Here is a 284,054-nt window from a genome sequence, read left to right as displayed (position 1 = left end):
GCCCCAGTTTAGGCAGGTTTTTCTCTTTGTCGCATGATCATTTGGCGCTATTAGCCTATAAGCTAATATTTGAGTTTTACTTTCTATTGCTGGTATAAAGCCGTTCTTATTCATTTAGGTGCAATCCGAGTATATTTTTGTAATAAAAATAATCCTATAAATGTATATAAAAACTAATAATCAGCACTTCATTTGTCCTAAAACACGCTCCAACATTATACTAAAAGGATGATGCTCATCTAACATATTTATACATAAAGTTACTGGAGTGTTTTTAAAATTTTATATGGCACAACTTCTTGTAATTTTACAATTATAAACAATTATTATTATAAATATCTCACATAGTAAACTGCCTAGATTTAATTGGTTTAAACTCGAAACCACCTCCCATTTTTGCCAAGGAAGCTCTGCCCAGTATAATTTGCATCCCTTCATTTTTATTGGTGCGTATTTGGCATGGTGGGTTGTGCTTACCATTTATGGAAAATGATGTCATTTTTACGTAGCCCAAGATATTACCAAACTGGAATTACTATTGGCTCATTTTATAAGTGACATCACTCTGAATGTGGAAGATGATTCGTCAGTTTTCGTAACGTCAAAAGGGGTGTGTCCTAGCTTTATTTGGATTGGTTTATACTGGTTCCCACACCCCGATACTGTTGAATAACTATGTCTTGTCGAATATTAACGATTTTATTTTCTGATGTTCTGAACTGTGTCATACAATATACAGATGGCGTAATTGAAGCACTCGACGTTCTCTGAAATAATAGTTAAAATCCTCTACAAAATTTAAATTCTCACTGCGAAGTGTTTCACGTGATATGGGTATTTAAAATATCTGCCAAGGTCAGATCAGTACTCCACTTCTGTTTCTGTTATTTTTTCAATCAATCACAATGAAATTTCTGTATAAAAACGGAGCGAAAACAGATTGAACTGTACTGTATAATTATGCGGAAAATAATTATATACAATTAGTGGAGGAATTATATTTACTGAGGTGTTGGGTATGTACAGTCATGTAAGAGAAAGAAACATAATTAATTTTTTTTAATCGGCAATTAAAATACCTGGTCAACTCTTGGGAGGATTTTCCTTAGGGGCATTATTTTACCTTACCAGTACTATACCTGCAATACTTTATCATCTTATGTGGGTAGAGGGACAAATAATAATAGTATATAATAATAAACCCTGAACGGGGAGGCTATTTTCTTGTCATTGTTTATAGCCGCTCAACCATCTGAATTTACTGTCTGGATGAACTAAATTCATGCCAATTCGTTGTCTTTCAACAGGACATCATTTCATAGTTGTATCTACATAAATTAAGTAGTATTAAAACTAATTAAACTTAAATAAAATAAACATTCATGAATTTCGAAATCTCTATTTCATTTGCCATGTTGTTGAATTTAACCAGGTTATCACGGCAGTAAATAATGATCTTAAATTATGTCTCGCATGTTGTGTTAGTATTTAAGATTTATATTTTCTTTTACACTGGGACAGATATGCAAGAACATTCTTGCGTTAAAGTTTTTTTATTATTTCTTTATTATTATTATTATTACTACTTTAAAATAAAATCATTAGATGTCAGTTGTGAGAATTTATACCCTGGTTCAAACTATATCAGATCACCAGCTTGGACCTCAAAGGAGGCGATTTTCCACCCTGACCACGGGGGAGATTTATTGTAAAGATGATGCACGGAAATAGTTCATTAGAAAATTCTGGTTTTCAGTTAGAGGCATATACGATTTCAGCTAAAGTTAACTTTAGTGTTTAACAAATGACAACTCGTACTATGAATCTCATTTGACATTTAGGCTTGCTTTCCGCCAAGTTTGCTTCCCTTTCGTTACTCCAGGATTTATGTGTACGCATACATACATATATATATATACACACACACACACATATTACACACACACACACACACACACTACATTTTGTAGTTACAATCTCCTTGGCCCTGTTAGCTACGACAGTTGCACGACGTCCGTGAGTAGATACTGAATTTTCATTAAGCGCCAGTAAATGTAACATAAAGCAAACCCGTTAAATGTTACTATTGAAAAACTCAAGGGAAAAAAAAAGACATGGTTACAAAACGCAGAAGCAGCGGCTGTCGTGATGTGATTGTGTTTCATGGTCACTGACACTCGATCAGTCACCAAGCCACGCAGTTTGAGACGGACAGAGGCGCGCGGACAGGTAGTTCCTTTTCACAGGAAAACCTCCAAATAAAAATAACTGAAAAAAAATAACGTGGCGTTTCCTCATTTCAGTCCGCTCTGTCGGGTAAACCAGAAGGAAAGACATGGTAATTTTAAGAAATCGATCCTCCCAAAAAATGAAGTGTCGAGTGCTAACTGCACGATCAAGTTTAAAGTCCTCTAATTGCGGTTCCCCCGGACACTCTTTGAAATCCTGTAAAGTCCTTGCAAGTAGATCTAAAGCCAGCAGCAAGGCAATTATTAATCCACGAGTATTTTCATAACGATACAATGAGGTTTTAAATCAAATTCTTGACGTTCTGGACAGATTTATTACGGCCTGCCTCTTAAATCATTACAGAAGTCCGTCCCATGTAATTAAAAAGTGATTGGTTACCGGGCTGTTAACGTCACCGAAGCGAAAGTGCGTCAAGGAGCATGCGCATTCACTGGTGTAGTGGCGCGGAGGATTGTGGGAATTCGGTCTGGCCCGCTGTCCGGAGGAAGTGGTGTTCAGTTGTATCCCAAAGTTAGTGCTGAGCACTTGTAGCTACGTATAGACTTATACTGATTTTAAAATGGAAAGCTGTGGATAATGTGTTTATTTCAATTTAGAAACCTTCAGTATTGAACAGTGTTTTAATTTGGTTGGTTATCTCGCAGATCCTTAATAATTGTTACGTCTTTGCATTTTAATTGCCTTCTCATTGCTCTGTGTCAATGGTAATTCTCTTTATTACCACCCAATGAAGTTAGTAGTAAATATTTTGACGAAAGATTTTAACAAAGTAATTAACCTAGTTGTGCTGTTTAAAATTAGTTTATACTTAAATCTCCCAGAGTTCTTCATAGACATAATTTGTCAATAGAAGAGATACGACACTTTGTATTTGTGGCTAAATTCTACTTAATTTTTTAAAAAAATCAGGTGTTATATATTGCCTATATTCCAAAGACTCAAAAATATTGCTTATTCAAATGTTAATGTCAAATGTTAGCAATAAAATGCAGATTAACGTGATTTACAGTAAAAATGCAACCAGTGTTTTTATTATATTATACAACATTAACTGGAGAAATGTTTGTTGTAATGAATATTGACTTCAAAAACTTTAGTTTTATATTTGGTTAATAAATATATTGTCAAGATTTTGTAACGTAGAACTACACTTTGAAGTTAATAAATGAAACATTAACTATTTTTTCCAAACGGAGCTCTTTTCTCTGCGCCTCCTAACAACCAACTACCAGTCCTCCTAACGAAAACCCCAGCGGAGGTTTGAGTGACAGTTCCTTTCTACCAATGAAATGTTTGATTCAATATAAAGTAGTTTGGTTGGTCTTTTTTATCCAACGTCACAAACATTCTCACCCAATAATATTACACTTTACCGTGTGACAAATATTACGTTTTTTTTTTTTTTTTCACTCGTTTCTTTGCGCCCCCTAGCGGAAACATGTCGGTTCAGTTTTAAGCGTAATTCCATTTGTGCCAAACGTCACATTTCACTTCTATGTAAATCTCAACATCTAAATAAATTTTGTGTTCTTCTTTGACATTTTACATTGTGGCCGTCATTTTTACTTCCTTTTGCAAGTTGCATTTTACACGCAAAATTTGATCATTTATACCGCAAAATTAAAATGAAAAAATAATTTCCTGCTTTATAGATCACGTGCAATTTTCTGCTTAGAAATGTAGGAGTTTGAGTTTTTTTCCTGTAATATTGAATATTCAATTTTAATAAGTGACCGAGCAGTGTGAGTAGTTTACGAAGTCCATGTGGGCAATAAGCAGTTGTATAGACAATGGGCACTAGAGGGCGCTGTCCACTTATTTTCACATGAGCAAGTTGGCCTAAAGTAATCTGTGCCCAAAATCAGGACTGCAGTTATTTCATCAAAAGAAAATTAGATGTAATTTTGTTTGTAATCAGATACATTTTTGATGTGGAAATAGATTAAATACATCAAATAAAGACATTCTTTTTGGTGTTTTTGACTGCTGTACCTTGCTAGTACTTTTACAATGTATCGCTGTAAAGTTACGCTGTTGCACTAAAGAGTCCGAATTGTGTCCTGAATTCATATTTGGGATTTTTCATAATTGAAGTAACAATTTGGCAAATGTTTTTGTTAGGTGCATTATTTATATTACCTAAGCAGCAGTGCTTTCTCGCTTCTTGATGTTTTATAAAGATCGTTGCAACACACAAAACAAGTCAGGCACAGTCTCCAACAGCACAAACGTCTCACGTTCACAACATAATTCATTGATATATTAAGCTGCAAAAGATTACGTTGTAATGTTGTACAATATTATTTTTGTCTTGTTTTGTGAATAAATATATGCCGTATCTGGTAGTGTAGTGGATGGAGCTGCTGCTGCTGCATTTGGACCCGAAGGCTGTAGGTTCAAATCTCACCTGCAGTTTTAATATCCTCGAGCAAGGTACTTACCGTAAAATTGCTCCCGCAAAAACAAAAATTACCCAGCTGTATTAATGAGTAATTAATTGGAAGTAGCTTAACACTAAGTTGCTTTGGAGAAAAGCATCAGCTAAATGAAGTAATATAATGAGCAGATTGCATGTTGTTCTGTTTGCTGTATGAATGTCCATTTTGTTAAGTTTTTGAACTTAGAAATGTATCATAAGAGGTCAGTCGTTTAGTCCACAGGACTTAGATTTACACCCTGGAGACTGTACGTTCAAGTCCACATCCTTGCTGTTTTAGTGCCTACTCTGATTTACCCCAGTGAAATGCCCCGTGTATAATGTACTCACATACATTATGCTGATTTTGATAAAAGTGTCAATAATAATCATAATATTGTTGTTGTTAGTAATAGTTGAGGCTGTGATTAATTTTAAAAAGGAAGACACACATCATGGAAGAGACATCTGTTCTGAAGGACTGTGCCGGACAACTGGTGAATATGTGGAAGTGTAGGAGTTGTGCCCCCCATTCTGCGCTCACACTAAAAATGAATGTTGTCTCAGTGCGCTGCTCTCGGTGCGCACGGCGGGCTTGTTAATTGTGCCGAGCTCAAGTGGGCGAGACGTGGCTCCCTGCGGTGAGCGTGCGCAGGTGAACTATAATGGGATATTAATCGGCTCGGTCTCCGGAACACCCTCCGCTCTCGTCACGCACGCACAAAGTGACTGATTTGCGGTTGGCGCTCTCACTCCTGAGATTGAATGTTGAGGATGGAAAAGGCTGGTCCACGGCTACCGCCACCACCTCCCCCCGCCTTGGCCTGTGGTCTTGGCAGATCTTGGCGAGGAGGTCAGCTCTCCGAGGTGCTGACAGGACACCGCTCCGCTGCACCGGGAGCCACGGATTCCACGTCGCACTCCTAAGATGCCCGACTCGATAAACGCGCTCGCTTTCGGCAGTTGGCAGGGCTGTTCGTGGAAAAGAAAACAAAAACTGTTAAATCGACAATGAAAATGTGACGAACGGCGCTGGGCGGCCCAGCCCGAGATGGCGTCTGGAGCGCGGTAGAATGATGTGCGTTACACACACCCCCAGGCAGGAGTAGAAGTGTTTCGCTTAGATGTGTTCAAGGAAGGGGCTCCAGCAGGGCTCACAGTTACGCTCACAGTTACACCCACATGGGCAACACTGCGGCCTCACTTATGTCCACGCCACCGGAGAACATAAATACGACGGATCCGTCCGTGTGACATCACCCTCCGTGACGCACGATGAACAGCGTGAATAATTTCCTTCAAGTCATCGCCTGGGTTTCGTATCCTACGAGAGCCGGCGAAACGAAATATACACGCGAAGCGGCGGATCCCAGAGAGATGAAAATCATCACGTTCTAATGAGACAAGTTCGAGTTACGGCTTGCGTGTCTCTGAGCCGCACTGTAGATCCGCGCTTTTTGGAGGGGACCGGAAGAGCCGAAGTTTCTGGGGAGGACGAACGAGGTGAGCGCTGTAGGCCGCCAAGAACATAAACAAACAATGTAATGGAACGAGGCCGAGGGTTCGACTTCGCCGAGCCGGCGGATGGCAGCCGAGGGCGAGCTTGGGGTTGCCGACAGCCCTCCGTGTTCCCGGGGTGTTTTGGGGGCGTTCCGCAGCGCTGCCCAGGAAACACAAGTATGGACGATCTGCGCAGGCTTGGCAGGGAGGTCGGCGTGTCGGTGCTGCGGCCCCAGATGACCCCAGATGGCCCCAAGTGGCCCCACAGCACTGAGGGATGTGACGCGCAGTTGCCGTGATTGCGTTAAGAAGGGTCCGGACCCCAAGAGCATACCCGCGACAGTGTGACCAGCCATAGAAATAGAATAAGATTGGCCTCCTTTGGGCCAAACCATCTCCTAAAGCCCTCAACCCGGAGGGCAACTTCATTCCTCAATCATCACAGCGGTTTTATACACTAATTTTAATCAACACTCAAGTGACAAATGAAATATAAGGTGAGGTGTGTACTTCCACATAAAGTAGTGGGCTTTTCATGAGAAAACATCTGCATTTTGTCTCTCCTTTGTCATCGTGTGTTGCGTTGGCTCTCTGACCGTAACGCCGACGGGCTCTCGGCCTGCGAGCATCTCCGCCGAACCAAACCGTCCCACCGTCACTTGTCCTCATCTCCTCGGCGGCACGGAGATCGGATGTACGGCACGGTAATCGTCACAGCGCTCATGTGACCGAGCACATGCGACGGGTTCGTCGTCTTCGGAAAGTTCACGCCTATAACGTGCGGAACACGCGACCGGGAGGGAAGTCTGGTAGAGTGATGTCCTGTGTTCCTTGACCCTGCGACCCCCTGATCCTGGACCTCTAATGCTGCCGTGACCATTACCTGACCTAGAGACACCAAGCAACACATGTTCCTCCAAGCGAACATGTGTGCGCTTACAGAATGAATGATCGATTAGCAATTGCTCGAGCAGATGCGGACGTCTCACACACACACACGTGTTTTTTATCATTGTTATTAATTTCATTATTATTTTTTGTCTTTCCAGACTGCTGGCCTTTCATACGTCCATCTAACACGCGCGGTCCAGCAGTTAGAGCGGAATTAAAAGATTTGCGGCCCCAAACAGCCTGCAGATCGCATGGTTTCCGTGCCCGTGATTGCGAAATAGGCGAACTATGATCTTTTTCAGCATTAGCAATGAGGATAATAATCAGGAGCGGCTCTTCGAGAAGTCGCTGACAGAGATGTATGAACGCATCAGAATTTTTTTTTTTTTTTTTTTTAACTCGAGTGCTGTTAAGGGTCAAGGGTCAAAAAGAATTTCTTGAGCCAGGGGCCCGATCCCTAATGGCTGGCAGATGTTTATGTAATTTCACTGCTCCTCCGAGTGGAGCGAAACTGCAGGCGTTCCCTCGGTTGCACAGAGACGTTTTCTTGAGCAGAACGCGCTCCTCCGGCTGTCCGGTGAAAGCATTCTTCGGAGCGCTCCGAAACATCACGGTCGCCCGAGCGGCCGACCCAGATCCGGCACGCGGTCCTGGTACCCCCCCGACCCCGGCATCGCGGAGTCCGACTGACTGGGTCCTTTTCACGGGGCGGATTCCTCCGTAGACCCACCGTTCTCAGGTTACCAGAAGACGTGCACCGCTCGTGTCGGTCCTGTTTTTTCCCTCGAAAATTTGCTTTAGGGGTTTTAATGAGCACTTTTCACGCTCCGCGACGTGAGAGAAGCACGAATTCCACAAAGCGTCTTTATTGGGTCGTCTTCCGCTTCCAAAGCGACACTCCGGCGAAAGGGTTTCCGCACAAGGCGAACACATTTATGCGATCGGTTTTAAATTAATGTAACCTATGTGCTACACATTCACAGGGTACATTCTGCACGGTATAAATAGATTTATTTCAAGGTTATACGTGGCAAGACATTAAAAAACCGAGCAATCGTGCTCAAGTCTTTCAACGCACCCCCGCACTCGCAGGATCGCAAACTTAAAAAATTCCTTTTTTGGTTTGGGTAATTTTCCACATTATTTAGTACAAGTGTGACAGCAGCTCTAGTTAAGCCCAATTACTGTAGCGTTGAAGTGGAACAGAATTTAGCAAACACGCATATTAATAGTGGCAACCAATGATTTGCTATGGTTGACTGAGAAAGAACAGTTTTACCTGTCTGTGAAATGCCCAGTTAAACAGTCACTTCGTGTTACTTTTCCAGAATGAGGTTTTTTTTTTTTTTTTTTTTATTTCCCAGAGCCTTCATAGAGAAATCCTTAAATTTCTGATTGCAAAATAAAATAAATAAATAGAAAAAAAGGAGACTTGTGAGCTAGGTCTTGTCTATGGGTGCTTGGGAGTTGCTATAAATTCATAATTGCTGCCTATATGTACTGCAAAAAACTAAAAATATACACTGCTGTGTTTTAGTTTAATGCAGAACCATTTTTTTTTATACATATGAAAATTATGAAAATTAAAGGTCTTAGTGAATTTTCTTTAGAGGAGACAGTTACTTTTATATAACTTTATTGAATAATATTTACTATTAATTTCTGTACATATTTCACATTTCTTTAGAAAGCACATTTGATAAAAAGTACGTGTTTTTATACAAATACAAGCTTAGGAACAATGAAAAGTAATGTCACATAATGCTGATTTTTTTTTTTTTTTTTTTTTAATATAAATACAATTTGAGAGAAAACTGCTTTGTACAATTAATAGTGAGAATATACTGAATATGTATGTATACTGTATACTAGTGCACCAACAGGTCAAAATTCCACCTAAAAACAAAAACTGCAATGCAAACTGCCGAAACAATCCAAGCGGTAAAATAATGACTGCGACAAAAATTCTTTTTAAACTGCTGTATAAATAAGCTACCAAAGAAGCATGTAAAGTGGTGATATTTTTAAAATGTTCCACTTTTTAAAATCTTCTGTTGAAAAGGGGGTTGAATAATGAATTTTTATAATTTGTATAGTGCTGAATTTTATGCATAATTTTTATATGGGTTTTCAAGTTTTGCTGCAGCATTAAAATGGATGGAATTAATTACGGAGGACCGACCGCATGCCCTGTATTACACTTTTCTTTGATAATGCAGAAAATCTCAGAAAAATGTTGTTTTTCTGCCTCCGCCACTGCAAGAATTGTAGTCGGGTCAAGATGGGAGGTCTCGCGGCCCAGCTTTCGGCTCAGCGCCGGTGCCGCCCCGACCGCCCAACCCCAGCTTTCTAGATCCTTCTCGTCCTTTCTCCCTGTTGCTCTAAAGTGACCTGATCACGCTCACTAATATCCATGGCAGGCTGATGATGGCGCGAGGACACGGCGGAGGGCGCGTCTCTCACGCCCGTCTGAAACGCTACGCCCCTGCGGCCGGCCTGCCCGCGGGGCTCGGCCTCGGGGGCCACTTTCGCACGACTGTGACCGCTGCTCGGACATGCCCCTCAAGGCCCTCTTTCTCGCCCGAACGTCCCGGGGACACGCGATCCGAAAAGAGAGTCGACACAACGCCGGGACGCCCACGCCCACAGCTGGACTCGCGAGGGGTATAACCTTACTTTCATGTGACGCATATGAGTCTCCCAAGGAGATGACAGGGGCCCCTAACGGTTGCTTTTTCAGCAACATATCACTCGCTCCGCGCTGCCGAAAAGCTGGAATCACATCAGGATTTGCAAGTTGTTAAAACTCTGCGTTAAAATACCCTTGACGTGGTTGTAACTATAAAAAATCATTTTAGTGCTGTACTCATTTTTAAGTGCGTTGGCTCAGGGTACGAGGACGGTGTTTGTACACGGTTTTAGAGATGCTTTACGGGAGTCGTGCTGGCAGCGACTACCTCACGGAGGAGTTTCCGTTATAAAACGCTTACAAGTACCGAGGCATGGTTAAAATCAACGGCTTTGACCTTGGAGCAGACCACGCGCTGGCGAGTAAATTTAAAATAGCCAACCTGAACAGGTTTAACCCCAGCTCCAACAAGAAGGGCTGAGAAAACACCGGCAGGCAGCACTTTGGTTGTCCTGAAAAACAATATAATGTTTGTTAAAAAGAAAAGAGTACGGCAAGATAGTGCTATTTGAAGGATTTATTTGTTATTCGGAAAATATTATAATGCCCTTATGACTTTCATATTTATTATTATTATTATTATTATTATGGGGGGGGGGGCGGTGACGCAGTGGGTTGGACCAGGTCCTGCTCTCTGGTGGGTCTGGGGTTCGAATCCTGCTTGGGGTGCTTTGTGATGGACTGACGTCCCATCCTGGGTGTGTCCCCTCCCCCTCTAGCCTTGCGCCCTGTGTTGCCGGGTTAGGCTCCGGTTCCCCACGACTCTGTATGGGACAAGTGGTTCAGAAATGTGTGTGTGTGTGATTATTATGATGAAATATGCTCTGGTGTAATGCAGCGTATGTATGTTTCTCATTGCACATTGATGCCATGGTTGTTATATAATAATCAACCATGGAATTATTTCATAAGGGAACTTACAAAGTTATACTTCACCAGCAATGGTTCCGTGAAAACGCCATTCCCAAATAAGACCTCCCTTGTCAAGAAGTCATGGAATTTTTATTTATTGATTTTGCCGATGCTTTTCTTCAAAGCAACTTAGTCATTTACCGATTTATAGGGCTGGCTAATTGTTACTGTATCAGTTCAGGGTAAGTACCTTGATGAAGGGTATTGCTGCAGGAGCCTGATTTGAATGTAGGTCCTTGGAGAGTAAAGCAGCAGCACTGACCGCTGTGCCACCTACTGCCTGCAAGTAGTTAAGCTTCTCAAATAATGGCCAAGTGGGTTAGAAGGACATCATCAGTCCAAAAGAGCCAAGATGCTCCATATTTTCTAATTGTTGCCTCACACAGAATTCGGCGAAGTGAGAACAGTAACCGTCGAGAGATTTGCAGAATAACTTGGTGACGGTCTTTATATGATTTTATATCGAAAAACCTGTTTAATCCGGGGAAGTTGCATCTGGCCCTGATTTTTCTTGCAATGGTCCAAATTGTGGAAACGTTGGCTGAGAACCTTAGAAGTGCTCCATCAGGGTAGGAAAGTTCCCTTGTCATTGATGTGTATGACATTGCTCTCGGCATCTATCGTTCAACCAGTCAGGCCCGCGTCACGTTTCCTGATCGCTCATCATCGCGTGCCGTGTCGACGTCTGCGTCGCCCTCGCGCCGCCTCTTCCGTTCGGTCCCATCTCGAGTCGGTCCTCCTGCTCGTCATCATGTCATATTGGCGTGCCCTCCGCCTTCTGCACGATTCTTCTGCAACAGCTAGACAGCCAAAAGTAAGTCATGCTCCAGCTTTTAACCCACTGGGCCTTTGGCCATTTCTCCAGCACTTTCTTTGTCCAGATGCAAATCAGTCCTCTCAAGTGCGTAATTTGTCCCCAGATCCGCAGCACAATAGGACACGAAGCCTTTTACTGGAAGTGCCGGATTGGCACTGAGCTCTTCTGTGAGCCTGTATCCGTTGGACAGGACATCTTTGTGGTGCTTGATTTTCTTTTTTTCTGTACGTACTACCACGTGAGCCGATGCTTTGCCCTTTAACCTTTGCTCTGTGTGTGTAGTTAGATACGGGTCAGCGTAGCCTCTATCAAACCTGATGGTGCGGCAAGGCTTCGAGAAAAACCCCAAAAGCTCATCCTGGGTACTTTATTTGTGGGATGAGGCCGGGGAAAGGTGCACTTTGGATGGGCCGGCCATCCGTCACAGCCAAAGTCCGGAAGCAACGGATCAGCGGCTCTGCGTTCCCCGTTGTAAGCCGCAGCTCCCGTCACCATCTCCACTGGCGGGGAGAATGAGGGCATGCCGGGGGGCAGCCAATACTCTGCTGTGACCTAATGAAATGGCTTTGGCCTGATTGCAGGAGACTGCAGAAGGGTGGAAATAAGGGGAACGTAGCGTCACAGGGAGACACGCTCCCTAATTCCACATTGTCACTATACTGTACCCAAGTGTAGTAAGACACGGGCCTTCCGCTGGAAAGGGAAGAAGACTGGATGATCGCTGATGTGTCTGTTATGTACATGGGGTGAGAGGAGCTTGAGGGTTAGGTGGGGCTGTGGTTGAGGATTATATTGGCAAACCAGCTCTGTATCTAAAGAGGCACCGCGTGGGATCAAAGGATAGAAGGAGCCGCAGCGCTTGCGGTTCTGCGATACTGTGGATGTCCCCATGGCCACCCGACTCAGCGGAAGTCCCTGTAATCCCGCAGCTCTGCAGGTATCCGCGGTCCAGGAGTCGTCACGGCGAACTTCTGTCTCCATAATAAACCTTAAAGTTACTGGGATCTCACTGAGAACGAGGGGAAGGGAGCGTGCTGGAGCTAGTATGGAGGGACATTGCAGCACGTGTGTGTCTCACGCGTGTCTGTGGCTCTGTTTATTTGTGGGCCGTATGCAATTACTAATGAACGTGTGTGTGGTGGCACTGGGCGCGGGAAAGGGTACGTGGGGGATTTCTGGTCTTTAGAGGCCTTGTTGAAAAACCAGTGCCTTCAACGACATATTCCTTATTCGGTCGTTTTAACAGCTTACTCTCTCTTATTTCCTTTCTTTTAGCCACAACCAAATTTTCTATAGGTGAAATGAGGTCATATAAATAATTTGATGCTTGAAGTACAAGTAACGAGAAGTTCATATCAAGCAGCACAGGCACAGAAGACAGGATCATCGGGAGATGCTGCTTACCAGAGTGAAGGTAAGTGTTTGAGGCAACCTAGATCCCCCACGGAGACCAGTTCATCTAATGTTCTACCCAATGAACTCTATGTAGTGTTACCAGCCCACACACCTTATTCACCGTGATGACTTACACTGCTAGATACACTACTTACACTGGGTCACTCATCCATACATCAGTGGAACACACACTCTCTCTGTGTCACTCGCACACTATGGGGGAGCCTGAATAGCAGGTCTTTGGACTGGTGTGGGAGGAAACCAGAGCACCCAGAGGAAACCCACGCAGACACGGGAAAAACATGCAAACTCCACACAGACTGAGAGGATCGAACCCACCCTGGCGCTGTGAGACGGCAGCGCTACTCGCTGTGCCGCACACTTGATCGCATTGATGGTGCCGCACTGTTGGGTCTCTGCTGATGAGAACACTTTGTGAGTCTTTCCTGTGCTGCCACACATTTAGTCATTTCCAAAACGGATGTCCACCAGGATGTCACCGTGGGGTAATTCATCCACACTGCCCTCATGTACTTCTCCTTTTTATTTTTCTTTCAGTCACCTGATGTGTTTTTCCTTTTTTTTTACTGCAACTTGTGAAATCATGTGAAATGAATAAAGGGCAAATTGGTGTGTGTGTGTGTGTGTGTGTGTGTACAGAGGGTAATGCAGTAGAGGTGAGCGGACAAACTGTAATGCAGAGTAGACGTCTGACCGCCTCCCCCCCAGCTCCTCAGGGGAACCCGCCGTGTGCTTCGTGGCGATATGGATATTGTTGACCCATGTAAGTGCAACAGTACACTGGCAGCTCTGCTTCGCGCTGCTGACATCTGCCGGATGTGCGCTGACACGGGATCTGAACCTTGAGCTGCCACAGAGCACGCAGAGCACACAGCCCACCGGTGGTCCAGAGGTGATGAAACCCCTTCACGAGTCAGACACTCAGACTCACACACACCAGCATATGCATAGTCCTTGCATGCTCAGACCATCAGACATACAAGCACAATGATACACACACACACACACACACGTATCCTTGAGTGCATAACAAAAAAATCACACATCTGTCTACAAGTGTCCATGGGGATCACTGAAGACATAGAGTCCCGATCTGCTCTGCAAGAACGCCATGTTAATTCACCTCTTTCTTGAGGGCAAAGTTTGTCCCAAGTTATCATTGCAGAACGAAACACAAATTATTGGAAAAATTGGGAAAATTATTGCAGCTTTCCGCATTGTACCTAAACTGCGCCTCTGTTGTTTTCCACATATTTTCCACAAATACTATAGGACTATAATTGCTTGTGGCTTTGCTTTCTGATCGGATTGTTTTCAGAAATCCATTCGCTCTTACTGTGACGCGCAGATACGCTGTCCGGGGTTTACCCTTCCGGGCCATGCGACCCGTGCCTCTGGGATAGGTTCTGGACCACGAAAGTGCGGGGAGGCCTGAGCCGGTAGTGGAGATGCTGGGATTGATGAGGCGGGATCTGGGTACAAGGAAGGGGTGCGAGGAAGTGGGTAAAGCGCCGGGTACGAGGAACACCGGTCCGATGGCCCTCTGCCCACGTCTCCTCGGCGGCACTCCGGGCCCGAAGCGGGTGATGTCATCGCAGCTGCCGCTGGGCTGACGGACAGTTTCCGCAGCGCAACATGAGGCCCTTTGGTGTCGGTGTCAAGCTGACGGACGGGTGAATGACACCAATGAGAAGCGGGGGGAAGGGGGGGGAGGCCGCTCTAATTGACGGTCAGAAAGCACGGAGAAAGGGTGTCTTTGAACCTGAAAATAATCCTTTTTTATTTTTCCTCTCTGCTGCGGCGGTGCCCATGCCTCCAGTCGTTCCAGGGTCCTTTCTGCCTTTCTCCCGGGCTGTTTTGTTTTGCGCGGGTTTATTGAGAGCGATGGAGCCTCCTGGCACTCCCCCTGCTCGGGGGTGTCAGTCAGAGGGGAGTCGTGAGGCGAGTTAAATGAAGTCCTTTCAGGGAGAGGGAGAGAATTCTGTCTGTTTGTGTGTCTTTGTGTGCGTGTGTGCGTGTGTGTGCGTGTGTGTGTGTGTGTGTGTGTGTGTGTGTGTGTGTGTGAGAGACAGAGAAGGAATATGTCAGTCAGCTCTCAGGCACCGTTGTGCTTGGAAATATCAGTATAGATGGGAGGTATGAGAGGGGGCAGCTGGGAGGTGGGCAAGGGTCCGCTTCGGCGGGGGGTCTGCGCCAGGGACCGCGTGGCGGATGAAAGTGTGGTCTGTCCTCCTGAGACACACAGGCCACCTGAACTCCATCTCCGCCAACCTCAAGGCCTCCGGCGCTTCTTCGTCGCCGAGGCCTCACCCGACTTTCCGAACGTCGCGCGCGATCAGATCCGGGGGGGAAAAAAATCGACTGCATTCGCCGAGGGAGCTCGCGTGCATCACCTGATGTTTAGCGGTGTGGTTTGAAACAGAATTTGTCATCTGCGCTTCGAGACAGACGTGCAGCCCTTCGGCGGGGCAACTCGCTCACGATGCCGGCCGCACGGGGCAGCTACCGGGTGGCATTCCGCGAGGGCATTCCGAACGTCACCTTTTATTTTCCTGCTGCGGCGGAGGCGCGAGCTCAGCCGGGTTTCTCTCCCTCGCCTGCCGTGACACGCTGGGCGCCCCGGCGGTCTCGCCACGCAGCGTCCTGGGGCCCCCAGGGAAGGGTAGGGTTTCTGGCACCGGGATCCTCAGATTTCTTACCTCCCAAGTCTCTCTTCAGTGCGGAGGCCTGCTCCTTACCCCCCACAACCCCCTCCCTGTCCAGACACCTCCCCTCTCCTTTTCCCTTTCTCCGTTTCACTCCTTTTCTTTCCCCGTCTCGGTGAAAAGAAACCAGATCTGTAGGAGGTACCGTCGTTTGCACAAAGGCCTTTTACCACGATTTCCAGGGCACACATATGAAAATCAAAACAGATTCCCATGGCTTCGTCCTCGAATTTTTTAGACGCCCGCGAGCCTTCCCTCGGACCCATCGGTCCCTATGAACCACGGAAGGAAAGCACCCACCTACACGTAATCCACTCCCATCCCAGGGGCTCTCTGGCCTTCTGCCCCCTCCACCACGTTGAGGCAGGTGTGTTTCCACGGGGGTCACCTCCGCAGCTCACTGCCTCCTTCATGCGATTCGTGGAGATTTATGGAGTTTTGAGGTCGGGTTAGATTCTCTGGTTGGAAATACGTTTCTGAAATAGATTCTTTTCCAGACATTAAGAAATCTAAAAAAAAAAAAAAAAATTTAGAATTTTTTTCGGAACTTGCCCTGCAACGCCTCCTCTCTCCGTGTTCGTGCAGGTTTCCCCCAGGTTTCCTCCCGCAATTCAGATTCCTCCCTCTGTCAGGTGAATCGGTGGCTCTAGGATGCCTGCGGTGTTCGACCCTGAGTGTGAGTTACATTGCTTTGCTGTACAAGTAGGCAAATAACCGTTAATGTATTTCTTCAGTACCGCATATTGAGCATTATTATCATTAACTATTATTTAGCCAGCACCTTGGACACAGGTAAATCCTAGGGAATGATAAAACTCTGGTGTTTCAGTATTGCACAGCGGTCTGCGGAGCGATCTCGCAGCAGGTCTGTACCGTGCTCGGCAGCAGGTAGCTGGAGGCATGGAGGACAACTTGTAGAGAGGTACGAAGGCAGCGTTCCGGATGTTTCTCCCGCCCAGGGAATATCGTGGACCGCACAAGTGTCCCGCTCTTGTCTCTGACTGTTTATCTAGTGACTCGTCTGTTTTCGTACCACCTCCCGCTCCCCACCGGCATCTCTCAGCATCAAGTGCCCCATTTAGAGCTGCCAGTCACAGCTTGTTGCTGTGTGAGTAATTGTGGCACCAACAAAGGCCCTTCTGTTAATGATGGAGATGGACAGAGGGGAGATGAGGCAGAGGGTTTTCATGGGAGGGTGTTGTGGTAGGAAGGAAGGGGGTGGGGTGGTGTGGGTGTGGTGGGGCGGGGTGGAGCGGGCAAGGGAAGGAGGTACAGCGAGGGGGCCCCAAATCCCGAAGTCGAAACCCCCTGCTGGAATAATTTGTCTTCCGAGAACGAGCGAGATGTTTATCACCGCGACATAGGCAAATAAACTGAGAGCGGTCCAATCTAAACCGGAGCAATCAGGAACTCTGGCCTTTACGCTTTTGTTAATCTGTTTGTTTACGTTTCAGTTTCCTTTGAAACTTTCCCCTTCTTGTATAAACACAGAGAAAGGCGCCGTGATGTGGCCTTGATTGGCACGGGGTTCGACCGGCACAGTCACTCCGCTTCGCTCCCCGCCTTGCGCCGCAGATCCGGTGACACGGAACGCCGGGCAGCCAGACTCGGCCGCCGTCCTTCCGGAACCAGGCCGGCGGAAGATGGAAGATGAGGAAGTGTTGCGGTTCGGTGTTTTCCTGTCACTTGAAAATTATAAATGATTCTTTCCAACAGTGTGCATGCGGTAAAATAAACCAGGCTTGTCCATATGTCCGTTTACGTTTTGATCTCAAATGATATCAGCTGGTGTCAAGCACACGTACCCTGGGGCACACACTTTATCTTCTAATCTTTCCGTCTATTTTGTCTTCCAGAAACCAAGTCCAGCTATAAAGTATATTAAAATGCATCAAAAATCGTGAAACGTAAACTTAATTAGTTTGCATTTTTTTCGCCGCAAGCAGTTGCTCTCACAGCAGACTGCACATGCTGAGATTTCCAGTGCGCACAAAGACGGCGAACTGATGATGGCGAGGAGGTGGATGAGAATTGGCACCATCGTCAACGCACGCGGGGGTTATGTGAGTGCATGAGGCCATGAGGTCCTCTGCAGAAAGCTGTGAGGACCCTCAGAGGGTCCGTGTGCAGCTGGCGCACTGGCAGAAGGGGCAAGGGCTCTCGGGCTGAACGCTGCAGAGTTACATAAACAGGAAGTTTATTTGGGGGGATGCGGTGGCGCAGCGGGTTCGGCCGGGTTTCGCTCTCTGGTGGGTCCGGGGTTCGGGTCCCGCTTGGGGTGCCTTGTGATGGACTGGCGTCCCGTCCTGGGTGTGTCCCCTTGCGCCCTGTGTTGCCGGGTTGGGCTCCGGTTCACCGTGACCCCGCTCAGGACCAGTGATTTCAGGCAATGTGTGTGTGTGTGTGTGTGTGTGTGTGTGTGTGTGTGTGTGTCTCAAAGTTGCTTTAAGAGTGCAGATTTTACCATGTTTTTCATGTGCAGTAGATGGTATACTGCTACCAACGCTCCCCTCTCCATTCTGTAGGGTTTCGCAGCCTTTGACACAGTTGCACAATTGTGGAGCAGCACCCCCGCCGACCCCCCGGACCGGTCCAGTCCCCGTGACCCTCACCGCACCTAAGGGCCAAGTCACAGGGGTACAAAGTTCACAAAGTTCAGAGTTCATCCTGTGAATTGGCCACTATACGCCTGTCGCCCTTTCTTTGTTCATCTCACTAAACATGTGAAACGAGACAAATTAATAAAGGTGAAAAAGCGTGCTGTCAAGTTCCAGAAGTAAACTGAAAAGCGAAGGAACAAAGTTTCGTATCAAACTTCAAAAGTGAAGGAGACACGTAGTTCTGTTGTAATGGGTGGTATCAGATTTAAACCCCAGGCTCATATCTCTTTCTTGCAGAGGGATGGCGGCAGGACATGCCCTCTTCCCCCCCGTTTTCACTTACGTAAAGTTAATGATATCACTCTTTAAATCATGACAACGAAAGGTACTTATCTGTGCTGGAGGTTTTATCTGTACACTTTGTGCTTTCATAATAGCGATTTTGTACTCTTAGAAATGCTCTATCTGAAAATCATCCATTTAAAGTTTTTTCTCGTATTGTGCAACATTTTATTCTATACATGCATGAAGGTTAATAAAGGAAATTTTTAACAAAAACCTTAAGTGACAATAGGCAGCTCAACACTTTATCGTTCAGAGAGCAAACCTGAAACATTAGGAGAAACCACGATTACCAGATCTGTTTCCTGAGAGTCATGGTTTCATTTAAACTTCCGATTATTTAATTATGTTATAACTCGATTTCTTCACGGAGACTGTTAGTTACGGTTGTCCTGTGACAGGGATCATGGCATGGCAATTTGGCCTTGGTGGTTGGGTTTCGGTATAAGACAATCTCTACCTTCCATATGGTTTGTCGCCTTGACCATATTGAAAAAACCAACAGCAAAGCCATAAACGCAGCTTTATTTTTTCGTGACATGAAGTTTGAGTCCTACAAGCCAAGAAAATAGTCTATATTAATACAGTCAGCTATTACAATACATGTAACATGCAGTATATAACTCTTTCATTTCAGTTCACAATTAATTGTACATAGTTGTTGAATTATTAATTGCCCATAAAGCTGTCCAGAAGTCATGGTGGATTATAATATCCCCATTAGAAAAAAAAGTGAAAAGAGCGTTTAATTTGAACTGACGAGGGGAATGTATTTGTGTTGGAGATAAAGAACACTTGGAGCTTGTGAGAAGTTCATCGCGCAGATGGGAGCGATTTTCCCGTAATAATAAACCCTGGGAGCAAGGGCGAGCCTGGAGTGCTCATGGACCGGCACACGTGTCAGTCCAGTTCATGAATCAGTGCCCGTGTTCATTCCTGTCACCCCGATGCTGAGGCCTGAGTCACATTTCCGCCTAGTCTGTTTGTTCGCTCGTTCGTTTGTTCATTTGTTTGTTCGTTCGTTTGTTTGGTTGTCTTTCTTTCTTTCTTTCTTTCTTTCTTTCTTTCTTCCATCCCCCTGTTCGATCTTAAGCACCCATACTGTTTACATCTGAAACCAAGTCTGACTGTTGCTGTATTAAATTTCAGAACCTGGGGGGTTCAGCGCTCTAATAGAGCTGTGGCAGGGGGTGCTGAAAGCTCTGTGCTTTGAGAGCAGATGTTAGATATACTCTTTAAGTGGACAGGGACACAGCAGAGACACTGGGGGGCTGACACGTGTCTCTTATGCAGTGACCAAAAAATTAGGGCGAAACTGACAAATTCCACCTGGTCCAGGGTGCGAGGCAGATAGAGGGAGGATGGGGACGACCTCATCTCTGCCTTTTCGCACAACTTGCCAAACTGTGATTTAAATTCAACACAAATAACTTGTCAACTGAAATAAGTGGCTTGCATGGGCATTTCGAATAAGTAACTAAAAAGGTATAACTTTTTCCCTCATAGGATGCAGGATTGAATGGATGGGTTTCTGGGGGAGTTTTAGTCAGAGCAAATCTGAATGTTTAGCAATGCAGTCCTGTATAATATAGTAGCTCAAGACCAGGAGGGAAACTCTTAGTATGAGACCAGCTGATGGAATTTCTTCACTCCGATTCAACAAAAACAGGTAGAACTTTTGTGTGGGGGGAGCTGTTGGTGACATTTTGATCATCATTTTAAACACATTTTCTGTTCCTTGTATAGAGCACAGGACAGTGAAGTGAACTGGATCCCACACGTAGGCTACATAGTGTCTTTCACAGCTGAAAAAAAGTCTTTTCTGGAATCTAACAAAAGAGTTTCCAGATTTTATTCTTCAGGAACGCTGGTCTCCAAAGAAAAGGGAGTCTTAGTGAAAAGTCGCTGGTTCGCCGACTTGCGAAACGTTGCTTAGGAAAAGACGTAGGCTTCGAGGGGAAATGTAGCTGTCTCCAACGAGCACCTCGAATAAAGAAAACGGAACAGCTGGTAATAGAGAAATGTACTAAATTCACTACATTTAATACCATTACTTTATTACTTGTGACAATGAAGAGGTCGTCCTTAAACGATCTTGAAACATTTAAGTCTGAAGGATTTTAAACTTCGTTCTGCCCAACCGCAGACACAGTGTTAAAAACCCACAAGATGAGCCAATGCATACTTTCCAATGTTTTCCTACAAAGTTCCCGTTTTGGCAGAGCCGTTTCCGTGGAAGATTTGTGACATCATAGCTCAGCGTCTGAAGACGGACATTAGCTGCGTTCAAACTCAAGCGCTCCGAATGCGAAGAAGTCGCTCGGCTCTTCTGGGCGAGACGTTGATCGAAAACTCCATCCGGCAACGCATATTAGCCTCGTGGTTATTCAGGACTGTTACGAACATTATGAAGAAATGTTTCGTAAGAAATGATGCAGGACTGTGGCAAACACATCAGGATAAATTAGAGAAAATTTTTTCCCCAAAACTCTTCTATGATATTTGTGCAGCAACATATCAACCCTGGACCAGATCTGTTTGAGTGCAGCATAGATTCCACCAAGGAGAGAAAAGATGAGTTTTCTTTGCCTGTCGGCTGAAGTCTCCTTCCTCTGTTTGTTATAAGCATCGGAGACCTGCCAGTCAGACCCTCCCATCATTCTCTTGACTAGTGTCGTTGTAAGACATCAAGCTGGGTCTTGACCCGCCAACCAGTGCCGCGAGCCAAAGGGCGAGCTCCTGTCCTTTCCATTTGGGAAGAGGTCTTGCAGGAACGGAGTTCTGACTTACTTTCCACGGACGCTCTTTTCAGCGTCAACAAAACGAGAGGAGTGCTGCTCTCTGTCAAAAGTGGAAGGGAAAAAAGAATTTGCCGGAGAACCGGGTTTCCGATCTCCTGCCAGGCGGTTCGGGTTTAATTACAGAATAGAGAGCTGATCGCTACCTGACGTAAACAAGCCTTCGGCAGCCACTGGGAGAGCCGCGCTGTGCTGGAAGACATCAGGTCTGTTCTCGACGTCCGATTACGACCTCGCTCAACCGATCACAGCGAGCACGCATGCCATAAGCAGAAAGACAGAGTCTCCCTGTGGGCCTCTGAAATGGAGGTCATGTTCCAGTGCGATCAGTCCCCCCTGTCTGGCATAGTGCTTGTGATGAAAAAGTCCTGACTCGATGTTCAAGAAGCAGTCTCTTTGAATGTCAGTAAGGCTCCGTTTGTTTTCATCTCCATGGTATTTCGTCTTGACTAAAAAAAGTAGCTTTCCGGGAGCCACATAAAACAGAACCCCTTTCAGAACTGTTGCTTTTATGGTAATTGATGAAATCCCCAAACATTATATTACACGGTCGGTCAGAGCAGATTAATGTCAAACTACCCAGGATCTCATGATAGGAAAAGGGTAGTTTTGTGTTATGACTACTTTATCCCCACAACAATGGCAGAACTTTTTTAAAACTTTATGAAAACATCTATCAACAAAGCAAGACTTTCCAGCATTTTGAGTGTGGGTGTGTGTGTATGTGGGCACTGTGCTCGTCACAGTCACTTCTATTGATCAGTAGTACATGGGGATGTACTTAAGGGCTGCTAAACCCACCAAAAGACCTCTTTGCATTAACACAACCATTGATCATGGTTTTAGTAGCGGTCTGGTTGGGGTTTAGCGGTTGATCAAGTCTTGTAAATAGCTGGGAGCAGTTCTATTGATGCATCTGTAGGCTATAACCAGGCTCTTAAATCTGATCCGGGCAGCTATATAGGAAGCCGGTGCAGAGAAACGAGTGGAGGAGGTACATGGGAACTCTTCGGCAAGTCAAAGCATTCAACGCCCTTCTGGTGTTAAGCCAGCATCTCAGCCTTGACCAGACAGTCCTGGTCTGTAGCATTATTTTTCTTTGTATTGCTCAGTGTTTTGATTAATTAACAGCAGAGAATGAGACTGTTGAGGGATTTTACTGCTCTTTGACATTTAAATGGACATACATACAAATGATCTTTTCCAAGTATCATAAGACTCAGCAATTTAGAGCGGAGCGCGCGATCAAACCCTTCACTGGGGTGTCGCAATACAGTTGGTCCTTCGCTGCGTTTTCCTTTACACCATCTGCAACGTTCATTATTTTTGGGGCTTTGATCGGCTTCCCACATTCCTGGCCGAGGTTCTGATGCGTGCTGATTTTAAACCTCTTTCTGTCAGACAATAAACTCGGAAAACTGAGAAATACTGGAAACCGAGAGATCGATCTCATCTGCAGCAATCAGGCCGAGAGTCTCATAGATTTATGTGCATCATAATAAATACACTGTGCCACAAACAAATGGGAGCAGGCGTGTTTCCAGCTGGGTTTTGCCAGTTATCTGCCTTCCTGCTCGGCTTTACAGCTGCTCCGACGGCAGACACGTTTCAGCCTCGGAGCACTTTGCATACTAGCACTGAGTGCCATGGCCTGTGCCCTCTTAGTGATGACAGGGGCCTACACACCAGGCATTTCCCAGCCTCCACATGTCCATCAACCATCTGGACTTGTGCTCCTCAGGGCTGAATACACCAGTAACGACTCACAGCTGGAGTCTAAACCCAAAAAGAAAAAAGAAAAACACCCCATGGACGATGGGGCCTTTAATTGACATAGACAGGCCTCGGTGATGGACATGCTTGTTCACTCGGTGCTTGTTTCAGGTCAGACGCGTTACTTCTCGAAGGGATCCATCTGAGCTCGCTGTAACAAGGCTTTTTTTTCACAGTGGCACGCTGGAACAAAAGACTCTCCGCGGCCACAGACCCGACTTCCTCTCACTTCCTTTCTCACAGTCTTTGCATGGGATGGCATACCAGTGACTGCAGAATAGATGAGGTCCAAATAAAAATGTCTCGCTCGTGATTGCAAGATAGCAATGGCATCTCAGTGCATAAACCTTAGTTTAGACACGGAAATGTCGAGGTATTTGGCAAGAACTTTAAAACTGCCACATTCTACAGAGAACTTTTCATGCTGATCTTGGTATGTTTTGTGTACATTGTATGTTTTTAATGACGTGCAAAAAGCCATGTATGTGTTATGTACCTTTGTGAATCTGCTGGAAACTGCTTGAGCGGTTTGTTTTCCGCTAGTAATACTGACTGGGGAAATTTAGCAAGACAGAACAGCCTTCAAGGGTTTTTGCTTCATTTTTCAAACAGTTTTCATTTATTTATCAGATGCTTTTCACCAAAGCAGCTTTCAATGAACTCTATGTAGTGTTACCAGCCCACAAACCTTATTCACCAAGGTAACTTACACTGCTAGATACACTACTTACAATGGGTCACTCATCTATACATCAGTGGAACACACACACACCATGGGGGAAACCCAAAAAGCCTATCTTTGGACTGCAGGAAGAAACCAGAGCACCCAGAGGAAACCCCCACAGATACAGGGAGAACACGCAAACTCCACACAGGCTGAGCAGGAATCGAACCCACATCCTCTCACACGACCCAGGTGCTGTGAGACAGCAGCACTACTCACTGTGCCAGCATGCCATCTGATTTTTAGGCACTTTAATTTTTCCATTGGCTATTTTCTTGCACCAGCAGTGGCAAAGACTACATGCTGTATTGCGAAAAAGACTTTTACTGACGTATGGATGACATGATGGGGTGTAATATTACGGAGATTTTCTATAACAATTTTAAAAACGTGTATGCTTTTAAACCTGTACGTAGAGTGACGTTTCTATGATGTATAACATCCGTTAAATGGGGATCTGCAGCAGGACCCCGGTAGAGACTCTGCCAGTGGGGAACAGCACAGGTTTACATCGTGACTGATTGGCAGATGATTTCACAATTGGGGCTCTCTGCAGCTGCTCACGTGGCTGAACCCTTCAAGTTGGAGTGATGTTTGTGTAATGTTGGCAAAACGTTTAATCAGCTGCAGACACTTGTTTGATCGAACTCTGGCAGGAGGACCAGGCGGCTGTCCAGGAGCGCCGGACACAGCGCAGACCAGGCGGTGAGGCCCGACGACAGTTCCTCTCGCTGTCATCGCGATGCGTCTGCACTGTGTCACACGCCGGCGAACAATCGCACAAATGTTTTTATTCAGCGGGCCGAAGCAGCCCAGCGCTCCGCGCCCCTCCCGCAACCCGCACATGCTAGAGCAATTTCAGGACCAGAACGTGCGGTGTCGTGAACTGTTTGGATTAATTGTTAATCTTAATTGCAGCCATTATTTAAAATTTTAGTTTGAACATGTCTACCCGGGATCTTGACTGCTAGAATGACCCAGAATTGTGAAGGTCTCCTTTTTCCCCCGCCGGAGCTAATTTTCACAATGATTTCATGGCTGTAGAATGTCATAATTGGCCATATCCCTCCGTAATTCCGCACAGTTGCGGTTAACTGGGGAGTTCTGCGGCGGGAGCGTGGGGGTACTGGGTTGGTTCAGGCGGCGGGAAAACTTTTATGGCTTTCGAACCCATAGCACCGACAGACTTCTGAAAAAGAAACGCACCCTGTGGAGCTCCCTCCCGTTGTGCAGAACCCGGAGGAACCTGCTGCAAGGTACCTCTGCCATCAAGGAGGAGAGGACCTACTCACGCCGGTCCATGCCGGAACTCCCGATCTGCTGCGTCTGCTCATCCTTTGCGTACCCCTGACTACGTCCTCTCCTTACATTACTGCTTTCCTTCTTTCCCAGATCATCTGGGGCCGTTACTTACTTTGGCCCGTTTCGGGTGTTTACCTGGTCGGTCATTTGTTTACTCTTCCTTTGCGCCTTCTTTATCTTGGCCAGAAACAGGATGTTTTTCGCTCTGCCGGACGAGATGTTTTCCACCTGAACTGAGCTCATATCTCACATGGGCATGACTCAGTTGGGTTGATTAAGTGGGGTTTTTTATGGGCCAAAAAGGGAGATTCAGAAGTATGATTTTCCTTTTTACTTTATTCCTCAGGCCGCACGAGATCGGTCCACGCTTGTGTCTGAGTCGAAGCCTTCCTTTACAAGGCTTGTCTAAGTTAGCCATCCTGTCGCTCTGCAAAAAGTTCGACTTCCTATTATGAGTCGTTTTTATCGGGAAATTAGACGTGCGGCCAAAGTACGAGGTTCGCATTTCATACCGCTGTCGGTATCCGAAAGTAATGGAAGGGTAATTTTTCTTCTTTTATGTGTGTAATTTGAAGAAAATGGTGCGATTCACGTTGAAGTTTATTAGGAACTTTTCGCTCGTCTTACCTTGGGAGAAATGGCAGAAAACAACGTTTGTTACGACATTCCGGCTTCAAGGCCGCGCGGGTAAACACGCGTAGCTTATGAATAATTCCACGAGTCCGCATGCCGTGACCCAAGTGCGCTTTCTCCTTCAACAATATTCAGTTTCCGACCAAAGTCTGTTGAATCATAGAGGTGATTTTGATTAAAAAGAGCAGTGTCAGACCTCAAGTGGACACCTGGTACAGAGCAGCTCGCTCTCTCACACACACACACACACACACACGAACCCTCTCTCATACACAATACAAGAAAAGAGAATTTGTTCTCAAATTAAGCTTTTATTGGCAGTGAATGTTGAAAACCACCACCACTATCCCCCTTCAGCAGAGCTGCCTGGGCCTGACATAATCAGAAATGGATTTACATTGTCCAAACTCAAAATTGTCTCTTTCAATTACGGGCCTATCGAGGGCCAATCTGGGAACCATTACCCAGTGAGTCCCAGGCGGTAATTGCTTGCAGCTGAGAATCTCGCTCGGGGTAAGTGGGGAATAAAGAGAAACTCAAGAAGTAACAAGTGCGATTGATTCCATTCAGAATTCCCCTGGTGTGTTGCCATGTTTCGGAGCCGAGGCAGAGGAAACGGTCTCTCGCGGGCCAGGAAATGAACTGGCAGACAACGGCTGGTTTGTGTCCCCCTCCCTTCCCCGGCTGCACTTCGCTCTCAGCTGGTCCTTGTTAAAGCGGAGACGATGGGACTCCTTGTTTTTGTCAGTATTTTGCCTCGGATAAACAAAAACGGCGACGGCTTAAAATAACGCTGAGTGGCCCTGACGGCTGATTGTTGCTGTGCAGCGGGATCCTGTGTTTCTCAGAGGCCCCCCTCCTGTGAGGACTTACCCAGGATACCTTTCAAGTTGGGTGGCGGCGGCAGGCGATCTGGGCACGCTCCCGAAACTCGGGATGCCGTTCGTAGCAACTTTACAGCCTTTTCACAAACGTAAACCTGCGTCGCAACGTGGCCGTTTCACATGTTAACTGTAGCACCGGAGACCAAGTAGAACTTTAAATTGCACGCAAACCACTGAGACTCGTTGACGGAGCGGTTCAAGAAGAGGACAGATCAATCAGCTCGGACAAGGGCGTTCCAGCGGGTGTCATTTTCGCTTTCTTCCGCTGGTTTGGGCTCGTCAAGGCTTCGAACTCGTGAAAGAAAAGCTCCGTGACGGGTTGATTGGCAGGTCCCCCCAGCTGCCCGGCAAACGTCTGCGTTGAAAAGCAGGACGCGACGGAGTGTCAGCATTCGAGGCGATGCGCCGAGTTAACCGTGGCTCCGGACGCGTGTCCTAAATCTCTCGTCGGCACAATGCCAAATAAAGATGGACAAGGAGACCTAGGAGCTGGAGGGCAGGAGGAGTCGGAGGTGTAAAAAATATCGGAGACCATTTGAGATAGGCGGTAGAGGTCTCGCTCTTCTGGTCGCTGCGATGTGAGAAATGCATAAATGCCAGCAATAAGCCCTTCATCCTCCTCCTAAAAGTTCAGCAGGGATGGAGAGCTAATGCTGATAAGACTGATGTGTTCCATAAATAACCCCCCCGACTTTCACATTCATCTAATTGCAAATGGCACCCGCGTTTTACCATTAGTCAAACATTCTACAATGTGCAATTAATAATTCATACGAGAATCTTACCTAAAATGTTCCAGCTGCGGCTGTATCGCTGGCCCGAGCAATATATTGCTGAAGTCGGGACGATGGAATAGGTGACAGCACGTAGTCGTAATGAATTGATATGCAGATATTTAATGTCGTGGTATTTTGTCCTCAGTTAATGAACCTTGCATGATGTATATCTTGAGTAATGCCCATTATGTTTGTGACTGGGTGGGGATGCTGGGGCAATGATCGGAGCAGGTACTCGCCGGAAGGCTCACTAGCTTTCCGCTTTTCTCGTTCGTGTTCCGTTACCGGCCTTTCTCCACGTTAGCTCTCCTACATTGCGAAGATTTCCAGATCCCCGGGCGCCGTCCATTAACGGTTCTGTCGTTAGACGCGGTCGGAGAAACTCTGGAGCCTGAAGAGTCCTGCTGTTGACAGGCAGCGCGGCTGTACTTTTTCCACCAAAACAGCCCCCTGAAGTGACTGCCGGTGATGTAAGAGAGAGGATCCGTCCAGCGCAAGAGAAACTTTCCGCTCTCTTTCTGTCCTCCGAGTCCTTTTCGCCGTCTTCCTTCACAGATGAATGTATCACAGGTGGAGATGGAAGAATAACACCATCTCTCACCTGCTGACAGCCCAACATCTTTCAGAGGGACATATGTGAAGCGTGAGGGTAAAACACATGTAGGTGCTATCGGTCCCGCAGGGCTGGAATTCATTCCGGCCAAATCTTTGCAGCACAGTTTGTGTCTGCTTTGTTGCCTAATCAGCTGCTGATGAATGAACTAACGTGACCAAGCGATACACATGTTTGGCGTACATCTATACTTGTGGTCCATCTTGCAGTTTATTGATGTTGGGATTGCTCTCTGGCATATGGGTTTAATAATGAAAATTCAAAGTGCTTTTCTTATGCCTAAATTGTTTTGTTGTATTCTTCCTTAATTTTAACAAAGTCTTTTTTTTTTTCCCCTTTTTCTTTACACGAGGCTGTTTCGGCTGAAGGGCACGAGCAGCCGGTTAAGAACACACAACAGTGTCCTGACAAGGCTTTGAGGAACTGGTGGACCCAGGCAATGGAGGAGAGGGGGGGGGGGTGTTGATTATGATGATGGGGGAGCTGAATTCACGCAGACCCAACATCCTGATGATGACAATACCACAGCTGTGTGCACAGCCTATGGCAGGAGTGATGCACACCCAATGGCCTGGGCCCCTGGACATGATCAAAGCGCAATCTGGGTTTAGCGGGAAGTGGGTCCGGCTCCGCTCGACTCCGTGAGCTCTGGTTGGCCCGCCTGGTATAAATACAATAACAAACACCATGACAAAAATTTCAACAACACTGATTTGTGTAGCAGCCTTCTCCCTGAGAAGTCAGCCACAGTTTATTTGTTTCTGTATTGTGCGATAATGAAAAAGTATATGATAGGAATAACAATATTCCATTCTGTGTTCTTCAGTTAATCCAAAAACAAATAGCTGGGGATAATCTGTTTGCCAGATCATAATTTATTTGAGAGTTTACAGACCTAAGTTTCACCAATATTTTGAACTGATTAGAATCATTTTTGTGAAGTTTGGTACTGTCAGATGTGTGAGCCAAACATGTTAATAACTCATCTATTTTGAAAATATACACAATAAATTACCGAAGTTTAACGAATAAAGTTGTACTTCAACCTATGAGTGTAATTATTAAAATTAGTTATTAAATTTCTCCCTCTTATTTTCAGTCTCACTAGCATACAAATTTGACTTTTTTCAATTTCAAAATTAATTTTAAAGTCTTTCTTAAAATTACATTTTATAATGTTGGCATTGATGGTTTGTTCTATGCTTGTTAAATTCCAGCTATTATTGTATTTTGTGCACTTAATATTACATGTGTATAAAATCTGTGTAAAAATATGATTTTTTTATAGTTAACGTTCATCCTCCACCAGACATTTATCAGATTCATTTAGCAACGATAATTTACATTTGTAGACATTTTTAATGTTATATTCTTGCAAAATTACTGGATATATATTAAAGCATGTAGTGATATGATACCACAATTGTAATACACTCAGTATAAATCATGTAATACTTTTAAGCATCAGGAAAAATTATCATTAGTCATGCATAAATGTGTTGACTTTAGAAAAGATTGCCAGTATGCAGTGTTTCTTTTTTACCTGTTTTGACACTCAGTTTTTATTGATTATAGATTTAAAAAAAAAAAAATTACAGTACATTTGTTTTGTAATCATATGCATGTCGATGAACATTTTCTTTGTACTGTATTTCTTTAGATTCTAATATGTATCAGATATATGTTGGAAAATTATTCTATTAGTAAATTAAAGTACAAGGAATTATTTTACAAAACAGGAAAAAAAAATCCTTATCCTTTTCTAATTTAATTAATTCTTTCATTTTAATTCTTTCATACTTGCTATTTTTCACAGCATACTTAATAAATTTCTGGGTTATTGAATCTTGAATTTTAATATGAAACATGTATGACAGTAAAAACACCAACGCATATTATTCTTGTTAATATTTTTTAACTTGATTTTTTTTTTTAATTAAAAATAATTATCTTATTCTTCTTATTGTTTTTTTTTGGATTAGGTGTAGATAAAAGCCTCTTTTCCTATAAATTACAGGAAGATACTTTTTCTGGATAGATAATTTAATTTACTTTTTCTGTAATAGACAATTAGAATTGAATACTGTAATAAAATATAAATCAGTATGCTAATTGTAACTAAAATCACATTTTATAATCAAATGCATATTTATACTAACGTGTATAATATTTAATTTATTAAACTCATATTTGAAATTTCTTCAAATCATAACTATTGAAAATGGTAACATTTACTAAAATAGGTAACTGCAAAATGTAAAGAATTCAAAGGAATACAGTGAAATAATGTAAAATTATATATAAACATGTTTCATGTATCATTCTCATTAATCCAGTAAGAATGATTCTCATATACACTGATATGAACTGGCCGTTCCTAAAAACTTTCAGTTGGGTAGTGGGGTGGGGGGTGGCTCATAACATCTCTCTCAGGCCCTCCGCTATCACAGAGATGTTATGGCCGATCTGCTTTGCGAATGTGCAAACTGGCCATGGAGTTCAGGGTGCGCACAGTGTCCGCTGAGAGTGTGTGTGGTGTCATGAGTGAGGAGAGGAAGCACTACCTGCTGGTGGAGTGAGAACTCCACACGAGCCCGATTTCTGCTGCAGCTTTACGGGAGATTGACTGCAATGCCTTCTAATCTCGTTCGTTTTTGTCATTTGGTCAGAACTTGTGGTATTGCCTGACCTCGTAAGTATGGACCACTTATTCTGCTTCATTCTGTTATGCAACACACAGCTGCTTTGGCTGCTAGATTTTTATTGGGACTCCATTGGTTACTCCACTCATTTGGTCCTCTCATCATTCATCACTAATTGGCAGTGGTACAGAATAATAAAAAAATCTCCGCAACTCATTTAATCTTTTTACTACCTACACAACTTGCTTAATTCTTAAGGTAGAGACAGCGTTTGCATGGCATGTTTAAACTTTTTACTAAATACTGTTAGACAGTGATAATTACAAATCCATTTTTTTTGTAATATGGAATTTTAGTTATTTACTGGTGAATAGTTCTTCAAAATAGTATTTAATTGGAATTTTTCCTAATGCAGAAAATCAATTTATAAGAAACAATCCTTCTCAGATAAGGACTCTTTTTTTTTTCCGAATTAAACACCTTTTCTGTTTCATCTGTCACTCTTGTCCACTGATAGCAGAGCCCAGAGCTGTTTGTAGGGGTTAGTTCTGGTCCAGTGTGGAAAATCCCTGCTCTTGCGCTACCTTTATGGGAGGAGCCCACCTTCAATGATTCCAGCCTCCCAGCCCACTTTCCCCCCCCCCCCCCCCCAGCCTCTACCCTCACCATCTACAAAAAGGCATCGGGGAGAGTATACTAAACGTAAATACTTCAGTTTTTTACTTTCCGTGAGATCTACTGACAAATGGGTTTTAAAAAATGTTCTGTTTCACCATGTGAGTTTGCATTAAAAATGAAATTGGATAGAAAATTACATGTCATTAAAAATCCAGCAATGTCTGAAAATACCTGAATACTTCTGGAAGTCGGTGCATTTGAAGCTCACAACTGGTATTTGCTTTGAAATACAACATTACGCTGCCTTTCTCCTTTCGGAGGCTGTGGTGCAATGCAGATCTAATTTGAAGAGTGTGAAAGGGGCGGGGCTTCTTTTCCGAAACATCACAATGGTTGGGCTTTCTGTCAGCAGGCTGCTCCAGTTTCATGCGTAAATGCATCCCTTGTGTGAGGGCCTAAAGTGTTTCAGCTATTTCAATGCGCAATTCCACAAAATGTCCTTTGTGTGAAGAGAGGAAGTGATCGAATAGCTGTGTAAAACACAGCACTGAGCACCACCGGCCCACCTGGACAGCGCAGCCACAGGTTAATGGAGGGAAATGAAGTTCCATTCAAACCAGCGCTGTTCCCGATCGCTGCCGCTGCATTACCATCCTCCCTGTTCGCGGAGATCTCTGAACCGGATCGGGTTTCCTAACTGCGCGGGTCTGCGGGGCCGATGGTATCTCGAGCTCCCTCAGTCGACGTTTCCACACCCACCTGCGTCCGCTTTCTCGCAGCAGGACTGAATCGACGGCTCTTTTCACGGAGGGGCGACACCCGGGTCTTAACTGAGCCCATATTTCCAGCAGCTGCCCTGGTCCGCGCGTGACCCGGCGGTTATAAAGAGGGCTTTCTGTGCGAGCAAGGCTGAGACGGGCCCAGTCTAACCCTCCCGGTGCCCCCCAGCCACCCCTCCCGTGATCAGGCTAATGAACACCATTCTGAAATAACACGCACTCGGCCCGAGTCCCCTCACATATGGACTCAATCAGCAGTAATTCAGCAATCATGTTCGACCACCGACTGATTACACAAAATGGGACGTTTCAACTCCCCGGCCAGGGATCGAGTTTAAGACTCAGAGAAAAGATAATATGTGCTCTGATTATGAACTCCAGAGTACGCCGGGCCAGGGGAGCGCACGCGAAATGGACTTTTCTCTCAAAGACACTTTCGCTCCTTAAGGGTTCTGGAAATGTTTCACGTTGGCAGGACGGCCTCAGGCTCTCCGGTTACTGCACTGATGCAGCGAGTGATCGACGGACCCCGCGCTGGGAATCTGGCCCCTTCGGTTTCGTTTCCCAGCTGGGGGGGATCACGTGCCGCGGCCCAGCGACGCACGCCGGTGCCGGCCCGGGCAGAGGCTGTAGAGGGGCAGTCGCGAGCCAGCGCACAAGCGCGCAAGCTTTCGCGAGGGGCAGTTGCTATTTGCTTGTAAAGAAGTGCATAATTTGATTTATGTGGAAATAAAGCAAATCTGGAATAAAAATCACATCCAGTTTTCCAAAGAGGTTACGGCCACCAAGAAGGAGCGATCTTATTGGTGCAAAGCCAGGGCGATCCTCCAATCGGTGCGCGACTTGCTCGCTGTCCTGAGAGGCGTCTCTGCTGTTTTCAAACTTTACAGTATTTAGCCATGTCATTTCCTATGAGGCCTTTATGAAAAAAGATTGATTGCAGGAGACATTTTACAAAGAACCTTTTATGCTACATTAACATTTAAAACCACATGTTATAAATCCATCTACCGAAAAGTCACGGCACGCAGGAACGAACGCTACTAGCTTTAAAAATAAGAATAAAAGTGTTCTTTTGGCAATAGGGGGGACATTTATATAATCCTCTTTTACACTTCCAGACAGCCTGAGAGAAAGAAAGCCTTTATGTAAATTATTATGAACTCTGAAATATTGATTTGAAGCTATGAACTCAAAGAGCCTCAAAGTGGAAGTGTGTGTTGAAGCAGGAGATTAATTTAGACGCAGGATGACACTTTGAATTTAGCTGAAGATTGCGGCTATTACTTCACACTTCCTGCTCCTAACTACATGGTTAAAAGACAGGCTTACAAAATCCTGATGTTCCACATTAAAACCAGCTTCGTTAAGTCGGGTCCCGGGGAATTTCTACAATCTCTGCATGGTCAGAACAGGCTCCTCTCAGAGCTTTTGTCACGCAGATGATGCAATTTAATTATATACGTATATTAAAATATAATGTAGTACCATTTAAAATGCATTAAATAAAATGTCCACTTTTTTTCTTTAGATGCTGTAGAGCAGAGAAATAGAATTTATTAAAAGACCAACACGACTTGCTGCTATTACCCCTTTAAGCCCAGAATCACTCGAGGGGCAGTTGGAGGAGAACAAAGACTACGTATAACACCAAGATAAAGGAAGCAAACCAGACAAAAGGCAGGGCAGAATGACCTTCTGATGGAAGCAGCTGAAAGGTGCAGGAGGAACCCTTCATCAGGACAGCAGTTGTGAGAAGTGAGTGTCAGTGTGCTGTGGTGGCTTTCGGGAAGTCTGGATCCAACAGGGAGTGCAGTATTAAGGACGCAGTCTTCTTATTTGACAGCTGCCTCTAGGTGACGTGCTACAGTACCCTTGAGAAAGATGCCTACTCCATCCATTATCCATAACTTTTCATCCATGGGATAGCAGTCCATCGCAGGGCAGTCACACACACTTATCCACTCACACATGCACACGATAGGGGGAACCTGGAGCGGTACATTTACATTACATTTACATTTACTCACTTCGCAGATGCTTTTCTCCAAAGAGACTTCCAATGAACCCTATGTAGTGTTACCAGCCCACACACCTTATTCACCGTGGTGACTTACACTGCTAGATACACTACTTACACTGGGTCACTCATCCATACATCAGTGGAACGCACTCTCTCTGTCACTTGCACACTATGGGGAACCTGAACAGCATGTCTTTGGACTGGAGCATCCAGAGAGCACATGCACACACCAACAATGGGAGAACATGCATACTCCACTCAGACAGAATCTGTTTGAAACCTACATCTGAATGTACAGCCCAGGAATGGTGAGGCCCTTAGGTACTGCCTGCTTTACGTCAGTAAAACATCCCGCTGTGTATATGGGTAGAACATTGTCAGCACAGCAGCAAAAAAAATCATATGAGCACACAGACAGACCAACAGATAGATAGATAGATAGATAGATAGATAGATAGATAGATAGATAGATAATTGCAATAACAAAAGCAATAATGTGAAGATGCTTGTACCGAAAATAAATTTAGTCATCGAAGCATCATGAATTCCACGGAAAAGTCCTGCACTGAGCAGCAATCCCACGTTCCAGTAGAAACCCATTAAGTCACCATGTGCAATAAAGGGCACAGTTCTGCTACAGGGTGCGCTGCTGACACCTCCCCCTTTCGTCAGGGGAAAGGGTCCAGAGCCATTGCCTGGGTTACAGGAGCTTTCCCTGTGGATCCCCCAGGCCTCGCCTTGTATGCGCTAATGCACTTTTATTTCCTGAAGCACGGTTATTTTGGGCCGCCTGCAGTCGGTCTGTCTCTCACTTCACAGGCTGTGCTTGAGCCTCCGCACCGCCTGACCTTGTTCAATATTTAACCGGACCTGAAAACGATATCCCGCCGATGGCCGAGACCCTGCCCATTATCAGAAGGCACTGGGGTCTGAAGCGGATGCAGGCTCCTTCCCGGCTTCACCTCTGGAGGGGTGGAGGGGCCCGTGGGGGGGCGGCAGCGCTTGTGTTTCCCAGAAGATATTGATCGGCTAATGCACGGAGATCTTTATCCATCCGATTTGCCGTTTCCTGGAGGCCCGGCGACGTGCCAGGAGTTGCCAGCTTCCACGAGCTCTCTCTCCCATGAGCTCCCTCTCCCAGCTCTGGTTCCATCCCAGGCTGGCAGGGGTGCAGCCAGCGGCTAAATTATCCTGACGCTGGCGCAAGATTCGGACCGGACCCTGCGCTGCCAGGGGCCCGGCCCATTGCACCGGCGGTCAGCGGTGCCGGTATGAGGCAGTGTGTTTTCATTTGAGCACAGAAAGCCTTTTGTTGCACGAGGCTACCGGCGTATTCCAGCGGTGAGTCATGCCTCACGTTGTGGCAGCCACCTAGCTCAAAACGGACTCTGCGGTCAGACTGGGGCGCTGCTCGCACTTCGGCAATGATTTGACTTACTGGTGCCCTGGGGCTCAGCTCTGCACCTTCTCCGTGGAGACCGGTGGCATAAACAGGCGACTCCGGGATACGGTCACCGAACCTGAGCCAACACGCACAAGCCAGGTTCTGGATCTTGCAAGTTTAATTCATAAAACTCTCACTGTGTGACAAGAGTGGGGTCCAAGCACTTTGAAGGGGCCTTTTAGTTTCTTAATAATTTAATTTAATCCGAAGGATGGCCACAGTATTACCGGATGTTATATTATCTCGGTTATTCGTAAACTCCGTTACATCGACACTGACGCTGTTTTTTTATCATTTAGGGGAAAGGTTCCAGAATAGTTTCCTTTTTTTTTTACATGAAGTGTTTTTCCTGCATCGTGCATCGTTAAGAGCATCCATAAAAGCAGTGCACGGAATACACCGTTCCAGTTTTGTTTGGCTCATCTTGGATCAGCTCAGCTCCGTTTGACCGGATTGCACTTTGTCTTTTGCTAAACTAGACCCAGGTGTGGCGGGTCAGCAGGTCCGGATGAGGCTGAGGCCATTGTTACCTCTGGACCTTCCGGGCCACAGTGTTACCAGGTTGGGTTTGCCGGGCGTTTCGCGTGGTAATCCAGACAGAAATGGCAGAGAATAAAATCTGGCAGAACTGCATCAGAGGAACAACTCTTTCCTGCTCTCTCTGTAAAGTTCTCATGTCCCTTTAAAGTAAAAAACATATTTTTCTCCTATAATTTAAGAGGATATTAAAATATTTAAAGAAAGTGCTGAAAATATCTGTCGCAAACTGACTTGGAGCGCAAGGGTGGGTGCAGCAGGAGTGTAAGTGGTCCCTCCTCTTTCTGGAGCATGAAATGTATTCGGCCTCAGTCGGAGCTCACGGCGACCCCAGGCCAGAATGTCTCCGATGGCAGGACAGCTGGGACCAGGCAGGTTTATCTGATCTCGCTGCTCACCAAGAGGCCGGGGCCTATCTGAAACGGCGGTGTGAGAGGGCCCCTCTCTCACATGGTAAGAGTTTGAGAGAGAACGTGACGTCGAGGCCTGCGATGCCAAACCAAGCCTTGAACTTTCATCAACAACAGAGCGGGAGTGAGAGACTCAGAGGAGAGGAGGAATGGAAGGAAAAAAGGGCGAAAAGGGAGGGACCGTGGGGGACGGAGACACTGCGGATGGGGGGGCAGGGAGGGGGAGAAGGAAGGCCGTGTTGCTCGTGCTCAGCAGACTCGAAAACACACGCAGAGCAGAAGCTCAGTTTCCTTGAAACACTAACCCTGCTAATTGCACCCTTGTTCGGTTTATAACATCGCGTCTTGCATTAGAGGAACTGAGATTTATCTGCCAGAACAGAAAAAACAAAGGCAACTATGTGAGGAGATATTGAAAACAAGGGTGGCTGAGAAGGTCACGGTGCACAGGAGACCACTAGTGTTTCCGATCCTCCTGAAACCGACGTTCCAGCGCAGTCCGCACACAGACGAGCTGCTCGTGGCTCCTGAGAGCATCCGGCCATTTCAGACATGATCGAAATCAGTGTAAGTTACTTATTATTATGTAGAAGTGAGAGCTAAACTCTGTGTTGGGCTGGGAACCGTCCACGTTACTGCTCCAGGGGATGGTGTACATTATACCATGAGATGGAGAACTACTGTGGGTCTCCAAGTTCAGCTGCCTCGGGGGTCACAGAGGTTGGGGACACAAGGTGTGACAGTGACAAGTCTGCGACCAGGTGTAGGATTCCATAGGAGCAGCTCGTCCACTCGGGGTACGGGTTGGAATGACAGTCCTGGAGGAAATGCAGTGCTGGAGTCAAAGCAGGTAATCCTGAGAGGGGGGGTATCTGAATGAAGGACCGCCCAGGGGAGGTTCAAGTAACAGAGATCACATTGTTTGATGGAGACAACAAGGAGACGTGAAGAGGTAATGGGTTCTAGAAAGATGAAGGTATGTAAGGAGATCACACTTTCTAGACCACAGTCACCTATAGATGGTGATGGAGTACAATGGAGACCATGGTATCTGAGGAGGCGTTCATGTGGAAGGAGGTGATGGTGCTGGGCCACAGCTGACGGCGTGGAAGAAGGCTGTTTAAGAGGAGGTTTAGCAGGTGATGGGTGCACACAATGATGTTGGTGCATGTATGCAGCCAACCCACTTGTACAACAGGAGACGGAGGCAAACGGCGCAAAATTGGCTGGCCTGGACCAGGGCCGTGAGGGGTGGTGCAGCGGCGGGCTTGACAGGTGTGCAAGGAGGCGCCTCCGTGATTGACAGCACCATGGGGGATGCCCTGGGGTGTTCTGGGAAATAAACTGCTGATGACAGATGGCGGGGAACAACAGAACGGCCTGCAGCAGGTCCAAACAGAGGCGGGGTGTCGGCCGGCGAGGGGGTGCGGAGCTGTAAATCTGCGCTGCCGGTTTAACTGCCCGGCCCTTAAGAGGGAGGTCAATGCACCCGGCAAGCAGCGGAGAGGCTTAAATTGAGGCCCGACATTCACGGTGGGGGTGGGAGGATGGTGAGCTGCGCTCTCCTGATGCCCTCACCCCTTTCTCACATGGACAGAGTGCACATTGGGCGCCCTTAACCGCCAAGCCCAGCCCAGCGTCCAGAGACAGGGGTGAGAACAGCTTGTTTCCCAGTGTCTCGCCGATGAGCTGCTCGCTGTTATACCCTTGATCATCCTGCCAACTCCCGCCTCCAAGCACCTGGGCTCCGCTCCTCCGTGTCTAACTGGGAGACGCTCGCACCGGCGAGTGTGTGTGAACGCGTGCGTTGCCGCACTGAGCCGTTTGCCCGTTTGCCGCCCGGTTCAGGCGAACTAGGAGAAATGCTGAGAGAATTTATTCAAGGGAGCCTGAGAAACGTAAAGAGCTCTCTAGTCACGATGGAACTTACCTCCCCCACACCCTCGGCCAAAGACGGTCCCTTTTCATCGCGACGCCCTCCGCACCCACCCAACCCCCACCCCAGACTCGGCCCTCGGTCCTCCCTCCCCCATCCTCCTTTCTTCTCCGCCACTGATGTGGACATAATAGTGAGTCTGTCACTGGTCGCCACACAGATCGACACAAAAAGCACTTTTCTCCCCTTTTAAAGGATATCTGTGACTAACCAGACTTTTCAGCCTCTTAGACCCTTTTATGTTTAGAACGTCACTTTTTCTGGGGGGTTTTGTCAGGGATTGGCGAGAATCTGTATTGTGAGGCTAAAAGAAGCTGGACATTTGGTGTTTGTGTGTGTGTGGGTGGGTATGTGTTGGGTGGGGGGGGGGGGGGTGTAATGGCCAAAACACCACTGTTATCTTTCCTGCTTCTCCAAACCATTTGGAAAAGTGACGGCGCAGGAAAAATAACAGTCTGTGTTTACAGCAACGAACTTATTTAAACACTTTGTCCGTATTCAGACCTCTTTTCAGTTAATATAGGTTGAGAATTCAAATCCCTCCCTAGAGACTGCAGCCAGAGGTGAGATTATAAGAACCGAAATCGATGATTTTCCACTTTTGCGTAAGGAGCTGCACTGAGCCGGTCCCTCCGGTGTCAGCGCAGCTGCTGTGTCAACACACCCCGCGCTTTGAAGTGAAGAGCGCCGATGTGTGTCCTGGTAGGATGGATCGGCGTCCGCCTGGCGACCGGCTGCTCTCTCGGAGCATCGGCGACATGTGCAGCCTGCGCGCTGACAGAAGGCGGAGGGAACGGGAGGCCCAGACAGGAAACTCTGTCCGTCACCCGGCCGCCACGCCCAAGGGAAAGCGGGCCTAGGGAGAGGCTGCCGCACGCGGCGATCTGTACGGCGCGGCGCCCGTCTGCCTTATCTGGCCCGCACGTCTCCGCCGGGCTCTCGGTCCATCGGCCGCCCTCTCCGCCCCGCGCTCCATCAGGCCGCGATCCCGGAGCGAGCGGGAACGCCCACGCCGCTGAGTGACAAGCGGACGGGCCGCAACAATGGGAGAACAAGCGCCGATGTTGTTTCCGAGTGGCTTCGTGAGGATAATTGATTTACTTGTGAGCCGGAGAGGACAGGAAGCCCCGCGGTGTGCTGCCGGGACCGGGAAACTGACATCCCCGCGGCGCCCAGATGGAGCCTGACACAAGAACTCACGCGCTCCTAGCAGGCTGACAGTTGTCGTCTTTTTTTCGCGTCTTGAGTATTCGGCTAGCGTCGAAAAACACTGTCCCCGACCCTCTCGCACCCCTTCGTTTTACTGCTAACCTAACAAAGACACGTCGCTGAAAAATAGACTCCGCATTCTTCAGGCTAAGAGCAGATGCCATAAAATAGGTAGGGTGACAACGTTACCCCTAACATGACAGCGTGATTTAGACCGGCGAAGGCCGGGCCATAAATTAAACAAACAGCCAGCGGCTGGAATTTGAGCGTTTAATGGCCCGGCCGCACCGCCGCTCCTCTGGGGATTCTCCGGTGAGCAACCGTGTCCCGCCTCCCCTCCGCAAACGCTGGCCGCCGGGATCGGCCTCCGCCCTCCGCGATGCGGCTGTCAATAACAACAAATACGCGTCATAACGTGCGTGAAATGAATCCGCGCTCGTCTGGGTCATTTTATGCACGATTTGTATTTTTTTAAACGGAAGCGCCAAATAACTTTAGGGGGGTATTTATTTTATCTGTGTTCCTCTCGCCAGCGTAGCCCCGGCCACCTCCAGCACCGGGGCCCTTCGGAGCCCAGGAGCTCCGCTTACCAAGCGGCTCCGGCACCGGGAAAGCCGGGACCGCCGGCTCCACGCAGGCCGTGACGCAGCCGCCAGTTGGCGTGTCCTTGCTCGGAGCGGAGGAGCCGGTCCAGAGAGCGGAGGAGACTATCATCGCCTCCGTTTTAGTTTACTTTCTTACTTTTTACCTCCTTTTATTTCTCCAACCTGCGCTGTTCATATAAATGCATTTAAGCATATCGTCTGTAATTCGGTTCTTTATCCCGTTCTAATTCCCCCTCTGATTTCCGTTTTCAGCCACATATCCGAAGAGGCATAAATGCTCCTTGACAAGCTTGACGAGACCAACAGTCTCGTCCGATTCGAAGGGCCACGGTGCTTTTTCTCATGTAATTCAGGGCAGCGGCTGCTCGTTTTAACACGGAGTGTTTCTCGAATTGATGGAATACTCAGTAAATAGCCGACTCTCACGGGCTTTTCAGCGTTTCGCCGCTCGGCGAATGGGGTTAAGGGCTGAAAGGCAGGGGTCCCGGTCGTGCGGAGTCAGTGTTCCACCCGAGGGGGCTTGTAACCACGAGAGGTGAAATAGCGGCCCGTCCGCCACCTTGACAAGCCTGACAGGCATTCTTCAGCAATCAGAAGGGCTCTGACAAAGCAATCAAAGGCTTTCTACTGCAGGAATCCGGGTTCACGACATGGGGGTGGGTCCGGCTGTCAGTGCGGCCCGGTCCGCTGTCCACGGCGGCCGGCGACTCTCACCGTTCGTGTCCCCTCGTTGGGAGAGCTCACCTTCTTGCTGTTTTTCCCCGACTGTGTGCCCTGGGCCGTTCACGTGCCTCTCGTTCCTCCGTCCGTTTGTCATCTTCCCACCGGAAAGAACCTCATCTCACAAAAGCTAAAATTGCGGCCAAACTCACCCATTTGGCGCAAAGTTTAAACAGCCGTTTGAAATAACTTCATGACACATTGGTAATGTGTTAATAACAGCATTAATTGGAGTCCGAAACCCTTTTTTTTAAAAATAATCATGCTGACTCTTGAAAGAAATGACATTTGTATGAAGCTCTGCGGCATTTTAAGAAGGGCTAAAAACAGTCCTTGTTTTATTTACTAGTAGTTCTAGATAAAGCTAAAGTATGTTCATCAATAACATTGAAAGAACATTTTCAAACGTGGTTGGATTCCCTGAAAATAATTAAACGCAACTCGCATATCATCTAAGGTCAATTTTTTTGTCCTGAACCTCCTCCACCAGGGGGCAGTATAAACACAGGATTTTTAAAGTGGGTAATTTCATATTCCTACCACCAGGGGGCACTCCTGCAGCACCAGACCTCTGTGGCCTCAGCATGATCAGCGAGCAGAAGCAAATAAAAAATATTGAAACATTTTAATATGCACAGATTCAGCCATACATGCCGCAGCTCCTCCTTTGAACTACAGTCAAGTTATTTCTTGTTGTATCTGTTGTACTAATTTTGTAACCTGGTGCACTAATAGGGACAGCTGTGTAGGGTAGTGGTTAGAGCTACCCAAAGGTTGCAGGTTCGATCCCTACCTCTGGCTGTAGTACCCTTGAGCAAGGTACTTACCCTCATTTGCTCTGGTAAAATGACCCAGCTCTATAAATGGGTAAACAACTGTAACCTTAACATTATAAGTTGCTTTGGAGAAACATCAACCAAGTAGGTGATTTTACCCATTTTCCTGACGGCCTAATCCACGGCAACATTACCATCATGAAAAAATGTAAAATATTGTGTGTGATGCAAAATTGCATTCACACTAATTTCACACCATTAGTGAAAGGATCACAAGATTTATTCTTTAAAGGAGTGAGTTTAGCTTTTGAACTAGTTAGTTTATGAAGATTAACCCAGTTATAGAGCAGGGTATTCGTGCCATATCAATTCGGGACACGTACCTTGATCAAGGGCTGCAGAATCGGTGTGTGCATGTTATAATTACAGCCTGTCAACAAGTACCTGTCAAATCATGTTCTACTCACTTTTACACACTTAGTATAAAAATCATCCAGGGGAAAGGCCTCAACCCAGCTTCCTCCATCCCTTAGAAATCTTCTCAGTAGACAATCTTTAAAATATTACAGTGTCATTCAAAAGCCATTGTGTCAGTTTCCAATAAGTTTCACTACTGTCTTTCCTCCTCATTCCAAGTAGGATAAATATTCCATCTGTGCACCATAAAGTCAATGTGATTTCGGTACTAAAGTTTTATAGAATTTTGATGGATAACATATGGGCGTGCTGTAAATTTGTAGTTTTGAGAATAAACTGGCAAGAACCACAGCTTCACCCAAAATTTTTGTTTTTAACTGCTTTCAGCTTGGTCCGCGGGAATGATTTCCGTAATCACTGACAGCTTGAACGTTTGATCGGTTTCGCCAGTTTTAAAGAAATGATGACTTATTTTACCGCGATTTTATGATGGATTCTGCTTCTCCCTCAGTGACTTTCTGAGGGAATTTCTGCGGCGCTATCTTGGCCAGGACTCCCTTACGAAAGAGATTTGCAGTCTCAGTGGGAAATTAATGGTAAACAAAACTACATGAAAGAGCAAGTTTAAAAAAAGAAGGGGAGAAAGCAGAGAAGCGCTGGCAGATGGAAGCAGAAGATCTGGACTGAAAAGGAGACGGGTGCAGCCTGTGGATTCCAGCGGCGCGAGAAAGCGCTGAGTTGGGGAGGAAAGAGAGAGAGTAGAAGATGACTTTTCGGGGGAAGGTGGGGGCAGGGCGTTGCATCTGCTGGGATGATTCTGAATGTCTCAGCTTCCTCTGGTAAACATGTTCACTTGTAGACATGTCATGAGCTGTGATTCTTTCATCTGTCGTGGATGTTTCAGTGAGGAGGTGAGGAGTCATGACCGCAGCTGAAGCTCTTCTTGCGGCTCTGATGTCGGGCTGTGATTTGAGTCTAGTTGGGCTGCTGCTGTTGGAAACCAACTGGTCCAGCAACACTCTACATGTACAATGAGTTACACAATGCTTACATAAGCATGGGTGGCACATGGGCACAGAGAGCAGTGCTGCTGTCTCGCAGCGCCTGGGTGGTGGAAGAGGACAGTGGTTCGATACCCACTCAGTCTGTATGCATGTTCTCCCCATGTATGGTTTCCTCCGAGTGCTCTGGTTTCCTCCCACAGTCCAAAGACATGCTTTTCAGGTTCCCCCATGGTGTGTGAGTGACAGAGAGAGTGTGTGTTCCACTGATGTATGGATGAGTGACCCAGTGTAAGTAGTGTATCTAGCAGTGTAAGTCACCACGGTGAATAAGGTGTGTGGGCTGGTAACACTACATAGAGTTCATTGGAAGTTACTTCGGACAAAGCATCTGCTAAATAAATGAAATAAATGTAAAGAAGCACATTTGCCTGGTCTACAACTAAAGCCAAAAGTATGTTTCCAGAGGTTAATGTTTGGTTTGCACACTAATCGACTTGCAGTAATTTATGCATCGGCACCGTTTTTTTTACAGGAGCAACTCAGGGTCAAGGGACGTACCGCACGAGTTGCATTCCAACCAAGGCCTTCCGGGTGCAAAGCCCAGTTTCTAAACACCACAAAGTCGAAGCGGAATAAAATGAGATGAGTCTCCAGATGAAAATAATCATGTGGAGTATTAATCGCTCCATAGTGACTCCATTCATTATGACTAATTAATTAGGAGGTTGACTGCAACAAAAATCCTGCCTACAAACAGCCTACACACACGTGCCAGCGGGGAAAAGTATTGGTGCTCGTCTGCGAAACTCAGAAGAGTAACGGGAAAGAGACAGGAGAGACAGGTGGGGCAGAAAGAAAAGAGGCAGAGGAAGAGACAGAGCAAGAGCCCCGTCGTTTCCCATTCGGCGCTTTTCTTTGTCCCGGAGCTCTAGAGTTACCCTCCCTGTCATCGTACGGCGCGGTTGCCGTGAGACTTCAAGGAGCAGGCCGCCTTTCCCCGGGCGGGACGAGCTGCGAGGCAGGTCACGTTTCCTCCATTTGTCTTCGTCGTTTGACAGTTTGAACACCGGCCGCCATTTCACACTTAACGCGTGGGGTCAGAGCCGTCGCGGTCACCTCGGCGGCCCGTGACAAACGCCCCGAGACGGCTTTTTTGTTTCCCGCGAACTTCATAAAGAGCACCGGGTGAAAACGATCAGCCAGTTTTATCCGCAGTATTGCAGTTTAGCACATTTACGAGAATTTGCGCTGGCGCGAGCTATCGTTAGCGTAGCTTTCGCAGGAAAAAAAGGCTACAAATGCCGTGTCGTTCGAGCCACCGCACCTTGTGGAAAATAAAAGTGATATTTTGCAAGAAAGCGGAAGCGGGGTGAGAAGGGGTGCGGCTAGGCCGCAGGACGACACAACGTGAGTCTCGGCGCGGCGTCCGCACTCGAAGCGCAGCGGCACCTTTTAGCGGTGATTTATGAAAATGTGACACTGGAGCCGGAGTTTTACGTGGCTCCGTTGGCCTGTACTCAAACGCTAAACCATTTAAGCCCCAATACTTGACACGAGGTTAAATATGTGATATTTGACACCGCGGCGATACGGAAGAAAGGGCCCTTGCTCCGCGCGGCGCGTACGTGCGGACGGATACGCGGTCGGGCGGTGAGCCCGATGCGTACCCATCGCTCGCATGTCGCGATTTCGTCGACGACGCTCCGACAGACGCCTGCGCGGCCTTGGATTCGCGAGCGATCACCTCCCCGCCAGCGTCAGGCCCGTCCCAGAGCGCGGCGACTGGTCTTTTGTCCGTGCGGACCGCCGCCACCCCCCCCCACCTTTCACCGACGTGACCACCGGAGCAACGACAGGCCTTTGTTAACCATTTGCAGGCTGTGCGCCCACTGGTCACGGATCATCACTTTCAACACCTTTGATGGAAGTCAAAGGCAGGAAGGGGAAACGCCGAGGAGGCATGCGCGCGCTCCGGTGCGCAGCCTAAACAAACGCGCCGCCTGCTCTCCCCCAGAAGCTGGGCTTGGCGGAATGCTACGTGCTGAGAGGCGAGCTGCCGTTCTGCGGTTGCGGACATTGTGTGCACGGGAACGTTATCTGTTGATGAATCTCAAAGCAAGCGATGACAGAAAATGCTAGCTCCTGCAGCCATACAGGAGTAGCAGATGTTCTCGAGAAATGACGGGCCCAGATCGGATGGAAAGATGGAACGGCTGCCGGACAGACTCGCTCGCTGGATGGCAGAGAGGTTTTTGTGACCGAGTGGACAGAAAGTGCGTCTATGTGTGTGTGTGTGTGTGTGTGTTGGATTGTGACGGGGCCAAAGCAAACAGAAGCACTGTATATCATCATCTCCAAAGCAAATAAAAAAAAAAGGGAAAATTCACATTCTGACATGTTCCCTCCAGCTCGGCACCAGGAGCGTGGCAGGACTTGCCGTGGCGGCGATCCTCCGAGAACGGGGCGTCAGCCGACCCGTGCTGAGCGTGGAACTTGCAGGGCCGATGAAGTAGGAAGGGGTTAACAGGGCTTCTGTGCTGAATGAAAACATGTGGGATGGTCCAGCGATCAAACAGAGACTGGGGATTCCTGAGTCTCGAGCTTCAGTGCATCTGGCTCATAATCTTTTCTTGTATAAATCAAGTCTAAACATCAGCCGTTTATCCCCGTAGACGGCAAGGTGCTGACGGAAGGCAGCCACATGCTACAGTTTTATCATTTTGGGGACTTTCTTGGAAGAATAATAGAGTGGAAAGGATTAGGATGGGATTCCCACCACCAGCTAAATGAGATCCACATTTAGTTTTTTGTGCAAATCATCCACCATTTCTTTTCAAGTCGTGTGAATGACACGGAGATACGACGAACTCTCCAAGTTCTCGCTTCCTGGGCTCTTCGTGCAAACAAAGGGCGCGATTTCTTAACACCTCACGCCTTCGTGACCGCGCTGTTCCAGATCCACCTTGGAAGAAGCCCGAAAAGCTTCAGTAAATATCTGGCTGTCTACATGAGTTACGCCTAGAACAGCCCAAAAGAGACTAATACAGAAGGAATTAGTCATTTGTGGAAAGCGAGTGAATGATGAGCAGTTAGGAGAGGGTGCGGAGAGTGATGCAAGGATCAGCTACACCTGCTTTATTGGCCCCAATGAGGGGAAGTAAAACTCTACATTAAAACAGCGTAAATGCGAAAGTCGGTGTCTTTATCGGCACCCAGGGCTGTGACAGGCCGCAGTTTGGCGAGCAGAAATACAGTAACCTGTGAAATGAGTGTTAATAGCCTGCCGGCGCTCTGGGCTCCTTGGGTCTGGGGTGGAGCAAACACCTCGATGGAGGGGTCAGGCTCGCACCGCTCGGAACACAACCACGGGTGCTGGTGGTCACGGGGTCAACCCAGAATTAACATCTTTACTGAAGCTCAGCACAAGCTACCGTTGGCTATCCAGTGAACGTGCACCTGGGCTATATCTGTGGGTTTTGCTCTTTAAAGACGGCAAAAAATGTAGAATAGTCTATTTTACGAGGGTTGCTCAGAAAAGCCGCGTCTGAGGGGGTTACAGAGAGCCAGTCTCTCAGCATCACTTCCTCTTCGGTTAACAAGAGGGTTTCTCCATTGGATCATTGGTTTGCTGTCCGGGGTCCAGGGTCTCCCTGCTCAACCACATGCGTGGAGCCACCGGCTCACCTCTGCTGGCTCGACCGCAGGATCGCTGGTCCAGATATCGGCGCTCTTCCAGCTCATTTTTTTCATCCACCCTGGACCAGTGCTCACTCTACAACGATACCGGCCTGACCTGACTTGACCTCGCGAAAAGAGCGGAGAAGTCAAAGCACGCGCCCTTGCATGAGCACACAAGTGCGGTAAAAACACACGCACACTGATGTGACCTGACCCGATATTAAGATGCACTAGAGAGCAGTGTGAAGCTCTGTTTGAAACCCTCTTATGTTGGGAGTTTATCAGCACGCTGGCGAGGGGCATGCCGCTGCTCTGACCTCCACCATGTGAAAAGAGTTCCTTCACTCTCGGTTACACCTCCCCCTCACCTCTCATCCATCACCTCTTCTCCAACTGTTCCCAGCGCTCGGCTGCTCCCTAGAACGTCGCGGCCAGCCGGGCCCTCTTTCAGTCAGGCGGAGACGGAGGCGTCCGACACTGACCAGAGGGCTAGCGTCCATCCCGTGCTGAGGGGCAACCCCACCCCCCACGCCCCCATGCTGGCGCCCAGCCCGCTGACATTCCAGTCAGCGCCAGGTTAAACTCACACTCTGACAGCGGGCTTTCAGTCTCCTCCATCGTGCATCTGTCCTCACCTACAACACCCTGTTTCAAACAGGCCATTTATCTTCCAGTGCTGTTTTTCCAGCTCACAATGGCTAAAACTGTCCTGTGCAGCTTCAACTGGAAAGTGCCGGGGAGGGTGAAATGCACCGAAACACTTCAAGGGAATAACAGCAGGAACTTGGACCTTGTCCTGGTTTTTCCACCAGTTCATCTCCTGGGAAGCATTACACCCCTGGTCCACTACCACGGTTGGTGTCTTTCACCGCTGACCGATATGCAGGGGAGCAATGAACACCACTTGCAGTATATTTCACGTTATTCGTGCTGGGGGTTGAACTGAAAACCTCCCGCAGCCTGAGTAACTGTGCCACCACTGAAGGGATGGGCCATGAGAAAAAGTAAAAATGGAAATGTAAAAAAAAAAAACTGAAGTCATATTTCGCTGCGTGGATGGCAGAGTGGCACGATTTTTTTTCAAACCCGGAGCTGCGGGTTTGAATCTGATTCAGTCTGTGTGGAGTTTGCGTGTTCTTCCCGTAGGTTTCGTCCCTCAGTCCAAAGACACGTTTCGGCTGGACTCCAACAGACTCCAGGTTGCCCGTAATGCGTGCATGTGTGCGAATAAATCAGTGTGTTTTACTGCTCTGTGATGGACTGGCGTCCCGTCCAGGTTTACCCTGCCTTACACCTTCGGCTCAAGTCAACTGCAACCCTGCAATGGGCACACAGATGCTCAAAACGGGTAAAAAACGTTTGAATATTTAGATAGCACCTGGATGAACAATCTTTTCTCACAAGAGCAACCTTAGAAAAAACATTTATTTCAAAATGAGCGGAAAAAAAAAACGACTAATGAAATGGATTCAACCGAGGGCAAATTCAGCGGAGGAGAAACTGCAGAACCGCAAGACGGGTTCAGGACGGAACAGTTTCTCCGTCGTAAATACACCAAAAAAGAGGATGCAATCCAGCGTGTGTGTGTGTGTGTGTGTGTGTATATTGTTTTACTTTGTGCTCCGCTGTAGAAAGTGTGTTTTTTTTCATCCAAACTGGTTAGCTCCGCAGTTGTGCTTATTGTCGCGGCAGATGCTTTTATTCATGGGTTAGAGAGGCTGGCGTCCTCTGAAATTGCGCATGTGTCTTCTGTGTGTGCGTCACTCTTTTCACACGCAGATTTCCTTGAGAATATGCCCAGCACAGCTTGAGGTGTCTCCACGCAGCTGCTCGGCCCGTTGCTCAGCATGCCAGCCATTGTGGGGCAAACCCGAATGTGGGCTATGAAAGAACCGATCAGCAATCCCCCCCGCCCACGTCCCCTCGTGATGTCATCGCTGTAGGCGGACTACATTCGCAACCCCACTGACTGCAGGGCGCCCAGTTAGCGCCGCAGTCTGGGGGGATGTGCGGGCGGTGACGGGAGAGGCCGTCCGTCAGCTCCTTCGCACCAGGTGTGTTGCATATCAAAGTGTCACCTGCAGGAAGACAAAACCCAGTGGCTTTCACGTCCAGCAGCTTCCCATGAGGCACCCAGAAGTTACAGACCAGCATCGACAAGGAGCCATCCGTGTGTCACAACTGGTGTCACCTACCTGCCAAAACAAGCCACTCATCCCGAGTTCACAGCCAGAGCGTAAAGCGTTCACAGAACCACTCAACCAGAACGTAGCCTTTTGGTGCTTGAAGTTTCCTTTCCATCGGTGCTCTGGGAACCATGGTTTCAGAACCCAGGTATCAGTTGCAGCGAAGGGGGGAATCTTTCCAGGTTGGTGCCGTTTCCCCCAACACCCGGCTGCAGGTTTGAACCAGTCGCTGGACAGCCCTTCAGCGACTGGCCACTCGTCATCCAGCCCCCATGCGCTGTGCCTGACAGCTTTATATAACATCCTCTCCGCACTGGCCGAACTCTGCATACTTCCACCTGTTTAGCTGGTTTCCGTGGAGATTCTGTGACAACACTGGACATGCTGAAGTGCAGGTGTCATGGAAGAGAAGAAACAACATTGTGGTCCACATTCCCCACCCAACTACAATGGCAGATGGAGGGACACACAAAAAGTACCTTTATCTGTATCCATTTACCTGATGCTTTTCTCCAAAGCAACTTATGGTGTTAAGTTACAATGAATCACCTATTTGTATAGCTGGGTATTTTTTACTGCAGCAGTTTAGGATAAGTACTTTATTTAAGGGTACTACTGCAAGAACTGGGTCCTTTACATGGAAGGCAGCACCTGTATGCTCCACAGCACCACTCTCAAGTCATGAAAGCTACACTTGCTTCCCAACTAGGTACTAACTCAACTAAAGATGGACAAACAGGCAGTTCCCATCCCTTCCTCTTTCTTTCTTTATCACTGTCTCTTCACAGTTCGAGACCCGACCAGAGTAGCCGGATGGTCAACCTTGTCGTCTCATTTCCCACTCTATCTCTTCACCCTTACCCTTTTCACCATGTTTTTCCTGACAGTTCAGCCTGACACATTTCATTCCTCTTCGATCTCCATTTCCCTACATTAAACTGTCTGTTACCCCACCTAGGTCTATAGGAAGCTCAGTGGGAGAGACTTGGCATTGTGTTGAGAGATCATCTAATCTTGTCACGGTGTATTCTTTCCAGTGCTCAGCCAGCACAAACACAGAGGCAGCCAACACTCTTATCTGCTCTCAAAACAAGGTAGGCTTTTTGCAATCCCAACTCCAATCTTCTGAACCCAAGAAGCAATGACTGATATTGAACCAAAGCAATAATCTCACATTTCAACAGTAAGTTACTGTGGTACTTGACCCTGAGAGTGATTGCTCTATTAATGCCAGCACATAAAGTTTGAGAAAAGTTCTCACCAATGACCAGATCAGACATTTTCGGTCTCATTTCTACTGTATCGTCAATGGAGTAGCCGAAGTCCTCATTCATTTGAACACCTGTACACACTTACACCTTCCACAACGCATCCTCCAGAGCACACTCATATGTACTGTTATGATGAAAACCTTGGGTCTTCGGCTCAACAAATCAAGTTGTAATGTGTCCACACCATTTCCCACAGGTTTGGCGGGCTCCCCCCAACAAGGAACTGGTTGTCCTCAGATGCCTCAGAACAGTGTTGATTTACATTAATTCATTCAGTTGACACTTACAACTTACAGTTGTAAGGTTACAAGTATCTACCCATTTACACAGCTGGGTAATTTTACTGCAGAAATTTAGAGCAAGTATCTTGCTCAAGGGTACTACAGTCAGAGGTGGGGATTAAACATGCAACCTTTGGATCTAAAGGGAAGAGCTCTAACCACTATACTACTGGCTGCCCCCAGTTGCTTGATAGTGTGTTTTAATGGTGATTACCCTGCTGTGCCGATCAAAGGCGACATTTGTAGGTTTTGCTGAGAAATCGGGAGACCAGAAGTGAAAGTGAACTGCAGTTCTGCTGGTTTAGGAAAGGGTATTGGAACTCCACCAAAAGAAACTCAAACAAAAGCCTTAAAAGGGCTGGACTTGGGCGATGGGGGAAGGTGAACTGGAGATGGTGGAACGCAGGGCAGTAAACGGCAGAGACAGAAAGGCTCCGTCAAAATTAACAATCAACAAGAGCCGCGCAGAACCTGGCGGCCTTACCGCATGGGGACGAAAAGCAAAATCTGCGAATCGAGGCATCAGAAGTTGCACTTTATCTACAGCATGACCATGCATTTATTTAGACAAATCCAATTCTATGCTTTTATTGAAGTATGTGCTTAGATGAAAGGACTGAAGATAACTACTCCCAGTGTGGGCTGTCTAGTCAGGAGGGCTCAGTGAAAGCCACATCAGCTTGAGGTCTGCAACCAATCTAGTCATCCTGTATCTCTGCTTCAGATAGACTTTGGCTGGCTTCGCACTAAGAGTTTGGTCAGATGGGCGTCCAGGTTCAGGGAGAAGAGAGAAAGCTCACATACTCACTTGCAGAAGGCGAGTGCAGTGACGTTATGGTCGGCCAGCTGTCAGCACCACTCTGGGCCTACTGCACCGGTGCTGGATGGGATCAAAGCCCGGGGGCCGCGATGCCGGAGAGGGGGGAGCTGCACGGGGACAGATTAGGGAGCGAGAGAGTTCAGAGGAAGGTAGAGAGCAAGGGAAAGGAAACGGCAGAAGGAGAGCGATGGCTCCGAAGAAGGCAGAAAGGGAAGGGAGAGAGACGTCACAAGGACAGACAGCGAAGCGAGAGGTAGGCAGTTCACAGAGAGAGCACCGTTTACCCCTGTAACCGGCCTTAGTTATCTTCTCAACCATTTTGTTGATCTTCTCTCATGTCTACATCCCAGTTTCCAGCTGGTAGAAGAAGAAAGGGCCACTGCTTGCACAACTGACACACATGAAGGATTTTCAGCAACACACAAAGCAAAGCGAAATACTGTGACACGTGAAATGCCGGCGAGACTGCGGCTGCAGACGATCTACAGGAGAGCAATAACAACATATTTTATTTTGTCAGAGATTACGAATGCCCTTTCATGCAGCGCGGATCACCAAAATACAGCATGAATAGCTGTGTTTGTACAGGCCGTGCTCATCTCCTTATTTATGAAGGCGTTTTGAACAAAAGCTCCAGATGCATGTACCCGTATCGCGACAGAGACAACCAGATGAAAGGTTGTCAATTGGGCTGAAGCCCATGACTTGTGCATGAATCACAGCTGTCTGTCAAGCGAGGCAGGTGACTCTCTTCAACAATGTGCTTGGACAGACCCGGGTCCGGGGGGCGGAGCCTAGCACCGCGTCCTCTCCTGCCCGAAGGGCATTCTTGCTTCGTGACCACCCAACACGAAGAGAGGAGCAACTCACACATGCATGCGAACAAAAACACTGATGAAACACCATTGTGCTTAACTCCTAAACGCAGAAGCAGGAGAAAAGTGTGCAGAAGTGAAAAGACGGAATGCAGCATCAGCTTAAGGCAGCGACAATTCGTTCGCCTCTTTGACTGATTTGGCGTAATTTATGGGTCAACAGCACCTCGTGAGCATAAATTCCATCTTAAAAATCAGTCAGCGCCAGACATAACTGAGAAGAACACGCTTCAGCTCATATGGACTTTTGGGGCAGGAAACCATGTTTGCCTCCATTCAGCCCTTAAGCGGAGCACGGGACTCTCAGTGAAATAACAATCTGCATCAAATCGTTAAAATTCTCAGCCACCCTACATCATTTTACATCATCTGTCACGGGCAATATTCCAAGCAAATAAGAAGCCTAACCATTTTTATTTATTTGCTTTTTGATCCTCCGACGTCAACTTTTAAAGGTCAGAATGTTTAGGAGATCAGCGGTGCATTACCAGCCCTGTGTAGACCTAAAACATCTCCTGAACTTCCAGGTATTTTTGTAAATTCTTCAAGTTGAGACCTGGAAAATTTTCACTGGTTCAACAGCTCTGCATGTGGAGCTGGCCTTTGTGTTCCCTCCTCCCCCTTCCTCCCCTCCAGGGGGAAGGGTTACGGGTGCGAGGGGCAGTGTGACCCCTGCCCTGACCTTGCTGTTCCGTTTCCTGCTCTGAACCAGTAACAGGCCTTTGTTTCATATGCTCAGCACTTTTAACTCCTTCCCTTTGAGCCGGCGGTCCGGCCATTCCGGGACCCTGGTGCTGAGCGCTGAGCTCCTCGAGCGCCTTTGAGCAAACGCTACGATGCAACCATGCGTGTCTTCAATTTCTAGCAGCAGAACTGTGAATATGCACGTGGCAGGTACATATGAACATACCTGGAAATGGTCTTCGTAGACACTACAGAGGTCTCTCCTTGGCCATTCAGCCTTCGGCCTCGTGTCTCTCAAAGTGCTTATGGTAGCTAGTATTGAGAAGGATAAGTTAGCTGGCGTTCTCTGTGTGCCGTCATCACTGTGCTTAGTAAGCAGGGCTAAGCATGGGCTGGGGCCGAACGGGCCGCCGTCTCATCTCTTTGTACCGCTCCTACTGAGATGTCCCTCCTGTGGGCACTCTGTGTCTGCGTCCAGTTCGAGAAGCCAGTCAGAGGAGATCTGCAAGAAGGAGGAGGAGGAGGAATCGCTCCTCATCCCACGGCAGGTCAACCTCCCCCAGGGTGGGCCGCTCTTTGACCCCGGTGGCCTATTGACCAGGAGCTCAAGGGAGGGCTTTCGGAGGCACGCAGCGGGGGCATGCATGCACTTCGAGGTCGAAGGTCAGGTGCGAGTGTACGGAACAGCCCCTCGGCGCTTTTGTGCTCCCATTATGGGTCATTCCACATTCCACCCCCATCCCCACACGCCCACATCTTTACGCCTTCGTCTCATTGGACAACGGGGGCAGATGTAAAGTGAAGGTGCAGAGGTCCCTGGGTGGCAGAGGGACTGTTCCAAAGGCTGTGTCCCAGAGCAGCTTCCCAGGCCTCTAGCAACCTCTACCTGCCTCCCCGCTTCCAACACCTCCAGCGCCTGTGCCTGTCACTCTCCACGGTGGCATCTGGCAGCACGCCGGCTAAATCCTGCGCGCTGTCTCTGTACGACAAAATAAATATCCGACTGCAGCGGAGCAAGAACCGCCACCGAGCAGTAAAGCTGAGGCTAGGACACGCAGCTGACAATGACAAGTAGCCTCGAACACGTGGAGCACAAGCGTAAGACAAAACTGCGGGTGTCTCCCTAGATCAGGTTTGCATGTTCATCCCTGAGAGATACAGCTCTGAGCTAATTCATAATCAGTGTAAATAAAGTCTGTCTTTAATAGCGCAAGAGAATTATTTATGGCGGCATGCTCCCCCTGCAAAAATACATTCCTGATGTTAATATTAATTGAAAGGAAGCAGCCATTAGAATCGAATTAGCTGATCTGCGGTTTTATAAATAGCTTACTGCACAGTCCCGGAGCTGTATCCCTGTAGATCTGTTTTATTTTATTATTATTAGGAGAGGTTCATCTGTCTCCAGATTTATGGAGATTTGCCAGTATGGGATATGAGCGGGCGGTGAGTTTTCGGCGGTGGCCAAACTAGAACAGCAATGTTTCGTGCAGATATTTGACCTGATCTACCCCGTTACTTATGCTATCCATAAATATTTTTATCCAGTGTTTCCTCCATGGAACCAGGGTTCATAATTTGCAAAAGCCTTCAGTCTGCTGCAAGCGTCCAACCCCACAAACGCATTTTACAGCGGCGATCCACTCCGCTGCCCAACAGGGGCGAGAAGCCACGGCACATTTTAACGTCTTCTTTATTTTTGTGGCGCGCTGGGCGTTTGAGGAACCCTGCTGAGACACCTGCGGGGTTCACGCGCTGTGGAAATGAGACGTATCGTTTTTCGAAGATGGCGACGCCGAGGCTTGTATAACTACGCGACCGCGGCAGACGCCAGCCGCGGGGCACCTTGTGCTTTTTTCTTGGGTTGGCACAGCGCACGTTAGGAAACTGCACTTGTTTTTCACCCTCAGCTGTTGCACACGGTAATAGAGATGTAACGGAGACCCGAACCGCAGCCACCTTCCAACCACGCGTGCCAGTTCATCTAAGAACCCTCCTTCCTCTTGTCCTTGCACCTTTCTCTTTGACACACAGTCCTTAAATCGAACCCGAAATCACTGTAAATGACTTCTATTGGACTTGTAACATTTCCAGTAAAAAGACTCACGGTGCCCGTGTTAATATGGAATGACAGCTGGATTAGTAAGATACTTACCACTTTGAGGCCCAGTGCTGAAAATGGAGACTGTAATCCAGACTCGGGTGTCGTATGGCGTCAGGGCGCTCTGTGGGGGGTGGATTTGGGAAGCCTGGCGCTCTTGAGAGGACGCCAGACCGCTCCGGGGTCTCGTCCCGGACGTTGCTGTGAAAGGGAGAGTCGGCCAAGCTCCGGATGGTCCCCTTTGGCTCTCCCAGCGTATGAGCGGTATGTCCACCGCAGCAGAGGGGAAGTGACCAAGGGTGACACCTGCGTGTAAAGAATGTGAGTGCGGCACACGCCTCAATTTGCGCTCCAGCTTCTTGGAAAGCTTTGAAATGTTTGTGCAAATCTGCGCACCACCTGTACGTCTTGATCTCGGGGTCAGTTAAACGTCGTGAGACTAAGCAATCCTCTCCGTGCTGTGTATGATTTGAACCAAGCGCGTCGTGTGTGGAGGTGGGACCTTTCCCATGAGAGAAGAGAAGCCTTAGGAGTGACCCAGGAGGCTTAAAAAAGTCAGAATTAAACAATAAAACAAATTCGGTTGCAACTGATGTAGGAGGGATAGGGTGCTCCCGGGGGGGTACGTGCTTCTCTCCCAGGATGCTGAGGAGACGCAGGCTCACGGGGAGGCTGGGGCGGGATCCAATGCTGTAATTTACCACAGGGGGTTGCCTTGTTTCACAAAGAGTCGGTCCCACGGCGCCAGGCTTATCGCAACCCCCCGAGGCCTGATGGAGGGGGACGAAAGGTGACCACTGACCACACTGAAAGGGCCATAAATCCAGGAAGTGCCCCTGTGTAGAACCGGGGATGGATCAGAACTGAGTCACAGAGGAGGCGCGAGTGGCATGAAGCAGGAAAGCAGCTGCGGCCGGACGGGGAGGTGCAGCGAGGGCTGTGGGAGGAAACCCGCCTGCCACCAGGGTGACCGGCAGACCTTGAGCTCAGAGGGAGCCGTCTCACGGTCACAGAGCTGTCGGTTCAGCAAGACGCATATGCTCATAATACGCTGATCTTAATTATATCTTTCCCGTTACGTTTATTTTCGGACGCCTTCGGACCCCTCATCTCCAGCTGCATCGGGTTCAAAGTCACCGCATCAGCATTTGAAGTTACCACAGGTTATGTGAAAACCGCAAAGACTTTGGAAGAACCTTTGCGATAAATTTTACATCCCCTTTGTGAAGTCTAATAAATGTGGGTATTTAAACTACGCGTAAGATTAATAGATTTGTTCCTATACCGAGGTGTAATTTACAGGAGAACAAGGGTTTCGTTTGCCGAGCTGAAACGCTCCGTTCCGTAGGTCACACCGGGGCGGGGAAATGCATGAATGCGATGAGGTTAGCGGGGTTAGGGTTAGGGTTACGGGGGTTTACCGGGTTTCCGGAGCACAGGCGAGGGACGTTGCAGCACGGCAAGGACACAGTCGCGAACCCGACAGCAGACACACGTGCTGACTGGGTCGCGGTCCGTTCTCAGCTGCTGGACACCTGGAGCGATGGATTCCGCCCGATCGCCCGTCTCCGTGCACTGGTGTCGGGTCTGGTAGACACTAGGGTGCCGTAGCGGGCGAGGTGACGTCAGGCGACAGTCATAGATCATTTTTTTTGCCGAGTTCATCCAGATCAACCCCATCGCTTGGGGATCAGGTGCTCTCAGGCCTGAGTTCGAGTTACTTAGCTGGCGTAACAAATGTAGCATACGTGTAACTGAAGAGCAAATGTTACATACAGATGATGTTTATTAATGCACGTTATTAATAAATAGCAGATTAATGAGCGCTCTCGTTCTCCCTAGAGGGGTCCGCGCAGCTGTACACGGGCAATTTGCTAAATATTGCATGTTTGGCTCCGTTTTAACCTCTTAATCATCGCTCTTTCTTATCTTCCAAAGGTTATCTGAGGCCACCATCTGGAAAACGTTTCGATGGAAGCACGACGCCCGTACGAACCAGCCGGACTTGTCCCCTGTATTCAGCCCTCGCGTTGCTCACTTTTTCAGCTCTGATCATTCGCTAGCCGGACGTGCGCAACGGTAATATTGGCTCACGCCCGAGGACGACCTGTGTTCGCCTTTGACCCGGCAAGAGCTCGGGAACCGATCGGGACGAAAGCTTGCTTTGAATTCGGCTTAAAGTGACCGAGAGTTCGGGACTACGAACTGCGGGTCTCCGGTTCAACCCCTTTCTGGAAGCGTGATGCTGAGCTCAAGGGATGTCTGGGTCTTGAGGTACAACTCAGCACTACAGAATGTTGAAGATACTCCAAGTACTCTGGTTAATGAGATGAAGGAGGCTGAAGACAAACACACACACACACACACACACACACACACAAAGCCTTCCAGGTGCAGACCCTGGCGAAGCCACTCCTCTGTTCCTCCTCCTACATCTGAGTCATCTGCCCATCTGGTTTTGTTCTGAGCTGTCAGAACCAGCTTCTCGGCCATTTTTCACGGGCCTCCCCTTTCGCTACCTGACCAGGTCACAACCAGTGAATCTGCACAGCTCGCCCAACCTCTGCAGCCGGCATTTAATACAAATCATACGTCCCTTAGTAGAAGCAGCAACATTTAATGATGAATGAGCGCATCTGATTTTTACCGTGCCGTACTCTAGTAAACGGGAGCGGGACATAGGCGGTTCTTCTTAGCCGAGAGTAACTCGGGTGGCTCGGCTGACAGATTAAGAGTGTCACCGAAATTAATTCCGAACAGGGGAGGCCGGCGTTCAGAAGCAGTAACAGGCCCGTCTGCGATCTCCAGCGTGCCTTTTCTTCCTTTAGCACCATCTGCTTCCCCCCCGTGCATTTTTCCTTCGCGACGCGGCTAATTAACTGCTACGGCGCAGCAGTAAATCCTCGGCGATGGAAGGCCGTCGCGTACGGTGCTCCCGGCAGGGAAAACAGCTGTACGGCCCTCCTCGGGCCCTCCAGCGTCAGAATTTATTTTTCAACGTACAATTCTAGCACTTTCGCGCGCAAACTCTCAGCGTAAACACCGATAAATTTAAAGACACGCAAACGCTCACGCGTTCCCGGCCAACCGCAGGTAGTCCGCTACGGCGTGCGTGCGCGTAGGTGTGTGTGAGACCAAGCTGGAGGCATATTTCTTACCACCTTCATCCCTTTGGGTTCCACCTTCCTGCCAGTTACTTCAGCATCTATTGATTCAATGGATATAAAATTTAATGTATCGGATAACCAGTTTTAATAAATCAGGGTTTAAATGAACTTGATTTAAAGGATTTTATTAATACTCTGCGTATGTGGCGTTTTGCACGAAATATTCACTTGGTGGCGGACAGGCTTGTGCAAGACGACTCGCGGTAGGATTCCGGAGGCTGTTTATCTGCCGGAATTAAAAATCAGTTATTTTTTCAGCACTTAGACGCCAGCTGAGATGTTTTTGTCCAGCATCCCACCCGTGACTCTCTTCTGAATATATCAAGAATTTTTCCCTTGACGCCTTTGTCCAAGGGGACTTGCAATGTGAGACAGTCACCTTTAGCGTTATTTACCCACTTATACAGCGGGGTATTCTTACTGAATGAGTTCAGGGAAAGTACCTTGATCAGTGGTGTTACTGCAGAGGGGGGACTTGAATGAGGGACGTTTACACTGCAAGGCAAAATTTCGAACCGCTTGCTGTCCTGCAGACGCACAGATACTGTTACAGATGTATATAGTAATAGCTTTTCAGATAAAGGCTGCAAAGGGAAACCATGAGGTGGGGCTCATGCATGTTTGTGGAGCTGCATCCTTGGAATTTGGTGTGGTTCTGCCCCCTGCTGGACAACATTGGCAATTAATGACACTCCCCATTGCTGAAGTGGTCAGCATCACTTTGGAAAGCTCCTGCTCTACATCCTTTCCACAACATACTTAACACCATGTAATATAAAGCAGGAAATCCAGCTGCAATGTCACGTAAGCGTCGGAAACAACGTTCACGATGTGCGCTGGTCAGAAATATGTGCAGCCCTGGTGTTCATAGTGAGTGAACCAGAAATGGCTGTGTTGCCCGTTGATTAGTTAGGTATACCTATTATCTGCATGAAGAGCAACTTATATTCCAAAAACTTCTCTTTGTGCATTTCAGATTTTTTTTATGGCTATAGCAGTCTTTTAAAATAAATGTGCAATTGGGAAACGTGGTACTTTGATGATGGGGGGGCGAGGTGGCGCAGCGGGTTTGGCCTGTGCCCGCTGGGTAGTGGGTGTGGGGTTCGAGCCCCGCTTGGGGTGGACTGACATCCCATCCAGAGTGTGTCTCCCCCCTTTGGCCTTGCACCCTGTGTTGCCGCAACCCCGGTCGGGACAAGCGGTTGTTGGCGATGGATAGACGGTACTTTGATGACACCGATTCATTCGTAGACAGCAGTGTCATCTAGTTCAAGTTTATTGTCATGTGTACAAGTATCATGAAATTCTTCCTGAATGCTTCTCCGCAGACTACGGACAAAGACGGAGACAACAGAAATACTGCACAAACGAAACAATGACAATGACGGTGAGTAATGCTAATAGCAATGACAATAAATAACAAACAGTAATAACAATAATACCAGTTGACAGCCAGAGAACTCAGAACGAGAGAATAAGAATGAGAATGCTTAAAGTGACAGTGTAATTTACCAATGTGCTTGGGTGGAACAGTCCAACTCTAGTTATTAAAGGTAGCACATTGGTGGGTGTTATATAGTCTTACAGCAGTGGGGTAAAAGCTGTTCCTGTACCTAGCTGTGCGGGTTCGAACAGACCTGAGCCGCTTTACAGACGGCAGAGAAGAGAAAAGTGCCTGTACGGGGTGACTATGATCTTTCATGATGCGCATCGTTCTTCTGAGGCAGCGTGTGGTGTAGGTGTCCTGGACTGCTGGTAGCTGTGTGCCGATGATTCCCTGAGCCGTTTTGACCACCCTCTGTAGGGCTTTCTTGACCTGTATGGAGCTGCCACCCCTGTGAGGACAGACTCCACAGCGCACCTGTAGAAAGTGGTGAGGACTGTAGTGGACATCCTGGCTTTCTTCAGACACCTGAGGAAGTGGAGACGCTGATGGGCCTTTTTGATGGTTGATGGTTTCCAGACCATGTGAGTTTGGCAGTGAGGGTGACCCCTAGGAATCTGAAGCTGTTGATCCCCTCTACAATGTCCGCTCCTATGTAGATGGGTGCATGAATTATATCCTGTTTCCTGAAGTCAATCACCAGCTCCTTAGTTTTACTGACACTGAGAGACAGGTTGTCGTCCTGGCACCACTCTGCCGGGAGCCTCACCTCCTCTCTGTAGGCCGTCTCATCGTGCTGGTGATCAGACCCACAGTGGGGGTATCGTCAGCAAACTTTATGATGGTGTTGGAGCTGTGACTGGCCACACAGTCATGTGTGAACAAAGAGTACAGCACTGGGCTCATCTCACACACTCACACACACACACACACACACACATTGTCTGAACCGCTTGTCCTATACAGGGTTGCAGGGAGCCGGAGCCCAACCCCGCAACACAGGGCAAAAGGCTGGAGGGGAAGGGGACACACCCAGGACGGGACGTCAGTCCATCGCAAGGCACCCCAAGCAGGACTCGAACCCAGACCCACCGGAGAGCAGGACCCAGTTCAACCCATTGCGCCACCGTGCCCCCCCGGGCTCATAACATTTCCAGCATATCTCTGTTTATTTCTATATACCTCTGTATATATTTCCATAGAATGGATTGGTTCATATTCCTCAAGACTGCCAGTAATTATGGAGCTGATTGTAAGCTGAGTGCCCGAGATGTCCCTTACACCTTACGAAAGGTCCGACCCAGAGAGGAGGTAGAAACCGCTGATGCTGGGACGGAGTCAGGGATGGAGGACCTCACCGACGCTGTATAACATAATCTAACAAGCGGCGGAACAGTTGAGTGAAAATGGCAACCTATTGCCATGAAGAGGCACAAAGTATTTTCGGTGACGTCAGAAATGATGCTTCGCGTGGACTCGGCGGCTCTGCGACCGCAAACTCGATTGCCTTGACATTACTTTATAAAAGTGCAGCATTAATCATCCAGGTCGTCGCATGGTGAGCCGTTGTCCGGCCTTCATTTAGCTTTCGTGTTTTCCGGTTGCCATGGTATGTACTTCCTCCTAATAACCCCGATATTAGTAATCAGTGTCAGCAATTAGTGAATTATTCGAAAGGTGTCACACGTCCTGCGTTGTCACCGCAGCGGAACATTCCTGAAATGTCTCTTAATTCATATTTTTGTTCTCGACTGAATAGACCGCCGCTGCTACCGCACCGAGAGCCTAATGAAAGAGGGAAGGGTTCTCTCTCTTTTTGTCCAGAGAAGCTTTAAGTAAGGGGGCCGCGTCCGTTATGCGCCGTATGGGATGCAGCTCCGCGATCCGCACAGACATGAGGCGCAACGTGGCCGGCCTTCAGCTAACGCTAGGAATTCTGGGGTCTCTAATGCTCAGGGGCATCGCCGGTGTTCGACTGCGAGGCTACGAACCGTCCTCGGTCGAGGTCCGACAGCTTGTCCAGCAGGGCCGGTATCCAGAGGTAGGAGGACTGTCAGAGCAATTAAAAGATGGCTAAGATTTTTTCACTTATTAAGTGGCTCCAGCTAAAAGGGTGAAGTTGGTTCAGTTTAAACCTGTTATTTTTCGATAACGAATAAATTGCAAATTTCTCACCGTTGATGTGTTCGATTTGCGTCGTCTTTCCCATCCGCTCGTCGCTCTCAGGCCAGCCGTGATAATCTGAGAAGTTTGGAAGCGGAAGATTTTCAGGTCAAGGCGGCTCCCACCAGCGGGAAAGCCAGCGTTCCCGTAATGCTCAAGCTGTATCCCCCGGTGGGAAAGGCGACCCCGATCCATGCCAACCTGCCCCTGCGCTTCGGCCGCACCTCACCTTCAGGGGCGCCGCGCGTCCCAAAGTCCTCCCTCAACCTGCCGCAGCGCTTCGGCCGGGACCGGGTCCCCGACCTGCCTGTCGCTGTCCCCTGCCACCAGTGTCCTCGGTCCAGAGCGCTGGCATCCCCGTCCGCCACCCTTCCCCAGAGGTTTGGCCGAACCGCAGGGTACCGGAAGCCCCTCGACACGACGGTGATCTTGACGCGCGGGCTCGGCGCAGCCCTGGCAACCAGCAGGTAAACGGCGGCGAGGGGCAGGGTCTCTTGCTCCAAAGTCGCTGTGGCCCCGCGGATCTATTTCATTTTTCTCATTGCTTCTGACTCCCTTTGTCTGTCCAAACTTCATACATTTACTTCTCCTTTAGGGAGCAAGACAGTAATTTTGATATGGGCTCAGTGGAAGATGACACAGAGTATTCCCCCGAAGACCTACATGGATCTACTGAGCATTAACCTCTGCTTCACCCAAGAGCAGAGCGGGACCTGTCATTTCAGTGTTGGTCTTGTGCGCCGCCTTATTTTATAACGAAATAACTGACTTGTGTTTCAGTGGGTTGCTGTCCAAACTTTGTCGCTCTGTGTAAAAGAAAAATAAAAGTCATCACCATTGATTCGAGTACATCCTTCAAATCACTGACAGCTCGTTTCGGTGACTAATTGTTATACGGCGTCCTTATGCGCTCATTTACTATGTTTTCTTTCATTTTGCAGCACATTGTTCGCTCATAGGTTGCAGGTAAGAGTTAAAAACTGTGAGAGAAGCAGTGAGAAATAAAATTTAGACAGGATTTGTATTTGTTCGTTAGCGAAATCTTTTTTTGCGTTGAACTGATGTCTGGCTGAGGATATACCGCCCTCGGCTCACTGTGCCCACTGATTCCAGGATAGGCTTCAGACCACCGTGACCCTGATCAGGACAAGCGTTAAATGAAAATTGATGGATGGATGGATGGATGGAATCATTTTTAAACATCATGACTCGACATAATGTGGAAAGGACTAACAATGAAAAAAGATATCGGTTCAGCTAAAGAAACACGGCTTATATATTTTTTTACATTTAGCAAGCTCTCATATTATAAGTATTGTTCCAGTCTAGACGTCTTTTTTGATTCAAATCGTCCTTTATTGTCCACTTGGATAATTCGCAGTTTGTGCATATACTGGTAAAGCACGCATAAAGGACCGAGTTAAAAATTTTATTTGGATTTAATTCCAGCAGAATTAATTTTTCACTATAACTGAAAACGAACATGATCATTAGCTGCAAAGCAAGTGAAAAAATCAATACTAAACAGACACTTTTGGGACAATAGACTTCGAACGGAGTTGGTACTGCCTGTCTGCTGGGTCCGCAAAGCCCAGGCATGCTGTCTTAATATTTCAGACAAGTGAGATCTTGCGACATCTCTTGTGTCCGGCACAGGGTCCCCGGTGGTCCATGTATTCGGCGGCGCCTCTCGGCGACAGCTCTCACGTTTGCCTTTCGTTGGTGGTTCTCGGTCTGGGGACCCCAGGCCCGACTGCCACAATACGGATATCGAGTTTGCCGAGCAGAGACAATATACATGATTTAGGCACCACATTGCGGGCTCCCACTGTGGCCAGTTTATAGTACTTTCCCACTATTTCTGAGCCTCTGTGGTGAGACAGGCCATTACAGAGGTTTATGACCTCATTACTTCGATAAGAAGGAATCAATGGGCTATGAGTGCATTGCAAATCCGAATACGACGATCCGTTTTTCTTGAAGCCTCACGCACATTAGGGCAAAAAACTGGCTTCTGTTGACACGCTCAGTTCCCGAAATTTCTGCAGTCTTTGTGGGTAGGAAAGGAAATTCACAACTTTCCACAGCATCAATAGGTGGACTTGTTCGGTCCAATAAGTTTCCACCAGGTAGCAGCAAAAACTGAAATTAAATATTAACAAACAGCTAATGAAACAAGTAAATTACCAGTTTAAACATTTTTTTTTTTTCAAATGTTACATGTAGCACAGGCGTTTTGGTTGATAAATGCACGGCTAAACATACTGGAAGCGTTTTATTTATAACTTTCTACTTAACAAGTTACAGACAGTGATGTACTGCAGTTTTTTTCAGAGGCAGTAACAGTAGATTTGTAATTTTTTTATATTCAATCTCCATATTTCTAATTTATAATTACAAATATTAAAAAAACCCAATAGTGCTTTCACCAGAAGTTCAGTTTTACAACCTCCTGGAGGTCAAATGATAGAAACACGTCTAAGGCAAAACATAACTTCAAACCGACAGGTTTACAGAAGTGAATTAGTTTCCCTGAGATTTTTGCTGGGTAATAACAATACATTTTCCAAGACATAATAATAACTTTATAAATGAATAGTTATACAAGAAATGTGAGCCTTTCAGAAAAGTCAAGTGTGTATTAGCTGCTTTTCTATGAGAGGTGACGATGTGGATGAAATTTTAAGAATCTTGTGAATAATTTTTTGGTTTGTTTCTTTTTCTCATTTTTAGATGTAACTCGGTAATAAGTAATCGGTGTTCGCTGTTCATTATTCATTCGTTCTTGCGAGATACGAGACGTCTTCTCACGCACTAGTCATAGCGAAGTGATGAGGTCACGCTTTGGATCTGACTGTGGGGAAATCGAGAAAGGAACTTTCCCCAGCCGCTCAAAGCCTGTTTTGATGATGAAAATGAAAATGATGCTGCTGCTGACGATAACGCGTCTTCAGGACCCGTGCAATGTGGGTGATGCTGCACTGGTGACCCACCACACACACCACGGATGTGGGCAGGGAGCAGAAAGCAGGGCCCAGTCACCTGGGAACTCCTACACCTAAACTATAAAGGGGATCTGGAGGAGTGGAATGTCAGAAATGTGTGTTTCTACATGTACATTTTTTCCTTTTCGATAATAATTACAAAATATCTCTGAAAAAATGTGCCACTCACAAACAGACCACACAGAAATAGACTTAGTCCAGAATAAAGTATCTTTAACCCTTTATCTTGTACATGCCTTGAATGGAGGGATTTTTGGCGTGAGTGTTCCTGTGGCATCGGTACATGTCTCCGGTGGGTTAGCCTCCCCATTAGCCATTACGTGGAGTGAAAAGGGGGGTGAAGGAGAACCTGGGAGCAGCAAAGCTCAAGGACGCCTCTCTGCCAAAGGATGGGTCTCCCATAACATCACCCAAAGCTGAATGTTAGAGGAGGGGCCCGGACTCCACACCAGAGTGCCCTCATTTACGTTCATATTCATTGTTGAGTGCTGACAAAATCTGCGCAGCTTTTAAATAGTTCTGCTGCTTAAATAGGTTTGACAAGCAGTTTTATCTTCGTTAAGGTAATAGAACTTGAAAATGAGTACATTTTGTGACATTACATACATTCATTTAGCTGAAGCTTTTCTCCGAAGCAACTTACATTGTTAAGCTATTTACAGTTATTTACCCATTTATACAGCTGGGGAATTTTACTGGAGCAATTTAGGGTAAGTACCTTGCTCAAGGGTACTACAGCTGAAGGTGAGATTCGAACCTGCAACCTTTAGGTCCAAAGGTAGCAACTGCCTCAATATATACATCCTTTTTTACCACTAGGTGGCAGCATCTACTTATTACAAAGGACAGCAACTTTTTTTGCAAAATTGTTATATTGCTCATCAAATTTTGAAAACATGAAACTAATTGAGCAATTTTTTATTGGACTCATGTACAGCAAGTGCTCCAAGTGATGTCAGTTTCAACAAATTTATTTTTTGCACAACTTCGAACATTTCTCTCCCTAGATGTTACATCAGTAGCGATGAGTCGACTGGAAAAGTGATGAGCGACGTGGATCAGTTCAGACAAAAGACAGGATTAGGAAATTTGTAATGTGGTTGAAATAAACTGCGGCCAAAGTGCATTTTTGTTTGCAACATACTCCCAGCGACCTGAATGACTGCAAGTTGTACAGTCATAACTCATCATCATTTTGATATTGTGCGTTGAGTTCTGTGTTCAGGTCTACAAGTTGAGGCCAAAGGCGAAGAAAATTCAAACTGTTAAATCTACGTGGCTCTCATGTGAGGCAACAAGCCTGCTTCAACACAGCCTGCGGCTTTGTGCGCACCTGGGTGCGAGAGAACTCAAAAACATGTGCATTCCTGTTTGCGGAGACATGGCAACAGAACGAGAATCCCTTTATTGCAGTCCTGCACTGCTCATGGAAACCGGCACACAAACTGTGAAAGCCGGGGCAAAGCAATACAAAGAGTTTATTAATATTACTCTTTCATTTTGCTTATCATAAAAGTGTCAAATTCGTACACTAAGCTTCTTACCATGATTTCCCATTCATACAGCTGGGTCATTTTGCTGCGTGAGCTCAGGGTAAGTACCTTGATCAACGGTACTAGAATAGGAGGAGAGATTTGAACCTGGATCTACTGGCTGCAAGGCGATGGCTCAAATCACTGCATGACACTACCTGCTGCTCCAGTTCAATGTGTCAAAATACTCAGCTATGTTTGTCAATGCTGTACGGTGACATGTTGTGAGATACCAAGAATGCTGGGGTGTATTAATTCTGTTAAAAAGCTATGAAGTCCCACGAAAAAGTTCAGTTTTTGGTCGCCTTCAACGTGGAAAGGAGACATAATTTTTTCCCCCAACTTTGCTCCACTGTGGAGACTGATGAGGACGTGAGGTGTGGGCCTCCCTGCCCAGCCACATACCGTACATTCCTATGGGCAGGAGGGGCGTGCCGCTGCCCTAAGGGTGCTGGCCTTTTTGGCAAGTCGTGGGAGCCAATCGGTTGCTAAGCAACATCATAGCTGTATACCCTTGAGGCCTGATGGCAAACTGCGCTGGCACAGCCCTGTAAATATGTAAATACACCCCTATCAGCACATGTGGTGGAATGTGTGACAGATCTGAAATTGTTTCATGTGTAATTCTGCTTGAGGAGCTTAGAGCACCTTAGGTCACCTTGGGATAAGGTCTCACTCGCTATGTCCTCAGCTTGTCTTCAAAGCTCGGGGCACTTTTGGGACGGAGGAAGTCCAGCGTGTCCTTCAGAACCAAGCCGCTTTCTCTTTCGCAGCTCTCATGCCAACGCTCCCAGCAGCCATCATCTGGCCCTCAGCGAATGCTATTCTTAACTGAAGGAAATGCCAGGAACAAGATCCTCTGAGCCCAAAAAAGGACTGTGTGTTCCTTTGCTCGCTGCAGGAAATGTATTCATCGTGGAATTGCTGTAAGGAGACACTTAAACTGTGATACAACTGGGATGAGCAGCATGTCATACTGTACTGTATCAAACATACTTCACGTTAGACTTTGATCAACCTCAAAGTCTGGTTTTGAACAATGAGGAACTCTGCGGATTATTGAAAACGTGCCAATGGAATGCGTGACATTTACCACATATATAAAAGAGCGTTGCAAACTTTCGAGGAGCGTCCGGCTCTTTTCGCAGCTCTCACGTTCGCGCGTTGCCGTGAATTATTACGTTACATCAGCTTACGGAACAAATTCCGAAAGGTGCGCTCGATCGCCGCGCGACGCCGTGCGCGTGCTCCTCCTCCTCCTGTCGGCGACGGTCACCTGTTCCCCTCGCGGAGCACCGCGCGCCAAAGGCGCCTCAAGCCCCGCCCCTCGTGCCGCCTTGGCCGGCGCGCGGCACCGAAAAAAAGGCGGTTCGACCTGAGCTACGGAGAAAAAAAGTGAACCGTGAGGGACGAACCGAGGAATTTGCCGATCATAAGTAGCTGAGGGGAGCGCTTGTTCTCCGTCGCAACGGACTTAGTTGGGGTCCGGTTTTCATTACCTGCTGCTGAGGTACTTTGCTTGCGTGGTCGTGGCTCTGTCTGTCTGTCTCTTTCTCTCACGGCTCACCTGAGCCTCAGGGTGTTTGTCGACGCTGCGAAGATAGATCATCATGTCATGGTTGCTGGGTGTTACTCGTTATACTGTACAGTACGTGCATTTTTGGACTCCCGCTCCACAAGAAGGTACAAATTTGGAAACAGTACGTGAGTAACAGCATCGACAAGCGCGCTGTTTTTCCTGGAAACTTCAACACACAGGACAGGATGTTAAAAACAACACGCAAAAAAAAAGGCATCGATTGCATCGCTTCCTTTGCTCGACATGATGATGGTTAGATTAGTCCTTCTCTAGTCAGTATGTGCGCTGTACGAACACGACTGTACAAACACGGTAAAACTAGTTGTAAGTAGTCATATATATAATATATATGCTGCTACTAGGCCACCATTCGATACGCTCGCTTTTTATTTAATTAAAACAGCTTGTCGTTCAGTCTTTGACCTGTGCGTCAGGGTGGTCGTCGTGTCGTCGGTACAGTAAGTAACGTCGTCGGTGTGGAAAAACAGACTGTCATCATTATTATGATTATATTATGTATTATGTTGGAAGTTTCCTGTAGTTCCACACCGTCTGTTGTACGTTTTTGGCATCAATAGGGCGGAACTGAGTTGGCCACTGAGTGAAGGTGTCGAGTACAGAAACCAGAAGAGCAACTGGAGTGAAGACGCGGCTGGAAAACCACCCACCGCCGGTAAAACAACTGTAGTAAGGGATTAAAAACTTGTACGAAGGGTTTTTTTTCTTGAACGATGGTATACCGTTTAAAGAAAGAATGACACCCAATTGAACTGAAGCCGGGTCACGAGGAGCTGGGTGTTACTGGAAAGCTTGTCATACTAGTAGTATTATAGAATACGTGTGTCTGTGTATATATTATTTTATATATAGTGTGTATATATAATATATAGCTTATTTTCCAGCTTGGAGTTCATTAAGGCTAAATTTTATCGCCTTCAGTTCAGATTTTAGATCCGAACTGAAACAGACTCACAGAGCGCCCTTACGACCCGCGCGCTCCACTGTCTCCATGCCAACCGCGTGTCGGTTGAGCTCCATCCTTAACTGCATAATTGGAGTGTTTTCTGCTGTCTTGGAAAGTGGCTTCATTTGGTCATTTCATGCACACGTTGTGGAAGTGGTGCCCGAGACTAGGAAAATGCATTGGTTTCGTATGAAATGACCCTAAGTTCAGCAAGGGGAGGGTGGGGGACATGCCCCCCCCCCTCCGTGTGTAATCAAGCTTAATTTGTACCCCCAGTATTTGTGTACAACTCTATTGTGCACCACAGTCAGTGGTTTTTAGTCTCTCCATTACCTGACAGGTTGTTATGCCACTGATTTGGACCTCTGGTATCACTTCTGCCCTGGGCAGCTTTGCGTGCTCTCTTCTCTCTTTTACAGTTAATGTCAAGGAGTGTTGAGATCATTTGCGTGAAGGTCAGCGTTAACATAATCTTCCTAATGTGCCAGAAGGATTATTCTCTTTAAAAGATTAGATATGCTTGTTTCTTATGCTGATTCTTCTGGCAATAAGATGCTGTGATGGTGAGCAAGTGATCAATGGGCATTTAAAAAAACTTTCTATTTTGGATTTGAATTTCTGTAACAATGTCAGATTAAATGTCTTTCCAGCAGTGTGAAATGTTATATTGTCTGGTGAATTTCTAAATAAAGAAGAATAACAGCGAAGGCAAAGAAGTTGCAATGTTTCGGTGGATAGTCTTAGGATACACTACTGAATTGGGTAGGATCATTGATTGGAAGCAGCAGTATATCTTTCACCTCGGGCAGCTGGAGGCCTTAAACTCACCTCCACTGTCTTTGCGCTTCAGGATGCTTTATAAAGAAGTCGCAACAGGCGACTGAGGCAGCTGTGAGTCAGCGTGTAGTTCGTGCAGCTGTGGCAGTCATCCGGCCTCTGGAAGGACTGCTGGGAAGCCCCCTTCTGTGTTACGGAAAGTGTGATGAGCAGGAGAGCATTCCCCCCCCCCCCGTAGAGACATGCTGCATGGTGGGAAGCACTTCTGTAATGACACATTACAATCACCTGGGCTACCACTGGCCCCTCCACACTTCCTACGCCAGTTCACAGCCACAGCTACGCTCTGTTAACTTGTGTGACTTCCAGTTAAACAAAACTGAATTTTCCTTGAGATGAAAGGGTGCTCTGTTCACCGCACTGCTTCTCCCCCAAAAGCTCGTCCGTTTAACTTCCAGTTTATTAACATGAGTGCCATACACTTTTATAAACAAAGCTGACTTTGTCACCATGTTGTAGTTCGATACTGTTTATTAATGGTGAGACTTTTTCTGCTAGAATGTTTAGAAAAGATTTGTGGTTTCTGTCTCGTTTGTGGCATAGTCCTCTGTATTTCCTGGTTATGCTGCTCATCCACACACCTTCAGATGTCTTGTTTTTCAAGTCATTTAACAAGCTCACTGCTCTGCGGGAATCTCATGCCTTACTTCAGTGCTGAATGCTGTACAGTAAACCCTTTGCTGTCCAACAAGAACAACATTAATATCAGCAGATGGCTACAGACAGTGTTGTAGTTAAGGAGCTGAATTTATAGCAAGACAGGACTGTGGCAAGAGGAAAGATTTTCAACCTGCAAGGATTTAGTAATTTTTCCTCTTCTATTACTTTGTTAGATGCTTAGTCCTGTCGCTTCTCAGGCTAATACAGCCTAGTATCCCCTTTCTGCGACTGCTTGCTGCAGGTTTAAGGGAGATGAACCATTACCATACTGGGGCCACCGAAAGACCACTTGTATAAAATACGCCCCAGACACAGCCATGTGCTTCCCTTTGTGAAGCAGTGCTAATGGATGGGTAGGTATGGAAAAGAGGCAGTGTCATGCACTGTCACCTATGGATACAGGGTTGGCATGGTAACCATTGAGGTGTCTGTGTTTACACAAATGTAGTTGCTGATGATCCTCTGATATGTGACTAGATACAATCTATTAGGCAGATGATTTTATTTCCAAATAGTGTTCTTATTGTTAATGTTTAAACTTTTCCCTTCACCTCATTTAGCCTCTAAAGCTGCCCACTCAGTCCCCTTGTGTACAATACTTGTAGTGCTGTATGTAAACTTGCCTATTTTCTGTTTTTTTTAATATGCAAGACAGATTTCTCCACTGTCAGTCTCAACTACCTAATGTTAGGTCTGTAAGAGGAAATGATTATTTTATCTCTTGGGTTACCTGGATAAGGCAGGTTTTGTTTTTGTTTGCGTTTCTGAGAGCTGTAATGTTTGTGGTTTAGTAACAGATGTTTCCCTTGAGAGCAGTGCTATTATAAGTAGAAAAGCAAACTTTTGCTGCTGGAACCAACGCAAGTTCACATGATGAGCGTTGCTTAGACATATGCTAGTTTAGAATTTCTTAATCTCATGTGGTTGTCTGACTTCAGCTTGCTTTTCTTTGTTTGTCTTTCTTTTTTCTCTCTCACCCTGCAGTGTGCCTGGTTGCTGCCATTGCTCTATCTGGTACTGTGTGACAGTCCTAACCCGTCTTTTTCCATGGTGTCAGGCAGCTGTGATCTTCTCCCATGTCTTTGCCATGCAACTGATTTCAATTCACAACTCACAAATGTGCATCATGCTCACATGTCGCATCAAATTCCTTCTTTCAGCAGTCAGATTGCATCATAATTTTACATCCATGTTACACAACATGTTCTCACAGATTAACGAGTTGTTGCAGATGCATATAATGCATACCAAAATGGTAATTCAAGTCTTACATTCTCCAAAGTACTAACTTTACCACTCTACATTACTCTATATCTGACAAGTGGTGTAAGGGATTAAATTCAATTAAAGTAAAGCTAAATATGATTGAAATATTCTGGCCCATGCTTCTGGTCTGCACTGATCAAAGAAATATTAGATTTGCTAAAATGATTTGCTTTTGCCTGTGATTTAAAGGTAACTCCTTAAAAGTCCTGGAATTCATGCTGTGTAGAAACTTGCTGTCATCAGTAGAATTGTTGATTTGTGAATAGCCATGGTGTCAGAGAGATGGCTTCACAGCACCTGACCTCAGTGCAAAGGGACTTGTCATTTGCATCAAGTAGCATTATAAGAAACGTTCAGCCAGTAAATACCCCTCCTTATAGTTTTGATGTTTTTCTTGGTAAGTTTTCAAAGCCCTTTCTAGTTTGTGCTTTTGAAATGCCAATACTGGGTAACTCTGGCAGAATGCATAGTTTCTAGTAGAGTGGAAAGTTTCATTCCGGTGGTTCAGGGCAGTCTTTTTTTTTTTTTTTTTTTTTTTTGGTGAACCTGTTGCTGCACACCACACAGGAATGTTCCACAATGCATTCGGTGTACGTGTTCTTCAAGATTGGAGCAGGCACCCTTTTGGAGATATGTAGGTGATTTGAAAGACACACCAAGGGCTAGATATGAGATGTTGTGAGTGAAGGGTTCTGTTTTTATCCATTTACAGAAGAAGCTGCCAAATATTAAAGCCTAAGGTACATGCTGGAGACATTAATGTAAACCCTCTCTTCCCTCTGCTTTCAGAAAGACAGTGCAGCAGTTTTAAATTTTTCTAAGCACTCTGTGCGTCCAAATCGTCAAGCATGAGTGTGAATACCTTACAGGCTCTCAGCTGTTGCTGTTGCTCAGCGTAATATCCGAAACATTTAAAAGTCAGATAAATAGTTTGATTAGACCGCTAAGCTTATGTCACTCAGGAATTCCATGTGTTTTTTATTTTGCTCTGTATCGAAATTTGTTTGTTGTAGGTGTAATCAAGTAAATTTTCCAACTTTTCTATGTGGTTATTAAACCTTTTACACAGTCACTCAGACCTTTTGCTTGCCTATTTATTTTTCCACCCCATCAGATTTGACTGAATTTTTTTTTTTTTGATGAAGCCCTTACAGGTGTGCAGAATGTCAGTTTTGACGTTACACAGAGCTAAGAAATGTTTTGGGCTTTCATTTCTCGGCAATAGGCCTAGTACACAGTCAGTGCTGTCAAAAAGGTGTGCAGCTGGGTAGATGAAGCATCATTTTAAAACTGCAGCTGATTCTATGCTACTGTCATCAACTGCTTGTCTGTCACTTGATGGGTTGTCCAGCTTTTTCTTGTATTGTAGAAAAAAAGTATTCTTTCTTCTGTAAGAGCTGAATTTTTGTGTTTTGGGCTGGATCATTTTACACTTCTGTGTGCCATTATGAGATCTGGCAAAGGCTCTTGCTTCCTAGCAACTTATATTTCCTATCTACATGGACTTTAGACAATCACACAGGTCAGCTCAGCTACGGTATGTAGAAACAAAGTAGTGGCTGGTGTGATGACCTTCTTGTCCTGAATTTACATTTGAGGAATGCCACTTTTTGCATTCTACTCTTCTTAAATTAATTTACCAGCATTCTGCACCATAAGTTGCATAATGCCTTTGTGTTCTTTTTGTACTTATTTGATTGAAAAAGTTGTTTTGATCATTGAATATTTTACTGGAGAGGAAACATTGCTCTTTGAATGGTTTGGGAACTTGTATCACACATCATACAAATCTGTAGGCCTGCCTGTGATTATCAGTGGTTGGCAGAATAAAGCTCATAGGAGTGGCAGCTGTTCACATACCTCAAGTTGTTAATTGGGCTGTACTTGAATTTCTGCAAAGGTGTGGCCTTGGTACCTATCAGCTTTTGCACATGACATGCAGGTTCATTGTCTACAGTAGACCTTGCCCACACCTTGAAAAGATCACGCACCACATCCTTTGTGGAGCAAAAACACGTACCAAGTCTTCCTGTGCTGTTTTGTCCAGCGTTTATGTAAGGATTTGGCAGACTGTTGTGGGAGCTCACAGCAATGCTACTGAGAAAGTAGTCCTATAGGATCAACTTCCGCTCAGAGCAAGGGGCTTACCAGGGGCCAAAACAATTGCGTGAACCTTCAGGAGGTCAAGCAAAAGGAAACCCTGAATGTACTGTGGCATCTGTGTGTGGTGAACTCCACTATGTTTTACACACAAGTCAGAAAGAGGCCAGAAGAACACAGTGGTAAAAACCAAATAACTGTAATATTCACCACAGTATTTGGACATACACCACAGTAATGCTGACCTCCACACAGAAGTTGTTTCACAGCAGTAGTTCATACTTTCTTAAAAGGTCAATACGGTAGTTTTCACAATGACTTTAACTGGAGTCCGTTCAGGGTCACAGTAGTTTATGTTGCTCAGATTTGATATTTAATTATAATGTGACCTCCACAATGTGGCTGCATTGAAACAGTCTCAAAACTGAAAGTTGTTCACAAGGCAGACACAGTGATCTGCTTAAAACTCAAAAGGCTATCAAGGGAATTGCAGTACATGTTTTCCCATAGTATTGGAATCTTAGAAGAACGTTTATATTGTTTCGATAAAGCCTAATATAAACCCAGTTCCTGACAGAGGTCGACTTGCCAAATAATACTCATATGCTTCCTCTCTTTGTCTCAGCCCCTGGCTTCCTGTGGAAAATGTTTAACGTTTAAGACTCTGGTTAGGGGCTACAAAACTGTCAAAAAAAAAAATTGGCACCCTAGTACCTACAAGACCGATCAATCCCTAGCAATGCACTGATGTAATACTCATTGTATTTTTTCTCTGAGATGTACATTGCTTGGAGAAAAGCATCTGCTAAATGAATAAATGTAAATATAGCAACAGTGCGACCCTCTTCCAGCTCTTGATGCTTGCTTGAGCTACTCAAAAAGAATCCAAAATTTAAAAAAAAAAAAAAAAAACAACCAGATGGTCCTCCATCTTGGCTACAAAATGGTGGCATGACCTCAATTTGTTCATCAGAATTGCTGGATGCTTCCAGAATTTAAGAAGGATCTCAAGACACTTCTCTTTAGGACCCAGTTCTAGCCCAGCTTTATAAAATAGGCATAATCTGCTGTTGTACAATTATTCATCTAGCTGATGCTTGCACTCTAGTCATTTGGACTCCAAGGGTGCAAAGGCTCTAGAGCTTTAACAGCTTTCCAGATCTCTAGCAGTGTTTCTTTATGATAATGTTGTGAATTTAGTTGTCTTTTCGAGACTTGCATATTAAACCTGTTCCGTGTCATATTCCTCTGGTGTTAAAACGAAGGAGCGGGGATGTACTTTATATTTTCGCTTGGTTTGTCCTGATGACCCATGCAGTAAAAATAAAGATGCAAACTAAGCCAGACACGTCACTCATTGTCCTTCTTGACTGCAGGCAGGAACGCAGCTTTGTTTAACTTCATGTAGTAGAAACAGCCTTTGCGTGTGCTCTCAAGAGTTCAATCACATGAAAATGCACAGTGGGGAAAAATCATTATTCATGCTGCACTTTTAGCTGTCACTTTTAGTAGTGACTTTAAACAAAGTATAAGGCGCAGTTACAGCCTCAGCCATTAGCATTGTTAGCAGAAAACCGCAGGGGAGACAAGTCTTGAGTCAAGTCCTGGGAGTGGTGCTTATTTCTGCGTGTTACCACAGCTGCTTGTGCTCTTGCGCTCTCACAACAGAGCGCGGACCTCGCCGTTTCGCACATGATGATTTGGATTCTGTCACCATTTACAAGCTTGCAGCCTTAGAACTCTGTAGCTTTTTAAAGGGTCTGACACTGGTTTGGTTACAGGAAGTCCTTACCCATGAACCTTATGAAAATCAGCCCATTTCAGTAAAAAAAAAAAAAAAAAAACTTTCAAAGCTTCCATAAGGGGAAGGCTAGTTTGTGACAGGTATTGAGTATCTTAAATAGACTTTGCAATGAGGATGCTATATACTAGCTGTGGTGGAGCTGAAATAAAACTGTGTGATATGGTCCAGGCCAGATTCTTGCTTTGTGCTCTCAGCTCTTTCAGAAATGAAGGCAGGAAGACCCATCAGCCCTCCCAGGAAGGGAATGTGGTTTGATCAAGAGCTGTTCTTTGCTCTGCACGCAGCCATTTGCAAATTTGGCTGATTATAGTTTTGGCGGGGGGGAGAGGGTCATCTTCATGTTAGTGGCCATCTTATTCTGTATGTAATGAATTGGACTTCTTTATTCAAAGGTGGTTGTGTGTGATACTGTTGCAGCAGAAATAAAAGGCTGGAATAACAGAACTCCATAAAATAATAGATCATTTAGAATACTCATGACTTTTTTTGACAATGCCCCCAGGTTTTTGCTTAAAGGAGCTTAGAGTTATAAAATGGGAGATTTTTTTATAACACAGAGAAACAGGATTTCCTTCATGGCCCACTAAAGTCCCTGTATTCAGTTCAAGTAAATTTTTGCTCTTCCTCTTCCATTTAGCATGATCACTACAAATATCCTATGTGAAAAGGAGTTGCTCTTCAGACATGTCCAAAGATGGAATTATTAGTCCTATCGAAGTTACACATTCCCCATCCAGTGTGACGGGGAAACAGTCTGAGCACTTCTCCCCTAGAAAGGTCATTGTGCCACACATGGGACCTCCCACAACAAAGGAAGAAGCAAACACTGTAAAAATAAGCTTGTCTTCTCTGTAGAACACAAATCAGTTGCCACAGTGTGGTCAGTGGGTAGGGGGTCTGCTGGGGTTGAACTGGCAGCTCGGAGTCCTCTTGTTTTATGGGGGTTTTCGAAGAAGGGGTCTTTCGTTCGTCAGCAGAATGCAGCAGAATATCAGATTAAAAAATATAATATGCACACACACACACTTTCTGAACCGCTTCTCTCATATGGGGTCGCGGGGAGCCGGAGCCTAACCCGGCAGCACAGGGCGTAAGGCTGGCGGGGGAGGAGACGCACCCAGGACGGGACGCCAGTCCGTCACAAGGCATCCCAAGCGGGACTCGAACCCCAGACCCACTGGAGAGCAGGACCCGGTCCAACCCACTGCGCCACCACACCCCCTGGATATAATATACATGAACCATAAATAATACTAAAATAATACTTTAACCTTTGTATACTGCAGTTTTGCAGTTATCTTCATTATGGTTAAATAATATGGCAACACTTTTAATATTTTAGGTAGCTAGCTGTTAGTCTTAATTGAAGTTCTACCCATCTGTTGTTACAACCTCATAAGTTCCTGCTTTGTCAGTAAGAATCTAAATTATAGATTGGTTTCTTAAATAGTTGCATTATACTGCATTGTTTTGCCTTGTCTGAACAGTCCAGCAATTTGTTCTTTGCCTTTCATTAATAACCAAGGGCTGGTTGCTGCACATTTACATGCATTTACATTTAGGCAAGATGAAAGGGTTGAAGTAGCAGCGAAACTGAAAACGAAACAGAAGCGATGTGTCCAGAGCACATACAATCATTCCAAATTTGTACAGTGCCTTAGATGCTAGATATATACTAGTAACCATGAATGATGGTCAGTAACGTTTTGGAATAAAAATGTCATTCCAAACATTTTTGTGTAAAGTCTTGTTGTATTAATAGTTGCCTCTGGCTCAGAATCATACATTTGTTCTATGCAAAAAAATATTCTAGGAATCCCACAAATGGCTTTATTTCACTCTGCTTTCTGTTGCAGGGGATATGCAAGGCCTTATGGACATGAGGACTGGTTCACAGCAAGAGCTGCATCCTGAGAATGCTCTGTTAACAAGCACTGAGAAGTGGAGTCAATAGCAGATAGGGAAATGTGATGAAAATCAAGCTCGCTGTGGAATTAATTATGGAAATAGCCGAGCTAGTATGCAAGGCATAGTTTGACAGTGTCTTATCTGTTACATGCAATACTGCCAGTCCTCTGCTTATGGAATTAATTGAGACTGAGTTTTGTTATTTCTAATAAAAAGTTTGTCAAGTGCAGCACAAAATAGGGCCAGGGGCTTGTCATCAGTTCTTTAATAGAACAGAATAATAATTCTACGTGCAGCTACTCATGCTGCATGCATGATAGCTCCGGATTTTGAACAGGAGCAGGGCAGCGAACTGTGGCTCTCTTTTTCCACTCAACAGCTCCTGGAGCCCAGGGTGCCAAACGGCCTCATGCATAAGCATTTCGCCTTCTCCAGCCCCTGGCTGCGTATTTACATCCCCTTGGTAGTAAGAAAGCACAGTAAGGTGCCTAAATTGTAAAAATCCCTCATTTAACCAGATTTAATGTTTTGTGTTGCTGTGTATGAGACACAGTGAGCATGGAGAAAATAAACAACACGGTACATAATGTTATCAAGAGGTTTGAGGTCCACGGCCCTGTACCTAACCTGAGCTGTAATGATAGTTACAACATGATGACAAAATGAACTAGTGGGGAACCTATGAGTAAATCTTTTCTTGGCTATGCGCAAGACAACACCCAGTGCCTTGAGTTGCTCTTATTTATCGATCAGTCAGTTAGTATAGGTTTCCTCATTTGAATGGTCAGAGGAGGCAGCGTGTTGAAATATCTTGTTAAATAATTTAACTTTTTGAGGCTAATGCACAGCGTCCACTTTAAGCATATTTCCAGCACATCTCGCATCAATAGAGTCCAACATCAAACACCTTGATCCCTTACCAGTCGTACAGAGCAGCAAGTAGCTCGATCACGTAGGATCCTCCTCATCCCCCCCATTTTCATCAGTGTGGTAGTGAGCCAGTTAGGCTCAGGACTGATTGTGTTCAATATATATGAACACTTGTCGCTGTAATTAATAACTTTTTCATTTGGGTCACAACAACCCAGTTGATGCCGGAGTTTTGTTCTTCTGAGCACATTCAAATGTTGGATGATTTTCACAGATACTATCAGTTAATATGATAAAGCTCTTGCAGCTGGGACACACATACCTTTAGTATATGTATGGTTGGTAGTGAAATGTTTATGTAGCTTAGCTGTGTTCTCTGAGGTGGAAGAAGTGTGAAGCTAAAAACAGCAGTCTTGGTTCTCTGCTGATAATGAGGCTGATTCTCTGTCTCCCATCTTCTCCTCACTCCTGCAGGGTAAAGGTTTGCTTTGGCAATGCCTTACCAGGTTCAGTGATCGGATCTGTGGCGCCAAAGTTCCTTTTCTTGCGGTTTCTATGGTGACACCAATAGCAACGGGACACTAGCGACAGGAGTGGTGTCATGGCACAGAAGAAGCCATCACCATCCCACAGTGACAGCAGCAGCTCATCCAGGCATGGCAGCCGTCAGGTAGTGTACCTCACAGTTCTGTTTTCACCTTTTCATCTATTCACCTGTCTGATATGCGCTTCTCAGTTACTCAGACTTCTCCTATCTTTCTGAGACTTTCGCCTGTTTCGGACCCTTCCCCAGGAATCAAGTCCCCCTTCCTCTTGTTTCAGACCCTTAATGATAATGGATTTCTGTATCATCTGCGTGAGACCTTTCTGCTTTCACCTGTCCAACACCTCTCCCAAATTATCAGTTGCCTACTAAGTCTCTAGAATGTTCTTTCCATCTGCCCCCACCGGCCAGATGAGCACTATTCTACACAAGGAACTGAATGTGCCTGTCATTTATTCATACTGCCCTTTGTGTGGGCAGAGTGAGTAGTGACTCCTTACTACTAACTGGTCTAATTTCATAATACAATTTCCATTTTCAGATGGAAGTCTGTGATTCATTGTATTTAAATTGCTGACTTTTCAGAAATAGTTTGTCGCATAATTTTTTTTAAATGATTTCCTCTACCAAAACTGTAAACAGAATTCTCTGAATTTCTGGTCAAATCAAATTTTAAGATGGTGGCTAAAATGATTAAAAAGGATATTCAAGAGGCCTCAGCAGAGTAGACGCTTCTTTTTCTTGTGCTTCAGCCGATAATGCGTTCCATTAGCACACGGTAAAAAAAAAAAAAAGCTAAAAAATTACGTTTTCAGTGGATTCGCAGAGGGAGACACGGTTTGTACTCCACTATGTCAGGAAAGCTCAAAATAAAAGCTTTCCACCAACACTTTTAAATTTAATAAGCAGTAACATACAGCTGCATAACAATAAAAGTTGCTGCCTATGGACCTAAAGGTCACAGGTTCAAATTCCACCTCCAGCTGTAGTGTCCCTGAGCAAAATACTTACCCTAAATTACTCCAGAAAAATCACCCAGCTGTATAAATGGGTAAATAATTGTATTTTGCTTTGGAGAGAAGTGTCAGCTAAACGTAAATTTAATGCTGAAATGCTCTAAGTATGTCATTGTTTTGGCATACACCATGGGCGGCATGGTGTCACAGCGAGTAGCGCTGCTCTCTCACAGCCCCTGGGTGGTGTGAGAGGACATGGGTTCGAACCCTGCTCAGTCTCTGTGGAGTTTGCATGTTCTCCCTGTGTCTGCATGGGTTTCCTCCAGCTGCTCTGGTTTCCTCCCACAGTCCAAAGACATGCTGTTCAGGTTCCCCCATAGTGTGTGAGTGACAGAGAGAGTGTGTTCCACTAATGAGTGTAAGTCACCTTGGTGGATAAGGTCTGTGGGCTGATAATAATACATAGAGTTCATTGGAAGCTGCTTTGGAGAAAACTGTCTGCTAAATGAGTAAATGTAATGTTTTCAAATTTCATAATTTATGTATTTATATTGTTAGCCTGTTGGGCATTTTAGTGTCACATTTATTCTATTCAGAGGTGCTATAAAACCAATGACTCCAAGACTGAAGGGGTATTCTCCTCTGTTTGAGCTCTTACTTGTGTAAATGCAGAAATTGGCCAATAATTGTGCCTTGGCTCCCATAGGTTACAATAATCTCTCTATGTTTTCATTCAAAAGCATAAATCAAGCATATATAAAAAAATGGTGTGTTGGAATATACGATCTGTCATTTATCTTGTTTTTTGTCACCATAAGAACGGATAGTGGTCACATGTAACAGTATTTTCCCTACACTTCCCCAGGCCCAGCAGTGGCAGTTTGTGTTGCCCTCAAAAGAAGAGCTCTGTGGCTGGTCACTGATACGAACAAAGAGAGAGTAGAGAATGAGGATGGGAGAGCTCAGAGTAGAAGAGTCAGGCTGTCAGGGACAGAAAGTGAGAGTGGTGTCTGTGTGTCTGTATTACAATGGTTAGTGACTGCTTACCTACTTGCCTCCCTCTCCCCCTTGTTGTCTCTCTTGTGGGAGGATGTATGTTGAGCACTGTATGCTTTAGTTCCTCCACATTGTAGATGCTTAATACAACCATGGCATAGCTCTTGTCACAGCAGAACCAGCATCAAAGCTGATTACACATCTCCCACCACTCGCTGGATTGATGCACTACCATCATGCACTGTAACTCATGCCTCTGTAAAGGTTGCTGAGGGCCATACCTGAGAACAGCGCTGCACTAGAGGGAAAGGAAGAAGATGTATATATTGAACTTTAGTTTGAAAAGTTAAAGAATCGATATAACTTGTGCGCCACTGATCAGTTGATTACTCCAGTTATGATCCATCGGAGAGCCAGTGTCCAGATTTTGAGAGCTGCACTGACTTTCATCTCTCTTGTAGAATCTTCTATATTAACTGTTACACAACTGTTTGGTTCAATGCACTTCTTCAGTGCACATTAAATGGAGTCAACAGTATTGGTGTAAATCTTTGCATATCCCTGATGCATTTATAGCTTCATGTTTATTTGGGCGTCTTTAGTTTTACAGCTTCACACAGTTGACAGATTAGATAACACTAACTGTGGCTGTGTTTGTCCACAGTATAAGGCAGGATAAATTTAATTTGTTTCATTTTGAATGATATCAGGGATTTGCATTCACTGTTCCCCTTCAGGGTTTCTGCAGCAACGCAAAGGTCCAGAAAATTCTATACATTTTGAAGACAAAGATGATCACTCAGCATACATTTCAAACCCTTCAGGGTCTACTTAACATGACTGCGTGTGTGTTTGCCCACAGGACAGCTGGGAGATTGTGGAGGGGGTTCGTGGGGAGCTGACAAATGAGAAGGAACCTGAGAAACACAAAGGCTTCCTGTTGAAGAAACGGAAGTGGCCAATGAAGGGATGGCACAAGGTGGGCTGCCCCTTTCAAACACGGGCATCACAAAGCTGTACCTCCCAGTACCCAGCTCACCCCTGATGTATGATGATATACAGAGTTAGGTCATCTGTCTAGTGCTGCAGTCCTATTGTCAAATTGACAACCTCTGTCAGGGAGCTGCTGTCAGTACTGAAATTGCCTCATTTACCTCCTTCCATGGAGTCTAGTGATTGAGTTGGTTCCTATAAACTGTCCATACGTTCAAGCTGTCAATTTCTGTCTGTGTGCTCTGTATAGGAGGCAGTATTTCAAAGGATCCCACATGCTTGATACACAGAATACATTAGCTGTAAAGCCCCTCATTAGGAAATTGATATGTTGAAAATAATATCTTAACCAGTAGTATGGTCTTCCTTTCAGTGTGATGTGTGCAAAGTTGAAACAGCAACACTAGTAGCACCACAAATAAGTGTATACATGAGGGAAGAGAGGATGACTGATATTAGGCTGAAATCAGTGAAATGCCAACGTGATGAATTTTGAACAGAGAATGAGCATCAACAAGTTCTTGTCCATTTCCATGCAGAGGTACTTCTTTCTGGAGAAGGGCATCCTGAAATATGCAAAGAGTGCCACTGATGTAAGTACTCAAGAACGTGGAATATATATAGCTGGATATACAAATGGCTAAATCATTACAGGTTGCTTATTTGACATTGCACATTGACTTGAATAAAGGTGTTTGATAAATGCATAATAATATGTGTATGTTGTTTATGGGTGATTTTCAACAAGATTTTGAAAGGGAAGCTGCATGGCTGCATTGACGTGGGGCTGTCTGTCATGAGCATTAATGAGAAGTCCATGTGTATTGACCTGGATACAGAGGAAAACATCTATCACCTGAAGGTAAGACCACATTTGCGCACAAGCTAAACTTTGAAAAGGAAGTGTCATGCTGTAAATATAATCCAAACCAGTAAAACTGCTTGGAAGTCCAGAGAATTTCAGTCATCTGACTTTTCATTGTTTGCATAATTCTTTAATTTCACATCCTGACCCTTCACTCAGCAAGATATTTTAGACTCTTATCACCTGACCTAGAATGTCCAAATACTTTATTTCCTTTTGTGTATTGAAATCAGCCAAATATGTTTGAATTTGAGCTCCTAATGAGTCCATACAGGTTTTATAATGAAACTACAAGGAATTTGTAAGCTGAACAATAAAGCCTTCATTTCGAAAAAGATCATGCACTGATTTGATTGACTATAGATCTTCAAAACTGATTCACACCGTACAGAGGAACTGAAAGATGAGAATGAACATGGTATCTTAGGCTGAATCTCACAGTTCATTATCTTTTAATATCTCAAGAAATAAAGATTCCTTTTGCTCAATTTATATAGCACATTTATAGATATTCAGCAAATTTGGAATTGCCATGTTACACAGACTGAGTGCAGTTATTGTAATGTCATCAGATACATTACTGCAGAAATGGTGAAGTCTTTTGTAACTTAAATCACTAGTGATGTCTGGCTGAACAAATCTGTGTATCTGTGCGTATGATGCCATGTCACATTCCCATAAACTTGAAATGAAACCTAAGTTTCTGTGACCTTTTTCACTTGCCTGCAATTGTCAAGTCAAATTTCCATATTCCACAGCTGATTTTAAATGCAAAAATATCCATTAAAATATTTTTAAGGAAAATATTGTTGAGAGTATTATGGTTCTCAACCTCCTGTATTTTCACATAGGTCAAGTCCCAGGAGCTGTTTGAGGAGTGGGTGTCAAAATTGAGACATCATCGGATCTACCGTCAGAATGAGATTGCCATGTACCCCCATGAGAGGGCCTTCATTTTCTCCCAGTGTGCCCCCAGTGCGTCTCCCAGTTTGCCCCAGGGTGCTCCATGCAGAAAGGTTTGAGGGCTCCTCAGTTTTGCTGACATAACAAAGTTCTAAATTTTCTCCTGCTGCAATCAGATGCAGAAATACATTTTTAGCAGCTTCTTGAGGCACTGCTAAATTGTTCAAATCAGAGGTGTTTATTTTTATTGTTTAGTTCCTTACTTGGTGGTTGTCTCAGCAGGGTATTTCACCTGAACAAGATCTAACTGTGGACTTGAACTGGCAATCTTCAGGTTATAAGTTCTAGTCCTGAGAGTGCTATTTGCACCTTAGCGTCTAGACATGATTATTTAGGCAGCATCAAGTGTCTCCGAGTTCCTTGAAAAGAAGTAGCAGTTCTATCATCTGCTAGTGTTTCCCATCTTGGGCTGTTGGCCAGACCTGACTCATGTTTTCTTCAATCCAGTGTGGTACCCGGATGAGGCAGTCATCAGGTCACCCTGCTGCAGGCTTCCTGATGACTTTCAGCCCCCAGGCCAAGCTGCAGCTCTCTGAGGACATGGAGAAATGTACCGGAGGTAAAGGATGTTCTCAGTCTCAGCCACTTGGACTTTGCTAGATTTGCGAATTTCTGTCCTGTAGGTGACCTGATTCTCCTCTTCTGTCACTCTGCAGAGCTTTTATCTTGTGAGTCCTATCTGCTGGATCTCCAGCACCTCTTGAGGAGCATGGAGGTGCTGCATCGCACATGTTCTGCCCCAGCCATCTCCCCAATCCCAGTGCACCAGGTGTTGCATTGCAACGTCAACTGCCATTTTTCTACACTCACTTGTACAGTAACATATGTGATGATAAACCTGTTGAATGTTCCACACAACATTAGTAATTCACCACGTGATATGCTTTGACTTGTGTAACATGGAGTAGAACAGAAAAACTTGTGGGAAGCATTTTCATAAATACAAATACACATTTACTTGCAGGGGGTACAGTATGAATCATGCATTATAGTCTTGCTGTTTTCTGGGAATCTTGTAGGCGTCAACCTTCAACAGCAGCCCGAAAAAGGAGAAGAGATCTCACCGGAAGTGGCGCAGCAAGAATTATAGTAAAGATGCCAAAATGACCCTCCAGGTACAGCTAATCACTCAGACTCCCAGAGCTGTTTTTCCAAGTGTTCTTTTTATACCTTTTATATAGCTTTTCCTTTTATTTCTGTGTCTGTATTTTGTGTGTGTGTGTGGTTTTTTTTCCTTTTTTGGACTTTTTTCCATGTCTATGCTTCCAAACACACTCACACACCTGTATCCCACCTCTCTTAGGTTCCAAGCCATGTGCCATCTGGGTCCGTCCGCCTCCATGCCTCCAACCCAAACCTCTCCACGGTGGAACTCAACAGCCTTGAGTCCCCAGTTGAAAGTCCCAACTCCCCCACAGATGTGTCAAGACTGCAGGAAGATTTCTGCACAGTCGCAGAAAAGTGTAAGTTTGGGTCTCAGAGTGTGTTTTAATATGGACAAAGAATAGGCCATTATGGATAAGTGAGGTTACATTTTGGGACAAATCCACATCTGGATTTCTGTCTGAAACCCCAAGGCTGTAAAAGTATTTTCTAGGTGTCTGAACTTAAATTAAATGAAGAAATGCAGGCATATACAAACTTAAATGAATGGATGCTTTTCATCTGAATGTGCACCTGGTGAAAGTGTGCCCCCACAAATATCGTCATCGTCACTGTCACGATGGAAATGGTCTCCCGGTCAATATTTCATCTGAATAAAGGAAATAATAGTAAGATTTACCTTCTGACATCAGCTTGCAGAAGGGAAAGAAAAACACTTGGACAGCTATGAAGTGTTTTCAGTAATTTTTGCCTTCTTAGTTTTCATCTTTTCATGATGAAAAAATACAACACGGCACCTCAAGAGCTTATAAGCAGGTAGCACGGTGGTGAAAGACATGGACGTGTAACATGAAGGTTGTTGCTTTAAGACTCGTTCCCTTCTACTGCTGTGTTAGCCTTGACTATAGGTCTTATTCTGAAGTGCTTCAGAAGACCCAGCTATTTAAAATGGTCAAATATTGTAAGTCACTCTGGATAAAAGTGTACAGAAATAACTTCCTGTAGTCGCTTGTTGCCATTTGTGCTCACTTGAGGTTGCCAGTTGTAACGAATTTCAGAGGAAGTGCCAGACTGCCCAGTGTTTAATTAGTGTTACATTTTTTTGCCCTGCAGTGCACACCACCATGAAGTCAGCTTTCAGTTCGCTGTCTTCGCAGCGCGATCGGCTGAAACAGGTGCTGGAGCTCGAGACGCACTCTTCCCCCGCTTCCCAAGTCCTGGGCCTTAATAGTTCCCTCATCTCGGTACGATCTCAGGTGCTCACTTGCGGTTTTCTTTTACTGAGGGTTTATTGCACAGTGACGCAGACAGTTTGGTGTGTCTGGAGGCTGTAAAAAGAGAGATTCTTTTGGTTTCAAAAGTACTAGATTACAGTTCACTGATAACCCAGGGTCAAGACAGCTGGCACTTTACTGTGTTCTTCAACTGATTTTTCCTTCAGAACTGTCCACCAGTCAGACGTGTATCAGATCGAAATTGTAAGACAACTGAGTAGATGTGCTTTCTTTCTAGAGTCACTTCAGAATTATGCGTAGGATATAGGAACACCTAAATGTTTTATGTAATTAATTTCTGGGGTGACGTATGCTTTAACACAAAAGCTGTCTTGTGTCCCAGTAAACCTCAGAGTGTACCCTACTGTGTGAAGTACAACCCAACATTCTTATCCAGGCTTTTTTTAATTTCTCATTTTCTGATACCATTTCGTAATAGTCCAACAGCAACTGTGGTTTATTCAACACTGGCCTGTTTAAGGTGTTAAATATTAATTAAAAACGGGCCAGATTTTTCTATTTCATGTTTGTCCAGTCTTGGTTTCTAGTTAACGTTTTTGGCAGAGTTTATCAGTGTCAGTTTGTCTGTCGGAAATCCCTGGGCACGTAAGTATACACACATCTAGTAAATTATTAGATGCCAAATTTATTAGATGTATTAGATTTACTTTATTAGTGAATTATTAGATGCCAAGTTTATTTAAAAAAACACTTCTTGCAAAACAAAAACTGTAATCACAGCAGTTAGCTTGCTTGCTTCCAAAGTTCTGCATATTTATGAAACACACACACACACACACACACACACACACATTTTCAGAGCCGCTTGTCCCATACGGGGTCACGGGGGAACCGGAGCCTACCATAAAAAATAGTTTCTTGTTTTCATCTTTACGTGCAGAACAGTTAATTGTTCCTTCCCATAATCTGTCACTTTATCCACTTGCTCCCAGGTGAGAAAGAAGCTGTAAATTTTATTACAGTCTCTTGTTCTGCTTTCTTTTCATAAATGTCTCAGGGAGGCTTTAAGTAAAACTGCGGTAATCAGTTAACCGTGTGTTTAAAGCTGATAAATCAGTTATTTACATTGGAGTCTTTTCTGTCCACATGAGTATAGAACATTTCTTTTTGATGGCCTGTGATTCACTTCAGACCAAGGATGGCTGTAAATACATATCTCCTCGGTGCTGAAGAACTCACAAACACACACACACAGGTTGAAACTGCGGCAAACCGGGGCCTAATCTGGCAACACAGGGCATAAGGCTAGAGGGGGAGGGGACACACCCAGGACGGGATGCCAGTCCATCACAGGGCACCCTAAGCGGCACTCGAATCCCAGACCTGCCAGAGAGCAGGACCCGGCCAAACCCGCTGCGCCACCTCACCCTCTGCTGCAGAACTCTCTTCCATAAATTAACATTTAGAGTCAGAAAAAAGCAGTGAAAAACACTTTGTTAGAAACACGGAACTATCTGTAAATTTTCTTTTCAGCCTGTGTGCATTTTGATTGCTTCAGTCTCTGATTGTGCAGTAGTTAAACACTATTTTCTAAAACTGTGTTATTGTCTGTGTATACCGTTACTGCTGTCAGTAAACATGCCTTTGTTTCTCTCATAACACAGAATGAAACTGCTCTCTTCAACAGGACTCCTACGATGGGCCCCACCCCCTTGTCCACCAAACATCCAACGGAAGCAGGACTTCTATTCCCGACTCCCTGTCTGAGTTTGTTGATGCACAGGAGGTTTTGCTGTCTTCCAGCTCTTCTGAAAATGAGGTAAGGGCATCCATCACAGTGCACTTTCTGCACTCTTTTAACACTAGGTCAAACTATTCTAGTAATTTTCCTCATATCGGTATTGATTTTTTTTTTTCTCCTCAGTTCAGAACCTCAATCTTCCAGCAGGATAATCTTCTAATCAACACCCTCACTTCCAGCGCTTATTAAACCACTTAGCCAAATCCAGAGAGAAGAGACTAAGGCTTATTGTGGTCTGCTCTGGCAGGGAAATGTAAATGACACTGTGGGGGCACTCACGAGCTGAGCTATGGTTTTGGCACCATTCCTGGGGGCCTTAACTGAAGGTGGGATATCCCTGTATTCCACAGGTTTCAGATGACGACTCTTATGCCAGTGATGTGAGTGATTACTTGTCAACGCCTGCAGAGATTCATGAGGTGGAGAAGACAACACTCACTTTAGGTACACATTCACTTTTCTCCTCCACTCTTCATGCAGAATCCCAAGGTTAGTTGCCATCCTATACTGCATCAGATATTTTCATGTAGCAAGAGAATATTTTGGAATTTTAAGCTTTGTTTGCTGTTATACAGTATGTATTAGTGTTTGTAACTGAAGTTGCTGGGTTTAGGTAATGAGCCTGTATTCACATTTATTAATTTACTGACCGTTTTCCCCAAAGCAAGTTAGAATTATTTACATATTTATATAGCTGGATAATTTTTAATGGAGCAATTTAAGGTGAGTAACTTTAAGGGTACTACAGTTAGAGGTGGGATTCAAACCTACAACCTTTGGGTCCAAAGGCAGAGACTCTGAATGCTACCCTACGAGCTGTTTTGATTTTTCCAAATTACACTCACACTCTTCTGCAAAGGCTGTGTGGAGAATGGGCCCCTCCCGAGGCGTTCCTGCCTGCCCTCACCAAGCTCCTCCAGTTCCATCAGCCTGTGGAACATATTGAAGAATAACATTGGAAAGGACCTGTCCAAGGTGGCCATGCCGGTGGTGTTGAATGAGCCACTCAATACCTTGCAACGGCTCTGCGAGGAGCTGGAGTACAGCGAGCTGCTGGATAAAGCCGCTTCCACAGTCGACCCTTTTGAGCGAATGGTGAGCAATCCTGCACAGTGAGCACCCTCTGGGGTATAAAGGGCAGTCCTGCATACGCAAGATCCCAGCACTCACATTACCTGGCACTATGAGACACGAATGGCACTACACACTGAACTGATTCAGGTTGATGGTGTAAGGTAACCTACGTACAGTGCATATCCACGAGCAACTTTTTCAGTGTACATCGCCATAGCAGGGAAGCCCTTTGTGGTTTTATGGACTTTTTCTTTGGTGTCTCAGGCAGTAGCAGATCACATGACATTCAAGGGCCAAAATGGGTGGGCCTCACACAGAGCAGGGATGTAAATTAGCTTTCCAGTCAGCAAAAGTGTACTCCTCACTTCCAGATGCTGCAGATCCTTCGATCTTTAACACCTCTCCATCAGCAAGCCAACCTCCTTTTGCCACCACAGAGTTTGCCTTATTTCCCATTAGTCCATTTAGTTTCAAGTTTACATCCTGTCATACTGGATCATTTAATGAAACATGTACAGTACTTTGTAACATCATTTTACAGTTCCTGCAGTTATATTTGAAACTTGTCATGAGAAACTTTGTAAACCTTTGGAATTATCTGGATTTCTGTATGAATGGCTCCTAAAGTATATGATCTTCATCAGAGTCATAATAATAAATGCAGTCTTATTTAACAAGCAACACATATTTTGTCCAAGGCAGAGCAAAAGTAATAATATAGTGCTGAATTTCTTCCATTTGTAAACTACCTGTCTGAGAGGCTCATGGAGGCCCAAGTGTTTAGAAATCTTTTTGCAACCCTTTTGAGGTCCTCTGAAACCTTTTGACTGCATCAAACTGTCCTTGAAAAGAATTCTGTTGTGAAAAGCAGACCTCTCTATGTGGCAGGGCCTATCAAACCATACCTGAAGTGACTGGAACACCTGACTCAGTAACTTTGTAAACCTTCCAATTACTTTTTTTTTAAACTCCCCCCACTGATGACCTTGATCGCTCAAACCATGTGTTCGAAAAAGATAAGGAAATGTAAAATGTTGTTTGAGTTGCTTGTTGTGTCTTTTTATTATTATAACTTAGATGATGATCAGATCATATTTTAGAAGGCATTCATGCAGAAATTCAAATAATTCAAGTTCACTTTCTTTTTTCTCAAAGGTATAACAATGATGGTCATGGAATCACTGTGTATGGAAACTAGGTACATATTTAATCTGAACAAATTAAAGTTATACATTCTTCACTTGGTAATTGAAATGTAGTCCTTTACTGCAAAGGGTTTTGAAACACCCTGATATATCTGTTTTTCAGTTCCTGCACTTAGTAAAGGATCCTGATCACCCTAACGGGGTGGTTGAGCACGAGGGTTTTTCCATTCGTCCACAATAGCTGCAGTCAAGTGTACCAATCACACAGCAGTAATGTCATGCCGGAGAGCTGCTGCCTGAGCCAAAAAAATGTTCTCTATCTGTTGTCTCTCCATGTTTGTTCAGTGTAGTCTGTTTTTTAAGTCATCATTCATTGGCTCATTTGTTAACTTTGGAGAAACCCTTATCTGGGTGTTATTGGTCCACACCTCTGAGTACAATAAAGGCACACGGCACACTGCATTCTTACATCCATGCAACTATATGTCAGTAAAGATGGGGTGAACCATACAACTCCGTTAGAAACGATGCTGAGGTAACACAGTCTGAAATGGAGAATGCCCAGTACTACTTCCCTGTGGGGGTTCATTCAGACAGGGTGCATTTTGTGAAATTTGAACTGAGATGGAAGTACATGTACTCGCTTCCAGCAGAACAACAACTTGTACGGTACAATCTAAAAAGAGAACAGAAAGAAGAGAGTCACCAGGCTCTGAGCTTGGACACATCCCTCTCATTGCCTGCCAGTGGCCAGTGTTGCTGTGTGTTTAAGCATGAGAAGAAGGTCAATTAGTTGCACTGCTCTGAAGTGCAAGAATACCAGTAACACAGCTGCACTGCCATCATCAACTTCATTGCTAAAATACCACGGTCTGTCTCTATAGGTGTACGTTGCCACATTTGCAATTTCTGGCTATGCATCCAGCTGCTACAGAGCAGGGGCTAAGCCTTTCAACCCCGTCCTGGGAGAGACTTACGAGTGCATCAGGCCTGAAAAGGGCTTCCGCTTCATTGCAGAACAGGTATGTGCTTGCGCGATCCGAATTCCTGTTCTGCCGAATTTCACGCTGCAATGGGTGGATTTTACAGCATTATAGCACAAGCAGAGCCTCTGGCTTTTGGTTGCACATGCTGGGTTGCATTTATTTGGTTGATGGCCCGGTTTTGCTTCTTTTTTTTTTTTTTTTGTGTGTGTGCTTGTCATACTTGAATAAATTTTTGGGAGTGTTGCTGAGTGTTGTGCTGAATGAACTGCTTTGACAAATGAAGTTGAGAGAGAAAGGTAACAAAAACTGGCTACGTGAAGGCAGAACTGGGGCTGGTACTCTGCCCATAGATGTAAAAAATATATTTTTACGTTATGCAAGGTTTGAACTTTTTGTGAATAGCTGTGTTCAGAAAAAGCTCTGTTTCTAGTTGGCATCTAGATGTGCTATCCTTCAATCGGGTTGTGTTCCAGGTCTCTAATCTGACCAGGGGAATATTCAGAGATCACACTGGCATATGTTCTTCTAACTTGTCCGCCAAGTGGGCCGGGGCTCCAGGCTGCAGCCTTGCTTAAAAAAAAAAAAAAAAAAAAAAACTTTGTTTTTCACCAAGAATTGCTGCTGTCATAGAGATATCTGATATCGCTTTCATGCCGTGGAAAAGGCTGACGGGGTGGAGCTGTTGACAGGCAAAGCAAGACAAGGTCTACCTTCATGACTACCAGACAGCCTAATGCTGTGGAAGGCATACTTGGTGTTATGTCTTTGTGAAGAACACAAAAAATAGGATAGCAGCAGTACAGGGTGCTTGATAACACTGTTCTGTGCCAAGTTATGTTCAAATCTCTTCACTATTTACTGATCGCATCTCACTAGAAAGCAAAGGGATGACTATAGTGTCACCGCAGGTCAGCCATCATCCTCCTGTTTCGGCATGCCATTCAGAGTCCCAGAACTTCACCTTCTGGCAAGGTAAAACTAGTTTTGTGATTATGCCATCCTGAATGTATGAAGACAGTAATATAGTTTTTGGTGTAGCTGTAGACCGGTTTTATCTGAGCATAGAGTATATGCATGTTTTAGGATACTATACAAATACAAAATGTTTTAAGTGCTGTGATTTGGTTGATAATACCCAACTGGCTGTGCCTTTCAGACATCCGGTGGAAGAATAAGTTCTGGGGGAAATCGATGGAAATTGTTCCGATGGGAAGCACGCACTTGGTTCTTCCAGGGTGAGCAACAGTGTGTTATTGGAGGAAGGTGCACTCCTGCTCTTGTTAATTAAGGCCTCTAGTTTTAATCCTCCGTAGTGCTCTTTGCCTGTGCTCTTCTTCCTCCCAGACCTTTCCTTTGCATTTTTCATGTCGAACAATCTGTTCCCCCCTACCCCCACCAGGTTTGGGGACCACTATGAGTGGAACAAGGTCACATCCTGCATCCACAATATTTTGAATGGCCAGAGATGGATTGAGCACTATGGCGAGATATCCATCAAGAACAGCAGTAGTGACATCTGCCAGTGCAAGATCACCTTCCTTAAGGTGAGTGTAGACCTTAATTTCGGTGCAACAGGTGTAGTCCTTCCCTAATTTAGAGTATTTATAAGCGTATGAGTGAGGACAGATCAGATGTTGGTGTTGTCAAGTGAACGACAGTCACACTAAGTCATACTGTTTAATGAGAAGATTTCAGCTCTCACCTCATTTGCAGGAGGATGCATCTATGTGTACAATATGGTCATCGTCCTTATGCTTTGTATGTTCCGTCTCTCCATTTTTGTCGTTTTTCTGGCCTGTACAGTTTAGTTTTATTTTTTTGTGTGTGATTTGTGAGTCTTCTGCTCAATCATTTTCAGAGGTGTGGCAATGGTTAATTCTTGTTGGTCATGTTTACCTGACATGGCAATCAATGTAGCGCTGATAGTGCCCCCTGCTGGAGAGGAAGAAAAACAATTAATTAATGAGCCGTGATCAGTAGGAATGCAGTTAATGTGGATACAACAAAAAATTATTTAAGCTGATGTGGTTGGCTTTACTGAAATAGTTGATGTGTTTTATGAAAATGGAACAGACAAAGCACTGGAACTCAGTCGTGAATGAGGTGGAAGGTGTAATCACAGACCAAACCGGGAGAGTCATGCACAAACTGTTTGGGAAGTGGAATGAGGCTATCTACTGTGGGGAGCCACCATCGGCCACCTGCATCTGGAAGGCCAGTGAGTGAAACATTTCTGTCTACCATTGTATTTTCATTTGTGGCAGTCGGCAATGTAGTGGATAAGTGGACAATGTCCCCCCCCCCCCCAAAAAAAAAAAAAAAAAAAAAACACTGTCCACTTATCCACCACACTACCTACTCCCACAAATGGGGGGTGGAATTGCTGCTATCCTTAAGTGTAAGCGATGCAACCAATTGGAAGCATTCTGTAGAAAAGTTTAGTAATGTGACAGAAGGTGCAACTAACTGAGACTATTCTAAATCTTTGTCATCAGATGCAATGCCTGCAGACTATGAGCAGTACTACGGTTTTACCAAGTTTGCTATGGAGCTGAATGAGCTGGATCCTGAACTGAAACCTTTGCTGCCCCCTACTGATACTCGCTTCCGAATAGACCAGAGGTGAGGCACCGTAACGCCAAACATGCCCTGTACATCCACGCTTGCCTTTTTGAGCTTTCTTCTGGCATAGTACTGTAGCATGTTAAACATTTTGTTACTGTAACAACCAGTATGTTTCAAAGTGTTTTCAGTCTGTGCATTTACAGATATTTTCATTTATTATTCGTGCTAATAGTTGAGCGTACTCCTAATTGCAGCGCATTCACATTAACAGTTCTCGGTCTGGTGCCGTTTTTGGTGGTTAGTGTTACTCATCTGAAAATGAAATATGAAAAACTTCCATCTAATAACACCAGCCTTTAACGTATTTTAACACTTGATGTTGAATGGCTTTGTCATGTTATCAGAGCAGCGGGAAAACTCGTGTAGCCCATAGCTCGGTCTCTCTGACATCATGCAGCAGTCTGTCACAACCAGTAGAATCATTTCTGACCTCAAGTCCTTAAAGGGCAGTATGATGGCCTCAGCTGGGCAGTTTGGTATTAGGACATTGCCTCTTGGTCTGTATGCAGAGCTTTGATTCGACTCCTTGCCAGGTTACTGGAGGAGGGGAACGTGGAGGCAGCCGAGGAGCAGAAACGGAGAATAGAACAGCTGCAAAGAGAGAGGCAACACGTCCTGGAGGAGAAAAACATGACACTTCAACCCCGATTTTTCAAGTAGGAAACGTCCTCCAGCCTCATGCTGACTATTGAGGGCACTCCTTCCTCCACTCCCTTCTTCCTTGCTTGCTAAGGCAATTTGAATGTGGTCCCTGAAATGGGCATATGTTGTTGCGCTATGCATCTGGTTGATGCTGGAGGACTACATGGTGTGCTGTTTACATCACAGCTGCACTCTTAAAACCCATTTTGAGTGGGATTTTAAATCACCACATTGCAAAATTCAAATTACTTCAAATAGAATGGCCTAGTTAGTAAGTTGCTGTCATTTTAGTGAACCAAGGTAGATTGAGAAAACACTTAAATACATTCGTGCAAGTAAAATATGTTCTCGTTTTGTGCATTTGTGAAACAACAAAATAAGCATGAATTTTATTTAGATTATATAGATAATATCCCTTCGTACTTAATTGTTCATGTGCAATTATTGATTAACACAAACTTATATGAGTATTCAATTTAAGGAGTAAAAATGATTGTTCAGCTACAGTACCAGGCAAAAGCATCAATGGGTACATGTGCCGGAACATTTTTTTTTAATGAGGCATGGATTAAAAGCCTGAGAAGGAAATCGGATATTTATTCTGAGGTTTTCTACACCAGTTCCCAGAGATTGACACTGCCGGCAGACTGCTTTGCTTTGACTCTTCTGTCCACTTTGTCTCATACACATTCTGTGGAATTATACAGATGTACTCAAAGTTTTGACTGGTACCTTATGTCATTTCAAACATGTAATACATTCGGTCAAGGCTGAGTAATGACTGACTCAGATGAAACAACGCTTGCATATTCTGGGCTTCCCAGGCACAAGATTACTACTTTCTGGTTTAGTCCATGTGTGTTTGTTTTGTGTGTCTCATTTTATCCTACTCTTGTACATATTTGATAGTTGGGCTTTAGTCACCTTGTGTTTAACCCTTAGTTGTTTGGTGTTCCCCCCCCCCCCCTTTTTTTTATTTTATTTTATTTATTATACAGGAAGTCAAGTGATGACACATGGGTGAGTAACAACACCTATTGGGAGCTGAGAAGAGACCCAGGCTTTGCAAACCTGGACTGCCCTGTGCTCTGGTGACTCGGTTCCTCTAGACATGGCTTCTTTTAGGTTTCCAGCTGTGTGTTCTGGTGGCAGCTGGTGAAGAAATTGTCATTTGACACACTCGGTCCTCCATTGTTCTTCCACTAAAAGTCAGAAGAATGTGCACATGATTTTAAAACCTTAGGAGAAGGTAGAGGAATTTCAAAAACTGTTGCAGATGATAATTGACAAAGCTTTTTTAGCGTATGCGTGAGCAATTTACAACTAGTGTGGTGTCCAACCAAAAATTAAGTATATTTCAAGAGACTACTACTACTGTACTTCTACTGTTTAAAATAATGAAAAATGACAAAGCTATGTCATTAAGAGCATCAAGCTCAAACCGAAATCACACCTAAAAGAAAATTACATTTATTGAGTCATACTGTGGGATGATTCTACACCTGGGTGGCTAGTTGTATTGCCTGATCTGTATAGTTTTAACTTTTTTCATTCTCTTATCGTTTATTTTTCGTTTCTTTCATTATGTATCTTGTTTTCCTTTTTGACATTTTTTTTATCTATACAATTGTACTTTTAATTGGTTATGGACCAAAAGAATGTATCACTCCTCTATCATCCAGTATTCAGTTTTATTAACCAAATTAGCCGTTTTTTTTTAAATCAGGTGTTGTTGCTTGTTACTGTTGTTGCACAAAATTATGAGCGGACTCAAGAAATCACGACTTGCCTCTTGCAAAATATGTTTAAGGAAGTGGAAATGCATAATTTTCAGTCCAAAGACTGACTCAAGGCGAAGAATAATTATAGAACACCAATGTGGATTCCAACGGACTCGGAGAAGCTGACCCGTAGCTCTAGAACTGCAAGCGGAAGGTAAAAAAGAACAGATTCAAACACAATTTCTTGCCTTAGACCCAGCGAAGACTATAAAGTGCTTAACATGTTTTTTTTTTTATTTTTTTATAAATACATTTTCAATGTAGTGCAGATATGGAAAACTGTCAATTCTATGTAAGCATTCCATAACGTGTGTATGTTGCATAAAGATAAATATGTATTGTCATAGTGTCCCAAATGGTGTAAAGGACACAAGACCCAGTCACTGGACTGCAAGCACACTCTAGTCGTCGCTGGTGATGCTATACGCTGTGCAGTACTCTGTTAGCTACTGGCACTTTGATATATTCTACCTCCTGACAGAAACGGCATCCATCAAGATGTAGTTTCGGTATATTCAGCCTAGCCTTACTAATTGCAAAAATACTTCCAACTGTAACATAAAATTAGAGCATATTTTAATATCTATGGAAGATCCCTGCTCCTTTTTAGGTTATTAAAATGTCTGCAAAATAATGACTTGCTTGTGTCTCAAAACTTCTGTTTTTTTTTTTTTCTTTTTTTCATAGAGCACTTTTCACAACTGAGTGGCACAGAGCACTGAACAGTGCTGTAATGTTAAAGTTACTACAAATACAATATTGCAGAAATAATAAATCTACTTAACAGTAGAGTAAGCCAGATGGGAACAATAACTCTCAATCACAGCCAAAGGGAGAAATTGTTTTGTGGCTGCCCATCCCTCCTTTCACTGGTACTTTTTGATATGAACTTATGAAATTTGATGGTTTTTTTTTTTTTTTAAATTATTGTACCTGTTCTAGTATGAGCCCAGGTCACCAAGAGGACTGTAGCTTTTTGCTGCTCTGTATTGGAAATTGCTGACTAAAATACTGGGGAATGTGTTTGTCTGTGTATGTCCATGCAAGAAGGTGGAAATGGCTTTGTGCAGCAAGAATAAAGGGTTGTAATACTATCTCCTCCAGAGGTGTGACACCAGATAGTATGTGTTTGGGTGGGGTTGCTGGTTTGTATGTGCAAACTTGAGTTTGTGTTCGCCTGGCCATTCATGTGTGGTGGACATGATAAGGCTGAGCATCTGCTACTAATCTGCAGCATTACCCTACGATGGAGGGCTTTTCTTGGCCGCTGTGATGGAGTGAAGCTGTTTTCCATAACTTTCCAGCTGGTTCTCTCCTCCCTGCATAGCATTGTTTTTGCCTGAGACTCAGGAGAAATTCTGATTGGATTCTTTGGTTGTATTTTCTGTTTTTAATCTGTTCTACTCATGGCACGAGCAATGGCTGGTGGAAGAGTGCCACTCAAATATCTCTTCTAGAAATACCTACCCTGGAAATACCTTTTATTTTTTCCATTCACTGAAGTCTGAAGCTACCCTGATGCAACGTGCTGCAAAACACTCCATCTGGAAGTGTTTAAGGAGAATGACGAGAGCTTTTTTCAAGCGTGGTCTCCGCAGGCAGCGCGGCACTGTGCACCGTGTAGCTCCCACCCAGCACTTCTCCCAGGACGAGGGTCATCCTGACCGCACTGCCTACGACGAATAATTTTTTACATCAGCTTCAAGTTCCCTTTCTTGCAATTCCTTAATTGCATTATTAAGGACATATGGTGATATTTTGCCAAATGTAACGTCAGTTTTACTCCTTTCAAGTCCAAAATTTCTAACTGTTGAGAAATATCTCAAAGGAGAAACAAATGTTCCCTTTTTTACTGTGACTGATTTGATGGCAAGAGTAGGCTTCAGCCTTTCGCTTTTGCCCCAAAAAACCGTACAGCAGGGGAGTGCTGTCCTCGTACCCTGTCACTGGTACATTCCTTTGTTCTGATTCACAAAATACCTCGTCTGAGGAGGAAGTAAACTGATCTGTTTCAGCGCTTCCCTTTATTAACATCTGTACACTGGAGAGTAGCTGTTCGGGTGTGAGCCGGACGGTGTGTTCAGGGAGGCTCTCTCGCTCTCTCTCGGCTAACTGTTTTTGTAGTCTTCGTGGTATTTCCTAGTCATTCCCAGCAAAACTTGTATACGCTGGGTGTTAGTTTTAACACACGCTGTTCAGTTAGAGGGGGTCGCGGCAGCACAGCGGGTTTGAGCGGGGCCTGCTCTCTGGCAGGTCTGGGGTTCGAGTCCTGCTTGGGGTGCCTTGCAATGGACTGGCATCCCGTCCTGGGTGTATGTTTTCCCCCGCCTCCAACCTTGCGCCCTGTGCTGTCGCATTAGGCTTGGGATAAGCGGTTTCATACTGTGTGCTTGTTTAGTTAGATGTTACTGCTAGAATAAGAGTATTTACATTTGATTTATAAACACACACACACACACACACATTTTCAGAACCGCTTGTCCCCTACGGGGTCACGGGGAACCGGAGCCTACCCGGCAACACAGGGCGTAAGGCCAGAGGGGGAAGGGGACACACCCAGGACGGGACGCCAGTCCTATAAACAATTATTTTAAAAAACTGAGCAGAGAAATCTAATAATCATAAAAAAAGTGACCGTTTTAATTTATAACCTTCTGTAATTTATGCCTTAACCTACAAGGAAATATGTAAATATTTATGATATGCAGTACATTTTGGACTTTTTCTCATTTTCCCATTGCAATCACTTATGAAGCGCTAGAGCCACCATTGACGACGGTGTTCTTTCCCGAGCAAAGCAAAGCGGATGATAGAACATCACAAATTTCCCCTTCACGTTTGCTGCTTCGAGGAAAATTTGACAGTTGTGAAAGATCCTGCCTCCGCCGTCTGCCAGCCGGCGAACTGCGTCTTTAAAAAAATTTCCTGGAAGCGCAAGCTCACTTCAAAGAGTATGGTTTGATTGACAGTCTTTTGGCTCTATCAGAATAGGCCGAGCCACAAGCGCACCAATTAGAACAGCGATGGGCGGGTCTTGGGGGGGCAGCCCTTTTTTTGTAAACAAATGTCGCTCTTTTGACGGCTGCGCGTGCAGTAGCTGAGAAGACGCGGAGGGTGAGTGTCGCTATTAAAAACAAGCTTTCAGGTGCCACCTTAATTCTGTCTGTTTTATACATACATTCTTTTAAATGTTCTGCTGTGTAACGAATGTTTTACTTGAATTCGTTTTATTAAGTGCGATCGTGTCTCCAGCCACGTGCTTGTGCTTCTTCATGGCGATGATGCGATGGTGGAAAATTTGCAAACAAACTCGGAACTGACAATGAATGTAAAAGTAATACTTTCAACTATTTAAACAGCGAGATATTTTAGTGGATAGTTATCTTGGGTACAGGAGAAGGAATCGAGGTAGGGACATTCTCGTTATGAGTCCAGTGCTTTAATCACTGCGCCACCTGCTGCCCTTCCAGGGTACTGCATCCGAGTAATGCAGATACTGTATACCAGCTTGTTTATAAAAACCTTTTATATGACCTCATGGTTATTTAGCGGATGGCAGGAGTCAGCAATTTGTCTGTAATTAAAAACATACATAGCTGCTTTTGTGTGGTTACAACATTAATTTTCATGTTATATAATATAGAATTAATATGGAATATATTAATTTAAATGCTATATCAATAGTAAAAGAGAAAACATAGCAGCTATGACAGTCTGTTTACCAGAAGAACTGGAAATTACATTGAGTTACATTTAAAGTGTCTGATGATATGAAATATGACCGTTTTGACCTTGCAGTATAATAGATGTACTTATTGTGTGTACATATATGTATATATAATGTATGGATGTGTGTGTATGTATATATGTGTATGTATATATATATATATAAAATATATACTGTATATATGTGTATGCTGTTCTACTTAAATTTTTCCACACCTATGAAGGTACCTTTTTTTTTTTTACTATTCACATGAGGGAATTTTTCAGTGTGCTTTCAGAAAAAGGAGGGCAGCAGGTGACACAATCTTTACAGTCTGAAGGTTTCTGGTTTTGAATCTCCTCCTGCTGTGCTTCCCTTGATCAGGGGACTTGAATCGATACAGTGATGCCACGTTCTATAAATGGGTAAATTGCCGTAGACTCGATTACGGGACTTTAGAAGTGACCTTCGGTAAATGTGTCAGAGAAATAATGGTTGATAACGTATGCTGACATAGATTTGGTGACTAGTTTCAGGAGATATTCGATGACCTGGCAGCCCGTAAAATGGAAGTTGTCTGCTTGGAGATACTGCTTCGCGGCATCCTCCAACTGTCACATCGGTAGCCTTTAGCACATGGGTTACGAAAGGTCTCGTGACTCATAAGCTCTCTTTGACTGTCTCACACAAAGTTTGACACGCAACCTCCTTGTTTGGCTCATCCTAGCGGTCACAGTAATTAAATATGCAGCTTAGGTACAGCTGCTCTGCAGGCATGAAATGAGTAATTAACGTTGGGACGGCGGTACGTCGCTGTGCCTCCTGGACGGATGGAAGGAGGTCCTTCTGGAGAGCTGTGATTGCAGCGGAGGGCAAGCGTTCGGCTTAAGTAGCTTTCGGTGAGTCCGTTACGGCGAGAACCGAAAAGTGAGGGGATGAAGTCGTCTCGCTCTAATTGCGCGGATGCTCTCTGCTTCCAGTGTCGGGAGATCAGCTCCACAGCCTCACTGGAGATGTTCGCAAAGGCCACAAAGAACTTCACGAAGCAGATCGACCCAGACGGGTGCCTGATCCCCGTCTCCCGACTGAACAACTCCGACAAGCTGGACATGCTGTCGCTCGTCATCAAGCGCAATCCGTTCTGGTTCTGGCAGCGGCCCAGATATTTGCCGACCGACTTCACTCTGAGCGACGTGCTGCTTGGCGAGGCCATTCGCCCAGGTACACACACGCATTGTCTGAAACCACTTGTCCCAAATGGGGTCATGGCGAACCGGAGCCTAACCCAGCAACACAGGGGGTTAGGCTGGAGGGGGAGGGGACGCACCCAGGACGGGACGCCAGTCCATCGCAAGGCATCCCAAGCGGGACTCGACCTCCAGACCCACCAGAGAGTAGGACCCGGTCAAACCCGCTGCGCCACCACACCCTCCTCTGCTAAGAAGTGCTTGCTTGCACATGTACCAAAGTGACACCAAGCTGCTTTATCTTGATCTTTAGATGTGGCCGAGTCCGACTTTCTGAAGTACGAGGGGATGTACTCGGACAACCTGGCAGGGAAGATCGATGCAGGCTTGGGAAGGGTCGGCCTCAACCTGGAAGGAAAGGGCAGCTCCAAGCTTCAGTCCTCTTTCGGCCACCTAAAGAAGCAGGAGGTGGACGTCCAGAATCTGCTCTTTGCTTCCAGAGACAGGTGAGGACACACCCCCCGCACACTCCACACTCTTCGAAGCAGGAGAAGAACAACGGGACACCGGTGCCACAGCTATGGCTTCTTGGCTTCTTAACTTCTTAACCCCTGAATATGAGCTTGTGGAAAGCAAAGAGAAAATCTGTGCAGATGTGTTGATGTAAGCAGATCTGTAGTGAGTTCATAGCGCAGAGCACCCTGAAGAGTCTTTTCCAGAAGGGACTGGGCTTGGAAGAGGAACTGAAAAATGTTGTGGGCACCTAGTTCCTTCATTCGGGTCACTATGCCATTCGCTGACTGGGAGGGAAATGCGTCCTGTCTTGTAACTTATTGCTGTTTCACAACTTTGTGCTCTCAAGGGCTTCCTTAAACCTACTACTACATTGTCTTTGGAGATACTTTCTAGTTCTCCTTTATAGTCTCGTTCTACAGGTCTCTTATCTAAAAGATGTAAAATTGCATCATCGCAGGGAATCCGCAGGTTTTCCCCTTCTGCAAACTGAGTTATATGGTACGGGGTTTCTTTGATGTCATGGTAGCCATGAAGGTAGATGCTGATTTGAGCATTGTCAGGTTCTCTAATTTTTGAGCGTTGTCAGAAGGTTGAGTATTTTCGTGTTCTCAGATGGTTGAGTTCTAACATTCTCACATGGTTGAGCTTTCTCAGGTGTTCACATGGATGAACTTTGGTTTTCAGATGGTTGTGTATTTTCATGTTCTCAGATGGTTGAGCTTTCTCAGGTGTTCACATGGGTGAACTGTGTTGGGTTCTCAGATAGTTGCCAGTTCTAATGTTCTCAGATAGTTGACAGTTGTAACGTTCTCAGATGGTTGAGCTTTCTCAGGTTCTCACGTGGATAAATTTTGTCAGGTTCTCAGATGGTTGACAGTTCTGATGTTCTCAGGTGGTTGAGCTTTCTCAGGTCTTCACATGAATGAACTTTGGTTTTCAGATGGTTGTGCATTTTCACGTTCTCAGATGGTTGAGCTTTCTCAGGTTTTCACATGGATGAACTTTGTCAATCTCAGATGGTTGAGCCTTCTCAGTATCTCAGATAGTTGAGCGTCAGATGGATGAATGTTGTCAGATTCTCACATGGTTGAGGGTTGTGTGTTTCTGAGAAGTTTGATCGTCATTCTAAGAAATTGCCTTTGGTTCTTACGGTACCTGCAGGTTACTGAATCTGGACCACTGCCTGGTGCAGCAGACCCGGGAGAAGCGGAACGACGTGTTCGGGGTCCTAAAAGAAAGGATCTTCACCACTCAACCATGCTCCATCACACAGGAGGTCATGGGACAGGGCTCCTGCGGGGCCGTGTTTGGTTTGCTTGGACCCCAGGACGTGCAGGTAGGAGAACGTGAATGCAAAGCAGATGAGCTGCTGCTTTCTCGGGTCGGGTGACCCTGCTCCCTCAGTTAACTTTGCGTGTGTTACTGCTGCTCAGGTGTCGGTGAGGGAGAACGGAAACATGGAGAAAGACAGCAATGTCTCCATGGAGATCCCTCCACACACAGTCATAGCGTACAGTATTATCGAGCTGGAAGTGAAGCGCGGGGGGCAGTATGGTGAGCCTCTCTTCCTCTGTGTGTGTGTGTGTGTGAATCTATCTGCATTTCAACATATGTAGTTTGTCTGGTGACGGTTCTGTTCTCCAGCAGCACACATGCAGTGGCTCAGAGGAGCATCAGTCTGTCCTGTGTTCATGATGATGTTCCCCGTTTCTGTGTGTTGGCCAGAGCTGTGTCTGCAGCCCGACACTTTGGGTGGGTTTGAGGCCGACTCTGCGGAGGCGGACCCCCTGTGCATCTCTCCCCTGGACGTGGTCCTAGTAGACGGGCCGATGGCGGCTGGTTTGCGGGACGAGCTCCTGATTCCTGGCAACGCGCCGCTCAGCATCCTGGACGAACGTAATGCAGACATTCCCGTGTTTTCCGCGTGTGTGAATTTTTGCGTGTCGCGCTGTTCGTGCTGTCGGCCGCCTGCCTGTCTCTCGGCGTTTTCTTCGATCTGCGCACATCTGATTTCGACGTTGTTTTGCGTATCCGTGGATACGTTGTATTACGTGTGGCCGGTGGGAAGTGAGTAGAATAGCAGTGCTGTAATTTCTAGGAGGGAAGAAATTAATCTCCTCTGAATTATGACAAAGATCTTTGGTTATGGGAAAAATATGTGTGAGAAATCACTTTAATTGCTGTTACATCTTTCTTTCTCTGCTGAGAACTATAGTTCCCACGTCACGGGCGCATGAGCATAATCACATTTTCTGCTTTTATACCACAATCGCATTTATTCGCTCTGCACGTGCGTTTCTCCAAAGTGACGCACATGTCCAAAAACGATACCCCAGCAGACAAGAGACGTGTACCTGCAGACACGTGAGCCTTGAGTGCAGTCAATCCGTCTCATACCGCAGTATAAACCGCTGTATCTGCCATTGGTTAGCGCCTAAGAGCAGTGCTTTACCACATATTTGACAGCATGGTCAACTGGGGGTCATCTGAAAAGGAAAGGAAGTGGTTGAAGTTTGGAAAAATTTCTCTTTTTTGGTCATCGTTTCGTTAAAAAAAAGTCCTACTTGTCTCTTCTCAACTCAAAAGACCTGCAGAAGCTGAAGGCCTATCTCCAGCAGCTGGCTGACCTCCCGGCGCCGACCCGGTCCGGCCTGTTTCTCCTCCTGAAGCGGGTCCTAGCAGACAGAGCGGCGCTCGGTGCCTTGGACGCTGTGGTGAGTGACAAGGACGACAGCCAAAGGAGCGGCGCCTCTTAGGTCCCTCAGCCCCATGGCGGTGCGGCAGCAGTGGCTAGAGCTGGCACTTGGTAATCGGCGACCCGGGTTCGAATCCCCACTCCTGCTGTAGAACCCTTGATTGGGGAACTTGCCCTGAATTGCTACGGTCAAAATTATTCCCCGGTATAAATAATTGCGTAAACCTTTGTAAGTAGCTTCATGTAGTAAACTTGCCATTGAGAGTTGCTTTGGAGAAAAGTGTGAGATGAATGAAAAATGTATATTTTCCTTCAACTCAATGGTGTCACGCTGAGCTGAACTATGCTCACTTGCACAGCGATGGTCCGCGTAGACAAGTACACACTCTAAGTGTGGGTGGCACATGGGCACAGCGAGTGACGCTGTGGTCTCACAGCGCCTGGGTGGTGTGAGAGGATGTGGGTTCGATCCCCGCTCAGTCTGTGTGGAGTTTGCTTGTTCTCCCCATATCTGTGTTGTTTCCCCTCTGGGTGCTCTGGTTTCCTCCCACAGTCCAAAGACATGCTGTTCAGGTTCCCCCATGGTGTGTGAGTGACAGAGAGTGTGTGTGTGTGTTCCACTGATGTATGGATGAGTGACCCAGTGTAAGTAGAGTATCTAGCAGTGTAAGTCACCACGGTGAATAAGGTGTGTGGGCTCGTAACACTACGTAGAGTTCACTGGAAGTCGCTTTGGACAAAAGCGTCTGCTAAATAAATAAATATAAGTGACAACTTTAAGTGAAATCCTGGTAGAAGCAGCTGGTAGTTGGAGCTGCTGCCTTTGAACCCAAAGGTTGCAGGTTCGGATCTCACCTCCAGCTGTAGTACCCTTGAGCAAGGTACCAACCCTAAATTGCTTCAGTACAAAAATTGCTCAGCTGTATAAATGGGTAAATCGTTATAAGTAGCTTAACGCTGTCAGTCGCTTTGGAGAAAAGTCTCAGCTAAATGAACACGTGTAAACGAAATCCTTGTAAGAGCAGCTCCCGATTGGAGCGATGAGACTGTAAAGCTCACTTTCCTCACTGCATTTGGACCCCATATGGTGCTGAAATGGGTAAGATTATCCCTGCGTTCTGCACAGCTGGACGAGCGGTGTCGGGGTGGGACGCCTGACCCGGGAGACCCGGAACAGTCCCCTTCTCTGAAGCACGCGGTGAGAGATCTTCTGGAAATTCTCCAGCTGAATCGGCAGGATCCGATCCAGGCCGGTGGCTATAAGTCCCAGGACTCGTCCCCCCTCACGGCCGCGTACCTCCTGATCAGCGCCATGGAGGGTGAGAGCACCTTCGAACACCTGGAACCCGAGCTGTAACGCATCAAGTAGCGTTAATGCCTTTTCCTTCTCTTTGTCCTCATCGCTCATTCGTGATGTCGGCGTGGTGACCGTATATTTAAGCTTCCCGAACACCTCGACGCGCTAACCCGCCCCGATCTGTTCGAACCCCGAGCGTTCCTTCCCGCGTTCATTCTTGCGCATCCTTCCAGAGATGAGCGATGTCGGCCTCGCCCAGCTGGAGTGGTTTTGCAGTCCCCCCAACCTAAAGGCCCTGAACAGCCTGGTGAGTGAAACGGAGAATGACGGACTGTTAGTGATCCGAAACTGAACGAGCGAGCGTATCGCAACTGCAGTCAACTGACGGCGTGCTCAGAACTCACCTGTGTGCTACATACTGAGGGCGAAAGTGTGTGTGTGTGAGAGAGAGAATCTGAGCAAGTGATGTGAACGCAGGCGCCCCAAACCCCCCCACCTGTGGTTGATCATTAAGCACATACTGTTCACACAGGTGAGCCGCCTGCTGGTGGGCGGGGAGTGTAACCTCCAAGACCCGCTCCTGAGCTCCCTGGTCGGCGAGGAGGCGGCGCGAAGAACGGAGCGGCTCTTCCTGTCGTCTAACGTTGAGCTGCGAACGGAGAGGGGCCGACTGCGGGCAGAGACCGGTCCGCAGCCCGGACTCCTCCCGCTGGTCATGTGCGTGACCATTCAGGGCTTGGCCTCCCTGGGCACTGGACAGTAGGCCACCTGTGAAGCTCTGTGTGTGTGTGTGTGTGTGTGTGTGTGTGTGTGTGTGTGTGTGTGTGTGTGTGTGTGTGTGTGGTGTGCGTGATGTTTTTTGACCGAAATACAGATGTACTTCGGTACCAGTGTAAGCTTTTATATTAAGGTAATAGGAGTTATATATACAGCACACAGGTTTGTTTTCAGATGTAAATTACTATAAAACCATCGCACCGTCTTAGACGCAATTTTAACATTTAATTTTATTGCATTTTGCTTGAAAAGCAGGCACGATACCAAAATGAAGCTTTGCACTTACGGCATTTTTACTTGGAGGAAGCGGCTCTGGATAGGAGGTCCTGCCTAAGAATGGAAAGCGTTGGTTCGGACTCCGCGACGTTGTACCGTCCTGACGGGAGCGAGCCGCCCTCAACCGGGGATAACGCGGCGCACGTGACAGCGAAGCACTTTAGCCTTCCATAGCGTGGATGGCGCGGCGGAGCGAGTTCGCCGAGCGACCGACTGAGCTCCGCAGTACTGACAGCGTTTGATTTCAATCAAACGATATCGTTTTTGACATTCCTCGTTACGATTGCGCTCGTTCCCCGCGTTCGGTGTCGGCTCGCGGTCTCGGGAAAACATCCTCCTCCTCATCCGCACCTGCCGCGGATGCATTAGGAGGAATGTATGAATTTTACTTATTACTAAATCAAACAAGAACAGGGCCTGCGGTAAACTTTGTATTTTTTTTTACCAGTCATTAAGTGCTTTTGGTTTGTGAAAATAATTTGTAGCTGGAGTTATAGAAACACAGAAATTCATATTATTAGTTTGCAAAATGAGTATGTTTAACACATTTTTCTACAAAGCTTTTTTATATATTTTTTACAGTTTTTTTTAAGCTGTTGTATATAATAACTTTTGGCTGCTACTTGCATTACACTTTAAAGGTATGGTTTTCACTCTTTTTGGAAGAACCTTATTTTTATATGATTTTTTTTAAACTTTTTATTATATGAATGTGAATGATTGTAGCCGTTTACATAATATGTTTAATAAAGCACCGGTTTGGTTCATTGTGTTGACGTCTGCATTCACGGTGGAGAACGTGTACGAAGTTTGCATAATATTCACAAAGGGGAATGTACAATTTCTTTTTTCCCCCCCCTCCTGGAAACATGAAACAGACGGGGGGCATGGTGGGTTCACCCGGTGCCCACTCTCCGGGGGGTCTGGGCTTCGAATCCCGTTTGGGGTGCCTTGCGATGGACTGGCGTCCCGTCCTGGGTGCGTCCCCTCCCCCTCCGGCCTTACGCCCTGCGTTGCCGGGTTAGGCTCCGGTTCACCGCGACCCTGCTTAGGACAAGCGGTTGGTGATGATGGAGATGAAACGTGAAACGGCTTTCCTTCCACTTACAAATTGGTCCCTGTGGGAAAACCAAGTGTTAGAGCTGTGTGCAGGTTACTTGCACGTTTCTCACATATGCTGAGCGCCCGATGAATGTCGCGTTCCCTCACCGGTCACGATAGCGTCGCCCGCACAGTTCAAGCTAAGGGACTTGCTCACAACGGGTGATGATGGGAAGCGCGGCGTCTCCGCCGCGTACATGAGAATGCCACCGCACTCTGCAACTCCCACTTCCTTTATTTCACAGTTACTGAAAATGCCATTTGCAAATACAGGCCCAGTCGCTGCAAAAGAGGTCCGGAGGAGGTGGGACGGCCTTTCAGTAAAAACAGACAAATATCACACGTTTATTGAGGATGATGACAACAAGTCGGGGCGGGGATCGTCGGCGGACGCTCCGCGGGAAGCGTTCCGCGTCGGCCTTTAACACGTACAGGAAGCACAGCATCACACTGACAGATGAGGCATTACACACAACGTGGAGCGCGCCGAGCCCCCGGGAGAGGACGCCGCTCCGGAGAAACGGAAAACCCAAAGCGGACTCGCACACGTACACCTGGACCTCAAGTTGAACCCGCGGCCACAAAAAATAAGCACGAGAAACCTAAAAGCAGTTTAAAGCAGGAGGCGACCGATCAAAGATACAACAAGCAACAGATAGAGGGGTTTACAATACAGGTCCCCCCCCCCTCGAAATGATGAGCTGTACATCACTGCAGTCTACTGTTAAAGTATTTTTTTTTTTTTTAAATAAAGGTGAGAGATCAAACATGGCTTGTAGAAGAATGGCGCAGAGACGAGGACGGGGCGGAGAGGCGGACCACAGGGACGGAGACAGATTCGCGTAGAGCAGAGAGCGTACTAAGCCGCAGATGCTCCGGTGAGGTGGCGCCGCGACCCGGCCGGGCCGTAGCCTTCTTCTGGAAAAAGCAGTCGGGGTCAGACCTTTCCCAACAAATACCTGTCCAGTACGTTTAGTTGTATCAATAAACTATTGGCTTTGGCTGGAAACAACTAGAATACAAACAATAAATAAAAAAAAAAAAAAAAAAAAAAAAAAATGCTGTAACCATTTTCACAGTTTCTTTTGTTTAATTTCCCAAGTTGAATACAAAGATACTCTGTAAAAAGTTGTAAATATTAAAATAAATAGGTACTCTTCCCTTTGCAGCTTAGAAAAAAGTTGTGTGTACTGTACACGGAGGGTTGTGCCTCTGATGCAGCGGGTGGAGTCCAGTACGGACAGGGCTCCTGTTAGGCCCCTCCCCCCCCAGTCGCCTTCGCCTTTCATCACCGTGCGCACGCAGGCGTGACGACGCACGTTCGCTCGCTCGCTCGCACACCCGCCCGCGCCGGCTCTGCTCAGTAGACCCAGTTGACCGGCACCCACTGCGGTTCCGCGCAGAGCTTCTCCACAGTGGCCTGCAGCTTCTCGAAGGCCCGGTCCAGGTTGTCGTTGACAATCGTCAGGTCGAAATAGTGTCGATAGGCCCTCTGGATCCTCGCGCTCTCATCAACGGTCTTCTTGAGATCCATGTCCTGCCGGGTAGAAAGACCAAGGACGGGAAGTGTGAAGAGCAAGGCAGGAAAGGGACGTCCGAAAGAGGAAAAGAAGGGGTTCAAAACCGAGCTGACCGTCAGGAGTTTGGTGGTGATCCCGGCGTCCACGACCGCCTTGTGCATGGCGCGCAGCGTGTCCAGCTCGGGCGCGGCGATGAACACCACGTACGGCATGAACTCGGACGTCTTCAGCACTTTCAGGGCCTGCAGAGAGAAGGAAAGACGAGCTAAAAGGCCAGAAGAGGCCTCGCAAACCACGGGTCTGTGGCCATCGAGGCCGTTGCCAGCTAACTGTGACACGCAAACGCCGACAGAGTGGTTCGGACCTGGGGATTGACGTCCAGGATGCAGGTCCGGCCCGTCTTCACCACTTCGTGGATGGATTCTATCTTGGTTCCGTAGAGGTTGCCGTCATACTCTCCGTGCTCCAGGTAGCGTCCGGCCTTGACGTCCACCTCCATCTCGGTCCGAGTCACAAAGCGGTACGACTGGCCGTCCCGCTCCTCGTCCCGAGGGCGTCTGCTGGTGACTGAGGGACAAACGGGAAGACGGAGGATTAATATCTGCTGAAGACCGGAAGAACGATTTCACCTACACCCGTAGATGTTGTCAAAACGTTACAAGAGTCGTTTTAGAAGGACTAAAGTGCTAGTTATAAAACTAAAAGGGTTTATGAATGAGCTCCTTATGAGTTTTCCATCTATAACGGTTAGAACTGCTGCCTCTACATCTGAAGGTTGTCAGTTCGAATCCCACCTCTGGCTGTAGTACCCTTGAGCAAGGTATTTACCCTAAAATGCTCCAGTAAAATTACCCAGCTGTATAAATGGGTCAATAATTGTATTTAATTGTAATATTTTAAGCTGCTTTTTATTAAAGCACGAGCTAAGTGAATAAATAGAAATGTACAACCTATACCGGTCAAATTTTGAATTTTGAGCGTCCGCCTTGGACCGAACGTGGGGGACAGAGATGCTCGAAACAACTCACATGGGACGGTGGTGCCAAAGCGGTTCGGGTGCAGCACAATGAGCCTGTTCTTCAGGCTCCGCCGGCCCACTCCTTGCGCTCCGATCAGAACCAGAGTCTTCCTTTGGAAAGGGGGCACCTTGGTCACCTCCTCGTAGATCTGCAGCTCGTGGCGATCAAACTCTGGATGTTACAAAAGCAGCTTTCAGAAGGAAAGCGGTAAAGAGAAACGGATCGGACAAACGCGCGATTCTGCATCCGGCGAAGAGAGAGAACAACCCACCTGGACGGTCCCTTACAGTCAAACAGCCCTACTGAATACACACCTGCATTTCTGGCTGTCAGGTACATCATCTTCTTCTTCTTCTTCCCACTCACTGTCCCACAAAGTGTTCCTGGGTCATGACATATAAATGTTACTGTGCTTGTTCTCCAGTAGGGGGCGCAATCATCCTTCGCAGAAGGCAAAACCACCAGTGGGCGCGGAGGTTGTGCTACACCGAGTCAAACGCAACAGGGTGTTTTCTGATGACGTCAAAGGTCGGTATGAATCCGTGGCGGGGGGGGGTCATCTGACCGCTAGAACCGCAGGTGGGAGCAGCAATAAACTCAGAGCTCACCTGACCCATCCCAGTCTCTGGGGACAAACGCCTTCCTCTTCTCCTCCAGGAACTGACTGGGAATGAGTCCGGTGGTGCCGCCCACCACAAGACAGGCCTGCATCGAGAGCGGAGAGACAGGTGGCACGGCCGACATTCCGGCTCCAGGACCGTCCGCTTAGAACCAGATCGACCCATCCTTCCCTTAACTATTCCCCTACCCATCCGGTCACATTCCAGCCAAAGAAAAAAAAAAAAACAAAAAAAAAACACCCCACTTCCTGTCTTGGTGACGGCAACGGAAAATACGCGCCAGGCCGCGTTAGCTCACAGCGCGATGACCCCGCCAACCCCCAGCCGGAAGACGAGGTGCGGCTCACCTGCCACCAGTTGGGGTCCTCCCTGTTGACGATCTGGAGGACGTCGCCCCTGGCGAAGGGGAGCCCCGCCTCCTTACAGGGGATCAGATTGTCGTTGCCTGGATTGTAGTCAAAGTGCGCCTGCACGTACACCTGAGAGACACAGCGAGAGCCGCGTGGCTGAAACCTGCGGCGCTCTCATTCTTTCCTGTTCATCGCAATCCGTTCAAAAGCGCGAGTCAAAAGTTTGAGCACGCGTGGGCAACCTGGGCGGAAGACACGCTGCCTCATTTCCTGAGGAAACGCGTGGAAAAATGCGGGATGTGAACTCGAAAGCGCTCGCTTCACTGGGACGGAGCCCTGAAGCACGCGCACGGTATCGGCCGCGAATCCACAGGTCTGAGGCTTCGCCGTACCGCGCGTGACCTCCCCCCCCCGCCCACGAGAAAAGCAACCGAGTAAAATAAATAAAACATCTGCGCCCTGAACGCGTTTTATATGATTTGATGTCCTCCAGGATCCTATTAACTAAAAGCAAAGACCATCATGGAAAATAACGAGGAGGAGTTTGCTTCGGGCAAACCTGGGCTTGGGCGATTTTTATACATTAATGTCAATTTTCCCAGCATGCTCCCCGACATCCCCTGTGATTAATTACGTGGCGCTGCCGCGTGTTTGCGAAATGTCTCGGAGCGGAGGCGACGCGCACCACGCGTCTGGAGCTGGAAACGACAGCGAACGGTCCGTCCCCGTCGTATCCCAGCGGCGCGCTCTCACGGCGACAGCGGCCAAGGGAGCGATCGACCCGTCCTCGCGGCACGAGAAAAGGGGCAGGGCACACGGCTGCATAAATAAATGCAATAAGCAGATCATTTAGATGAGAAGGAACTAGCAGAAATCTACGTTGGAAGACGAACAGGTCACAGCTGAGGAGTAATTCGGAAAATGTAAATTTGCGCATAAATATAAGTTACAAAAATCCTGTCGGCCTCCTTCCTGCAAGACGCGCCCCCACAAAACTATACTTTCAAACAACCGACCGACGTCGACAGCTGCCGGAGCCGGAGCCTCTCCCAGAAACACAGGGCGCAGGGCTGCAGGGGAGGGTACGCACCCTGGACGGGACGCCAGTCCACTGCAAGGCACCCCAAGCGGGACTCGAACCCCAGACCCGCCACGCGGCAGGACCCGGCCAAACCCGCCGCACCATTATATTTTCGACGAAGCATAAAACACGGCTATTTAAAGCCTCTACCTGGACACCACTTTGATGATTGCAGCTTTTCATTTAACTCTGATAATCACTGAGGGCAATTTATCTACATTTCTTGTCCTTCCTGGCTTGTGTGTGTGTGTGTGTGTGTGTGTGCGTGCGTACGATCGCAAGCATGCATGCAGACACAGCGACTTAAGCAACAACTGTCCAGGAAAAATGGCTCACCCCTTGTGTCAGCATGACGCGTGAGCAAGCGCACGCCTGTTACGTACGTCTGCTGCGGTGCGTGTGCGTGCATGCGTGCGCTCTCATGCGTGTACAAGGGAGCACGAGTGCGGCATGCTGATTCCGGGAGGGGTTTCTACGGCACAGACCCCCGAGGGCTCTCTTACAATCCTGCTGTGCCCCAGATAGCACATGGAGTGTTATTAATAGGGAGTTCAGTGTTCCATTTCAGTCGCTCGGCATTCTGGGGCCCCTTCGGAGCGCATGCGATCCCCACCCTCGCGCCGTCCCTCCGAGGACTGGAAGGAGAGCGTTACGTAAGACAGCCAAGTCTGAGGAGGGGGCACAGGGAAAGGCAGGGCTGGGGGCTCGGCGCCCTCGGCGCGTCTCTGCTTCCGTGCCGCCGACTGAAGGCCCGCAGAAAGACGCGGAAGTTCAACAGCGTAGGAGCCGTGAACCGTCAGAGAGGGTGTGCGTGACCGGTCCACCCAAACGCGGGAAGGACACGCAATCTCCGCGCAGACCGAGCGAGATCTGAACCCGTGTCTGGCCGGGAGCTGTGAGGCACAAGCGCCGCCCACCGTGCTTCCGTCATTAACTACAAGGCGGAGCTGAAACGAGCGCGGTCTTAAGAGGGACGCCATCCTGGGATTAGACACACCCCTCCCCCATGAAAAGGCCAAAAGGAAGGAGCCCAGGTGCGCAAGGGACACGCGGCTGAGGTGAGAGGGGAGGCTCATGTGATGCGATGATGGTTCCTCCAGTGTGTTTTCGGTGACTGGTCACCTGCGTGTCAACCCACAGCGAACGAGAGGAGTGCGGAACCTAGAGGAGTCCACTTTCACGTCTCTGTACCCGGCCGGAATTTTAATTTGCGTGCGTGTGCGCGAGCCTCTGACCTCTCCAGCGGACGGCGTGTCCCTGTAGCTGGGCAGGATCTTGAGCGTGATGCTGCCACTGCACTCCTTCAGCATGTCCTGCAGCTCCGTGGGGTTGTTTCCCACTTCGCGCCCGTTCACCTCCTTGATGATGTCGCCCACATGCAGGAGGCCCTGCCGGTCGATCATGCCGCCGTGCAAGATCCGGGCGATGACCAGCTCGTCCTTCTCCACCCGGAACGTCACGCCCTGAGAAAGAAGCAGGACGCCGCATCACCCCCGATTCACCTCGACAAGCTTGGCACACAAAGGGACACGTCCGCCGACGGCTCCTCATCCATTAGCTGGAAGTGACATGTGCCAAAGTGCCACTCCATAAACTACATAACCACTACTTTGCGGTCTCCCCTCACCCTCACACCCACAGCCTAAACACATCCTTCACCCTCAGACTCTCCTCTCATCCTTCTTGTGTAAGAGCAAGTAAAAGCTCCCTCACCAGGGGCTCCCCGGCCTTCTTGCGGATCCCGATCATGCGTACGGCGTCGGCCTGCATCAGCGCACTGTTTGCCGCCGCGTCACTGTTGACCTCCGAGCTCGGGGGCGGGGCTTCGTAGCACTTGGAGGCCACCATGTCGTGGGCCTCTAACAGCGACTGGATGCCGGAGGGCAAACAAGGACAGAGACACACAAAGCACGACAGTCAGCGAGTCGGTCGGTCGGTCGCTCGGGCCTCGGACGCACGCGTGCCGCGCGCCACCGCGACCGCCTACGACAGCACCGATGAGCACGGAGGGAATAAAACCCTTGCCCCCCGCGGCACTCCCTGGGAAGAGAGAGCAAGAAATGACATAGCCTGCTGCGTTTTCATCACTTTAAGCAAAGCGAAAGCGAGCCTACAGAAAGAAATTAAAAATTTATCCAGCGAATGAATGCAGAGGAAGAATGCGCACTATTGTTCTCACCGCAGTAGCCATAGTACAGGATTTGCATTCATCAGCACACAAAGCACACACACATCTGTCGTGCGGCGAGCTCCCGCACTCGCTCCAGGTCACCAGGGTCTTATCCCGCAGCTTAAGCCACACATCGCAGCCGGTGAGTGGAGCCCGCAGAATCCCCTTACGGGGAGCTCGTGCGATTGGCCGCAAGGAGAACGACTCCCGTGCTCCGATTGGTCCACGGAGGGGGGATTCACTCCGGGGGGAGGAGCCTCAGACAAAGCCCGTTCTCCGGCCGAACTTCCCTGCGCTCGGAGCCTCATCGCAACTCAAACTCGGCTTCAAATTACACACTTTATGATATTATTGAGTTGCGTGGAGATGTGAACTTTTGTCTGAGGCACAGCAACTCTGGTGTGCGGTGTTAGGTGTGACTTTCGAAGACCGCGGGATGGGCGTAAACACTTGTTGGAGGCTGCATTCCACAGCACTCCCACTCCTTTCTTGGCTCCTTGGGCTGACCTCAGATCAGCGGCTAGAAAGAGAGCAGTGTCTTGAGGGGCTGGGGGAGGGGCAAGTACCTGGAAGTGGGGCTCCTTGAGGATCCTGGACAACTCCGCAGCGCTGTCGTCGCGGCGGCTCAGGTTACTGATGTCGCCGAGGATCTCCGACACCAGCTCCACGTTGTTGTCCTGCACGGCCTCCAGCTTCACGTCCTCCAGCGTCTCGTGAGCCTGCGGGCGGGGCGTCAAAAGCCGCTGATCGCTAAAAGGTGCCGTCGACCAACAATTCCCAAAGAATCCCGGCCAGCCGCCATCCAGCGACAGGCTGCCTACGTCGCCCTCCAAGGGCGAAGTGCGAACCGGAGCGAGCTGAGACACAGTGTACCTGTGCTCCCCATCGGTGCTAAAGTGACAGACCATCCAAGCTGGACTCGGCGACACAATGCCTCTAATCTAAAGCTCGCTGCTCTTACACGCAGAGGTCAACCCAGAGGTCACTGCTGGGGTCAGGGCATCAGGGCAGGTGCTTTTGGCACAGAGAGGCGACAACTGGCGCTGCCGATCGACCCCAGTCACGTGACTCCCACCGACTTGCGGAGCACATTCCACGCGTTCGTGACGCTTAATGTCGTTTTACGCTCGGTCAGGACACGTGAAGCTCAGCTCGTAACACGGGAATCAGAAAATCACGCCATTCTGATACGCACCGCTGAGGAAAAAGAAAAATAAGATTACTTAGCAACACCGAGCATATGTAAGAGTGCCCTGGAAGGGCTGGTTGTTGGGAGAGGAGTGCTGCAGCCTAGGAGTAATGGAGTAATGGAGTAATGGACACAATTATACGGCACCGGATTCCGGGGTACCTTGGCCAACGAGCGCACGACGGGGCTCTCCATGATGCCGCGGAGGAACAGAAGGTCGATGTCTTTGGCCCCGGTGGAGGAGGGCAGGTCACCCAGGTTGTCCAAGACCTGCTGCATGGCTGCTGGAAGGCAAAATAAGAACATCTCACCCTCTCGCCCTCTCTCACGCACTCGTGCACATCCATGGTACATTTCTTTGGGGCAAACATGGTGCTCATATGCAGTCGCTAGGAAGCGCAGACTACGCCTGTCGCTACCGGGGAAGGAGAGGCGCTCGCAGGCCCAGACAGAGCCGTACAACCTGCCAGCTGGCGTACGCTGCGGTGCTGTGGGGAGGATGTGATCAGCCGCCCATGCGTGCGGAAGCATTAAGGCAACAGCTTTAAACGCGAATCAGCATCTAGAGGAAATGAAGGCTGCAGCGATTCCAGCTGGTGAATCCGTTACCGAAGACGGGCAGATGAACGTGGTCGTGCTACCGACACTTACCGTGACTCACGCAGCCTCACACACGTTTCATCGGGCTGCTGTACCGTAGAGCCGTTGGACCGAGGTGCCGAGATGAAACACACTACGGTACCACATATAGGCCGTTCGCCGAAACCGACGCAAAACTGTTTCTTCGTTGTTTGCGCGCACACTCTGCGCGCCCAACAGGAAGCACCGAAAAACCGATGATCTCCGAGCTTCTGCTGCACGGCGGATTTGAGGAGCAGCCTGACTCTGCTTTCTCAGCATCACTTGTGCTAATAAGTCAAAGGCTGCAAATAGAGCCTGTCAATCAAGTCTCATAAAGCGTAGGGGGAACTCCAACTCCTTTTTCGTCAGCCCCGTTGGCAACCGAACAGTTGCATTAGTTCTTATTGCCGTTGAGTTTACCTGTTCTCGACTGTCTCTCACTGTAGTTCGTGTCGGGCTTGGCTGAAGTCCACCGGAAATCTCCAGTGGACAATCCATCCACCCATCCCTCCATCCATCCTTTAACAACTAGTTGTCCAGTGCAGGGTCACAGTGGTCTGGAGACTGTCCCAGAGGAATAGTGTGTTAGGCAGGGGGGGACACCCTGGACAGCACACCAGTCCATTGCAGGGCAACATCACACACTCATTCATCTACGTGCATATACAGAATCTATGGACAATTCAGAGTCACCAATCCACCTAAAACACACACACACACAGAGTATGAAACCGCTTGTCCCAAGAAGCATCGTGGGGAACCGGAGCCTAACCCGGCAACACCGCGCGAAAGGCTGGAGGGGGAGGGGACACACCCAGGACGGGACACCAGTCCATCACAAGGCACCCCAAGCGGGACTCAAACCCCAGACCCAGTGGAGAGCAGGACCCAGTCAAACCTCCTGCGTCACCACGCCCCCCACCTAAAACACAGTTTTTTTTTTTTTTTTTTTTATTTGCTCAGTTACAGGTAATTAGCTCATAGTGCAGTTCTCACACACACACGCTTTCTGAACTGCTTGTCCCATACGGGGTCGCAGGGAACCGGAGCCACCCGGCAACACAGGGCGTAAGGCCGGAGGGGGAAGGGACACACCCAGGACGGGACGCCAGTCCGCTGCAAGGCACCCCAAGCAGGACTCGAACCACAGACCCACCAGAGAGGAGGACCCGGCCCAACCCACTGCGCCACCGCGCCCCCCTTTAGTGCAGTTCATTTTAGACTAAAATCTGGTCCATTAACTCTCAAGGTATGTCCTTAGCTGGCATTTGAGAAGTCTGAGACGTGTGAGGTTGGAAGGCGCCAAGTGTTGCGCAGCTCTGGAAACACCCAACGAGGTCTAGGCTTCCTTCAGAGCCTCTAACGCGTCTCGGGCTTTCGGCCGTAGCGGAATGAATTCTAAACGAGCGTTCCTGAGCGAGCACGAAAGTGCCGAAGAGACCAAGCCTCTAGAAGCACAGACTGCACTGCTCCTCTAGCCTACACCCATAAAAAGAGGGTGGGAATTCATGTGCTGGGAGAGAACGTAGAGACCACGGGGTCTCGCTGCAGACAGACACAGGATTACGCTAGCGGACCACCTCATCCAATGTGACACAACATATCTTGCCAGTGTAAAGTGGCGCAAATAGTCAAGTAATTCCACATCTCTGGAATCGGCGAGGGCCCCCGGTTAATGAATAAGCCATGGGCAGAATGCTAGTAATCCTCTTCTGATCCCCGCTCCCCGCAGAGTGTAATCATCTATAATCATCTCCCCCAGCGTGCCGGGCCAAGTCCCCTCCATGTGTGCATTCCTGCTCAGTCTCTCGCCCAAAGCCCCGTAAAGAGGAAGAGGAAAATTGAACAACATCTAACTGGCAGAGACTCGGGCCCCGTCCCACTGGATCTAAGAGGATCGTTGCCCTAAAGACACAGAATCCTTTCCAACCGGTACCTTAGAAGTTACACGCTCCATTATCCCCAAGAGTCGGCAGCGACCGCGTCGGCCACGAGGCTCACCACGCGTACGAATGCGGTTCGCAAAGGAGATTGCTTGAGCAAGAACGTGCTCCCGTAATGGGTACAAAAACGGGCAGGCAACTACTAAATGTGGATTCCGAGTGCCAATTTCTCCAGGCGTTGAGGGAAAATTACTCTCAAATGTCGCGGCAGCAACCAGGCTTCAATCCACTCGAAGTTATATGATTCAGGGAGAGCCTGGAAGCAGGGCGAGTCATTTCTTCGCCTGTTTCTTCACCTTCCGCAGCAAGCTGTGCTCGACGGTCCGGGGACATTCGAACCCATCTGACTCCGCAGGCTCGTACGTCCTCGACCGATCGGCGAGACCGGCCCGTTCGGAGCCCCGACGCGCCGAGATCCAGCCGTTCGCCGGCACGGGGCGCCGGATTAACGAGAGTCCGTTTTTGATGGACCGCGGCTGCCGCCGGCCATCACTTCGTTCCGGGATTTCCACAACAGCACAGAGGGCTTGAGCCGCTGCCAAGGCGTGATCCATGCGGGTAGCATCTTGTTTTCATTTACAACGTGCTCCAGAACCTATTTCCGTCAAATGCGAAGAAAAAAAGAAAACTCTTTAGAGTTCTTACAGACCACCAGGAGACACCATGTTAGGGGTTGGAAAAAATTTGTGACTAAATTACATAACGCTGCAGCAGCACCACAACGCCCTACTCCCTTTCCCACCGGAGGTCTCCACCATACTGGGGATTTCGGTGGCAGAAATGATGTTTGATCTGAACAGCAAACCCCGCAATCAAAGGCTCGTCCACGCGGGACGGGAAGCTCGGGCGTCGCGGCGGCAGTCGGGTCCCCCAGGAAAACGCTTCGCCCGTTCATAGTTTTCAATCGGAGTGGAGGGTTTGCCAGGATATTCGGATAGAAGTGCGAGCTTGCGGAACGAAAGAGGAGACTGAGGAAAAGCTCTCCGTCACACAAGCGGAGCAGAATTCACTCGAAACCTCCTAGGAGGGATTACGTTAATGTTTTTTCACAGAGCGGCAAACATTTGCCGAACGCAGAAGAGGAAATCCAATCCCCGCACAAAAGTGGCGGCCCGAGGGCACGTGTTCGGGGCCCGTCGTTCGTGAAACTGCTCCGTATCCGTCGCTCCTAAGCAAGAGAAACAGCACCCGAGTGCCAAAAAAAAAAAAAGTGAGTCATCACAGCTCCATCGCAAGCTCAAAAGGGCTCAAAAGGAGAGGGTGCAAAAAGCTGGAACAAACTGGCTAAGCACACCAAGAACACCAAGCTGGCGCCGCTCTCCAGGAGATCCCCGCCAAAGAGCCCACGCGTCTGGAACACGAATCCAGGAGCTCGCGTCTTCGCTTCGGAGAACCCTGGCTCGCGACGGAAACGGGCCGCCTCATCTTCGGCGATCAACGGCAAAGCATTTGGACCAGCTCCTCATTCCTCGTCCTGGCCCGTGGTCCGTGTTCCAACGTCCCAGGATGGCCCTCGAGACAACCATCGAGACCAAGAGTCCATCTGGGGGAAGGGCTTTCTGCAACGTCGACACGCTTCACTCCGATACCCACCCCCACCCATTACGATGTCACCGGAGCTGTCGTGGTCTTTGGAAACTACAACTTATGAGTGCACGATGTTTGAAGGGACACATAGAAGACATATTTATGGATACATGGAATGATGGGCAGAGATTGGAAACCGAGAACCGGTGACATGACTAGAGCTCCGTGTCCAACCGACTGAGGACGTGGACCGGGGCAAAAGCCTGCCAACCGATTCAACGTGGTGTTTGCTGGCCTCCAACGATGATGTCACACTGTTCACACAGCTGGGAACTCACCGACGTGAAGAAGATCATTTGCTCTCTTCCGTCAGCCAAGGTCAGGGGTCACATTAGAAAAACCCTTCCCCCCCCCGCTTGAAGAGGACTTTCCGGAAAGGCACTGGCTTGTCGAACGAGCTGAACAAAAACGGAGAATTTGAACTTCTCCATAGATTATGTTCTCACAAAAGTCATTTAAACAGCTCGACAGCCATCGGGAACGATAAAACTCACAAGTTGTACTAAATAGGAACTTTGCATTCCCTCATTCGGCGCTGTTTTTCAGGGAGCGGGCAAAGAGCTGGCAAATGTAGCACTGCTGAAGGTGGAACGTCACAAGCGACACACAGGTTTGATGGTCCTGATGGGTTACAAGCTATTAAATATGATTGACAAGATCAACACCCGAGAGGCCACTGCCTGGTGGGTGTAGGAATCCCCGCTCAAACGGCCACGCTCGCCCGGCCAGGGAACCATCTAGAGAGACGCGGGGTCAGTTAACTCGCCTCGGGGCACAGCGGCCCGATTCCCGGCCTTCTCTGCCAGTTCCCTCTGCGCAGAAGACTCTACGCCGTTGCTGCAGACCTCTTCTGCCAAGACGACCATCTCGGAGGGAAAACGAGTCCAACGGACCAACCGCCACTCAATGGCGCGGTAGGTCACACGCCGACTCCAACCCTGATGAGTCCTCGGGCCTCGTCTCTCTCCGACATACCGTAGATTATGCCATCGCTGACATCAGGGAAAGCTTAGAAGATACATTCTCTGCTTATGGATATGAGTGTGTGCTCACTCTTTCTCACACACACACACACAAACACACACATAAAAAGTCGCTTTCGTACCAACCACACTGCCCATTAAATTCCTCACTCCCCTGCCTACAACTAAATCCCTCCTCAATCTCCTCCTGGTGTCAAGAAATGCGCTGCAAGCAACACGCTCCCCGACACACACACACACACACACACACACACACACACACACACAGAGCAATGTACCCATGGTGCCCCCACCACTCGTACCATCAGGTCTCTACACTGTCCCTGGATCCCGAGACACCACTGCACCAGGCTCTCCAGACACCAAGAGCCGTTCAGGATCGTGACCTGCATTCCTGCCGTTTTCTTGAGCACGCATTAAACTATTGTAATAAAGCGTGAACAGTGCTTGTGATCTGACCGCTTGCAGGAATTAGGCCTGGTTTTTATCCACGATGTCACTGGAATCGGACCAGCGGGCGCACGGCGACCGTCTCGCTTCCAACCCCCGGAGAGGTCGGTACTGAACGAGCACCGTGACCCCGCGATGCCTGCGGACAGAAGCCGCGCTTCCGTGTCCTTTCCGCGCGCTGACCTTCGGGACCACGCGCTGAACCCACGCCCATCCCCCATCGCCCGTTTCCCTCTCGCCGTACAGCCGCCCCCGCAGCCCAAGTCTTAATTTGCACAGGATCCCACAGCCGCCGCCCCATCGGTGCAGCCGCCCAATAGCATTCCTTTCTTTGCCACAGGCACCATTTAGGCCCCGCCCCCTCCCCGACCAGTTGTGCCGTACGATGATGCGATTGGCAGGCTGCGATCCGCCCCGCCCCCCTCCCCGCAGTCGCCAGTTGCTGCAAATCTGGATTTAATCTGCCGACAAAAACACAGGATTATTAAAAAACATTAGAAAATCGCTTTGCATTATCACGCTACAACAAGTGCACGATTCCGTTACAGCAATTCATTTTAATAAACATTTTCCCGTAAAATTAACAGCAATTCATTTCCCTCACCTTTGACTTAGCCTCATATACGATTTGCGTATAAAACAGCACGACGCTATTTTACATGTCACTGTCAAATCCCGAATCTGAGGCAAAAGCCTCATTTGAGACCCTCCGCCCAGCGGACAGGTGCGACATGCTGCCAAATGGCTCCTTTTCTCCACCGGCTCCTCGGCTTAACTGTTACCGTACACATTTTCAGACATACAACCCTCTTTCGCGAAAAAAGCAGCAAAGAAATCGCATATTTTTAGCATTTCCATTAACGTATTTTAAACGTATCCTAAAACGCCTGTCGCGGAGCGAACGACATCTGCGTCTACCGGCCGAGTCCTCGGCTGGCAGCACGGCACGCCGAAACGGGGCGGGGCCGCGGGACCGTGACGTAGTTCAACTCTCTTCCACGGTGTTTACAGCTCCTGTCTGGTCTTCGAAAGCGTTGGTCATTCTAGCAGTACGCGATTCTAAGATGCGTGCCGTTGCCATGGCGACGAAGTTGAACGAGGCTGAAAGCGGCGAGGAGATGGCACGCGCCGCACATGCCTATGGGAAGAACTGCTCAACAATACCTGTTCGATATCAGCTTGTGCAAACGGCACGCGTTTCAGCCGTTTTTGTGTTAAACTTAAATGTAGCGCAAAGCTACCGGATGGAAAGTTTTCATTTTGCAGCTATAGCCAATATTTTTACAGAACCTAATCAGCGATTAAATGGAGGGGCATCTCTATTATTTAACTTTTGTTGATCAAGACTTAGAGGTGAAACAGACTTTGGAATTATAAATAAAACAAGATTCAAACATTTATTTGGCACATGCTTTTCTCCAACAAACTCTATATAGTGTTACCACCCCACACACCGTACTCACCGCGGTGACTTACACTGCTAGATACACTACTTACACTGGGTCCCTCATCCATACATCAGTGGAACACACACACTCTCTCTGTCACTCACACACTATGGGGGAACCTGAACAGCATGTCTTTGGACTGTGGGAGGAAACCAGAGAACCCGGAGGAAACCCACGCGGACACGGGGAGAACATGCGAACTCCACACAGACTGAGCAGGGATCGAACCTGTGTTCTCTCGCACCACCCAGGCGCCGTGAGACAGCAGCGCTACTCGCTGTGCCACCATACCATCCCATAAAGTGACAAACAGTCCCTGTTCAGTTTATAAACTAGGAAGCTCATGTATTTCAAATTTAAAAACACAGGGGGAAGACAAACACGATAAATACAATGGCATAACTCTCAAAAAAATGAAGAGCGCTAACTTCTGAGTCGGAAAGATCCACAGCTGCTTTCGAGGAGCTCTGGAGTTAAAACGCGGTGGGACTGCAGTGTTTCACTGAATAAACCAAAAAGCACATCTATAAAGACCACAGTCAGATCCGTCTCTTTACCTCCCCGAAAAGGTAAATATTCTTTCACAGCTTTCCTTTTTAAAGAGACCTTGAGAAACACCGCGAGGGTCTGGGGAAAAGCTACCTGGCGAAGAGACAGATAAAAAGGTAAAACTGTATAGAAATCAGCAATGCAGTGAGAAGAGAAACAAAAAAAAAAGAAAAAAAAAAAAGGGAAGCCGTTTACTGTTTTTAAAGTGTAACCTTGAAGTAAATTACACTGTCAAGTGGGGATTCTCCACTGAACATCCTTTCCCGGTCTTGGGCTACACATGATCTGTGTCCATGTCGCGTCTTCTTCACTAACAGCTCGCTGGGTTGTTTGAGGTGACCACCGGAGACGAGTCCTACCACTAAAACACTTTTATGTGAAAATACACGTGCGCGGACGCACACAGACACACACACACACACACTGGCTGAAGCCGCTTGTCCCAAGCAGGGTCGCGGGAAGCCACAGCCTAAACTCGGCAACACAGGGCGCGGGGCTGGAGGGGGAGGGGACACGCCCAGGACGGGACGCCAGTCCATCACAAGGCACCCTAAGTGGGACTCGAACCCCAGGCCCACCGGAGAGCAGGACCCGGTCAAACCCGCTGTTGCCAACTTGTTCGAACTCTCACTAAACCCAGGAAGAGACTGAACCGCCACTCAGGACTTTCAGGTGGTTCTAAACACACGTCCCGTTTTGACATTATAAGCGACGTTACTGCTTTCGATAACAGAGAGCAAATAAAACAAACGACAAAAGTTTTCGGTTCCGATCGCGTCATAAACCAAAGAGAGGGAAAAACGGCGTGGGGGGGACTTACCTGTTGCGGAGCTGCTGTAACGTGAGCGTCAGAGACATTTCTCCAGGCGGACCGAGCTCAAATCGGCAAAATCGTGCGGCCGAGAGACCGCCGCTGCGAGTTGCCATTAATGCACTGCTCAGCTCATCAGTCGGGTTATGCGGGTTATCGGCCACCTGCCGGCCGTCCGGGGCGCCGTCTTCAAGGAAAACTCGGCGAGCGTCGAACTCGTTAACCTCTCGACCCGCCCGAATTAACGTCCGCTCTGCGCGTCCGCGGTTAAGTCCCACGAATCGGTTTCGCCGAGTTTTCCTTTGTCGGACAGCAGCCCTCGCGGCTCTTCGCGCGCGATCTGGAACGCGACCGTTAGAGCCGCGCTACGATTTAGTCTGCTGCGTTAGGTCAGAACACGGCGGGACGGCGTTAACCGGCAAAACCGGAGCTTTTCTACCTGCGATCATGTCCGCGGGGCCGGCGGCTTGTTGCTGCGAAGACAACGTGACAGTCACTCAGCGCTCATTTACGTTAAACTCGCAGTATGAAAATGAGAGCCACGCAGATGCCCGCTGAACACGGGCACAAAACCACCTGGAGAGGATGCGTACAAGCGGTAAGTGCTATTCATTATTACTTTTTTATTTAGCTGACACTTTTTTCCAAAGCGTTTTACAACGCAAGGTCTGCACACTAAGCTACTTACAACGATTTACTCATTAGGGTCATTTTTACTGCGCCGATCAGGGTAAGAGCTTCGATCAGGGGTACCAGAGTAGGAGGTGGGATTCGAACCTGGGCACGTCAATAGAAAGGCAATGGCTCTAACCACTACCGCTGACTTGTCTCTTAGCTACTTCACTCACAAAGGGCAGAGGGGAAGGGGGAGATGGGGGGGGGGGGGGATCCAGAAGCACCGGACGCTGCCGCGTTCGACACCCCGCACCTCGCGCCGGAGCGTGCGACAATGGGGGCGGACGGCAGCCGATCAGCCGGCGGCCACAGCGAGGCCACGTGGCGCGAGCGCTATTCGAAGGGTGTGAAAAGAAGGCGTGCCCCGTGCGTTCCACTCGCACGTCCTTTAAACGTAAGCCATGGGACGCCGGAGAGGCGGACAGAGCGTCGGCGGACAGAGCGTCGGCGGGAGCGCGCGAGCGCACGGCGCCCTCCCCGCTTCCGGACGGCCGGGGGGCCCCGATGCTAATGCGAAGTCACGAAAAGGACGGAACTCGTGACGGAAGAATCAGAGCCGATTTAACGCGCGTCCGCGTTCAGCCGCGTTCGACGTGCGTCGACAAAGATGACGAAATTCATTTTGAACATTAATAATTTGGAAGGATATACAATCCACCTGCAATTATATAGCACCGGCTGCTGGAATTTGACAGCAATAATGATTCTTGACATACAAATGACAGCAAGTCTTTGCCACCCATAATCCTCCAAGCCCACCGTGATCCCATCCCAGCGCTGACAATTCCCCCACAGACACGCTGAAGGTAACACACACCCAACCCCAGGGAACACGCGCATCCCTCTGCAGACTCCGACACCCCCATCCCCCCCCATGCCCTGACGCAGAGCCTCACCTGTGCCAGTCGTTCTGCCCTCAGTCCCAGTCTCCCAGGTAACCGGCTGCAGCTACGCACTGCTCATCCGCTCCTCCGAGACGGTACGGAACCTGGGGGGAGTGGGCGAGATCCGCTCAGCATCGGGGGGGGGGGGTAAGGGTGGTGGTTCCCGCCGCTCTCTCCGACCGACCCGTCCGTCCCCACGGCCCCCAGGACAGCAGGCCTCTGTTCTGCTCGCCAGTCACTGGGCTGGACCCTTCACACAGCGGGCCATTGTGCCCTGGCTGAGGTCAGACCCCCCCCCCCAAGCCCACGGCACGCGGCAGCGCAGCAGGGCCCGGGGAGGAGAGCGCGGAGCCCCGACCGAACGAAACCACAGCACCGACCCGACGTTCTGGAGCCACTGCTGTTGGTGCCCTCCGGAAGGAACCGCGGAGCCGTTCACACACACGTCACGCTGTCACTCTGACGCCGACCCCAACGTCAAATAAAATAAAAGAAAATTAATTGAGCAATTAAATTTGCTGCCACACACCTGATGTTAACAGGAAGGTAGGAAAGCATTCATTTCGCCTGTCACGTTCATACAAATCAATGCGGAAAAGGCACAGCGCTACAGTGACGACTCACTAAACCCATTTAAACGTCTCAACGTTCAAAGAGCACGGAGACGAGCCACAACTTCCCTCCACTCCACTATGTCCTCCCTTTATTCCACGTATAATGTGCGAAATGCCAGGTTTCCGGTAAACACCGAAATCGCCGTTCGAGCGAAGCCCCCCCCCCCCCCCAACACGGGGCCGAATGACTGCAATGAATCGCTGTGGATGGAAACAAAACACCGGCGATTGTGACAAACCTGCAGCGTCAGGGTCGCCCGGTGCCCCACGGCCACCCGCCTCTTTCGCTGCCGGCTCGGTCTCTCTCTCTTCGATGAGAAACAGAAGCGGGAGTTAAAACTGAACTCGAAACATGTGCCGCAAGGGGTAATTGGAGGGCCTCGCCCCCTTGAGCGACCGGATGTTTCCGGATGCTTCCTCCACTTTGCTGCCCCGGTGACGTGCAGCGCCATCTGTGACGCCCTCTCCAGCGCTGGACCCAAGGAGCTCGGAACCCCACTGTCAGTTTCATGCCCAAATCCTGCTCCTGATGGGCCCACATAAATGCTGGTTTATTTCCGCTAAACACCATAGCCATTCAAAGACGGCTCAAAAACCCGGCAAACTGCTGAAGTGCCTGGCAGGTCCAAACCCGAAGAGTCCTTCTTCGCGCCGTCGCACCGCATCCAGAACAGTCCGTTCCTGTACAAAGCGACCGCAGCGTCTGTAACACCGGTTTCTGATACACCGTTACACAGTAAATGTGGTGACCCGCAGCTCCTGGGTGTGGGTTTTGATGCCCCGGGGTGCTCTGGTTTCCTACCACACTCCAAACACATGTGTTTTGGGGAGAACTGGTGGCTCTAAATCCCCACTTTGTGTATGTGTGTGTGAGGTACGATGATGTGGTGTCCTGTCCAGGGTATACTCTGCCTCACACCCTGTGCCTCAGGTATAGGGTCTGGACCACCGCGACCCTGTGTTGCGCGGGCAGTTATCGATTGCGGACAGACAGATGTCTTTCCGCGACAGCGGTGAATAAGATCACCAGCATCGCAGGTGCCGCGCATGTTTGGAAGACAGCCGCAATTCCAGCGTCCCTCTGCGGCATTCCACACCTCTTCCCCTTCTTCCCTAGCGAGTGGAAGCGCTCTGCAGAAAGAGCTCCTCGCGCAACGGCCAGCAATCACCGACGGGGCCATTATTGGACCTGAAAGACATCCCCTGGAAAAATGTTAATAGCCGCAAAGCTACTTGAGCAATTCCTTCACGAATCGCACGCATGGCTGAGCCCTGAGCCTCCTGGCACGGTCCTTCCTTGCCACGGTGGAACAGAGCGTGTCGCATTCTCGGAGCTCGCTCTCCAGACCGGGAGACACACGGGAAGATTTCTCTACCTCCGCAGCTCCTCCTGGCCCGTGTGGAAGAGACACATACGTGAGACAGGGGACCGATCACAGCGAGCCCCGTTAGAGACCGCTGCTCTTGGGCCTCGGAGCCGAAGCACATCCTCCACCCAGTTTTCACCTAACCCTACGACCACAGGTGGACAGCTGGTAGAGTAGCGGTCAGAGCTGCTGCCTTTAGACCCAAAGTCATTGAACAGGCGCAAGCTTAGATGACCACTTTCAGAACTCGCGTTGTTTGCGCTCATATTCGTCCGCTGCGAGTCGAGGAAAGGGAGGTCGGTCAGGGCGCGAGACGCGAACGATCCCGAACGCGCCGACGAAGCAGTTCGTCGACTTCTCCGTTTCCCTCCGTCGGTTTGAAGCCCCGGCGAAAGTCGGCGATTTTCGAAGCCCGGTCCTTCAGAGGACGCCACCGCAGCGATGCGGTCCTTTAAAGCTGTCCAATTAGACACGTTTGCGGTCGATCCCGCGCTCGGCGCCGACGCGTTTCCTCTGGGCCGGCTCCGTTTTTCGGCCAATCGGCACGGTTTCCGCGACCGTCCCAGCCCAGTCCCCGCTCCGCCCCGCCCCGCCATATGTAGGTCACTCAGAGGCTCAAATCGTCATCGTAAGAGGATTATTACATCTGTGTCAAGATGAGGCTACAGTTTTAAAGCACAACAACAACAAAAAACAAATGCAGAGGAACCCTTAGTTGTAGCCGGAAGGTTACGAGTTCAAAGCTTAGGAAGCGGTGGCTGCAGTACAGTGTAGCGAGGTAACCTGGAATTCTCTTTTGCATTAGCCACGGGAGTCATTCAGAGCAGTAAATGTGCGAGCGTGGCTTCCCGGGGTAAGTCCAGCGAAGTCGGAGTCGATGCTCCCCCCCCCCCGGGCTTGTTGTTTGACAGATCAGAACGAGGTCGCAATCTCCGACGCGACTCTCGCCCACAACACGAACTCAGCCGCGTCTTCAAATAGTTATTTTCAGACCTTAGAGCCCGCATACCGGCGACCAAGAAAACGCCAACAAACAAACCAACACGAATCTCAACACGGTAAATGAAAAAACCTCGCGTTTTTGATGCGCGTTTTAATCACGGGACAAAGGAGGAATCGCAGACCCGGTACTTTGCAGGCCACAGAAACGTATTTGTGATTTTTGCCATTTGTCCGACTTTACCTTGCCCTTTTTTGGTTCGCTTGCACTTTATCTGGTATATTTGGCTTCGGTCCCAATTGAATCCTTTCCAAAGCGGAAGGACGCACACCGTCTTCCCCAAGAGCTCAGCGTTTCACACACCGCGTCACCGTAGTTCGTTGAGTGCGCAACGAACCGGACTTGGCGCCGCAGTGCCGTACGTGCGCGTACGGTACGTACGCCCCGCTCTCGCACCCAAATGTCTTTGAAAACCGACTCATCACTTTGCACACGGGTCGCGTTTCAACGAAGACCAAAAGGTCAAAGGTCAACGTTGACCGTACGCGAGTTGCGTGACTCTACGGAAAGGGCAGAGCTTAATTGGCGATTTTGTGCATCTTCTAGCACAGGCAGATTCACAGTTTCGCACTTCTGGTAAATGTTAAAATGTCAGATGGGAAGCGACTTCGAAACGGATTAAACCGGACGCGGCGCTTCCTGGGGAACTTTGGCGCCGACGGCTTCGGCTTCCCGGATAAAATCGGTCGCATCCGAATCGCTCCTTCCGTTCACGTGACGTACTTTTTTTGCATCGCTCTCGGAAATGCGAGTCGCTTCGGAGAAAAGCGTCAGCTAAACGGATGAATATAAACGTAAATGGCGGCGGCGTTCTCCCCATCTAGTGTGATTTTGCTGGCGTGCGATGCAGAAAGGAGCTGTCGCTAGGGTACGTTCGCCTGGGCGGACCTGCATGCTGCTCCGAAAGTGACCTGCTGCTCAGAAGCGTGTGTCAAATGGCCCAGATCCAGGTGTCTCATTTGCCTGGCTCCCATCCGGGTGTTTCCATCAGAATGTTTCATTCACGGGGGGGGGCACGCAGTGGGTTGGACTGGGTCCTCCTCTCTGGTGGGTCTGGGGTTCGAGTCCCACTTGGGATGCCTTGCGACGGACTGGCGCCCCGTCCTGGGTGCATCCCCTCCTCCTCCCCCTCCGGCCTTACGCCCCGAGTTGCCGGGTTAGGCTCCGGTTCCCCGCGACCCCGTACGGAACGAGCGGTTCAGAAAATGTGTGCGCGCGTGCGTTTCATTCACAAGCCTTCCGGCCCATGTTCCATTTGCACGGCTTCAATCCAGGCGTATCATTCGCAAGCCCTCCATGATTTCAGTGTTTCATTCACCTGGCTTCCATCCAGGTGTTTCATTAACACGACTTTAGGCAAACTGCAGAGATGTTATTCAAAAGGGTTGCATCCAGATGTGCCACTAAACAGCCCACATGATCTAGGGGTGTCATTCCGATGACTCGGATCCAGATGTCTCATCCTCCTCACAGGTAAAAAGCCCTTGATGGATTTACAAGAATGAAGAAAAAGAGAGCCCGTTTTTGACCATTTTTTTCCGCTAAATCTGCTAGTTTTACGCACTTCAGTTCAGTTGCGCAACTAGAGAATAACTCTCGGTACAGACGAGCGAATGCTATTTTTATTTATTCCCTTGTTGTCGGAGAAGGTCCGGCGTCTCTCTAGCATCGCCACACGCTCCGTCTTTTCCGGGGTGTCCGTCCGTCCGTCCGTCCGTGTCCTCGTGGAGGTGCGGAGACACATGATGTTCGCGCGACACACGGACTGACGCGCACAGCAGCTCGAGAGCGGCCAGCCAAGCAAGGCAAGCGCCACACACGCGACGCTTCGACAAAGACACGCTGTTATTACAACAGTGCACGTTTCACACGGCGACCGACTCGAGTCGTTATGGAATGAACACAGCTCCCGCAACGTCTCCGCAACGTGCGCGCGTGACACACACACAGCGCTCCGCTCCACTCCCGCCCGCGAGCCCCCCCTCCCCCCACTGCAAGTGCGCTTTACCGTCCCGGCCGCTGCCTCCTCGCTCACCCTGCTTCTACTCTGTGCCTCCATTAGTGTTACAAGTCAATAATAATACTTGATTTATACTGTCTCGTATGTTTGCGTGACACGTGCGGCCATTTTTTTGCTCCCATTCATACAACTGCTGACGCATGGCAGTTATTTTAAAATTTTTATTCCATTTTTTTTTTTTTATGTTTTGCTGGCTAGCCCGCGCTGCGTCATACTTTTTTAAAGGAAACTTCCAGTTGCCGTGGATTCTGGATTATATTATGTTCGCGAGCGCTGTGTGTGTGTGAACACTCACACACACACTACTGACTACTACACTTCCTACTCTGTACTCTCTGCACAACTCAACTGGCCCTCTTTTCGCACGCGATTTTATTACCACTCACCACTTAAAGCCGACAAATACCCACAGGACGGCGACACGTCACCGAACGGTCACTTACCCGGCGTCTCGTGTATCCACGATTGAGACCACTCCACTACAGTCACAAATTCATATCTCTCCAGCACTCGTGGTCCCACTGTTAACTGAGCGCGCACACCACCTGTCAATCAACGCTTCTGGTCCCGCCTTCTCATGACGTTAAGATCCATCTACCAATCACAGCGAAGTACAACTCCGATTACTCCCCCCAGGGTCCCAAACAGGGATTACTGCGCTAAAAAAATTGTTTTTTTTTTAAATATTTTTCTAGTTTTTATTCATGATTTTTCTGGAAGACTATCTGCTATTTGGTTAGCGGTAGCTGATGGACACAAACGTGTTTTTGTATAAAACTGGTCAAAATGAATTTTAGTCACTAAACCTGAAAAATAATTATTTTGTTACGTATATGAATCTCAGTTAGTTCTTTATAAATTATAGTATAGAATTATAATTTATGTTTAACTTGATATTTCGAAAACTTGCATTCTATGGCTCTGTATATGGGCATGTCATGTGTCGTTTGAACGTTTCTTCCTGATCCTGGGGGCCAAGCGAAACCGAATGCAAACAGACTACGAGCATCATAATAAATGATTGCGGTTTCTGACAGCGGTTTTCACCTTTCTTTTAAATCATTTCGTTGAACATCACGCATAATCGCTGGTAAAATGTACATCCACTCGTTCCTTAAACGGAACTATGTAAATAAACGGAAGTTTAGATAAACCAAGCAGCAAATCAGCGATCATTCATTGTGTACGCTCTTTGGCACGCGCTGCGGGATTTACTTCTCCGCGCGGACAGCGCTGTGAGTCCCCGAGCGCGCGCCGTGTTCCACGCTGCGTCCCTGCGCGCGGCTTCGCTTCCCACACCGCGACACGACGAATGACTGAGCTTCGGCTGCGGAGCTGCTGTCCTGCTTCCTCTGATCCGCAGTTCGGTGGCTTTATGGTCTAACAGACGCCGCGGTCAAAAAAGGAAACTGAGTCTATTGCCTTTATTTTAGATCAATTTATACCCGCGTTCCTTGCAGAGTCGCCGTGGTCCGTCGCCTATCCTGGAAACAGGGACGTGAGCCGGGTTTCTTAACCATGAATGTTCCAGGTTGGCTGCTTTTCCTCGCCTTGCCACCAGGTGGCAGTATTGTGCCACTAATGACACTTCCGTCGTGGGCGCAAAGTCCATTCATTCTATCGACGTGTCAGAATGAAAATTGAGTCTCAGAGGTTCCCTTCATATGGAGGTTTTTACAGTAAGAAAAAAAGCGTTGATCTAGAGTTCACATATATTAATTGCTGCAACCTATAAATACTTGTTATATAAAAACCACGTCGGTTCTAAGTCCCAAAAAAAAATCATATTACTCAGCCTGTGGAGTAAAGAGAGAAAAGCCTGGACAGGTTAGGGAGGATATTCCTGATTGGTCAGTCACCACTTTGAAAATTAATTCATCCCCTTATATCTAATCCGCCACTTTGGAGAACAGCTGAGCGCTCGATGATGCTGCGTTTTATCCCCCAAGATCCGTTTCGTGAGAAGTGTGGCCCGGCCCAAATGCAAAGCCCAGAGGAGTACGTAGAGAACGTAACTGTGCCTTTTACCGGGTTTAGGGAAACATGGTGTTGTGGTATCAACACACTGGTGGACACATCATTAACACCTGTCTGCCAGGCTGAGCAGCGAGGGCATCGTGCCCTCTGTCGCATTCCTCTCAAAGCCCTTTTATGTGGCTTAACCACGGATGAGCTTTGTTTAGCCCTGAAAGGTTATGGAACCATAACCTAACCATAATTATGGAGGAAAGCAGTGATTCTGACACTGCAACGCTTTCCAGCTTTAGGGAAGGCAAGCTGCTGCTTTTGGTCAATGCCCTGCAGTGTCAGAATCACTGTTGAACATCCAGATACAACACAGACACCTCAAACTGAACGTTATATTTACTCATTTAGCCAATGCTTTTCTCCAAAATTACCTACAATTATTTGCCCGTTTATACAGCTGGGTAATTTTACTGGAGCCATTTAGGGTAAGTACCTTGCTGGAGGGTACTACAATTGGAGGTGAGATTTGAACCTATAACCTTTGGGTCCACGGGTAGCAGCTGTAACCTCTACACTATCAACTGCCCCCAAATTAGATAAATCACTTGCACAAATGTGGATGGTTGATGTCTAAACATTTTACACTACACTCCTTTACCCCTGGGGATATATTTCACAATATGTGTGTGTGTGTGTGTGTGTGAGAGAGAGAGAGATCCTTCCTTTGGGAAATGGGAAAGAATTCATATTTGAGAGCCGGTGTCCCTCAAAAGTCGAGCTTCTTCAACACTCGTCTCGATGGTAAAAACGTATCGCAGTTTAAGAATAAGATGACAAATTAAAAAAAATCGCACATCACAATTTATAAATAAGATGATAAATGATATAGAAAGTGTGGTGATATCCAGTCCTGCTGATTAAGACACTGAGGGAATTTAGTGTCAATTCATGCTGTTTCATAGTTTTTATTCCATTAAATCTACTTTTTTTCCTTGAATTCAAACATCTTTCATAGTTTTTACCTTGCTCAGGAGTATTATATGAGATTAAAAACAGTCATTTTTGCATCAGCAGCTCTAACCACTATGCTCTTACCTACCAACTAGCTTACTGCGGTACATAAACTTTACTGTAATGTATCATTTATCTATTTAAACTCCATAAGTCATCACTGTATAGTCCCTGGAACAATTTTGACCAAAGTTTAATATTTCACAATGGGGTGCTTGATAAAACATTGCATATCATTTTGTTCCGAGGACGTAGAATCGCTGTATGACCCTCTTTGGCACTTTTACTTTGGCAAAGGAACAAAATCAAGGTATTTTTAAGCAAACGCATTAAAATGTTTCAAATGAGGCAGTTATGTAGAACGTAAAGCAGTTAAGCGGAGTACCACAACGGACCCCGGTGAAGTAAATTGTGGTAAAATGTTACTATGGTCATTCCAGCAGGTTGGCTCAGCAGTGAAGGGCAGATACACAATCGTTTGGACTTTTATAGTATAAAGGTTATAGAATACAGAACAGAATAAAGGTAAATAACACCACATGTCAAGAACATACGGTGTTTTACCACACATTGCTTGAAGGCCAGTAGTGTGTGACTGTGTTGTCCAGGTTTTACCATAAATGTGAGTAAACAATGATCGGTATAGGCTCTTCAAAAGTTGAAAGTGAAGCTGAAAACACGGTAATCATTGACTGTCTGACTTCATAAAGTCACTTTTATGGTTATGTTCTGTTCACAGCTCACAATGAAGATCACTGAACGTAACAGGGACGACGATATCAATATTCCAACATCCAATCCATCATAAGACAGTGATACTGCAACCTACTTTGAAACATCAGCCAATTTTATGTGACTCAGCAATAAATAACAATGGGAAAATGATCTCTGTTAATAGAATAACAAAATTTAAACATGCGGTCTTTCTTTTATATCTTTGCTTCAATTAAATTCTCCACATTTCCCAGCATGCCAAACAGAACATTTTCAATAGAATTTACCATCTTACACGATGACTGGACCTAAACGACACCTTCAGTAATTACAATTCTCCGTGCAAAAAACACTGTAACCTGGACAATCAAGAAACGAGTTTATTTTTAAAGAATGCATTTTAATAATACCTTTGCACAGCGATTTTTATTTTAACAAGTCATCGGGATAAATAAGGTTCAAAGGTACCATATGTTTCCCATCAGATGGTTCAGCAGTAATTGCATGCAGTCTTGGCCACGTGAGGACCATTTGAATCTTTGCAGTGGTGTCTCGTCTGTGCTGTTAAAGTCAAGCGTTGGGACAACCGTGTGTTTTTGAGACATTGGTGTGGGGGTCTTCCTGGCAGAGTAAAAGTACCTCTGTGTGTTGTGCTGTGGCCATTGTTGGTAAAATGAGGTACAGAAGGGACAAAAATATATTCTGACATCACCACACAGGTGGGTCCTCATATCTGGGAAAAGAGAGAAACAGAGCAAAGTTTTATGAAGCACAAGTTACTCTGTGACATTTGGTCATTTGATGCACTTTAAAAAAAAATAAATAATTGTCAGCATCCAGGCACTAAGTTATTAATTATTAACATGACGGACAGCTGTAAGGACCCCCAAGGTACATGTACAATGAGATTTTGTAGCGGATCTTCCTCCCCCCCCCCCGAAATTCAGGTGTCCGTCCCCTCGTCCTCTACCCAGAATCCCATTCTGTTATCCCGTTCTGCTCTACAGCTCATTCTCTACCGCTCACCTTCTGCCTTTCACTGCTGTGCTGCCACCTGTCGTGTTTCAGTGCCATCGCTCCGTTCATCCTGAGCCTTCAGTCAAGTCATCCTATATAAACCAGGAACCATCATCTCAGGGCACTGATCCCGTATGAGCCACCCTCTGCTGCTGGATCAGTCATCCTCACACCTTTTGCCAGCCATCTAAACCCCATTTCAGTCCGGGCTATCCTGTGTCAGAGCAGCCTTTCTCTTCTGTCACTTTCCCTGTCATTCTGTCACCGCCACGGGGTGCTGTACCTGTATCGCGGGCTGTTGTCCGTGTTCTCCCTCAGCAGCAGGTCTGACAGCAGGGTGTCGGCACCGGACCTTTTCCCATACCTGCCGAAGGGAAGCCGTCAGGGCCCCTGTTTGTACATGAGCGCTCCGTTCACCGTTAGATCAGTTTCCCTTCATTCTCAGGTGCTTCTGCATCTGGAGTTTTCTTAATCGCAGTTTCTAATTGCAATACGTTTCTTACAGTTTCCAGTCTCCCAGTTAAACCCAGGCAGCAAAAACAAAGAACAGGCAATATCAGCCCAAAAAGTTTTTTTTTTTTAAATGAAATCCTTAAGAGGTGTGGCAAAACTTAAGATATTCATTGAAAACTCATAAATATAAGGTATAATTTGCGGTTTTGTTCGGCTTCACTTGCAAACTGTGAGAAATCTCGACAGGGACGTGAAGTAGCTGCTTGTCTGCTGCAATAAAGCATGATGAGGGCTGCTGTTAGTCTTAAACTCGCAAAAAAATGTCAATTTCACAAATTACTTCGGTCCAGTAGCATAACATAAGATCGCAGAAATGGCATGCGGAGTAAAAATACAGAGAACATGATAAAAGAGATTTGGTGAACTTTTCGAAAATTCACGCCTGCAGTCTTTTGCTCCACGACGTGGGAATTATTACATGGATTGGTAGAAATATTGCTGTTACTTTACCTCCTTTGTGTTATTATTCCATATATGTTCAGTTTTCAACGGGAGCTCAAATAACTGACCAGGCAGGTAAATCACACCTGCAATCAAAACCAACAGCCGCCTTTCCAACATTTTTAAATAAAATGTTATCATGGGGGAAACACTGGATTACGAAAAGCACAATAACAGTTACGTGCGCTGCATTACACCTGCTTTTCCAGTGCGCGCTCTCGTTATTACACCTGCCGCTTATTTACCTCTGTCGCGTGATGAGGTTGATGTAATGTCTCAGCGCGGAGTAATACTTGGCGAGCTCTTCGGCCGGAGCGTCCTCTCCTGGGTTGTCCGGCTTCGAGGGGTACGCGTCCGCCAGCGTGCCGAAGCACATGAGCGCGCAGAAAGCTAGAGCCGCAGTGCCGAGCCACATGGCGGGATTTGGGCGCATCTTCAGCGAGCCGCTGGGAGCGCAGGGAAGAACAGATAGAGGAGAAGACTGTCATGTGTTAAAAACAAATTTCAGTGCTACCTCGTGAGACCTTAAAAGTGTTGTCTTCATACAATTTGTACACGTCTTCCACGAAACTGTTATCGTTTGCGGTTTACTCTGTCATTTTTAGTTCCCGAATAATCAGAAAATACGTATAAACTGTAACATTTTATGCGAGGCTGGCAGCCCGACTGCATGTGCGCAGAAATTCATGCCTTGAAAGCTGCACATGTAACTTTGCGGTGCAGCAGGTGGCGTAGTGGTTCGAGCGGTTTCTTCACAATCTGATGGCGTTCGAATCTCACTCCTGCTGTAACACCCTTAGTAAACGTATTTACCCAGGATTAATAGAGTAACAGTAGCCCACTGTATCAGTCAAAACGTTACAAAACTGTATAACACTCCAAGTCACCTTGGAGACGGATGCCACTATTATTATTATTATTATTATTATTATTATTATTATTATTATTATTATTATGTCCTGCTTCGCCTATGGAAATCTTCCACTTGGGAACTTTCCTCCAAAGTAACTTTCAGTGTGAAGCAACTTAAAATGATTTCCCCATTTATACAGCTGGGTAATCTTAACTAACTAGTCAACTTGCTCAAGGGTACTACAGCAGTCGGTGGGATTCGAACCCGCCCGGGTTCTTCGACAGCTTTAACCAACAAACTTTAAGCGAAAATGAGATAAATTCAGCTGTTTTTTTTTTTTCTTTCTTTTTTAAAATCAGCAGGCCACGCGTGTCACTTCATTGTTTTGTAGATAAAATTGTTGCCTCCTGATGCTGATCATGAGTTTCGTGGTCTCGGTCACTTACACCTGTTGTTCTTGCGACTGTGCCGGTTCCGCTTCTTCTGCCTCTCTCTTCTCCTTCTGGGTTCTGTGGCTGTCAGAAGTCCAGACTGTCCCTTGCCTTCAGCGAGGTCTGCTGCGTTCGGACCCCTTCCTGGGGTTTTATAGACCGCCGCATCCTGCAAAAAGAAGGCGCGCGAGCGCGACCGCGCGGGGGGGGGGGCCGCACGAGGAAGAGACGGCGGGGGGGCTGCGCGCTCACGCTCACGCTCCAGCGAACGCAAGTTTTCTTATCAACTCCCCGCAAAGCCAGGGAAGCGTCATCACCCATTAAAAAAAGACATGTATGATAAACGTGACTGCTTAAATTCTGGCGCGGATGTGAGCGGTGAACAAATCCCTCTCCCTTTATACAGCCGCTCAGAGCTAATTAAGAGCAATAAAACTGCTAAACGCGCTACATGGCGCAGCCATAAAGTGGCAATCTGTTTCCAACGCATTCCTCATCCTGTCATCTTGCACAAATCTTAATAATCAGAGCATCGCAATGGCATCAGTGTGTTGCTCTTCTATGTCAGAGTATTACTGACTAATATAGTGTCTGTTCTGACTTTACAAACGATGAGAAATGTGATGAATGAAAATGTCCTCATGATTCATGTATCCTTGTTTCTGATGAACGGGAGACCAGAACCGGGTCACACAGCATAGGGATGGGACCAGTGCACAGAGAGAGTAGAGTACTTAATGATGTAAAGCCAAAATATTAGAGTATTTGGCACTGCTGGCTCATTGTCTAAGAAATTCCAAAAAGGTGAACAGACATTTCAGAATTTATTTGAAATATCATACAGTTCAGATGCTTTTCATGTGGAACATGTAGCAAGTTTCTAGTGTGGACCTTAGAAATATAATAAATTTCCTTGCCAGCTGCGTGGAGTAATTAACCTACATTCCATAACTTAAAAACAGAATATGGGTTGTGATTTAGCAGCAAAATAGAGGAGGACAAGTGAAACTTTTTGATAAAAATCTTTTGAATGTTTGAGCGCTGTCCCAGTAAACTTGTATCCTATGACATTCTCAGACTAAGCCTACCAGAACCAGAAGAGTACCAGGAACGGCCCTACATACACAACACAGCTCAGACGTCCTTGGGAGCATTCAAAGAAGATGTACTGTAACAAGGCAGATTTTGTGAATGAGCCTCAAGTTTTGTTTCTCGAGGCTGCGGGAGCCACAGACAAGGACGTGTAGCACGCTTAGATTATTGTAGATGGGTGAAGATCAAGGTCCCATGTCACCCTAACTGTGTCATAATAACAGGTACCAGCGTATGTTCATACTTCTTAACAAAATCTTGAGAGACACTCTCTTTTCTTCAGAGTGATGAGTGACCCGGTGTGAGTAGTGTATCTAGCAGTGTAAGTCACCGCGGTGAATAAGGTGTGTGGGCTCATAACACTACACAGAGTGTTAGCTCCAAACTCTGTAACCTTATATCAGAAACAGTTTTATTTGTAAATTGACCGCAAGAAATCGATAATTTGTGTCAAATACGAGGAGTCTACAATTCAACCGGGTGAATTTTCTGAGCTCCCTACAAATGGTCATCTTGACTATTTGTTGTAGAACAAAACAAAGTGGAAGCTTAACTAAATGTTACATTCATTATTTGTTGGCATTCTTGCCACTACATAAGAGCGATGTAAACCTTACCCCAACCAATGTAAAGTAAAAAGTCCTGAAATTTTACAGCAGAGCTCATGCGTCTTGGTGGCTTTACAGCCACTGCACTTTGCCATTGCTTCTTCTAAAACCTGCCCCAGAGAAATCATTATTCTTCCGAACTTCTCATGAAGTACTGCTTTCACTAAAACGATGAGGGTTTTCTCAGAGCAAAGACACTGAGGACAAAGAGAAGATCGTGTGTTAAACTTCCATTAAAATTTCTCCTGAAACTGATTCAATAAAATCATTGCATTTGATATGTTAACGGACATCAGAACAAGGTGGTATAAATATCACCTTCTCTGAATGGATGCAGTGTAGATAGCTGTCTGCTGTCTATGACGTGAATTCTTTGAACAGCTGTGCTTTTACTCCATAGGGGATCTTCAGGTTGTGATAATTATAATTTTGATAGCATTCAGCAGACCTCCTTTGTCCTTACAATTGTATCATGCAATATTTCAGATCTTAAACTTTCAGGATGATAATAAAGTATTTTTCTTTTTTAATACATATGATTACTTTCAAATTGTATTTATAAGCATCTACAGTATGTGCAAAGTGCAAATATTCGGTATAAAAGCTGAGGGTGGTTTCTTGCAACAAGCAGTGCACCAGTTTATTATGGCCCCAAAGCCATCAGGAGACCCCCAAGAGTATTTTTTTTTTCCCCAACTATATTCCCTCTTGCTTTTTCACAGAAAAACTTAGTTGAAAGCATGATTCGAGCAAAAGTTTCTACATTTTTTGTTATTCAAAAACTCAGAAGAATTTTGTTATTTTTATTTATTCTATTTATTCAGAGCTTTACATAATTTTTGCTATAGTTACTTATTTTGTTGATGTTATTCATTTAGTAGTTATGTATTTATTGATAACAAATTTACCCGATCAACATGAATGAAAAGTGTTCATTCCTCGAAGTATTCATTCCCTGGGGGGGGGGGGGCAAGTAGGGAGTTGCTGAAGGCCCACAAATGATCAGAAATGGGCCTGTACACGCCAGTAATTTTATGTAAAAAAGTACATCTCCGCATCAGGAGGATTTTTATTTGTGGTTTTTAAAGCTGATTACTCGAATTTCAGTAACTTGTCTGACCGACTGCTCATCATCTCCGTAAAGATGAATGTGATTTAATGTCCTCTCGGAAAAAACGGAACACAAATACAGAGCACGCTGTCTTCAGATGTGTCATTAACCTATAATTGTAATATCATGCGGTCTAGCGGCCCAAGAATGAATACATGTTCCTTTTTTAGTCAGTAATGTAATGAAAATATAATCCCTCTTTTCCCTTGAAGAAAGAGCGAAATTGCTTAAAGGATTAAGCAAAGGAGGCAGACAATAAGGACACAGTGAGTCACTACAGCTACATTTCACCAGTTTGCTTTCATTTGTGCTCGTCTCCAGACTAAAACGTGTCTTCGCAAGGTGCTCTTGATTTCTTTACTGCTATTTGTCTAGTCCCCCTCTGAGTCCTCGCCTATCTAGACCATCATCACCCGACAGACCTTTTTCCTGTATAATTTCCATTCACTGGTTTATTGCTGGAAGTTATCTATATGGTGATATACTTCATCATCACAAATGTTTTGAGGAACCCTCGACACACCAGCTAGGACCATTTACAGGAAAGTAAATGCATTTTCTGTACAGTTACTGCTTAGGAATTAGGGCCAAATAAGGTTTTCTTATGGGATGATTAGTTCACTTGCCATTTTAAATGTTTAATCTAAATGTAAAATTTTGTTTGGAGTGAATTACAAAATTATATTAATTAACATTAAAGCTTAAACTACATTAATTACCATTATCGTTAAACATGGGGGCACGGTGGCGCAGCGGGCTTGGCTGGGTCCGCGTGTTAATACTGGTCTGGGGTTCGAGTCCTGCTTGGGAAGCCTTGCAACAGACTGGCGTCCCATCCTGGGTGCGTCCCCTCCCCTCCAGTCTTGCGTCCTGTGTTGTCGGGTTAGGTTTGCCGCAGCCCTGCTTGGGACAAGTGGTTTCAGACAGTGTGTGTGTGTGTATTAACATTTCACATTGTTTCCTTGTTCTTTGATGTGTTGACGTTTTTGTGTCCTCTGTGTTTTAATGGGTGAAATACCCCAAAACCATGAGACACACCAGGGGAGGTAGAGCTTTTTGGTACAAATCAGACATTTAACTGTATTCATCCTTTTTTTTTTTGGAGCCCCTGGACTTTTCTAGGTGGAGAGCAGTTCCTTCAGAAAATGCCTTCGCTTACTTCACATTTGTGAGGAACCTTTGGAAATGCCAAATGTAAGGATGTGTACGAGTCATGACAACAAGGCAGAGTAATATCACACAGCAGGGCATGATCCTCATTTAGTACCTGCCTATTTAGATGACATGTCGTCCTCTTAGCAGTCACGATAAAGTGTTAAAGTGACAAAAAAGAGCGAGTGTTTTCCTTTCTGCTCACCAAATACAGTTTTAAAAGCTGACCGTGTCAAAGTCTACAGAGAATTGAATAGAGCAAAATCAAATCAAATTTAACGTCAGATGAGGCAGCCTTAGATGGTAATTCCTCCAGGAGAAAATGTGATTAAATCATCAGTGGAAAAGCAGCGGGCAGGCAAATGGAGGACACTAAATGCGTGCTTCAGAGGTGTCACGTTAGGCAGCAATCCACATTTCACAATTTGTTTTTCACTTAAAATCTGCTACCATTTCAGATGTTCTCTTGCCTGTCCCTTTCTTCAAATTCTCCATATTCCTCCATCATTTTCCCATAATCGAACAGAAATTGTTGTGATGATCAGATGCTCTTACTTGACTGATGTCATTTCACTACAATAAGCACTGTTTGTACTGATTTACTATTTATATGCCATGAATTTCACCAAAACCATGGCTAAGCAATCTGTGTATACTGAGTAACACTCAAACACTTTCATTAACTGCTTGCCTTTGGCAGGTTCATGGTGGTCAAGAGCCTATCCCGGAATCAGTGAGTGCTAGGCTATGAGGGGTACACTCTGGACAGGACAGCAGTCCATCCCAGGGTAGCCACACACACACACACACACACACACACACACACACACACACACACACACACACACACACTCACTCTACAGGCAACATTGCTTCGCAAGTTAACTTGAAACGCATGTTGTTTTTGGAGTGCGAGAGGGCACTGGAAAACCCAAAGGAAACCCACAAGGACATTGCAAGAGCATGTAAATTCCTCACAAGGTAAGTTAGAGTCTAACCTACACCCAAACAGCCCCGATGCCATCGTGCAGCAGCCCTACCCACAGCATCACCACACCACTGCCAAACAGAGTAGCAGCACCACTTGAAAATTATACAATGATTGCCTGTAATTGCCAATAGATGAGGGTTCTTCAACACTAAATGAAGATTATCATCATCCAGATAATCATACAGATGTACACTGTGGGGATCTTCTGAGACTTAACTCATTCATTCTCACTTACTATCTATAACTGCTTGTCCAATCATGGTTGCGTTGGTACAGAGCCTATTCTAGATGCACAGGGCACCAGATTAATGAAGAGTACACCCCAGACGGAGTGCTAGTCCATTGTTATAATATAATTATTGTTTGATATTATTCCCACCTTTCAAGGTCGCCTTCCCAGAGATTCGTGTCTTTGCCTTGGTCTACCACATCAGCATTTCTGTGGAAAAACGACTTGGAAAGCGCAGGTGAGGTGAGCTTCACAGAAGAAAACATGTGCACAACTGATCAATGCAGGATTGTGGAAGAAGTCCACGCAAGCCTCATGACATAAGATGGTCCAAGAATTGCATGCCCCAGGCTCGAATATCTAATTATTACATCGCATGAATTGTACATGTCACACATAGTGTATGTGCATGCTCACCAGTCTTCCATCATCACAGGGTGCTTTGCCATGGCAAACCATGAATTTTTTTCCATTCCTAGACTTCAGCGGATGCTTCGACCCCTTCATCATAAGATTCACTTATGTTTATCACAGTTTGGCTTTGTTGATATCAACAAGGTCATATATGGGGGCGCGGCGGCGCAGCGGGTTTGGCCGGCTCCTGCTTTCTGGCGGGTCTGGGCTTTGAGTTCCACTTGGGGTGCCTTGCGACGGACTGGTGTCCCGTTCTGGGTGTGTCCCCTCCCTCTCCAGCCTTGCACCCTGTGTTGCCGAGCTAGGCTCCGGTTCGCCGCGACCCTGCTTGGGACAAGCGGCTTCAGACAGTCAACATGGTCATATGAACCCACTAGAGAGCGACAAGAGCAGGGATTTTATGAGAGGTGAAAAACTCAGCTATTATCAATAAACAAAGTACATATTAATTGGAACTGTAAGAATTTGTTTTTTACACCCCATTTTTTATTATTACACATGTACAGAAAAAATGAAATGGAATGGAAATGGAAAATGGAAAGGTTCTAGCATACTATTGATTGGTTAAAGGTATGGAAGTGCTACAGGACAGAAAGAACCTTGCTTAGTCTTGACAGTTGAGGGTTATTCATATAAGGCCATTGTAGTGATCCTAAAAGTTGCATTTACAGGCCTTGGTTATGGGGTTAGGGTCACTGTCTGCCAAAAAGTGCACTGTATGCTTTTAAGCACAAATAATGGACCTAACATTTCTTAGAGTAAAAGGACTGCTTTTTTGTGTCACGTCATGTTCCATTTCTGAGTAATTTTACCATTTGTTCGCCTATGATTGTCCACCTCATCAGTTTATTAGGGCTATTGCTTTACAACTGCTAGATTGCAGTGACAGCAGGCTTCAAATGGACATGGGAGTTTAAAGGGACCACCAAAGGTGGGGTAAATACCTATACTGTGTGTTTGTGTGACTGTGGTCCCACTTTTATCTATTTCCAGCCTCTCGGGGAAAAAAGGGGAATATTGTCTTAAGTCATAAAACAATTTCAACACTGCCCTAATTATTTCCTGTTCTTAAAATAATTCAAATTTTTCTAAAAGCTTTAAAACAGCCATTTTGTTCCTCTAGGGATAGCTTAAGCGGGTGATAAAATAGGAAATGCATAATGGCTGCATGAGTGGTGAGTCTCTCTCTTCTCGTCCCAGACCAAAATCACTGGTTATGTCTTAGTCCTTAAGGAAACATTCTCGAACTCATACTTATGAGATGAAATAACTAGGTGATAAAGTCTTCTGAGGCACAAGCAGCACATTATTGTACATAGAAAAATCCCACAAAAAAAAAAAAAAAAAAAAAAAATCACAGCCCTGATCAAACTTGTGTGCCTATAATTCCATTGCTGATGGCTTCAAGGCCATTATGGCTTTGGCTGTGCTTTGGACGCTAATAGTGCAGGTGAACTCTTTTTCTCTCCCTTAACAAACCAATTTAATGTTTCTCAATGTAGTACTGCATGTGTTCCATTCGATTCCATCTAAACTGCTGTTTGTGGTATCTTAGGCTATACACACACACACACACATTTTCAGAACCGCTTGTCCCTTACGGGGTCACGGGGAACCGGAGCCTACCCGGCAACACAGGGCGTAAGGCCGGAGGGGGAGGGGACACACCCAGGACGGGACGCCAGTCCGTCACAAGGCACCCCAAGCGGGACTCGAACCCCAGACCCACCGGACAGCAGGACCGTGGTCCAACCCACTGCGCCACCGCACTCCCCTCTTAGGCTATACAGTTATTTAAATGAAAATGACATTTTCCAAAGAAAACGATGACAGTGGACTTTTCACTGCAAAAATTGTTAAAAAGGGGCAAAAGCTGCGGGAATCAATTACCTGAAGGAAATAATGTCACTGAGATGGTCAATTATTTGTTCGACACAGCTATAAAACATTTTAAAAAAATCTAGAGTCCATTCATGTGAAGTAATGATATTGCTTTTTAACATTCTTCAATCTGTGTCTTTTTGCTTTTGGTTATTGTCTTCTACTCAGTAAGAAGAACCTAAGAAATAATAGAAAATAGCAGCTAACAAGTCCATGCAGTAGGAAGGGAATCATTTTAATAGAATTCCCTATCTTCGGCCTCAGATGAACAGTGTAGTCGATGAGTAAAATGACTGTAAATCTTGTAGCTAGATGAGCCGGTACATCTTTCATGTACACAGAAATTTCATCACAAAAATATTCAAGGATTAGTCCAGAGAAGTAACAGCAGCTGGAAAGTATTTTTATATAAACATCTATTTTTCTTCCATTTCAGTTGCCTTGCTTTGATCAAGAAATTACCAAGAGAGGGAATATGAATGCCTTCATCTGTAATGCCAGATTTGACATATATTAATTAAAAATTATTAAAGACAAACAAAAAAAAAAGTATCTGTAAAGCAATTACAAGACATTATTTGCTTGCACCATGCGATTTGGTGGGCAAGCTAATTGTAGAAAGTAATCACAGGCTGTACTGGGCTTAAAAATATTAGCTGTTAATACACTGTTAATTCCTTTGTTTCCAGAATGTTGCCAGAATTACTTTTACGGTTTCAAATGAGCAATTTAATGTGAAACATTAAGATTGCTAGCTATCTGTGTGTGTGCAATGTTTCCTGTATTTGTACAGCTTTGAGGGCCAAGAGCAATATAATTTGGCGTTTTTCAGAACAGCGCTTCTAAGGAAGCGAAGCAAACAAAAACTGGACACAAAATTGTGGCAGAATTGAAGGATACGTGTGCAGGGACTCGGGAGTTGGGACAGAGGGACAAGGCCTGGACCGATATTTAATGAGTGTCCAAACCGGCTGAAAAAGCACGCAATTTCCTTACGCACTCAGGGAGCGAATGGCTGAAAAAAAAAGGCACCGGTGAAAAGAACTGTTTACATTTATATTTATATTTATCCATTTAGCTGACGCTTTTCTCCGAAGCGACTCGCATTTCCGAGAGCGATGCAAAAAAAGTACGTCACGTGAACGGAAGGAGCGATTCGGATGCGACCGATTTTATCCGGGAAGCCGAAGCCGTCGGCGCCAAAGTTATAATCCGTTTCAAAATGTCTTCCAGTCGCACTTGAAGAGTGAGGTTCAGTTCCCATCTGACGTGTTAACATTTGTAAAAAGCGATCAAAAATGATGTCGTGTGAATGCAGCTGTGCTAAAATGTGCACAAGATCACCAGTCAAGCTCGGTCCTTTCCACAGAGTCACACAGCTAGCCAACCGCAATAATAATATTCAATATGTTTTCCTCGCCGTTACTCAACTTCGTACTCTTACCGGAACGACTTCACGAATTCATTTTCTCCTCCTGAGTCATCCCTGCCACCTCCTTCAAGTGCACGTGGAGTTTTCAGCCGAAAGTGAAAAAAAGCTTAGCGTTTTAGGAACGGTTCAACGTAAAGAGATAGCAGTGGATCAACCGTTAGCTAATCCTTAGCCTCCTTCCTGTAATGATGCGGGCCGTAGCGCCATTCCATTGTCCCTTATCTATCTTCCATTCGCTCTCTTTCTCTTTCTCAGTCCAATTTGAATAACTTGACTGGCGCTACGAAAATACACACGGCGACAAAGCATTTACATAAGAAACAGAGCAGCCTTTCAATATGATGACAACTACGAAGGGCGTCTCAAAAAGGTGCAATTAAGCATTAATAATGGCAACAAAGACCATAATTACATTTTAATTAGCGGAGGCAATTAAACGGCAACGTATTTTTTTAGATCGTTTCCATTGGTCTTTCCACGGCTGCCTTTGACTTTCACATAATGTACAGCTTGATTAACGGGTCAGTTGAATGCCTCTGTAGCTTAACCTCTATAAACCCATGTCTGTTTTACTTACTTGCCAAGAGCGCTGTACAGTGTCCCGGTGCATCATTAATCATCACTGGCAGAACAATGGTTTGTAGCTACATCGAAATTGGCAAATTTGAATCTTCATAAAATGCTGCGAATGCCAACCCTCCTGTTGTAAGCCTTTCATTGACAAGAGTGTTCACCCAAAGAATAATGTAGCACATCTAGTGATAAAATGTTATGTTGAATAGAATAATTTACAATTCTGTTTAAATAAATCTGGAATATTTGTGGGGAAGGAGACCCCAGGACAGACCCAGGACATGCTGGAGATGTCATACTTTAGAGATGCCCTGGAAGTGTATAGGGATCGCCCTGGAGAAGCCAAAGACTGTGGCTGGGGAGGTGAAGGTTCGAGCCTTACCTGATCAGCACGATACGGCTATGATCCTCAAAAGGACAAGTGGACAGAAACTGACGTGAACTGAATTGATCTCAGCACTAGTTTGCATGGTTCCCTAAGCATCAGCCAAAAGTTTGAGTACACCTGCTGAAATTTTTCAGCAAAAAGTCTCATGTTTGTGAAGCTGTTATTAAGACAAAAGGTGGCTATTTTAAGGAGTGTAATAAATTGAGTTTCAGTTGTACCGTTTGTTCGCACGAGGGAATACGAGTAAGAGCACGAGTGAATTTTATAGTTACATTTTCCCTATGAGTTGTTTAGTTAAATGTTATAGTAATCTAAATCAGTGCACAGATTACGTGCCATCCATTTATAGACATGGATATTTTTGAAGCAATTTATCGGTCAGCAGCAGTAATATTCCTGAAACTGTAACTGTACGATTGCAAGCCCATCTTTTTAACCACCCTAATATCACATACAGTTCTCTTTTGAAATGTATTATGTGTGTATAAGCAGTGTTTATCTTGACTTGACCTGATTGTTTTTGAAAAGATGTTCCTTCCAAGGCCCATCAAATCGGATAAATTTTAAAACATGCATCTTTAATAATGGCCGTGAAAACTGGTAAATTTCACGCCACTGTCATACTTCAAATGGCCTCCCTGGGTGGATTCCTTTCTGCCTGTTCCAACGGAAGGATGAAGCAGGATCCCTCATTTTCAGCTGTGATGGCATGAATGACAACTGGCATGTTTGTGGAACATGCTGCGTTCGCTGCCGTTACATATTTCAAAGCATATTTTTAGACTTGGGAATAATCAGGGAAGAAACTAAAATAAGCAGAGAAAATTAACTGTACAAAAGAATGTAATTTTCAGTATCCAAGCTGTTTTAAGCTTTCGTTTTTTTAAAAAACTATCTTTAATTCGGTGTTTGATGTATTTTCTTCGTTTTTAATGCCGCGCAGTAAGATAATAATAATTTTTGATCCCTACTCCCCCTCCCTCGGCTCTTACCCACATCCACAAACTCATCCACATTTTATCGGTGTCAGATAGAATGGGGAAGTTCAACAGCTGTTCACACATGTTCAGCAGGCAGTTCCCTATAATAAGCAACATCTGGTGACAAATGAAACTTATTCGGATCACTGTGTATCACTGATATTTGCACAATATGTCCGTGCAAAAAATTCATTGGACCCCTTTGGGAACCTGATGAAAGCTGAGGACCCCTCTTAGAAAAGACCACCTCTTAGTCCATAAATAAATTCAGAGGGAGTATTTAACTCAGTTTATAGCAGTGAAGCTTGGCTACCTTCACACAGAATGACATCATAGACAGAAGCAGCATAGTAATATTTGGATTTTTTTTGGAAATTTTATTTAGTGGCACAGTGTTATTTTCAAAACAAGACTGCGTTTGACTGACGCCCTGAAGTCCATTCACAGAACTCCAGGGGGATCAAGAGTCACACCTTTTAAGTTCTCTTATTTAAGAACACTGCACTGCACTAGTGTAATGTACAGGCAGAACGTTCTGGAAGAAACCTTTCCATCCTTGAAAAAAACCAACACATTCACAACTCATCAGCTGGATTAAGACACTAAATGGTCTGGTCAGGTGGGAAGAAAATGTAGACAGGAGCCTGTAGCAACGTCCTGCTCCTCATCATCGTGAGTCTGGCATGTGTTGGAAAAGGGACAAAACTAGAATGCTGTAAAACCAAGGCTGACTACAAATTAATATGGCTAGTGAAATGAATATTTAAAATCGAAACTTGTCAATATTTGTCCCGTCTCAGCACAGTTTGTTGCGAGAGGTGTGACTCTGGAACAAAAAGTCAGCTCGGACCCATTAGATGAAGCGAGGAAGAGGAGCAGATCACTGGCAACCTGCACGTAAAATTCACCAACACAGAAAAAGGTACCCTCCATTGTGACAGGTGCATATTTTAACACTGGTGATGGTGTGGAGGTCCCCTGTATAATAACCAGCTTTCTTAATAAAGCTGCTACATAACTCTTCACAAAGGTCTCTAGTTGTTTCAAGACTGGGAAGATGATGGCTGAAGATGTGATACATAATGACAGTTTTATCTTCAGGCTTGAATGTTATTGTCATGATACATTGCTGCAGTTTATGTCATAAAATACTGATAGTTTCCTGCTGTGTTTGAATTTGCCATCATAGCAGCACAGTGACTGTTAGAAGTGACAGGCTCTATTTTTTTAAGAACTTAAATTCTGATGTTGGAAATTGGACCCAGTCAAGAGATAAAATTTGTGTTTCAACCTGATGCCTGTTGTTTTCATGCTATCCATGCAATTTCACACACACACAGGCTGAAACCACTTGCCCCATATGGGGTCGCAGGGAGCCGGAGCCTAACCCGGCAACACAGGGCAAAAGGCTGGAGGGGGAGGGGACACACCCAGGACGGGACGCCAGTCCGTCGCAAGGCACCCCAAGCGGGACTCGAACCCAGACCCACCGGAGAGCAGGACCTTCCATGCAAGTTCAATAACTCCTTTATCCTGAGCAGGGTCGTGGTGATCTAGAGCCTATCCCGGGAGCCCTGGGTTCAAGGCTGAGGGGGGCATACCCTGGACAGGACACCAGTCCATCGCAGGGGGTGTTTTCATACACTTCTGTCAGTTCGACTTCATTTCACCATGTTCTTGATACCATCCCTCCCCACAACAGCACTATTATGTCCTTCACAGCATTTATTAGCCATTCATTCAATTAAATTCAATTAAATTCTATTTATTTTTTATGTATTTACTTCTGTGTTTTAAATAATTTTTTTTTTTTTTTTTTTTTAAATTCATGACCTGATAAATAAGAAGATGTTTCCGCAATCTGTAATATGCTTTTGGATTTTGGGTCATTTGTGTCATACCTTATTTTTTCCCTTTTTCTCCAGCATTTTCTAGTTGAGTAGCTTTGGTGAGTTTCAAAATACGACTTTAGACTTTACTCCATTGAAGGGGATAGCGTCGTCATAAATTTGCACAGAAAATTGAAAGCACAGTTGCATCAAAATTGTATTTTACTATATGTTTACGAATCTGTATTCGTGTAGGATACTGTTTCCCTGTGGCAGAAGTATTTTCATTCGGCAGGGTTTGGGGAACCCTTGTCAAGACAATACAATCACAAACGTTTCTCAGGAAGTGTCTGTAGCCTCTAGTCATGTCCTGAATGCCGCCTTTCAGATGTCACGATACCTGATGGGCTCTTTCTCTGTTCTGCCACAACAGGTGGATCCATTCCTCACTATACTCCCCTGCATGACTCAACAGAAGATATGTCATATAAAGGAAGCAGTGGCACTGATCAAGGCACTGAGCATCGTTCGGCAACGTATATACATACACGAAAGTTCACGTTTTTAATTTTTACATTACAAACGTAACGGAACATATTGGACGTAAGAGGTCACCTATCATAACTTCATCCCCTTAGCTGTCGCATTAGGTCAAAAATTAATTTGCAAGGAATTTAACTAAGCAAATTACTAAGGATGAAACAACCAACTAAAGCATCTTTAGAAGATGGACTCGGAAAGCAAGGCCGTTTGTCACCTTTGGAACCCTATAGAAACTTGCGAACACGTACTGGTAATGTCAAAGAAAAATGCGGAATTACTGGAAGCCGCAAACCGTTTGAACTCAGGGAAAATATGGGGAAACTACACTAAATGATACTGATTTTCTCTGAAGTGGCTCTCCGGAGGAACGGATCGGCACCGAGAGCCGGTTAGGAGTCCCATTACTCATTGATGCCCGAGTCATTCTCAGGAAGAAAAGTACAGCCTCTGCATCACATCTATGTTCTGAGAAAGACATACTGCCCAACTGGCATCTTACAAGAGGTAAGATAGCTACACATTTTTTCACTACTGGCAAAACTCCCAGAATCTTTAAAATACCTCTGCATCTCCTCATCTTTCAATATCTAATACACACTTCTTATCATCTTTCAATATTTCAAAGCTTATACAGCTCCCGTAATGTCACCATCCGGCTTCTACGCTACCAAGACTGGGGGACGTGAGTAATAACTCCAACACTTCCCGTAGTGAGTTCCGAAGTAAAAACAAGAATACAAAGCAGTCCTCCGGAACTAGGGTCGGTGAGCACCGCTCCACTATGTCTTATCATTTTTATCATTTGGCAATTATCCAGTAACTTTGAGTCTTACATTATTAAAGGCCAAAGTTTTTAAACACTTTACACAGCAAGTCTGTTTGAGCTATATACACATACTATATATAACATATAACTACTGTGTGCTGTGCTGTTTAAGCGACACATATATACTATATACTGTGTGTATATATATATATATTATATATATATACACACAGTTTGGCCGGGTCCTGCCCCCCAGTGGGTCTGGGGTTCAAGCCCTGCTTGGGGTGCCTAGCAATGGACTGGCATCCCATCCTGGGTGTGTTCCCTCCCCTTCCAGCCTTACGCCCTGTGTTGCCGGGAAAGAATCTGGCTCCCTGCAACCCCACATGGGACAAGCGGTTTCAGAAATGTGTGTGTATATATACTATACAGCTGGTACAGTTGTAACAGCATAGCTATACAGAGCACTCGTATAGCTGGTAGCGTAGTGGTTAGAGTTGCTGCCTTTGGATTTAAAGGTTGCAGGTCTGATCCCTACTTCTCGCTGTAGTTCCCTCGAGGAAGGTACTTACCCTAACAATTGCTCCAGCTGTATAAATGGGCAAATAACTGTAACCTTAACATTGCAAGTTACTTTGGAGAAAAGTGTCAGCTAAATGAATGAGTAAATGTAGTGCATGTTATTAATATTTTACTCAATGGATAAAAATTTATGTGAATATGAAATGTTGCTGGGTATTAAATCATGGAATTTTCTCCAAAAATGCTCTGTTTATTGCCTATTTGATGCGAAAACACTGGGAGTTCTAACTGAAAACTGACACCTTTTTATGTGTGCCTAGATTGTATGTTTTACAGAACCATCACCTTTTCTTCCCTGGTTTAAGCACTGGCTATGAACTGTTTAGTAACAGAATTTCAGGATGTGTAAGAATGTTTTCAAATATTTTTAGGAAACAGTGTTGTTTTTCAATTTCCCCCTTCAGGAATATCTGCTGAGATGCTCAGGATTAATAGACTTAGACAACCTATAAAGCGGTTACGAGATGTGGCTGTGTCACCCCCGATCATTGACGTAAGGAACTGAAAACGCAACTGGGATTGATTGTTGTTTTTTCCAGAGACATAATCCGTTTATTAATTTTAATTAAATGCAGTCAGAATTTGCAATGCAAAACCAAAAATAAAACATTTCACAGATTGAACCTTGTAAAATATCCTTCCTCTGGCCTGATGCTTAGATACATTGAAACATGATTATTCAGTGAAAAATTATACTGTATTATCACATAACGTTCACAATACCTGTCAAGTATCTTTACCTTTTGTTGTCAGGCTTTTTTTTTTTTATTTAGAGGAACTGGAGGCATCACGATGCAGTTTCAACTTTAGATTTCAATGAAACCACAAAAAATCAGACACTGCCTTCTGTGCTGCCCGCTGCTTTGATTGAGGTGCCTAGATTTATTTAACTTAAAAAGCTTTTATACTTTGTATACTTTGCATCATATGCCTGGTCAAACATCTTACAGCAGCACTCACCTCACCCTAGTACAATCATCAATACACACAGTAAAAACACTTTTCATTCTACATACAACACACACAGATATATATACTGGAAACACTTATGTTTATACGAATGAGGTTTCTGGCCTATTAATCTGCATTTGTCTAGTTTGAATTCTTCACAAATGTTTCATTGCATTATATTTTATTATGTGTGGTTACAAAGAGCAATAGTGAGTGAACGACACATACAGAACTGTGTGTATAGCACTACTGACCTCTACAGGATAGCGTTGTAAAATGTAGAGTGTATTTCGAGAACATCTGAAGACATCTTGCCGATATGCTTCGACAAAACTTGAACCCTTTAGACGCTCGTGAAGGTGATCATTGCTTTAAAATGAAATTCCTTGGGTTTCGAAAGCAAAATGAAGAAAAACTGTTACACCATCCATAATTCCCACATGACAGCAAACCAAGAACTAACAGGATGCTTTAGATGACTGTACTTCGACTATAGTCGGCATATAATGAATTTTAAGAACTTTGAAAGATAAAAAAGAGAAACTTTCATTGAACTGTAATATCAACGTTCAGTTCAAAAAAAGTCTTTTAACATTAATTCACAAATGTAACATTTATTTTTAATACTGGCACCAGGTATTAAAGACAAAACAGCAGACCGAACATGTCCCACAGTTTTCAAGTCTAATATGTTCCCCCAATGTTTATGCATAACTCCATTGAGTACCATTGCTAATAATTGTTGGTCCCCCAATAACTGATAGGTTGTAACGGGACTTACAGATACAGTGATGTTATCCTTAAAGAAAACTGGTTGTGGGTTCGGCTGTAGATTTGTTTCCCGTTCAGTCTCTGTGGATTTTGCATATTATCTCTGCGTTCTTGTGTTTTTTTCCCCCCATAGTCCAAAGAGGTGTTTCAGATGAGCTTGTAACTGAATTGCCTCTGGCCTGCACCTCTATGTGTGCATGTCTGTGTGTGTGATTACCCTGCAATGGACTGCCGTGGCATGCCTAGCCTAACACTCCAGGTTTCCAGGATGGGCTTCAGACCACTACAACCCTGTCTTGGGATAGTGAAGGAGCGAGAGCTCAGGTCCCTTTAGTCAGTACCCCTTGATTTGCCTTTAGCTGATGCCTTCCGTTTGGCTTGTTTCTCCATTTTGAGCTGAAAAAGACAAAAAAAATTAAAAAAATGTTACGATCAGCATCTGTTCATTTCATTACCGGTTTTAATTAGAGGAAAGCACATCTGTCTGAACTCCTTGTCCCATACAGGGTCGCGGGGAGACATAGCCTAACCTGGCAACACATGGTGTAAGGCTGGAGGGGGAGGGGACGCACCCAGGACGGGACGCACCCAGGACGGGACGCACCCAGGACGGGACGCCAGTCCGCCGCAAGGCACCCCAAGAGGGACTCGAACCCCAGACCCACCGGAAAGCAGGACCCGGTTCGACCCACTGCGCCACCACACCCCCCTGGGAAGCACGTTTTTTCTGTAAATGTAGCCAAACACCACATACTGATGTTAACTCCTCGCCAAGAAGAGACACTAAACCAGTTCCCTAAAACCAGCTTTCCTCTGATTCTACCACAGTTCTTCGTTGTACACTTCGAAGATTCCCGTACGTGTCACTAAGAGCAGGTCCGTTTCTAAAAAAAAAAAAAAAGAACGTGCCAAAACATACATTCTTAACCAAACACATGACTGTAAGCATGGTGGATAAATACAGCCGAACCTGTCCGTGGCAAGCCACGCGTCCCTTTTCCGCAGAAGCCTTTACCCAGGAACGACCGCGAGAGCACAAAAAGGCAGTGCGGCCAAGATCGTTGCTGCCACACCATCTTAACACGGAACATCAAACTTTTAAACAATCTGTGCACAAAACAAATGCCTTTGGGTTCCTTCCTCGCAGCACTTACACGTTCTTGGTAGCGCCTCTCAAAATAGGCCATCTCTTCCTCCTCCCTCGTCTTCAGACCTGACAGCTGCCCAGTCAGCGAGTTCACTCCTGCGCAGAAAAAGCATGCTGTAATTACGAGGTATCATTTACAATGTCTGTGACATGTCCTGTAAACACAGCTTTCATATTCACTGGCTTCTAGAATGTCTAAAAAACCTCACGCGGCTTCGCGGAGACCTGTTTCTAAAGGAATGCGCCGTATCCTCTCAAGGGGACCAGCAACGCAAAGCAGTATTTCACTGAAGCCAAAGGGAGAAATTCATAAATATCTCACTGATATTTGTTCTTACTCATCCAGTTTATTTACAGGTCAGGTCATGTCGCACCCATGACAGCTCTGACCATGTGTACAACTAACAGAGCAAACCAGAACAGTGTGCAGGTTTGATACCATACACATCTCCCTGCCTGCACATTCAGCCTCCTCAAATCAGTCCATCCCATCCCATGCCATGCCATGCCCATCCCTGGGACCATATCATAGTCCACATCATGAGTAAACTTTAATGATGACCCACAAGGAGCCCAAGGCAGATTGCACACACACCTACACCTGGTGAACGACTTTATGACTGTGTGCAAAAGCTTGGCTTTGTTGGACTTCTCCTCCTCCTCCCTTCTCTGAGACACCTTTACTGGACCTCACATGACAGACAGAGTCTTGCTTGGCTTTCAGGTAGAAAAACAGTTGATACGGATACAAATACAATTGATCCATTTATTCCTGGATCGCTGGAAGCCGAAACACACACACTTCATGTGTATGCGTCTCTACCACATACTGGTGGCACTAAATGCAGGGAAATTATACAGATATAAAGGTCTGATCATTCTCCAGACAGAAGAACTTGTGGTCCAACCTGATTAACCACAAAGCTGACATTACTGCAGTTAATATTCTGGCCCATCGTCTTCGGTGACATTTCTTTCCTGGATACGTCCAATCGAAAGGAAAGTTTCAGCATATCTGAGCGAAGCACCTGCCAATATTTTACTACCTGCCTCCTCAGGTTTTGTCCCAGGTGCTTTCTGAAAGACATGGTCCCAGGAAGATCCGCATCCATGTGGCACCAAAGAAGAGGAGGGAGGGGCACCTGGAGGCACAAAAAGTTTGCAAAAGCAATGATGTCTGACAAGGACAGTTTACACAAAACACTTTGTACCCGAGGCCTTCTGTGTACAGAATTAGTCAATAGAAGACTTAGACAAACAGCAGGTTAAACCAGGGACTTCACAGTGCAAAGTCATCTATCTCCGTGTAACCTGGTATTCTCCGGCAGTGTGAATACAGTTGATGCATGCATGCATTGTCTGAATTATATATTATATATGTTACAAATATTGCAGTCATTTGATGAAACAGCCAGTGACAACTTCTCTCCATGAGAATGTCTGTGCCGTACCTTTTTACTCGACCTAACGTATGCGTGTTGTGACCCGAACATGTTCTTAACCTTCTTTTTTTTTTTTTTACATCTAGGACTCAAATATTCATCCATCCATCCATCCATTCTCAATAACTGTTTGCCAGATGCAAGACCAGTGGTTTAGAACCTATCCAGGAAGCACAGGGTATGAGGCAGGGGACCTCTAGACAAAACACCAGCCCAATGTAGGGCAATCACACACACTCATTCACTCACACACACACACACACACCCAGTAAAGACAGATTCACAAATTCACCTGAAACACGTGTCTTCGGCCTGTGGGAGGAAACCAGAGCACCAAGAGGAAACTGAGGTGAACATGGAAACTACACAGAGATTGAGCCAGACTCTAAGCCATGTCCAAAAGCCCAACAGAAGAGCACTGAAGCACCAGTGCTACATTCCCATGCTGCCCTGACCAACATATAATACTGAGATGTTTACCAGCCTCACCTATACCACTGTCATCTAGACGCATGTAGCCCTCAGCCAGAGAGCTGAACCCGGTCAGTCCTCCCATAGCGGCGTACGGGACGTCCTTGCCTACAGGTAGGCCCCGTGCCAGACGCTCCTCCTTCGTCTCGATGAGAGTTCGGTGAGCGTAGCTGGGCTGGCCGCAGCCGCAGGTGAAAGGGCTGCGAAACCCAGGACATGTGGAGCCTGCGGTCACATCGGAACAGGATCAGCAAAAAAAAAAAAGGTATGTTGAGTGCAGCAACTGAGGGAAGACCGATGGCGTAGTGGCTAAGGACACAAAGTTTTAACCTGAAGGTTGTTGATTTGAGTTCCAAAAGGGATCTTGAGCAAGGAATAAAAAGTTAATTGCTCCTAATGTAAAGTGACTTTGAATAAAATTATTAACTGAGCACTGAGATCCCTTCCACAGAATTAGAAGTTACACAAGACAACATCAGATGACTGAGTTTGCCAGCAGTTATAAGGAACAGAGCGAGGGACACGGTGGGCTGTCCAGGGATGGAGCGGGACTCACACTTCCTGCAGGGGTGTCCCGTGAGCTCGCTGTGGTCCGGAGCGGAGTGTTTGCACTGGCAGCGCAGCGGCTGGGAGCCGTTCCGGTGGACGTAGGAGTAGGAGCTACACCCGCAGCCTCTGACAAGGCAGGGCAGGGTCAGGGGCCGCACCGACGGCAGCTCCTCAAAGTCTGTCCGGTGCTGCTTGTACCTTAAATCAAACACATCTCAGATGCATCGATTTGTGTAATAAACATCAGCTTTGCACAGTCACCCGTTCGTTCCGCGATTACTTAAGAATACACCATGGAAAGAAGAAATCTGAGCGATATGCCTGTAGCACGCCGGGGCGGGCTGAAGACCGAGCGGAGCGTGGGGTGGAGCGTGGGGTGGAGCAACGGCACCTGAATCTAGTCACGACTTCTATTTCTTCCCTCGGTCGGACCAGTAAGGGAGATGAGGCGCGTGAGACCTCGACGCCGGAGACGACACCGAGACGTCAGGAAGCACGAGCCAAAACACGTCCCCGACCACGAACCCTCGTCCCGATCACCACCCCCAGACACCAGCTCCCTGTGCCTCCTTTTCCCCCCGTACCCTTCAATAAGAACCCCTCCTCACGAGCACTGCCCGTGACCGTCTCGGCCTCCTTCGTTACAATGCCTTCAATACCCTTCAGATTCTGAAAGCACATTACACAGCACATATGAAGTGAGGGATATGCAGTCTGGGGTGTTTGAGATCTCCACATCAGTTAGTTAGTTGATGTATTTAAAGTGGCATCAAAATTATGATTCCTTTGCTTTTTGGAACTGGCTCCAGATCATGAAGACCCTTGTTGGATAAGCTGAAAATGAATGAATAACTGAATTAATCAACCCAAGATGACAAAAAAGGATGAAAATTAATTACTGTCCTGCACATTTTAAAGTAAGAAAAATCAAAGAAAGAGGGCTGCGATGCCCTGTGGCCTGACCTGTGTGTACAGAAGCAGGGTGTCTCCGGACCAACGAGCTTGCAGTCCATTCCACCTGGGACTCCACAGCTCACATACAGCCTGTTCTGCAGTCTGCTGGGCAGAACCTTCCTCTTGTACTCCTCATACTCCTCAGGAGTGAACGGTCTCCCTCCATCATCCTCTCCGACAATCCTGATGCAGGACAAGGATCTCCAGTGACACCAGACGCACCAACTTCCACCTAATACCGTTTCACACCTAGACACGCTTGTAAAATATGTAGTACTGCAAGCTGAATTGTCAGCATATTGTTTTTGTTGATATGCAAGACATTCCAGATAAATGCACACAGATTCTAGACAGACTCCTATGCTTATCCATGTCTGACCATTCGGTGGTTCCACGCACAAGAGGTCCAAAATCAAAAGCGCAACTGTTTTCCGTTATGCTTCCAATGTGGTGGCGGGAATTTGAAATTTTTTTATTTAACTGACACATTTCTGCGTAACAACTTCTAATGTTAATCTACTCACAGTTAATTACCCATTCATACAGCTGGGTAATTTTACTGGAGCAATGTAAGGTAAGTACCTTGCTCAAGAGTACTATTGTTGGAGGCAGGATTCAAACCTGCAACTTTTAGGTTCAAAGGCAGCAGCTCTAACTACTACATTACCAGCAATGACCTCCCCCTCTTTCACTCAGAACTGCTGAATGTCTCTTAACATTCAAGAAGGGTTTCAAAACATCTCTTTCAGACTCACTTCTCTCCTATGTGCTCCATAAATGTTTCTGAAACCGTTTGTCCCATGCAGGGTTGCAGGGAGCCAGAGCCTAGCCTGGCAACACAGGGCGTAAGGCTGAGGGGGGAGGGGACACACCCTGGATGGGATGCTAATCCATCATAAGGCACCCCAAGCAGGACTCGAACCCCAGACCCACCAGAGAGCAGGACCCAGGCCAACCCACTGCACCACCATACCCCCCCCGATCATGAAGACATAAATGTGTGCTAAAAAATGATATGCAACTACTCGTGTAAACTATACTGGTTTATACAGTGGTGGGAGACAAACTGACTTTTCTTCAGGACTCACATCTACAACTAGATCTCTCCGCCTGTTGGTATAATTTTGTATGGTTTTCTATGACGTTTGACACTTTGGAGAAAAGCGTCTGCAGAATGGATAAATGTAAATATTTCTGTTCTTATAAATGCAATACTTGTAAAAAAAAAAAGGACTCTGAAAAAGCAAACCAGCATGGAGGGCCTTGTATTTATGTTTTCCAGTAAACAGCAGGTAGTGTGGTGGGTAGAGTGGCTTCTTTGTAATTTAAGAACCCTGGTACAAATCCTGCTCCTGCTGTAGTTCCCTGAATTGAAGAACCCTGAACTGACACCGGGGGGGCGTGCGATGGCGCAGTGGGCTTGGCCGGGTCCCGCTGTGTGGCGGGTCTGGGGTTCGAGTCCTGCCTGGGTTGCCCTGCGGTGGACTGGCGTCCTATCCTGGGTGTGTCCCTTGTGCCCCGTGCTGCCAGGCTAGGCTTTGGTTTGCCGCAACCCCGCTCGGGACAGGCAGTTTCAGACTCTGTGTGTGTGTGTGTGTGTGTGTGTGTGTGTGTGTGTGTGTGTGTGTGTGTGTGAATTGACACAGTGAAAACTACCCAGCTGTATAAATCACTGCAAATAGTCTAGTGTAACATATATACATGTGTTACATAACATATATACAGAGTAATATGTATGTATTTAAGAAATAAGAAATCTACATAAAAAATATATTATACTAGTGTATGAGATTTATTGACATTTTTGGTCCTCCAACATCTCATCTGCTGTTACTGAACCACTCACTGAGGTTAGAACTCGTTATTTATTTGATACTAGGACTACAAAATTTGTGGTAGCCTCTATTCCGGGCTTCAGTCACCACTAGGATTAACGCCGGTTTATCGTAACTGCCAACATGATGATACTGCTACAGTGTGTCATTCGCTAATGGTGCAGGAAGAGGATTTTAAAATTGTGTTTGCTGTTCTCTGAATGTTTTCAAGTGTGCCGTTAGGACGCGCTAATGATAATCTGTTGTTGTACAGCGAGGAGCATCTGGAATTTGTAATGTGTGAACACAGACCTTCTGTACTCCAGGTAGTCCTGCACTGCAGCGGTTGCGGATCCTTCTCTTCGCCTTCTTGCCTCCATGATCACATCCCCCGTCCGCGCTCTCGGGACTCGCAACGCACTTAAAAACACGACGGTTGTCTGTAATCGCCACCTTTTCACGCTCCGCACTCGCCGGTGCCGCCACGCGCGGCTCGGGGTTGCTAAGCGATGATGGTCGTGGCGCGTGTGATGTCACAATCTTCACACGCGACTGGCTCGTGCGAATTATCATGCAGCGTTCTTGAATTTCATCAGCTAAATTATGGCGAAATGTTTGTCATGGTTGATTCAATGCAATAAAATCATTTTATGTTCTGGGAACATAGATAGCGAAGATTTTGCACCTCCGTAGAATTCTGCACTTCCCCCCCATGATTTTGTTGCGCAGCGTCATCCACGCGTGCCTCGCGCGTCATTCAACTGCGCTGACTAAGCTGAGCTGAGCTGAGCTGCAGAAAGAAAGAAAGAAAAAAAAAAAAAAAAACTTGCTCAACTAGTCCAGGTATATGTAAACAGAAATGTTTAGCTGTAAAACAGTACATATTTGCCTGGCACAAATTCTCGAATATAATATAGTTCGTATGTGTAACATGATTCTGAAGTTTTGGTTTCATCAAATGCTTTTACGTACTTTTAAGACAAGTCAAAACCGGCATAGAAAATATTAAAGTTCACAAAATTCTTCAAGAAAATATTATGTTTCTGGAAGAAGGTCGTTGAGTGATGCTGCATTAGCTTAACTGAAAAACGAACTGAAATTCAGAGTCACTGCGGAGACGTAAAAAAACTACAAATCCCACAAAGCATTAATTAAACGTACTGTTCGTGTACGTGATGACGCAGACGGAACGTATTGCTGGGGAGAACGCAAGACGACTGGAATAACTCATCTTAGTCCTGTTTTAGCAGTGGGGTATTAGAAGGGAATAGGTGGAGGGCGGCATAAGACATGCCTAATTACTAACCAGTCAACAATTCATTAAAACCTTTTATTGATGATTTTTGGTTTTTTGTGGAATCTCTACTTCTGAAAACGATTTCCGACCTCTTTTCTGAACGTCTGAGCTGAGTGAGCTGCGACGACGTCGTCGAGCGGCGCTGTAATTCTTTAAAGCTGTGTGTGTGTGAGAATTCGAACATGGTTAAGGTGAGGACACCTTTTCACTTTTTTAAAAAAAAAATGTTTTTTCATTATTTTGTTAAACATGTCGTTTTAAATGGCCACGTTGATTTAATTTTGAGGACTGATTAAAATTTATGTTTAGCGTTGCAAATTTCGTCAGGTAAGCCTGGTGTGAGACATGATGATGATGATGACGTGCATAAAAATTTGAAAGAAAAGGCATTGCCACTGGAATATTATTATTATCATCATAATTCTTATGTGTAAACACAAGTTGAACGTGTTGTATTTTCATTTTGCACCAGTGCAGTGGCTCAGGTGCTGCACGTGAAGTTTTCACGAGAGACTTCCTTCCACGCACATGCTGTAGATTTTCCATAAATCAAGTTCTACGTCATAACATGTCATACAACGGTCATAACCAGTTTTAACCCATAAAAATACATTTAAACATTTTTGCCATCATGGATGGGGAAAAAACACATTCCTTAACTTAACAGTAACTCTGTCAAGCTTAAAGTGTGCTGCTAAGTTAGTGGAGACTGAGTGATGAGGCCTGTTTTCGGATATATTATTATATATATAGTGTTCTATCTGATACTATCTGTATTGAATCATCGCTGTTTCCTTTGGTCAGTTTTGCTGATGCTTTGGGTTTATATCTGTAAAGTGAAAGTGATGACTAGTCCATCTAGAAACCTCAGCGCAGAGGCACCTGATGCCTCTCAGTGCAACTTTAAGATTGAAGCGGCTGGACGAAGAAGCTGAGGAGTGAGGAAAGACCATCCGGACGCTCAAGAACCCAGCAGCAGCTGGAACCAAGCTGGGATCGAGTGTGTTGGGCTTCAGGTCTCTGCAGTCGTGGCCAGGTTGTTTTGCCCCCCCCCGCTTCACAACTGGGTTCAAAGTGCACAACCTGATGGCTTTAATGTATTTTTTTTTCCCTTTCCTCTCCACTGTTAATTGCTTTTATTGTTTAAAGTCTTGGAGTTTAACACCCAAGGGAGAAGAATGGAGATAAGAAAGAAACCAGGGCAGAGAAGTGTGCCAGTAATGGGAAGCCAAATCTCTGGTTATTCATCAGCATGTTATAAAAAAAAAAAAAAAAAAAACATTGATACTTCAAATTAATATGTCAACAGCACTTAATTTATGCATTCCCACTATTATATGTTTTTTTTTTTTTTAAGTCTGTTACATATGCATGCTCTGAATTATGTGTCTAGGGTGAGACCAGAAGAGTTGTAATAATATTGTATTATTTTGTATTAGATCTGTATTTATTGTCTTCGAATTACAGAGTTTAGTCTCATTCACTTGCATATTACGTGTTTATATAGTTTTTTGGGGAAAAAAAATCTGTGCTTTTTCCTTGGAAATACAAATCCATTGTTCCATTCAAAACAAAAGTCCACAGTTTTTCTTTGTCACACTGCTGCCTCATTGTTTCCTGATTCTTTTGATGCGGTTTATGTAGAATATCTGAATTCTCGCTCTATCACTGCTTTCTTGAAGGCTGGGACAACATTATAGGACCGCTTGTGTTTGCATGCAGTGCAGTCAGTTTAGGTTGTCAGTTTAGGTTATATCAAAACTGTAGTGTAGTCTGGCTGTCACAGAACGTTTTTAAATGGTGCCATGTTTCCAGCGTTGCAGTGGGTCATGCTGGTGCCTCACTACTCCTGGTCTGTAGGTTCAGATATGGATTCAAATCTAGCTCACTCTGTGTAGTTTGTGTGCTCTGTCTGTGTTCATGTCTGAAAACACATGTCAGAGGTAAATTGGTAACTCTGAACTGCCCGTAGTATACCCTTTCTCATGCCCTGTGCTTCCTGGATATGCTATGGACCACCATGACCCTGCGTTAGGCAAACTGGTAATCATAATGGATGGATGTTCTGTAATGTAAGAATAGTGGCAGGAAGGAGTATGTTGTGCATTGACAGAAGAAAGAAGTTTCCCGATGAGGTTAAAGGACAGTCCATGCAATGTTGTCCTATCCCATCTCGGCCAGCTCCTGGTCCCGCTCCCCAGGCACCGTGGTGCGCCGCAGAGATGAATCTCTGGAGCGTGCGTACATATACACGTGCCCCTTTTAGTGGGTGCTTGCCTGTTCTGCAGCAGCTCAGGCATGAAATGAGACAACCCTTAATTTATTCCTTAGGTAAGCTTGCACTCACATTTTAGGGGTGAGTGAAGTGGCTGCCCCAGGAATTCCAGTCATGCATAATAAATCGCAGAGGAACCAGTCTCCTTGAGAAGGTCATTTCATCTACAATTCCAAGTCCATTCTTTGTCAGTGTATTGTTTTTTAGCTGAATATTGAAATGCTTGTGTCACTGTTAGGAAGGACTTTTTAACACTTCTTTTATGTTCTGCTTACCCAGAGCTCTGTGCTTCTGTTTGCAAAGGACTGAGAGAATGAGAACAGAGCCATGGAGCAAAGAAACTGGCTACACGTTATGTTATTTACATAATGAAATTATATTTGTGTTAGTCCCAGAGAGCACATTTTATTGCATGGGTGTGTGTGTGTATTTCTGGGACTAATCATCAGGGGTGTGTTTCACTGGATTATAGTAGTATGGTAAAGAGAATTTTTTTAAAAGTAATTCTGTAAAGAAACCATTTTGACTTTTGTGTCAATAAACAATTTATAGATCATAGGAGCATGCTACAAAATGGGGAATGCATTTGGTGATAATGAAAGTATTAAACGCCAGGGAAGAGATTTTCTCTATTCCTACAGCTTGTTGCATTATAGTATGTACTTAAAACTTTATCCTTCTAACAATCTAGTAATGAGGGGAAACTGTGCATACAGGGTGCATTACTGGGTTTTTCTTGATATTTCTTTGATTTTTCTGTTAGTGTGTACAAGTAAAGCAGTTTTATTTTTGGGAAGGTTTAGGCTACCTAGTGTATTAAAAAAAAAAAAAAAGTCTAGGCAGTTTATGAAAATGTATCAGATTAATGTCCAAACATTCAAATACTGGTTTTCTGTATCTAATTTTAACATTGACTTTTTGTGTTTTCCTCTGTTCTGTTACTTCACCCTGAAAATAAACCTTGTAACATTGACCTCACAAAGACAAAACTATGATGGTGACAAAAGTTTTCTTGTGTCAAATCACTTGTTCTTTTGATTTTTGTTGGGGTGCAAACAGGAATTATTGCATTGAAGTGACAATTGACTGGAAGTGTGGACAGTGATGGCTAAACAACCTTCGCTGCACTACCTTGTCTTCTTTGTGTTTTACAGGCTAGGAAGTTCTGACAAGTGCTCCTCATACGCACTTTGGGTTCACTGGGCCCGTGTGTCCCCTGGGAGCACCCGTCTCTGAGCTGACACGACAGGTGTCCTTGAGCACATGGTCTGAAGACAGGCCGTGGACCCACATCACCTCAGGACCATGCTGACGCCGCTGCTGCGCAGGAACGTGTCGCAGAAGCTGAGCGTATTCCTTCTGCTCTTCGGCCTGGTTTGGGGCCTCATGCTGATGAGGTACACCTTTCAGCGGCCACGTCACCAGAGTAGCGCTGAGCTGCGGCAGCAGATCCTCGATCTCAGCAAGCGATACGTGAAGGTGCTGACTGAAGAGAATCAGAGTGCTGCAGGCCCACAGGGCACCTCAATGGCTGGATACGGTAGGCATTTGGGAATGTCCATGTCATGTAGATTGGGGGGTATAAGGTAGCATTGTGCTTAAGAACATGGATTTGTAACCTGAAGGTTGCTGGTTCATTTCCTACTTCCTGTTACTACAGTATTAACTTGGTACAAAAAGAAAACAACTGTATGAATGCATCAAATGCTCTAAAAAGCTTTGGATAAAAGTATCAGTTAAGCATTCAGTTATTACGTTCATTACATTTACATATTTAGTCAACGCTTTTCTCCAAAGCAACGTACAATGTTAAGGTACTTCCAGTTATTTACCCATTTATACAGCTACTTAATTTTACTGGAGCAATTTAGAGTAAGTAACTTCCTCAAGGGCACTATAGCCAGAGTTGGGAATTGAACCTGTGACCTTTTCGGTCCAAAGTCAGCAGATATAACCAGTACACTACCCAGTGTCTAACTACTGCCCTGCCCAGCATCCACATAGATGTCAGTACTGTTGACAAGATCCTTTTTAGCTTTTTTTGAGGCTATGTAATGATGTGTTCAGTTGTCTTTGATCTGAAAAATTCACTGACAGAGGTAAAAATTACTGAACGTCTAATCAGTTCATCTCCAGTAGCCTATGTTTATTCATTAAAGTTTGAATAGCCTTTTTGGCCATAAATTTTAACCATTTGAAAAATTTATGCCTTAAAGGTTTTTTTCTTGATTTGTAGTTCTTTTGTGTATCCAGAAAGCAAAATCCAGCTGTTTTTTTGGTATTCTGAGACGTATCGGGTATAGACCATAAAATGTTTGATGGTGATGCCTGTAGTACTCTTGCTTTATGTCCTTTTTAAAATGCCCACAATTTACCCTGAAATAGTACAAAGGCCTAGCCCTGTCTCTAAGACATATCCATACATCCTACAGATTGATGAGTGTTTTTGATCATAGACATAATATTGATTTTTTTCTTTTCTTTTTTTTTTTTGTTTTAAATGTCTCATTTCAGCTGACTTAAAAAGGACCATTGCTGTCCTGCTGGACGATATTCTGCAGCGCCTGGTCAAACTAGAGGGAAAAGTGGATGCAGTGGTGAATGGCTCACTGGCAAACAACACACACAACGCAGCAGGCCTTCCTATCCACGCTCCTGCCACCTACCACAAGCCCACGAGACCGGAGACTCCCGTGGCACGCCCAGGGACACCCAGCAAATCTGGTCAAGGGAGATAGCGTGCTGCCAATGACAAGGAAAGGGTTGCCTTTACTTGACCTTGGCTTCAGCTAACCACCTTATTTTATTAACATTTTTACAAGAACATTTTAATCCATTGTTTTTGCATCCCTAACCTCAGATTTGCATAGTCAAAGCTTAAATTTTTTCCTTTTTTTTAAATTGTATCAACATATCAGATGCTGCAGTACGCAACAAATTATCCACATTGTAATTTTTCACCACACTTTTGCTGTGTTTTTTCAGCAATCGCAGCACTAATCAAATTTCAAATTGTCCTCTGTACTGAGTGCATCTATCATTTGCACATGAGGATCTGCTTAGGTGTCCTGTACTTGAATGTGTTACCAGGGATGAGTTGCAATGCTGGTTTTTCAGCATCCAAGAGTATGTGACGGCAGCCTGATCGGAGTATTCGGCTTGAACATCAAAGCTGTGGATATAAATGATAAGATATCCAAAGATTGTAATTTGCACTCTATGTGAATGCTAGATATGTATATTTTTTTGGATTAATCAAAGTAAAATGTAATGTAGAATGTAAGTTTTATCAAACTCATAATTAATATATGGCTAACTTATCCTAGAGGAGTTGATCTCCTCAAGTTACCATTGGCCTTTAAAACTTTCACAACATAGTTAATGATTACATGTAAACAGTGAAGCCTTAGTAATTTTTAAGATTTAATGGGAGGGAAAGCATTCCTAAACTTTAAAATATTGTAGGGTAGACTAACCTGTGACAACATATTTTGTCCATGCAAGCTTGAATAGTGATTATTCAGTGGAAAAGCAATTTCTGCTCACTGTTACAAAATGCTTTGTTGTTTTGCATTTTTATTACTGTGGATTCACTGACAACTTTCTGACCTAAATGGTATTCATCATGTTTTTGCATTTTCCCAACTGCTGTAAGCTTATGGATGTACAAATTTATTCATTACTAATTGGAATATAGGTATACAGTACATATTTCTCATGAGCATGTTGCAAACAGCCATCATTCAGGAACATACCTAAATATTTGTCTAGAATAATGGACAGGCACTTAGCTTTTTGTGAATGTTTTTAAGGGCACTGCTTTAGGGTTTTTCTCAGGAAAACAAATTACACCAAGGAAAATCATTTAACAAACCATTTATTCAAGTAGTTGGAAAGTATTTAATTCCAAAGGACCTGTGTTTTTATAGTAATGAAATGCACATTATTAGTTTATAGCTATAAAAACAGCTTGCTTTTCAATACAGAACAACTATACTGGTTTGTGAAGAAAATCCACTTCTAGCTACTTACACCAGCTTTCATTATTAGATACATTGTTGTTTTATTTATATAGTATTTTTCTGTTTTTTATGCCAGTGTGGTCATGGCCAATAATGTGATTTATGACTCCCCCCTTCAAGTCCAATAACTGTGTGCCTCAGGAGAGGTGAATACAAGTATGTAACTCCTCCAATGTGACCTCTTTGAGTCACCTGTATATTTTCACTGTTACTGGCTGTAGGCATCTGTTGGGTGAAGTATCCTCCTTGAAGAGAATTTGCCAAGCTGCAGCTGCAGACCTGCTCACCTGACTCTAGGTGTGAAGTGGGGTGAGAAGACAAGAAAAAAATTGTGTTCAATGAGCCTTCCTGTAACAAATGATGGGTGTGACATGGTAGGGACTTGAACACAGGTGAAAACCATGGGGTACGACTCAGTTTATCCATATGTCATTGGAGATGACATGACTGATTGATTATGCTTTTTTTTCTCAAATCTGCTGCAGTAAAGATGCCTTTGATCTAGGTTTAAGGTATATGTATTTTGTCATGACATTTGTTTTAGATGTTTTCAAACAGCATTTTAATTAGGTATTGAAATTTTCTTTTATATACAATATGAAGGGTTTAGCATCTTTTTATTATGCAGCTTATTGTTAGTTATCAAATGTCTTTGGAAAATAAAGCTTTTAAAATGTTTGTGTGTGCAGTTGATATATATAGAAATGGCACATTTTTTGTGTCATTTGCTGCTTCTTGCCAATCCCTGGTACAAGGAATCACATCGCATGGCAAAGAATCCATAGACTACACAGCCAACCAACCGTCGTCTACAACTGCTCGCCCCGAGCGGGGTCACGGCGAGTCGGAGCTGATCCGGCAACACAGGGCGCAAGGCTGAAAGGGAAGGGGACGCACCCAGGACGGGATGCCAGTCCGTCGCTAGGCACCCCAAGCAGGGCTCGAACCCCAGACCTGCTGCGCCACCGCGCCCCCCACTACACAGCCAGCTGCTGCTAAATTTTTGCATTCCCTCTTATTGAATTGCAAATTCATTTAAAATCGCATTAAGTTGTGCGTGGTTCATTTTACTGGAAGGATGCTGGTTTCAAAAGGTTTTCATAAACTTCTCCTGTCCACATAGTATTTGTTTATTGCATGGCATTCTTTCCTGCATACTGCAAAATTTTAACGTACCAGTTGAAAGAAGGGATTCTTGCCTTATGGCCTCTGTAATTATGTAATTACATTTGTTTTATATTTTTATCAACTTAGACCCATCTAATTCTTTAGTTGTTGCCTATGATTACAACTGTTCTTAAAAATACATTGCTTTTGAAAGAAATGAGAATGGATTATTGGCAACTGCTACAGCATTTTCCTTGAAAATTAAACTGTTTCAGGAAATGAAACATGTCTTTTCATGGAAGCTGGAGGGCTGTGCATTACAGAAACTTTTTCTTACTAACCCTTAAATTCATCCACTCTTGGGGTTAAATCTCCCCTCCATCTGCACCGTTTCAGCATTGATTTCTTGGGAAATAAGTGGGGGGTTTTTTTGTCCTCCGGAAACTGCACAAAAACCACATGACCATTTTGACTTTCTGTATAAAGATAGAATTCACTGGCCATGGTTGAAATATAAGAATTGTAGGATGTGCTCAAAACATCAGTCTGTTGTATTTCTGCAAGAGATTACATTTTTCAACATAATTGCATAGAAAATCGTTTTTGTTTTTTTTTTTCCCCCCCCCCAAGTGTTACTGAACATGACTCTTGCTTCCTACTGCCTTTTACAGCGCCGTTTGGGCCGCTTTGTTAAAATAGCGGCGCTAGGAATTGTGGGAAGAAGAACGTGGGCGTGTCCAAACGTCACTGTTCGTAGTCCCGCCCCCACAAGGCCGGAGCGCCGCAGTTTATAAATAAAAAGCAGCGTAACGCAGTCGCCATTTTCTCTTTGGTTCACGTTGGGTTAGCGTCCAGATAAATTCGTTAAACGTAAAGTAATTTACGTTTGCGCATTTATCAAAAAATTTGTAGCTAGCTTGAAAAAGTTGCTTTTAAAAAAAATAAAAAATGAGTGACATTGAGGATGGGAACTTTGGTGGACGTGTAAGTATTTTATGACACAGCCATTTCTTCTTGTTCCAGCCAGGTTTTTCTCTCTCTCTCTGTCTCTATCTTTAGCTAGGCTAGCGAAAACGTGCTAAGCGGTCACACTCACAAACTATACATAATATATATTAGCAGCTGTACAAGCAAGGGTTAGCTAAGTGATTTTATTACTAACTTGTTAAATAAAAGCACCGAGACGAGAGACAACTTACTTAGCCTGTTCTGTTGTCGGCCATGCTGCTGAGGTAATTTAGCGGTATAATTAGCCTCTTTCTTTCATTATTATCAGTCAATCTGGGGGACGTTACCTGGAGATACAACTATTCCAGTTGTGGTAAACCAGTCAGCTATTTCTTATATTACCTGTAAGAATTCAACCTTTACTTACGACCCAACCGGTTAACTCATTTACCGGGCTTCGTCATACTAGCGCAAACACGGAAGGAAAACGTGAAGATTAATTTTTTAAAAAACAAAAAAAAAAGGACACAGCCAATTTCAGATCAGTATGAGTGTCTAGTTTTAAGTGGCAAGGAGGGATCGATGAGTAGTCCTTTTACCTTTATTAAATAAAGGCTTTATTATTTGTGTGCGGGCCCACAGTGGCCAGTAAGTCTTGAACCAGGTTACAGCCAGGTACAGATCAAGCTGTACTAGGCCCCCAGAACATTATAGCCCTTTCAAGCCATTCTCATGTGGATTATTAAAATAGCTCATTTTAGAATTGCTCACATAGCTTGTTTTACAGCTTCATCAAGGGTTTTTTTGGGCTTCCACGTGAGAGAAAAGTGTATGTTACTGTTCCTTGGTTTTCCAGGAGACAAGACAGGTGGTGCATTTTATTCCTAAATAAATATCTTTAGAGAGATATCAGTTTTTCTTTCTTGTTCTGTTCTTCTGCTTTGGTTTAGGTAGTTATTGAACTTCTTGCAGATTGTTATGTAGGGATGCAAGGGCATTTTTTCTGATAGTTTTGTGATATGCAGTTAATACAAATCAGGCTTTTCTTTTTTTTTCCCTTTTAAATCTCATGTTCTTAATTATACTGAATGTTCTTTTTTCATAAAGGTTATTGGTCGTGACGGATTTGAAGAGTTTTATCCAAGAATGTGGAAGAATATCCAAGATAAAAGAAGGCTTATGAAAACGTGTACAGATCAGAAAATAAGATGGGAAGGGAAAAATGAACGGAAGAATGGTCAGATAGAAGCACTCGCGTTATGTCATGTCTAAAAATGAAAATGGTTTCGATTTGGGGAAGAATACCCGGATTAAGAAAATGAAAAACTGAAAAAACGAAGAACGAAGAATAGAAAGCCTGAGAGAAGTAGCGTAAACAGAAACTGGAAGAATGAATGTGTCCTAGGTTAAGTAAATGTACGGTTTATGTTCCAAGTGTCTGTATGCTGCTATTTGTAGTCTGCCATGCATGATAATTGTAGTATATTCATGGTGATCAGGTGGAAAGCGGTCATGCAGTATTACAGGGATTGTTTTAATAATACCATTGTAAGAATGACAAGGGTAACATTGTATTTTATGATAATTGATACTGTGAAATCTAACCCTTTCCTCAACAGCACTTGCAGTGCCATGTTCTGTTTTATATGGTTGGTGCTGTGTGAGAGTTGCCTTGCTAACATACTGTTGTGACACTAGGAGTCCCGCTCTCAGTCCAAATCTGATCGCGGCAGCCCGGTTCACGTAAAGTCCGAGAGCAGATCCGCCTCCCGCAGTCCATCTCGAGCATCCAAGCGCTCTGAATCCAGGTCGCGGTCTCGTTCCAAGTCCAGGTGAGTCGTCATTGATTTTGTTAGTGTGCCTCTTTCCATAGAGGAGGGGAGCTGCAGATTATCTTGTGTTGCTGGCATCATGGGCTCACTTTTTCCCACTCAGTCACCATACTCAGTGCATGAATAGGATAGTTGGTTTTTAAAAATTCAAGATTGAAATAAATTCCCTTTTGCCAGGTGTGCATTGACTTTCACTATTTTTATCTTTTGAGCTGTAGGTCTCACTCGCGGAGACACTCCAACCGGCGTTACAGCCGCTCACGCTCTCACTCCCACCGCAAGAAGTCCCGCTCGCGCTCTTACAGCCCAGACTACCGGCGCAGGAAGAGCCAGAGCACATCGCCCATGTCCAATAGGCGTCGACACACAGGGAGCAGAGTCAGTATCACACACTTGGGAGAGACTCCTCCTGTTGCGTTTCTTAATGTGTTGATATAGGCACAGTGCTTGTTTCCATGTATTTCTTTGGTTCAGTTAATTTTCACTCCTTGTATCAGTAAGTATGACTTGAATTAGTTTTCTGGAATTGCATGTGAAATGTAAGTTTCAGCAGAATCAAGTAATTGCACACAGCAATGCGCTGTCTTGTGATATAATGGTCTAAGCTGTTGCTGTGATGAAAGCAAATGAGTTGGCAGTTTGAAGTTTTGTTTCTGTGATGCATTCTGATTACCCCTGGTCTGTGGGATCACCATGAATGACCTTTTAATGACCCCTCTTGTTACATCAACAGACCAGATTCAGCCATGACTTCAAAAAAGAAACATACAGTTATGGTGATGCCAGGGTATGTGGATGTTTCTGAACCTTCTAGAGCTAGGTGTGAAACCACACAAAGTGAGCAGTCCAGCTCCACACACTATTTGCACTTAACAGATTCTGTGCTGAAAGTACAGCAAATAAAGGACTAGTGTAAATTTCTGCTATATCTTGTGTGCATGACTTGTTCAGAAGGGGTTATTCAAACTGTCAAGCAGTTACCTTAAGGTTTTGCATCATTGTAGTAAAATGTGTACATAGTCTTAAATGATAAATTTTCTGCTTGATGTAACCCCTTTTAATTGGATAGTTGAAATGAAATACTACTGGTAGGGCCCTGGGGGGGAGTATGTCACTTAATTTGATGTACCTTTTTGTACTGTAAGAAACTGATAAGAATGAAAAATGTTTGCTCCCAAAGTAAGTTTCCAGTTATGACAGACCCAGGTGGCATGATAATTTGGCTTTGAACCACCAAGGAAGAAGAGTGAAATTGGCTGAGATTCAATCCTGAGTGTCTGACATGCATGGTTTCCCATGTTTGTCAAGCACTAGTAGTGAGGACAGCGTCATTTAGCGCTGCCTCACAATGCCAGCTTGTCTGCTGTGTGAAACAAAAAATAAAGTTGAAATGTGGGAAATGATTATTTATGTAACACGTATACCAAAACATTAAATTTAAGCCTTTCACTGTTGCATGTTGGCTAAAGGGAATGTGCCATAACAAGAGGATATGTCCAAAACTAGCATGAATTGCCATAGTGGGAACTTTCCCACAGACCCAAGTCCTTGCCCTTCCCTACTGCTCAAATTACCCCTCCATTGTTGTAGGCCAACCCGGACCCCAATACCTGCCTGGGAGTGTTTGGACTGAGCCTCTACACCACAGAGCGTGACCTACGTGAGGTCTTTTCCCGCTATGGCCCCCTGGCAGGTGTCAATGTGGTGTATGATCAGCGTACTGGCCGCTCAAGAGGGTTTGCCTTTGTCTACTTTGAGACGATCGAGGATGCCAAAGAGGTAAAGCCTAGTGTTTTCAAGGAGTACCCACTTTCCCCTTTGGCATTTTAAAGGTGTATGTAAAAGTTGCACATAAATGGAAGTGCTTGCTACTGTGATGGCTTGTCAGGTTCAGCTTGTAATGTTTTCTGTCACTGCTAGATGGCAGCAAAAAGCATAAAACTGAAGTAGATCCCAGTATAATTTTGTTGTCTCCCCCATATCGATATTCATTACTTTGTTTCCTCACTTTTTAATTAAAAGTGAGATAGACTCCTGCACTTTTCAGCTATTAAAGATCACCTCATAATACTGTTTGAAATACTTAATTTCATTGTTTGATCAAATGTGGAAGCTGACTGATGCCTGCATGGTTACCTGTTTTTTGCCAGGCAATGGAGCGTGCCAACGGAATGGAGCTGGATGGGAGGCGCATCAGAGTGGATTATTCAATCACCAAGCGGCCCCACACCCCAACGCCAGGCATTTACATGGGTCGGCCCACACAGTGAGTTCAGATGACGACAGTTGTTCCGTATAGCTTTTGTGTCTGATTCAGTGTGTTAACCTGAATGTTGCTGATGTTGTGCCCCTGTGTCAGGTGTGACCAAACCTTTTTTTTTTCCTTCTTCCCAGTAACTGTGGAAGCAGCAGTAGTGGGGCACGTAGGCGAGACTCCTATTACGACAGAGGCTATGACAGATATGACCGATACGACGAGTATGATTACAGATACAGGTGAGCTGTCAAATCCCAATGAAGCTTGTAAGATGATAAATTTTCGAAGTGTGACTAATTGCCTTTGTTTCTTCCTCGTGCAGTCGTAGGCGATCTCCATCTCCCTACTATAGCCGCTACAGGTCTCGCTCCAGGTCACGCTCTTATAGCCCCAGTAAGTACGCTATTCACTATGAATTGGTGTTTACGGGTGCAAACAGGCTTGTGAAATGTTGCGTAGGATTATTAGTTTCTTCTGTTCTTCCACAAGTTCATATGCTCATTGGTTAAACTTTCATCAACACTTACCAAATAGCTTCCATTTTCTAAATGCCGGTGTAATGTTCCTAGTAAAGTACTGATTGTGGCAATGTACTTTAGGGCATTAGTTACCTAAAATGTTTACTTTTGTGAACAAAGGTTATGAACACCCTCTCAATTTTTTTTTCTCTTTCCAGGACGATACTAGGAGGCTGAAACCATATCGAAGATTTCTCCTTTTCCAATATTTGATCTTTATTTCAATTTGAGGCATTGTAATATTTACTAAAATGTAAAGTTTGCTAACACACAAGCTCTGTTTCAAATTTAATGGGGAAAGTTGTCAGAGGGCCTTGTTTTGTCTTTTTAGAGGTCTTAATTTCTAGACTTTTGTGTGTGTGACAAGTCCAAGCTGAACAAAAACTTATTTTTGAAGTTCTGTTATTGTGGAAGGCATTTTCACGTGGTAGGACAAGGGTTGTTAGTGATGCCCCTAAACATGTTTAGATGTCATGACCCATGGGTTCATGATTTATGAAACAAAAGAATGTAAACCATAGTCAGTTTAAGTTTAAAGATTGCTTTCTAAATGTTCTTTGGATATGTCAAAATTTTTATTTTGATAGGATGTATTTCTTTTTAACTAAATAAAATGAAACATTGATATATCAGTGTAAATGGTGTTTGGCCTTCAGTTTCCTGTTTATGTCCTGGTGTTACACTCATGATTAAATTCCTTCATGACTATGATGTTTGAAGGGTTATCGATATGTTGCCTCTTTGCCTGCCATCTCCACATCTTTCCAGTATTATGTGTAAAATGTCTTCCATCACGGTGGACTTACAGGTTTAGCTTAAGTGGCTTTAGAGGCTTAGGGAATCACCTGTTCCTCAGTAAAACTAACTAGTTTGGTGTCACTTGAATAGACTAAATATTTAACTGCTGAAGAGGGGAACATCTTATTACCTGATTAAATCTTTTCTTTCCTGTGATGCAATCACTGGCAATAATATAAACTTCACAACTTGAACTCACATTTTGCTAACTGGCTTCTGCTAGATTCATGATTTCTGCAAAGGCCAGATTTAAAAGGTCAAATGGAAAACTGGTGTAGTGTTGCTTTATCAGCAATATTTACTGATGGTCACTGGATGGGGAAAGAAGCCTAATCGCTTAAATGAACGAAGATGAACATTTGAATTTCGCTTTAAACTGAACCCCTAACGGAAGCAGTTTAATCAGGGTGGGTGGGATTGTGGGTAAATACTTTTATTTCAGAGAAGTGAAGTGAGGGTTATAAAGGGAGACCTGTAGTACTGGCAAGTCTTATGATTTATGTATGTGGCTTCATACTTAGTCCTACAATGCCAGTAGGTTGTGTTTCTGATCTGCTGCCCTATCCACTAGCCCCTGGGCATCACAACAGCATCGTGGTAAAAATGTTAGCAAGCACTTTGCCTGCCTGCTGTGTGAAGGAATGTGCCAAAACAGAATGCTACATGTGTGGCTCTGTAAACTGCAGGAGATGGAAAGAGCAGGTCCCCTGTGGTCAGCCCTGCTGCTGCTTATATGCTAATGAAGCAGAGTCCACCGTTCACAAGGACAAGCACCCCTTCTTTAAAGCCTGCTAAAACCGATCAATAATGTACTCGTGAGAGCGGCTGCTTCTGCACCGCAGCACACCAAGTTCTTGGGCATGGAATGAAAACGTGCACGGTTTCTCCAGCAAAAAGTCACCAAAAGCTCCATAAATGCTGAAAGTGCTCACGGTATGAAGAGAGAAAATGGAACGGTGGCTCCTGCTCTACTTCCGGTGCAATTAATGTATCTACACTGACTTAAAGTGGAGATGATGTCCGGGACTGGGCAGCCTTGTCTTTGCACAGCTTCAGTGGTGAAGAAGAGGGCGATAATGCAAGAACATGTCAGTAAGTAGAGGTAAGGAATCACTGAGAGGTTCTTAAGGAGTAGCTCTGGATAGGAGACCTTGTGCAAAGGTTAGTGTGAAACCTGGCCACTTGTGTGACAGCTCTCCTGATAGATCAGTGAAGAGCTATACTTTTCCTGGGTGACAAATGCACCCTTGAAAACAGCACCCCCTGTAGGATGGTATTTGCCTAATTTCTAAAGAATTCCATGAATCTTGATCACACCTGGAATAAAACAGAAATCATTCAAAAAAAAAAAAAAAACATTGTTTTCATCCCATCTGTTAACTAAAAATATTTGATGTGTCTCTTAAAAGCTCTTGTTACTATTCTGTTAAACTCACTATGTGGAGACCATAAGAGCTAGTGTTTGGAAAAATGTTTGAAGGAAAAAAAAATTTAAAGAGATGTAAATTTACCCGTATTTTGCAGATTCCTGGCTCGACTGATGCTTTAAACCGTCTACTTTGATATAAAAACTCCACATTTATTGCAAGTATGTGTTTATGGATACAAACTGTGCTGGTATTAATGGGTTATGGAAATGCAGCTGGAGGGGGTTGAAATGTCAAAGTTTTTATTCTTTATCCCTTTGACTGAATTCTAGGTGTATACATGAGTGATAGCATACAATATGTACAATAAAAACTAAAGTGAATAGAATTAATTTTGCTATACAAATGTGAAACTAATACAATTGTTTTATATTTAAATTTAATAAGCTAGACTTTGCAACATGATTTAATTTATAGTTTTGTTCAATGCTTTTACATTTATTAAAGTAGCAGACACTTTTCTCCAAGGGAAGCTTCAGATGCAGCAATACAACCACCAAAAGTGTCATCGTTCGCACACTTTTATTTATCCTGCAAAGGTCTACGTATAGTTTATCGAACAGGTTACAACTGAAGAATTTCACATAAAACAAAAATTCAGTTAATTAAAAGTAACTTTACAGACATGTTTTCCACTTTTTAGACATTTTACAGACATGTTTTCCATTTTTATTTGACATGATGTAAGGAACAATTATGCGGTTGGAGTTTTTTTTAAAGAATACATGCCAGTACCTTGTCGAAAGGTACAACTCCATGGCCAGGCTGCTGTCTCATCTGCTGTCCACAATCTGGACCGGAGACAGAACCAGACCAGTAGAACCTGGTGCCAACTATCCTGCCTCCTAATGACCACCTAAACATGTGTGGTCAAGGGAAGAAGGGATGGACATTCGAGCCACTTTGACCAACCTACGGAAGTCTTCTGCGTCAAAGCGGACTGTTGACACAACTCAATGAACCCTTGTCCTGGAGTCATAACTATTGCCCAGATGTTGAAGTATAATCATGGTAAACACCAGCCTCTTTACTAAACGCGCATGTGCATGGGGTCTTGGTGCTTCTTTCTTCTCATTTCATAAAAATTCACAGTTCACATCAGTTCAGTTCAGACAAACTAAACCCAACAAACACAAGTTAAACTCAAATGCTCATGATAGCAGGACATCAAAAATGCTCCCAACTCACCAACCGACACTGCTTTCGTCACGTGACAGATAAAAGCATTTTTAAAGTTGTAGCAAAAAACAAAACGAAAATATAAGTACAAGAAGGTGAAGTATCTGGGAGGAACGCACGTTTTCATTAAAACTTTCCTTAAAGACGTGATCAAGATTAGGAAAATTCAAACACAAGCAAAACACTTATTTACATTATCTCCTGTACGCTTATTGTCCTTTTCATTCGCATGATCCCAATTTGTTATTGAAAATACTCCATTAATAAACGTACAGGAAGATTTGTTTTCTTTGTCACGTTCCTCGCAACGTTGCATATTCGCTATGGTTGCGTGTTTATGGGGAAGGTTATAACAAAAACAAAAAAAGTGGCTAAAATGAAGCGTACGATTTTACATGAGGTACATTGGAAAACAATCGTTTCGTGTCATTTGAGCGAAAATACAGTTTGCGCAGCTTAATGCATTACTTTGGGAAACCATTAATGATCTCCACATAAAAAGAAACATTTCCATGTAAATATTTGTTTGCAAATTAGAGTTAACGGCAGAAAACAATGTGCGGCTTGTATTATTTGTCGTGTGTAATTATTTCCAATTTATTCATTTTCTTATTCATATTTCGCTTGCAAACTCTGACGCCACACTTCGCCAAGTACAGTTTTGAAATGCTAAGAAAAGAGGATATTGCTGCAACAAAAAAAGCCCATTAACTTACTAAACTGTAAACTTTTTTCTTCTTAAATTCATACTGCTGTAATTTAATATTTAAAATGCTCACAAAAAAAAGAACCTGACAACATTTATTTTACACTTCCAGAACCCGCCATTTTCGACGCAAAGAAAAAAAAAATACTCTGTTCTCCAAAACAACTCCATTCCATTGTCTAGTAAGAAACGATACAGAAAAATAAAGAAAAGTGATTGGGCCGTATGTCACATTTCAATAACACGTCTGCAGAAATTGTTCACTTCAGAGGCTCGTTTTTGGAAACATTTCCTGGTATTAACTTCACAAAACAAAAGAGTGCGATTCATGAGCACTTGTCTGAGCACTGCAGAGAAACACACATACATATAGCAAAAGAAGTCGAGCTCCACATTTGGCCAGTAGTTTTTCTTTTTTTAATCATTCATTCAGTAGTAGTTACTCTATTCGGCATTTCTCACAGAAATCAGCCATTAATCGGTGCATTCTGCAAAAAAACAAAGAAGAAACCCCTTTTCGGAGAACACCTCAGTGAGGAAAGAGATTAAGAAAAAAAAAAAAAAAGTGTGAGTTTTTAAAGTATGTATTGTTCGTGTAGGGGAACCGCCATTTTCTGTTGGAAAGACAAAAAAAAAAAAAAAAAAAACATGTCAGAGAATACATCCTAACAAATTCGTTTTGTCAAGTGGAAAACTTGAGAGGAGGGACGGCGCGGCAGGGAAAGAGCGCGAACTCGCCGGAAAGCTCGGCTCGTGGCGATTTTTCAACGCGTTCCGCCGAAGGAAGGAGCGCGTGACGGGGATCAGATGGAAAGGTTTACCTCGGAGGGACGGAGAGCAGCGGAGCCCTCACGAGCTTGGCAAGTAAGTGTTGGGTGTGTGCGTTAACTACAACATGGCGGAGAGCCCCTCTCTCTTTCACACACACAATGTACACAACGTACACATAGCTGCATACATACAGTATCACTGCACCGCCAGAGATCGAGTGTGTCCCACCACGTTCAATCAACGTTCGCTCCCAAACCTCCACCATTTGCCTCAGGAGAAACTCCCGCAGAGACGTGCATTCCTTGCTTTACATTAATAAATGTTCCATTACAGAGCTCGTTCCCATAACCCAAACCGAAAAGGTTCATTTTACACACTTCTACCACGTCTGCGAAATTTTGATACAAAAGTATCGATCTTGGTCCGATGAAGCGGGGTTTTTTCTTTTTTTTTTTCGCACCTCTACGGCTTCATTCTCCACGTATATAACATACGTGGAAGCCTGAGTCGGGGTGGGGGTTGGGTTGGGTTTGGTTTGGGGGGGGGGTCTTCGAGCCCGCAATGTCCACAACCCCCCTCCGTCCACTTGTTTTACTTATATATTTACTATCACATTTTACAATTGCTTTCAATCATTTCTCCAGAAATCTACACTAAACACTCTAAGCGAACACAGTCTCAGTTCTGTTACGGACGAGAAGTGTTTAAAGTCCCACCAGTAAGCGGAAAACAAAACGAAATTGCGCTGTTTTTGTAGCTTCGCGCTGATATTGAATAAAGGACACGCTGATCTCGGAATGATCCTGTAAATATAAAGCGGAAAACTCCGAGCTTTTCATTTATAATAGAACTAACTGTTCTCTCTCCTGCTTAGAACTTTGTCACATAACAAATTAGTAATCATGTCACTTCATCCGTATTATTTTCACAAATAAAAATTACTTCGGAAAACCGATGTGAAAACATGATGGTGATGATTTGTAGTCTCGTCTCGTGTCGACAAAAATGTTCATTTTAATTTAACCGAAGTTAATTTGTCATGTGAAAAAAATACGATTACGATAACGCACACGTACAAACTGATGATGTCGGATATGATACAATAAGACATTAATTTATCGCAAAATTTTATTCCATCAGTCCGAACTGTAATAATATTTATTGTAATAAATAGTTTACAAGTACCTCTTTTGGCGCCCTCATTCGTACCTGGGAGGGATGCGGGGAAGCCAATGAATGGAGAGTCCTCCGTGGAGCCGGCCGGGGTAGTGCGGGGTATTTTGCTTTCTGATTGGTCGATCCGTCCAACCAATCGCAGAGGAGGCTATTTACAGCCGAGCGCGTGTACTAGAACGACAACCGTCACGCGTACTGTAGTGAACCATAGAAGACGATTGAATGAAAATATGAATTTGTTTAGGATTTTTTCACACATAAATGTAGGCTATAGTACCAGATGAACACAAAATCACGCCAGATCATGTATATAGTTCACTACTTTCTGGACGTGCGGTAGATTAATTGAGCAGTAATTTAGGATGTGTTTATTTAATTGTGAAAGAGGGACAACGGGGCAAATTCACACAAGTTTAATTAGAAATTATTTTAATGATCATTTTATGCACATATCAGTTAACAAATTGTAATAAAATGGGCGTAGGTGGTATTCCGAGGCTCTGTGTTCAAGGTTGTATCTCATTATCTTACATGGGACACGGATACAAGCGAAATCAATGTTTGAGGTCTGTGAAAGGCCCCTGTGACCTCTGACCCTGGGCGGCGCTGGCGCGCGGGGGGTGGAAGTTGCGTGTCACACACAGCGTTGGAATGGAACCTTCCGTTTGAACCACGGGCACAAAAACACTGTGACACCTTTGTGCAAACGGGCTACGAAATGAAACACACGTGTGTCTGTGTGTGTATTTGTATATTCTTAATAGTATGGTAAAATGAAAAGATATGAAATACAGATGGGGAAAAATGATTCCCATTTTATTATAAATTTCCAAGTAAGAAATCCCTGAAATATTTTTGAAACTAAAGAAAAATCAATAATTCTAGATTTTTTTTATATTTCAGTAAAACAAGCCAGACTGAACATAATAAATTTAAGCCTAGTTAGATGCACCAATGAATGAAAAATACATTACGTGTGTATTTCTCGACCATCCTGTCTTAAAACGATGAAAGATAAACTATCCATCTAACTTGCAGAAACTTGTAGAACTTGTATTTATAAAAATTATAACAGCCCATTATGTCATTAAATTGAATCATTTAAAATTCTATTAAAATAAGCATCCGTTCTTAAAATGTTTAAACATGAGATAGTCGATGAACAGGAACCTTAATGTGATATATTAGGGAGAAACTGTATTTGTAAGGCCACTATGTGAAAATGTCTCACGTACTAACATGCGTGAGTTTCGCCACATCCAATGGTGGAAAAAACACGGAGCCACTCCCTGTGTCCAGGAAGTGGGGCCTCCATGTCCTCACACGCACACGAAACGTGGAAATCGGTGGAAGAGGCAACAGCTGTGGAGCTTCGGAGCGACAACCGAGTCGTCGTTACCTCGACACAACGTATCAAACAGGGCTAGATTACAGAAAAACACAAATTATGTTCACGTAATGATAAAAAAAAGTCTCCAATGTTGTTTGAGAGTGTTAGTCTAAATTTGTAAAGGGAAGATGGATGCCGAGAAGGGCGTAGCGAAAGTGTGTGTTCTTTCAGTTCATTTTCTTCGTTTTTCCTCTGCTGCCTGTGTTCACACTGCACGTAAGACCTGTACATTCGAGGTGCACCCCGCATGCAATATTGATAGCATTTATGAATGGCACATCCCCCTTCTCCTCCATCAACTGCACCATACATCACTCGGCAGAGACGTAGCACCCCACCCCCCGAAATATATTTCATCTTGGGGGAGGTGGGAGTGCATGTCATGGTGCTGCATTATTCCAGCCACCAGCCAATGAAAAGCAGAAGTGTACAAATAAAGGACCCCCCCCCCAAAAAAAAATATGATTGTGCGAGAAAATCGAGGAGCAGCACCCCACGAGGATTCCTTTCAGCGCGCGTGGGTTTCCACAAACAGGGGTCTTCTCCTCCATTGCCACCCTGTACCCAGCTCAGTTCCCCCATCCCCCGTGCAGGGTTTAATTGGGGAACCGGGATTCCTCACGTGTGAAGTTGATTTGTAGCTCGAACACGTGGCTCATTCAAAAAAAAAAAAAAAACACCGAAATACTCAAGTGATCCCCCCCATCTTCTTCTCGACGGTTTTTTTTATTCAGAGGTGGCGCCACTATTAAACGTGTGTGACATTTTCAGTTTTCGTGCCAAAGGGGGGGAGTTGTTCGAGAAAGACAAAAAGTACTTTTCTCCTCCCCCCCCCCGCCCAGCCCGTCTTCCATAGGATAGGCTGAATAAATGATTAACATTATTTATTTTGCGTGATAGACGCGAGGGGGGAGCCGCGCGCAGCCGGGCTGCTTGTTGGATACACCCACAGGGATAGGAGAGTGGGCACTCCGGCGTGTAACAGTGCGTTTCACTACAACACTATCGCTCTCTCTTTCTCTCGCTCGCTCACACATACACACGCGCGCGCATAGAGAGAGAGAGAGAGAGAGAGAGAGGGGGAGAGAAAGAGAGAGAGAGCGAAAGGAGCTCTTTTTTGTCCTCTCCCACGACGAGGTTGCGTGTCGCCGCGCGTGGACGCCATGAACAAGCTGTATATCGGCAACTTGAGCGAGGACGCGAGCCCCGTGGAGTTGCAAAGTCTTTTCGAGGAGTGGAAGATCCCCTTCAGTGGGCAGTTTCTCGTGAAGAGCGGCTACGCGTTCGTGGACTGCCCCGATGAGAAGGTGGCCATGAAGGCCATCGACACCCTCTCAGGTAGGAGCCCCGTTTTAACGCGCACGATTCCACCGGTGGGGGTCGAGGCTCTGTTTCACTAAATTTTTTTTTTTTTCTTTTTTTTAAAAAAAAAAAAATCAGCAAATGTATGAATGCAGCGGTGGTTGAATCCCTGGCTGTTTTAATGTAAGAGGGTGTAACTGTGCCCTCCCCCCTCCTCCTCCTCCTCACCACATGTATTCCTGTCTCTCTCCAATTATAATATGGCTCTGCTTTTCTGTTTTAAAACAAAAATCATTTTATTTTTTTTTTATTGCACGAGTGATGATAAATATGGAAGTGTTCATAAGCACGAGGTGCCCTATGCTTTGCAGGGCCACTCAGACAGAGGGGTCATCGCGTAACACGGGGGTTAAATAACCTCAGCTGTGCTTTCTTACTTTTTTCCCCTAGACTTCCGCACTTGCATGATTAAATCAAATGGACCAAATTCATTTTATGCGCCAATGAGGAGTGTTGGCGCTATGAATTATTGTAAATCACGTGTAGCTCGCTATATGATAGATGAAAAGACTGGCCTCTAACCGTAATAGTGTTGCTTAAATCACTGCTAGACCAGGTGGTGTGTCTGTGTGTGTAGGCCCGTGAAGTGATGGGTGTATCTCATATATTTCTTTTGGGAAAATGTCACCCAGACTTTTTTTTTCTGGAAAATTACAAATGGAACGATTATAGGAAGGAGAATAACACAGACTATTAAAACCATTCACTCGAAGGAGCTAGTTTCGTAAGGCAGTTTTCTCCAGCTGCTTAGTGTTAACACTATGTGTTAATTTATATTGTTTATCTTTTTAGTTTATCGAATTGAGCTTCTGAATGCTTTAAGCCATTTCAGTGTAAAGCAAAGAAACAAACTGGTGGAAACAGTTTTTTTTTTTTTTTCCGTATTAAAGATCCTCTCTGGCTCCAACATCCACCCACAACAATATTTTTTTTTTTTTTCCCTTTAGGTAAAGTAGAACTCCATGGAAAAGTTCTGGAAGTGGAACACTCCGTACCCAAAAGACAAAGGTAAATAATTTTAAAATTCATATAAACGGGGGCATTTTTTGTGATTTACGTGATTGATACGTGGATTTTTTTTTAAATTTTTTTTAAAAGACATTTATGGTTGGGCTCGGTTTTTTTGTGCATTTTAACGTGGTTCTTAATGAAGGCCTCTTGTTTCTCTCAAGGAAATGGAGGAATGGCGAGCTCTCAGTGACACTGAAACACACACGAGCGTGAATGTGTATTGTGGTGGGGGTTGGGGGTGGGGGGTGTAGTCTTGTAGGACCTCAAGACGTGTCGGTGGTCCTTCCCCAGTCCGTCACACTTGGGCCGTTCTCACACGCGAGAAGGTATTTTCCATCAGTTGTGAATTTTGTGGGTGTGCCATTGTGGCTGCGCGAGGAGGCACGGGAGAAGCGCGTGGAATCGTATCTTTATCCTCCGTAAAAGTAACAGTGAAGTTCCGCGTTAACATGTGTGGTGACATGTATGTGACGCAAGGGTCCCTCGTGAACCCGCTGGTTTTTTTTCCCAGAAGCCCCAGCGGGCCCGATGGCTGGCTGAGGCCTGCCCGCCGTGTCCTGTGTGCACTCAGGGCCCAGAGCTGCTGCTCCTCGAGCACCGCAGCTTTAAACTTTAAAGAAAATAAATAAATCCTCCACTTGCTGTGTATAGTCGAAACGTACTTTTTAAATTGAATCTAAAACTGTTGTGAGATTTTTTTTTTTTTTTTTTACGTTTCAGGTTATTTTGTAACATTTCGTGAAAGGTAACGAAATTACGCTCCCCCCAATTAAGATGATTCTAATTTCCTTGTAATTTTAAAATGTTTTTGCTCTTTGTTTACTGAATACTTGACATGGCAGGTGATAATTTAATGTATATTTATTTCACGCGCACACCGTGTGCGAATATTTTAAAAGCGGCTGAACGTGGAAATTTCTGGATTTGCGCTGAATCAGTTTTGCAGCAGCGGAAGTGTACTTTAGGCGTGTACTTTTTTTTTTTATTATTAATTGGCCATTGTCTGTAAGGCAAAAATAAGTGGCCTTGTGTGTGAACCATCAGTGAATATAAAGAATGTTCTTCGGTTTCATTCAGTAGCTTCGCAGAGTACGCCTCGTGTAGCCGCGCGCCCGCTATTCCGCGTGCGAATACGAAAAGGCTGCACGTGACGACGTCGGAGGCCGCGCGCTGCAGGAGTGGCTGTAAATATTGCACTGGTGACAATGGGCAGCTTCTTGCGTTCCCTTCACCTCGTATTGAAATGTAAACTGGACGAGGTGGGGGTGAACAAGCCTGCAGCTTCTAGATTGGAAGGGCACCGTTTTAAGTGTAACTTTTGCTTTTGCCTTTTTTTTTTCTTTTTTTTTTTTATTTTTTAAAAGTAATTTGCCTACTAGCATGTAATGTGCTGGTTGCCCATGCAACCCTGGTGAGATGGGGAAGGTCTGCAGTGGTGTTTCAAGCAGCTGCCGTCCTGTTTGTACTTTGCAAAATTTTCAGGCCTCTTCGGCATTACACGCCTGTTGTGGATCAGGCCATGTCTGTCGTTCAGGACCGCGTGACCTTTGAACCAGCAGGGAAGGGAAATGGGTGGCCTGAGCTTTCTAGATTCCCTCAATTTGGGGAAGAATGGGGGAGGGGGTTAGGAATGCAGTTGTAGGGTGAGATCTGTATGGCTGTGCTGGGGAGAAGTATGTGGATACCATTGGAAGAGCGGGGGTGACGCATGCGTACGCCTCTTCGCCCATTTTGATTTTTTTTTTCCCCTTTCCCCCCTTCCTTCCCCCAAGCTGCCATAAGACTAGGGTTACTGCAGGAAACTCATAGCAGTCTTATGCATATGCTCCAGTGTGATTTGTAAGACTTGAATCTGACTTCATTCCTCAAGTATTTCTGAAGAGGTATTTTAATTTTTTGGGGGTGGTCATTGTTACACAGGATATGACCTCCCATTTTAAGTCTGTCTAATGTTCCATATCCCCCCCCAAAAAAAAAACTGTTTATTCCAAGATTGCAGAAGCTTCTTGTTTTTGTGAATAATATGCATTTGGGTGAAAAGGGTAGATGGTTTTCTTAAATGGTGGAAGAACTTGGTGTATTTTCCCATAAGGTTTTGAAAGGACTGAAATTTAATTTTGTACTGAACTTTAATGCAAAGTTTCTTAATCAACCTGATTTAAAGACTAATGGAGTGCAAAGAATGGTGATAGAATAAATGTGTTGAAACTGAAGAATTCTGGGTGGTAGCTGACAGCGGAAGCTGCTTGTGGGATTTTTGCTGTGGTCTCTGCTTGTGACGTTACAGTGGGAAAGACATCCTTGTCTGTGGCCTGGGACCGATACTGGTGTGGTGGAAATGTTTGTGCTCCGTGAGCAGGTTGTATTTCGTGTCGTGTTTAGGTATGGCGTTTGGATGTTGATCAATAGATATTCCTGGGGAAGGGGGGAAATTCATCCACCATGTGTGTTGTGGATTCTTCCATTGCTGTGGGGTGTGGCTCCTTCTTCCTTTTTGGTTAGTGGGGGCCTTTGCCTTCCACAGCTCTGAACTGTGGAGCCTTCTCCAGATTTGAGGCTAGAATTAAGGAATTTCTTGCTTTAGCTGTATCACACTAGAACTTGAGTAACTTCAGTGTGGACTTCTTAAATTTTTTTTTTTTTTTTTTTTTTTTTTTTTAAATTGGGTCATCTCACTTCACATGTTTTATAAGCTTTAAAGGTCTGGATTTCATGTGGTGCTTGAGTTGTGGACATATTGACAAATTGTTCTGTCACAGAATGTGTGCTGAATTGGAAATTGTATTCTCATGCTGTTGAATGAATTAAATGTCAGCATTTTATAACTTAAATATTCAATGGGTTAAATACAAACAGGGATACAGCATTCCTTATTTTATTGTGACTGATTTATAGCAAAATACCTTGTATAACTGAATGTAAATTAACTTGTTCAAACTAGATTTTAAAAACTGCTATAATACTGAAATGCAATTGTTCAGTTTCTTCAACTGTAGCTTCTAAGCTTGAGGTCATTTGTATATGGTTCCAAAGACACATTTGTTAACTGTAAATGAAATACTTGAAGGATCGATGTGTTAATGTGTGCATAGAGCTGGGAGGGGAATACTCTGGAGGAAGTACCATGCCCACTGTGTTAATTGTATTCCATAGGTCTGTTCATTATTTCCCAAAAATTTAAGACATGCAAGTGAGTTGAAGCCCTGAGACTTTGGCTTTGTGCTTAATAAATACAAAGTATTTGCAATTGCCGGTGGTGGTATGTTGTGAAATCTGTCAGCTTTTTTGGACAAGGGCATGTAAATATGGTCATAGTTGTCTGGGTATTCTTGTACCGTGCTGTCACTTCACTTTGCCACCCTGTTTCAAAATTTGGACATAAGCACACTTTGATTTGAATAAAATGGTGAATATTTAAAATGTGATTTTACACTTGATCTGAATTACTTTGCTTAATTGTCAAAAAGAAATATGGCCCTGAAAAAGCATGTCTTGAGTGAGGTCTTCAGGAATAAATAGGTAAGAATATTTAATACTCTTTTAAACCTTAAAAATACAATTTCATATGTTTGACTCTTTGATCCAAGGCAAATCAGTGTTTACCATGCTGGCTAACAGACAAAAACCTAATCTTTACAGATAATGGTGACTGAAGTCTAGCCCTGTAAGCATTTTGTAGTTAAAGATAGTCGCGCATCTTGTAGTATAGCACTTTTGTACAAACAGCCTGTGGACTTCAGTATTAAGCTGCCAAGAATTTTTTTCAGTTCAGTTTAATGGTGAAAACAATTTAAAATATAGCAATTTTTGTAATACAAACTTTTCCAAATACTAAATGTCACCAATTCCTTACTAGTAACATAGCTTAAAGATGTGACCTTTCCCCACTGTCTTTTGTGTTTGGGTCAGTCATTACTTGTGACTGGTTTAGTTTATTTGTGCCTGGGAGTATTTGTAACTTTATGGAAGTCCACATTCTTAACCTTCCTTTTCAAGGATGGTTGCAGTAATGCCAAAAAAGCAAGTCTTCCAGATGGAATGCTTCTGTGTTTAGTAGGCATTCTATACTTCCTTTTTGATTCTAAATGGTATGAGATGCTACATGTGATACTTTGGTATCCCCCCAGTTTTCAAATGTCCCTTTCTTGGCTACATTGAAATGTTCTGGGCATACCTTTGCATTTAAATGGTTAAAGGCATTCTTATGCCTCCATGGCAACGGCAAAAGCTTGCGCCTTTGCTTCCTCCAGGTAAATGCCACATGCTGAGAGATGAACATTGAGGCATGGCTCTAACCACTGTTTCTGCTTATAGTGATCTATGTTAAATGAGGTCTTGTGGTTCTGCAGAGATCTTGTTAAAGCCTCTTTCTGTAGATATTTAGTGGGTTAGTAATGGGATGGATCATGGGTCAAATTTGTCCAACTACTTATTGCAAGAAGTAGGGGGTTAAACCTGGGTGTGAGGGTGAGCTTCTGCTTGGTTGTGAAGCCTGGGAATGCTAGGGATGTTGCAGAGGTGTGATGGCCCAAATGGGTGGAGTTCCTGCACTGTGCTTGTAAAGTGAAGTGGCCTTGTACTTTCTTTGCATTGAATCTTGGTTATGCTTTGTATGCAGGAGAAGGCAAGGGGGAGAGCATGGCTTTGTCATGGAACCACAGTCATCCAAGGAATGTGTACCTCATGAAGCAGGATGTGTCTGACTGGGCTCTGCATCCAACTGGGCAGCTTGGGGTTGCTTTTCCCCGCTGCTGAACAAATCTGCAGTTGACTGTCTTGAGGCATCCTGCTGAACAGCAAGCCCAGAATGGGCTACCAGTTTCTGTAAGGTGGTCTGTCTAAAGACTGGTGTGACTTGGTCCTTCTCCAGCTATACAGAAGGTCCTCCCTCTCAGCTTGCTTTGGTCACTTAAACGTACCATTATGGCTCAGTGCAGCACTACAAAAAGGTGGCATCTGTGCAGGTTGTGAGCATGTGTTTGAGGCTGATAATGTGGAGATGTGGTGGGTTTTGTGAAGGGGGTTTGGCTCAACCAGGATTGTTACTCCTGCTTGGCACAGTTAAATGGGAGTGGTGTGGCACTGCTCTGGGATAAATGCACACACTTGCTACTGTTCCCTTAACTAATGTTTACATCTTTGTTGCACTCTGTTAGCTTGGAAATCAGTCACTTGCCCCAATTCAAATGGTGAGCCCGAACTTTAGTCAGGGCCAGACTGGGACCCCCTTTCTGCCCAGGCGGTGGATGTTGCAGGCGAGTCTGTAGTGGTGCAGAACGCTAACTGATCTAGTGCTTGTGCCACCACTTTGTTGGTGTGTTTTGCATTTTTTTTTTTTTTTTAAAGGCACATTATAAAGCATTTTATGAAATTAAATCAAGTTGTGCCTTTAAACCTTAATTTGCTGCTCCTCTGGAAAATCTTGACAAGGACTGTCCCACATTGAACAAGTAGTTCGCTGGTCCCTGTCACCTTTTTTGTCACCATCATTGCCCTGGGATATAAATACTGTTGAAATGAATATTTCTAAGTGCTCCTGGGTGTGAGGTCCTTATTCTGTTCTTCACAGAACTGGCTATAGAAAATTAGTAAAACTACATGAATCCAAATGTATTGGAACACATGGGGGGGGGGGGGTCTTAAACACTTATGTCAAATTGCTTTAATATATTACTGCATTCTTGATTCCATTTGTGCTTTTAACACTACACCTAAAGTTGTCTTGTCATTTTCTGCAATTACTGTACACTAATATTCTTTAATACACCAACTTTCAAGACAAAGGGATTCAACTAGCAGTGTACCAGAAATTGCATTCTCTGCCTTTGTATTAATTTAGTGTGCAGTGTCATACCTTAATGAATGTTAAATTAATATAAATTCCAAGTTCTTTTCTCCAAAGTGATGTTGAACTAAGTCACAAGACAGTCAGTTTAAAATTATCGCTTTCCCTGGCACACGTTACAAAAGTAGCTGCAGTAGAGCTGATGGGGGGGGCAAAAGTGTGTTAGAAACTCAAACACTTGTATGTTTCTTGCTGAGGGAGTGATTTAGTTGCCTTCATCTGAGGAGTGTCATCTTGAGATTATTCCAACTCGGCAATGCCTGAGCAGATGTGAACCTACACCATTCAAGCAAACTGACTCTGAAGCATCCCTGCTGCACCACTATGCTTCAATTTAGTCTGACAAATGACATTTTTAAACAGTAGGTCTCCTACCAAAACAAACTAGCATGTTGTACAACTGACCTAACATGCAAAATTCATAATTTTATTTTTTTTTCCGCTTGCATATCGTTAGTACAACTGCTGGGGTGAGTGCAAGCCACATTTTGCAGTGTACACCTGCTCTGTCTTTAGTGAGGAATACATTCATTTCAGAGCACTTTTAAAAAAAAAAAAAAAAAAAAAAAAAAAAAAACTTTCCAAAGAATTATGTCTTTTATCCATGCTGCTGCCATTGCCTTTTAAAGGCGTGTTTTAAATATGGTATTTGCATATTGTAGCATATGTTTAAACTGCAGCAATATTTTATAAACGGTTAATCTAGATTTCAAAGCAATATAAGATGACATCCCCCACACAGCTCCCTGACTACATTTAATATGTAATTTTATTTAGCAGCAAAAGTTGCATGGTACCATGACAATGTAACATTAGCTGATCAATCAGGATTCAGCTGTGCTATGTGCATTTAGGATGGGCCCTTCACACCCCTGCTTTTGAGTACCTGGATACTGGTGGATTGTGGTTTTGAATGGGGGGGTGTGTGTGTGTGTGCGTGTGCCTGTGCACTCAGTGTATGGGTGTGTGTGGTGCAGAGGCTGAACTTGAAATAGTGTGTTGCACAGGTGGGCTCCTCTGAGCATTGACTTCAGTGACCATGACTGGATGATCATTTAAATGTTTGGTTGGTCTGATCTGTTTTTGCAGTTGATTCGTTGCTTCAGGCCCAAATTAGATGGCATCTCACTTGGATGTTGGGAACATGGCATACAGGGCTAGCTTGCTGACCAGGGATTCAGCACTAAACTTGGGTTCTTGTTCTTCCTCACAGGAGTTGCAAGCTGCAGATCCGGAACATCCCGCCACACATGCAGTGGGAGGTAGGTAGATTTGTTCCCTGATGCTGCGAATGCAGCCCGTGCTGTTTGGGTTTGGTTCGATTTGGTGGGTGAGTGCCTTGAGGCCAGGTGTGGCCCCGTAAGTCCAATCCCTTTTGGGAGCTGTCTTGGAGTGTTGTAATAAACAGCTCTGTCGGGCGGACAAATTTTTTTTTTTTTTTTTTTTCTCTCCCCCCCTCTGCAAGATGAGAGCAGAAGCATGCTACATTTTTCATTTAGCAGACGCTTCTGTCAAAAGTGACATCTCAAAGTGCTGCTTGTGCATTATGCTGCATTTTGGATATTTAAGTTTTCTTGTCAGATGCCCAAAAGATGTTGGCTGAATCTTATAACAGGTCTGTTCATTTAATTTGCATGCCTAAGGGTTGTGCCAGTGTTTAATTTCCTATTGTCGATCTCTTGTTAAATGGCCATTTTTGGGAAGAGCATGTTCAGTTGTTTTGTGCAACTAGTTTTCTTTTTGTACACCATAGACTTTAATAGCTTTAATTGAAGATCATGAACACTTGGGACTGTTGGTGGTCTGGGATTTTTCTAGTTTTGGACTAACATTCTGCTCAGAACACTTGCTGATACTGTTGTAATATGAATGGAGACTTGGACTGATGGAAATGATCAGAGAATTGGGGTCCCTCCTTTTTTAGGATTGGAATTTTAGCAACCCCCAATGTTTGTTTTGTAGTTTGACATAACACTAAATTAGTAAAGCTGTATTCCAGCCAGCAGGAGGCACAGCAGTTAATGTCATTGCCTTCCAGCTGAAACAGCCCAAGCTGGAATCATGCTGTAGTACGCTTGCACAAAGTACTTGTGCATAATTGCTCTAAGAAAAAAGGGCAACTGTACAGAAGTGTAAATAGTTGGTGCCTTACTATACAAACACTGACTTTGGAGAAAGCAAAGAAATATCAGCAAATAAGTCATCCCAGTTTATTAGGAAAGTTGCTTCCAAATGCAGAACAACAAAATGCTACATGCTGGTTTAAGATGTGCTGTCAGGAAGCAAATCTGTATTTCTTCTGTGGAATTAGTGGAGTGAATTCAAGGTTATCCATCTTCTGATTTACACTTGTGCTGGACAGCCATTTGTTGCAAGTGACACTGTGACAGATGTCTTAAGTCTGACAGTAGAGCCTCTTAACTCTTTTTGAGGATGCAAAGATTTGGGACACCTTAAAATGATCCTTTGGTTAAGTGACCTTTTGGAAAGGTTGTCCAGTCAACACACATTTGGTCTGCAGTGTACTCTGCTGTGAGAGCCGCCACTCGGAGCTGATAGGCGGACGATGCAGGTTGTAAGATGTCGTCCTTGTCCTCCCAGGGCTGGGCTCACCAAGCGGTTGGCTTGCAGTTTTGACAGACTGCCGCAGTAGCCAGAGATCAAAGCCGCCTCTAAATGTGGCGAAAGCAATGGCTCCGTTGGCGCACCAATGGGAAGGTGCTAAGCCTTGTGGGAAGGAGGCGGGGCAACGCTGGCCCTCAGCATGTTGGCTCGGACAAATCTGCGGGGCTGACGGCTTGGATTAGAGCTTTTCCCCCTGCACACCTGCCCATTCGTGGGGCCCTTGCACAGCGTGAAGGAAGCGGTCACATTTGACTGAATCTCCCCTACTTTTTGCTCATCCGCATTGCTCTCGGCCTCCTGACTGTCTGAGACTGGCATGGCAGCGCCCCATGCCAGGTTAAATTTAACGCAGTCTTGTGGCACTTGCCGCTCACATGAGTGCGCTTTGGAAAGCAGAATGGATGGACATGCAAGGCATGTGTTGTCTTGTACTCTGAAGTGACTGACTCACTTCCTGTGTTGCACAGAGGCAGCTATGGGGCTTCACGTGGCGTAAAGTGTCACATGTCACCCATCGTGTGCACAAAATAGCTTCAAAAGTGACTACAGGAAATTGCCACAAAATATATTCTGGCACCTGAAGTTTGTGGCTCAGGAACCTCATTTGCTGAGTTTACTGCAGAAAATTGGTATGCTTCTTTCCAAGTACGTGTCTAGTAACTTTGGCTGGCCCAAAATGGCACGGGTCTAAAACTCTGAACTCTCAGTGAACACAGTAAATGTTTTACCCAAAACTGAAAGCAGAGTTCTTGCTCAGGTACAGCCACTCACCTATTTGCCAGCTTAACTGGAGCCAAGAACTTAGTTGCTCAGCATTTGTCATGCCATATGCAGGTATTGGTGTAAATGTGCGCTGGCAAAAAAATGGAGGTATTGGACTAATGATATTCTGGAAGTGCAACAATCCGTGTCTGTTGGTGAAATGTTCACCGAGTTGTCTGTTTCTTTAGAGAAAAGAATCTGCTAAATGTGTAAATGCACTATAAACTACGGCACCACAGGGAGGAAGGCGACGGCTCAGTTCCTCATACAGGAAGAGTAGTACAGTACACTGTCTCCCCCACCAAGGCATCAGGCAACCCCTCCCTTAGAGCCGGGGGTGCTTCACACACACATCTGGGTATTCAGAGGTATGGGCAATATGTAAATAAGTACAGCAGTGCCCTTCCCCGAGCTTGACCAAGGTGTGTTCTCATCCTTGCTATTCTCTCACAGCACCTGCACCGTGCAAAAGGATGTGGATTTGACACCACTCGGTCTGTGTGGAGTTGGCAGGTTCTCTGTGTTCATGTTGGTTTCCTCCAGCAGTCCAAAGACAATGCTTCAGGTCCATTGGTCACTTTAAATTTCCTGGTGTGTGACGCTCCAGTGTATTGAGTGACTGTAGGTAGCATACCTAGTCACAGCGCACTTTGGGTAGAGAAAAAGGAGTACAAATACTATAGTATTTGTAAGTCACTCTGGAGTGAAGTGCCTACAAAATGAATAAATGTAAACATACCCCAAACATCGCACGAAGTTCACTAATGCCCAATACAAGTGCAACAAAGTACAATAAATCTCTTGATGTGTTATCTGCACATCATCTTGGAGGTAAAGGATGAGCTCAAACCTGGTACATGTAGCAGCCATAGGATCATCCCCAGCTACTTTACCAGCTGTTTGTGTCCCCATTCAAAACCCAAGGCAGCGCTTGCTGTTCACTTGCTGTCTTTGGGAGCGTCTGGTGCAGTTTGAACTGGTTTGGTTTTCTTCATAGCAAAATTCTCACGTCACTCAAGTTCATCCACTATTGCATTTGTTCTGCTTTTGGTCACATTTACACACGTCACTGTTGGGATGTCACATTAACTTTCCAATTCAAAAGACTAAAGGCATCTTAAATCCATATTCTTTGCCTTAATGTTCAGGGTTTACCCTAATTGTCCTTTAACACAGTTACACAAAGGTGATGAATGGCAATATCTTACCTGACAGTGGCAGATTTGAACTTGTTAGTGGCTTATAGAATTTAATACTTCACAAAACTGAAAAGGCTTGACTTTCTCAGAAACAGTGACAAGTGTGGATGCTGTGGTTTTGCAGAATTTAACACCCTAAGATACATGTATCTTCTGGAATGACTGTCTATCATCCACTTGTCCTATAGAGTCACAGTGGTCCAGAGAACCACTATCTCAGAAGCACAGGGTGTGAGTCAGAGAATCCCCTGAATGGGACACCACTCCATTGCAGGATTGACTCAACTTCTTCCATTTTTTTCCCTCTTCCCTAACCCTCTTTCTCTCTCCTCCTGTCCCCACCAGGTGCTCGATGGCTTGTTGGCTCAGTATGGTAGTGTAGAGAGCTGTGAACAAGGTATGACTGCCACCTGTGCTAGTCTCAAATGTCCTTTTTGACACTTGTACATGACACCTGATGTTAATGTCTCCTCCAAAGTGAACACCGAGACAGAGACCGCCGTTGTAAATCTCCGATACGCAGCCAAGGAGCAGGCTCGACAGTGAGTGGACCCCCTCCCACATGCACGCAGCCTTGTCAGTCGGGTGACCGAAGGAATAACAGCTTGCATCTTGTTTCCCGCCCCAAGAATTTCCATTCAACTAAGTGCTATTTAACAGGACTTCCAACTCTAGGCCCTTTTTTGGAAGTTTTTAAAAGGAAACAACCCTGTCACTTGACAGCTCACTGCAAATCTGTAGTTTGATTGTAAAGCTAAACTAGCCACTGCCCTCTAGTGTATGCACCACATAGTGAAGCCCCTTTGGAACTGGTAACTGCTTTACTACCGCAAACTGCCTAAAAGTGGTAACGTGTCCGACTGCCCTTTCCCAGAGTGGTGTAAATGCGCCTGCAGTCATTTGCTTTTGTTGTACACCCCTCTGCTTTCTGCACCCCATGCTGATAGACTGTCCTTCATCCATCAGAGCAATGGAGAAGCTAAATGGCTTTCTGATGGAGAACCACACCCTGAAGGTGACCTACATCCCAGATGAGACAGCTGCTCCAGATGTGCCCCAGCTGTCCGGACGCCAAGGCTTCGTGCCTCGTGGACCCCCACGCCTGGGCTCCCCAGGCGTGAGCGCACGGCCCAGGCTGCAGTCGGACATCCCGCTACGCATGCTTGTTCCCACCCAGTTTGTGGGGGCAATCATCGGCAAGGAGGGCGCCACCATCCGCAGTATCACCAAGCAGACGCAGTCAAAGTACTTCACCTGGGTTATTGGCAAAGCCTTCACACACTGTTGCCATGTCCCTATCAATATATGAGAAAAGTCAGGGTATAATTAGGTTGTGCCATGCACAACCTAATATGCCCTGACTTTTCTCATATTTGCATTCAACTACATTAGCTGTGCAAGTCATTTTGCCTGGCTTTCATTGTGGTGTTTAAATAAGGAAATTGTTCATCTTAACTTATCAGTGTCTATCTGTGTGTGAGAGAAACAGATGTGTGGGTGGGTGGTTCTGCCTTCTCACTCCTACTTGTTGCTTCCTGTTCAGAATTGACATCCATCGGAAGGAGAATGCAGGCGCGGCAGAGAAGCCCATCACAATCCACTCCACACCTGAGGGCTGTTCTGCTGCTTGCAAAACAATCATGGAGATCATGCAGAAGGAGGCGGCAGACACTAAATTGTGAGTGCCTTTGTCTTACCAACGACGGTCCTAGAGTCATATGTTGTGTGTCTTGAGACCTTTGCCTGTTACGTAGATCCGTGTTCTGGAACCCAAGCACCTCCATTAGTTAAATATTCATGTTAACTGTGCCAAGTATTGGGTTGGTACAAAATTCTAGTGATGTGGTGGGTACATCGTGACCAGTAAGTGGAATGGTGTTCATGCTCCTAAGCCATGACAGTGTGTTAACCTGCTGAAAGTTAACACGCTGTAGAAAGATCCAAAAAAAAATCACGTTAGGTTAGTTCATTAATCCGTCACAGTAGACATTTTGAACCAGATGCCTCGATCGATAAGGTAATGTCCAGCTGAAACGGATAGAAAACGCACAATGTGTAAAAAAAAATTTTTTTTTTTTTTTTTTTTTTTTTTGTGTGTGTGTGTGCATGGTTGTGTAGATGTGATCGTAAGGATTTCTTAAACTGTTGATCCTGTCTATCATGGGAGTGTTACACAATGGTAAATGGACCCTAAAGTTATCAAATGGCAGCTATAATGTACTGCAAATATTCTTGATGGCAAGAAGTAACTGCAAAATGCCCAAGTGGTGTTATGAAGGGGAATGTGAGCAATTTTCAAATGCAGTTTCCCAGGCTGTTCCCTATGAACTTCAAAAATATCACACTTCCTGGACTGTCAGCCTGCTGCTCAAACTGTCAACTTCAGTAAACCTGATCAATCATTCAATAGATATGTATTTATATTATGGACCTTGTTGAACAAAACGTTTTGTCATTCCAGTACATTAGAGTGCAAAGAGACCTTTTGACTTTGGTCATCCTGCAAGTAATTAACTTCAGTGTAATAGAACCTTTCAGATGGTGACCCTAACAAATAGAAAAAGCTGTGTTAAGTATATGAGTTTTTATTTTAACTTGCTGCTTCCAAAAGCAATGTTACGACGAGTGCTTTGGGGACCCTTTGAACCTGGATTTCTTTTCTTAGCACGGAAGAGATTCCTCTCAAGATCCTGGCGCACAACAACTTTGTGGGCCGTCTTATAGGAAAGGAAGGCCGGAATCTGAAGAAGATTGAACAGGACACGGAGACCAAGATCACAATTTCTCCGTATGTCCACTTCCATGTTCAGCCTCTTGCAGGCCCAAGAACTTTGGGGGGGGGGCTTTTTTTTTTTTAATCTTCCTATACTGAAGACTTTTAAATCATTATTCGAAGTTTGTCAGATAGCTGCAGTTGGAACCTTTCATGAAACCCTCTCCATTTTGCAGCCTCCAAGACCTGACTCTGTACAACCCAGAGAGGACCGTTACTGTGAAGGGCTCCATCGAGGCCTGTGCCAAAGCAGAGGAGGAGATCATGAAGAAAATCCGGGAGTCGTATGAGAATGATGTGGCTGCTATGAACGTATGTGATGTCCTTTGTGCTTGCTTTTGCATGTATATTCCCAATTCATTAAAGACCTTGGGCCTGAATTGTCAATGCAGTGACCTGTTGGCAGCTGCCTGCCCTTGGTCTTGCTTTTTTGGTTCAAAATACAGGACACTAAACCAGGAATTTCTCCTGTTTAGTCATAAGTGGCTCTTGTCCCTGCTGCCACCAAAATGTGCTGTTTTTATAACTGCATATTGAAAACCAAGAAGACGGTACAATACTGAGCTTCACACATTTACTACAAAGTGATGTTACTGTGTCCTCTGCAGCTTCAGTCAAACCTTATCCCTGGTCTGAACCTCAGTGCTCTTGGGCTCTTCCCTTCTTCTTCCCCTGGCATGAACACCTCCGTGATGTCAGGGCCTGGCCTGGCAGCACAGTCTGGATACCCCCCTCTTGGGGTGAGTACTTTCTCGTCTTTTCTGTGCTAACATAGCATTACACTTCGTTTACCTAAAGCTTTTCTTCAAAGCAGCTGCTGAGATTCACAACAGGAATTGGGAGTCTAGAGTCCAGAGGCAGCAGCTCTTAGAACTGACCCTATAAGTGGGTGCATCAGTCATAGCTCTACTTCAGCACACTTTATTAATGGTTCTGGTGTAATGTGGGCTCCTCAAATGCAGGGGGCACTCTTGGCTTGATGGAGCTGTGCCTGTGTATGGTGTGTCCATTTTCTGTAGTTTCCCCCATTTGGAGATGTTCATTATTCAACATCTATATCAGTGGTCATCCAGCCATCTGCTGTAAAACACTTCTTATGGTGCTTCACCTGGCAGTTATCTGTCTGAAGGATGTAAAAACAGACTTCATCCTCTCATTGTCATCACTACAGAATCTTGTTATACTTGCAGCATTGTTACAAAAACCAATCTACCATGGAGTGCAATGGGTTGTGCTGGAAACACTTCGAACACTTGGCTTTACATTATTCATTTAGCTGATGCTTTTCTCCAAAGTGACTTGATGTTAAGGTTACAATTATTTACCCATTTATACAGCTGGCTAATTTTACTGGAGCAATTTAAGGTAAATACCATGCTGAAGGGTATTATAGCTGGAGGTGGGGATGGAACCTGTAACCTTTGGATCCAAAGGCAGCAACTTTACTACCATGCTACAGGTTCTTATTTTAGAACTAAGTGCTTAGTACCGATTTACTGTACCGGTTTATCAGAATGACAAGTATAAGGATTTGATTCCTGAATTAATATTGTTTGAAGGACTTCTCGATGAAAGTTGGTTTTAAAGTTGTCTGAGGTTTTAGTGAATGACCAGAGTAAGGCTGCCCATTAATCCTTTAAGACAGTGACATTGAACTGTGCTCTATGTGCTAAATTCCAATTTACTTGTAAAAATACTTCTCAAGGGGAACATACTGAGAATGGATAAAATGGTGGTACAGCAAGTAGTGTTGCTGTGTCTCTGCACCTAGGCAGTGCACAGGTACATTAATGTGATTCTCTGCAAAGTCTGTGTAGCGTTTACATGTTCTTCCCATGTTCAGTTGGGTTTCTTCCCACAGTACAGAGATGTTTCAAATGAACTGGTGACTTGTAATTATCCAGTGTGTGTCTGTGTTCCACAGTTGTATAGATGAGTGGCTCATTGTCAGTGTATCACTGAGTTAGCTGGGGTGAAAAGGTGTTGGATTAATACTATAATACATAGTGTTAGCAAGTTGCGTTGAAGTGTCTACTACATGAGTAAATGTAAACTTAGGGATTCAGTGTGTTCTTGAGAAAGTGGTCTCTGTGGGATGACTTCTGCTTCCTGCTGCTTCAGACTTTCTCCCTTTCACTAAAGCAGTGAGCATGCCCTTTCCCTCCAACTGACTTTAAGAACTAGTCCTGCTGCCCCAGCCAGCTTTTGCCATGCAGAGGTGACACTTCTCCAGTCTTCTGACGGCTGTGGACAACGTTGCTTTCTCAAGTTTTGGTTCTGCTGCTTTGCCCTCTTCTGAAAAGTTTCTGTGGCGATTGCTGCTAGTGTTCCTCCTCTCAAGTGTCCTGTTTTACACTCCACAGTTCAGCATGCAGCTCTGCTGATTTTTGTGACAAGATCACTTAACCAGGCCCCAAAAATGGACTCCTAGCCTTTGTTGTGGTCTTGTCCACCAGTAAGGTCCTGGGATTTAGATGGTCTCTTGATCTGGTTAGAATGGTTGTCTCATGAGGGTTAACCTGGTGTATAGAAGTCCCTTCACATATAATTGTGTTCAAAGTTTGGCAGTCAAGGAATTAGTCTGTGAGATACCTCTTAACAAGGGTTTCTGTTCCACAGTCTTGTTTTCTGATACGTTTATCTCTCAGCAGCAGCCAGAGTCAGAAACAGTCTACCTCTTCATTCCGGCACTGGCGGTAGGAGCCATCATTGGCAAACAGGGCCAACACATCAAGCAGCTGTCACGCTTTGCAGGAGCTTCGATCAAGGTATGGGGCTCTGTGTGCATTCGCTGCAAGTTCTGCTATGTGTGAATGCCTTGTCCCTGTAGACCACATGCTGTCCGGTTTCAGATTGCTCCAGCTGATGGCCCAGATGCTAAACAGAGAATGGTGATCATCCAAGGCCCTCCAGAAGCACAGTTCAAGGTGATGGAAGATGATGGAAGCCTCTGGCTCCAGGTTGTTTGTCACTAACTCTTGAATGACCTTAGGTGTGTGTATGCTTCATCTCTAAGGCTCAAGGAAGAATATTTGGGAAGTTGAAAGAGGAAAACTTCTTTGGACCCAAAGAGGAGGTGAAACTGGAAGCACATATAAAAGTCCCGGCATACGCTGCAGGCAGGGTGATCGGCAAAGGTGGGAAAACAGTAAGTTATGAACTTTTCTCCAGTTGTCATAGTATTAACTGATTCCTCTTTATGGTGCTTGCCACAAACATAAAATGGCTGTATCTTCACCCTAAGGCATTCAAATTGGGCAGACCAAAATGGCTTAATTTTCCAACCACCCTCCTCTGCAGGTGAATGAACTGCAGAATCTGACAAGTGCAGAAGTGGTTGTTCCCAGAGACCAAACACCTGATGAGAACGATCAAGTCATTGTCAAAATCACTGGTCACTTCTATGCAAGTCAGGTAAGTTTTCTTGAACTTTGTCCCTACCAAATCTGTAATTCTCATGAAATGAAACCAGTCCCTTTGTTTTAAGAGTTGGGTAACAGTTTCCAGTGAGAAAAGATGTTTATACAGAACTACATAAATGCTACTAGTCTACTATGGGTCCATTCCCCTTCCAGCTTTGTGTACAGTGCTAGAGGCTGTTGTTCTGCAACTTTTAAGCTACAAAGGACAGCATGGCTAGGAATACTTTAAAGAAGGTAAATACAACTACAGCTAACTCAATAAAATGACTTGCTGCTAGTCTTTCCTCACAGTTGTAAGAGGTTAGCGGGGGGAGAAATCAAATGGATGCGATTCACGTTGCATTTGTACATTGGTAGGAATAGACATGTTTCAGTTCCCCTGTCTGTAGGTAAAGCTTATTGTAGCATTGCATTGTGGTAAATCATAGCATGAGCATGGAAGTTGTTGGTATTTGCATGAACATTGAGCAGTGTGCCGAAACTGAGTTCAGACCCATATACTTGGTAGCAGTATGGCCTGTACTGTCCTGGTTAGGGGCACTTTCCTCCTACTTGAAAGTTGCTATTACAAGTTGAAGGATACATCACATTTAAATTGGTTGTAGCCAAGGTATCAAATCTGAATTCCTTGAGTAAAATGCAGTTGTCAAGTAATCAAGATCCTTGATTAAAGGCAATGAAATGGTTGTGGTAAATTGTACCCCAATGCTTTGCAATTTAATCCTTAACATTCCTTTTCACTTTCTCCCAGCTTGCACAGCGAAAAATTCAGGAAATTTTGTCCCAGGTTAAAAGACAGCAGCAACAGAAGGTGGTGCCTGGGGGTCAGTCCCTGCAGAGGAGGAAATAGGTGGCTGTCCTAGGAGCCCCGCCCCCACCCTGTGGAGGTGGAGTGGAGACCAAAGAGCAACAAGGGATATTTGCGGGTGGATATTACACAGGAGACCCCTGCTGCCCACCTTGATGCCGAAGAGATCCAACCAGCCATCTCTGCCCACAGCCCTGGACGACAACACTGAAACCAGACTTTAGTTTTCTTCCCCCCCTCTAAATACATAAATTAAGAATGGCTCCCTTCACTTCCTGGTTGCTGTCATAGGCCTGTGTTCACACTTATGTCGAAGGGGGCTTTTGTTTTTTTCTTCCTACTCTCTCGAACAGTGTTTTGATGTGTAAATGAAGCTTTCCGATTTTTCTCTGGATTTGGATTTGAAAAGGCATTGCTCTCCTAGCTCCTTTTTTGGTTGGGGTGGGGAGATGAGAGGGTTCAGTTTTTGGAGGGGGTGGGTGGGTTTAATAGGGAGTGGGAGGGTTGGGGACTCAAAGGATATCTTGTCCCGGTATTGATAGTGGCATTTTATAATTCGGATGCATTTTTATATATGTATAATGAGGAAAAAACACTGCCAGAGTAATTTACAGGAAGTGTTGAATGGTGTTGGCCAGGAAATTTAATATGCATTTTACTAAACTACCTCAGGCTTAAGTACCTCAGAAGAAAAATGATATATGAGAAATGTTCTTTTCTTTTATTTTGCTTTGTGGTATTTTGTATACTTTATAAAGCTAATAGTTAACATTTTATTTTTTTAAGAAAATTTAAAATTTGGTCAGCTGCCAACTTGAACGTCTTCAACTCTTAATTTACAAATATATGTACATGTGTATAATTACGGTGTATATAAGTATGTGTGTACATATAGGAGTATTTACTAAGATGAGTTGTAGCGCCCCTCGTTGGTGGTGAATGGGAGTGTTGAATTAAATTCACCTCAGTTTTCCTGAGGTTCTCAGCGCCATCTTCTGAACAAGACATACAGCGATAGATAAGAGATGCCGAATAATGCCAACATTACATACTGCAGCAATGCCATTTTTTCCTTTGGGGGTCTTTGGGATTGTGGTTCATTTTGACGGTACTTTGATTTTGCATGTTTTGGTTTCGTTCAGGATGGGCAAAGGGTGGTGATGAGAAGAGCCTTGTGGATTCTCCCCCCCCCATGTCTCAGACTGTCATGGTCCCTTCTAAATACTCAGAAGCTCACAACAGAGGAAAAAAAAAAAAAAAAAAAAAACTTGGCTTAAGTCATATTTGAAGAGCAAGCTTCTCTGAGCTTGGCAGTTGGCCGTTGCTTGGACCGGACTCGAACCAGGCTCTGAAATACCACAGGTTTCCCCCGTCGGTTTGGGTCAGTTTAAGGAGGTGCTCAGGCCATGGTGCACTGTTCAGTCACGTTAAACATGTCAATGCTGAAGGATATTTATATATATCCTGCTGCTGTAATGTAACATCCCCGCTCGCATTTCCTTTCCCCCCCTCCCCCTACCGAGCAAAGAGGCAATTTGGAGGAAGGAAGGATCAACGGATGACCTGAGCCGTTGCTCTTGCTTTCACACAGAATGTAAATATGATTTGATTGTGGTGAAGACCTCTTATGCATTCATGCTTCCAGAGTAGAACGCTGTCTACCTCAGCTGTGGGGTCGTGGCGACATGTGCCCGACGGTGGCCTTCGTGTTCTCGCACGTGCCGCATGACGCGGCCTGGCTGCTTTGCTCCTGCGTGTGCGGTGCGTGGGATGACGCGTGTCGTGCTGCTGCTCTTTCACAAGAGGGGCACAAGTGTCTTTTTTTTTTTTTCTTTTTTTTTCTCCCCCCCTCTTCCCTGTCCCCCTCCCCCACTCTTCCCTTCACAGATTTATCTACCTCTTACACACATTGACTTAGAGGCATATTTCTGTTTTATAGGTGTAGGATCAGTTCCCAGAAATCATGTACAAGCTAGAATGGAAAGGGGAAGAATTGTCTTTAGTTTTCATTTGCCTGCATTTATTTAGTAATTGAAATAAACCAAGTTTTTTCCTTTGTTTTCATTTAGTGTAGTTGCTTCCTCAAACTTTCTTGCATAGAGATTTTGGAATAAAATGGTTAATACATGTTGAATTCAATGAATGGTACTGGCCTGGTTTTGTATAGGGTTTGAATTTTTTCCCTCTTCGTTAATGATGCCAAGTTGATCTGCTGATTTAAATGAAATGTTAGCCATGTTTGGCTGTAAGTGGTGAATCATGTTTCTATTGGAAAAAGAACTTTAAACTGGGAAACATATGAGTGATCCTGTTTAAGCACGAATCATCTTTCATACTGTACTTGTGCCCCCAATACAGCTCCGTGTCAAATGCCTCTGAATAAAATAAAATTGGCTCCTATGTGGTTTCTATTTTGTTTGGCTGTGTGTGTCAGTGGAGACCCTCTGGGTTGTTGGACTGTACACAGGGATAACAAATGGAGCCCTACTTTAACATAAGCTGCTTTTCCTCTTAGACCAATGTTTGGCTAGAAGCCTCTGAACTTTGCCCATCAAACCCCAAAATTTAAAACTTGTGTAATCCATGGTGCTTTGTAAAATTTTTTTTTTTTTTTTTTTTTTTTTCCCCTCCTTCTTCCTCCTCGGTCTGAGGTTAGTAGTATGGGAAACCACCTGTTCAGTATTACAGGGCAAGAGATGTATATAACAGACACTCAATTTGGTAATATTTATTAGAATTACAATGTTTCCCCAACATTGATGTTGGGCAGTCAGCTAGCAAAAATTAGTACATTTAATTTCTCTTGGTAACCTTAATTTGAGTCTTTCTAAATGTCAAAGGTGAGCTGTATTTCTAAAGTAATCCCCTGAGAAGGGAAGAAATTGTGTACCATTGGCCTTTTAGGGCTATTCAGTTTTTAGATATAATCCTCAGGTAGGATTCAGTGAATTACCTGCTATACTGTCAGACTGCAGAAGCAGTGTTTCTTAAAGCCATGTACATGGCATATACCTTTTGTTTCTGAAACGCTGATCTCCACCTTCCTGAAAATGGCAGCCAAGGCAGATTTGAGACATTACAAATCTCCTTTTACTAATATCCCCATCACAATTTGCGAGTTACTGTTTTCATCGAGCTGGTGTGCGAAACAAAATGGTGAATTGGCGCAAAGCGTGCATTTTGATGAGCAACACATAACTAATACTCAGTGTTAGATACCCTGGTGAGTGTGTATACAGCAGACTACAAGTGTTTCATGTTGCCGCAAAACATCTATGTGTGGAAACATCGCTCACCGCATGTTGAACTCCTAAGGCAACCTCGGTACATGACCCTGGTAGAGAACCACTGCTGAAGAGGAAAGAACTTAGAAAGGGCTTCTGTCACTCAGCAGGTGGCTCTTCTCCTCATTGGCCTGGAATAATGCTGCCTTCAGCTGGCCCAAGCGGGATCCCACCCTTCCTGGGCCATGCTCCACTATGGCCTCGCGCCTTACTGGCTGGTAGACCCTGTAGCGCCTGCGAAGGGTAAAGGGAATGCTCAGACCTGCCAAGAAGGTTTGGGTGCATATTGCCAGGTGAACTTTAAATGAGGCACATTTTTCAGCAGTCTCAGCGGGAAGCCTGGGGGTGGTGACTGCAGTCAGACCACCAGGAACGTTTGACTCACTCACTTGTACACCATGAAGCCAACGAAGGCGAAGATAGCCACTAGGATGGCGCTAGCACTCAGCACAACCTCAGTGGCCTGCAGTGGTTTGGCAACTGCTGAACCAGAGAGACAGTGAACAGCATTTATAGCGTATGTATTTAAGTGCTGGACATGGATCCACTGGTTGCTGGACTTACCTTTGTCCCCAGTTCCAATGGTGACATGAGTGGTGACATTAGTGGTGACATGAGTGCTGGCCAAGGCAAAGCTGGAAGATCCCTCCAAGCTGATGTTCACACAGTAGGTACCAGGCTGAAGGAAGGTGCGCTTCAGCATCACCTTACATTCAGCAGAGGGCGGAATGTCATTGCAAATGACGTTCTTTGCCTTCTCGCAGAATGCATCCGAGATGATCGTGCAGGCGGAGGTAGGAACACTGGGCGACAGAGAGAGAGCACCAGAAAAAGGAGGCTATGGCTAAGCTTAAGCTCAGAGTTATTCCCTGTGGGGCATGTGTTGTCTGGATTGGATTGCTAATGGATGCGATGACCCCGTGATTCCGGTTGCACTCTCTCACCTGCCCATGCACTTCACAAGGAAGTGCACAACGGTATCGGTCACCTTGGATGTAGACACCTCCACAATTGTGCTGGCTTGAATGGTATTTGCATCAAGAGCATCATCTGGAAGATTCACACCATAATCAAACTCTTGGATTCGTTACCACAACTGCAGTCCTTCGAGACGAAGGCAGTCAGCAAATAAGCTGCTTTCTCTCTGCGTGTGACAGCACCATTACGATGGAAACTAACGTAAGGTAACATAAAACTGCAAGTAGCACGAATGTACATTAGAACATGCTAATGAAATTAATTTATCAAACTGCTAGCAATCAATAGAGAATTTGTAGCGATTGCATATTTTTATTTCATTATTTTTAAAATGGTCTTAAATGGGATGTAGCTCAAAGTTGAGACTTTACTGAATGTTCTCTAAAATTTATTGTCGGTATATCCAGGTTTTTCACCGAACCTAACCTGTAAATAGTTCATGCGATATCTATATTCTTAAGTGTATTTTTAATGTGACTTTCTGGGTACAAGTGACATTGGAATTATGAACACAAGAAGTTCTGGTTCCAGCTGTGTTCACCAGTTGAGAAGCCAGTGTTCCTGGCTGCCTCACACTATTATTCTCAATAAAGAGGAAAGAAACTTCCAAAACCATTCTAATACATTACAGTCATTTATATGATTGCCCCCGCCATAATAAACATACCAAACTATAAAAATGTGCATGTTGATGTTCTTGGCTTTGGGTTGAAAGATGAAGGTTGCCTAACTCTTCCCGCAAGTCCTTGGCCACATTTCTGCTGATGTGGTTCACTTGACTGAATGCTAACAAGATGGGGCTCGCGGATCGTGGAAACTGGGGAGGGGAGGCAGGAGGGTGTGAGAAGCAGCATCTAGGAAAGTCTCACCGATGATGAGGATCTCCTTTTCAAAGGTGCCAAACATGTACCGGAAGCACTTGTTCTCAGAGTTGTGGTCAACGGGGTCCACGGGGGTGTCGGTGGCGCCCTCAGCTGCCGTGGTAACAGGCATCTCTGTTGTCGGGGTACTTGTTGTGGTGGTAGAGGTAGTAGTTGTCTCACGGGTCCGTGCAGTAGTAGCTGTAGCCAAGATGGGTTCAAATGTTTCGTGGATCAGAACCTCATTCAATGTACAATCATGTTTAGACAGGATTCCTTGACATGCAACAGGAAATGATGAGAAAAGAACAGACAAAGCACGAGGTCTACTTACTACCAGGGGTAGTTTCTACTCTACTAGTGACAGTATGAGTCTCTGGAGTTGGGGTGGTGGCTGCAGCTGGTGAAGAAAGGAAGAATGAAGCAACAACATCTCATGGAGGTACGCAGCTGGAGGGGACTCAAGATCTCTGCCTCTACGACTCATCCAAGTTCACCTGTGGTCTGCCTGGAGCTGGAGCTCTCTGGCGTAGTGGTGAGCGGGGGGCAGTCGGCGCGGAAGGCGGCCTCTACGATGAGCTTCACGGTGACATTGCCCGCAGAGCTGTACGTGTGGCTGGCCACGTTGCTGTGCGTCACCAGACGGTTACCGTCTCTGAAGTCCCAGATGAAGTTCACGGAAGTGGCGGTTTTCAGGTAGTTGCTCGGATCGTGGATCAGGACTTTGAAGATAATGTCCGAGTCCGTGACGAAGACGTTTTCCGACAGGTTGCGTGCAGCTTTTTGAGAGATGTTCACCGCCAGGGGAATCTTGTCTATGGGGATAACATATTAGAGTTTACTCTCTCAAAAATCATGACATTTTAATTGGTCACTTATAGGCAGTTCTATAAAATTACAGATTAGTGTGTGAAACATTGCTGTCGTGGAAGGAAATCGTTTTTAAAATGCTCGGTTTAAACACTGCCCAACTCTCAGCAACCCAACAGGGTTGCCTCTACTGACGTATGTAAAAGCAAAGCTCTCCTGCCGCGACATCACTAACAGCAGAACTGCACGGTATGTTTGACTTGTGTTTGACCTTCCTCAGTTGGCTCCGTGGAGGAGACACGACAATTTGGTACCTGGCTATAACTAATTTGGGGGCAAATGCAAGACATTTCCGAGTTGGACCTCATTTGACTTGAAATATTAATCAACAAAACATCCATTCCCAAAGTAAAGTCTCCGTTGCCTTTCATTTACAAATATAGCAGTATCACATTTTCACCCTTTTTACTACTTTGTTGCTGATTACTGCATTAAGCGAATGCAATGGCGCCATGGAAGGGCTTTGGAGCTCTGTGCATCACCACGGGATCTTTGATTAAAATGCAACACCAAATTATGAGAAAGATGTCGAAGGCTGTTCACCGCAACGGGAGGTGTGAGGATGGGACGCAAAAGGGGGAAGTTATTCAGCGCCGTGCCAGTGACTATACACAACACGTTCTAGCCTTCCAAGGACCCACCCGTGATGAAGTAAACCCCGCTGTCAATGGCTGCTGGGCTGTACTTCCTGCGGTCCCGCAGGCGGTACACCATCACCTCCATGATCTCTGCACCCAGAGTGATGTTGCTGGTGTTGAGCTTGAGGGTGGAAGTGGAACCTCCACAGGTCTGGAAGTACTGACCTGAGGAGAGAATTCAAAGAGTCACGTCCAAGTCCTCAGTCCTCGCAATCTTTCACAGTGACTCATGAAAAAGTCAACGCGGCCGTTTTCAATGAGTCCTTGTGACAGCGGAGCGATAAAATGCATCACATGAGAGACATTTGTCATATCACGAACCCCGCACGCAATTTATGATCCGCAGGATCTGCGAGCCGGTCTGTACCGGTTCCAGTCAATCACCCCGCTCCCAGCTTCTCCAACCCAGGGGGGAACCGCCATCATCCACTTCTACCTGCCCTCCTTCTGCCTGCCACCACACACCTCATCCCACCCAATCCTCACCCATCGTGCGCCACACGTAGATGTAGTTCTTCCGTCTCCAGCTGTAGCTCTGTGGGAAAGGGGTCCCATCCGGGAAGACGTTGCACTTGGTGGGGTCAGTGCACTGTCCAAAGCCGTAGTCCTGCATCCAGGAGGTCCAGTTGTAGACGTAACCAGAGTGCACCTTGCCATTTTCTGTCCAAAGAACAGTGAAACAATCCTTATTTTGTTCTTTTTTTCCACTCTCCTAATTTAACTGCTTGTCACATCGCTTCATGGCGGTTCCATCATCATGTCTGATTTATTAAACTTTTTGGTCTGAAGGAGCTGGTGATGTCAACGTGATACTGAAGAAAAGAAGGGTTCAGTACCGTCTCGGCAGGTGGGGTCGTAGACAAGGTCCCCGCGGGCGTCCTCGCGCTGGCAGCGTGGGAACTCGAGTGACGTGGTGAATGTGATTAAGGAGCCATTCATGGCAGGACTGTCACTCGTGAGGTGGGCAACCACGCGCCGGCCTGCATGCGAAATGACGGGGGACAGGGCTCGCTCATCTCTGACACACCTCCGTTTAATATATGTGCACGTTTCACAAATTTTTAACACTCTGGAGCCTTAAAGGAGCAGCAATCACCTCTTCTCTCCATGAAGTTGTCTGGTCTCAAGGGCGGGTACAGGTCCTCATCCCAGGGGTGGTTGTCCGAATTCCAGCCGGGAAGCGGAGGGTATTTACCGGAGTGGGAGTGTTGGAACATGTCCCTGTATTCTGGGAAGACAGAGACCGGGAACGGTTGTCCTACTGTTTATCATCCTTAAACCACTGCTCTTCTTTCAGTCTTTCTAAAATCGCTGCAATTAATCATTACTGAAATAAATAATGAAATGCAGGACTTCTATGCAAATTAACTTTAAACTTGTGATGTTCTGCTTTATCCTTTTGCCTGGACAGGAGTCAGTGTGCCTTATGAATGGCGCATGTTGTAAACACCGACCCGACACATCCCACAGGTGTCACATACTGTACACTACATCCCTAATACTGTGTGCGCTGAGAAATCCCTTCAGCCTGGGGAAAAATGAGAAAAAAAAAATTGCCATGTTCTGCTAAGACACAGTGCACGTGACACATTTATTTATTTTTTTATCAGAGGCTTTTCTCCAAAGCGACTTCCAATGAACTCTGTGTAGTGTTACCAGCCCACGCACCTTATTTACCGTGGTCACTTACACTGCTAGATACACTACTTACAATGAAGCACACTCACACAGTCCACCTCACACTCACAGTGTATTATCAATATCTCAGTGTATTCCGGCCAGTTTATTCCAGTCTTTATTCCAGAATTCCTTTATTTATAGCATCGCAAATAAATAAAGAAGCGAGAAAGGCGATGAGAAACACCTCCTTTATGCGAATGGATGAAAATGACAAATCCTTATAAAAAAACAGCACTTAATAAAAAGAGACCCTGATAAATGTGCCTCCACCTCAGTTCCTACGATGCCGTTAATTGGCCTCATCATGATGGGACCGTCTGGGGACCGTGGCGTAGTATTGGGGACCGTTTCCAGCCGGTCCAGCCGGACACTCTTCAATAACTAACATCACGTCCTTCACTCACTCGGTCTCTCCTCGGCTCTTCCATGATTTGCCACCCCAGTCTTTCTGCTGGATTCCACACACAATGTTGTTCTTCTTGTCCCGTTTATCATATGAGTCTCAGAAATTGTGAGTTTTGAACGGAGTGCCTGGCACAGTTCGAGTCGGTGCTGCAAACAACAACAACAACAACAACAATAACGGGTGGAACGGTGGCACAGCGAGTGACGCTGCAGTCTCACAGCGCCCGGGTGGTGCGGGAGGACGTGGGTTTGTATATTCTCCCTGTGCCTGCGTGGGTTTTCTCCGGCTGCTCTGGTTTCCTCCCACAGTCCAAAGATAATGCTGTTCAGGTTCCCCCATAGTGTGCGAGTGACAGACAGAGTGTGTTCCACTGATGTATGGATGAGTGACCCAGTAAGTAGTGTACCTAGCTGTGTAAGTCACCTTGCTGAAGGTGTGTGGGCTCATAACACTACAGTATCCACTGGAAGTCGCTTTGGACAAAATAAATAAATGTAATGACAATGATAGTAGTAAATGTGCGGCGACACGTGTGCCGGATGAATAACTCACTCTTCTGCTCATCGTCCGCTGGGGAGGCGGCGGAGGCGCAGGCCACCGCGAGCAGGAGCGCGAACGCGGCCATCATGTGCTGCGCGAGACTGGAACGAGGCGGCGAGTCCTACTGCGAGTCCGGACACACCGGCGGGAGCGCGCGCGCAGTGTCTGCGACCCGTCCCGCTGCTGTCCTCCTCTTCTCCTTCCACGCGCGCTGACACACACACACACACACACACACAACAGACACACACACCCACACGCACTCCTCCCCTCTTGCCTCCCGCATAATTTAATATCTGCGCTCCGTCATGTGATGTCCTGTAATAAGTTGCGACCCATCTTTCATTAGTTCCCTCAAAAAGCTCATTTGCGTGACTCAATCCCTTAATCTTTTTTTTTTTTTTTTCTTTCCTTCTGTTTTCCACACTGCGGCTCGGTTAAGGGGCCCAAAAAATGTTTTCCAGAAAGTTTACGGACATGGAGCTTTATTTGTTACTAATTATTTCGTTGTTCCGTGTTAACCAAAAACCCCCGAAGTGTGTGAAAAGCAATAAGAAAAAAGACCCCGTAAATACGGTGTGTAATTTATTTAGTGTCCGCGAAACTGTCCGTCTAACAGCGACGGAACGAATAAATACATTAATAAATAAAAAAAAAAAAAAATCGAGTTCTTTCGATAGGTTCAAGGCAAAGCTTCATTTCTGCAAAGTAATGACTAAAAATACTTGTTTATTCCGCATGAGTTTGGAATAATTCCTGTACGAAAGGAGAGATGTTTAAAATATCGGGATCGGTAGGACCACGGTAAATGTGGCGGTAAATGTATGAATCCTTATAAAAAGGTCTTGTGTTGAGTTTAAAACGAGTTCAAATCGTAGTGCACTTCTCACTCCTCTTATTAAGTAGCCCGATAATTAATCCACAAAAGCGCTTATAGTCCAGCAAACGTTATTTCTGTGGGACTCAGAGTTTGCTAACTATATATCTCTCTTCTTGTAATAACACGTTCTGTGTTAATGAAAAGTCTTTTTTCCAACGCTGTCGATGAAATGTACATTAATACTGAATACACAGAATCGAGTCAAAATGCTAAAAATATATACAGTATATGTATATTCATCCATTTGGTAGGTACATTTTCTTCGGTGTTTGACAGTTTAAGAGCAGATGCAACAAGCGCATCACCGATATAATACATATATAATAAATACAGTTGGATAAACTTTCCGTTCGTAAACTTGATGCGGTAAATAACTGCTCTGCAGTGCAAACATCAGCACAAATAAAATGCTGAAATTATGAAAAGTTAGACGTCATCAAACAATCGATATCTTAAGACACACATTCTTCTTGCGCGCTGGAATTGACAACCTCGCGTGTTTCTGAATGACATGTCTTTTCAAATAATTATCGTTAAATGTCTTTTTTTTAAATAGCCTTCGCTTAGATCTATCAGCGCTTTGGATATATTCAAAACTGCAACAGATAACTTTATTAAATTAGATTTTCTTATTGTTACAAATAGTTTCAGACCTATTTTTTTTTTCTCCAACGAAGCTGAACCTCAAAACCGCACTCTGTGTGTGTGCGCGCGCCTGTGTGCCCGTGCTTGTGCCCGTGCCCGTGCCCGTGCGTGTCGCAATGCCTGTCATCTGATCAAGGTTTTCGCTGCCGGTGACTGATCCCAGGCTTTGTCCACCTTGTGAACAGGAAACACAAGTTCATCCGCTGACTCGTGTCATTTCCTCCTTCTGACACGGGGGTGATTTCTTACCCCATGTGTGTATCGGGGTGGTGGGGGGGGGAGTGTTATCACTTGAGTGCCCTCTCCACATGACTGACACATGATGCCTTCATGGATGTGATCAGGTTTAATTCGTAAGTTATACTTTCAAAATGTTTGCTTTGCTTGGAAAAGCCTGGACACCAAACACCTGTAGTAATTCCAGAGCAAAACTGGCTGGTTTTCCAGAGAAGAGCCGAAGAACTTGAAGAAACACCCGGCGCTCCATTCAGTTGTTTTGACCCAGCCGCTGTGAAAGAATGAAAACTCTTATGGCAGTGGAAAAGCAATCTCGTGCCGAAAGATACAACATAATATCATCGCCAAATATCACACATATCACATAATGTCACAAAGCTCCTCGCCAGCTTGGAAAACGACGGGAGCCGCGGCGCGCACGTGACACAGGCTGCGCGACTTCCGCGCTCCGCCTGAGCGCAGGAGGACGCTCACGTGCGCGGGAGTGCAGAGAGTCGCGCTGCAACATAAGACAGAGTTTCTCCCGCGAAACGCGCGTAAATACGGTAACACGGTAAGGTGAGCGCAGCGGTCCCGCGGAGACCCGTCTCCCATATTACACTTGCGGAATAAGCGGCTGTCACACTGTAAGCCGAGGCAAGCGGATCACATGGGGGTTAAGACTCACTAATATAATGAAATTAAGCATTTTTCTAACGTGATTAGTGTTCCGTGCCCTCTCCGAATGTTTAATTGTTTATGCTTTGTTTGAAAGAAGGCTTGTTTCCACTTTTGTAAATTCAGTCAAGCGGATTGTAAACATTTTAGTAACAAGGTATCATATATATATATATTATGTGTCAGATTACGCAGCGCAAGTACAATTATATGAGTAATGGTGTCGTACGGACTTCTGAGTGTCTATGGATGCATGGAATTCATTATCACACAGCCCGTACATTGATACACTATCTTTGCGAATGATATTTTGCAGTTATTTATCTCTAAAATAAGGGGGACGCGGTGGCGCAGCGGGCTTGGCCGGGTCCTGCTCTCTGGCGCGTCTGGGGTTCGAGTCCTGCTTGGGGTGTCTTGCGATGGATGGGCGTCCCGCCCTGGGTGTGTCCGCCTGCGCCCTGCGTCGCCAGGGTAGACCTCGGCTCGCCGCGACCCCGCGCCTTAGCTTAGGAGAAGCGGTTTCAGACCGTCTGTGTGCGTTTATCTGTAAAATATCTTCTCTTGCCAGCACTGCGGTGATGAAAATGAAATAGCCGGCGATCCGAATACAGATCAGGTGTGACTGCTGACCCGTTTCCGTCATCACATGACATGCAAGCAGCGCGCGCTGATATGATGAAAAAAGTCTAAGAAGCACGGTTCGCGTGTCATGCGGCGATGCTTTCCTCCAACTGTCTCATGACCACATCCCCTTTTTCCAACAAGTGTGAAGGGTGCGCGCTCATACCGCACACCGAAAAATGCTGCCACAGCGGTCATATGGTCGTACAAATATGAGCTGCAGTTCGTCTCGCTCACGCGCAAAAACGCGCGCGCTCTTTCGTTGCTCGTGTTCGCGCCGTGTTTCATCGAATATGAGCGTGGGGTAAAGCGCCACCTGCCGGTCGTAGCGGACACCGGATTCTCTTTAATTTTTTTCTTTTTTTTGAACAAGGGATCCACTGGTTTCCCACAAGCCGACAAGTTGCTCTGCTCGTGTGTCAGGTCTTCAGCAACATAACGGCCGTTTTGCTTACGTCATCAGTTGGATTTTGAGAATTATCTTCAAATTCTGCATCAGATGCACCTCCGCGTTTCTGTGCATCTGTCTGCCTGGCTGAGCCGCTTCGATGGGCTGGAGCGTGGAGTCGTTGCTGTAAACCTGCTTCCCTTGGAACTCTCTGACTACATAAAGAAGAGTACCGTGGTAAAATGCGGCGCGCACGTACCATCCACACGACATTTATTCACTGAGCTGACACTATTCTCTAAAGCAACGTATAATGTCGGTGTACCTACAGTTATTTACCCATTTATACAGCTGAGTAATTTCACTGGAGGAATTTAGGGTCAGTACCTGCTGGAGCTGGGATTCAAACCTGCAGCTTCTGGGGCCCAAGGCAGCAGCTCTAAGCACTATAGAGAAGGGAAGAATGAAAGATGCAGGAGGAGAGGGGTTTGTGTGTCTCTGAAATGTTGATTCCATACAAATGAACAAATACAGAGGCGAAGTGATGCAGAGATGAGCTGAAATAAGACAGTGAGAAGGTGTAGAATGGAGGGCAAAGTAATATCCCCCAGACTCAAGGATGACCGTGTTTCAACAGACAGGAAGTCTACGCTGTTAAAAGGGGGGCAACATCAGTGGCGGAGCAGGTGATCTTCAATTTGAATAAAAATTAAACAATTCTTCAAGTCTAAGTTTGGTGAAGCAACTCAGAGATTATTGTTAACACCAATCAGCAGGCCAGCAGATGGCGTAGTGGCTGGAGCTGCCGCTTTCTGCTCGCGGGGCCCAGATCCCATTCGCACTTCCTGCTGTATTACCGTCGAGCATGGTACTTACCCCACACTAAGACGGTAACAAAAACTTGCCCAGCTGTATAACTGGCTAAACAGTTTTTAATAGCTCATTGTCACCAGTAAGGGTGAGAATGCAATAGTAATGGCTACGCACACTAGGTGCCATCAGAATGAGTTTACCAGGTTTACAGCACCAGAGGGAGGTAAAGGCTTTTCAAAAGGGTGGAAATACATTCGGTACTGAGATGCATTCCAGATGGGCTAGTCCCCAGACAGCTGTTTAAGGTTTGACTGATGGGGGGCTGAAGGCGGTCCAGATGGAACCAATCCCGCTGTCGCAGAGAGCGCAGACTGGTCTCGGTGCCAAAGGCGAGAAGCCATGGAAGGACACCAGATCAGAACGCAGTCGGGCCGTCGGGCCGCCGGGGAGTTTTCCCTCCTACTCGAATCGGGCCGTAGCACCGACTCTGTGAAGGAGCAACGTGCAGCAGATATGCTGATAATGAAAGCAAAATGCTTATCAAGTGATGTACTTTAAGGTGCCCTCATCCTCCCCATGTCATCAGCGTGTGTGAGACATATATACATTATACACACACACATTTTCAGAACCGCTTGTCCCATACGGGGTTGCGGGGAACCGGAGCCTACCTGGCAACACAGGGCGTAGGGCCGGAGGGGGAGGGGACACACCCAGGACGGGACGCCAGTCTGTCGCAAGGCACCCCAAGCGGGACTCGAACCCCAGACCCACCAGACAGGAGGACTGTGGTCCAACCCACTGCGCCACCGCACCCCCCTTTATACATTATACATATATATATACCAGCTGCTTCAGGTCATATTTTTGCCGTATATTATGGCGTAAACAATCTGCTCTCTCTGAATCTTCAGCCGAATAAGTCGGAACATCTGGATGTTTACCAGGAACCCGACTTGTTTGCGTGGATCTTTAGCACCACTAGTGAACGGTTTGCTTTCCTCACGATGGAGTTACGGGATGTAGTTACAGCAAGAAACCAGCATTTTCACTATGGAGAGAACTGTTTACGCCACAGAGAAGTTCAAACAAATAAAATATTTATGAAGGCTATATCAAACAATAAGACTTCTTTGTAATTTCGTGTATTTTTTTCATGTATTTCCCAGGGATGTAAAATATTTTATTCATTGTCTCGACAGACACTTATCTAGCGCAGAACGCATAGAGCATAAAGGTAAAACCCCCTGCGATGTGCCGGACGAGACGTCGTGTAGATGTACCGCTGACGGGTGGAAGCCCAGCGAGGCCGTCGTCCCACAGGGTGGTTCCGTGAAGTACTTCCCTTCACAGCTGTTTGACGGAACGTTCCGGATCAGACAGATGGTGGAACTGAACCCAGTGAGAAAGATTTCCTGAGAATCCACAGCGCTGGATGCTTCGGCGAAGAGCTGGGAGAGAGTTTTACAGCACGGACTGCACTGCATCTGCCTTCACATTGACGTTTACACAAGACATTTTTTTTGTCCGCGTACAGTTTCCAAAGCTGGGTGGACTTACTCAATAGTGCATATTTTTGAATCCTTTTGGGATCCACACCCCGGGCCTTCATGTGATCGGACTTCTCCAACACATCCCTGCCAGGGTGAACTCTTTACGCCTAAGGTTTTCACCCTGGGTCCGTGGGTGGGCGTCAGGATCAGGGTGGGCTTCAGGCTTGCTGGGAAAACAACATCAAAAATCGAAATGTTCGATTTAAATTGCGATATTACTCTGCTATTACATTTATTCGTTTAGCTGACACTTTTCTCCAAAGTGACTTGCAATGGAAATCCACCTACAGTTATTTAGGGTAAGTACCTTGCTCCAGGGCGCTACAGTTGGAGGTGGGATTCTAACCTGGAACCTTTGGGTCCGAAGGCAGCAGCTCTAAGCGCTGCACCTCCAGCTGCCCCCTCACTACCTATGATATCATTCTATGTGAAGGTTATCAAGTTTCACTTCAGTATGGAATATTTTCTCCAAATTTTTGTGGACGTTTTTCCAGGAGGGGTCTTCCGCTTAGATTTCAATCTCGAAGAGATCCGCAAGCGAGGAAAGGTTAAGAACCTCTGCTTTTCACCAAGCGGATGGTCGTCCTCGCGATAGACGCACGACACTTTACGGCTTTTGACAGTATGTGTGCCTTGAAACGAGAGTATCGTGAGGCTGAAATAAAACACACCTTCCTGCCTTTCGGATGAACACACATTATTCAGCAAGCTGTGACCAGTGAGGTGGACTTTTTTGGGTAAACATGTGACTCCCCAGCAGGCAACGTGCAGCTGTTGGCTTCGCTTAGTGTGAGGTGTGGACTGGAAGGGGGAAGGTGTCCACCAAAGGTATGGAAACACCACTGGGGACGAACGCCTTATTCCACATGGCCAGCTCTCCTTTCCCCCACAGGTGTGTGTTACACAGGTGTGTATTACACACACACTCACACACACACACTTCTACAACCACTTGTCCAGAGCGGGGTCACGTCGACCTGGAGCCTAACCTGGCAACACAGGGCGCAAAGCCGAGGGGGGAGGGGACACACCCAGGACGGGACGCCAGTCTGTCACATGGCACTCCAAGCAGGACTCGAACCCCAGACCCGCCCAAGTGTGCATCACTCTCTTTAAAACCTCACGCTCGAGACTCATGGTTCTTCACCTCTTCTCCTCACATTAAAAAGGTGCCCTTTGCATGTAAAAACTGAAAGCAGCACTTTCTCATTGTGTTATGACACCGATCAGATGGAACAGCTACGCTTTTGACAGCTCTAGAGCACTAATTCCCAAACTCTGAATCTACTGGATCAGGGCCTGACCAGGATCCCATGTCTGTGGCCCTCTGTCCCACGCTGGACATATGATCAGGGCTCGTAACTGCAGTCCTTCCTCTGACCCTCCCGCTACCTCTCCCTTTCCACTAGCTATGTCACATACCCCTCCTAGTAACCCTACTACCGACCATCCCCAAACCCCCTCCCACTACCTCTCCCATAGAACCCCAGTCAACCCTGCAGGATCCAGTCGCATTTCAGCCTCCGAGACATGACTGAAAGGTTGCTTTGGACCACCTCAAACTTGTTGAGGGCACTAAAGGAGCAACACAGAGTAAATGTGACAAAAATTAACTGACAAGCATTAGTTACTTCTTACATATGCAGCCGATCGCTGGACTTGCCCTTAAAAGCCCGGTAGAGAAAAGAGTGAACGGAGCACAGCGCTTAAAGTAAGGGGCGGAATCGGGAAGCTCTGAAAGGGTTTGTTCTTAAGAAGTTTGCTGGAACACAAACAGGAGGACCAGACGGCCCAGTGGGACACCGGATCTGCAGCCAAACTGACACCGACTGCTGTGCTTCCAAGAAGGAGGAGAAGAAGGAAAAAAACAGCAGTGAAGTTTGCCAACAATCAGTTTAAATCTTAGAATTCGTGTTTGGCGCTGCACAGCACCGAGGGATGTGGAGGGCGGCCAGCAGGCACCTCAGCAGGCTTCTGGGCCACTGCAGCGCATGGGAGGACATCACTGTACTAGCTGCACTTCTCACACGCAGCTGAGCTCATTAGAAGGCGAACACACATCTACTCTCACCTGTGGCTCATTGGCAACCAGGTTTCCAGGCCGTGCTTGCGCCCCCCTACTGGCCGCAGCACTGGCGGATCTGGAAAAAGTCCCTTCAAGATGCACTATTCATTACTGATTCATTCATTTCCACTAAACACTTGTCCTGGTCAGGGTCATGGAGGGCTGGAGCCTATCCCAGAATCACTGGATGCTACGCTTTGGGGCGCACCCTGGACGGAACACTAGTCCTTCACAAGGTAGCCGCACACGTTACGGGCAATTTAACGTCACCAGTCCAGCTGAACTGAGTGTCTTTGGGCTGTGGGAGGAAACCAGAGCACAGGGAGAACATGTGAAGTGAGGCAGATCCGCGCCGACACCCAAGTAGCCAAAGTGGTGCGAGGCACCAGTGCTACCTGCTGCACCACCGAGATGTGGGACATGAGTTTCAGTCTGTGAGGAGTTTATGTTGTAGCATCCCATGTTACTAATAGCAGCAATGGGCGTCGACTGTAAATACTCGTGGACAAGGGACTGCTGGGTAATGTGAAGAGTTGTGCAACCGCGGAGGGGACTGTGAGGGATTTGCAGGGGGAGCCCACCCACCAGACAACAAGAAAAGCTGGTTTGAGGTGGAAGTTCTGGAGAAAAAGGGCAGCAATCCAAGACTGTGGAGAAATCCGGTCTTTGTATTGACAGCATTCCTTCCTTCTGTATTGGCAGCTGCTTCTCTGTGTTCTTCAGCTGCAGTTAGAGGCACTTCTCTGCCTCTTTGTTTGCTCCATCGGAGCTCTGACGTGCCCTCGTTCCCAGGTGTTTTCCCACAAATCTCTTTCAGCGTAAGTGGCGAATGGAAATGAGCAGTAGTGTGTGTGTGTGAGACACTGACCTGAGAGGGACTGGCATCCTGTCTATGGTGTACCTCGTTTAGGGTGCGTGCTGTCTGTGGCGTACCCTGTCTCACGTCCACGCTTCCAGGACAGACACTGGACAAGTGGGTCTTTACCACGGTATGGTGTTTACTACTGTTGCTGCTTGTACGGCTGCTGGTCGCACACCGAGTCACTGCGCTCCACACACACCGTACTTTAAAACTGGACCTTGGGTGCGGCTCGGCCTCGCGCTAGGACCAGGAGGCGCGCGTGCTGGATATTTAAGATCATCATCGGCTCTGCCCGGCGGGGCTCCTGGAGTCTGGTCGGGTCGGGAGGCAGGAGGCAGGAGAAGCAGACCGAAGCCGCACTCCGCAACCAAGAGCGTAAAATGAGGCGCCTCGATCCCGCCGGACGCGGCGCCGCGAGCCGGCTGCTGCTGAGAAGCGGAAGGAGCCACTAGGTGCTGCGCACGGACTCCCGCGCTTCGTACCATGACAGATCCCCTCGCTGCTTCAGCATGATGACGCTGCGCTGCAGGCACAGACCCCACAGGTCTCCGCTCCTCTGCTTCTGGCTCGTGCTGCTCCTCGTGGTCATCGCGGTGCTCTTCATGGACCCCCTGTTCCGCGACGCGTCAAGGCACGCGGCGATCGCGCGCCACGCCCCCACCGCGGGCCACAGGTGGCCCGCACCTGCAGACCTGGAGCTGCTCGTGGACTCTCGAGACCAGGGGGGCGAGGGGGGGTTCCGTGCACCGGCCTTTCTGCGGGACGACCAGCTGCTCGTGGCTCCATCGTCAGCCCCCGCGGAGAGGCGCGGCTCCGGGGTGGCGGCGCGCGACGGGCGGAGGAGGGGCGAAGTGGAACCCCGAGCCGGGCTGTCGTCGCTCGCGGGGAAGGCGGCTGGAAGAGCGACCACCTCCGGGGAAGCGGCGGCGAGGAGACGCGCCTTCGACGAAGCGATCAGCGAAGGCATTTCGTTCCATCGGAGACCCCCGGAGTCGCGCCCTGCCGCGTAGGTTTCTCAAACAAAGTCGTTCTGATGGAACGCGAAGGGGACGAAGATTCGTCACTCTTGATGGAAAATTGGGTGGCGCGAGAGGACATGGGTTCGATGCCCGCTCATTCTGTGTGGAGTTTTGCGTGTTCTCTGTGTGCGTTTGCTCCGGTTTCCTCCCACACTCCAAAGACATGCTGCTCAGGTTTACCCATAGTGTGTGAGTGACAATGACAGAGAGTGTGTTCCACTGACGTATGGATGAGTGACCTAGTGTAAGTAGTGTATCTAGCAGTGTAAGTCACTGCGGTGAATAAGGTGTGTGGGCTCATAACAGTACATAGAGTTCATCGGAAGTTGCTTTGGACAAAAGTGTCAAAAAGCCAGCAGGTGGCGCAGTGGTCCGGGTTATTGCCTTGTAATTTCGACGTTCTACATTAGCACCTCCAGGGTACTTTACCCTGAAGTACACCGTTAAGAACACCCTGCTATATAAGTGGGTAAATCAAGTTACCTGGGTTAACTGGGTTAGTGCCTCTCAAATACAGTCCCTTAACTATGTAGCACCATAAGTCAGAGGGGCCAAAGATGTCTTGTAATAATGTATATAATAAAATCTGTTACCAGCATAGAAATAATGTAATAGACTGTACTCTGTATGAACTTAATTATTGGGATGGTCTAAAATATCAGTTTTTTTTTTTTTTTTCTTTTAAATTGCTGCAAGTTCCCTGAGTCAGACATCTGAAGTCACCCGTGCCCATGGTGTGTGTGTGTGTGTGTGTGTGTGTGTGTGTGTGTGTGTCTGTCTGTGTGTTCTTGGTAAGGTGTCTGTCACAGCAGTACAACACCTCCTTGCCCACTGCCACGGTGGTCGTGTGCTTCCACGATGAAGCGTGGTCCACTCTGCTGAGGACCATCCACAGCGTCCTGGACACGGCGCCTGCGCGGCACCTGCGGGAGGTCCTCCTGGTGGACGACTGCAGCGAGCGTGGTGTGTGAGCCTCCTCGTCATCCTCTCGCTGCGGGCACAAACCTTCTCGTAGAACATGACACTGGAAACGATGACTGAGCGAGAGCGCTTCTGCTCTGCTCTTTAGGGATTGCGGATGAGACTAACTTTCTTCCTTTAAAAGTGGTGCCACGTAACCCCACAGCTGTGGGATTGGATGTAGGTTCAAATCCGACTCGGTCTGTGTGGAATTTGCCCGTTTCCCCCATATTCTCATCGGTTTCCTCCCCCGGTCCAAAAACCTGTGTTTCCAGTGAGGCAGGGACTTTAACTAGCTCTGTGTGTGTGTTACGCTGTCCTACTGTATAAATGGGTGAATGACTGCGAATGTAAGTTGTCTTGAACACAAGTGTCAGCTCAATATGAATTTATAACAATGAAATGTTCACGCTGAAGAGGATTTGAATGATGTTGGAAAATAAAATGGTAACAATCAAAGTTTCTTATATGTACAACGCATACGGCATTGGTGTACGCCTGCTGAACCGTGTCTGGCCTCACGCCCCTCCCCCCACCGCCCTCTCTGCACCTTGTGCACCTTCAGGGCACCTGAAGACCCCCCTCAGCAAGTACGTCTCCAAGCTGAAGGGGGTGCGTCTGATCCGGAGCGCTCGCCGGCTGGGCGTGGTTGGCTGCCGCGTGCTGGGTGCTGCCCGTGCCCTCGGCGACGTCCTAGTGTTCCTCGACTCCCACTGCGAGTGCCAGCAGGGGTGGCTGGAGCCTCTGCTGGAGCGCATCGCCGGGGACAGGTGAGGGTGCCGAATCATCCCTGGGACCATCTGGGCCAAAGGCGGCTGTGTTGAATAAATTTTTTTTTTTTTTTGGTGGGGGGGAGCAGATGTGGTTTCTGGCAGATCTAATGTATTGAACTTAGTTTAAGGACTTGAAAAAGGGAAGTAGTGGAATTCACATTTCACACATTTACATGATGATGGTCATGAAAGTGACTTACTACGTGAAACAACTGGCAAATATTCATCCATTTACACAGTAATTGTTACTATGCCAGATCAGGGAATGCCACTTGCTCCAAGATCCTATAGCAGGAGGTGGGATTTGAACCTCGCTCATCGGACTCAAAGGCAGCAGCTGTAACCAATGCACCACCTACTGGTCTTGAATTTTATACAAGCAGACAATGCAAAGTGTCGTCCCAGGTCTGCGGAGAGCCTCGCATTTACAAGCCCTTGTCTCCTATGGAATACTGAATGTATCTTTCATTTTTTACTCATACCTTCCTACACAAAGTCTGGTGCCGGTATTAAAAGTTGGGATGTCTCGGCACACACACACATATTTCCTGAACCGCTTGTCCCATACGGGGTCGCCGGCAACTCAGGGCAAACATTTAAAAATTCCCTTTTTTCTGCCAAGCTGTCCTTCCTTCCTTAATGCTTGAAAGTTTCCCATTTGTACAGTTCCAGAAGGTTATGGTTAATCTGAGTCATGGAGTCATGTGCCCTTCCTGCCGTGTGTTTCTTCAGTCTGTGCGCGGATAACACCTTGGTGGGGTTGCAGCATGGGGGCTGGGTTGGAGAGCTCCGGCCCCGTGACTTTGGACTCCAGTGTGAGTCTCCTGCGGTGCGGCCCTGCAATTGAGAGGATTAAAGACGGAGTGCGCAGGTGTGTTGGCCGACCCTGTGGAATGTAGGAGAGCGCAGAGCCGCTGTGGGCACGGAGACGTCCTCCCGCCTGGATTGTCCCGACACAGCGGCACGCTGAGCGAGGAATGGGCGCAAACTGCGCCGAGATGTAAACTGACGCACTGACCACCGGAGGGTCGAGAACCAACGACAGCGTTCAGCGAAGTCTGAATGTGCACAGAGTGGCGTGGCGACAGACAGAACAAAATCAGATTCTGAGATCAGTTTTGGGGAGCTGATGGCAGGTTCGTTGCCTGCGCTTGAGTTGTCCCGGTGCCCACTGGGTAATGATACTGAGGTCCCTCTCAGGTCCCAGGTGTGTATTTCCAGGATGGCTAAGGAGGCTGTGTCGGTTGTGAAGAAGAAACGTCAGTTGCGGATTGTTCGCACTTGGTACTCATGTATCCCCTTGCCGTCCTGCTCGGAGTGCCGTTTCCCTACGACGCCGATCCTACACCGAGCAATGCCTGTCCCCCCATCCCCTCCTAGGAGTCGAGTGGTGTCGCCAGTGATGGATGTTATCGACGGGCGAACCTTCCGGTACAATGCAACGCGGGATCTCATCAGAGGTGTGTTTGACTGGAAGCTGGACTTCCACTGGGAGGTGCTGCCCAAGCAGAAAGACCCGCTAAAGACCGTGGAGCCCATACGGTGAGCAAACACTGAGCAAGTCTCTGCCTCTCACATAATTCTAGTAAAGTATTGTACATTTTTATTTGTCCCTATTATTGTAAATAGGAAGGCTGTGAACAAAACCCAAAGACCCCCAGTAAATGGGGGAATGCTCCATTCTTGCAAGGAGATCTGCTGCTTGACTGTTTCCCAACTTCTTATCTGCTGGTTTCTTGCCCCAAACTAAATTGAGTGGCATGAAATCAGCTTTTTCTCAAGTTTTGAATACATTCACAGCAGGCAATTGCGTGCGTTTTTCTGCTCAGTTGGTGGTATTTTGGGGACGGGGACGGGGGTGTCCTGTGAGTCATAACAAAGCACTCACTCAAGGCTGTAAATGTTCTTTTTTGGCCTTCATGTACCTGGCAGGGTGAGACTGGAGAGCCATGTTGGCCCACTGTGGTGACGGTGGATCTGCTGGGCCATTACGGATTCGGAGACAGGCCGGCCTACGACCCCCCACGCGCTAACCGTACCTCCTCCCCTCTCCTCCCTAGGAGCCCTGCATTGGCAGGTGTTCTGGCCATTGACAGACAGTTCTTCCAGAAGATCGGAGCCTATGACCCTGGCATGGTGCTCTGGGGTGTGGAGAACATTGAGCTCTCTATAAGGGTAAAGCACATTTACACCCTGACCTCAGGACAGCACTCTATCATCTCACTCAGGTCTTTGGGAATGCTGATGGCTCTTACGTACAGTGTTTGAGGTCTGTCTGCGAATGCTTGATTCCTTTAAATATAAATAAACAGAAGACCAGTTTTTTTTTTTTTTTTTTTTTTTAGTAGCAAGTTACAATTATAGGTTTGTATACTAAGGTGCTTACAGTGATTTCCTGCCACATTCAGCTGGGTAATTTTTGCTCTTGCAGTTCAGGGTAAGTACCTTGCTCAAGGGTACTCCAGCAGGAGGCAGGATCCAAACCCGGGTCCTTCCAGCGTAAGGCATCGACTCTGACCGCTACTCCACCTGCTGTGCTTTTAATTCTGTTTCTCTGCTAAGGATGATAAAACTAGTTGTTCTCTGAGGTGTTTGGAACTCTGTCCCTCAGGTGTGGCTGTGCGGGGGGTCCATGGAGGTGATTCCCTGTTCTCGTGTGGGACATTTGGAACAGTTTCACCCATCCTTCACCCTCCCCGATGACGACACTGTCGAGAAGAACAAAATCCGGGTGGCAGAGACGTGGCTGGATGCATATAAAAACATATTCTACAAGAGAAATACTGTTGCCTTCTTCATCTGGCAGGTATGTGTGTGTGGGGAGGGGAGGTGGCGAGCTGTAAGGAGTGTGTGTATATGCCAACTAAGGCCTGTGGTTTCTACGCTGCCTTATCTGTAATGGCCTGTCTGCAGTCTGAGAGCTCAAACTGCACTGAGAGGGTGAAACTGCAGAAGATGCTGGGCTGTAAGAACTTCCAGTGGTATCTGTCCAACGTGCACCAGGACCTCTACATCCCCCAGGACCGGCAGGGATTCTCAGGAGAGGCAAGGCTCACGTTTTATTCGGTATTGTCACGTGTGCAAAGAAAAGGTCTTTCCGACTCATGCAACTGAGTACATTTGAGCTTAAAAATGTAGTTTATCGGTAAATCTTCTGCAGTCACCTTAGATGTTTTCACAATGATGGTCTTTGTAGAAGAACGAAACGACAAAGGAATCATTCTTCATTTGTACCGATATTGTTTAATACCTGGTTAATGACATTCAGTTAGTGAGCTCCAAAACCCCAAGTATCTATAGTGGAAAGAAACTGATTTTACTTAAGAATCACGCATCTGCAACTATGTCTCTTTCTCCCTAATGTAATGCACAAATTGTACTTCTGAGATGTACGTCGCTTTGGAGAAAAGCATCTGCTAAATGAATAAACGTAAATAAGTATCTACGTGTGATTTTTGCTCTGTGATATGATATTGCATAACTACTTGTCTGACATTAATATATTTTGTAACGCCTGTGTGCTTGAAGCTGTACAATGTTGGCGCTGGCTATTGTGCAGATCACAAGAAAGGGTGGGCTCCGTGGGATGGGGCCATGGACGTTTCACCTTGCAGCGGAAATGGTAACCAGGTATGGCGTTCATCAACATTGCTTCATACGGACTACATGTAGGCATGCTGGTGTCGCCTCCTTGGTGCTGCTAATAGAAGGTCTCGTATATCCTTGTATCACTTGACCAGCACTACAAGAATGAGCTACGTCGGGTGTGTGTTGCTCAGCAGTGGTGCTGCTAACACTCTGCTTGCTCTCCTGTGTTCCCACAGCACTGTGAGATGAACTCTCTGAAAGAGGTGCGCTGGGGGCCCATGGGGCAGCTCTGTTTCGATGCGAAGGGGGACCGGGTGGTGCTCTCCCAGTGTCCCCCAAAACAGCAGACGTTAACCAGGCTGCAGTGGAGCATCTTGAAGGTAAAGAGAGCTGGCCTAACTTCAGCTCCGACTTGGTAGTTATTGAGAAATACGTCCATTACCCTTGAGACCCTGGGTCTGACCAGGAGCGTGAGCCGATTTGCTCTCTTTGTTCCCCCATCAGAACGGGCAGATCGTCCACCTTTTGACAGAGAAATGCATTGAGGCTGTAAAGACTGAGAGGAGCCCTGGTGCAGAGAAGGTTGCGCACAGCGACTGGGGAAAACGGGCCAACGGCAAAGAGGCGGAAGAGGGACTCTTCCTCCGGCCCTGCAGCTCCGACCCGCGGCAGCAGTGGCACTTTGAGCAGCTTGTTGATCCGAGACGATCCTAAAGTGGGCGGCTCATAATGGCGCAGACCTCGTGTATGTAACTGCTGAACTGCTGTTGGCAGTTGTGCCTATTCGTGGCGCTGAAACGAGGTTGAAGGCAGCGACGATGGATCATTGCGGTCCTGGAAAGACGCTTCTATCTTTTAGCTGCTTCCTGAGCAACACGCTGAACTTCTAGCAGTTTTCCACAAGGCTTTAGATTCACTCCGTTCTTTCCTCCAGCGCACCCCATGCCAGATAAAGCACGAATAATCAGATGACCTTTTCGTTACCTGCTACAAGGGTTTACTCATCAGGGTATGGGTGCGTCTCTCCCTACAGCGTTTTGTCCTGTGGCTAACCCACATGGGCTACCCTGGCTGGGCTGAACCTGCTCCTTTCCTCTGGAAAAAGTACCGATGTTGTTCAACTGCTGCGGGATTCCTGGTCACAGGTGGCAGTTGAGAGAAATAAAAATTATCTCTATTTCCTGCAAGAGGTGCTCACTGATTTCAAGGTTTATGGCCTGCAGCTATACAGTATATCAAGCTAGCAATTATTGCTCCTCGGGAGACGACAAACCCAAGGCCTGTACTTTATGAGTGTTATTACACTGCTCACTGCTGAGCAGTCTGGAAACTATCCTCTAACAACTGACACAAGCAATAATTTTAGAGGAAAAGTAGGCTTGACGGTGCAATGTTTTCGTATTACTATTTTTTACTGAAACACAGAAAGTGATAGGTGAACAGTGTTTTAACCACTGTGACGTGGCCCATCTAGGCCAGCCCTGGTATTGTTAATAAAAATCAACTTAAAAAAAAAAAACATGGATATCAAATGTAATTATTATTGCAAAGTGTTAAGGACCTGACATTTATTTTATTATGATGAACCCTATTAATAAAAGGACTAAAGAAAAAAAAAATGACGCTGTGACCGAAGTGTGATTTTAAGGCCCTGACACTACAGGTGTTTATTTTAATGTGACACATTTCCTGAGTCACACAAAGCGTATATGTAAATATTCACAGGTAGAATTCCACTGAAACTACGGGGTTGTCTGCATTTCAAACCGTGTAACTCAATGAGAAAGAGCGGGCGGCACAAAGCTGTCGGTCGACATGTTGGATACTCTGTTCCACAACATCAAAGCCTGGTGCTTTCACCAGAACTCAAAGCGCCCGAAGCAATTGGTGCCGCACGGAGGGAATTCGTGGTGCACCAGCGAAGACGGACTTCCGGTGCCGGCAGTTTGTGGCACGTGAGCGGTGATGAAGGTTTTGTGAACCGGGACTGTTGTCTTCTGGTAATATATTTCAGATACTTTTTCTGTTAAAAAGAAAAAAAAAGTTGGAATGATGTGCACGTGATTCAGTTTAAAAGAACCATAACGAGAAAGTGTTTGTTGTTACGGTCATGCTGTGCGGTACGACAACACAAGTTAGTCCCTGTCTCACGTAGCTACTATAGTACTACTACTAGCAATTATAATTTATACTTAGTCAACAAGTATAATGATTATATTAATAAATGTTGTAATTATAAGATACAACTTTAGAAAAGCATCAGCTACATGTCTGATGTCATGATCAGTAAACGAATAGCCATGGTCTGTAGTTGTGTTGACAAATTTGTACTGAGTTATAACTTATTTTCAAGTAGACTAACTAACTAAGTTTAATTTCAATCTCTGTTCCGTAACGTAACTTTAGGCCACTTATACGTTTTACCACCAGTGTACACCGCTCTGTAACTTTTGCAGGAGCTGTTATAAGCTGCAGAAGTGAAGTTCACCTTCGAGCTCCACCTCTGAAGTGAACTGAACACCAGCAGCAGCCACTCATGATGAATAAAGAGGCAGAGTCACAGTGTACATCTCTTTGCCTCCTTGTCCTTTGAGCATTTTTTGAGTAATGAACTTTTCGCTGTTACCAATGCTTCTGGGAAATATTTTCTTCATTTTATTTTATTAACAAAAAGCCACCTAGCGTAGCAGTGTAAAAAGTTTACCAAAGCTCGACCTGATGTGCTGGCGGAGAGCAATGGCAATAGAAGCGCTGTTTTAAGAGAGTGGGGAAGCAAACAGCTGGTTCGCACGCTGTAGACGGCCGAATCGTCCATATCCGTGTCTTCTCTGTGTCTGTCACGACCGTGTGCTTCGGCACGCACGTCTGTGATCTGTTCCCACAGAACGCGCCGCCATGAATGTGAGCGGTTTGCTCAGGGCAGCTGCTGGAAGCTTCACCGCCCGTGGAGCATCACAGGCCTCCTCTTTGTTGTCCTCTTCATTGTCGCCCTCCTCTTTGTTGTCCTTTTCGTTGTGCTCCTCCTGTTCTGTCACACGGTAAGTCCCTCTTGAACTTTCCGATCTTTGTGGAGTTCAGGTGCTCGCTCTCGCTGAGCACTCAGCAGCAGCACCAGCAGTTTTTGAGCAGTTCTTCTGTGTTCGGTCCCATTTTACATGGAGTGATTTCAACCTGCTGCCAAACCCCGTTCATACAAACATCCTCACAGTGGATCTTATCAGGCGGAAATGAGCAACAAAGTGTAACAGCCTTTGTTGTGTTGTAACAAGAATACCATCTTTACTATGTGTTTTTGCCTTGCACAGTCAGTGTTAAGTATTAAGCTGAGTGTGGTGATAGCAAAGCCAGAGAATTATGCAAATCCCGATGATTTGTTGGTGTTTCAGAAAAATGACATCTAGGAGACAAGCAGACCATCTGGAAAGAACCTCCAGCAACTATAGACAAGAGGTGAGTGTGTTCTTCCAGTGTGGAGAAAAACTCATCTGAAAAATTTTGTACATTAATATCGATCCAAGTCTGACATCCCAGTACAGTAGTTAAACCTGAAACTTAGAACTGATTTAGTACTTAAATGTGGACAATGTGAAAGACAGTTTGGTTTTTGTTGATTATTGGTTCTAAAATTAACTCTTCCTGTGTGATCCTGTATTTTCCTTTCACAGTTGTTGTTGTTTAAAAGGCTTTGTTTTTTTACGGGCAAAATTAACCTTTTTCCAGACTGCGTTTCTTGAATGTGACCATAGTTTGGCAGGCTATCTTATAAAAAGGGCTTGTCTTTATTACACCTTCTTTTTGTGTTCCACTGTTACAATGAAAGAATTAACCCTATAAATGGCAATAACACCATTAGCCATGCAGAGCTGGCTGATTAGAAACTGAGTTTTCCCCGCAGTCCATCTTCCCAGCGAGGGTATGTGGGATCATGAATGAGTCGATGACAGTGAAACGACTCCGTCTGGCGGTTCCCGGTTCTGACTTCACCTTCAAAGCTGGCCAGTGGTGAGTGTGGAAAGGTTTCTCTGCTTTGTTGGACACACGTTTAGTGGGACAAAGATCACCGTTTTAATGGATTGCGGAATAGTTGTGCTGGTACACCTTCTGATGATTCCTCATTTGAGAGCAGCGTATTTTAGGAGCCCTTCTGATTAAAATTTGTTTGATTTCATGCTGCTATTTTAATAACATGTATTACGTGCTCTGACCACTGGAGTGTGCTGTGGCTCTTGTGTTTACTAACAGTTTTTAGAAAATGTTCATAACTGAAAGAAGTTGAATAGTGTGTTAGGGTGGCAGCCATATTTTTAATGTTCTTTATTAAAAAAAACTGCAATAATGTCACTCACTGCTGAGTGCCTAATATCCTCAGATGCGAATGTGTGGAGAGCAATATTAATAAGATAATTGGGGGGGGGGGTGTTATATTGCACATTTTTACTTCTTATGTTGTTACAATTGCAACTTAAACGTGAAAAGTTGGTAAGAAATGTACGGTTCTGTTTCAGGGTGGATTTCTTCATTCCGGGTGTAGAGAAGGTGGGGGGGTTCTCCATCTGTTCCAGTCCTGGCCTTCTGCAGAGGGAGGGTGTGATTGAGCTTGCTGTCAAGTACAGCCAGCACGCCCCGGCATACTGGATCCACAAGGAGGTGAGAGTGCCCCCCCCCCCACCCGCACACACACAGCACAAGGCCTCAGATTCACTGGTATAATGTTGTGTGGAGTGCGGTCTTGACCGGTGTGTGTCAAGCTGATACTGTGCTGTGTTGTTAGCCCACTCTTCTGTGGAGATGTCAGTAGTGCAGAATCCATAGTGTGCGCACGGCCACACGCACACACAGACACACACACACACACACACAGAGTACTGAGTACAGTCTTTGAGGAGATTACAGATAAAAGTTTGATAGAAGCACTGATACTGCAGCCTCTGGTGACTGTATTGCACACTCCTTTTATTTTGGAAACCCTTCCCTTTTGCTTGGCTGACGGTTCTGGGTGGCACAGCTTCAGAAAGCAGACATCAGAGCTCTTCTCCCAGCGGGTGGGCTGTGTCCGTTTTCAAAGGACCCCTGATCCCCCCCGCAGTGGGCATTTTTCGCTGTGTCTCCAGCTTATCTGTTACTTGTTCAGATCAGTTTCTAGTTGGTCTGTTTCATAACTCCTCTGTGAAGCACAGTGTTTCCAGCATGTCTGGCTATGAAGTCTGCTTCTCCTGTATTTTATGAGTATTAATTAAAGAATTAAAGGATGAAATAAAATGACTCAATTATTCACACAATTTCCCGGAATGTCAAAGATAAGACAGGTTTATATTTGCGATCTGAAATTTGGCTTTATCATTAATCATATCATTAGTTACTTTAAGTCCCACTAATTAAGTTTGTGAGTTAATATTTGCTCTCATTCAGATGAGCTTTGGGGGACAGATGCCAACATAGTATTATATCACTAGCTCGCTCCACAAATAGATTTTGCAACACATTGTTTACTTTTCAAGCAGTTGACAGTCAGTCTGTTAACAGCATTCGTCAGGGGAAAAATACTGAAAATAAAAAAACGGAGGAGTGAAAGCACGGAGCTGAAAATGAAGATTTGCAGAGCCCAGGTGGGAAGGCAAAAGTATTATGTTGCGCCGTAGATATACGTTGAATATTCATGTCAGCGCTGTTGTCAGACCGTGCTAAACGCAGCAGAACAATGTTGTGGGCCGTGTCTCGTGCCGCGTCTCGTGGGCGCCTGGGACCCCGTGCCATAGGCAGCCCGCCCTTCCCTGTCCATATGTGCTCCGCACCCGTTGGGCCGTCACGAGGAGCTGGTGAATATTCATGAGAATCTGTCTCAGTGGGGTGGTGCGCAGGGACTCCATGCCGCGCAGTTTCACACTCCCACTCACAGTGGAGCCTTCCTCAAAGACCACCGAGGGAGACTGTGCTCGAAAAAAGACCACCAGTGCTCCACCAGATTAGTGTAACATTCACTTCACACATATTTATTATGTAGTGTTCTTTATAAAATGGAAGTGTCTCAGCGCTTTACGAGGAATGTAGTAACGTGAATTTCACAGTATAAATCGGACGTTGTTTGGAGTTTACATTAGGTTGTCATTCTGAAACCATATGTAAAGTTTAAAGGTTCGCAGGAACATGACTGGTCTGAGAAACTAGCTGAAACACATGTCTCTAAGGACCCGATTTTGAACTTGTCGGCTCCGGCACGTCTAAGGCTGAAGCTGGTAAGGAGGAGAGGAATGGAAACTCTTATTCTCTTGAATGTATTTTCTCTACTGGTAACATTTTGCAATATAAGAACAAAAGCAGAAACACTGGAGATACCGTCGTCGTTGCAGTGCGTGACTCCTGTAAGTGGAGTGTTTCCCCTCCAGTGCGCCGTGGACTCTGAAGTGGCTGTCAGAGTGGGTGGCGACTTCTTCTTCGACCCTCAACCATCAGACCTGCCTGTGGACCTGCTCCTAGTAGCTGGGGGTGTGGGCATCAACCCACTTTACTCCATCTTGTTACACATGGTGGACCTGCTGAGGGGGCGTCGCTCCCGGCCGGACGCCTACGAGCCCAAAAGTGTCCGGCTCTGCTACAGCGCCAAGAACCCCCAGGAGCTGCTGTTCAAGGTGTGGTTCCTGCCTGCACCTCCTCCTCCTCAATCCTCCGTCTACTTCAGTACTGCGCTTCACATGCTGATAGATGAGGAGGTTGTTTCTCGCAGAGTGGGAGGAGGTGTGCAACGGTGTCAGTGGCAGTCATTTGTATGTGCAAGTTGAGCTGTGAAAGAAATGGCGGCTCTGGGGCTCATAGTTTCCCCGTTCCTGTTCCTTTTGCTCTCCCAGAAAACGATAGCGGAGGTGTGTCAAGAATTCCCGGGCAAGGTCTCCTGCGACTTCCACGTCACCCAGGACAGCGAGGACGTTGACCCGCAGCTCAGACCCCTAATCCGCAGTGAGTCGCACATCAGTAGCAGCCGCGTTTGAACTTTGAACAGAAAACTGACCACTGCGCGTATCCAAGAATCTATGTACAGCCTCACCCAGATCTAGAAGCGCAATGCGTTCACCACAACTGCTCATAAATTCAATGGCAATGCAGATGGGCTTATTACGTTAATTGAAACTGGTAGAATTAAAGTGAGGTCCTGACCCTGAAAAATGAATAGAACAAGGGTTATTTTTCTCTCCTTGTCTCACTGTCTCTTTTCAGAGGGCAGAATCTCAGAAGAAGTTCTGAAGGAGCACTTACGAGGGAGAGACACCCTCTGCTACCTGTGTGGTCCGCCGCCCATGATCGAGAGTGTATCGGAGCAGCTGTTGCACCTGGGCCTGTCGCAGGATAGTATCCTCTTTGAGAAGTGGTGGTAGCGGCACCGCCCTTGTGGCAAAAACGGTTTCAGCCACGTCCTGCATGCCGTGTCGCGTATCGGCATAGACTGCAGTTGGACGTGTGTTACGTGGCTGCCCGGATACCCCAAACCTGACACCGCAGCCTTTTCCAAAGCGCACAACTTGAGCCACGCACATCTGTTTTGGGTCACCAGTGAGTCCAGCTCTTTTGCTGCACACTCAGCATGGAATGAATTTCCTGTTAGGAAACTTGCACTGCAAAACATTGTTATTGCAAGATTAATTTAATGTGATTAATTATTAAATATATTTTATGACTTTCATTTTAGTTTAGTGGAAATGACCTCATAAACCCCAAAATTTGCCCTGTAACAGAGTAGACCCCTTGAAAGTTTAATTTGTACTCGTATGTAAATACATTTGCAACTGGCTGAGTTCAATAAGGAATCCAGTAAATCCTGTACTGTAATTTATTCAAAATGCAGTTTGAAAGTAAATCTTTGTGATTTTCATATTTATAGAGCAGGTTTTATTACTTTTAATATAAGTATATATAAATGTTATGACATACCACAGATAGTGAAAAATCAAAAACAAGTGTTGTTCTGTTAAACTGCCAGAGTAGGAGATGGAGATTAAATGGCATTTTGCTACTGTCATTCTGCACTTAAGCATATTAATTATTTAAAGGATCATTCATCAGAAGACAGACTAGTTTTATTCTGTTAGTGTCTGCATTGCATCTTCTGAAAGCAAGTGAACATTAGCCAAAAATAAGCAGACAGGTGGGTACAAAAGTGCTCAGCATTCAGCTGCAGTTTGTATGCAGCAGTAAGGCCAAATACATCTACCTGTATGAGTGCAAAAATAATTTTAGCTTAATGTTCTAAAAGAATATTTAATATTTTATTAGGCAAACCCTTTCTTTAGTTTTAATACTAGGCCGTGTTTTACCATATGTTAATTTTCTACGTTATGTTTTGGGGAACAGTTTTTTTAACTGGAACAGTTTTAAATATGAACTGCTCAATTGCATTCATTTTGTAATTTTTAAATATGTTGACAATATTGTTTAGAATTTTGGAAAATAGTAGGCTAAAACACGGAAGACACTGCAGCGAGATAATGACAAAATAGTTGAGTAAAGATTTTGCATACAGGGGCCACCAGGTGTGGTGTGATGCAGTAATGCAACTGTTCGCTAATTACGTGAACATACATGGACTCCACTTTAATGACGTATTTCTTGTCAGTTTTCTGTGGACATGTTTTTACATTGTTTTCAAATGCACTTTTGTGTTTAAACCTATTACGGTAAAGCTTCTTGCTTTACTTCGTGCCCATTTACTTAGATTTTTAACCAGTGTTTACATATTACCTAAATTCAGTGGATTTGCAATGACAATATATGTTTGATTTCAAGGATCAAAAGTATTCAGCTGTGTAATTCAAATGTTTTTTTCCCCTTTGCAAATTATGCAGTTTTATATTCAAATGGAAATTATAGTGTTGTAGTCACACAACTGAAAATAGCTGTATACATTCTGGTTTAAAAAGTCATTTAGGATTATAATGTACAACTTTATACAAATAACTGGAACCCCAAGCACATAAGTTGCACAGCAGGATAGCAAAATACCAGCAAACAGACCATTCAAGATGCCAGTAGCCATGACAACACTTATGTGGCTTTCTGAGACAGAAAATTAGCCCTGTAACATTTAAATGACCACAGTCAAACAAAACAAATTAAATCATTTTACTCTTTACCCTGAACAGTTCATTTCCTTTTTGGGTTTGTCACAAAAACAGCAATGCATCATCTATAATTGAAAATACTCAGCTACAAAAAAAGTGCATATTCTACTCTTGCCATGAAATCATAGAAACGTCAAATAAGCATATCCATTAACATGACCGAAAAACATATATGTCTGTGTATATATACATACGTACAGATATCACCATACAACAAGCCAACATTAGCCAAACATTTCATAAGCTGTACAATACTGAGTCAAGAAAAATGGTGAGAATACAAAATGTACAAAGCTATAAGACACTAAGGTATAGGCAGTAGATGGTAGTTTACTTACTTGCAATAAGTGGTCAGTGCCTGTGACCTTCTGATAAGTAGCTTCAAATCTACAGCCACAAAATTAAATTCCCCATAATGCCTGCTGTGCCCTGAAATAGTGGCACCTTCCTTCGCAATTTGCCAGTGAAATTGGATAGGTATTACAAATAATTAATGAGGAATAATACGTTCATAATTAAAGCTGAAGTGTTACTTAAACAGGAAATCAAACATGAAGGGAATACTCCCCAGTCAACACATTTCCTCCCAGGAAGCAGTGGGGATGAGGTGGGGGGCAACTACCTCCAAACACATTGTTAAAGAAAGGATATATTTGACTTGGCTTTGGCAAACCACCACTGTGAATTTAAAAATCACTTCCATCTGTTGCTGACAGTGGAAAATCCATAAAATGGTTCAAACAGCAGCCCCGGGTCATCCTTTGTCTGCACAGTTTCACTTCCTCGCATCCGGACCTCTGTGGATTTTTTTGTGGGGGGGGTGGGTGAACGGGTTTAAGGTTTTGGGGAGAAAGGAGTGATGTGTTGCTGTAGCAACAGTCATTGCCATGGTGATGGTAATGCATCAATGGCAGTGCAGCTGGGGTTTGATTCACACCCATCACAGGGAGAGTATGGCGTCCGGAGCCCTTGTGTCTTACACAGGGCCACTAGTGCTGTAAACATGCATATGCATGTACTGTACTGTGCTGTGCTGTACGTCTGGAGCCCTGCCTTTGCCTATGACAAACTACTTGGACACCGAAGGCTGACATCATGGAGCTGAGTATAATCTGTTCCATTATATAAAAATCAATACAAATATTTAGATGAATCAATTTTAAAGTGTTTGCTCATGGCTCAAGAAGCATAGCTTTGGCAGGCTGCCATTTAAACACTGCTGGGCCACATTTGGATCTTTAGCTCTCTTTTACTACGGTTCAACATGTTTACAACCCCATGACCAGCTCCTCCTAAAATACCTTCCTCGTGACACAACTGGCAACAAAACTCTTACTATATTCTCTAACTGCACAAAACATGTTTATAAACAGGACATTTAATTGCAGATTCCTTCACTGGCTAAAATACTGTAAGTTGCATACATATTGTTTGTTATTATGCCTTTAGGTACTTTGATACAACCTGAAACCAAATTACCCATCTCTACTAGTGGAACAGCAACACAGAAAAACTGCGTAAACAACGACGAATAAACAAATCCCATCCTCACCAGCAGGGACTGCTAACAACTGAAACACACTTGTACATGCACACTTAGGAGGATGTGCCCAGGAGAACCAGTGGTTAAGTACTTCAGTTCAGTCACTTAATGTCCCTGCAACTGTATAAAATATTAATGGCATTTTCTTATGTGATACATATGTCAAGTTAATTTTAAACTCTGGCTTATATTGTGCATTTGAAGATTTCATTTGTATATACAAAACATAAGCCCAGGCCTCTGACTAAATAAGTGGTTTGTACAGGCTGCTGTATGTTCTCTGCTTGACTTTTTCCCCACCTTAGTGCCGTAGGTCTAAGTAACGATCCAGCAGGACCCCCGTGTGTGCCGTTTTCTGTTCCAGCTGAGACATTAATGAAGTCGTCTTTCTTGAGCTGCTCATTGAAAAAAACTGTACAATTCAAGGAGAACCTGTTGAGGACTTGATAAGTTTTCAGCTGTGTTAAATGGAAACTGCACTGGGAAATAACTTTTATACTGAAGATAATAAAAACAGATGAACTTGACTAAGAATACAAAAAAGTTTTCCATTTATGTTGTGAAATTTTAAAATGAAAAATATAATTATTCATTGATTGGAGGCTAACAATGAACACCTTTTTAATGACTGTGTGTGTGTGTGTGTGTGTATAATATATATGGAATGTGTATTCAATTAATTTCAGCTAGTCCTCACATAACATTTCTAGTTTTACACAATTTGAATCGTGCCTTTTTTAACCATCAGCAACTCAATGAAGTTAATTAGTGATTCTGAACAAAACCCTGCACCTCAGTGGCCTCCCGGGACCAAGACTGGAAACCAGTGCCTGCGAGCATTTGCAGAAAGCCTTTGCCATCTGTATCCAGCAGTATGGAACAACGTATGTAAGGAGGCACGGCATAATTGTCCGTAAGGGCAGCTCACAGGAGCTTCCCGTTTGTTCTGTACGTACAGCATCTCATCTTGTTTTCTTATTGACACTTAATTTTAGTGCAGGAAAAAGGTGTAATGTTGCTAGCACCTGATGAGTGTTTCTCCTATGTGCCAACTGGAAGTAAATTACAGGGTTTTGCCTCAGCAAGAAACCCGGGTCCCAGTCTTTAGAGACAATGGCAGCAGTAAAATTAAGCACTTCCTAAAAAAACTCGACAACCAGCTTTCCTTTGCCAACATCAGTTTGCTGAAATTGTACTGAAGTCAACATAAAAATGTGTTGCCAGGTACAGTGTTCGCCAGACAGTTTTTTTCACTGGGATTTCTGTAAATCATGAAGATGTTCTGGAACACCATTCTAACATGTCCTGTGTGTGGAGGATGGGTTTCTCGACCTCAGCAGCTCGGACTTGGAGGACAGTCTGTAGCCCTCTGGAGTGGCTGCGATTCTTCGCTGCTATTTAACTCACAAACATTCTTGTAGATTCTACCCATGCAGCCCTCATTGGTTGGCCCTTCCTCATTGGCTTCACCTCTTTCATTGTCCCCGATCCTGACCCCAGAGCTCTCATCAACAGGACGGTCTGGGGAGGGCCCTCCCTGTTCATGGACTTCATGTATGACAGCACCCTCTTGTCCCTCTTGCATGGATTGCTCCAGCTTCAGAGTGACTACTTCCACTTCCTCTGTCTTGCCCTTTTTCTCTTCTTCAGTCCCCATTTCAGTCTCTGATACACAATTCCCTTCTCCCTCATCATCCATTTCTGTCCGCACCCTACCCTTTCCCTCCTCCTCTCTGATATCTTTTCCTGTGCTTAACCTTTCATTCTGCCTATTATATTTTCTCATTAGCTTTTCCCTCTCCTCTTTTTCTGTCTCCAGCTCCTCATTCTGTATCCTCTTCTGCTCCTCAGTTTCTTTTTCTGCCACTGGAGAAAAGCTGCTTCTGTTATTTTTACTCTTCATCGTGTCTTTGACTGAGTTCTTATTTGACTTACTCCTTGCCCGAAGACTCAGCTTCTGAAATACAGAAAACGTCAGGACACTTGTCAAACCACTACAAATTCCTTCCTTTCATGCTGTTCTCTGGGATTCTTCAAGTAAATAGGAGTGTTTCTTTGAAACGCTGTCATCAAGGCACTTTTAAAGCAAGAGTATTTACTTTCAGTCACTGGGACATTCATGAATCACTGCTATGAAATGTCACTCTTTCATGCCATAATCACAGAATTGCTGCAGTGGTATCAAATGTGTATCACATTCCAGTAGAGTTAAAAATGACACGTCAGTGAAGCAGCACAGCTCTTGCGTGCTAGGTGACCATAAGGAGTAACCTTTGGATGTACAGGTTTGGGATGGTGGTCTCTGGTACCTTGGACTCCTTCTTGCGGGCCAGGGCAGGTCTCTGGAGGAAGACAACCTGCTTGGTAGCCAAACTGCCATCACTAGATGAGAGAAGGAAAATGATTGTGCTCATCTCAATCAAACATACCCGAGATTGTTCATGAAATTATTCACGAAACTCTGAACTTTACAGGGCCCCTCTCCTGACACCTGTACTTCTATGGCTTGTTAAAAAATTGCTTATTGTGACCCATGAATCTTTGTTAGCACACCATATAATGCGCTTCATTAAAAACAAATATCTGTTGGACTCTGATGTCCATCCTTACTTTACAAAGCTGGGATTTTATCAGAGCCCCATTGAAAATATCAACAAGAGTCAAAATCAAACAAGGGAAAATAATGACCAGAATATGAAAGTGTAGTATTACTTGAACCCATACATGTACAGGTCCTTTGTCATGTATCAAATGTCTTAGTGTTGAAAAGAGGCTGACAGCACAAAGACCCTAGTACAGGACTGAGACAGAAGATGAATCTGCAACCAGCTTACTGTCATTTTCCTTCCATCACAATCCTTCATGTATGGCTACAGATGCTGTTATTATTCTTCCGTCCTACTTAAAATAACACGGGGCCACACATGCCCTTTTTCTCTGGGTGTTAGTGATGGCGATCTAGGAAGCCTACTATATATGCTGAGTTTGCCTCACAAGAAAGAAATAATTCTCCCTCTGTGTAGGAACTATAGATAAATGGATAAGAAAAGCCTCTTTTCTCTCACAGAATGAGCTGATTAATTACATGCGGCTCCTTGTGCTCCATGGTGAAGACCTCAGAGGAAAAGTAGGGTTTTCAGCAGCGCTGTAATCAATCAGATATTCCAACAACGTAGCAAAGATGAGACGTGATGGGGAGTGGGCGTGAGGGACGAAACACGGAGTGGCAGACAAAGCCTGATTTCGGAGTTGGAGATGATTCAATAGGTTTTAGCGAATCAGTCTCCAAAGACGATATTACTGTACCCGTTGGACTTGATGATGGGTGTAGCCAGTACACAGGTGAGCCTCCAGCCATACACAGCCAGAGAATGCAGAAGTGGGATATAGTCCGTCTTCACCTCCACGTTCTGCCAGCCCACACATGACACAAATTTGTATTAGAGTCACAGAAATGGACTAGCAGAAATGTGTTTCATATGGTCAACTCCATACGCACGCTGATCGTGGTCCACTGTTCAACCACAATGGCATCATATGCAGTGGGCTTTGCTGAGTCGCCCTCCTGGAAGACAAACACACTCTCCACCAGCCTTGCACGAATATCTATAGAGGAACACACAGAAAACAGACATATCACTACAGCACTGTGAAGACAGTTTTCTCAACAGACATGTTTTTAAATATAAGGCATCACTACTGAGTAACACCAAGAAAATGGTGTCTGGGTATCCACAATGAACTCTGACTACTTCTGCACCTGGGACAAGCGGTTTCAGACAGTTGCCTACGTGCGTGCGTGCGTGTGCACTTCTGCACCCTCATCCCACTATTGCTTGGAGTGATGTTTGACTGACAGCACAGAAGGTTCACTGGATGAACGTTTTACTTGCACACGTAGTGGCCTCATCTATCAGCTATCTTGGTTATAATTCTTGGCTAGGGAGTATACAAAGAGATAAGATAAAGATTAATACCACAGCTCTGAAATATTTTTAAGTTACTCTTATCAACAGTGCTGTCAAATTGCAATTCTTAACACAGCTGTTACAGTAGCCTGAATTCTGCTAGCAGTTCTAGCCTTGCAACACTTAATTTTAGCTATTAATATCTGAAAGTATGAACAGAAAATTATTATTTTTAAAAATATAGCTTAAAGTAATTTTTTATTTATTTTTACATTTGTTGTCCTGAAAACTAAACAAAGAATAATAATCACATAAGGTCATCCTGATCTCAGCGTGTGGCAATTTTATGCCCAGCACAATGAATCTGAAAATTTGAGCCAAGATGGTTTTTGGCCTCTTTCAAATATCAGTCCTCAAACTAGAAACCAAATTGTCAAACAAAGCATCAGAGCTGCAGATTCTTTTCCTGGGCTTATTTCTGACAGCAGAGAGCAATGTTAACTGCATTTTTGAGTATAAATGTATCATGTGTTTTCCCACTTTCAGATGTTTCCCAGAGCCCTGGTTTTTATACAAATCCTCTTTCAAAGGAGAGTCTGTGCTGGCTGGTTGTCAGCCACCATGTGGAGTCTTGCTCCAACAATCCAGCTCTCCTCAAATGAGCCCACAGCCGGACCTGGGTGGCCCTAGCAGCTAACTGTGAGGGTCAGTGAAACAGACTGTGGCCAGAGGTTGCAGCGCTGGCATTTTATCTCCGTGTCTCTGTCTTTCTAGCGCAGGAAGGAAGCGTCTCAGCACATGTCCAGAGGTCACACATTTGGCAAAGCAGAGAAGATAATCTGATAATAAAGGAACACTGCGCCAGTATGTGTATACTGAAACGATGCTTTGTAGTGAGAAATCGCCTTTTGCTTTGTGCAATCGGCTTGTATGCCAGTATCAGAAAAAAGCAGATAACTTAGCAAACGATGCGGTCAACTGCTCACTCTCATGGCTGGCGGTTAGTGGGAGTCAGTGACTCTACATTTGAGGCTGGGGTCTGCATGAGCAGCCCATGTGCGTAGTGGGCATGACTGCCTTCACTAATGTGTGTATTTCCTAGACTGGGAGAGATACATACCTCTGTCATTGCCCAGGTGGAAGTATGCATCGATGAGCGAGGCGCCATTGGAGAAATGCTGGCTCATGTGATCCAACCAATTGGCGCTGATGCCACCGACAGCCCCATCTCGAAGCTGCACTTGCAGGGGCACTTTCACTGTGTAGTACCTCTGCAGGCTCAGGGATGCCTCCATGTGGTTGAACAAGGCAAAGAGAACCACACCTGCAGACCAGCAGCAGATATAGGATCAAACTGTAGAAATCCAGCATGACACTCCTCTCACTGAAGGCAGGAAATACACACAAGAAGCAGCCTTAATAAATAACACTAGATATCTATAGGAGCAATTCTGTTTAAATACAAAATAGTGCCTTGCTAACGTAAAGACGACAACAACACAGCGCTTATTACCTCGCCAACCACAGTTTAGCAGTTCTGAGCTCAAAGGAGCTTTCATATTTTACTGACTTCTTTTTGCAATACAACAGATTTTTCGATGCAGGAATAAAAATCTGTTTCACTCTTGAAAACTAATCTCCACTCTCAACCTCTGATCATAATCCGTGGGGAAATGACAGGTTCCTGGTATAATAATAAAATCAGAGCGTTATTTCTGACTATAAAATACTCTGGTATTTTGATTTAATTTTGTGCAATATTTCACAAATTATTCACTGAGACCTTTATAAATGAAAGATCTATGGAAAAGATATGTCAGTCACAGAGGTCGTACAGGTGAATGGGTGGCGTAAACTGCACTTCAGTGAAACCTCTACGGATTCTTTTAAATACAATGATCTGAAGTTACCCCTTCTCAAAACTGTTTTATCTCACAAAATGCCCAGAGGGGGGAAAAAAAGATTTAAAAGCAACTTTAAAATATCAGAACTCATTTCACTACAACGGATCTCGACTGAGACTTTGTGCTGTTGATAATAATGCAATGATGAACAATTATAAAGATAATGCTAACTGTAATGAGGGTATTAAATGCTGTGCTATCTTGAATAATAACAACAATTGTGCGGGGATCCACTAAAGCTGATTATCCCCATCGGCTCCCTAAGACTCAGGATGCTTAAGCCGCGGCCTGCTGCTCTTTTCCGACAGACTCACTGCAGAGGGTCTCACCAGGACACAAGCATTGAATCAAAACGAAAGCCAGGACAGAGCACAGGAAACGAGTTCTGCATGAAAATGTGTCACTTCCAATTAAAGGATTAGGCTGGCAACATTTTGATTATTGCTAACACACAAAAACTCAGCCACCCCATTCCTTTCAATTCCTTTTATTCAGGCACAAGAAGCTCCCACGTTGAATACTGCAAAGCAGGACAATGGTATGCCTTGGGGTGTCGAGGGTGGAGGGGATTTTAGATGTGGGCATGAACCAAAAAGCATAAAGCAGGAACTGGAAGGTGAAAAGGCATTACTCACGATTTTGTTGCTCCGTTGGCCTCAGCTGTTCCACCCCTTCACTGGGGCTCTTGGCCTGATTGTTGTTGCATGTGGACAGAACTATGGTACCCTTCACATCTTCAGGATGGTCCTGTTTGGCCTCTCCATCCAACTTGTTCCCAGGTGCCTCTGTGTTTCCACATGTCTCCACCTCCTGCACAGCACATTGCCCCAGTGCGTTGGTCTTCATCACCTTCCCACAGCTGTGCTCCTCCGGACTGCACTGGTGATCGAGGCTTTGTCCGTGTTCTTGGTCAGACCAATCTCTCTGCAAAGATATGGGGCTTGAGTGGAGGGACAGAGAGAACTCCTCAGGATCGTCTGGTCCAGGAACACAAGGCTCCCCTCCTGGTTGGTGGAGAAAGCCCACGAAGAATCCACCCAGCTCTGACACATCCTGGACCTGTTGGAGAAAGAGGATCATTCCTCAGAACTGACATTGTACAATAACAGTATTACAGGAGCAGACAGCACCATTAAAGCCTTGTCACATCTTGTCAGTACTTTTCCATTACCTGGTACCTACTATACATTCATTCCCCAAGAGGGGCCCAGGGTATTTAATTCAATTTTCTTCAGTGAAATATCCACTTATATATATGGGTTGAACTATAACCCATGTACACCACTTTGGATAAAAGAATTTCCTAAATAAATGTAATATAATAACCCATGTGGGTATTCTAATGTCTCAAGTTTTGAAGAATTCACAAAAAAGAAAACACAGCTTTTCTCCCCTGTCATATTTCCTTGGCTTTTTATTGTACAGTGAAAATAATTTGATCTGAAAGATGCAATGACAAGAGGGAATAATCCAAAAATAGATTGTTTATACAAGGTTAAGGGTCAGGGTGGAGAAAAAATTTTCCACCTTCACTGAATTAATCTGCCTCCACAGGCAGAAAGACTTGCCAAAAAAGGAAAAACTAAAATAAACAAATGTTATATTGAGCCAGTGTAAATCAAGTTGTTTATGGATCAAGAGGTAAGCATAGCAATCAATTAAAAAAGTGAACCTTTGTTTTCAAACACCCGTTCTAGGTTTGCTTTGTCAATTTCATGACTGCGTGTAATGAAACATTGTGTATTCTTCCAGTTGGTTTTAAATACTGACAAACATATTAAAATAGGCAAACTAATATTAAACTATCCTTTTACTGGAAAATTTGATTTAAAATGTATTAATTTAAAATTAAGTTATTAATCACTGCTTCAAAAAAAAAAAAAAAAAGGGTGCAATGAAGCGATGGGAAAGAAAATGGAGTAATGCATCATCACAGTGTAAGGGAGGGTGAAGGAGAACAGGAGACCAAGCGAGACTTTACTGAATGACACATTTTTGTTTTTGTGGATTCATAGCATGTTATTGTTACGGATGCATTTAACATTCCCGGAGCATCAGAAGAGTAAACAAATCCCTCCCAGCGTCAGGCTGAGAAGAAACAGACTGCAACGCCTGCGATGCGCAAACCCTCGTGTGTCCTCGTGCGCTCCGACATCCGCAAACAATGACAGCCTCCAATTAACTGTCAGCTGGCATTTCTACGGCAATATTGGAATTTCTGCATTAAATGAAATCAAAATGTTAAGTGCCAGGCTGTGGCAACGTGACCGCTTCTCTCCCATTACCCTCCTTTAATAAAACCCTGCCGCAGGCCTGTTGTAGCACTATCTCGCTGACGCATACATAAATATGAGCACATATTCAACCTGCTGGTTATTTTGCATTCAATTACATTGGAAACAATAAAAAAAAGCCAATGAAAAGGGACATGTTCTGCTGCATTGTTAATAGTTGAGAATATCTGGCATTATTACAAATAGTCACTGTCACAACACTGGCATCTCTCCCAAATAGATGAAGGAAAAAGGAAAATGTTCACATGAACCTGAATAGAAATAATGAGACTAACTTCAGGTGAAGTCAGCCATTTCTTCCTCAGGTATAATACCCGCTTGATTTGTACATCGGATATACATCACTTTGTTTTGTGCACACTGAGGAGCTTAATCTAGTCTTGGAATGAGCTCATTCATTGTATTGATTTTAACCAGTACATTTGTGAAAATGAAAGCAAATGAAATTGGATGTGGCTGCTACTGGTAATTAGACACAGCCTAGACTCGTAATCTACTGCTCAAATTATTGCAAATGGCTTTTGGAGAACCATGTCTGAGGTTCTTGGCTATGCGATTAACAAGGATCTATGCATTCAAAACCATAAAACTGATCCATTCTCTTATTTTGAGTATCAGAGGTTGTATGTAAAGCAACTGAAACAACAGTTCTCTTGCTTTATCCAATAATACACATGTTTTTCTTTATACTGAAGGAGGTTTCTCAAGGTTACTTAACTGAAATACTAAAGCCTAACAACTAGCCTTCTGCTGGAATCTATATATAAACTTGTCATTCACAAATCAGTTTTATTGACCCCACAATAACTCGCTGCAGTATATTTGGATATGAACAAATTGCACGAGGTGAACAGAGAAAATTAACTCTGATTAACAAGACAAAACAGTGGTTGGCAGAGGACTAGTGGGAGAAGGTAGGGACTGCTGATATGTTCCCGCAATGTGCCCTCCTCCCTCTGCCTCAGAGAGCAATGGCAGCCGCTGTCCTTCAAGCAACCTTCATTTGTTTCACCTCCAACCTGGCAGAGTTAACATACTTTCACAGTGCTGCCCATGATGTGGATCTAATAGGAAGTAATTAAATTTACTGGACTAATATTGGGTTTAATTGCATTCTTAATTTAAATTTTACGTTATAAATTGTACAAGTAAAATGTCTTTTGCTACACATCTATCATTGATCTCACGTTGAGTTATACAGATTATTTTTATATACCTCTTCCTAGTTCTTTATTCTTTTTTCACTGATGCATATAGTGCTGCACACTTATCTCCATAAACCAGTTCTAATCTGTTTCTGAAAACAGACCAAATACTGAAAAACTGGATAATGAAATTACTTATTCTGATTAATAATTATAGCTCATTCCAGTGTTATCCCAAGTTCAAACCAAAATCTCCGTAAATGATGCCTAATAAAAAAATTGTGTAACAATCTGAAATAGAAAGATTGACATTTAATAACATCATACATAAAGAAATGTAAAAATAATGATTTCACAAAGTACACGTGTGTGTGGACTGGTTTGAGGAAGATGAAGGTAGTGGTGTTAGGTAGAGGAGTGGAAGGCAGAAGAAGCTGTGATGAAGAGTGACATTTTTCATATTTTTATTCTCATAGCATGAAAATTTTGCACTATGGCTTTAGACAAACCTAATGTAACAAATCTCTTTGTCTTTCACCACATTCTATAGGCTTTAACACTTCAACTTTGTTTCCAAACTAAGAGCTACTCATGGATGCTTTACCTTCTTCTCCACCTTTGCTAACACTTTCCTTAACTTTTTCCTCTTTTGAAATCATTTTAAGAAATACAACAGTACAATAAATAAACGAATGGATGACTAAATAATGAGACCACAATGGTGCAGCATACTGACCACACCTGATTCAGAGAGTGACCAGACATGAGGTGTTATGGGATGGAGTGGCAGAGTTCCCTAGCATAACATAAAACAAACAGTGGAACAGAAACATAAACCATAAACCAGGAGCACCAGGCAGCATCTGCATCAACACCCATTCTACCTTTGGAATACAAATGCTCCAGTCCTCCAACTGTCCTTTTAAGTAGCATTACTGTACCTGATTCTCATCAGTCATGTGGATCTGATAATCCCAGAAGCGGGTGCAGCCACACTCCTGCACGTCACCGGTGGATATGCAAGCCAGACCATAAAATGCCAGACTGCAACAAAGCTTTGATTCCTTGGTCCATAGCTTCTCTCACTGAGCTGCTTGGCACAAGTTTCAAATGTGTTCTCAGTTTTTTGCACAGAACCGAATGTCCCAGACCAGATGAATGAAACTCTGAATTAATTAATGATAAGTGGTATTAACAATGTTATTAACAACATTAGACCAAATTTGAGAAAACTGGAATATTAAGAGAGAGAATTTTGGAGGATGAGTGTATATCCCTGTACCAGCTCCTGACTGAAGGACCCACCTTCTTTATATATCCCTGCACTAGCTCGGTGTCGGGAAAGTGGTCAGAGCTCAGACACAGGTCAGTCTCCAAGCGATGGGCCTCACACTGCAGTTGGCTTTTCTCTGAACTGTAAAGCAAGAGAGAAGAATCTGTGTCAGAGAAAATATTAACTACGTGACTCAGCAAAAAGGAATTGAAAGGTGTAAGTGTAATTTACTTTCGCATAATTCAGTGGATACTCAAAATCTGAGTCAGTGTTTTTGTCAGCAGTACCACTAAAGCTTCTACAGATTAATGAAGAGAAAAAGTAATGAATATTTTGCTGTTGGTTCCTTGTCCTCTCACACACCTCATCTCCTCAAGAGTGTGCCTGTGGTCAATAAAATTATTAATATTTTTAAATTGCGACATCCGAGAAAGCTGATACAGCCAACGCCAAAACTTCTCATTGTCCATCCTGTTGAGCGGGGGTTCCACACAATGCAGATAGTCAAGAGAGAACTATGAATGCACCACAACAACCTATACACTAAACTCTGTACCTGACAAAGGTGACATGACATCTCTCACACAGCAAAATGTAATACACCTATGTAGTCCTAGCCCTCGTGTTACAAACACAATTAAATATGAATTTGCAGACACAGCATTTTTATTTACAGTTGTTTTAAGTTAGTTTTGAGTTCCAAGTTAATAAAAAAAAAAAATTAATTTTGCATAGATGAGGGCTGTGGTGGCACAGTGGGTTGGACCGGGTCCTACTCTCTGGTGGGTCTGGGGTTTGAGTCCCGCTTGGGGTGCCTTGTGATGAACTGGCATCCCATCCTGGGTGCGTCCCCTCCCCCTCCAGCCTTTCTTGCTGTGTTAGGCTCTGGCTCCCCGCGACCCCGTATGGGACAAGCGGTTTCAGATGGTGTGTTTGTGTGTGTGAGAGAATTTTGCATAGTATTTTTGATAACTACTTTTGTACAGAACCCACATAGTGAATAAATAAAATAACCTCTATTATTCTTTTATTGATGGTATAGGTAATAAACTTTGGTTCAAGTTATTACACTCATACCTCATAATACGAACACAATCAGGACTGGAAATCTGTTGCAAGCAAAATTGTTTGCAAGGATGCTATGTCACAAACAACAGAATCTTAACATGGTTTAATGCCTTGATTTATTCACAGGTTAGGTTCTGTTACAAAGATCAGATAAAAATATCATGAATTAAAGATTCAATGGAAGATTGTCTAAGACCCGGTCTAATACCCTGTGTTTGTACAATACACTCTGGAACACGGAAACCCTACAAAGGACAAGCAGTTGATGAAAACGGAATAGTCTTACCGCAAATTTTTAATTCAGTACAGTGCTGAGTTTCTGCTAGAACCTTGCCTGATCAGCTTCAGCATTAACAACAATTTTGCTGAGTGTGATGTAATGCTGGGGTTGAACAAAACCCAAAAATTACAAAGAGATCTCTGATCCAAACTGTGTTAAGTCCATTATGCCCCTCTGTGCTGAAAACTCACTATTTAGTCCCACTGTAACAGCAAGGACTTTGAACCCAAAACTCTGTTTTAGCACCATTTCAAACTTAAGCACCAGCCCAAACCCAAGGACATCACAACCACGTTTCACTTTAAAGTTTAAATCTTTAACCGCTAAAATCATTGCCAACAATCAATGCTTACAAAGGGCTGCTGTGAGGTTTCTACTGAGGGGTGAAAGCTGCCACAGCTGTGCAAGACAGAAAAAAAATTGACAGCTCCCCATAGAGCACATCCTAGGAGCTCTCATACACATCCTATTGAATTATACAACATCCTTTGTCCGAGTGTTTCAATGGTGTCAGCCAGACAGCCTCTTCTTAGAAGGAAAGGTCTTCAATGGTTTTTATTCGGTCTACTAGGATCTGTCCAAACTGCTCCACGTGTAAGCACAATAATTAAAGATAATGTCTCACTGCAAAACAAGTAATACCAATTTAAATGTAGCTGTCCCACTGGTCTTATTTTGGGTGTATGTTCACAGTATACAAAGCACGTCTCTAAGAATGTTGCACTGAAACTCATGTCGGTTTGACCACAGCATTAGGGAATAGTATTAAATTGGTCTGTTTTAATAACCAACACAAAGTACAAAGAAAATAATAATGTGATGGACTATAAAAGCTTCTTTGAAACTACACTTGATTTATTTCGATAAAATAAAAAATGAAAAAGATCTGACAAAATGTGTAGCCTAAACTACATATACAGTATAAATAGAGGAAAAAACTAATTAATCCAAGGTAGGGCACAAAACAGTGTAATTGGATTTACAGTTAGTACTTATTTGTTAAGTTGAAGGTAATGACTAACTGAAAGACAGCATTAAATCTTGTTACAGTAAATAGATACTGAAGCAACATCATACTGTGATAATCTCATGGCAAGTACACACTGGGATTGACATTTTAACTGCATTTTGATGTTTAGTAACTAATATGATCATGGCACTAGCTCTATAAATCATACTAAAGTAATCAGAAAATACTAATTAAATGCTGTAATGCACGCATTCAGTCCTGAAACATCCCCTGCATTAATGATCCACTCCCCAGTCTTGCGTAATGCCAGTATTCATTATTGTGTGCCTTATTTCCATCTTGTGTGGCCCTTTGTGGTGTTTGTCACATTCATCCACCAAAAAGCGAATCTCCGTATTTAGTAGAAAACAATGATGGATACAGAAGCCAGTGGATGACAAACTGCCTCATCAGACACCTGGAGATTGCCATGACAGCTGACCTTTGAAGATTTTGACAAGCTGGCCCATGTTTGCTGTTTGTTTTTTATTTTAAGGAAACTTGAGCAACCAATCATTGCTAATTCAATTTCAAAGTAGCTTGTGCAATTCATCAGTCGAACTTAACTTGAATGGTCCTTGAAATTAATGTGGTTAACATTTGCAAGAGGGGAAATATGAAGACCTCACTTAGCTCTTAGAGAAGCAAAATATTCTTCCTAGGGAATAATTCGGCAACCGTAGACCTTTATAGAATGCTACTAAGAAATGCGAAGGCCTAAGTGTAGGGGATGGGAAGGCATAATAAGACTCAACAGATTGAATAAAAGAAATCTGCATACATGAGACACTGAGCAGTATCACATATCAGAATCCTCAATGACTTGTGTACAATTCTAGTTGCAAAATGAATACTATTATTTACTATAATACTAGTATTATTTTTGACTTTTTGCAGACAGTGAACATCCATCTAGTGATTTGACTTCAGGTTTCAATTTCCCTTGTATCATTACTGTTAAGACAGTGATAAGAAAAGAGAGAAGCAGGTGTCTCTCTGCTGGGTCCTCTGCTTTCCATCCCCCCTAGGAGCTGGTGCTGATGCAAGCAGTTGTCTCCACAGCGACAGGCAAACAGATGAAATTAGGTCCTTTGGCAGGGTGAAGGGATGAAAGTGCAAGCATCCCCTGTCTTGTGTCTCCCCTGTGGGTTCTCCCTATCCTCACATCAGTTCTTACGGACTCGAGGGGGAGCTACTTCAAAAACGGCTGGCTTGTTCATCTTGACAGCGTCCTGGTCTTATTTCATGACCGTCTTCTGCCATACACAAACATTCGTCGCATTGTCTCCCTTTGTGCAAAGTGTGATTGCTTAACACACCTGTCAGTTGAAAACTCCCATCCTTTGCAGCCAGGTGTGACAGATGTGGAACCCTAGGGAATTACAAGAACTTCTGAAGTGGTTGTCTACTAAATGGATCAACCATCCTTGACTGATTCAAACAACAGAAAATGCTGCCCAACGGAGCAATGGAAAAGATACTGCACACACGTCTCCCTCATGTATAATTTAGAGCAGAGATCCCCAATCCTGACCCTGGCAATCCAGTGTATGCAAGTTTTCCAGGTCTGTGTAAACCACTAAAAACCTCAGCTCTGAGAAAGTAGGTTAAATTAATTCAATCAGAGACATAATTAGTTCATTGTAGTGCTTAAGAGCTTATGCAGGATAAAAACCTGCATATACTCGCATCCAGTGGGAAGAGCATTGTGGATACCTTTGCTAGAGTGAAGGCAGCACATCAAATAATAAATCATCACCACAGAGAGAAGCCTGTTCCAGCATAGGGTCAGTTTGTGTAGACTGGGTCCTAAAAAACACAGGGGCATTGGTCTCAATTTCCCCCTTCTCTCATCCACAGATACATGCATGTGCACACACCCACCCTCTCACAAACACACAGACAGTTCTGCCTAAAACCTCCCCGTATCTTTGGATTAGTTTAATTTGCTCTCCTAACAATCCTAGCCATGCGTGAAACGATGCTGTTTTCACTTCAATTCCATCACAGCAGCAGTCATGGATCACAATGAGGGAAAGGTCAAGTTTCCATAGCCAGGAGCCAGCAACACTTTGATCATGCAGCCAGTCTCTGCCACAACCCCTGATGTGACTTGGAGCCACTGAAGAAGGGTTGGGGGGGAGAGAAATCTGTCCTTCCAAAAACATTTAATAAAGAGTGAAATGTCTACTTACTAACACAGCAATGGCTTCGATAACAGGGATGACAGTATGTCCTACAAATGATCTACCAAAGGCACCATTCTAAAAAGCTATGTCCTGCACTACTGAGCTGATAAATAGATTTTATCCCCCTAGCAACATCTGTAGAATAACTAAGAGTACAGGTATCTCTTAGGAACATGAATTTTATTAAGTAGCAAAATATTTACGCACTAATTAATATTGAGTAAGATGCATTTATGATTTTACACTTTTACCTTTTTACCTACATAATGAACAATAGTGGGTAGTATTTAGTATTAGTCAATCATTTTAATATAAATGACTTCCTGGAAATACCCCTGTCCTTTCAAGGTTAAAAACTGAATGCACCCTCATGTCTTGTATTGGAAATCCTGCACACCAAACACAATCAAAATACATATAGCTTATGAAAATATGATGAAAGAGAATATTTGCCTTTGTAGTAGATTCTACCAGTTTTCTGTACAGTCACAGCAGTGATGATTTTCACAGTAATGGTCACCTGTTGCTGTCAGAGAGGCGGATCAGTATGGCTCGGTGAAGTTTCTGTTGGATGCTATCTGGGCCAGAGGGATGGACGAAGGGGTGTACAGCAGCCAGAACAAAGCCCTGCTGGTAAAGGTCTTGCAGCTGCGCAGGTAACTCCCTCACAGAGGACAGGCAGAGCACTCGTGATGATGGGGTTTCTGGTAAAAGGAGGCCACAGTTGGAAGGACAATTAGATAAAACATGCACAAACCAACCCAGACATAGAGGTCAGATAAAAGAAAAGATCACAGGCCATACTTGTTGGTAAAATAACACATAGGACAGGCAGGAAGGTAAAACAAACATCTTAGACACAATGCATTAATGCAAAGACTAGATAGGAACAGAGAAATAAAACGTGACTCAGCTACACAGAAACAGTTACAAAACACACTGCTGGAAAACTTCTATGAGTCAAAAAAGGACAGCCAGACATACAGGTCAGTACAGTGCTTTCAGAATAGATTTCAAATTTGATATTGTATTATTGAACAGCAGTGTGGAACTCTGGTATACTGTATAGTATTGGGATGGATAGGAATACAGCTAAAGCTGGATGACTTGTTCCTCACAAAAAAGCTACATCTTAAACCCTCTAAGCTTTGATATCTTTCTGTGGGATTAAAAGGTGTGAGAGGTGTTCATGGCACCGAGCAGAAACAGGTAGTTCAAAAAGAAATATTGAACATCAGCAGATTCTACACATAAGGAAAGTAGGGTCAGGGGGCTTTAAACTGCCCACAGAATATTCTCATCTCTACTTCAAACTCTCCTAGATGCATACATGCCCCTGTTTAAAAAAAAAAAGAAAGTGCTCATGCAGCGATAACAGCTGTGTGGCCAGTCCCAAGTGCAGTGCATGTTACCGAGTGCCAGGATTTTGTCTAGCAGATGGGGGGAGGTGATAGGTGATCTAGGTAGCCTGTTACCTTGGCCACAAAAACACAGAGAAGCAGGCCAACTACAAAAACATTAATGGCTATGGAAAAATGAATAGGAAGGGGACAGGTAACAATGACTACTTGAATGATGATGTGCAGGGATTTAACTTGAAACAAAGAGAACAGTATAGGCAGCATCTCTGAGGCAGGAACACCACAGGCTAAGGTGTGTGGTCATACAAGCAGGAGTGAAAGAGTCAGCAAAACAGATCCTAAAGCCTTGCGAATGTACTTTAAAAGTCCACATTTAAGCTACTGAACAAGCAACAGCAGCTTTTAATGGTTTTGAAACCAATGCCGTTTGGCTAATTTCTTGTTAAAAGAAAAAAATAATAATGAAAAAATGTTTACACCATATTTAAATCAGAGAACACAAACATTTGGACTTTGTGCTGAAGGAAATTTTAGTATGCAGATTTTACCGCAACTTCAAGGCCACCTGCCCTTTAACAATTCACACACAGAAACATGTCCTTCAATAAAGGCTCAATAACATTAACACAGTAAAATTTCCTTTTCAGTTCAATCAAAGGGATAGTGTATTATATTGATATGGGTAAAAAGATGGAGTTTCTGGAGGCAAAAATAGAATACTGCATCAAGAATAAAAACACAAATTATTCAATGACACCAAGACAAAAATTTGTCATTTTGTCATTTTCTGATAAAGCTTTTGCTGCCAGGAAAAAAATAATTGACTGGAGATACCCATTCATCTGCCATTCTGTATCAAAATATCTACAGTCTTGAATCAATCCAGGAGCGCTGGTATTTCCCTTTTGATTTCACAGAGTGCAGTCTCCTTCTTCCTCTAAATCATCAACTCCTGTTTGCCTTTCTCTGAGTAGTCATTTTCTTTGCCCGAGCCTTTCAGCATAGAGTAATATTTGCCATTCGCCAAGTAATCGCTTTTTCTCGCTTTTGCAGCAGCTCACAGTACTTGCCCATTCTGCACACGCCTGCCTTTTCCTTCTCACCCAAGGGCAGCCTGTGGTATTCACCATTCTCCACATGCCATGCTTACCATGCAGCCTGCTTGAACTTGCATTATGGGCGATCCAGATTAATAAATGGGGAGCAGCTTCCATAACAACCCCTGGGAAAATACCCACAGGGCCTGTGTGAACTGTTGCAATTAACTTATTGCTTTATAAGCTGTAATCACAGTTGAAACTCCAAGTGGAAGTTGGAGTTGCAGCACAGTGGTTTTTGCAAGATAGTGCCTCCTTAGGAAACTGAATTGTATGGACACCGTTTTGGAACATGGGGGGGTAGACTGGAAAGATCTATGGATCTACTTGATCAGTGGTGTTCTGCCATGGACACCCGTTTTCATTTGGCTCAGATCCCTAAGTCCTCGAAGAAGCCAGACTAGTGGGGGCAATGCTTAGTTGTAGAGACACTGGAGAGAAGACCGTTCTCTGAAAAAGCAAAAGTAAAGATGAGTTTTGAAAGTACACAGACTGGCACAGGTTAGACTGAGATTGACTTATAATGTTCAGACATGATACAGAACCTACATTGCTGGGAGTTTGTGGGAGACTATTGGACCTTCAGGAAAGCATCCCCTACATCAACACTCTTGTCCATGATAAAAAGGCAAATACAGTACAAGTTTATTCAAAATAAGTGAGCAGAGATGAGAAAGATTTGTCAGCTCTCCATTCAATGTTGTGCATGTGGGTGAGATGGGGTTGGGGGATGGTGGTGCCTTTCAAACTTATTTGCCTGAACCTTGAGGGAAGGAAAAAACACCAGGAATAAATTAGCTCAAATGATGCTAAAAAAGGTGTTAAAATAACCTGCAATCTGTCCTTCCAACTCTCCATCTCCATACACAGTTGGCGCTGTACTTTTTTTCCTGAAATAACTGCATGTTTTATAGGTATAGCAGAATATCTACGTGGCCTAAGGGATGCCGAGAAAAACAATCGGAAAAATTTAATCCAACACGAGCCACTTTATCTATGACTAATGGAGAGAGAAAAATGTGCCTCTTCTCCTATAACATGACTAATAATAAATAGTGGGACACGAAGGCTGTTTCAGTCAAATGATTCCTCCACTGTTAAGATATTTTTATGTTCTTGGAGGAGCTCAGAGTTACCAGGTGGTTTGCTGTGGGCCTAAACACAGCTGCAGGCCGTTTCCCTTTGCAGAAATTCCAAGGTACCCCGGATCTAGGTTGGAGGGAGCCTGATAACGATTTAGGTGATTGTTGGCTTGCAGCGACAGATGACTGTCACTGACAGCCAGAGAAAGGGAGTAAGATCAAATATCTTTCCAGAGACCAGGATTATCTGTGCTCCTGCAGGTGGTGGTGGTGATGTGCTAGTTTAAGGACAGAAAGACTTCTATGGTTCTGGGTGACAACTATGCCATTCTCAGTTGATCTATATGACTGCAACAGAACAACCCAAGGCAAACAAATTGATGGCCCATTTGTAAACCCTCAGTAAAGGCTAGTCAGCAAGAAACTAGAGACAAATTAAAGAAAGAATGTATTAATAGACTAACTGAAATACAATTTTTTTAAAATAATAAAAAAAAAAAAGACAGGGTCCTGGTTCATAAATCACTAGAAATGAAGGGTACAGTTATCACAGAACTGTTGCCTTCCGTAGTCTGTTTGACTTCAAATAAAATTGTAGCAGTAAATGTTTTCTTTGGGACGCCTGAATATCAAAATGTTTTCTTTTTGGCCTCACCAGACAAAATTACTGACAGAAAAAAAAGAGTCTCCTGCTTTATAAACTACTGATAAAACTGCAGGAATTCTACAAAAAGAGTAGGACGTCAATCTGAATTTTTGAAATGGATACATCTGAAAAAGCAGAGGTCAGTAATGACTGCAGAAAAAGGTTTTTTGACTGCCAACCTTCCTCAATAAAACAATAAATCTTTCAGCATTGGATATGATTGACCAGAACTCGGAGACACAAGCATTGTCAGTGTTGCTAGGAGACAGCTTGAGGAAAGGGGTTTGGCATAGTAGTGGTAAAGTGCCACCAAGACAAGGTCATTCTGAATATATGTACATAATATGCATACAATTATATTCAACTGTATCCATGCAGGTTACTGAAGGGAAATATATATACTAAGTATTTAGATTTTCTATTTGTAGAAGTGCACCTACTATGGACAACCTTTGCCTTCATACTGACTGACTGACACCATTCAAGTTAACAGTGGATGGGCTTATCAACACTAATATTTTTCTGGATGTTACTAATCTTATGTGACAGTTTTCTGACTTTTGGATTGGATTTGCTAAATGAAATCATAGCATTCAACGGAAAGACTGCATGATGTGATTAAGATAACAGGCACAAATAACTCAGAACACTGCAATGTTGTTGTTCCATATTCTTGGAAATGGGTGAGGAACAGTCATGAAACAAATAACTTTGTGGTGTTGTTCGTGGGGGGATGGTGGCGCAGTGGGTTTGGCCGGTTTCTACAGGTCCAGGGTTCGAGTCTGGCTTGAGGTGCCCTGCAACGGACTGGCGCACCATCCAGAATGTTTTCCCTCCCCGTTCAGCCTTGTGCCCTGTGTTTCCGGGATAAGCTCTGGCTTGCTGGAACCCCACTCAGGACAAGGAGTTGTTGATATTGGTTTGTTGGTTAGTTAGTATTGTTCACCAAGGAGGTACTTTTGGTTTATACCACTGACATTCAATCAGTACAAATCTAATTTCTTGTGTTTTCTGGGAAACAAAAGCAAATCAGTTTGTTTCATGCAAGGTCATTAAACACAAGATTAGACTTTTTGTACAATAAAAGCTGGTTTTCCCAGGGTCTCTGATATCTAACAATGTAAAAAAACTGATGCATCTGTAAACTTGAGGTGATGAAATTAATGTAATGAAAATAAAGCACCTTATATATCCAACGGTGCCTTGTGGTTTTGTGTGACAGCAAAATGTAGTCAACTTACACCACAGTAACACAAAAGTAAAAATGAGAAATTTCCATCTCATGTAAAAATATATTTTCTATGAGCATAAATCTTCATGGCTCTTCTGTCTCCACAAACCCAGAAACCACTCAGCACTTCCATAAGACTACCACACTGATCTGGGGGGGTTGGGCAGGCCAGGATAAATATTAAATGTATTAGCTGCCAAATTTCTAATATTAAAAAAAAACACTTTAGTATGGTTTCAGTATGGGTCTAAAAAAAAGAAGTGACAACACACAAATGTAATTTTATACTGGTCTTTCAATATTTTTAACTGCAACAATAGATATAGACATGGGAAGGCAACTCCAGCAAAGATTAGAAAGACACCCACTGTAACCCAGGTTTCACATTAGAAAGCCTGGTTGTACACGCCTGCATTTGTCAGTGCTGGTGAATACTAAATAACAATGACCCCAGCTGACCTCTCCTGATCTATGCACCTCCAATCAGTGCAGCATAAAGCATAAATAATAATGTGGTAGACAAGCCATTCTACTGAAAGTAAAATCATAATTCTATGGCACTACTGTAACAGTGCAAGTAGTAGGTCAGCCACAGGGTAGGAGGTGACATTCAGTACAAATACTGCCAAAGGAGGAGCGACAGGAATGCTAACGAGTGCTGCCTGCAGAGACAGATATTAATACCAAGTACGAAGAGAGGTTCCCTGAAAGATGTATACAAGCTGCAGATGTAATACCACTATAGTTTGAATATAGTTCAAAATAACCAAGACTGAGGTCTCAAAGAAGCTACTGAAAGCTACTAACACCATGAATTTAAAATTTGGGGAAACGTTTTTATTTTGGAAAGGTTAATCAATGCAAATAAAGGGTTGAGCAAGTTAATTTCTGTAGCTCGAAAGAAGCATGATTCATTTACAACATCTCATATGGACAATACACTAATATTGATATTTTGTTGAAAATGGATCACCCTAACCTGTGGTGAAAATTAAATGTCACCCTCATATCACCAGATTACAACAGTGTATCTTGTAGTCCAATATGACAGTTTAATAGAGTCACACTTTTCACAATGTGTTTTCCCACCTCCTCTCAAACCTTGCTGCCCTGATAAATTGTGTGGGAGTGACGTTGTGTGACAAGTGGGGATCGTCATGGCAACCTCCTATTAGCATGTTCTTGGGCTCCTAGGCTGTGGTTAAAAACATCAGCTATTCTTAAAGGGAAAACCAATCCTATAAATAAAAAAAGTTGTTACTAGGTGCTTTTAGACAGACCCGCTGGTCTGAACAAGTAGCAAGCAATTCTGAGGTGTGGGTTTGTCTCCAGCAATGCAGCCAATCAGAATTACACAGAGGTGGGTTATTTGTACGCTACCTTATGCATTCTGTACATAAGCCACAATGTTTGAAGCGTTATTTTCAGTTTCAAGTTTTTGTTTCTTAAACCTATGCTGCACCAGAAGATCCAAGAAATCATTTTCAATCAATAAGCTAATTTATGTTGACTAAGTAACATACTTCTTTAAATGAAATCAAAGAAGTGCTGCTTTTAAGTGGAACTTATTCTCAGTTCTTACCTTAAAAATGTGTAGTTTAGAATGTCTACTAATAATGAAACAGATCTTAATGGGACTAGAAAGCTACATCCCACGAAAAATAATTTTCAAATAAATAGTTGCAACTGAAGAGGGGATAAGTGTTGGAAGGCCATTGACAACATTTACCTAAACCTGTAATGTGTCATTTCCATTACAAGGTATGGGCTACGATGGACTGTGTCCATCCAGAGAGTACCACTTCTAGCCTAGCACCCAGTCATTCCAGGATCACAGTATTAAACCAGAACAGAAGAATAAATGAACACAATACAGGGGTTGGCCCTACAACTTATTTATGTAACTGCCACCCACCTTTGCTAACTGCTAACTTATAGTAAGATAATACAGAACAGGTTGCTTGAAGGTGGGCAGGGCTTAACTCAGAAATAAACTATAAAAATCAACATTTCAGATGGAGAGTTTAACAGATTGTGATATTAGCATGCAGTCAGTGGCACAATCTCACACAGCCAAATGTTGGCTTACAGAAATAGTTTGCCTCACTCAAGTCTACCAGCAGTAGCAAGAAAACCATTTTCAATGCATTCAGTCACACTTTTGAAATAGAAAAGGGATTTACTATCAGTATAACCATAGATGCAACTATGAAGGAAAGTACAATTAAAGGACTTAAACGCAGCTAGGGTACAAATCAAACAAAAAGCAAATGTTTCAAAACCGCTTCTACAAAGCAAATGCTGACAAAATATTGTACATGAGCAAGGAAATAAAACTGGTAAAAGCAAGAACCACAAAAGAACAATTTAGAAAAAGACCAATTGTTTTTTTTTTTGCTCCTCCTGACCCCCCACCCTTGTGTTCTGCAGCCAGTCACCATGGAGACCATGAATATGACCACACAAAGTCTCAAAGAAGAAATACTTTACAACACAAAGAATTGAGATTCATTTCCTCAAGACACTGGTCTCGGTGCAGAGAGGCCCAGAAGCAACCTTCATGCATCAGATGTGTAGGCACCGAGAGGAAGGAACTGTACTGACTTCTCAGTTTCCTGTTGATGAAGACCATGTCAGCAGAGGCTTTCTTGCTTTGATTTAGTAAGATGTGCAACATGCCTAATAGCGCTAATCCTTTATCAAATCTTTTCATGTATCCATCTGCATGGAGAGAAATAGTACAACTTGTTTAATTATATATATATAAAATGCATTTTGCTGTCAACTAATGGTGGAAAGTGGAAATGCAGACCATTTTTGCTCCGCAAGAGACATTTTAGAAAATAGTGAGGAAAATGCAATCAAAGGTAAACTTGGATAAGTTCGTATCTTCAAAAAAAAAATTACACAGATGTTCGCAACAAAGTGCAAGTGTGTGTGTATACGTATATATGTATGTATACACATACAAACACTCCTTGAGATGCACCTGGACACATCACAAATGATGTAACCTGGGGTCATAGGGTGTTTTGGGTCTTTAAACATCACAAACCCTCATCCAGGCATTCCTAACCAGGGTTGATCAGATCCCACCCTGTGTCCAAGTAGTGCTACCTTTAACCCATTGCTTACCTCCCCTGATCCCCAGCCTTAGCATCAGCTTTAATAACCCCCCCAACAATTGCCTGTGATCCCCAATACACTCTAAGCCCTATATAGTGGTCAACATGCTTCTACAGACATGCTCCTTATTCTCAACTTTTAAACATCAGTGTTCTACCAGGTTCTTGTATTTGATTTTCTTCCTCTACGTAGCCTCCTCCATGCATTCTTCTCAAGTAACTGTAAACTCCAACAAGACAACTTGTTTAGAAGCTTCAGTCAGCAACACAATGTCTAGTCTTAGTAATGTCTCTGAGATGGAGGCTAGAAATCTCAGTTGCCTTCCTAGACCTGGGCATTGATGGCTTGAAACTCATTCCAGCCCACATGATTAGCTTTTCAATCCCTGAAAAATCCACCAACTTCTTTGGACACACATTGTCGTCACCAAGTCATTCATAAAAGCTCTGACAGGTGGATGATTCATGGCCAGAGCAAACAGGGTCACAAATACAATACAACCTGCACTTATCTTGCCTTCTACAGGCCCTCTCGTCTTGTCTCTCACACCAAAAATCACTGTAGTGACCCAGAATGAGACCTTTTTTCTTGCTTGAAACGTGGTGCTACACTCATATCTTCACCAGTTTGTGTAGTATGAAGCCATGGCATTTGTCAGATCAAACCAAAGCAACGATAAGTCTACTATGTTCTCACCTGCTTTTCTAATAAAATTAGTTGTTATACCATAATGTTTTAAGCACCAGGTACCCAGGCTGGGGGTTCCTCTTTTTTCACAGATGTTTTAATATATGCAATAGTGAGGAAGAATGTTGAGCAATAACACAGAATAACAATTTACCTCTTACACTAAGATGATAAATAATTCTGAATGGGTCTTGGGAAAAATTCCAGTTTGTTCCACGCCCATCCTAGTTTCACCCCAAAATCACCCTAAATGATAACTTGTCATAATGTAAATGTTGTGAAACACATTAAATTAGAATACTAATTAATTACATTCTTTTAAATTTTATAAATTTGTGTGATACATGTTGATCAGTCATTTATCATTTGTTTAATCTGTAATTGGTCAAAGTGCCCTCAGTCTGCCTTCAGCATAAAGTGCTACACAGCAAGAATAAAGTGGATTGTATTATTTAGTTCATTTGATCACATCCATTAAGCTTTTTAAATCACACATGTCTGCTGAGCATTTTTTTAAAAAATATCATACACATTTTTTTTTTTTTTTTTAAATTGTGCATGCCCGAAAAACTTTTCTGAATTGCGCGCGGTTATCGAAGCAAATGTACCAAAACACAACTGAGTGTACAGCTCTCACAATACATTGAATCTCACAGTGTCTCTTACACAGCCACTTGGCATCAGTTTTCAAAAGTAGTCTACACAACAAAGTCAATACAGGAAAATTCAGATCAATTAATAAGTGGTATTAATAATACATAAAAAAAATCTGATAATGTGAGACCAGATAACGGGGATGAGTGTATGTGGAGAGAAGACTTTCTAAATGACATATTTTATAAGCTTATATATTTTTTTAAATCTAAAAACTGAAGAATTTCATCTTAACAGCAGCACTGCTATTATTTCATCTAAAGAGGTATGTTGCTTGGTCAACATATATATTAGCTTGTTGACTGGAACTGATTTGTGTGTTAATAAACACAAAAAATACAGTGTTGTTTCTAAAAATAGTGTAGTTTCAGCTAACAATCTGCATTCCACCAAAGTTAAGTAAGGATACTACATCTATTTGGTGAATTCAAATCCCAGCAGAGACCCTCATACTGCAGTTTTAACAAGGTACTGAAATGAATCCAGTAAATACCAGCAGCAGAAAGGCGTAAAGGCATCTGCAAAACTAAATGAGAAATAATGTACCCAACGCCAGGGACATTAGAGCCAAGTATACATTCAATCACAAAATGACTTGAACTAACGGCAAGCAACTGTTACTGGAAGCTGACATCATTCTAAAAGCAGTGAGGGCCTAAACAAAAATACTGCAGTATGCATGCTGCTGCCTTCTGGCCACAATAATATCATTAATGGCAGCAGAATTAAATTAAACCACGAATCTGACCATGAATTCTTTTCAATGTCACCTACCCTTTGGGACAGCCGGCAAGAAATGCTGCATAAATCCCCTGTTCTCAAAAACTGTTGTCCCAGTCTTCACAAACAAATGGATAATCCTTAAAGAATTACACAAACATGCACACATTCCCACACACACAGACACATATTTGTTTACATATCATAGTACTGATGTCACAGTGACACACTTTAATACAATAAAAAAAAAAAAATCTAACCTCTCACCAAAAAAACTCGAATATACAAAAAAATTAAAATAACACAGCACTAAAAAAAAAAAGAAGTATAATCATCGGCATTTTACATTAAAAGTGTCCCCATAAGTCTAGAAAATCATGTAGCCAAACACAAGCTTCTGTTGTCTGTCAAAAACCACAAAAAAAACCAAGAAAGCATCCTGGCTATCACTATGATGCTGACTTCACCGTCAATGAGCAACTATGTCAATTCAGTGAAATATGAGAACCCAAAGTGTTTCACATATAAATGATCAAAGTGTATGGTGCAGAGAAAACAACGAAGCAAGTAATGATTTCTATGAATTTTAATATGCTTTGATGAAGTTTTGTCGCCTTAGATCCATTGGCAGAAGACGCAGCAAATGAAATAGTTTGGAGTAGCTTTATATTATGTACTTACAGGTTTAATAAGAAAAAATCTTTTTCCCAAAAGGTAAAAAAAAGGACAGTAGAAGCATATGTGCAGGACAAAACAGTTCTGATTCAACAGGGTGCAGCTGTACTCCTGTACCACATGCAGTTATTCTGTTCTACATTAATGTAGCATGATTTGGCTTTAGTATTTTGATATATATGAATGAAAAGTAAAGCACACCAGTGTGAGAGTAGAAGAGTGGTAATTAGTAGTTTGGGTTCTCAAATTGTGAATGTGGGGCATAAGTTTGAGTGCTAGGAAGCTGGTGAAATCACTAGAGTTGACTAATTGTAAACATGACATCTCAAGGCAATTGCCAAAGCAGAGGCCAGTGCTCTGAGGGCAGAGAAGCCTCTACCCTTGTGTTAGAAAGAGAGAGATTTGAGAGGATTCCCATTAGCATTTCTCATAACATCCAGATCAAATATAAGGCGTTGAAAGAGGGACTGGTGATTATGCTTCTCATTAACACCGACTGATGTCACATCTCCTGTACTGGCGCAAGTGGCAAGAATGCTTATTATAGTTAAAAACTGCAAACAGGCCTCTACCTCGAGGGCCTAACAGAGAGGGATTTGTTTAGATGTACTTTAAATCTCTGAATAAGTCTAGACTCTTTCTGAAATCTTCATCAGATAGCAACACACCTGGAAGAGAGCACTATTCACCCATTTTTCACCTACAGTCATGTATTAGTCACTACGCAAACTACCAGGACTACCTATACTTGCTCTTTGAGTAAGTACAGGTAGTCCTTGACTAACAAAAACTCAGGCTTATGATGGCTGTTCCATCAATCTTATTAGTTCATCTACCTTTTTGAAGTGGGAACTAAGGGAATATGGTCAAACTTGAGTTCCAGGACATCTTTGACACAAATGAATACCATCATATCATGAGGGTGCACAGCAGTCTGAGGTCCAGTTTTAAGAACGGACTTGTTTAAAATAATAACAACATTAAGCTGTTTAAACCACGAGTGTTACAAATGGAGTTATAACACAACTATACATGTCATAAGAATAAGTTAGATTTGCTTCTTTTTGTTGATGACAGGAACCATAAATTTTAAAGTTATCTAAACCTCCCTTCTCATACTGTAAACCAAAGTTGTAAATGTAAACTAAAGAACAATTATACTGCATACTACATACAGTAACATTTAGATGATTAAATGCTTGTGTAAATAAAAATAAATTTTAAATTAAATCAGTAAGAGCGTGTTTACATTATTTAAAATGGAAACTGGTGATGTTTGGAATGCGTCTAGTACTTGGAAGGGATGACCCACCTTCTGTGCCCAAGAGAAAATCTAGGAAACGGTAGGCGTAGACCACTCCGATCTTGGTCTGTACCTGCGGCCGCTTAAGGGTGGAGTAGATTTTCCCTGGGCTGTTGTCCTCTGACCGCTTCAGTTTGGGCAGTCCACAGCCCATTTCACCTGTATGGAAGAAGGATACAGCAGGTCTGAATGGTCTGAATTCTACCAGTGGTCTGTACTTTTTTCTTTTTTAAAAAGACACATATATGCACTCTGCCTCCTTCAGAACACATTTCCTTGAGCTTGAAGGCTGTGGGGCGAGTAATCCTGGAGCACATCTAGGCACTGCCTTCCTTAAATGGCTCCCTTCAAAATCCAACACAATTAATCAAAGCCCTAGGGCAGCATGGTGGCACAGCGAGTAATGCTGTTGTCTCACAGTGCCTGGATGGTGCGAGAGGATGTGGGTTTGATCCCTGCTCAATCTGTGTGGAGTGTGTATGTTCTCCTTGTTTCTGCATGGGTTTCCTCCGGCTGCTCTGGTTTCCTCCCACAGTCCAAAGACATGCTGTTCAGGTTCCCCCATAGTGTGAGTGACAGAGTGTTCCACTGATGTATGGATCAGCAACCCATTGTAAGTAGTGTATCTAGCAGTGTAAGTCACCCTGGTGAATAAGGTGTGTGGGCTGGAAGTCGCATTGGAGACAAGTCTCTGCTAAATACATAAGTGTAAATTATAAGAACACGAAACCCAAAGATGACATGAAATGGAAAGCCTCCGCTTCTCCCCGGACAGGTGAGTAACACGTTTCTGTACAAAAAAACACTAATAAAATAACGTAGACAGATTTAATTGATAAAGCTCTCAGAAAATAAAACCGCATATGTTGGTTTCACACTTCATGGAGGTCTAAACCTGTCCCTCCTAGGATTAAATTAGCAAAAAGGAAAATGAAACAGCAGCAAATGGAGCCCCAGAAAGGCCACTGGCATGGTTTTCCCACATTAATCCGCTGTGACAGTTCAACTGGCTCCAGCCGTGGCGGGTAATATACCATTGTGTACACCTGATTAAACCTAGGGACTGGCTGACGATCCAAGCACTTTGTTGTGTTCACGTCTGATTACACCGTGCCGATCCCAGCAATTGACCAGCTCGAGAAGATGAGATTGAGCCAAATGCCATTAGCAAGGTTGAACACGTGGAATGAAAAGATAGGAAGTCAATTTCACAAAATTCACGGTTCTAACAGACTCTAATTAGAAACTACGATAAGTCACATGCAGCATTTGACCGAGGTGGTGACTTTAACTTTGCTGCTTGTAGTAAGAGAAAGCCCTGGTGACAAATGACACTAATAAATATTTATAAAAGTTACAGTTTATAAAGATGAATAAAATCCAACTTACATGGGAATTTTGCCATGCATAAAATTTATAAACATCAGTGTTAATTTATAAACAAAGTCTTTTGTGTATACACTAGTTGATCTTAATGAGAACCACATGTTCATTTCTGTTGGTTAAACTATAACCAATAGATTACAGATCTTGTTTTAAACCAAATGACCCAGGAGCTGAACAGGATATTTAATATGGATGAGACATTAAAATCGAACCGAGCAACATGTGAAAACAGGTATTTTGGACTGTTTTCATTCCTTTCCGTAGCTGATAGCGAGAAATTTTTCAGATGACGTAAAGACACATTTATACCCTCTTTCTGAACACTTTATAGTCTCATGTAACGTTTACTTAAAATATTACTTTGTTTAGTAGTTCCTTTTTCTATCAAGCAAGGTGCTGTTTATCAGTCAATACAGAATGGTATTAGCTAAGCAATCCTAGAGAATTATGTTCTAAACAAGAGGAGCTGGCTTCCTGGGATTTTATGGTAAACTGAAATCAGAAATAGATTCATGACCTCATTTTATTCTGCTACAATATAAAAGAGCACAAATTATTTACAAGTAGAAATACTAATCACTTTTAATTTTGAAAGACTTGTAAGAAGTAACAAAAACAAAGTACTTACCTTTTTTAATTTTTTATTTTAAAAATTAACTGCTTTGGTCAACAGGGGTGTGTGTATCTGTCTGCCAGGTGGCCCACTTTGTTATCTAGTGACTTGGGAGGAGGGAAAAAAGTGGAGTGCAAGATGGTGGGAGGTTGAAGTAGAAAGCTTCATGTGCTCATCTTACAGAGACACTAAGGAAGGTGAGATGTTGAGAAGGGTATATTTAGATCAAATCTGAAAATGCAAGGTGGCAGCTGAAGGAATGGTAGACTCTCTTTTTGCCCCAAAGCCAGGCAGACCAAAATTTGGGTCTACAGGTTCAATTCTCCTCCTCCGTGGGTGAGGGGAGGGTGGGGCAATGGCAAGGGTGGCACAACAGCAGTAAGAACCTCAAATAGCCTGGATGACAGAAGTACATGAGACAGCTGGTAGCATAGTGGTTAGAGTTGCTGCCTTTAACTCCAAAGATTGCAGGTTTAATCCCCACCTCTGGGTGTAGTACCCTTGAGCAGGGTACTTACCTTAAATTGCTCCAGTAAAATTACCCAGCTAAATTAATTGTAACCTTAACACTGTAAGTTGCTTTGGAGAAAAACATCAGCTAAATGAATAAATGTAAATAGCATTTCATATCAGCCCCCAAAAGGAACAAAGCATGGGAACAGACAGATTAAAGCTGTCAGAAAAGCAGATGTTAACGATAATTTAACATAGAAATGTTAATTTACTGTACATTCTAAAGATATTAGTTTTGCCCTTGAAGGGCCACTTATCTGAGAACTCAACTGCTTTTTTTGTAGCACAAACAGCAAACAAATTACAGTAAAAATACTTTAAATAGGGTGTTCCTTTCACTCTTACACCACAAGCTATGATGTGTGCATTTCTGTAAATGCCAGAATAAAAGTGTGCAGACAGACAAAGACACTGCAAATAGATCTACAGTGAGCATCTTAAGCCTCCAACTGACGGACCGTTAAAGGAAAAATGCTGCTGCTTGATGAAAACAACCACTTCCTGTGGAACATGTCAACTGAGAAGGAAGACAGCTTCATTTTCATTTCTCCTTCCTGCCAACACTCCTCTGGTTTTCTCTCCTCCCCTGTTGGCTCATTCCTTTATTTATCCCATCTCCTGAAATTTTTCTCTATTCATTCTTTCCCTACCACCATCCCTTTCTTGCCATTATTTTTCTTCTGTGGCCTTGCCACTTAACTCTGGTTTTGAATATGAGAGAGGCAGGTTTTGAGTAAATGGCAAGACTTTTGGAAAGAACTGAAATGTAGAGAACTCAAAAAAAAAAAAAAAAACAGTACTAGGAATAAAAACAAGCACAAACATTATGTAGATTAGCAATCACACACAGTTGTGAGTTTACCATAACATCATATTGTCCTGTGGTTCTCAACATAAAACTACAATTAATTTCTGGGAAAAAAAAAGATGATCTGTTTGCCAGATGAAAAGAAAACACAGTGAATGGAAGTATAAACAGATCCATGGTATGCTTCTCTACTTTTTCACATTCTTCTATGCTATTGGTAGTAAGGACCATGACAAGGGCCACCCTCAAATCAATCACAATGAATCCTGTTCATATTGTCAAGATGCAAAAAATACATTACTGCCATTGGGGCAATAAATACTCCACCACATTACATGGTATAAAGCTACAGTCTCTTCTTTACTCCATCTTTACTTAAAAGTTACTCTATGGGCTAAATAAATTTAAATATAAAAATAAAAATTCTGTATGTTGAACTAGACTGGCAACTCCCATGGAATGATGTGAAATAAACATTTAAAAATAATGTTTAGACTATTTTAATCAGACTATGGTGTACTGATTAAGAGTGTGGATGTGTACACTAAATGTCACCCTCCCCACCCAAATGTGGTACATATCAGTAAGGTACTCTATCCTGAATTGCTACAGTAAAATACCTGGCTATAAGCATAACACCTGTAATTGTTCTGATAAAAGCATCATCCATTATGCTGATTAGCTGAGATTGTGCCCTTTTAATCACAGGTAAGAATAATATGAAAAACAAATATGCAAAACTCCATGTTAGACGTTTCTTATTCCAGGCTTTACTAGGCTTAATCAGAAAACCTTTACACAAAATACACACCTGCTATATATAATTTATACCAGTAACAGCAGGACCAGAATGTGCAGAAAGAGCTGAATCCAAAGTCCTACCTTTTCTTACCAATAGAGGACAAAGAGCCACCTCCTTCCAGGTGCAATATTGACATCTCTCACGAGGACGTGATCACCTGAGGTATCACCTGTAGTGCATGCTCCCCCCCCTTTAAGTGTAGCTGAGACACACCACATTCCTTGTAAAAACCTGATGGAAATCTTTCTCTCGTTTCATATGTGATTTTAATGAACAGTTGAAGCCTTGGAAGCTGAGGATGGCAGCTTTTCAATATAGGTTTTAGCCAAACTAATGTCAGCGCTTGAAAGCACTGGAAAAGGCCACATGTTGAAGTTAGTAGGAAAAATTATTGCACAAATACATTTACTGTATTCATTTTAGCACAGGCTTCTCTCCAAAGGAACGTACATCTCAAAGAACAACAGGGAAAAAGTACATTACAAGGAGAGATCTGAATGTAGACACGAGATTCTTGAGTACAGTCAAATTATAAGTGTACATCATTACACGAGTAGCTCCATACCATACACGGATTGAAACAGTTACTTTATGACAGCTACAGATTACCACAGAGCACAGACTAACCGTCGCTTAACGGAAAAAGCAGCTCACAGGAATCTCGACAAGCTTCTTGGAAATAACTTCTGAATTTAGTGTGAAGAAAAAGCTCAAAGACAACCGTTAAAGTATGATTTAAAAGATGCCCCAAACATTTGCCGCCTGCACGAAACAGACTAACTCTGCAGAAATTTGCAGAGACTGACCGCAGAGATGTTTATATATACATATAAAGCGGTTAAAAACATTCTGAAACTATGTGCGAAGCTCTCATTATGATGATGTCGCCACACTTCACAATGTTCACAGTTGTATTAAAGGCGAGTTGCCTAGAAAAGGTGTGTAATGCGTCCGTAACCGTCCTTGCTTCACCAGCTCGGGAGGGGAAGCTTTCGCGGTTCCAGCTCGCGCGCGCGTATCGGGACAAACCGCGTGCTTCCCGCTCCTCGTTCCTGCCGCGGCCGCGGGCGGTCACGCGCACGTGCTCGCGCTGACACCGACAGGCTCACAAATTCGTAAATCGACACCTGCCCAGAACATGTCAGGAAATCAGAAAAAGCGAATCATTTTATAATCCTTTCCATAGCGGCTCTTATGCAAATTCCACCCGAACAAAGGTGCACCGCCAGTACAAGAATTACGGCTGTACTCGCTTTCAAAGAAAACGAAAAATGCAATTCAACATGAAGCGACTAAACCGGCTAACTCTTGGAAAGCGGACGCCTGCCGGTGTCGCACAAACATTCCGTCCGTGTTCAATGAGCCCAGGCGAAGTAGGTCTGGGGTACCTGTTCGGGCTGCTCCGAGTTCGGGTGAAGGGGTCGGGACGAGACGTCGACCACACTGCGAGTCCGGCAGCCGCTCAGTACGCACACATCCGGCGACCGCTTTCTTCCAGCCTTTACCTCAGGGAGACTCGTCTGCGGCGGCTGTTATTAGTCCCAGTATCCTTCAGCGAATACTCTCCGCCTCCTCTCTTCGGTTAGGTCACGCTCGAAGTATGCCCGCGCGCTGCGCTTCTTCTGCAAGCCCGCGAAAACCACATCCTCTGACATCCCTGCAGCCTCTCCCCCTGCTGCGAGCTCGAAAGCCCTCCGCTCGCGTCCCCGCCCCTCGGCCCCAGGTACCGGTCCAGCCTGGGCAGCGGCGAAGGGGAGGAGGGGGGAAACGGGACCGAGTGGCTACACGAGCGGGGAGGGGCAGCGGAGAACTCAATACCTGTCGGACTTCAGTCAATGGAACAAGAACCTCTTTATACGTACATGTACATTCACACAAACGTGTGCATTTCCCTTTGGCCAAACATCAGGGTCCAAAAACACAGGACTTTCACAGCCCTGCTGTCTCTTCCTGGGCTACCCTTCCAGATGCGAGTTCAAGCCCGCTCTCTCTGCATCGAATGTGCCTGGTCCTCCTCAGCGCGCCTGGGGTTGCTTGAGCTGCTCCTATTTCCTCCCAGTCTTCTGGGAGTGCTGTGCCTTCCAGGGCGTACCTCACCTTGCACCATATGCCTGTGGGAGACCACCGCTACCCTTTACAAGGTCATCGATAACAGATGGACCCCAGGTTCTCGCTCCTCAACAGCAAAGGGCGCAGGAGAGCCGGGTGGACCGAGCGCCATCCGGGGATGGGACGTGGCTGCCGGCCGACAGAGCACAGGAGACAAAGAGCCAACCGTGTAAGAGGAGGGAGAACAGGGGACATGAGTGCTGAGGGTACAGCAACAGTGGATGGACAAAAAGAAAAGGCAAACATGGGACCCAGGAGCTGGCACCGTACCACACCTACAGGCATCACCAGCCAGGGGGCTCAGGCTGAAGATTAAGTCTGTACACAAATGTATATTTTATAAAGCACAGACGAGACATATGCATAATTCAGCAAGGTCTGCCTGCAATGGGGGCAGCCGGCTGCAGGGATGAACGTCTGCACGACACCTGGCCACCTATGCAAAGCAGACGTTGGAGGACGACACTGGGAGCCTTGGTGATCTTTCGTGCAACTGAAAGCCATTTCACACAAATTCAAGATCATAGCACCTCCGTCGGAAGAGACATGGGAGATTAGAGTTTTCAGTAAATTAACTAACCAAAACTTTAGAGGCATGGTTGCTATACTTTGTGCCTAAACCAGCTTTTCCCTCTTCTAAAAAAAATAATTCTCCATGAGTCAATCCTGAAAGCATAAGGTACCATGGATGAGAGACTACAGGACAACTGACACAGACAGTAAAGGCAATTTAGTCTTCAATTTACGTGAAATAAATTTGTGGGAGGAAATGTAAAATGATTGAACCCCCAGTCCAGGATCTGCCATCACCATCTTTATTTAATACTGGGATGCTGAATCTTATATTTTGACCTTTACCAGATATGTGGTTGTGTGGGAGGGGGTTTCAAAAAAACCAACTCGTTTGAATTGATTTTAATACAATTACAAAGTCTGATTACAATTGATGCCTTAACACTTCTCAGGAAAAATACTTCCTGCAAAAACAACTTTATTGCAATTTCTTTTTAAAGCAAAAATAGCTAACATGAATGTGAATAACTCAAGTTATAATTCAAACCATAACATGAAAGGGACAATATGCTCTGTTACCCCCCAATGAACAAGCGTGGGCAAAACTCCTAAGAAACGCTTCCCTGGGCAAAAGATACAATGCAGAACGATAAGCCAGCTCAACATCAGCTCCAAATGCTACATATGACAAATGCAAAACACTAAAGTTAAAGGCTACCTGCTAATTACAAAAAAAAAGACTTCACAATTTCATGCCTTGCTACTTGATACTGCATTTCTATTTTTTTTTTTTTTAAACCCCACCCCCCTCAGTAAAAAGGTACTTTTCCTATGGAGCCAGCAGATGTACCTGTAAACATAGTGACTAGCTCAGTCAAATAGAAGACAAACTTTTCCAGGTACATACTCATCTTCTCACATAACCAAAACAAACTCACTGAAACCAAACTTCAACTCTGGCTAATTAAATTGAGCCCAACACCATTTAAGTGTAAAACACATAAAGTGGTGATTACAAAATGTGCAAGAAAATGTAAGAACAAAACTGTCAAATTGAACAGATTGTGTTATCTTTATCTCAAAGTGGGTCAAAACAAAGCATCATATGACAGTATTTCACCCACAAGGGTAGCTGTATTAAAATGCACCAAAAACAGTCAAGTGTAAAATGGTTGCAATGATTTGTCCTTTATACAACAGGCCATAATTTGTATCTGACAAAACCAAAATCAAAGCATGTTTGATCAGCGGCACAAGAGCTCCATAAGAAATGTCAAAGTTGGTACCATACACAAATCTAGTGATTTGCAATGTATAATATAATGAGAGCTGCTGGCTACCACACATACTTGCCAACTGAAACGCTGCAAACAAGTGAAACTGCAGTATGCTTTTACAGTCTGAGTAATTGTTTTCAAAAATCTTTATCCCCCCAAGAAGCAGAGTTTAACAAAATAATTTCAGATCGGCATCATTCCAAGACCATACCAAATGCATAACTGAGCACGAGAGAGTTTCAAAGACAAAAATAAATACCACAAAGACGAGTTTTTAAAAGTCTTTAAAGGTAGGAAACAAACCACAAATTGAAGACAGGCAAACCGTGACATCTTCCTGCTAATGGCACAGCATATGTGAGGCTCTTTAAAAGCCCCAGCTGGAAATAAAAACCCCGGTGTGCCATCTCTGGGTTTAATGTCGAAACCAGCTTGAGCCAATCCTGTAGTGGCACACCTCACCTCAGCATGTCAGGATGCTCCAGACGAGCATCCTAGAAACGAAGAAGTCTGCATGGTTTCCCCTGGATACAACTGGGGGGAGACGGGGACAGAGGCTTTTTAGCCAGGTTAGGCACCTGCTCCCTGTAAAATAGAAGACATTGGTTGTGGAAGGTTACCATAAAACAGCCATCATCAGGACAGATTAATGAGAAAATGTGCAAGCCAAAAACAAAGTTTGGCATGTCCAACATCACACCAAAAAAAATACATTTGAATTATCTGAAAGTAATTTAATGCACTTATGTTAGGTAAACTGTTTTAATCAATCACTGCCTAAACAAGCAGAAAAGCCATCTCATTTCCAGGTGCAGCCAACAGTGATGCCAACGACATGATAGTAATGAGATCTATTAAACTTAAATGCTAAACGTTAAGCAAAGCACCACTTTACTTCACTCTGATGCCCTACATATTTCCAGTCAACAGCAAAAATATGAACTTAACAGAAATGGTTATGTGATTGTGGAAATACCTTTGCTAGAGAGATTGGGAACTTTCATGCAGTATGGATTGTTTTATCAACTGATCTGACAGTTGAATGCTGGTGTTCTTTTAACAAAAGCAGCTCATATGAACACAATTACCCAAGACTGGGGGGGGGGGATCTCAGCCCAGCACAATTTCAGTAAAGCTCAATAAAAGCAGTAAATAGATACTTGCCTCAGAGCAATAAAGGGCCTGGATTACAGTAGTGTCAGCAGTGTCTGGACTCCACAGTCTACCAAGTTCTGGAAACAGTACATGGATGTGAGCAAGCTAAACAGAACTTATACTAAAAGTCGTAGGTGGACAAGAACCAACTTCACATGCATAGGCTAACCAGTGGAAAGAAAAATTAATTATGGGGGGAAGAACTAGCAGAGAAAACTCACAAGCACAATCAATATAGCACATTACTTTTCAGATTATATAGCAAATGTTAGAAAAAAAATCCATACCTAGTGCTGCAAACCTGATTACACTGCAAGTCATTGAAAAACGGTGGTGTTTAATTTTAACCAACATTGCCCTCAAGTGGCAGCAATGTGAGCTGAGGAAACTTTAAATTAGAAATGCCAACAAGATTCTGTGAAAGCCTGCACAATTTACTAAAAGCTGAGAAATCTCAGAGGGTGTCATGTCAATAACAAACCTAAAGACAAACCAAACACCACCACTTTCATTATAATGCATGTGTAATAACCTAAACTTTAGTTCAAACATGAAACTGCAATTATGCTTTCCAGGGAAGTCGAACATTTATCATGCCTCAAGTGTACAGGTTTTTTCAGCGTAATTAATATTGTACCATTTTAAATCTCAGTAGAACATTAACCATACTTCACAATTAAATTTCACAGATGAAGCAATCAAAATCATTGTAAGTAGTGTATCTAGCAGTGTAAGTCACCTTGGTGAATAAGGTGTGTGGACTAGTAGTACTACATAGTATCTGTTCTAAGTGACTTTGGGGGAAAAAAGCATCTAAGTGAATAAATGTAAATGTATTAAGTAATGAAATCTCCACATACTCATGTGTTACCATTCAGTTTGGAATATTTTCCACTTTAAACAGTGACTTAACTGATCATTTTACTTGCATTCACTGTAAAACTACATAATTAAGACTCACCCCTGTACAAATGAAGTGAACACAGTAGTGGAAACAGCAATATCATGTAGATGACCATCACCACCACCAAAATTCTCATTCTTTTTAAAGACAAAAGGTATAGCAAAATCTAAAACTTGCCACTAAGGTTCAGTGACATTATAAACACACATTGAGTGTATAGCTGATGCTTCATTCTGGTGTTTGCGAAACCACTTGCCATCTGTGTGTGTGGTGAGGTTGTCTTGAAATCAACCATTGTGAGGAAATGTTTGCACCAGAGGACTTCAGGTGACTTGTGGATTTTGTTTCTCTGCATAGCCATATAATGGCCCACAACTCCAAAGAAACACTGCCTATATGACTAGTGATACACCATCAAGTTTAAGAGAGAAACTGGATTATTACAAACAATTCAAATGTAGAACAGACCGCACTCAGATCATTTTACCACTTGCAGAGTGCTAGCCTTCATGTATATGACTCAAGATTGTGCATTTTGTTGCGCTGGACTTCAACGCAAAATGTGTGAACAACTGTAGAAGAAATACAAGTTCTACAAAACTTACACCATTGTTTAAGAGTCAAGTGTTTAAATTGGGACAATTTGACCCTTATAAAAGAAGTTTCAGTCATTTATGCCTGGTTGTAAACTATTTTTATCCATGGTTTCTGATACCCCCTCAAACCCTAAGAGGTTTCTCCTTGTTTGAAAGTGCCAACTACATCAGACTTCCCAGTGCCACAGCTGTGACTAAGCAACAACTCGGGATCGTTTCTACTCTTTTCAACCACTCTGATGTTACACGTTTAAGTGTTGATTTCAGGCCATTTATAGCTGACACATACTGGTAATTAGCATTCAGTGTAATGGGCCACTTATGTACCTGCTTTGTGACTGACTTCAGAGACTAGCTGTTTTTCAACCTGTATTTTCAGTATTTTGTTCAGCCCCATACAAGTAAAGGGAGTGCTGAAACGCAACTAAAAGGGAGCCTCTAACCTGATTGACGTGTCGGGTCATCTGCTCCCCAGTCCATTGTGGAGAAGCATACTGAAACGGAAAAAGGCTATTAAACACCTTATACCGGTATACACCCACAACACAGTATTTTCAATGAGAATCTGCAAGACTGGGTAGCACTACAGGTTCAACTAAGTTTAAATCCCATCTTAGTCTGTGTGCAAATTACATGATGTCCTCCCCATGTTTGTATGGGTTTTTCCCAGGTGCTCCAGTTCCCTCCCACAGTCCGAAGACACGTTCCAGGTAAACTTGTGATTGAACTGCCCCGTGTGCCCTGCTGCACATTCTTTCCTGGGTTACGCTCTAGACCACCATAAACTTATATTGGAGAAGAGGTGACTGAGTCGGGGGGTATTCCAATACATACTCACTACCTCAGATGAAAATTTACACAAATAATCTTTAATTTAAATACCCAGAAGGCTAACAAAACATTACACACCTTGCTTAAAAATAGTTGTGATCAGGAAGTTATATGAAACTTAACATAAAATTCCTGAATATACCTGACAGGCTAATAATGAATGTTAAATAACACTTGTTCTTGGTTTAAAAAGCAACACATGCTAAGGTGCAAATTAAGTCCCCGTTGATGAAATCTTTTTTTATGGCACTTCCTCCTGCTGCCATATGCTCAGAGATTAACCTCCCTGCTGCATGCTTAATAGGTTATGATCACATGGCCTTGGGCAACTTTTGAACACAAACAGGGTCACATGTCTGAGCCCTGTAAGGCAAATGTTTTATGGTGCATGCAAGTGTCCTTGCCAAGTTTGTGAGGCAGGCCAGAAACAGCCAGGAGTTTACCTGGTATGCGTAGGCAGTCTGCTGTGAGTAGCTCATGGGCATCTGAGGGATCATCACACCCGGGAGGTTGGAGTATGGATATGGCTGAGGAGAAGAGGCCTTCAGAGATTGAGCAAAACTAACAGCAAATTGATGTTCCGTCTAAGGAGCATTCTTGCAATATTCATGTTTGAACACCAAGAAGGGGCGGATGGGGGGGGGTCCCCATGTTCAAATTCATAATACACACCAAAAATTCTATTCAGAATGAAGTGGTTTTGAAAAAACAGCCTGTTTTGAGCAAAAGGTTCTACATAACCAGAATTTAAACCTTACGATTATAGATGTCCTGCAGTTCTGTGTCACCAGGCAAATGACATATTTAAAAATATTAATTTCATCCTTTTATCCAAGGCAACTTACAATGCAAAGTTTGTATACTGAACTACTTTCCAGTTACATGTTCACAATTGGCTAATTTTTTTCCTCTATTCATTGAGGGCTCAGAGGTACTACAGCAGCAGTGGGGATTCAATCCTGGGTCTTTTGAGCAAAAGGTAAGGGCTGTAACCGCTATGGTAACAGCCGCCTACGAAGCATCCTTAAGCAGTCGAAATCCAGCAACTCTTTGAAAGCAATACACTTCCACTGCTACAGAACACTAACCCTACTATGTGCCAAGTGGCTATTAAGAAAATCCACTTTGGAGGTCTGCTTTGCGGAGCCAGGTGGCAGAAGCACTACCTGGATATACTGACTGCTTCCATTCAGGATGCCTGTGGGCTGTGGCACATTTCCGCCCATTTGTGTACAGCAGCTGCAGTACAGGTAGGGGGGTGGGCTGACCCAGGGTGAGGGTCCTACCATGTGAGACTGGACCAAACCTGTAGTGGATACAAGCGCACCTCAGGAGAAGAAATTTTTAAAAATGTCAAGCTACATTAAATTAAAATGCATGAAAATACCTTCACTCCACAAAACTCCTATTCAATATGAACTGCTGTCCAATTCTTGCACAACATTCATCCAACACACGATGTTCCTCATCTTAGTGTTCAGTAACACTGAGAAGAAACTAGATATGAGCTTTAAACACTGCAGAACTGAACTAATATGGTACCACACTGCTGTTCTGTGTTTTACTGCTAAAAAGAGATGGGTGTATAAACATCTCTCAATTTGTAACAAACATTCGTAACATACAACACATTGCGAGAAAAAAACAACAGGGAGACACACTCACGTGAGCTTCGCTCCTTCATGATGGCTGGGCCCAACTTCAGCTTTCTCCCTTTGAAACTTATCTGCTGCTACAGAAAGGACAAAATACGCAAGTCACACACATCACGCGTACGAATTTTCATCCGCAGCTTCACGGACATTTTGGAAGTGATCTTACTTCAACAATGGTTTGAATATCCACATCCTCATTGAAAGACACAAAGCCGTACCTTGAACGAGAAGAAATGGACTAACTCGGCACAAAATATTAAACACGCAAAAATTAAAATGTTTATAAACAGTCCAGACCACTGTTCATCAAGACTATACAAGAGAATAAAGAAAAAAAACTTCAATAGGTTGCTGAAAAGGCAAATTTGTGAGAGCTCAGAACTCACCCCTTGCATATGCCTCCACGGTAGGTGATTATCTTGACCTCCTTCACAGGACCATATCTTGCAAAGAAGTCCTTGATTTCATTCTCATCAACCTAAGATCACAATTAAAATATAATGCCTCGCCTCTACAGAGATGGATATAAGATATTTCAGCATTTTCTTACCTTCATATCAATTCCTCCAACAAAGAGTGTGTTGGGTGTCATTTTACCTTCAGGCAAAATGTACCCATTTGACAGTTTCACCGACGGTGACGCCTGACACCCGTTTTTGGGTCTCTGTACTTCCTGGCAGAGGGGAAAAATGCAATTTAACCTTAATTTCAGTGGAAGGACTAACAAAAGCAATTATTCATGTAACGGTGCCAGCAGGTGGCATAGCGGTTAGAGATCCACTGAAAAAAGCTTGAGGTTCCAGTCTTCACCCCCACTGCTGAAGCCTCAATCAAGGTACTTGCACCGATTTGCTCCAGTAAAAGTGGCAAAGCCTTACAGACAGCAACCGTTTTTACCCAACACTGCCTGTTGCATTCAAGAAAAGCATCAGTTGAAGTAAAAGGAAAATGGACAAATTTGCCATTCTAATGAATGTGAACCACAAATATATGGCAATATTTCAATACAAATTTTAAAAAAAATAAATTAAACCTTTTAGTGTTCAGTACTCTAGATCCATTTGACTGAATTATTCATTGTGGTCATTACCCATGGTCAATGGGAATTTGTCAGGCGCCAGAAGCAATGGTCAACAACAGGTTTGGCATCTTCAGGTCAATGAGTGAGTCTAAACTGATCGCCCTGCGATGGACTGCCATACCATGCAGGGTGTGCCCTGCCTTGTACCCCAATGGTTCACAGGAATAGGCTCCAGACCACTGGGACCCTGCATTGGGCATACAGTTATTGACAGGAAATGACTTCAGTACAGACATCTGAACCCACCCTGCCTCCACTACTCCACCACATTGCCTTGGAAAATGGGCAACGAGTTCATTTGGTTCAGACTTATTTGCCCGTTTTTACACATAATTACAAGTAATTTACCTTTTTTTTTTCTTTAAAAAAAACACCCTTTGGTGATCAGGTAGCTTATACAGATGCCCCTCAATTTACGATTTTTTTTCCCACTTTATGATGGTGAGCTGGCCATAGAGATTCAGTTCAAATTTGGATTTTTTTCCCTTTCATCTGTGGTTCCATACTCTCGCGCTGCTGGGCAGCAATCCGCATTTCCCAGTCTGTAAGACGGTCGCTATACAGATCCCCCCCACATTGGGTTTTGTGCATCCATGATAATTTCACAGAAATACCCATCTGTCTCTACTACTAGTGGGGTGGTGGGAAGAAGAGGACAATTACTCTTGAGGAGAAACTCGAGGTAATTGGCTACCCAGGATGAAGGCGGCAAGGCCGATTACGATTGGTCCATCGCAACGTAACGCCGTCGTAAGTCGGGGACCACCTGTACGTAGGTGTCTGTAGATGAACACGAAACATTCACCCGAAAACCCACCACTTCACGACATTTTATTGAACCTGAAAACACAAATGTAACTACTTTAGAAGTAGTAAAAAAATAGTCTTAAGTATTTTTCTCTCACCTTTGTTTGGCGAGTGAACTTTTCACGATTTATTTCCCCACAGCGAACCAGTGAGTCAGTCACGAAAAAGCGAACAATTCAATTTAATGTGGACAGCTAGATGTAGCTCCCAGTTATAAATATCACTTTATGTTTAGATAATATTCTGATCTTTTTAGCGTCGCCTGAAGGGACAGGTGCAGCAAGTTTGCGAGGAAATCAAGTAACGGCTTGTCAACTGAACAAACAACCTTTGCCCTACAATCGAAAGACGACTATTTTTCGATACGTCCAATTAATACTAATTCTTCACGAAAATAATTCTTAATAAACTAACCCAAACCAGACGGAAAGTTTTCCTGGGGAAGGTCAAATTTGGGCAGTTAGTTTACGAAATCCCGCGTTTCGGGGAGCTTAATCATTAAGTTCATCATTAATAATAATATAAAAGCAGCACATTATAGCCCAAACACTTACCATTTCTAAAACAATTAAAATAGCAGAATAAATTAGTCACTCTCTACCCTATAAAACTTTTCTTTGTTTTAGTCTCTGTTTTTTCTGCTCGTTGAGTACAGACACGAACAGCCCGTCGAAGCGTAATCGACAGCGAAAAAAGCGTCTTCTCCCACAGTTTTCGCCAACCTCATTGGAAGGGTCCAATAACCGCGTCAAGACTGGGGGGCTCCCGTTTCAGGAACGCAACTCTGTTTTTCTAATAATTCGCTCATTTGACTTCGGGTTACTCACACAGTGAAAAATATAATATTAATAATATCAAAATGTCTGTTAAAAATCGCGGATTTTGTCTTTCTCTTCAGCTGCTTGGTTATTTGTGATCGGCAAGTTTGCATTTGCACCCCTGTCGCGCAACGACGGAGAAAATGGAATCGTCCTCGTGAGAAAAATTACAAGTAAATAAGCGCGGGCAAGTGCACGATGGCGTCGCCCAAAATGTCGGCATGTAGGGAAAGTTTATGGTATCAGTTAGCTGTTCTTTCAGAAACACTGTGGGAATAATGATCATGTTCTGACCGCGGTGGTTTTATCCGTAACACGTGAAGTCTAACTTTTCCACAATAATTGGCTTTATTTAATAATTCAATAAATACGTAAGTAGTGTGACAGAACGGGCGCCGCCGTATCCCTCCAAAATATAAAGTACTCGGTTAGTACTGTAAGTGGTATTTATTCCCTACGATGAATACCCGACCATTTATTACGCGATTGTAATGTAACATCCACGCGAAAGGCGCGCGTGGCGGGGGGGAGGGTGGTACAGTTTGGACGGGACGCCAGTCCATCACAGGGTAGACCAACACCCCTCCCCTCCTCCCCGCCCCACGCGCGTAGTTATTCACCCACGAAGGGCAATTTAGCGTCACCGATTGAACTGCATGTCTCTGGAGTGTGGGAGGAAACCGGAGCACCCAGAGGACAAACATGCAAACTCCACACCGACCAAATGGCTATGGCACCCACGTTCTCTAGCAGCACTCAGGTGCGGGAATGCAATGTGTTTGCTGTAAATGCCCAAAAAAAATCCCAAATTAATTGCCGTCATTTCTGTCTAGTCTCACTGAAAATTATTTGTTGCATTTTATATATATATAATGTGCTATATTTTGTGTATTTTATGAACCTAATTAATGATGAACCTAAAAAAAAACGTAGAAGCAAGAGGAAAGGCGTGAAATATAATCATCTGAAAAATGCCAGAAATGAAATGCAGGAAGGGGGGGCGCAGTGGGTTGGACCGGATCCTGCTCTCCAGTGGGTCTGGGGTTCGAGTCCCGCTTGGGGTGCCTTGCGACGGACTGGCGTCCCGTCCTGGGTGTGTCCCCTGCCCCTCCGGCCTTACGCCCTGTGTTACCGGGTAGGCTCCGGCTCCCCGCGACCCCGTATGGGATGAGCGGTTCTGAAAATGTGTGTGTGTGTGTGTGTGTGTGTGAAATGCAGGAAATACATAGAAAAACTTAAAAACCGTGGTTTTGTAAACATTTTCCGAGTGTAAGAAGAAGAATCTCTTGCAGGTACAGCATGTCCTTCACTCTAAACCCGTAGGCCTCTTTGGACAGAAGATGCAAATCAATTCAGCCGTTTACAGAAGAAAAATAGAACGGGCACAAAGTGAACCAATATTTAAAGTCCAGCTTTCACGTGTGTGTGTGAGAGAGAGAAAGTGATCTGAACATTTTTTTTGCACTATGCAGACAGCTGCTGCTGTTGTGCTCACTGCACTTTGCCTTGCATGAAATTGGCTTAAAAGTTGTATTTAATGGTGCTTAAAACCTCAAATTCCTGCCAGGATCATGAAAATAATCTAATTATGTTAAATGCACAGGCTTCAGTGGGCATCTGGCTTTGAAGTCACATTTTTTCCCCGCATTAAATGCATCTAAAACATGCACATCTGTCATTATATAAGCAGTTTTATGTGTGATACTGCAGGCATACGTTGACTTTTTAAATGTTCAGTTTAAAAAATTCTCATTCCCACTTTTGCTTTGTTTAAACCAAACCACATTAAGTCACTGTGGATAAAGGTCTCATCTAATAATAAGAATAATAATAATAAGAAGAATACATTATTATTATTATTAGTGTAAATAACTCAAGTGCAAAAAACTGAGCATGCGTTTCAACAGCGGGTTTCACATGTGAGGTATGAATGCTGTATGCGAAAAGAATAATTTCACTCTTTCCTACCTCTGCACATACTTTCCCTTGGGGAGCTGAGTGCTACATAGGCAATTATGTATAAAAAAAATGTAATAAACACACTCAGCCAGTCATTATATGTAACCGCTTGTACAAGTTAGGGTTGCATGCCACCCCTAAAATATGTAATACACATATTTCCGAATAAGAATTCACAGCCAGTTTGTATCTGCCAGGTACGAGTGCAACCGGTTCTGTTGGAAATAGAAATAGGAAGCAAGTCACTTTTTTTAACCACTTTTCCTTATTAGGGTCGCAGTGATCCGGAGCCTATCCTGGACCTACTCACTGGACCCTGGACCTACGTCCAGTTGCACGACCAAGGAGATGAGGCGCTCGTGCTCTGCAGTGGCACCGTTATGAAACAAGTGTGAGGTAATACAGCTAAAGAAAGCCCTCTGACATACAAGTGGATAAATGCAATCATTTAAACAGTGGAGACACCAAAAAAGCGCAGGTAAAAGCAAAAATCACACAAAAATGGCTCTGTGTACGACATCATACTGTATGAACATAGTGTGTGAGTCACAGAGAGAGTGTGTTCCACTGAAATATGGATGAGTGACCCAGTGTAAGTCTTCCGGGTGCTCTGGTTTCCTCCCACACTCCAAAGACATGCTCTTCAGATTCCCCCCCATAGTGTGTGAGTGACAGAGGGAGTGTGTTCCACTGATGTATGGATGAGTGACCCAGTGTAAGTAGTGTATCTAGCAGTGTAAGTCACCACGGTGAATAAGGTGTGTGGGCTCAAAACACTACATAGAGTTCATTGGAAGTTGCTTTGGAGAAAAGTTTCTGCTAAATAAATAAATAGATGTAAATGTAAAGTGAAGGCAATTTAGAAAAATGTCCATTGAGATGGGCGCATTCAGAGGGGTCTATAATTCCACAGTTACTCGTTGATCAGGAAGACAGTTTCGGGAAAGAAGCTACTCGGATGCTGGTAATTCCAATTTTAATGGATCCGTGCAGTTTTCCTGTCTATCAAAAAAGTGGTGCTACGCATGGGGACAATCCACGATAGTCTTGCTTGCATGCTTTTTTACCCTAGAAAATGTGCATGTAGTCAGTGGAGAAAAGACTCCAGCTGATTACCTTCTCTACTCATTTAATAATACGTGTATTTTACCCTCTGATCCAGCAGATAAGTCAAACTGAACAGCAACGATGCGTTCAGTGATCCGAGCCCTGTAGCGCAGCGCATGCATTGGATGGGTGATGTTTTTATTTATGGGGTTTAGCACACTGACCTCTTATAGACACACATTTGGGTAAATGCAGGCTGCAGTGCTGTAGGTTGTAATGAATGGTGGGTCCCATGTATTTCCATTTCGGGTCAGTCGCGATATATGTTGCGAGTTCCAGAGGTGCAGCGGGGATGTTGCGCGCGAGTTCCGGCGGGTTGACGGCGGACAGCAGAAAGGCTCCTCGGCCTGCCGTGTAATCGATAAGTCCTCTCGCGAACTCGCTGTTCTCTCGTCCCAAGGGAAAGCGGCGACCGGAGATGCTGTTACCGCGAGAGAAGCAGGCCGAAGACGGTACCCTCCCTGCTCGGCCACACAGCTGATGCCCTTGCCTCATTTGGGAAAGTGACCAGCAGCAGTCACGCACATGCACACACACATCTCATTAGCAAACACCCGAGTGCTTGGTCTCATTCATTTTTTAATCAATTTCAGCGAGAAGAGAATCCATCAGTGTCACAGCCCACATGTTCCCGTCACAGTTATTGATTAATGTTTTCCATCTGCTTCACCCAACACTGACAGTTTTTGCAGCACGAACCTCTGCTCGAAATTGACCGGACAGAACGTAACATAGTAAGGAGCTTTTATAGTGACCGCTATACTATTTTATGCCGACTGCATTATATTTCTGTTCGCCGCCCCTCTACGGCGATCAGCCTTTATACATTAATGTTCGTCAATTAAGCGTTATTAAGTGGACGGTCACGCACCAACTTGCGTGATGTAAACGTTTACGCTGAGTAATTCCGT

The 284,054-nt window shown here is 44.8% G+C and overlaps 13 protein-coding genes and 1 long non-coding RNA gene across 36 annotated transcripts; 7 read left to right on the top strand and 7 right to left on the bottom strand.

Moving 5' to 3' along the window:
- Positions 1 to 47,965: 47,965 nt before the first annotated feature.
- On the bottom strand, positions 47,966 to 56,622 carry LOC108933367 (uncharacterized). The gene is made up of 5 exons (XR_001966056.2): positions 56,479 to 56,622; positions 55,112 to 55,363; positions 51,386 to 51,504; positions 49,035 to 49,409; positions 47,966 to 48,917 (listed from the first exon to the last, which is right to left on the bottom strand). It is a non-coding gene; the product is annotated as an uncharacterized LOC108933367 (long non-coding RNA).
- Positions 56,623 to 68,496: 11,874 nt separating this feature from the next.
- On the top strand, positions 68,497 to 97,115 carry osbpl3a (oxysterol binding protein-like 3a). Of its 6 annotated transcripts, none has more exons than XM_018750418.2 (22): positions 68,497 to 68,560; positions 78,771 to 78,966; positions 81,660 to 81,771; positions 82,325 to 82,378; positions 82,534 to 82,647; positions 83,502 to 83,666; positions 84,061 to 84,172; positions 84,270 to 84,382; positions 84,633 to 84,728; positions 84,917 to 85,076; positions 85,831 to 85,973; positions 87,640 to 87,771; positions 88,104 to 88,242; positions 88,613 to 88,848; positions 90,857 to 90,994; positions 91,867 to 91,930; positions 92,115 to 92,193; positions 92,358 to 92,502; positions 93,032 to 93,176; positions 93,454 to 93,580; positions 94,117 to 94,239; positions 95,224 to 97,115. In XM_018750418.2, exons 2-22 carry the CDS (start codon positions 78,953 to 78,955, stop codon positions 95,318 to 95,320), a joined length of 2,508 nt encoding a protein of 835 aa, XP_018605934.2. In that variant the 5' UTR covers positions 68,497 to 68,560; positions 78,771 to 78,952; the 3' UTR covers positions 95,321 to 97,115. The 6 variants fall into 6 exon arrangements, with proteins under 6 accessions (XP_018605934.2, XP_018605935.1, XP_018605933.1 ...); XM_018750419.2 differs by having other exon boundaries at positions 81,655 to 81,771; positions 85,831 to 85,892; XM_018750417.2 differs by having other exon boundaries at positions 81,655 to 81,771; positions 85,831 to 85,961; positions 88,104 to 88,197.
- Positions 97,116 to 98,636: 1,521 nt separating this feature from the next.
- On the top strand, positions 98,637 to 106,198 carry gsdmea (gasdermin Ea). Of its 2 annotated transcripts, XM_018750235.2 has the most exons (11): positions 99,108 to 99,120; positions 100,440 to 100,611; positions 100,693 to 100,933; positions 101,213 to 101,405; positions 102,577 to 102,751; positions 102,849 to 102,969; positions 103,141 to 103,311; positions 104,002 to 104,129; positions 105,237 to 105,429; positions 105,641 to 105,714; positions 105,940 to 106,198. In XM_018750235.2, exons 3-11 carry the CDS (start codon positions 100,726 to 100,728, stop codon positions 106,168 to 106,170), a joined length of 1,494 nt encoding a protein of 497 aa, XP_018605751.2. In that variant the 5' UTR covers positions 99,108 to 99,120; positions 100,440 to 100,611; positions 100,693 to 100,725; the 3' UTR covers positions 106,171 to 106,198. The 2 variants fall into 2 exon arrangements, with proteins under 2 accessions (XP_018605749.2, XP_018605751.2); XM_018750233.2 differs by lacking the exon at positions 100,440 to 100,611 and having other exon boundaries at positions 98,637 to 99,120.
- A 1,582-nt stretch (positions 106,199 to 107,780) lies between these two features.
- On the bottom strand, positions 107,781 to 131,006 carry pals2b (protein associated with LIN7 2, MAGUK p55 family member b). 6 transcript variants are annotated; one of them, XM_018750422.2, is made up of 13 exons: positions 130,906 to 131,006; positions 125,474 to 125,565; positions 115,673 to 115,794; positions 114,888 to 115,040; positions 113,865 to 114,020; positions 113,387 to 113,614; positions 111,068 to 111,199; positions 110,709 to 110,805; positions 110,415 to 110,483; positions 110,110 to 110,271; positions 109,446 to 109,648; positions 109,195 to 109,323; positions 107,781 to 109,098 (listed from the first exon to the last, which is right to left on the bottom strand). In XM_018750422.2, exons 3-13 carry the CDS (start codon positions 115,787 to 115,789, stop codon positions 108,922 to 108,924), a joined length of 1,623 nt encoding a protein of 540 aa, XP_018605938.1. In that variant the 5' UTR covers positions 115,790 to 115,794; positions 125,474 to 125,565; positions 130,906 to 131,006; the 3' UTR covers positions 107,781 to 108,921. The 6 variants fall into 6 exon arrangements, with proteins under 6 accessions (XP_018605938.1, XP_018605940.1, XP_018605939.1 ...); XM_018750424.2 differs by having other exon boundaries at positions 115,673 to 115,791; XM_018750423.2 differs by lacking the exon at positions 125,474 to 125,565.
- A 3,395-nt stretch (positions 131,007 to 134,401) lies between these two features.
- Positions 134,402 to 137,565, bottom strand: npy (neuropeptide Y). 3 transcript variants are annotated; one of them, XR_001966063.1, is made up of 5 exons: positions 137,426 to 137,565; positions 136,372 to 136,572; positions 135,456 to 135,536; positions 135,182 to 135,264; positions 134,402 to 134,888 (listed from the first exon to the last, which is right to left on the bottom strand). XR_001966063.1 is itself a non-coding variant. In XM_018750426.1 (4 exons), exons 2-4 carry the CDS (start codon positions 136,557 to 136,559, stop codon positions 134,864 to 134,866), a joined length of 294 nt encoding a protein of 97 aa, XP_018605942.1. In that variant the 5' UTR covers positions 136,560 to 136,572; positions 137,426 to 137,565; the 3' UTR covers positions 134,402 to 134,863. The 3 variants fall into 3 exon arrangements, 1 of the variants encoding a protein (XP_018605942.1); XR_001966064.2 differs by lacking the exons at positions 136,372 to 136,572; positions 137,426 to 137,565 and adding an exon at positions 136,136 to 136,364; XM_018750426.1 differs by lacking the exon at positions 135,182 to 135,264.
- Positions 137,566 to 152,561: 14,996 nt separating this feature from the next.
- fam221a (family with sequence similarity 221 member A) lies at positions 152,562 to 160,797 on the bottom strand. Its single transcript, XM_018750240.2, has 7 exons — positions 160,393 to 160,797; positions 158,276 to 158,449; positions 157,320 to 157,510; positions 156,782 to 156,988; positions 155,897 to 155,992; positions 154,858 to 154,946; positions 152,562 to 154,099 (listed from the first exon to the last, which is right to left on the bottom strand). Exons 1-7 carry the CDS (start codon positions 160,458 to 160,460, stop codon positions 154,034 to 154,036), a joined length of 891 nt encoding a protein of 296 aa, XP_018605756.2. The 5' UTR covers positions 160,461 to 160,797; the 3' UTR covers positions 152,562 to 154,033.
- Positions 160,798 to 160,980: 183 nt separating this feature from the next.
- ccdc126 (coiled-coil domain containing 126) lies at positions 160,981 to 168,347 on the top strand. Its single transcript, XM_018750226.2, has 3 exons — positions 160,981 to 161,568; positions 164,807 to 165,192; positions 166,167 to 168,347. The coding sequence occupies exons 2-3, from the start codon at positions 164,958 to 164,960 to the stop codon at positions 166,388 to 166,390; spliced, it is 459 nt and encodes a 152-aa protein (XP_018605742.1). The 5' UTR covers positions 160,981 to 161,568; positions 164,807 to 164,957; the 3' UTR covers positions 166,391 to 168,347.
- A 1,229-nt stretch (positions 168,348 to 169,576) lies between these two features.
- tra2a (transformer 2 alpha homolog) lies at positions 169,577 to 174,935 on the top strand. 4 transcript variants are annotated; one of them, XM_018750527.2, is made up of 9 exons: positions 169,577 to 169,765; positions 171,428 to 171,561; positions 171,774 to 171,939; positions 172,295 to 172,348; positions 173,152 to 173,340; positions 173,712 to 173,827; positions 173,956 to 174,057; positions 174,141 to 174,211; positions 174,495 to 174,933. In XM_018750527.2, exons 1-9 carry the CDS (start codon positions 169,730 to 169,732, stop codon positions 174,503 to 174,505), a joined length of 879 nt encoding a protein of 292 aa, XP_018606043.1. In that variant the 5' UTR covers positions 169,577 to 169,729; the 3' UTR covers positions 174,506 to 174,933. The 4 variants fall into 4 exon arrangements, with proteins under 4 accessions (XP_018606043.1, XP_018606045.1, XP_018606046.1 ...); XM_018750528.2 differs by having other exon boundaries at positions 169,582 to 169,765; positions 171,780 to 171,939; positions 174,495 to 174,922; XM_018750529.2 differs by lacking the exon at positions 172,295 to 172,348 and having other exon boundaries at positions 174,495 to 174,935.
- Positions 174,936 to 182,695: 7,760 nt separating this feature from the next.
- On the top strand, positions 182,696 to 202,368 carry igf2bp3 (insulin-like growth factor 2 mRNA binding protein 3). Of its 3 annotated transcripts, none has more exons than XM_018750497.2 (15): positions 182,696 to 183,121; positions 184,093 to 184,153; positions 191,215 to 191,263; positions 194,933 to 194,984; positions 195,066 to 195,129; positions 195,554 to 195,832; positions 196,131 to 196,265; positions 197,253 to 197,375; positions 197,537 to 197,672; positions 197,969 to 198,100; positions 200,012 to 200,128; positions 200,213 to 200,287; positions 200,377 to 200,508; positions 200,661 to 200,774; positions 201,534 to 202,368. In XM_018750497.2, exons 1-15 carry the CDS (start codon positions 182,947 to 182,949, stop codon positions 201,630 to 201,632), a joined length of 1,743 nt encoding a protein of 580 aa, XP_018606013.1. In that variant the 5' UTR covers positions 182,696 to 182,946; the 3' UTR covers positions 201,633 to 202,368. The 3 variants fall into 3 exon arrangements, with proteins under 3 accessions (XP_018606013.1, XP_018606012.1, XP_029104201.1); XM_018750496.2 differs by having other exon boundaries at positions 200,009 to 200,128; XM_029248368.1 differs by lacking the exons at positions 182,696 to 183,121; positions 184,093 to 184,153; positions 194,933 to 194,984 and having other exon boundaries at positions 200,009 to 200,128.
- A 1,963-nt stretch (positions 202,369 to 204,331) lies between these two features.
- gpnmb (glycoprotein (transmembrane) nmb) lies at positions 204,332 to 211,088 on the bottom strand. 2 transcript variants are annotated; one of them, XM_018750328.2, is made up of 12 exons: positions 210,859 to 211,088; positions 209,317 to 209,448; positions 209,057 to 209,200; positions 208,707 to 208,880; positions 208,224 to 208,385; positions 207,210 to 207,527; positions 207,047 to 207,112; positions 206,722 to 206,913; positions 205,819 to 205,924; positions 205,439 to 205,677; positions 205,264 to 205,357; positions 204,332 to 205,108 (listed from the first exon to the last, which is right to left on the bottom strand). In XM_018750328.2, exons 1-12 carry the CDS (start codon positions 210,932 to 210,934, stop codon positions 204,958 to 204,960), a joined length of 1,854 nt encoding a protein of 617 aa, XP_018605844.2. In that variant the 5' UTR covers positions 210,935 to 211,088; the 3' UTR covers positions 204,332 to 204,957. The 2 variants fall into 2 exon arrangements, with proteins under 2 accessions (XP_018605844.2, XP_018605845.2); XM_018750329.2 differs by having other exon boundaries at positions 205,264 to 205,354.
- An 8,797-nt stretch (positions 211,089 to 219,885) lies between these two features.
- On the top strand, positions 219,886 to 227,465 carry LOC108933312 (polypeptide N-acetylgalactosaminyltransferase 15-like). Its single transcript, XM_029248402.1, has 10 exons — positions 219,886 to 220,573; positions 221,383 to 221,549; positions 222,112 to 222,316; positions 223,700 to 223,861; positions 224,380 to 224,494; positions 224,931 to 225,125; positions 225,233 to 225,364; positions 225,848 to 225,949; positions 226,144 to 226,287; positions 226,412 to 227,465. The coding sequence occupies exons 1-10, from the start codon at positions 220,077 to 220,079 to the stop codon at positions 226,619 to 226,621; spliced, it is 1,929 nt and encodes a 642-aa protein (XP_029104235.1). The 5' UTR covers positions 219,886 to 220,076; the 3' UTR covers positions 226,622 to 227,465.
- Positions 227,466 to 227,828: 363 nt separating this feature from the next.
- On the top strand, positions 227,829 to 237,068 carry oxnad1 (oxidoreductase NAD-binding domain containing 1). Of its 3 annotated transcripts, none has more exons than XM_018750526.2 (9): positions 227,833 to 227,907; positions 228,364 to 228,471; positions 228,792 to 228,945; positions 229,294 to 229,357; positions 229,803 to 229,909; positions 230,413 to 230,554; positions 232,291 to 232,533; positions 232,750 to 232,858; positions 233,117 to 237,068. In XM_018750526.2, the coding sequence occupies exons 3-9, from the start codon at positions 228,803 to 228,805 to the stop codon at positions 233,272 to 233,274; spliced, it is 966 nt and encodes a 321-aa protein (XP_018606042.2). In that variant the 5' UTR covers positions 227,833 to 227,907; positions 228,364 to 228,471; positions 228,792 to 228,802; the 3' UTR covers positions 233,275 to 237,068. The 3 variants fall into 3 exon arrangements, with proteins under 3 accessions (XP_018606039.2, XP_018606042.2, XP_018606041.2); XM_018750525.2 differs by having other exon boundaries at positions 228,364 to 228,511; XM_018750523.2 differs by lacking the exon at positions 228,364 to 228,471 and having other exon boundaries at positions 227,829 to 227,907.
- A 133-nt stretch (positions 237,069 to 237,201) lies between these two features.
- Positions 237,202 to 269,864, bottom strand: rftn1a (raftlin, lipid raft linker 1a). Its single transcript, XM_018750340.2, has 10 exons — positions 269,720 to 269,864; positions 264,219 to 264,368; positions 252,148 to 252,331; positions 247,114 to 247,222; positions 243,005 to 243,428; positions 241,586 to 241,789; positions 240,057 to 240,163; positions 239,864 to 239,967; positions 238,867 to 238,939; positions 237,202 to 238,514 (listed from the first exon to the last, which is right to left on the bottom strand). The coding sequence occupies exons 2-10, from the start codon at positions 264,361 to 264,363 to the stop codon at positions 237,891 to 237,893; spliced, it is 1,974 nt and encodes a 657-aa protein (XP_018605856.1). The 5' UTR covers positions 264,364 to 264,368; positions 269,720 to 269,864; the 3' UTR covers positions 237,202 to 237,890.
- Positions 269,865 to 271,414: 1,550 nt separating this feature from the next.
- Positions 271,415 to 279,970, bottom strand: dazl (deleted in azoospermia-like). Of its 2 annotated transcripts, none has more exons than XM_018750237.2 (10): positions 279,814 to 279,970; positions 277,922 to 278,044; positions 277,758 to 277,849; positions 277,538 to 277,589; positions 277,382 to 277,448; positions 276,883 to 277,022; positions 276,160 to 276,243; positions 275,329 to 275,379; positions 273,395 to 273,462; positions 271,415 to 272,815 (listed from the first exon to the last, which is right to left on the bottom strand). In XM_018750237.2, exons 1-9 carry the CDS (start codon positions 279,814 to 279,816, stop codon positions 273,418 to 273,420), a joined length of 657 nt encoding a protein of 218 aa, XP_018605753.1. In that variant the 5' UTR covers positions 279,817 to 279,970; the 3' UTR covers positions 271,415 to 272,815; positions 273,395 to 273,417. The 2 variants fall into 2 exon arrangements, with proteins under 2 accessions (XP_018605753.1, XP_018605754.1); XM_018750238.2 differs by having other exon boundaries at positions 277,382 to 277,445.
- Between the last annotated feature and the right edge of the window lie 4,084 nt (positions 279,971 to 284,054).

This window comes from Scleropages formosus, chromosome 23 (genome assembly GCF_900964775.1).
Source record: "Scleropages formosus chromosome 23, fSclFor1.1, whole genome shotgun sequence".
In the NCBI taxonomy this organism is placed as follows: Eukaryota; Metazoa; Chordata; class Actinopteri; order Osteoglossiformes; family Osteoglossidae; genus Scleropages; species Scleropages formosus.
Note: the sequence above shows the minus strand (reverse complement) of the source record. Positions and strands in the feature narration are given on the sequence as shown.

Bases quoted from the DNA above. Each gene is read 5' to 3' on its own strand.
- osbpl3a (XM_018750414.2), top strand. From the start codon at position 78,898: ATGGCACAGAAGAAGCCATCACCATCCCACAGTGACAGCAGCAGCTCA. The intron at 82,648-83,501 runs GTAAGACCACAT...ATTTTCACATAG, and splicing joins AAAACATCTATCACCTGAAG to GTCAAGTCCCAGGAGCTGTT. The intron at 88,243-88,612 runs GTTAGTTGCCAT...TCTTCTGCAAAG, and splicing joins TCTTCATGCAGAATCCCAAG to GCTGTGTGGAGAATGGGCCC.
- npy (XM_018750426.1), bottom strand. From the start codon at position 136,559: ATGCGCCCAAATCCCGCCATGTGGCTCGGCACTGCGGCTCTAGCTTTC. The intron at 135,537-136,371 runs GTAAATAAGCGG...TCCCTTCGGCAG, and splicing joins AACCTCATCACGCGACAGAG to GTATGGGAAAAGGTCCGGTG. The intron at 134,889-135,455 runs GTACAGCACCCC...CTCTTTTCCCAG, and splicing joins GACAACAGCCCGCGATACAG to ATATGAGGACCCACCTGTGT.
- igf2bp3 (XM_018750496.2), top strand. From the start codon at position 182,947: ATGAACAAGCTGTATATCGGCAACTTGAGCGAGGACGCGAGCCCCGTG. The intron at 197,673-197,968 runs GTATGTGATGTC...TGTCCTCTGCAG, and splicing joins ATGATGTGGCTGCTATGAAC to CTTCAGTCAAACCTTATCCC. The intron at 200,288-200,376 runs GTGATGGAAGAT...TTCATCTCTAAG, and splicing joins CTCCAGAAGCACAGTTCAAG to GCTCAAGGAAGAATATTTGG.
- fam221a (XM_018750240.2), bottom strand. From the start codon at position 160,460: ATGGAGGCAAGAAGGCGAAGAGAAGGATCCGCAACCGCTGCAGTGCAG. The intron at 158,450-160,392 runs GTCTGTGTTCAC...GTCCTGCATCAG, and splicing joins GACTACCTGGAGTACAGAAG to GATTGTCGGAGAGGATGATG. The intron at 156,989-157,319 runs GTGAGTCCCGCT...ATGTGACCGCAG, and splicing joins GGGACACCCCTGCAGGAAGT to GCTCCACATGTCCTGGGTTT.
- pals2b (XM_018750421.2), bottom strand. From the start codon at position 115,229: ATGGTCTGTCACTTTAGCACCGATGGGGAGCACAGGTACACTGTGTCT. The intron at 114,021-114,887 runs GTACTTGCCCCT...TCCGGCATCCAG, and splicing joins TCAAGGAGCCCCACTTCCAG to TCGCTGTTAGAGGCCCACGA. The intron at 111,200-113,386 runs GTCAGAGGCTCG...TGTGTCTCTCAG, and splicing joins ACACGCCGTCCGCTGGAGAG to GTGTACGTGCAGGCGCACTT.
- dazl (XM_018750237.2), bottom strand. The intron at 277,449-277,537 runs GTAAGATCACTT...TCCTTTCTGTAG, and splicing joins ATATTCAAACCATTGTTGAA to CAGCAGATAAGTTTCAAAGG. The intron at 277,023-277,381 runs GTGAGTGTGTCT...TATCCACTACAG, and splicing joins CATGAAGGAGCGAAGCTCAC to GTTTGGTCCAGTCTCACATG.
- gsdmea (XM_018750233.2), top strand. From the start codon at position 100,726: ATGTTCGCAAAGGCCACAAAGAACTTCACGAAGCAGATCGACCCAGAC. The intron at 101,406-102,576 runs GTGAGGACACAC...CGGTACCTGCAG, and splicing joins CTCTTTGCTTCCAGAGACAG to GTTACTGAATCTGGACCACT. The intron at 103,312-104,001 runs GTAATGCAGACA...TCAACTCAAAAG, and splicing joins GCTCAGCATCCTGGACGAAC to ACCTGCAGAAGCTGAAGGCC.
- ccdc126 (XM_018750226.2), top strand. From the start codon at position 164,958: ATGCTGACGCCGCTGCTGCGCAGGAACGTGTCGCAGAAGCTGAGCGTA. The intron at 165,193-166,166 runs GTAGGCATTTGG...GTCTCATTTCAG, and splicing joins CACCTCAATGGCTGGATACG to CTGACTTAAAAAGGACCATT.
- oxnad1 (XM_018750523.2), top strand. From the start codon at position 228,803: ATGAATGTGAGCGGTTTGCTCAGGGCAGCTGCTGGAAGCTTCACCGCC. The intron at 229,358-229,802 runs GTGAGTGTGTTC...TTTTCCCCGCAG, and splicing joins CCAGCAACTATAGACAAGAG to TCCATCTTCCCAGCGAGGGT. The intron at 229,910-230,412 runs GTGAGTGTGGAA...GTTCTGTTTCAG, and splicing joins ACCTTCAAAGCTGGCCAGTG to GGTGGATTTCTTCATTCCGG.
- gpnmb (XM_018750328.2), bottom strand. From the start codon at position 210,934: ATGATGGCCGCGTTCGCGCTCCTGCTCGCGGTGGCCTGCGCCTCCGCC. The intron at 208,881-209,056 runs GTACTGAACCCT...TTCTTTGGACAG, and splicing joins CGACCCCACCTGCCGAGACG to AAAATGGCAAGGTGCACTCT. The intron at 205,925-206,721 runs GTGAGACTTTCC...TGAATCTTCCAG, and splicing joins AAAGGAGATCCTCATCATCG to ATGATGCTCTTGATGCAAAT.
- tra2a (XM_018750527.2), top strand. From the start codon at position 169,730: ATGAGTGACATTGAGGATGGGAACTTTGGTGGACGT. The intron at 171,940-172,294 runs GTCAGTATCACA...TTACATCAACAG, and splicing joins GTCGACACACAGGGAGCAGA to ACCAGATTCAGCCATGACTT. The intron at 173,341-173,711 runs GTAAAGCCTAGT...GTTTTTTGCCAG, and splicing joins CGATCGAGGATGCCAAAGAG to GCAATGGAGCGTGCCAACGG.
- rftn1a (XM_018750340.2), bottom strand. From the start codon at position 264,363: ATGGGCTGTGGACTGCCCAAACTGAAGCGGTCAGAGGACAACAGCCCA. The intron at 243,429-247,113 runs GTGGGTCCTTCA...TTTCTCCAACAG, and splicing joins TGCAGGGATATATAAAGAAG to GTCCAGGATGTGTCAGAGCT. The intron at 240,164-241,585 runs GTATGTATCTCT...GTTCCTCTATAG, and splicing joins CCACCTGGGCAATGACAGAG to ATATTCGTGCAAGGCTGGTG.
- LOC108933312 (XM_029248402.1), top strand. From the start codon at position 220,077: ATGATGACGCTGCGCTGCAGGCACAGACCCCACAGGTCTCCGCTCCTC. The intron at 221,550-222,111 runs GTGTGTGAGCCT...GTGCACCTTCAG, and splicing joins GGACGACTGCAGCGAGCGTG to GGCACCTGAAGACCCCCCTC. The intron at 225,126-225,232 runs GTATGTGTGTGT...GCCTGTCTGCAG, and splicing joins TTGCCTTCTTCATCTGGCAG to TCTGAGAGCTCAAACTGCAC.